At 42.6% G+C, this 288358-nt stretch overlaps 4 protein-coding genes across 16 annotated transcripts; 3 read left to right on the forward strand and 1 right to left on the reverse strand.

Moving 5' to 3' along the window:
* The first annotated feature begins 18439 nt into the window (after window positions 1-18439).
* Window positions 18440-33281, forward strand: FLVCR1 (FLVCR choline and heme transporter 1). Of its 2 annotated transcripts, XM_072856908.1 has the most exons (11): window positions 18462-19235; window positions 22486-22630; window positions 23170-23310; window positions 23629-23696; window positions 23941-24044; window positions 25218-25328; window positions 26398-26503; window positions 26723-26834; window positions 27543-27610; window positions 29017-29091; window positions 30544-33281. In XM_072856908.1, exons 1-10 carry the CDS (start codon window positions 18582-18584, stop codon window positions 29077-29079), a joined length of 1572 nt encoding a protein of 523 aa, XP_072713009.1. In that variant the 5' UTR covers window positions 18462-18581; the 3' UTR covers window positions 29080-29091; window positions 30544-33281. The 2 variants fall into 2 exon arrangements, with proteins under 2 accessions (XP_072713010.1, XP_072713009.1); XM_072856909.1 differs by having other exon boundaries at window positions 18440-19235; window positions 29017-33281.
* Window positions 33282-42457: 9176 nt separating this feature from the next.
* On the forward strand, window positions 42458-78780 carry VASH2 (vasohibin 2). The gene is made up of 7 exons (XM_072856923.1): window positions 42458-43021; window positions 48288-48376; window positions 50755-50811; window positions 59891-59965; window positions 69128-69509; window positions 71412-71527; window positions 76293-78780. The coding sequence occupies exons 1-7, from the start codon at window positions 42728-42730 to the stop codon at window positions 76360-76362; spliced, it is 1083 nt and encodes a 360-aa protein (XP_072713024.1). The 5' UTR covers window positions 42458-42727; the 3' UTR covers window positions 76363-78780.
* A 1403-nt stretch (window positions 78781-80183) lies between these two features.
* ANGEL2 (angel homolog 2) lies at window positions 80184-102425 on the reverse strand. Of its 4 annotated transcripts, XM_072856920.1 has the most exons (11): window positions 102276-102425; window positions 101836-101998; window positions 98146-98249; window positions 95481-95914; window positions 93065-93318; window positions 90516-90585; window positions 88366-88787; window positions 87236-87362; window positions 86518-86578; window positions 84403-84566; window positions 80184-81477 (listed from the first exon to the last, which is right to left on the reverse strand). In XM_072856920.1, the coding sequence occupies exons 4-11, from the start codon at window positions 95905-95907 to the stop codon at window positions 81323-81325; spliced, it is 1680 nt and encodes a 559-aa protein (XP_072713021.1). In that variant the 5' UTR covers window positions 95908-95914; window positions 98146-98249; window positions 101836-101998; window positions 102276-102425; the 3' UTR covers window positions 80184-81322. The 4 variants fall into 4 exon arrangements, with proteins under 4 accessions (XP_072713021.1, XP_072713022.1, XP_072713020.1 ...); XM_072856921.1 differs by lacking the exons at window positions 98146-98249; window positions 101836-101998; window positions 102276-102425 and adding an exon at window positions 97558-97688; XM_072856919.1 differs by lacking the exons at window positions 98146-98249; window positions 101836-101998; window positions 102276-102425 and adding an exon at window positions 97418-97553.
* A 161-nt stretch (window positions 102426-102586) lies between these two features.
* RPS6KC1 (ribosomal protein S6 kinase C1) lies at window positions 102587-208180 on the forward strand. 9 transcript variants are annotated; one of them, XR_012041649.1, is made up of 17 exons: window positions 102587-102877; window positions 107876-107911; window positions 112377-112497; window positions 120583-120698; window positions 122666-122759; window positions 127119-127178; window positions 127984-128346; window positions 142947-143065; window positions 152013-152105; window positions 163894-163941; window positions 165532-165664; window positions 174576-176150; window positions 176422-176511; window positions 188312-188394; window positions 188776-188871; window positions 190063-190181; window positions 192016-193910. XR_012041649.1 is itself a non-coding variant. In XM_072856911.1 (17 exons), the coding sequence occupies exons 3-17, from the start codon at window positions 108851-108853 to the stop codon at window positions 194011-194013; spliced, it is 3297 nt and encodes a 1098-aa protein (XP_072713012.1). In that variant the 5' UTR covers window positions 102776-102877; window positions 107876-107911; window positions 108797-108850; the 3' UTR covers window positions 194014-194636. The 9 variants fall into 9 exon arrangements, 8 of the variants coding, with proteins under 8 accessions (XP_072713014.1, XP_072713011.1, XP_072713017.1 ...); XM_072856911.1 differs by lacking the exon at window positions 190063-190181 and adding an exon at window positions 108797-108910 and having other exon boundaries at window positions 102776-102877; window positions 193768-194636; XM_072856913.1 differs by lacking the exons at window positions 190063-190181; window positions 192016-193910 and adding an exon at window positions 208031-208180.
* Window positions 208181-288358: the final 80178 nt, after the last annotated feature.

A 288358-nucleotide genomic window follows, 5' to 3' on the forward strand; every position in this document is an offset into this window, starting at 1 on the left:
TGAGAGCATTTGGCTTTAAGATTTGGGCATGTGTCTTCAATGTTTCAGGTGCCTATGTGATTTTTCAGATTAGACTCCTTCCTGTCTTCCTGGTTAGAGCATCTTACCGGTTGCCCCTTTGCAAAATGGTTTGTAATGCCCTGTTCTGAAATCATCTGATGTCTGCCTTCTGGGGTGTAGGACTGCAAGGCAAGGGTTTGGGTATTTTTTTCCTGTTTGAGGAGGATGCAGGTGGAGAAGGTATCAGCTCCCAGATAGGAGGGAAAAAAAATGGGGGGAGGAGGGGAGCAAAAGCTTGTAATGTAAGCAATACCCATCTTAAACTTCTGGTTTCCTCTGTGTTTTCTTCCTCAATTTCTTAAAACCACATTGTGAGGAGGTTTTTTTGGTGTCTTTAGCAGAACAGCTGTGGTGTTCTGCTTTTTGCCCAGAGTTAGCTTATTAAGTTTAAATGTATGTTCCTGAACAGTTTTCAGCCTGCAGCAAACAACCAAACTTGAATAATTTTTCTCTATTACAATGTGTATTCAGAGCAGCAAACACCTGAATCTTTGCTGAATGTTTGACCCAGAGTAGTTAGAGCCATTTGTTATCCTGGATAACAGGAGGAAGGATCCTGGGAGGAAGTGTGGTTTCTGAGCTGGAAAACATTATTGACCCCTCAGCAGTCATCTTGTGTCTTTACCTTGAAAGGGGAATTTAACAGAGAGCTAATGCCTGGTCTGGAGGTGCTTGGGAAGGCAGGACGGCTCGTGGGGGAGCTGTGTGGCTGCGCACCATGAAATCCTCCGTCCCCACAAAAGCTGACCTTAGCAATATCAGTGTGTGTGCTGAACCCTGTTGCAGCCTCTCAGGTTGTCTGGACAAGCCATGTCCCCTCCTGTGTAGCATAGGACACTGGAGTGGCCAGGGATGTACTGGAGGAAGGACCCAGTGCAAATTTAGCTGGATGCAGTGTTTAGCTTTTGGGAAACCTAAGGGGAAATGAGAGAGAAAGCACAGAGTTAGTGGAGACCCAACTTTTCTTTTCAGTTATGCCATTAATTTTGGGGGATACTAACAGCCCCGGTGACCGCTGTCTCACAGAGATGGAATGGCACAGATGGTTTGCAGCAATATGGAAAGCGGTAGGTCCCAAGCTCCATCTGATACCTTTAGCCATCACCTTTCCCTGGGACGCTACAAACAGCAGATCTGATTGCACTTTGTATGACTCCTCATGTGTCTCTATCTTGCAGGATGTACGTGATGTGATAGAAAAATAAAGAAAGGTTTGTGATTGCTTGGCATAATTAGTGCCTTCAGAGTGCCTTGCTTGTTAGTCAGTGCTCTGTTATTGATGCAGCTCTGGCTAGTACAGCTTCTGCCAGAAAAAAAAAGCCCCATGTCACTCGGTTCTTTCCAGGCTTAAAATAATGCACGCAGATGCACTGTGTGCACTAGGGACTCCCACACGTGCAAGGGCTTACAGTGAGCGCATAGCTTAACACCAGCCATAAATAACAAGGGGGATGCAAGGGTGACGGTAATAACGTGAAGTATTTTCCATAGGCTGAGATGTGGAGCTTGTAGATCTATAGAGCTTCTAAAGAAGATTTGTCTGTTGATAGAGAAAATAGTGGACTGGTGTATGCCATCTGTGGCTACCAAATCACACAGAGGTACTTTGCACCTTCCTTGTTCAACGAGCACCTTGAATCAGTAGCAGGAGCTGGAAGGACGCTGAAATTGCAGTTCCTCAGCTGGCTGATGTCGTCACCCTTTCAGCACCCATGCCAAGCTGTTTGCAGGACTCGTGTGGAACAAAACTGAAGTGATTTTGCCTGAAGGCCAAGCAACTTGCAAGAGTGGAGTGGGTATAGTAGAATTAAAAGGTTGAACGTAAGTCACTTGAACTCTTCAGATCCTGGAAATCCCCTCTGAGTTCAGGACTGACAGCTAAGAGTCTAAGGGCTCTATCTGTGCTCACTCAAATAGTCTTTGGAGGGCTGCAGGTGGATCATCCTCCCAGGGCCTTTCTTCTGAACTTGTTTTAGTCATGGACTAACAGGGCCTGAATCTGCTGAGCTCTGGGACAAACTGCAAGGGTGCTGAGGTTTTCCAGATTTTGACATGGGAACAAGTGAGGAGATGGTGATGAGGCCAAGTGGATGATATGCTGTTTAATCCTGCTGTTTATTGTGATAAGAGTTTAAACAAATTGACCAAAGACTTTTACTGGAGGTGCTTCCAAAAGGCTCCTATGCAATGCATAGATAGGCTCTTTAGAGGCAAAAGCAAATAAATAATTGGCTGGAAATGCAACTTTCATCACTAATGAACTTCTGCTTTTGTTTGTTTTTTCATTAATGCAGACTGGGGTTCGATCCTTTGTTCCTGTTACAGAGCAGGAAAGTGAATTTGAGGGTCACTGGCTTTGCAGAAAGGTTTGTTGTTCTTCTCTTTGCTTTCTATATGCAGTACAAAGATATAGCTGAGATCAAAGAAAGGATACGAATTGCCATAACACCTAGTTGTCTCAGCATTTTCCTATTCAGCAGGTGGTTATCCATCCGTTCATTTCCCCTGCTGGGGTTGGCTTTTCTACCAGTGTGAATCGGTTGGGGCACGGAGATGATAACGCTCACTGCACTGCGTGGTGGCCCCACCATGCAGTGAGGGCAAAGTACCTCCTCCAGTGCCTGGCAAATTTTTATGCCCCTCTTTGAGCTTCTGTGAATGACAAAACAGTGAGAAAACATAGTGAGGATCATGGCACCTGATGAGGATCAGGACCATGAACCTGATGAATGTGCCTAGGGCAGGAACTGATACCCGTCTCCCCAAATGCTCCACACTGTGCACAGAGAGATGCTGCCAACGGGGTGCTTAATGCAAACACAGGAGATCAGTGCCGCTACCGTGCCCAGGTCTGTTGATGAAAACGGTGGTGTGGCTCACCTGGAAAAGCAGAAGCAATGAGGCACTGAGACAAGGAGTCTGTAGGAGCAAGGTTTAGCCCCTCTGTGCCCTAGAAAACAGCATAATGAGCAGTGCCTGCGTGTGGCTTGGCTGCCGCAGAGGGCTTTGGTGCACAGAGCCACTGGCGCGTGGAGTGCTTGTCATGTAGTAAGTGCGCAGGCGGCATCAAGGAACTTAAGGCAAAGCTGAAAAAAAGTCTAGAGAAGTGGCACATGCACAGAACAGGAAGATCTGGCCTGCTTTCAAAGGGCTGTGGTCTGAAGAGCAAGCTACTTCTGCGACGGCACTTGGGGACGTATCTGATGTCCTACCAAAGCGACAGTCAACATCAAAATATATGGATTTTGTCTGCAATGCCTGGGCAAGGTAATATGTCTACATACACTGCCTTCAAGGGCAGGCGAGGCGGCTGTGTGGCGTCCACGGTCAGTGGCTGCATACAGATGAGCCTGGCCTGCCACGGCAGAACACCGGCGCCGCGGCGTGGCTGAGCAAACCTTCAGCTTCCCGGCACGGGAGTACAGCTGCCTGAAAGATCACGAAGCAGCACCGACATGGAGGGAAGCAGGGCCACATTCCCCTGTTTTGGAAGTGCAGGGGGTGAGACATGGAAAAGTCACAACATAGGCAGTGTGATCAAACCCGTGATGCCCCAGAGGTATCGCCTGGCAGGCAGGCTGGGTCAGCGCACGGACTGTGTCTGGGGCTGGCTGCTAAAGCCTGCCTGCAGAGGTGGGAGAGCTGTTCGTGCTCCTCACTCTGCTTAGTCCCTATTGATGAAGCCTGTAGTGCTAAACAGCAGCAGAGCTGTGCCCTGTGGCACCGCGATGGGTGTCCTCTCCATCTGCTGCAACGTCCCTGTGGCTGCTGGCACTTGCTGCACCTGGGCCACGCTTGCTGCCAGGGAATAACAGCTGACATGTCCCTGCCTCCTCCTGCCCCCCAAAGACATCCTGACTCCGTCACTGCGTGTTTTGGGGTTCATCTGATTCAGAGCCGAGCAGATGGGCAGTGCAGCGCCAGTCTAGGTGAGGTGCCTGGCTCCTTCCCACATGTATTTTGTATTTCTGTGACACGGTGTGAACACTGGGTTTAACTTCTTTAATATGTACATTCAGATTTTGCATCCGCTATTTTGGCTGTGCCAGGGCTGTATGCTTTGTCACCAAAGAGTGCAAACAGACACTTGGCTCCTTGTCAGTGCCCAACTGCAGCTTAAATAAAGTACAGATGTCCCACGTTGATAGAAGACAAGTTATCTCGCGAGCAGCACAACCAATAAAGCTTTTTTCCCCCAGGGGTTTATGACCTCCTCACCACAGCAATCCCAGTCTCCTACCCGTGTCCTGTGATGCTCCCATTACGGCCCAGCACTCCCGGTGCCGCATTTCCAGCTCCCTGTGTGTCTCCCTGATGCCTGCCGTGGTACCACCGGCTCCTCCTCGTACCCTCTGGGGTCTGCCTGCCACAGTACCTCAGCTTTCTTCTGTGTCCCTGTGGCCTCCCTGTAATTCCCCAGCTCTCTTCCATGTTGCCTCCCTGCACTTGTTGGATTGCTGTTTAGGCAAGAAATAGCACGTGCTGAGATTAGTCCAGAGCTGGGTAGGTTGTGTTTGATAGCTGCGGCGTCAGACTCAGCAGGTGGGTGTGTGCCTCCTCTTGGTAACCTTGAGGGGGAACGGAGAGGGTTGGTGTCATCTACATGGCCACCAACTCTCACAAACCTTGTAGGAACTTTGTATGTCCAAGAGCTCTGTCCGTCTGCCAAATTTTGCTGACCCTTGTCAAAAACTGTGAGTTGTGGATGTGGACTAGAAGACAGCATGACCATGTTAACTGATTTCCATAGGAATGTGTGTATGTTGGATACTGTGTCTCCCAGGTGGAATTGGACCTGCTGAGGGACCTCCTAGGTCTGCTCAGAACATGACCACTGGTGAACCCGTGAAATGGAAAGGACCTGGGATTATCTAGCAGGAAGGTCTGTCTTTGTGAAGTGCACTGCCTGGAGAGGGCAGCTTTGAAGTCCTGATTGGCACTGGCTTATTGCTATAAATATATAGAGAGAGCATTTTTGTGTTCAGAACATTTCTGGACGCACAACAAAGGGGGGGGAAGCAAACAAATGGAGCGCTGTGGGAAGAAGTTAAATGGAGCACTATGTGGGGAGCTCCAATCAAAGCATCGCTAGATAATGTCCCTTCTCTTTAGGGGTCATTATTCCTGCCTGGAAAAGTCAGGGTGGAAACTCAGCTCTGTACTACACAGGACCTCTGTGCGGAGTCAAGGCAATGGCAAGTGCATGTGCAGTGGGCTAATGCAATACATAATATGCATGAGCAGATGTCAGCAGTCTCTGAAATAATCCCTTTTGTGCTCCCAGTGAGCGCAGCACATCGACTGACAATCTGTGTAGGGGGGACACACCATTTATCCAAAGAGGTTGTTTCTTGACCAGCACGTGGAGGCTGCTGCGGTGTCAGCATGATCAGAGCTTCCTCTTGGAGTCCTTAGGTTGCCCTTTTTTTGGAGAGGTGCAGCTACACAGCAGTGGTCTTGCCTCACCCCTGCTGTCTTAGTGGATGCAGATTGTGGCAGGGGAGGGTGAACGCTGGGGCATAACTCGAGGAGGGTAAGTACTGACCCTGTTGCCACCAGTGGCACATGGAGTTGAGGTTCAGCGGGAGCCCTGCTGGTAGAGGCTGTCTTGCCCCCGTCTCCCAGAGACGGGGAGAAGTCTCCTTCCCTCCTGGCCTCTGTCCCACATGGCACTGGATGGGGGTCTCATTGCTGGAAGCCCACAGTGAAGTTTTACCAAAGCTGAGGACAGGGTGCATGGGAAATTGTTGTGTCTGTGTGCTGTTTGCTGGTGCAGCTCCTGAACGTGTCCCTGTGCTTTTGAATAGCCCAGAGTGATGAAGGGCTCGGCTGAAAAGGCAGTGATTCGTGGGACTGGTCTGGTGGATTGGTTCAGCAAGACCTGTTCCCTGGCACTGACAACAGCCTTTCCTCCGGGAAGGACACCACGCAGGACCAGGCTGCCAGGGACCTATTCAGTTGCCAAGATGCCTTTCTCAGAGGTTTCCCAGCTCTTAGAAGATGAGGCTCAGTTCAGCCAAATTAGGAAGAATGGGGTCTTCCTTTTCTCACTAGCAGAGTTACCTGGAGTAGCATCCCTCCGACCCTCTTTGAATCTATTTTTTCCTTTTCTTCTCAAAGGGCTGAGTAATTAGGTTATTCAGAAGCTGTTAGTAACACAGTAGACTGATCCCCTCTGTCCCGGACTGTTGTTTTCATGTTGCATTTGAAGACGCACAATAATACAGTTGCGTGCGGTTTTGCTTGCCGTGGCTCAGCGTAGCACCCAGCAGTCTTTACAAAGCACACGAGCTGGTTTATTACAGGATGTGGAATCTGTCCTCCCACTCTTCGAGAAATACAAAGACAAGTTGGTGGCCATTGGCAAGGTAATCTGCTCTGATTTCTGCATAACCAGAGTTTGCTGTATTTGACTATATGCAAACTGTCTTAAAGCGCATGTAACTCATTGTAATCTCTGCCTGTTTACATTCCTCTGCATGGATAGATATGAAATGAGTTGGGATTAAAACCCGAAACTTTATTTTCCTGGCTTTATTTTCCTGTGCAGGAGTAAAATGAAAATTGCAAAATTCCACACGGGGGGCATATTGATAGATGTCTGAAATGCTGGTTTCCTGCAATGAAGACATTGTAGGGAAGCTAGAGGAGCTACTTTAGATCTTCACCAGGAGTATTTTCATAGCTGATGCCACATTTTCTTGATTTTTATTATTCATATGTTACTATATTTGCAGGTATGTTGCCTTTTGGAGGGTGCTGTTTTCTGCTCTTTTTTCTTCATTGCTAAGAGCTTCTGCCACTCTCCAGAGCAAATTAAGCTAGCGAAGGCATTAGATCCCCACAGTTTGAAGGTCATCGCATTTTGTGAAGTCTTAACTGGCTCTTTGTGCAGGTTGGCCTGGACTTCGCTCCATGGCTCGTGCCCACGCCTCAGCAACGCGAGGAGCAGCAGAGAGTCCTTGCGCTGTGGCTGGCCACAGCAAAACAACTGGACTTGCCGGTGTGAGCCAGAAACCTTTCACACAGTGTCTCCTTCATACATCAGACTTTAACTAGGCTCGACACCTGTTTCCTGCATCACAGCTCCACAGGCATCCTCTAAAGAATACTAGGGGTTGTTTTGAAGTTTGAGTTTACCCAAGTGTTCAATGGCTTGAGATGAAAAAATAACAATACTTGCGAGCACTTCCATCTCGGAGCGTGGCGTCTTTGCCAAACGCGAACTAGAAAAATGTTCTTTTCCAGCTGTGCTTCTGCTAAGGATGTGGGAGACTTCCTAGCCTTTCTCCCAAATGAGACTTCTTTTTATGGTTCTTCACCTTTTTCTGCTAGTACGCACACCATCCTTTCAGTGATAACTGCGTTATGCTTCCCTAAAAGGACCACGCAGGCTTTAGACTTGTGATAATTACTCTCAAAGCTTCATTTTCTCTCCCATGCTACATGATGTAGCAGAGGAAATGTTCTCAGTGAAAAAAGGGGAGAAAAATGAAAGAGGGCCTGCTTTCACCTCCAGTGAACTTGGCTAGTGATTTGCCCACAATGCCCAGGAGCAGATATGTCTCCTGTCCAGTTACTCTTAAAAACTCCTTCTTGACACAGGTTCAGGTTTCAGCCCTTGATATATGTAACTTGCAATGGAGGATGGAGGATGGGACAAAGAAGCTTATCTTCTTATTAATATAAATAAGCATGCTGCATGCAGTTTATATGCATGGGGAAGGGTCATAGCTGTATTTGCATAGGTGTCCAGGGCACTGACAGAATAAAAACGAGTTAAATTTAATCCAACACTTGCTAAAGACTCTCTTAAACTTCAGACGGATGCAAATAGCAACAAAAATTAAAATAACCTGTGGCCAGCAGTGATCACTGGAAAAGAAATATTTGGAGGAAATCAAAGATCAGATTTTCTGGAGCACTACTGCTCTGCTCTGCACCTTCCGTGTAATAAGGCCATGTGTCAGTTTGAGTGATCAGGAGAGGGTGCATTGGGTGTAGTCCATTGCCAGCTATTCCACTTACACCCTTTGGAACTGGCATAGCAGCTACAAAGGTGGGGCTGGAAAAAAGGGCTGAGTGTTTATCCCAGTCTGCTGCTTTTGGTCTCTCTCCAGTCCAGGGCAAGTCAGAGCAGCCCCTGCTCACTCTGTGCCCTCCGGCTGTAAGGGCCTGCTCGAAACAGCATCAGGAGAGAGTCGGTGTCAGTGTGAAGGGGGACTTGAAACTACCTGTGCATGTGACTTCTGACACGTCTTATGCTGCTAAATCCACAAAAAATAGGGATCTGGATCCATGGAATGGGAGATCTGTCTACGTTTGGTTTGGGAAATCGTTGTAGAATAGTATCCTTCCACCAGACTGCCTGTCCTGTAGAGTCAATCTGTGATTGCAAACCAGGTGAGGTCCTTTCCCTCGCACTTCCAGTAGCAAAAGGATGCAGATCAAGCAGTGCCCTCCATGGTAAGTGTTCAGTGCCATCATCTCAGTATGTGTTTGGTGCACGTGCACCACCACCAAAACTGGTGGAAGCAGAAGGAAAACTAGGAAGAAAAAGAGCAGGTCTGCCTTACTTTTCCACAGCTATTGTGGCTGCAGGCAGTGAGCAGGTGCAAAGCCTTCCTCTGAACCGCACGTGGCTGTCTTCCCGAGTGACCTGTGCTCCTCCCTCTCCACTGTGCTCTGAGTGCCAAGTTTAACTCCGCTCACCTCCACAGCTGCTCTTTATTGCTAATGGAAGGCTATTGCTTTCTAAAAGTAAACAAACTAGTATTTAAGATAAAAACGATGAACTCGCTCAGTGTCAATCTGCTTTTCTAAGGCATGTGTTTGCATTGAGCAGAAACGTGCATCCTTGCTCAGCTGGCAGACAAGCGATTATTTTCCTGAAGGAGGGAGGTAGGCATAGCTCCTTGTTTTTTTAACAGTGGGTACAGGACCCGGGCTTAGAAATAATTTATTTTTTGGAAGTGATCTGTGAGATGACTGCTCACATACAAGAACTGCACCCATTACCTCTGCTCACACAGAGGTGATGGTAATGCATCTCTGCCTTGAATGTATGTCTCAAGACTCAAAATATCAAGAGAGCTGGGTGGAAAGCACAGGGATGCTACTTAGTACTGACCTAGTAACATAAGAATTCACAAAGTACACCTGACCAAGTATGTCAGATGGAAAATTAGTGAAACAGAGACCAAGGAAAGTACTGTAACTTTGGGGGGAATGGTGAAGGTAGTGGAGCAAAACAGCTACTGCCTCAGCATTACCCAATACGGTGGGTTTTTTTGAATTAGGGTAAGAAAGTATGATTTCATGAGTTTTTTTTTCTCCCTGTGGACTATTTTAAGCAGATGTGTATATTCCAAATTTTACTTATCTAATGGGGCAAAAATGTATATCCTTTCCACTCATTTAAAAACAATTAGGTTTATGCATACCTTAAAATATAGGCATGGCAGAAGACAACAGGACAGAAAAAAGGGGCTGTGGACCTGGAAGAGAGGTAGCTGAGCAATTACAGCAAAGCTTTTTCCTCTATTTGCAAGTCCCGATGTGGACCAGGCAGGTGCTAATTGAAAAATCTGCCCATTACCAGTCCTCTGGTGACTGATAAGAAGCGAATTTGGTGGTACTTGCCTACCTACCAGTGGGCTGAGGGAATCTCAGCAGCCATTTCACCATATGGAGGGCAGGGATAACAAATCCAAGCTTTGCATTTTTCAGTGACTGTAATACTGACTATAATCTTGGAGTCTTCTTGTCCTGCTATAAGAAAACCTGATACACAGTGGGTTGCTCAACTCTGCAGCCTGATCCCAGCTCCCTGGGTTTCTTACGTACACTGTAGGTGTTCAGGACATGCTGCTCCTAACTTTGCTGGGAGACAGTCTGTCACTCTGGAACAGGTACAAGCTGGCTATTATTTTCCTTTTCTTCTGGCCATTACAAGGCATGATCGGGTTAGTCCTTGCAGAGTTCCTGGAAGCTATTTCAGTAGGGTTATAATTGGATTGCATGAGCCTTGGCCTTTTGCCTTCTCTTCCAACTATCATTTTCCAGTACCTGAATCAATGCAGAAGGAAAAGTGATACTAGCAGGGATGGGGGGTTGGCAGTGGCTGGCTGGGGGGTGACTTCCACACCATGAAAAATGTCAATGCCCCTGTAAACTTGTTTTCATTTGGAGTGAAAATGAGACACTGGGATTTTTTTGATTTTGGAAAAAAAGTAAGAAAGAGACCTCACATAGCAGCTTGAAGCTGAGCCTCCCTCAGGCTGTTGTTTTCAAAAAACCCTGCCCATTTTGAAATGAGAGGCTGAATTTTTTTCAGCATTTCCCAGGTAAAACCAAGCATTTCAACACTTCTTAAATGAAAGCTCAGTATGAAATTCACAGTGAAGTGGTTTGGTGTTTATAAATGAAAGAAAGTTTCCCAAACATGTAAGTAACTTTGGTCCCTCAAAAATGCAGCCTCTCCCAAGCCAACCCCTTGTCAGGGAGCGGTGGGAGCTTTACCTTCACCACCATCCATCCAAACATTGCCCAGCTCTGCTCTTTCCCCAGGCCCTGGCAGCTCCATCACCTCCCCCTGGCCTGATGGAGGCACAAAGTCTTTTGCTTCCAGCACTCAGACATTTACCCTGGGAAGAGCTGAGCTGACAGGAGAGTCCCTGAGAGTGTTAAATCTGCCTAGGTAAAAGGAGGCAATAATGAGCTCTCGCTATCCGTTCACTTAGGCTGGGAGGAGGGATGCTGGGATGTTTCTGAGCACGGTGCTCCGGAGCTGCCAGCCGGGTCGTGGCTGTGCTGCTCTTTCACCAGTGTGTTAAACTGACCCGTGTCTTTCCAGAAGCTTTGTGAGTCTGCTTTCTGGCATCCAACATCGCTTTTGTCCTGTGCGTAGCTCCTAGGAGCCCCACGTTGTTGTACAGCCAGCGGAGAGAAGTAAGCACACAAAGCAGAGTTATTCTCAGGACCCAAGTTATTTCCTCTTCATTCCTCTCGTACCGTTTCTAAAAGCTATAAGCGGTTGGTACTGCCTGAGGTCTTAAAGGACATAAATACTCTGTTCAGCCTGTGTTTGCAGTTCATTGGAAACATAGGATTATCTCCAAAGGCTTAAACAGTCTGAATGCCATTCTGGCAGGGCTGGTACTTCTTTTGCATGTTGCTATATTAATTGCTGTAGTGAGACTGACCTTCTTGTGGGCTATTCTGTCTTGTTTATTTTCCTGGCTGCACTGGCGAGAGAAGTTAATTAAACAGATTCCACTGGAGAACATTTGCTTGGAGACTGATTCCCCTTCCCTTGCTCCAAACAAAGAGGTATAGTCAAAAACATGTAGATTAGTCCCTACATTTATGCTCCTTTAAAATCCTTTTCCTATATTCTCTGTAAAGTTCATGCACTTTAAGTGCCTTAGTGCTATGTAATATTTACATATGTTCTTTTTTACTGGCCTGGTCTTATTATTTAAAAAAAAATGAATATACATATATATATGGGTGGGTGTCATGGGTGTCATGGGTGTCGGCCTCTTTTCCCAAGTTACAAGTGATAGGGCAAGAATAAGTGGCCTCAAGTTGTGCCAGGGGAGATTTAGATCAGGTATTAGGAAAAATTTCTTCACTGAAAGGGTTGTCGAGCATAGGAACAGGCTGCCCAGGGAAGTGGTTGAGTCACCATCCCTGGAGGTATTTAAAAGACATGTAGATCTGGCACTTAGGGACGTGGTTTACTGGTGGACTTGGCAATGTTAGGTTAATGGTGATCTTAAAGGTCTTTTCCAACCTAAATGCTTCTATGATTCTATATATATGCAAGAGCCACAGGGATGTAACAACATAGAGAAACAATTTGTAAGTCAACACTTCAGCTGTTGGGCTGTCGTTATATGACTGCTGCTCCAGTAAAACACACTGAGGAATGTATTTGTGGACACCTCAGGGATGTCAGGTGCTGGGTGAGTGCCGGAGGTGCTGGGTGGCCTCCGTTCCCCGCGGTGCCACCAGGAGCTGGGCGAAGCGTTGAGTGGGTCAGTGCGCAGGCAGGAGGTGGAAGCAGAAGGCCAGGCTCTCCCCTGCTCCCTAAACATCTGGGTGAAGTAGATGTTGTCACTGACGTGCAAAAAGCTCTAGATGCTCTGGGGTTGTCCTAGCAGAGGAGCTGCCCACTGGCTGGCGGCTGTGGCAGTAATGGCATGGCTGATAGAGGCACCAGGTTTGTCTCCCCTGATAATACAAAGGAGGGAATTTTCTGTGAGGGATTCTGGGTTTGCAGCTAATCTGAAATAGTTTATATCTTGCTAGGTGTGCTGCCAAAGACAACTGTTCGAAAGGTTCTTTGGACAATGCTTGGAGTGCTTTCCCAACACAGGAGCTCCAACAAGGAGAGTCCCTCTTGGTGTCTGTCTGGCTGACTTCCTGTTAAAATGATTAGCACTGCTGGAATGTAAATGCATTTTCCATAGTGTACTGTCGCAGCTGGGGTCTTGGGCAGGCATCTTTTATTATTATTCAGTCTAAACAAAAAAATTCTTGCTGATTTTTAGTTAAGCTGAGGTCAGCCAGCATCTTCCTCATCGAATGGATGTAGACCTTTAAAGAACATGGCTCTTTTCCTGCTGATAACCTCTTCAGAGAGAAAATGGGAACTTCAAGCTGTTACTAAATATTTGTTTTTCCTCAATAGTAAAAGTAGCAACATTTCTCAAGCTTGGGTGAGCAATCTGTCTCTAAAATACAAGCACATCTCCGTACTAGGCTCTTAATGGCTCCAAATTCACGTGTCCCTTCCATTTCATTTTCAAAGGATGTGTGTGCATGGACTAGGCAGGTAAATTGCAATGAATCAGGTACCGAAAGAGAGTTGGAAAATTTGAGCTACGTTACGGTGTTTTTTCATGAGTATAGTGCTTTAAATCATTGTAACTCTTAAGTTATCTGAGACCTCCTGGAAGTGGAGAGGACATTTTATCCTTGTTGCTCTGAATGGTGGTTTCACTAGCTAATTGCTTCAACATTGCTATATATTCCTACGTAGATGGGGCAGGGAGCAGGAGCTCTCAGTGGACATTCTGCATCCGCAGAAGGCTACCTCTGAGTTAGTCACTTGGGATCCTGCTATAGCCAGTAGGGAAAACTCTTAGGGAGCAATTCCTCTCACGTTACTGAATTCTTAATAGGCTGCATTGATAAATGGGTTGTGTTAGTGGAAACCTGCAATATCTCCCTGGTGTACTATTTGGGATGGGATGAACTGTGGCCTAGCAGTTCCTTGGGCTATAGGTGAACTGAGCCAACCCGCTCAGATGCAGCTGGCTGCATCTGCATGGCTTCTCTAATCACTTAAGGCCCACAATCCTTTGATGGGTCAGGTTGACGTCACTTGATCTCTCTCACAAAAGAGCTTTGTTGATTATCTTTTAGGAAAGAAATGAACCTGAGGAGATCAGGATTGTCTGCCAGCACATTGCTTCGGTGAAAGGCATATCAGTGGAAGGAGTTTGTGAAGTAACAACAAAAATGCCTCAAAGCTTTGCCCCAAAGTTAACCAACCTTTCCATGAATGAGTGCTTGTCAAAAATGAGAATGTTCATCCAAGACAACCCTTCTGCAGATCATGCTTTCTATTAATTTTTGTGGGCATATACACTTTTCTTACTGTGTATAAAGGATTCAGATGGAAGCTACATTTTTTGTAATATATGAAGAGCCTGTTAATCTTGGCAAATAAAAACCCAATAAATTTTACTTACTGTATTTGTTCACATGATTGTTTTTATACACAAAATATATTTTGTGTATGTAATTTTTTCCCCCTGCTTGCTTTGGTAAGAAACTCAGGGGTAAAATTCCATTACATATATGAAATCGATAGCTAACTACAAATGGAAAACCAGATGGCAGCCCAACAGAAGTACCAGATGTACATTTCTGCATCTTTTACACGGATTGAGACACCCAGAAACACAAATTTCTATTGTTTACAGTAGAGGAGTTCATTACCCATGTTTTAAAACTCAGAACTTTTCTCTGATACTTAAGAGTATACCTCTATATTCCCGTCAGTACATCAAAAATTGAATCCAGGTCATTGGCAAACATGTCTACTGTGGGCAGTCATATTCCAAAACTGAGGTGGCCAGACAAATACCTGCAGCTACAAACAAATTTCACTTAAGTGCCTTGTGTTGCAAGCGCTCATTCTCCAGGTGGAATTACGGCTTTATCTTGTGGGGAGAGTGGGCAAATGTTGCTGGAATGAGGACTGCATAGGAGGAAGAGGATGTTTACGTTTTCCCCTGTACTCTCTAATAGCTTTCAATCAAGAAATGTAAATATGTGACTCTCCGACTACTTTCTTTCAAGTCCAGCTTATTGAGGTTTGTTTAATATCCTGCTAAAATAGTTCATTTCTAGCTCAGTTGGAACTTCAGATCTTTTGTTCTGAAATCCCTTTCTTAAGCTGCCGTAGTTTTCTTGTTTAAACAACTCATCTGGAAGACAAGTACCTGGTGCACTCCTGCCATGCACTCTCTGCATCGAGAGATCAACTTTTGCATTGAAAATCATAACCAAGAGTTAAATGCATTATAAAATAACTTTTAATTTTTTTCCTTTAGAGACTGAAATACATGGTTTGAAACATAAAAAAAAAAAAAATCTGGAAGTCTTAACTGTGTGCCTGCTGTATATAAAAATTCTAGTTTTATTTTAGAAGTGTTGATATTTTGGCAACACTCTACGTTGTTCATTTCAGACTCCTAACCTTGGGTTCAAGATGGATTGACTTGTGGTTTTTTTTGGGGGGGTTGCTTAGATACCATTTTGAGGTTCCGAAGAAGGACATAACTAGGAATTGATATCACTGAAATAATCCAACTAGGAGTGTTGGAAAACTAATTACACCCTGAAAGCAGCACTCTATAGCTGGGTTTCCTTTATTTTGTGAAAGGCCCTGGACTGAAACAAAAAGGCACCTTCTGAGCCATTTTTTGTACAAAGATGGCATTATCTGCAAGATAAAATTGAAGTTTGGAAATAGTTAAGAAAATACATTGTTCTTTCAATGGAACATATGCTACAGGAGGAACAATCACACCCCTACAAATAAGGATACTGCATTCCTAATTGGTTTTTGACTTTCTCCAGCCTGAAAATTTGAGTGCTTGGCCTCTGCCTGACTTCTGGAATTTGGGCACAAGAAAATAATTGCTGTGGAGTAAATTAGTATCAGCTACTTCCCAGTGACTGCCTGATACATACAACGTATTTTAGCCTTTTCACAGCATTCAGGAAAACAACTTTGTTAATGTTTGGGTATACATGAGCAATTTCTGGCTCTATCACTAATAGGAATATTCAGGAGAGCCTAAATTTTCAGTTAGAGGGTAGACTGAAAAAGGATAGCAGCAGTTTTAACCTAAACTTGTGCTGTAAACCTTGACATCAGTGTTCTGTTTTTAGCTTAATAAATTGTTCATGAAATTTATTTTTAAATAAATCCAAGAAAGGGCATTTTAAAAAAATCCAAGGACGGGCATTCCTTGGGTAGAAATCCAAGGACAGGCATTTTAAATGAACTCCTACAATGGATGTTTCTCATGGGATAACTTTCTCTTGCTAGGCAACTACGTCCTTGGCCCTGCTTCTAATGCAAATGGGTGTAAATCAGAAGTAATGGTTGTGAAGTCTATGAAATACAGCAATGTAAAAAGTCAGGAGATAAGTATCAAAGCTTTGCCTTGATGCTGTCAATTTGGTTTGCCTTTTCCTTTCTTGTTTAGGAAGGTATTTCTGGAGATAAAAGTCCCCAAAGATGGAATTGTATTGACTGTACCTCATCAAAGTCAACCTGGTTTTATTTCACTGAGATCAGTGCAGCTGTAGCAAAGGTGGATTTGGCTTCGTGTTGGTCTGTTGTAAATAAACTTACTTCTTTCTGGAAAAAGTCTCCTCTCCTTACGGGAGGTAGCTTTCATCCAGGTGCTCCTTCCACTGCCAGGCTTACCCTCTTTTTCTCTACAGTTCCCTGATGTCTAATTATTTCTTCCGTGCAGGATCCCTGTGCAGGAAGCAGGTGACGCTCTGTGTGCTGAACCGTCAGGCGGCTAGATGAGACAATGCTCTGTGGGCGCTGTGGCAGTGAAACCCAAGGCGTGCCAGCCATTCTAAAACAGGCTGAATTAGAACCTTTCGCTGAGGGTATTAGCTGGCAGCAGCTCTGCCTGCTGTACGGAGCCAAGGGTGTAACAGTAGGAAAAGGAAGAAGAAAGGAAGAACAAAACCTATTTTCCTCTGTCTTTAAGGAGTAAATGTTATCTTTGGATGGACTCTGAGGTCATCCAAAATTCAATGGGAAACTATGTTAAATGGAATCAGCTGTAGATCAATATTTACACCTTCTTCCGAAAGAACAAGAGTTGTTTAGGATGCTAACGCTACATCTACAACCAAAGTGTCACGGTCCTTTCCCTGGCCCCAAGGCCAACCCACAGCCTGTGCCAGGGATTGCTGTAACAGTTCAGCAGTGTGGATGACTGGGTCCCAGTAACCATGAACAGCCACTGCTGGAAGAACTAGCGTAGATGTAGTCACAGGTGTGTTTTCAGTATATTTCTACCAATGTGTAACATGGACATAAGTTCCTAAAGTGAAAACCAGCTATTCTGTTGCTTTGATAATATTTGTTTCAGTTCCCACTACACTTCTTCCTCTTGAAGTCCTGTTTTAAAAAAGGCTTCGTCGCTACAGCACGTAGCACGTGAACTGTGAAGTCAGGCAGAGTAATTCAGAAGAATTTACCCAGCATCTGATCTTACACAGGAAAAGTAAAAATAAATCAGGCTTTTTCTTGATATGAATGAAAGAGGCAAGAAGGGCCTGAATCTGACATAGGTAACTTTATTTTTAAAAAGCAGGTTTCTAACACACACCTGTGATCTGCAAATTCAGGATTCACTTCCAGTAGTCTCTAAAAAATCCGTAGTGCCTGCAATCATCACTACCCTTGCTCAGCTAAGTGCTCAGGGAAAGCAAACATAGCCAAATTAATATTTTGAAGCACGTGTTCATATTATCATTCATGCTGTAAATAAGATCGGGAACTGTGGCTTACATAGATCACCTGATCTTGAGTAAAATACCAACTCATAACGAGTGAGGGAACTTAGGACTGGTGGCGAAGCGCACCTACCACACAGACACAGGTCTGCGTAGGCTCTGACATGTCCGCGAACGATGTGCTATTTGCTGAACACGCGCCAAATGATTTCCCACAGAAGCCAGTAAAATACTTCTCGCGTCGTTAACAAACTTAAATATTTCTGCATTTTCCTAATATGCTCTTTGGAGAACATATTTCCTAATTATGGTCTTTGGAGAACAATCTGCCTTTTTATTAGGGTGCGGTGTCTGTGGCAGCAGAATTACAAACCGTGACGGGGCCTGCCCGACACGGCTCCTGTGCAGACGTGTACCCAGCGGGGTCTGAGGGAAGATGGCTTACTGCAGTGCTATCTAACCACCTCCGCACATGAGCCAGACGGCCAGTTTTCTGGCATATGTGTCAAATCGAATTTCAGAGGTTGAGTGAAAACAAGGAATGTTTTGCCTGCGTCTCTGGAGGCAATGAAGGGCTGGGGTGGATGCACACCCCCTCGCCACGCACCCGGCCTGGCCACCCTCCGTTCGGGCCTCCATCTCTACCCATCCATCTCTTATCACTTCAGTACCTTTCTCTGCACCGCCACGGCGAAGAGACAAATCTTACCATGGCAGGGGAAGGCCAGGGATTTCCCCTGGACGTGCTGGGACCGGTGCGGCCTGTGCCTCCGCCGCACAGAGCTCGCAGCCCGGCCTGCGCCCAGCGGCAGGTAGGCGAGGGGCGAGCTGCCGAGCGCAGGTCCCTGCCCGCTCGGCCTCGCCTGCGCAGGGCGCGCCGGCCAAGAAAGTGGCTACAGGAATGCGAGTGTGCTGCTCCTTCCTCGGGGATGTCGTGGGGATTATTTGCATCCTTCCCGTCTCCGTATGGCTGTCAGTCACCCGCACGGACAGCCTTTATACGTTCAGTTTAAAAGACTGTAAGAAGCGTGTATACATATATATATATACACATATATATACCCACATATGTGTGTATATATACATACACACACATATAGACATACACCCAACGGCTTCCCAACAACCAGGGCTGCAGCAACAGCTTTTTAAAAACACCCTCGGCCATTTCAGCACCGCCCCGCCTGGCGAGACCCCCCCCGCCCCGCCACTTCGCAGGGCCGCCTCCCGCTCCGCGCCGCGCCGCTCCGCCCCGCCGGGCTGGGCCGGGCCGGGCCGGGCCGGGGCGGGGCGGTAGCGGTCGTCGCAGCGGCGTGGTCTCGGTGTCGGTCTCGGTGTGGGTCTCGGTGTGGTCTCGGCGGCAGAGCCGGAGCCGGGTGACCTTGGCAGGCAGAGCCGGGCTGCGCCCGCCGCTGCTACCACCGGGGAAGCTGGGTGGGGAGACGGCCGAGATGGTGGAGGACGGCGGCGAGGAGGAGGCGGAGGGGGAGAGCGGGGAGATGCCGGCGGCCGCCGCCGTGCCTCCCCTGCAGCGCTGCAACGGCTTCCTCCCCGGCAAGGAGGCGGAGGACGGTGGGCCGACGGCCCCGGCGGGCGGCGGAGAGCGGGCGGCGGCGGCGGCGGCCGAGGCCGAGGCCATGCTGCCGGCGAGCGGCGGCCGGGTAGAGACGCGGCTGTCGCGGCGGCGGCTGGCGGTGCTGGCCGTCTTCAGCTGCTACTCGCTGGTGAACGCTTTCCAGTGGATCCAGTACAGCATCCTCAGCAACGTCTTCGCCGGCTTCTACAGCGTCTCCTTCACGCAGATAGACTGGCTCTCCATGGTCTACATGGTGGCCTACGTGCCGCTGATCCTGCCCGCCACCTGGCTGCTGGACGCCCGTGGCCTGCGCCTCACCGCCCTGCTGGGCGCCGGCCTCAACGGCCTGGGCGCCTGGCTCAAGTGTGCCAGCCTGGCCCCCGACCGGTACCCCCTCACCCTGGCAGCCCAGGCCGTCTGCGCCGTCGCCCAGGTCTTCATCCTGGGGCTGCCCTCACGCATCGCCTCCGTCTGGTTCGGCCCCACCGAGGTCTCCACCGCCTGCGCCGTGGCCGTGCTGGGCAACCAGGTAGGGGCGGAGGGGGGCAAGGGAGGCTTTGGAGAAGTGAGCTTCCTTCGGGTTTGGCGTGGCATTGGTTTAAAAATAAGTCATTTAAGTGGGAAAAACCATTCTCTGAGAAGTGGTTATGGGGCAGCGCTGGAGAGGGGAAAAGTGAGAGAGCAGGGGCGAGCGCAGAGGTGATGTTACGTCCCACCCTCCACAGCCAGCCTTGCTTTGCAGGACCCTGGCTGTGTGGCAGTGCGTAGCAGCTTGCACGCTTCTGTCGGCTGCCTGGAGTCCATCAGTCAAGACCCTTTTCAGAAGCTGTCCTGCACCACTTTCTCTTCCTCTTGCGTTTGGCATCTTGTTTCTTGCATTTGGTGTCATTCATCTGACAGAATCCACCCCCAGCTGGAAGGGGGTGAAGTACGTGAACTTTCATGGAGAGCCCCAGTGCCAACATACATTAGTTCCTGCTTTAAAAATATGGCTTCGAATCACTTAGTGCCAGTAGTCAATGCCTTGGTGACTCATGAAGTTCTCGATAACTGTGATAGTTTACATCACTGTGGGGAGCTGATAATTGAGTCATGGATTTCCTCGAGCTCCCTGGTCCTGGCCAGTTTCAGGGAGCTGTAACAGGCGTATCTGAAAGCATGGGTGAAGATATGAGGCTGATGGTTTTTTCCTCTCCCATAGCCTTGTTCTCGCCCCCTGCACTGTCCCTGCTATTTTGTGCCAACAAAACATTGAGATTCCCATCAACGTCACTGGCGCAGGCTGAGGTCGTAGGTACAGTTTGAATAAGGTAACAGGAGATTAGTTTTTCCTCATGTGAGTCTAATGATTTTATGTTTGTGCACTTTGGATTATTACAGCGGTAATATTAGCGTTACATATTTACAGTTGGGGTTGCTCATTATCTCATACCTGTCTGTTTACAGTTTTCCCAAGGCTTTTCCAAAACACTTTTTTTTTTTTTTGCACTGAAGTCTTCCGGTGGACAAGTCAGCTGTCCCTTTTGGACTGAAGATTTAGGGGTGGATTGGTTGGTTGTTTTAGCAGTTGAGCAAAAATTTTGCATCTGCTTCCTGGAATCAGGTTAAAGGTTTATTTGGCAGCTAAATTTTCCCTCTTCCTGACATGCACCAGTTCTCCCCGTAGCAAGGAGTTACTGGGGTCTCAGTTCTGCAGTGCGGTGCCAAGGATCCACCTGGGAGTCTGAAACTGATGCTTTGCTCAGATGCTGGGATGTGGGGGTTGAAGGACAGGAGCAGGGATTTTGTGGGTAGGAACTACAAGAAGGATGGACAAGGAAAACGGGAGCAGAGGCGTGAACAAAAGAATTCAGTTATTTCTGGAGCGTATTCCCTTGCAGAAGCTAGGACTGATCTTGATGTGCTGATGTGCGTGATGGTTCTCTGCCACCTACCTGGGAAATACCTGTGAAATGCACGAAGTGTGTGTCGTCTCCCTGTGGCAGTCCCCTGCACAGAGGATAACAGCTTATTCTGCAGCCATGCCATAGCCCGCTGGCTCAGAGCTGCGTGCTGCATAGGTCTTAGGATCCCAGTCCTGCTTGTGACCCATGGAGACTGATGTGGTGTCAAACAATAGAATTTCTCTGTTCTCAGTTTTTGCTTTCTTTGAAGAAAACCCTCTCAAAAGCTAGACTGAAGGAATAGTAAAATGACAAATTAGGCACTTGGAAGTTAGAAGTAATATTGTTTTACATGCTGTAACCAACTGGGCTGGTGATCATCTAATTTCTTATCAGATATTTTGCATAACTTCAGAGCTACAGCAAACAGGGCTGGGGACTGCAGGCAGGGCAGGGACAGAGTAGTTATCAAAAATCAGATCGCATCCATTATTTCTTGAGATGCTGATCATTTGCAGTTGAAACACAAATCACTGGGAACGCAGCGATGTATCTGTCAAGGGTTGTTAGGAGTGCCTGATTGCCACAAGTATTTAGCGTCTCAAACTGGGCACACCAGACTCATTGGAACTCTTGATCCTTCTGGCCTTAACCTCTCTGGATGTAAAAGGTGAAAAACGATATCACTTGACTTTCTTGGAATATTGTGGGTACTGTATTGGCTCACGTTGTGGGAGGAAAAATATACCTTAAGAAAAAGAGTAATTATGTAGTCAGTTCGTGTTTGTAGGGTTCATATACTGAAGGGTGAGGATAAAAGGAAACAAAATCTTCAGGTCAGCACTGGATACTGTGTAAATCTGATGGTCTGTGGGGAAAAAAAAAAGGCAGCAAAACCCTCATCGGGCATATGCACAAAGGGCGCTTTGTAAGCACATTGGCACACCTTTAATTTGAGTACTTTCTGTGCTACTCTAACAGTCTTTGGTACTCTTTTTTTGTTTTATTTTTTTACCTGAAATAGATGCAGGTTTTTTAGTTAAAAAAAAAAACCAAACCAAAAACCAGTTGTTCTAACATTTTAAAATGCAGTTTAGTTTTGGAGGAGCAGCAGAGATAAATTGGAGAGTAGTCCAAGACTGTTGTTCCTTCATGTTTTAAAATGCTTTATATATATACCCAAAATTTCAGTCCTTGGTTTTTTGTCTCTTTTTAATACAAAATCAGTTGCTACATTGGAATTGACTCCAGGTACAAAGCCAGTACTCCTTTATTTTGTGATTTATTTTTTTTCCTTTATTTCCTTAGCAATAATTGCAGATGTAGGTTTTGGGTTTGTGCTTCTTAATAAGGATTCTCTTTTTCTCTTGCTCTTCTCTGCTCTATCAGTTCTGCAATAAACCTTGCATGTCGGTCTTTATTACTGAAGTGGTAGGATCGTGACATCAAGTGGAATGTTTTGATCAAGAAAAAGAGACGAATGTTGCTACAAGAGTAGCTGGAGTCTTCTGTCATCTCTAGGTCTTCAGTTGCAGGATGACTGAGACAAATTTATGTGCATGCACAGTGTTTTCCTGTGACAGATTCTTCTGAAAAAAAAAACCAAACCACCTTCCTTAATGCTTAGTTGTTAAATGTGCTATATACTAGGTGTAGTATTGTAGTTTAATTTAGAAATGAAAAGGTTAAAACCTGAGTTATGGAAGACCTGATTGTGAAATGTCATTGAGAGCAAATGGCTCAGAAGTATGGTACTGAAGGAACACTTTTCCTTCATAGTTTTTTTAATACTTATTATGATATAAATTCTGAACTCTACCTGGTAAGGCTTTTCGCTTCTGTTAATTTTTATGTTCCCAGGGATATGACTTCTGGTTTTCTTTTCTTGCTTTACAGCTTGGCACTGCAATTGGGTTTTTGTTGCCACCTGTTTTGGTTCCAAATACACCTAATGATATCGATCTAATGGCACATAACATCAGCATCATGTTCTACGGAACAGCGATGGTGTCCACACTTTTGTTCTTCTTAACAGGAGTCGGTAAGTGTTCCGTTCTTGTAATTTAAATGGCGACCAGAGGGAGTGTTTACAACATCTCACTTCAAGCATCTGACTTTGCCCAAGGTAGTCGAGGTTACATTTTCTCAGGTTTACTTGTGTTCGCTTATCTGTTGTGCCAGGGTTAAGTGACAACCAGTTTATGTATGTCGTGCTTGACATGGGGTGACCTCTCTCAGGATATGTAGTTCACTTAGGTTTTTGGCTACAAGGACATTATGATATCATGTGAATTCTTTCTGTTACTCTTACAATTCAGATACGAAGGTCTAGACACATTGCAGATGAAGTCTGCCTTTGACCATATGTTGGTAGCAACCAGATGTGACCAAATAATTAGCACATCCTTTGTGGCTGTGATTTGATTCTTCCATGAGAAAATCTAGAATATCTTTTTTTCATGGAAGTGTTAAAAACCACAAGTTAATCTTCTGAAATACATCAAACTGAAACACTTCAAAAAGAAAAAGCATTAGTCTGCTAAAGACAAATCAAGATTGTTCCTTCTTCTTTTTCCCCAGTGTTTGAAGAAAAGCCCAAATACCCTCCTAGTCACTCCCAAGCAGTCCTGCAAACTATGCCTCCCGAGGATTACTCCTACAAGCAGTCGATTATAAACTTGTTCAAAAATATTCCATTTGTACTTTTGCTGATCAGTTACGGTAAGTGGTGCTGTCTGGCTGTACTCTGGCAGAACAGTTGAATGTGTGCCGAAAGCACATCAAGTTGTAGTTGTTGTGGTGGCTGCTTATGGGGGAGGGAGTGTCAAACTTTTACTTATTCAGCAGCCAGTGCTGGAAAATCCGACAGGATTCAAAATACCATTTGTAGGTCTGGTGAAGAGATCTTACCTGGCAGATAAAAGGTTTTGCCTCTGATGTGAGTCTTAAATATCAGAAGATTAACTCTTTGCAGTAGCAGATCTACACAGGTGTCAGTCTACACTTGGAATGACTGAAGCTCTTCTTTTGGTACTGCAGGTATTATGACTGGGGCATTTTATTCTGTCTCCACGTTATTAAACCAGATGATAGTAACTCATTATGAGGTAAGTTTCTTGGATCTTCTTTGTTTTTTGTTTTTTTTTTTTACTATACTTTTGCAGAGGTGATGTTTATTATGGAGGTGCTATGTGTGCTCAGACATTTGGTTTCCTTTATACCTCCCTACAGTTTCTTGCACCATACAGCTATGGGAGTCATAGGAATGTTTGTTTGTGCTTATGACTGCCAAGAGGTCTGAACTTGACTCTGAGTGGTATTAATGAGCACCATATAAATATTTGTTGAAAGGGAGAAGAAGTGAACGCTGGGAGAATTGGCTTGACACTGGTGGTGGCAGGAATGGTGGGTTCGATTATTTGTGGTTTGTGGCTGGATTACACTAAAACATACAAGTAAGTGTGGGTAGGCATGTATGGGGTTAGGGGTAGGAGAGCGGTGCAATTGCATTAGAAAAATACTGCAACATAAGGGCTGAAGTGAACTGATGATAAAATGCAGTTCATCTCTGATCTTTTAGCAGCCTTGATGGAGACTAGTTTCTGAGGCTACAGCAAAAGCTTGAGACTGTTATTGGTTCTTGGCCAAAAGAAATGAGAGAGGAGAATGCAAACATGTGAAGAGGGTTTCCCATCTACTCCTGTCTCTGCAGGAGTGTAATGCTAACAAGGAAAGCATTGTATGTCTATATACAGTGGCCAGGTGGCCCGGTGGGCTGGTCCTCCTGGGAAAGCATAAAGGCTCAAAACCTACTCTGCATTGTTTTGTAAAATGGACAGTTGATGGATTCTCAGGTTTTTTTACTACTCCTGGGCCTATTAGTAAGCATAACATTTGCTTTCATTTGGGGGATGACCATGGAGCAGAACTCTGTTCTGGCGTAGGAGCTCCTGGGTCCATCACCCATGGTGTGGTGCCCCCCAGAAGTGGGCAGTGCCCTAGAGCACTGCTTGTGGTGGAGAAGTTCTCCCTGTGACTCTTAGTACGTTATGTGCAAGAGCTCTAGAAACCTAACAGATGTTAATGCTGTAGACTGGCTTTGTTTCTGCATGTGATTTGGCTTGTAAATAAGTGATAAGTGCTTTAATATTTTGGATGACATCCCTTATTCCAGATTTAAAATAAATAGAACATTGTAATGAGTCTTGTTTGACTTGCCTCTTAGGCTGACTTTTATTGCTAATAGTGTTCGATTTGGCTGCTCATTTATTGATCTTTGTATAATGGGCAGCGCTGCAGAATGGCCAAGAGATACAACATAGCAGAGGACTAAAATAGTCTTGAGGTAATATTATCTGCTGTGGTTGTCCACTCTTCGAGAGTTTGAGAAAGTCTCTTAGCCTTGAGTGATGCCGCCATAAATTTACGCAGGCAATAAAGAGTTTGGGAAGGGATATGTTGTCACTGCATGATATATTTGAGTGAGATATACATGAAGTAAATTTCATAGCTGTAGAATGTCAGTTGTTAGAGAGTAGGTAATGTCTATGTTACTTTTCCATGCTTCAGCAATGTGCTATGACCTTATGTTAACAATGTTAATTTTATTTTTTTCGGTTGGGTTACAGGCAAACTACTTTGATTGTTTACATTCTCTCTTTCATTGGCTTGCTGGTATTTACTTTCACCCTGGACCTCGGATACCTTATAATAGTGTTCGTGACTGGAGGAGTACTTGGGTGAGCAGTTAAAGAGGACTAGAAGACTTACTGCAGTTCTGTTCAGAAACCATATTTAACTGTTGTAACTAAATGATTCTGTATATTCTGTCGCCATGCTCTCAACCTATGCCTATAGATCACAGTACAGATATTGTTTACTAGGGATTCACCTTCTGTTACATCAGAATACATCTAAAGTGACTCACTTTTCAGTGAATTTCATTTAACGTTTTTATGAACCTAACAGAAGTCTGTATGTGGTCAATTTGTTTGGTTCCAATTCAAAAAGCTGTCTGCAGTAAAGTTGAGTCTTCCTGTTGACCGGTGGGTAAGTGATTAGAGTTTAACTGAGCAAATCTAGGAAGACTGGCTTCTGTGCATTTTGATTAATCTATATTTTGATAGTCCAAGCAACATGCTGGGTGCTTTGTTCGCTCAGAAGGGCATGAGCACTTCTCATAGATACATAATCTAAAAGCCCCAAAAGGTGCTGACAGAATAGTGCTGTATCCAGACATGGCAGTCAAGGTAAACCCAGAAATGTCTTGAGAGTTTCAGTTTAAAAACCAATCAACCAACCTCAGCTGCATTAAGCCCCTGCTCTTCCTGTCACCCGTCGGTCCCCTCAGCTTCTTCCACAGTAGCTTCTAGCAGACATTCCAGTGTCCAGCCTTACTCCCTACTGATGCTCTCTTTTTGTCCTCCAGCATGGATGTTTGAGCTGACAAAATGATGATGTTCATGTATGTCTTTCATTTGAAAGTATTGGCTTCAATTATGGAGTGGCTTGTGGACTGGTCAGAGGAGGTTGTTTCATATGTACACAGTGGAGTGCGGGTGGTTATGGGAAACAGGACAAGTACGTTAAAACATCTTTGTCCTAAAAAGAGAGATGTATGGCTAAAATTGTTGGATGAGGTCGGGGGAATGAAGCAGGCACGGCAAGTATTGAATCATATTAGGTCTTGAAAACAGACAGTTCAGAATACCAGCTAATTCATAATACCATGTGTTTATGTTTGCTTTTCTTAGCTGTAGTAATAGATGAAGGCCACCCCTGTCATCCTCTTACTCTCTTCTTCAACAGGTTCTTCATGACTGGCTATCTCCCACTTGGGTTTGAATTTGCTGTGGAAATTACATACCCAGAGTCTGAAGGCACTTCCTCAGGTCTCCTTAATGCATCAGCACAGGTTATATCATTTTATTTCTTCAAGTGAAGTAATGTTCAGGAAGGCCACTCTACTCTAATCTAAGAAGGCTATCTTAGACTTGGCTGCTAAGTCTCTGTTGTGTTGCTGTAGTCTTAATTTTTTAAATTTGGTTTCTATTAGATGTGACCTGAAACTTTGCAAGGTAAAGTGATGATCCTTTTCTATGTGATCCTGATGAAGTGACTTGTTTGTTTATAGATATTTGGAATTGTCTTTACACTTGTTCAAGGAAAACTCACAACAGACTACAGTCCTCGTGCAGGAAACCTCTTTCTTTGTGCTTGGATTTTTGTGGGCATTATCTTAACAGGTAATTAATCAGAAACGTAAGTAATGATTTCTCTTTAATGTAAAAATGTGGAGGGTTTTTTTGAGATAGTGAATTTCTGGGTAGTTTTTAGATGTCTCAGACATCTAGAATTTAAATATGTGGCTTCTTGTCTAGCCTGACAGAAATTATAAGTGCAGGGTTTGGTGGGGTGGTTTGGGGGGTTTTTTTTGCCTTGTTTTTCACTTTAAATATTTGCTGTGTGCACACCCTTTGCTTTACGGATGGTATTGCTAATATATGGACAGCCATCTGTCACCCATTTCTTGAGTCATGTCTTGAATTTGAGGCAGATGTCTATCTCCAGAGTAGGATAGTAAATGTAAGCAAATACATAAATGGAGACAGTTTGCAGTTTTCCAAATGCAAGAAACTGCTGATATATTCCTGAACTGTACCACTGACTTACACATGCTGGTACTTACAAATGTGCTGAAAGTGCTAAAACTTTCAAGCTTTGCTTTAAGTACTCATGGTTTAAAAGCTTTTATTGTAATTTTCTGCATGTGTTTGTTTTGTGAGGAGCAAGTTCATGTTGTCAATAAGGTCAAATCGCAAAAGAGTCAATACAGGTATTTTGAATATGGGCTGAAAGCAGCTTCCGTGTGCTTGTACTGTACTAACATTTCCCTTGAAATGCATGTCATTGCAAAGTTGTGAACCAGCTTTCTCTTTATTTTTTTGTTTCAGCCTTAATAAAATCAGATTTGCGAAGACACAATGTGAATTCAGGGATTATGAATTTGGATGTTAAAGCTGTAAGTGGTGACTCTTCTACTATGATTTTATTACCGTACTTGAATGCTTGGCTTCTATTGGCATAATAATATTAATAGAAAAAGAGTAATTGACAAAAACTTACAATATGACTGTTTCCATGCTGTTTTGGAACAACAGAGCCACATGGGATGCTTCCCTCAGATATCTGTTTCTCCCTTAGCTCCCATGAAAAAAATAAAAGACTTTCTGCTCTCAGATTTTCCTGAATTTTAAGTGGCTAATATTAATCTCTGATTTTATTGCTTGAATCTTGCTTTTTTATATTTGCAGGTGGCATTGTAAATTGTGATGCCTTTTTGTGTATTAGGTTAGGAGGCTGTGCTATAGACTGCATATTTTATTTAAAATACCTGCAGTCCCTTTAAGTGAAGTCAGTGTCTGATGAACAGAAGTCATGCTGCAGTTTCTATACTGTGCTGCATGAAGAGCTGGGTCCTTTCTTCTGCTGAGCACCCTCTCAATTTAAATGAAGAGTGAGCATAGCACTGTCTGCTGTTCAGGAGGTCTTAAGATCATGTTTCAGCAGCTTTTCCAAATTATCACGGTTACTAGTAGAAATAAGGCTGACACTGGAAACTTTTTTCTATGCTGTGGGTTTTTTGATCATTTGGCTCAAGATAATGAAACAGCTTTTTGGAGTCAGATACTGTAACATCCTCTGTCATGCTTCTCTTTATGTGTAGGTGTCTTGCATACATAGCAGCTTTTGATCATCTGCTATCAGGTGCACGCTGTTAGTGTCTGCATAAGGTTCAGAAACTTCCAAGCTGGTGCTATATGAGCTAACATGAACCTGAAACCTGTGCAGCTGTGTGTGCACAGTATGGCATCCTGTGGGTTTACCAGCCTGGGTTGGGGCTATCTCGGCGGTGTGCACGCTGACTATAGGCAGTGGTCCATGACTGTTCTGTTTTCCATTATCACCTTGTTAATTAGCCTAGATTGTCGCACAACTTCATTTATATTAGCCAGGATATAACAAAAACCTGGAGTCCTCACCCTGATATTACCATAAATAATTGAGAGCTGCCTATGTTAATAAGGTACAACAGCACTTTGATTCCAAACCTTGATCATCAAGATTCTACTGTATTTAAACACAATGGAGAAAAAAAACCTGAGAGTTAATCTCCATGTGATAAATATCTATATGCAGTAAACATATACTTTAGAGTTATACTAAGAAACTGAATTCCGTGTTTTATGCTTTTTTTTTAATTACGGAGAGAAGGGAAAATAGGGCTTTCTAAAAATTTCTAATTTGGCTAATTAACTACATATACTATTGGAGTCTAACCTAATAATTACTTAAGAATACTGAGGTTAGGAATAGCTTCTGCTGTATAACAGTTTAATTTCTGCTTTTTTTTTCTTCCCCCTCAAGGTACCAGTTGACAGTCCTGTAGAACCTGAAAGTACTACATTAAAAATTCAATCGGCTTTATAAAACTGAAAGAAGGTGACTTAGAAACGCACAAGTTTGGTTGGATACTGAACAATATTAATAAGTGTAATCACTGGATTTGTGTATATGAGTAGTAGAATGTGTTTAGTGATATTGGTGGTAGTTGTGCAGTGGAAACTATGAAGATGCTCAGTTCATTTTGCCCAAGCTGCAAACAATTCACCTTTGTATGGAATATTTATTTTAACAGTTTTCAAGTTTTGCAGTTTCATTAGTAAAGAACTTTGTGAATTCTCTCCACGCTAGGGAGACATGTACATTCAGGATGCATACTTGAAAAAATCTGGAATCCTGAAGTACAGTCGTCATGATCAGAAGTATCTAATCTTCTTTTCCCCAAAGAATTAAGAGGTAGTTAATTTCTTGTTCGGTCTTTGCTAGTACATATGAAAAGTCAGAGAATAGGTAGCTGCACAGCTGGGGGATGTTCACAAGTTCTGTTTTTTTAAATGTATCCGTATTTTTAATATCAGCCAATGGTTCCTTCTGGGAAACTGTCTATAGCACAATACTGAAAACAAGAGATGACTGCAAATGTGTGTGTTTCATACTGGCATCTGACGTTTCCTTTGCCTTGAAAGTTCTCAATAGCTATCAGAAGACAGATAAGAGAAAACACTGTCTTATAGATTCATTGTAACATTTCCAGGGAGATTTAAAGAGTTTCCCACTAGATAAATTGAAGAAAAAACATTTCTTATTAAATACAGTGAAAAGGAAGAGAAACGCCTTTGATATCTCTACAGTGAAGTATTTATAGGCAATGGAACGCTACCACACAGGTTGCCTCCATGGAATATTTTGAGTGCTTTCTCAGTTAAAGCGAGAGGAGTACGTGTTTACAAAGAGCTGGTGCCTTTACTTTGTAAAGAAGATCCTTGCCTCATCTTGAGTTTAATCAGTGCTGCTGAAGAAATTCCATTTTGTGTGTTAAACCTCCTCCAAATATTTGTGGAGTATCAGAAAATGTGTTCTGTCCTTTTTTGAATTTATTTCCCTGCATTATGAATTGTATAATTTGTCTCGTGAAGTTTTTGTGCTTATATAACTTAAATCATGTCTTTCGCAATTTGTTAAAAGCTGTAAGGATGACTGAAAAGAAAATAGTGATGTTTCACTTTGATGAAATATTTGCTGTTTATATCGTGCATCTTAGCTATAAAAGGATCTGACTTCATTAACATTCGCTTTGTGTTATTACATTTGTCTGAATTTGGGATGTGGATTTCTCACTGCAGTGCTTCTGAAAATATTTCCTTTACCTTGTGCTCTATCTACACACCTGCAGAGTTGATAGCACTACAATAATACTGAGGCCCTACTATTACTGAAAAAGTCAGACCTGAGTTAGCAGACTTTTTTGCAAACATTTAAGCTTTAGCAGCCTTTAAGTTGAGCCTGCAGGTTCAGTACCATCAATGATGCCGTCTCTTTGAGTTCCCACAGATGTAGTGCCATCCAGAAGGTGGAATCCTACTCGAAGCTTTCCACGGATTGTTACAGTTGGATATGGGGAACTTTTTAACTCCAATATAGTCTTTCAGTATGATAAGTATCGTTAAATGCTTTTCTTTTTCTTGTTTCACTGTAGATTTAGAGAATCCTTTTATATAAAAAGGACCCTGTAAACTTAGCTTTCTAAACTTAGCCTCTAAACTTGATGATCTTAATTTAACATTTTGTATGATAAATGCTTCAGACACGGGAAGACTGAACAGCAATAGACATACCAGAATAAGCTAGGCATGCTTGGGACACTCCTTTCCAAAAAGGGTCCATGTCTCTGCCAGGTCCAGGGCTAGAGAGAAAATGGGCACACCTTGCTGCTCCTGGAGAGGCAAGCTCTATGAGAAGAGTCCTCTGGTGAGGTAGCTTAATATAGGGAAAGTAACTCATAGATATTCAAACGGCAGGCAAAAGTATAGGAGTGGAAGTAGAGATGCTTTCATTATGTCAGTTCTTTACATTTAATGACTTGCTGTGATAGAAGCTGCCCCATCAAGGGATGTACACATTTTCAGCCTGAGCGAGCTGAAAGTTCCTGCCGTTTGATATCTATGGGTGGCTTTTCTCTTTGGAAAAATGGTAATAACGTGTGCCAAAATATGTATGTTCTTCTGCAACGTACAGATTCAGTAAATATTTGTGTTCATGGCCCATGGTTGCTTTGTACTTCTGCTGTTGCAAAATCTTAACAAGATAATATCTTTGCAGTTTTGAGGAAGTGTTTTCAAATGTCCAATAGAAAGTCTTTGGCAGTATCCGGAATACTTTCTGAAATATCCAGCACATACTGTTCAAATTCAAAGACTGAGCTTTTTTCTTCCTTTCTAAAATTTACTTTTTAATTCCTTTTCTCACTGCTAGTTTCCAGTTTCTTTAGCTATGTTCAGCTGATTATTGAAAAAATATTCTAGCCCTTCTGCTTCCTTGTGTTTTTTATCTTGGCTACCCTCTGAAAAGGTCCAAACAAGATTTTGGCATGCTGGAAACCCTGCTGGGTCCCTGAAAAGAAAATATTCCTAATAATGAAGGCTTAATTACCTCCTGGATTTAATACTCCCCCTCTAAAAGGAGCTTGAAAGTTGGAAACCTGTGAGCTATTTCCAGGCAATGATGAAGTATTTTTAAAAAGGCTCAGCAGCGAAATAAAGAGCAAATAAAGAACTAACCAGTATTTTATGCAATAATCTTATCATCTGTCTGTCAAGAAACTGAGGTTCTAGCTCATGGCAGAAATAAGGTTGGGGTAGCTGGGGCTTTGGTCTTTTTGCTTTTAATTTTTCCTTTTAAACAAACAACATCCACCCAATCAAACATCCATCTGGAGTTGGAAAGAGGGTTTCTGACTCTCTTAGCCTTGAGATTCTGGCTCAGCCCTCCAGTAAGAGTAGACATGGGGGCTAAAAATGGTAACTACTTAAAGAGGTAATTGTTTAATGAATGGAATTACATGTCAACTATGAGAGGATGGAGTGGGAAACCAAGTGAGGAGAGGCATCCCAATCCCATGCATCAGCTTTTGCTTTTCAATATGCTTTTCTTTTAAGTGCTTCGAGAGAACTCTAGAAGATACAAAAGAATGCATGTAATGGTGAGCATAAGCAAGGGGGCTGCCCCCAGCTTCCCAGGGGCCCACCAGGGTGCGTAATTGCTGACTTTCAGCTACAAGATTCAGAGATTAGCCTTTAAAATAACTCTCTCTTTCTTTGTTTTTTCCAGACCATGTTAAACTTTTGCTAACTTCAGGAGGAGATTCCCAGAGCATATTGACCCATTTTTATTTAGGATTCCTAACATGGCCTTAAACCCCTCGTTTCTGTTGGCTGGGTGTGAAAATAACAGACCTGTAAGGCATAGTCTGGAATTGCTGCAATTGGGAGCTTTCTTCTTCAGCTTGGTAGATAAGTCCGTCAGAGCATTTATTTTGTAGATGGGTGCTTGTCTTTAACAACATCTCTTTCTGTTGCTGAATGCTCATGTTTTACGAGGAAGAAAGGACAAGGGAAGAAGTGGGAAGAATACATATGAATCATTTCAGGTTAACAGGGTTTTCCTAACTTCATCCTCTTGGTCATCTCTTTTGTTCAAGACAGTCTGTTGTTTCAGAGACAATCACTGGAGTGTGTAATTAGAGCTGCCAGCCCATGTTGCCTAATGAAAAAATGCTTTTTCAGAAATCTTTGGACTATCTTGTGCATCTACGACCAAGTGAAATTGGGTTACGCTGTAAGCATTTATTGCTTTCATTTTCCATTTGGTGAACTCATGAGTTTTCCTGTGTGAATGGAAATGTGTGACCTTTTCGGTTGCTGTGTTTCAACATGTGTATGTACCACCTTCTTAAGTGTTATAGGCTACTAATGATTCATAGACCACAAACTAAGTTATTGTATCCCATGTGATTCCCCCACACACACCATTCGGTCTGAGGTCTGTGAAGAGGGAGAAGTGATGTTAATGCATGAACTAGAATGAATTAAGCAAAAAATTTTCCTAAGAAAGATAAATGTATTTCCATGTAAGACCCATGTTATTTACTGCTCATGTCTTCGTTCTTATGAAGATAGCAAAGATTTTTGCTGTAATATTGTTTTTTTGTTAGTGTTGTATTCTTTGTTTCAAGAGAAAATTAAAAATTCCATATGAATATTCTGATTGCAGTACTGTGTATATGTGTATATGTGGGTGGCATCATTCCTTACCATTATATGTTACTAATAAAGTGTATAATGTGTAACTTGATTGGAGACAAGGTTACCATTTTTGACAGCTGCTGATAGAGCTGATGGTCTAAAAATGATTCATTTTTTTCCTTAAAAGCTGCCATTTAATGTAGGAAAATTTTATAAGTGAATGATATATAGTGTCATTAATAAACATGCATGCACACGAATATGCAGAGTGCATGTATGCAGGGTATGTAAATGTATTATACACAAGAGTATTGGCTTACAGAGAAATTTTCTCAGGGCATGGAATGGAAGTATTAGCATCAGTAGTTGAAGTTGCACTGCTCTAGCACAGCGATTTCTCCTCTTTTGCTTTGGAAAAGGTCTGTGAGGAAAAGAAACTGCAATTAGCACCTAAAGCAGACACTAATCCAGTGTCATCTCCTTAAGGGTAGTGCAAATATTATTTTATTAAAGCACCCAGCTGTAGAGAGATTATCTGGGGAGAGAGGGTAGAATAACTTCTTGGAGAGGATAGAGTGAGACGCTACATTCAGTTATGGCCCAACTTTTGTTTCTAAAACGAGAGTTGTCTTCAGTGGGGGCACAGTAGGACCCTTGTGAACACTCTGCAAGCGTTCTGTCACTATGCTCAGGCGTTCAGTGTGGATCCCCAGCACATCAGCTATGAGCCAGGTAAGTTTGAGGAACCTGCTTCAAAGAAAGTAGAGTCACTGTAAGAAAATGTTTTGGTTGTTTTTTTGGTTTTTTTTGTTTAGTTAGTTTTGTTTTCTTTTTTATCTCCTCCACAAAACTGGAATTATCTCAGCTATTTTTATACAAGCGATTCTTCACAAGAGGAGGCTGCAGGTGCTGCAGAGCCCAGGAAACACAAGCCTTTTGTCGTAAAGCAATGCTAGCATCCAGTTCAACAGTGGGATGAACTTTCAGATGGGCTCTTCATTTTACAACCAGGACTATAGGGTCATATTCCTCTTATAGTAGCTCTACGAAAGCTGTGGGCTGTATCCCCATTTAGCATTGCAATTTAAACATTCCCACAGCTGGGAAGGAACAATCACAGCAAATTGTTATCGCCTTAAAGTCCGTTCTTTGGCAGATGCTCAGTCTTTCTTGAAGGAAAACACCAGAAACCTCATCAGGTAAGTGGGAGATGTGAAGCCGTCATGGCTAGGATTAGTCAAAGCCATTCTTGAGGGAAAATACTTTTTTTGTTGTTGTGTCTGTAGCTGGGAGGAGGCACCCCAAAACTAACAAGTGTTACCCCTTCCAGAAAGTGATGCGGATAAAGCACACGGATAAAACACACACGTGCCTAACAGTGCAGCGGCTTCCTAGACTGGAAAGGTTTCTTGGAAGCCTGCTGGATTTGTTCCCAGCTGTACTTCACAATGAGCTAACATAATCTGACTGTGTTCTAAATCACTATTTGTATCTTCCAATTAAACAACATCTTCCAGAAGACAAAACAATAATATCCTGAACTTTGTAGAAAGGAGCCCAGCAGATATGTCGCAGTAAAAAAAAAAAAAAAAAAAAGAGCTAAGTACTGGCACTGGCTAGGCATAGTTACTGATTTGTGAGGCTGGGTAATACCTGCTTAATATCAGGTGTGGTCCAATTCAGCTCCTAGGATGCTGATTCCCAGTGTTTTCTCAATAAACTGCTTCTGCCTGTAACAGTGCTTAGGCCATTAAAAAAGGTTGTAAATAATATCTAAGGGGCATTGTCAGAATTGTGGCCTTGCGTTATGAGTTCTAGAAACAGAGGCAGGACCCTACAAAAGCTATGAACTCCATGCAGATAGAAAACTGTCATGAAAGCAATTGGTTTTTTAAAAAACCTGTTTAAAGATGCTTCACGTGAGCCCAGAAGTGCTGTCGCTGTGGCTGCAGTTCTGCAGGTCGGAGTTCATCAGCTTTGTAGATGAGGCAGTGAATGTGCATCCCAGTGAGCTGATTTTGGAAAATGGGAAGGTGTAATTAAAAGCCTTCTTTTCCATGCCTAGGTGACTTTGGTTTATGATGTCTGTTTTATCACTGTAATAGCAATTTCTTACTGGTTTAACTCTCTTTATTTTCTACCTGTACTTGTGTGTGCTTCAAAAATTATGTAGCATGTACTGAACTCAGCTTCTTGGTGAGTAGCATGACTTAGGGATGTCAGGGATTAACCCCGGTTCTTAGAGCACAGGGTTGCTTTGCTGGGAAAAATCCCGGGGAAGTATTCAAGGCTTCAGAACTTTTCCCAGCCTGTGCTGGGCTGAACCAGAAACTTCCCTTTTTTTTTTTTTTTTTCCAAAATGGGGCAGTCCTAAGGTTGCTCAGATGCTGATCACTAGTTTGGATAAGGTAAAGAGGGACTGCAGATGACTGCAAGGTTACTTATTCTTTTAGAAATTAAATTGTCCAGCTGCTGCCAAGGGAAAAAGAAATTAAAATATAACAGTGCAGTTTCTAAGCCTGGAGCTACTGTTTTCTCCATTAAATCCTGGAAGGCAACTTGATTTCTTCAGAATAATTCATCAGCTAATTCTGAACAACCCTACAGGCATTTGACAAACCCTACATCCTGTGCTGAATGAAGAGGCACTGTCCCTCTAGGTGAGAATGACTCACCCTTGGATGATTAACTGGCTCCATAGAACCTGAATTTGTGTATCTTCCGCTCCCAGAGAACAACTGAAATTCACTTAGGGGCCTAATGCTAAAAGCCTAAAATTCACTTAGAGGCTAGTGCCTAAAGCCTAGAAATCCCATGATTTCTCATCTTGTCACTGCTCCATAGAAGCTTCAAAAAGGTAAAGGAGCCCTTGGAGGCTCAGAAGCTTGACAACGTTACCCAAACCAGACTGTTGCCAGCAGAGACATGGAGGTCCATTGGCTTTTGGGGAGCAAAGAGCCCCATGCTTGGTGTGATTTTCTTCTGACCTACTCCATCTGCTCAGGCTTGAGCTGTGAGAATCTCATGAGGGTCCATGTACATGAAGAGGACACAGAGCATTATGGAGCCTCCTTGAAGTCTGCAGTTTGTGTCATCACACTTATGACGTTCCTGGGTTTGATTCCAAAGTCAGAAAATGCTCTGTAGGCTTCTTGAGTTTGCTAGTTACCTCTGAAAATGAATATCATTCACGTGATGGCAAACAAGGAAGATGACTGAAAAAAACCCATTTTGCTCTAGATGACTGTAATTCCTTTAAGAGCTTTAAGTTTTTTAATTGACCACAATATTTGAACTTTACTCTCACCTTCAGGGGCTCCCGCAGTGTTTTGGCTACTGCTCAATCATTCTCTAGAGAGGGGGAATCTTAATCTGCAGAGCGCTACCTTCCAGGGATGCTTGAAGTGGTGCTTCAGATCAAAAACTGTTCGATGAAATAATCAGTGTCGTGATGATATCTTGTTGTACCATGACACTGAGAACAATGTATCATGCATTTCTCTCTTTGCAGGTTTCACAGAGCACCTGAATTCAAGGGCTCATGGCTTCTGGGCTTGTGACATGTTCTATTGCTAAACTTAATCACTTTTTCAGTCCACTTTCAAGTACTGCCTAGAAAGACAATGCCTTTGAGGAACTTTAATACATAAGGATGACGTTTGTTCAGAGTGTTTCCTAACCAGCATCATAATATTCCCAGAGGGCACAGGGCATCCCATAACTGAACTATGTTGCTTAATCAATTTCTAAACAGCACCAACAATTGTGCTTCTAATCTTACGCAGGCAGGGGTTTTATTGCAGTACACTCCTCTCCCCGTGCCGGTGGGGATGACTCAGGTGCTCACTTGGCAGTGGAGGATGAAGTCCTGCCTCTCACCTTTCGTGCCACCACCAGCAGCTCCCCTGTGACGAGGGCTGCAGGTGCTGACGATTGCTGAAAAGAGATCTCATTTCTGAGTAGCAATTTTTTTTAGCCACTGCCTTTCTTTACTACCTGTACTTTTATTATGCAATTCCTCTGAAGAGAAGTGATTGTGCTGGGTAGTTTACCCTCTGACTAAAGGTTGAAGAAGTAATTAGTCCAAAGAAGATGGATTGCCGAGATTTATGGAAGGTTACATTAGTGTTTCCTTGTTTTTATAAGCAGAGCTTGCTGCGGAGACTAAATCATATTATATGCTGGCAAGTAAGACCTCCACAGCAAACTGTATTGATGTAAATATTTTCCCAAGCTACAGCAATATTTGGGACTGAAACCTCAGAACAAGACAGAACGAGTAAGGCAGGCTAATAGGGACGCTGACGCTGTACCAGTGAAAACCAACAATTTCATCTGTATCTGATGCTATCAGTTGTAGGTCAGAGTCCGGGGACTATAATAAGTACAGAAGAGGAAGGGCTATTTCACTGTCAGCAAAAGCTCAGGCTAGGTAGGACATGCTGACCTGCAATGAGGGGTGGAAAGGGAAAACTTGCAAAACAGTTTTGGGGAGGCCTGATTTATAGGCTTTTCCTGCCACTTTGATTTTTTTTAAGCTGGAAATCTTGCCTGTTGGATTAGCCTCAGATCAACTGGAGCCCAGTTAAACAAACCCATCTAAAATAAACACTGTAATGATTTGCTGCAGTAGAACTACTGCAGGAGGTCCTCCTCCTTGCTCAGGCAGAAATCAAAAGATATTGCTGATGTTCTTCATTGCTAAAGCCAGAGCAGCTGATGGCTGCTTTTTCTGCTAGACTGTTGCAAAATAAATAGTGTGTTGAGTTTCCAGAAAGGGCTACCTTGGGGAAAGCTCCAAAGAAACATACCCTCAAGCATTCCTTTTATAGCTTGCTTTTTTTTTTTTTTTGGTCTACTTCACATATTTATTTTCCCAGTGATCACATTGATTAATACATAAAGTTATCATTCTTAGTGCTTACGCAAAAGCACTCCTGCAAACTTGCATCAACAGCCATTCCTATATTACCATGTTTATATCCTTACCACAGTTTAACCTTGCATTTCATTAGTAACCCAATCCAATTCCAGCATAACTTCAAGTTTGAAAAAAAGCCCCAAACAAACAAGTTTTATTTTCCTTTTCAAGGATCAAACGAGGTCACTGTGGTCTTTTCAGGAAATGGGCTAATGTTTGCATAGCAATAATGCAATTCACTTATGGCAGGCAAACTTTTTCAACCTGTGTTTTCCTCCTTCCCTTCTGCAAAGCTGAAGCACCTTTGCAGGATTAACCGTTTTGGACTGCTGCTGCTTTTCTGGACATACAGTGGTTCTAAATTCAGAAAAGGCCATGAAGATCACTTGGCCCGATTTTAGCAGAAGAGCGCACCCAAGCTGGGGATACTTGTAAGGTACCCAGGCTTCAGGCTTTTGCACTGGCTGCTGCCAGCCGGAGGTACTGGACATATTTCCTGCTCCACCAGTAACTGACCTGCCCCTCGTACACTCAATACTGGTACAGGAACCTTCACTGAGTGTGGAGCACTTTTGCTGACCTGGATAACAGCACAGGTCCAGATCTATCATGCTGCCACTGATTTGCACCTCTCTGATAGAAGGAAAGGGTGCATGAGAGCTCACAGGCACTCATCACACCGGTGGTCCATTCACCAGCGAAGCCAGCGGGTCCCCATCCCGAGCCTGGGTCGGGCTGGAGCCGCGGGCCGGGGAAGCCTTCTCCTGCTCACTCCTGGCGCCTGCACTGAGCCAGCAAGAAGGGCTGCTTGGAAACAATGGGTAATAGAGGAAGTATTTTCCCAAATAAGTCCAAATAAATAAACCACCTCTGTGCGTGCGGAATATCACAGGGCAGTGAGGGTTTGCTATGCGGCAGGGCTGAATTCGTCGCTGTGCGCAAGAAGGTGCTTGCTGGGGAAGGGGCTAGTGGGACTCCTTGAGGGGGGTGCAGAGGTGACGCTTCTGGAGAAGAAATCTTCTTGGAGAAAAGTGCTGATGCTGTATCACCTTGCTACCATGGTACAATTAAGAGCCATTAATTTTCCCTGCAGTTGGTTGTGTAATTGCGCTGCAGGGCCTTTTCAATACTGCATTTCAATTAGTCTGCAATTGGAAATAATGAAGGTTAAAACCCTCTTACATGATTTTATGATCAAATTAGTTCCTTTGACCCAGAAAGCAGCAGTGGTAGCAACAAGCTCTGCATTAGGAACAAGACCGGTAGGTTCCAGGTGTTATTCAGAGCTAGCTTTAGAAAGGTACCTCGATGCAAAGTAACTGGATTTCAAAATCAAAAGGCTCTGGCACCCTGGAGCAGGGGCCGGGCAGCAGCCTGGGGGCAAGGGGAAGGGCAGCACTGGCAGGGCGGAGGGAGAGCTGTGAACAGAGCAGGGAACAAGGCAGCTCTGCTGAGAGTTAGAGTATCAAAATTAGGTAGTCCCGCGAGGTGAAAGCCATAAGATGCTGGGGGGGATGCAAGGGGACACGCTGCATATCCCACCCTGCTCTTACTCATCTTGAATATCGGTTCATGACTACTACTGGGGAGGGCTTGGGCTAAACTGAGGCAGCTTTCTTCTATTTTTACTGTAATTTGTAGCCAGGAAGAGTGTAATTAAGGCTTTCCCTTAGCTGTAGTGACTTGGGGACTCTGCTTTTATCCCCTTAGGCTGTTGTTTCGAAGTTGCCGTTAGCTTCAGGACCTCAGCTAACTTCTGCCCTGCCTGTCCAGCCCACAGCTGGCCTTGGACACACTGGCTGGCATCTGGGAGTTCCACTCGTCCCTCTTCAGCCTGAGTATCAAGGAGGAGCTTATAAGATTTTTTTTCTCTCTGACCTGATCGGAAGGGGTCTGGGTGCCGCAAAGGGCTGCTACAGACAGGGCTGTGGTGTCCCAACCTTGCCATGTCCCTTACCTGCCTGGCCAGGGAGAGTCCTTCCCTCTGGCACAGAGCATGCCCTGGCATGGTGGATGCAGAAGGCTTTGAACTGCAAAGCACGTAGCATCACTCTGGTCTTCACACTTTCAGGATAGCTAAGAAGTGGGTGGGTGTAGGAAAGCATGATCTGAGGGTTCCTGGCTGCTCCGGGCAGTGGAGCAGCACTGGGCGAGGCTGAGGCAGCCTCACCACGGTTGCCTGTTCCAACAGTGAACAAGGGTCTGGGACTTACATGACTGCCAGTTTGTGTATCGGCATCCTTGATGATGACTTTCTGCTGCGCAATCCCAATATTCCAGGCTCTGTCACACGCAGCATGCTCCTGAGCTGCTCACACATGGCTGCCACCACCTGTGCAGTCCCGTTAGTCCTAAGATGCAGGCCTGAATGATTTGCAAGCTTTCCCCTGCCTCTGCTCCAGCGAACTTGCAGACTTTCTCAGCCTCCCTTTCCTCGTTCTGCCTTGCCTGAGCCCCCCTCTGCTCCTCGAGAGCCCTCTCCTCCATGGCTGCAGCCATCTGCAGCCTCTCCGGGTCTCTGTGCTTCATCAGCTCCCATCTGGAGCTCATCTCGGTGCTCTCACATCTTGCTGATGTGCAGCCTCATCTGTGCTCCAGAAGAAGAGAGGGACTGTGCTTCCCCTGGGATCCTGTTCCAAAACCCAGTGGGGGGGGTGTGTGTGCGCGCAGATTGCCTCTGGCAGGCACGAGGGCACATTTGCCCTCCGGTTGCGATGTTTGCCTGATCATTAGGGAAATGCAGGACACAGCAGTGAGGGTGGACTTCACAGCAGCTCTAAACCCACTCTGACCTTTCCTCCTCTCCCCCAAATTGCGTCACCATTTACACACTGAGCCCCCACATTCAGCTCGGGGGACTCCCTAGATAGAGCAAAGTCTCCTGGGCTGAAACCTAACACTGGGCAAGCTGGGTAGGCTGAAACCCTTGGTTTGCTTTAGCTGATGGAACAGCCTTTCTCCGGCCTCCGTTATGTTAAACCTCCCAATGAGATTCAGGCATGCTGTGCGGCCAGGATGCGGCAGGGAAGATTACTGGTAGGACTCAGAGAGATGTCAGCTCCTGCGGAGAGCGATTAGCAACTCAACATACACCCGTGGCTCCCGAGAGCCTTCAGAAAGCTGATTAGGGCACTGGAGAGATTTATTTATGGCAAGAGATGAAAATCAGTAGTTGCAGCTGCTGAGGAGATGTACAGGTATGCACCCAGCCTTGCTGGGAGCAGGGATGAGAGCGGTGGCAGTATCTGAGTGCATGGGCAGGGGATGGGAACAACATTTTTCAGACTACTATTTATTTCTGATGGGTAGTCACCTCTGGCTCTAGGAGTTGTGTTATGTTGACACTGTTGTGCTTGATATAAAGAGCTAAAAAAACCTCTCTGAGCATGGAAATAAACAACAGGGAACTGAGCCGAGTGGTGGACATGGCAGTGGCAGCCAGGGAGTCGTCTGCCCAGGAGGTGCTGCAAGGCCACTGACACGGCTGGGCAAAGCCCTGGGGGAAGAGACAGGTTCCCCATTGCTCTTGGAGGCAGCTCCATCACACCGGGTGTGGGCAGAGAACCAGATGCCGTTGTTTCTGTGGTGTTAGCAGTGTGTGCAGGTGTGTGAGGCAGGTACCTCTGACTGCTGCAGGGGATCAAGGCAGGACATCACCGCTGTGCGAGGTGCAGTGTGAGATACCCTGAGAAATGGGCTGTGCTCTGGGTCATGGATCACTCACCCGGCCCTCTGGCAGTCTGTGTGGCAGCAAAACACTTAGAGAAAGGCCGCACTGAGACTACCGTCCCTCCTACTCAGGGGTCTGGCACCCAGTGCTCCTACCCTAGAGCAGGAAATATTCCCCTGGATGAAGAGCACCACCCCGTGAGCCGTCCGTGGCAAAGGGAGGCTGCAGGCTGCAATGAGACCACAGCCACTCATCCCCGCCATCACTGTAACACTCGATGGTTAACAACGAATTTTCCAGTTCCCTTAGGAAGAACGGAGCAGCCAGACCAGCTCTCCTCAATGAATAGTTTGATTTTCAAGGGCCCCTCACGCAGTGGGGGACCGGGATGCACGGCACGGCACGGCACGGCGGGCCGGGAGCCGGGAGCCGCAGCCCCACGCCGGACCAGCTGCGGGAAAAGGGGCTCCGACTGCGCCGCCTGGCTCCGCTGACCCCAGCCGCCCGGCAGGGGGCGCCTCGAGCCAGCGGCTCCGCCAGTCACGGCTCGTCCCGCCCCCCCAGCCCCGCCCCTCTTTGTTGCGGCCGCCAATAGGAGCGCGCCGAGGGCGGGCGGGAGGCCGGTAGCGTGGTAACGCGGCGGCATGGAGCGTGGCGCGGGGCGCGCCCCCAGCGCGGCTGGGGCCGGGGCGAGCGGGGCCGGGTCGGGGCGCCCGGGACGAGCGGGCGCCCGTCGCTAGGGAGGGGGCCGTCTCCGCGCTCAGCCTCCTCCGCACGTAATACACACACACACACCTAATTTTTTTAAATATATATAGAGGGCCCGGGTGGCGGCGAGGCCGCGGGGCGCCTCCCGGCAGCGGTCCCCGCGGCGCGCCCGGGCTCGGGCATGGCCGCGGGGCCATGACGGGCGCGGCGGCGGGCAGCGGCGGCCCCGGGAGCACCCGCCGTGCGGCGGTCGGCAAGGCGGGGGGCCGGTCGCGGAGCGCCCAGCCGCGGGCGGCGGGCGGCGGCGGGAGCGGCGGCGGCTCGGAGGAGGAGGAGCAGCGGGACGGCGGGTCGCTCTTCCTGGTGAACAAGAGCGGCTTCCCCATGGACGGGCAGACCTGGGAGCGGATGTGGGGGCACGTGGAGCGGGTGCACCCCGACGGCGGCGCCGTGGCGGCGGCCATCCGGAGCGCCGCCCGCCTGGCTCGGGTAAGGCGAAGCCCCCGTCCGCCCCTTGAGAAAAGAGAGGGTGCCCCGAAGCCCAAACCCAGGCACCCCGCGGCTGCCGAGCTTTGGGGGCGTCGAGGGGACGGGGAGAGACGAGGGCTGGGCAGGAGGGCGTCACGCCTCAGCCCTGAGGATGCTCTCGGCCCCGGCGAGGGGAAAGCTGGAGCGTCCGCTGTTTGAAAATACCCCAAGGGGGGGTGGGGGCGTGTGCTGCGGGATGCTCCGGAGCTGGAGTTGGTGTCTTGGGAAACAAGTTGAAAGGCAATTACTGTTTTGTCTTGGGGAGGAAAAAGCGGAAAACGAGAATTAAATCTTCAGGGACTGAAGGAAGCGCTTTGTGCAATTTAAAGCACGTTTTGCTCGGCTCTTTGGAACACAGGCGTTTCCTAAAACGCAGCCTTGCTTCTGAAAGGCAATAAGGGATTTCAAACTCTGCCATTTCATTTCCAGTCCGTGGAAGGATTCCAGACGCTTTTGTCTTGTACGTTTCTTGGTACAAGCTCCAAACAGCTCTGCCTGACCCGAGTCTTTTTCCTCCTGCCAGCAAATAAGATGTTGTTGTCTGCTGATGTTCCAAGGCTTCTCACCACCGCGCTGCATTACTGATCACAATGTCTTTAACGCTGTCGGCTTTGGCAGACTTTGAGCTTGATTCGCTCCTCCCACCAAGCAGCATTAATCTGAGCTGACCGCTGAAGTCGGCGTTGATTCGTACCCCTCTGCATGCTGGGGTGAGATGGTTGGGCTGGTGTTGTCACAGTCCTGGCCGTCAGTGATATGTGTGCTTGTTCTTTAAGTGGGGTAGAAAGGAAAAATTCTGTGCACGGGGAAGTCGAAAGTAGATTGAGTAGGGCCGTCTTGCGAAGGCGCTTGTCAGATAAGATGCAGGCTGAAAAGGCCTTTTATCTCTCTTCTGCAATGTTTAGTTCAGCATAAGTGCAAAAGGGCCAGTCTCTTTCTCTCTGTTCCCCTGCTTCCTTTCTTTGGATGGGGGAGCAGATCCAGCTAAAGAATAATCTGGTTATGCTGGGTTTGTTTGTGGTGCCTTGGCGTGGTTCATCTCATACTTGCACAAGCGCTTGAGGTAGAAATGAAGGGGCAGGGAGAGGGCAGAACTTCTCGTTTCAGCCGCATGACCAGCTTACGCTAGTCTAAACAGCCTACAGATCTCTTTGGTGTTAAGAGATGGCAAAGCACACGCTGGACTTGATTTCCTTCTCTTCCCAGCTCCAAAGCATGTAACCTTTACTGGTGATACCCGTACTGACTGACACAGCATGCGGTGAGAGGCATGCCGGTGGCTCCAGTGTGCCGGCATGCTGCCTGCCGGAGCGCCCCAGAGAGCATCACCATGGCTTCTTCCTCAGTGCCGAAGCACAAGGCTGACTCGGTGTGGCATGTGCTGAAGCTGGGTAGGAGGAAAAATGTTTTGAAATGTGCTTGGCTAAATCTTTTGATGTGAGTTACTAGTTGCTGATCAGTTGGAGGGTGCTGTAAGAGTTGTACTGCGTTCCTCCAGCACTGTCCCGCAGCAAAATCCCTGTCACAGCGATAAAGTTCTTCAAGGGCAGATGGGCCTGATGTCTGCTGTGACTAACTAGCTCTTGCTGGCTAAGCCTGGGACCTCTGGGGTCAGAGGGTAGTCTGAGGACCACCTGGTCCTTATTAAGGCCAACAGCTCAGGTGAGCAAATGAAGGTTAGAAGCAGGTTTGTTTGCTACAAAGTGGTAGTGGGTTGCTAAAGTTGTGATGACAATTTCTGGGGTCAGAGTAGGAATGTGAGGGGAGAGTTGTTCCTTAAATGATGGTACAGCTTTTTTAACTGGCTTGTGCTGCTGGGTATGTGGCACCCTGCAAAAGACCAGGTAGCGCTGGTTGAGAGTGACGAGAGAAACTTGTGCCTGTGAGAAGATGGTTTGTAATCCGCTTGCATAGGTAGTTGGTGGAGGCTGAGCGAGTGGTGTGTGCCACTGCTCCATTTTTGCATCTGATTTGTTTTTAATCCCTAGTGATGGGAGAGAGTTTTCATCCCCTCCCCAAGAAGCTCCACTTGATTGCTCTAATCATCTTGGTATTAGTCTCAGCGATCATACATGCAGGGCGGTAAGTAGCTTCTTACTGTATTGGCGAGGTTGTCCTTACTGGAACAAATGCAGACTGCAGGGGTGCAGGGTGGTGTCTCTCTCAGGGGGAAGAGTCCTCACGAAAAGCTGGCTTGTCTGCAAGGGCGGCAATTTCAGAACCTGAGGGATCCCTTTGTTGTACCCCCTACTTCTGACTTTTGACTTGAGCTCTGGGGAGGGTGTGGGCTCCTGGTTTGGAAGGGCTGTGCAATCCTTTATGTAGCCTGTTGTGATCTTGGAGGTACTTGTAGGTCTTGATGAATTAAACCTCTCGCTAGCTTTGAGGGCTCTAGCCTGTCAGCTTCATTTGTGCTAAGTAACAGTGTACTTGCAGGGTGAGCTAGCAGAAAATGACTTTCTGGTCATTAAATGAGATGCAGTGGAGTCAGGCAAGACAAGTTTCACACAGGATGTCTGCAGTGAACTGAGACGACAGCATTTCCAGCCACAGGAAATGGTCTCCAGCTCTGCCACAAGGTCTTGCACTGCAGCGGCTCTGCTGTCTCTGGAACTGCCACTGGTTGGAAATACTGATACTGGGTCAAGGCTCTTTCATCTGCCTGGTCGCTGAATTTCACTCACTTTATAAATTCATGGTCTGTAGTGCTGTGTCTGTGTTTCCTCTCGGCAGCTCTGGCCTCCTGCTACGCACCCTCACCGGCTCCTGGCTCCTGTGCTGGGATGTGCACCGGTAGCTGGAGGGCTGCAGCCTCAACCACAACAATATCGTGCTTTCCTTCGCTTGTGGTATCGTGCAGCCCTGGCTTCTGCTCTGTGCTGGCTGGGTGCCCAGGATCGGTGCTCCTGCAGCCAGGACAGGAATTTGGGGGGAAAAATTTGGTTTTGTTTGGAGCGAGTGGGAGCGGCGGGTGGCTCTCTGCCGCCTGGCCTGGCTGACGGCATGGTGCTGTGTACTGCCCACCCGGCACTGGGAAGAGGAGAGCAGTGCGCTCTCTTGTGCGGGGGAAGACCGATGGCCGCTTCGCCCTCGTTGCCTGAGATCTGGAGGGACTTGTGCCTCCTGGCTTGGCAGGCCTGCCGAGGTAACTTTAACTTTAGAGAGGTGATGGGATACACGTCAGCCGTTGGGAAAACCATGGCGCTCTACCTGAGCATGCCCTGGTGGCTGACTCGAGCATTCTCCACCTTGGAGATGGGCAAGCTCTTTGCCTGGAGGTCCAACCCCAACCCCCATGGCGAGGGTGGCCGCTGTGGGTTACAGCAAGCGCTGCGTCCCTCCACACTGGTGCGGTCCCTATGGGATGCTGTCCTGTCCCACAGCTGGGCGACGGCAGGGGCCTCCATTTTATGGAGGGCTGGGAAAGGGCTGCTATCCCCCCAGTAGCTCTGCAGCAGCCAGGCTTCTTGCTGGCTGGGACTCCCATTGCCTTGGCATGTTGCGTCGTGTATGTGCAACACGTGCACCTAGAGTTTTTTATCTTTGAACAAAAGGAGCGTTTATATCGGAGCAGGAATGACTATCCTTGGAAGGGTTTGACAGGCCTGCCTTAATTCCCTCTTCCAGCCGCTTGCTGCTCCTGAAACTCGAGCCCCGTCTGGTGCTTTGAGTCCAGGCCTGCCTTAGTGCCGAGAGGGACAGGTGAATAATTCATCCAGACTGAAGGGGCTGGGGGCGGAAGGAACTTGTGAAACCGAGAAATTGCCTCTAATGAAGAGGTTAGGTGTGGAAATTGTGATTAAGAAGCGTTAATGAACCTTGCTCGTAACTAGCACTTGTTCAGAGAGAAAAGCCATGTATGCACAGTTGTCTCCCGTGTGGTGCTGGGGATGGCGGCAGCGTGCTGGAGGCCTGGCCATCTGTCTCCTTGCCACTTAAAATATGTTTCTGTGTGCCAGTAATGTAGGAGTCTCTATTTTGGGTTTTTTCCATTCTCTGAGGTGTATTTACTATTTGATTGTAGTAACTAGCTACATGTAGTAAATGTTGGGTTTTGGTTGTCTTGGGGTTATCGGTGCTTGCTCTCTGAAAGCAAACACACAACCCCTCCATCTTAGTGGAGGTGGGAACCAGAGAGGAAAGTCTGTGTGGCAGAGATGGCCCCGTACCACCTGAACTTGCTTTTATTATCTGTAATCACTGACTTGAAGCGTATTTAGAACAGTGATATCTCACTTTATAATCTTCAAACTATTGTAATGACGCCATGAGCCCACAGACGCTGCACGCTTTCCTTTGCGCCTTGTGTCACGGCTGCCCAAGTTGCTGGTTCCTGAATTTGGATCTGCATTAATATTTAAATAAACCCTTTCCTCCACTACATTTGTGAGAGTTGTACTAACTTCTTTTAGCCACTCTTCCCACTTTAACGTCTGCTGACCCCGTATTTTGCAGTCTCACCCCTAAAATCAGGGGACTTGGGACAAGGCCCTGCCCCTTTCCTGCATGGTTACAGGCTCAGGAGCCACGTAGCTGTGGGGGTTAAATATGGATCGAGGGCCTGGCTTCTTAAAGTGCTTAGGCAGAAGCAGATGTCTTATGGGATTTTGGAAAAATCCTATTACGGTGCCAGTCTATATCTTTAAGTGTCTTAATATCATTAAATATCTGGGTCCCAGGTGCTCTTCTAGGTACCATGCACTCCCTTGCCCAGCAAGTGTGCTGCTGACACACGGCACATGGGAAGTTATGCAGCCTGAGATCCTCATCTCCTTTTATCTTTCTCTTATGGTAGAGGAAACCAAAAATTAGACTTGAAATGGCTTCTCATGGGAGAGAGGACAGCAGAGCCAGTGCTGGGACTCTGCTTATCCAAACTGGCCTGTGCTAGAAGGGAAAAATGGGAAGCATTTGCCTTCTGTGCTGGACTGCCTGCCCACATAGGGCGGTGTTTGAGGGGTATTGGTGGCTGGGATGAGCAGCCTGCTGTGGCCGGGGCCTGCCCTGGCCCCTCCATGCCGGCAGGTATGGGGCTGGCTCCGGTGCACGGGCAACCCCCGTTGTCAGCAGGGTGAGTTTGCCTGATGCTTGAGTTCACATGGGGTTCGAGCCATCTGTGCTGCCACATTGCATTGCACTAAGCACATGCTGCTGCCCAAGTAAATCACTTATCTGCTCTGCAGGGAGCGGTAACTGTCTAACCTCTTTATCTTTTTTTTGTGTCCAGCCCTCAGTGCCACCGGTGCCAAACTACAAGCTCTCCATGTCGATCCCAGAATGGCTCCAGGCAATACAGACCTACATGAAGATGCTGCAGTATCCTTCTCCAGCGCACGGTCTCCGGAGAGAAGGCTGGCTTGTGCCTGGCGTGAATTAACAGGGGCTTTACCGAAGCACTAGCTGGTCGCAAGGGCTTGGGATCATTGCGGGGTGAAAGGATGCCTCTAAGGATTTGTGATAGCACCTGCAGCACTGAGCTTGTCACAGCAATCCTCTGGGAGATGTAATTAACTTTTAAGTGATACTGAAGAATTTAACTGAAGTGACGTTGGTGGGAGTAGAAATGCTTATTTTGAAGTTGGTTTATGAGGATATTATGAGCAGATCATGATGCCTGGAGAAATAATATGGCAATTTGTTGTAAAGCGACTAAGGGAGAGACAGTATTGTGGCAAACCCATTCTTCCTCTGCCCTGGCAGCCCCTGGGGGCTCCCTGAGGACTGCCTACGGGCTCAGCTTGCAAGGGGTGCTTGTCACTGGGGTGGAAGGCACAAGCAGCTCCCACCTGACTCTGAGGTGGGCAGGCTTGCCTGTGGCACAGGAACTGACCAAAGGAATCCCCCCTTCCAGATGTCCCACCTTGCTTGGGGGGCTCATCAGAGGTGTACACATCTATCCAGCCTCCCTATCGCTGCCCCATGCCTAATACCTGACTGTTTCCATTGCTGACAGATAATGTCAGAGGAGACGGTTGCTGGCCCAGATGCTGCTCTTCTCTCTGTTTTCCTTTTTTTCCAAACTCTCCCTTTTTGTGTGTGTACGTGTGTGTGGGGGGAAGCAGTGTGGATGAGGAATGAATGTAAAGTGCTGGTAAGGATTAAGAAAGGATATGGGTGGCAGCTGGGAGAGCATCCAAAAATAGCAGGCGTGGTTAGCCTCCTGGGGAGTAGTGGCTGGGATCAAGGCGGCAGCAGGGGTTGGAGCCGCAGCAGCTGCCATGGGGAGGGAGGTTGGGGCCAGCCTGCTCTGCGGGGGGATGGCATATTTCTTTTCTGCATATCGGCCACTTGGGCAGGACAAGGGGCTCGCTGCTCAGTGGGGTTGTGCTGGAGAGGAGACCATGTCACACAGAGCTCCAAAAATTACACTTCCCCCCCCCCCCCCCCCAGTGGTCTTGAAATCCTGTACTCTGCTATGTAGCAGGAGCAGGCCTTAGGCACAGGGTTTGGATCTGTGTTCAGAAAAGCTTCAACATGGGCTGGGGAACAGGGTCTGGGCTTCCTTTGTGGGCTAAAAGAGGCTGTATGCTTTGTTCAGAGCACTCTGAAAGGGCCTCATGAATTAAGTTTTGAAGGCAGGAGGGAAGCAAAGCCTCGTTTCCGGAGAACTCTGAACTCTAATTGAAGTCAGTTCAGAGCATCCTGGTGTGAGCTGGCGTTTTTATTTAGACCATGGTTATACAGCCAGCAGCTGTACTATTTATGCCTCATAAGGTACCCTTTGCCTCCATGGGGTCACCTGTTTCTGCCCTGGTATCACCACCACAGTTTTGCTGGTGTGAATGTTCTTGTGGCCGTGTTGAGAGCTAGGCTGGGGAACAGATTCAACTGGAAAAATAACCTAGCAAAAGTAAGTGGATGGTGTGATTTTTTTTTTTTTTAAATTTTTATTGTTGTTGGGTTTTGTTTTGTTTTTACTGGACAGATCGGTTTCCTGTTCTGATTTACTGCATCACTGCTTGAACAGCTATGCTCAAGGAGTGGGGAAGAGGCTGCTTTTGGTGATGCTGCTGCTGCATACTAGCTTGCACTCCTAGGCAAGTGGTGCCGAGGTTTGGTTGATGGGTGACTGTCTGCTGGCATCCTTTGTGATGAACTTTTCTCCTATGCTCATAGTGTTAACTAATGTTCTTGAGTTGCACTTAGCTGGTTATTTCTATTTCAAGTGCATTGCATTTTTTAGAGAATGATTTATATTTCCTAGATGTCAATGGATGCACCTGTCGTGCTTTTGGTTTATAGGTCATACGTGAGCTATGTGGCTGACTGAGTTAAAAGCTTACAAAGGAAATAAGTTATTTCAAACCATGAATGATGTTCATTGGTTTGGCTAGACTATAAAAGCTTTGTCTTGCCCAAATGAGACTTTTTTTTTTTCCAAACTTGTAATCTAATAGTGAGTAGGACCTAGAGGAAAAGTGAATTCATAACCCTCAAATGCCAAATTTAAGTGTTGTTTTAGACAAACAACCTTTTTGCTTGACTCTCCACCTAATGCCAGTTAATATGTCATATAAAAAGACAAGTGCAAAAATTGCTTTATTTCACGTCAGGGTTTCATCTCTGTTGAGAGTCAATGGCTTTTACTGCTTGTTTTGTTTCAACAGGAAATTGGAACTGAAATTCACCTTTTGAGCATTGTTATTTTATTGTTTGACTGTTCAAGTTACTTTCCTTTAACAGACAAAATTCAGATATAATCACACGGGAACACAGTTCTTCGAGATTAGAAAAACCAGACCTCTAAGTGGGTAAGTGTCTCTGGAAGTGGTCTAGGGCTCCTCTCCCACATCATGCCAGCTGATCACCTGGGGTATTTAAGCACCATGGCATGGGAGGGCTGTCTCCTCCGTGCCACGGCTCCTCTGGCAGGGCCAAAACTGTGTATGTTGCTGCCTTTGCAAGGAGGGTCTCAGCTTGCTGCCAAGTGGCAAATGGACCCATCGAGAGCCAACGAGTGGAAGGGCTGGTCTTGCTCAGCAGCTGCGTGGGAGCTGCATAGCTGCAGGCCAAAGCTGAATGCACAGGGTTGGGAAAACTCTCAGTTCTCACTTGTTGGTGTTGGGCTGGGAGGGCTGGGCTGCTTTTATGGAAACTATGTAAGTCCTGATATTCTGGTTGCGCTGTAATGCCCTTTCCTGATGGTTGGAAGAGATCAACTGTGCAAAATGCTGCAGGAATTTTGATGTAGTCACAGATGCAGTCCTTTCCCCTGGAGGACCACAACAGTTTAAGTCATGGCCTTGCTTCTCCCATTGCTGCTCATCTTGCCGTTCCTTCCACGTGGTGGACTCATGCGCTGGTTGGTGATGAGTTGTGCAATACAAGTACAAACGTGTGCGTGGGGAGCCTGGCAACAGAGAGCTGGCATCACTTGCCTGTAAGAACTGCATCATACTTAGGACAGCTCTTTAATAGGACCCAGTAAATTAGCAGGTTAGGGTGGGAAGTGATGTTGACGACATTATGCTTTTATTTTAGGGTGAAATTTAGATAAGCAGAATATAATTACTCCTGTAGACTGGCCTGTGTCTAGCTCTCCCCAGCTGTCTGTCATTAATCTAATGGTCCATCACTGTAAATTCCACTTCCCGTCCCAGCTCTGCACTTCAAGTTTTCATCTTGCTGACAGCAATCTTTCCCACTTCCTTTCTCTATGTAATGTTCACTGCACCGGTGGAACTAGTTTAGAAGAAATCTTGTGCCTTGAATGATAGATGGGTTTACAGAAGCTTAAACCAATTTTCAGGCTGGTCACTAATTTTTAAATTTGTCCCATTACTTTTTTCTAAGGAAGCGGAAGATGAAAATGAATTGTGCTCAGCACTCATTACTTGAAAGGTCGGCGTCCTTCTGGGCTGGATGAAAGCCTGGCTTACGAGGACGGTACCCTTTCCTGGAGGGGAACCAATACAGTGCTCACAGCTGGAGATGCACCTGTGGCTTTGGATCCTCTCCTAAGTGGTGCCATTTCCTCTATTTATCTGCCTTAGCATTTGCTTGGGGACTCACGTCTGACTTCTCTCCTTGTCCTGTTGCTGTTATGACTTCTGTAAGTGAGTTGGTATGTGGTGGCAGGACTTCTGCAGAGTTAAGGAGAGTGCCCCTGGAAATGGTCCAACCCCTCAGGGCAGCTGCTGCCAGCTTGCCAGGCACAGTTGCCTGCACCTGGTGTACGCTGGGCTTGCATAGTAAGTCCTAAGACCTGTGCTGCTTTGCTCCTTGACTGGATGGATGGCAGTGCTAGGAGTAGTGGAGCTGTTAGGAGCACACTTAGCTGCCCAGATCCTGTTGTACTGCAGCAGGGCTTGAGCACTTGCCCTGTCTTTGTTTCTCCAACTTTGATGTCGTGGTTTAGCCCTAGCCGGCAACTAAGCACCACCCAGCCGCTCACTCACTCCCCCCGGTGGGATGGGGAGAGAATCGGAAGAGCAAAAGTAAGAAAACTCGAGGGTTGAGATAAAAACAGTTTAATAGGGAAAGCAAAAGCCGTGCACGCAAGCAAAGCAAGGAATTTATTCACTCCTTCCCGTGGGCAGGCAGGTGTTCAGCCATCTCCAGGAAAGCAGGGCTCCATCATGCGTAATGGTTACTTGGGAAGACAAACGCCATCACTCCAGATGTCCCCCCCTTCCTTCTTCTTCCCCAGCTTTATATACTGAGCATGATGTCAGGTGGTATGGAACAGCCCTTTGGTCAGTTTGGATCAACTATCCTGGCTGTGCCCCTTCCCAGCTTCTGCACCTGGCAGAGCATGGGAAGCTGAAAAGTCCTTGACTAGTGCAGCAACCACTAAAACATCTCTATTATCAACACTGTTTTCAGCACAAATCCAAAACATAGCCCCATACTAGCCACTATAAAGAAAATTAACTCTATCTCAGCTGAAACCAGGACATTTGAGAAGGGGAATAATGCGTTGATTGCCTTGTAATGTTGAGGTGTTCCTAATGGCTTTTCTTTCCTTCATCTGAGGTGCATAGCTGTTCATACCAGCTGAGGATATCTTCTCTTGCAGTTGTCCTTGGCAATGTGTTCTCCTGCTGCCAGGCCAGTTTTCATCAGAGCTGAAAAATCGCCCACACCTGCAAGTTTTTTCCTGGGAGGTGTGCTCCACTTTGCAAGAAATCTGCTTCCAGCATGGCAACAACAGGCGTCTTGTGCTGAGGCGACAAGCGCTGCTCTTAGCAAGTTTCTGTGGTGTGAAAGGCCTCGCTTGCTGGAAGACAAAGTTTGTATTTGCAAGTTTATCGAGCAAGATGCTGAGCACCTCCAATTGCCACCGGCTCTTGGAAGTTGAGGCTGTTCCCAGAGCTGTGATTTATTGGTATTAAACATATTGCTTATTTCATCATATGAGGGCTCAAAGCTAATGCAAGTATTATGAGATCTTTGGCAGCCTCTCTTCCAGAGAGCAGTGGCTGGACACAAAGAAGCTGAGCACTAGATGGAAATTGAATATTCATAAATTCATGTGAAAGTGTCCTAAAGCAGCTGGGGCATATTAATGAGTTTTTCTATTATGGAGGGAGGACTAGATATTATAGAGATTTACTGTCAGCATTGGTGTGATGCATGAGAAAATAAAAATGCCTGGCTGTGCTTAGGAAGAAGAGCATAAATTATCTATAGGAACTCATAACATTAAGGGACACAGGCTTGCTATAATTCAGTATTTACAGTCTCTTGTAAGAAAAAGTCACTGTTAGCTACCAACTTGCTTCTAGACTGCCAGACATCCTGTGGATTTGTCTAGACTACAGATAACACTTTTGAAAATGTTAGATTTCTGTTGGCGTAGCTGTGTAAGTTGGGGTGGTAGAGATGTGATCCTGCAAACTGTGTGTGGTGTTCCTGTTGTTCTGGCAAACTGTGTCTGCAAATGCATCTTACCTGGCCTGAGTTTGCTGTATTCACACAAAATCCAGATTTACAGGTGTAGCTACATCCCTGTAGGAGTGCTTTGCTAATAGAGTATACAAGGTATCCTGACCTGGGAGGGGGTCCTTTACATAGGCTTCGTGATGCACCCTTTCGTACTAGGTAGGTAAAGGGTACCCCACGGAGTTCAGCTCTACTGATCCATGGTATGTGTGTGATGTGTGTACACATGCAATACAAGTGTTTTAGACACTGATTGAGCTGGTTTTCCTTTTCCCATACAGGATTATGCTGGCAAAACCTACATTACAGCTTTTGTTGTACAACCATTCTGATAAAAAATGGTACTGTTAATTGAAATAGTAATTCTTTAAAACTCCCAAGCCTAGATCACATAAAAGCTTTAGAAAAAACGTATCTCTGGATATCTAGTAATATCTGTAACTGTGCATTCAATGCCAACAAACTTTTATTACTGGCTCTACAAGGAGCAATAAGCCCTCTGCAAGCTTCTGTTCTAGAGGCAGGCATGAGCCACAATGAGGAACAAATATCTTTGCCCTCCACAGAGTATCTGGGGAGGTTGTAGATAGATGCAGTATTGTGCTGTTCCCTCCAGTGAAGTGCCAGCTGATCAGTGGGACCTACGACTGCAGCAAAAAGTGATGTTTGGGTTGCTTCTGGGGACTTTGAGAAATTACAGCTCAGAAGCTGCTCTGTGAAGACGGAGAGACATTCAGTGACTGCAGATATAATGGGTAATCAATTGCAATAAAAGAGCATGATAGAAGCAGTCATGTGGGAATGATGCAACCAAATAAAAGTGAAGGGGGGGAGGGGTGGAAAATAATACTGTTTCAACACACCATGTTATTAAGGAACCCTGATGGGGCTGTAAAGAAAAATGGGCTCATACCACTTCCAGACAATAGACTGCAGAAGGCATTTGAACATCTGCTTTTCTCTCGCACAAAGAGACAACGTTAACAGATATGGTGCTATGTACAGCATGTGGTAAAGTGCTTTTGCCATTGAAACAGACTGGTATTGAGAAGATTCACGAGAGCAGTAGCTGTTCTGCTGTTTTATCTCCTTTTACTCCTGTTGGTGCCTTTCACTTCTCTCTTTGCTTCATTGGGAAGAATAAAACTGTCAGGAGCCTTAGAAAAACTTGGGAGAGGGAGATTTTATGGACCTCATGCAAGTACCGAGGCCTAGGAAAGGAGAACTTAGTGGAAGTTCTCTCTCTCTCACTAATTCAGAGTTTATTGAAGTCTGTAGGAGTCTTTCTGGTGAAGGTAATGGGCAACCTCTCCTCCTAAGCATGGTCATCTCTGAAGTGACTTTAGTGTGATAGGTGCCAGCCGGTGAGATCTGTCAGTTTTGGGCATGCTAAAAGGTTTGAAGCTTTTTCTAACCTGTATATGAGATTGGATGCCCTAGTGAAAAATCTGGGAGCGAAAGGAATTCATGGTTCCCCTGAGATGACTGCAGTCACTGCCATTTTAAACAGCATCCAAAAGATGCAAAACCAGCTCCTCTATGGGCCTTCTCTTAGTGCAGAAAGCAAGGGAGATAATCCAGGTGGGCTTCTGAAAACATTGAAAGAAATTCGAGTCAATTTACAAGGAAATATCACCATCTGCCAAGGACTAGATCTAGAGGGAGCAGCCTGTTTGTTAGAAGTAGAAATGTTCACTGTGGTCTGGAATAGAGATTTGCCTGGCAGACTTTAGACAGTAATGTAAATGCCATGAAGAGGGAAGCTGCATGATGGTTATTTTTGACTGTAGCAGTCTCCCCCAAGTTACTGGAAGAGCTGGGCTGCCCCTGTGCTCACTGGGGTCTGTGGAAAGGGTGGCTTTGGGCTAGTTCCCAGCTAACCGTGATAAGAGATGGAAAACTCCACTCATATATGTGGAGTCTGTTCAGATAACTGGAAAGATTTAAAGAAAATCCTGGAAGCAAACCCTGCTCAGGCAGGGAATTGAAATGCTTGATGCTTTTTAATTCTTTCCCCCTTTCCTTAAATATTCATTCACAAGGTTAATGGTGCAGCCTTTCTGGTCACTATTAACATCTGAGACAGCGTGGTAAGAATTCAGGAGTGAAAGAAAATAGGGAAAGGACAAGTCAAAGAGCACTTGTAATTAGCTGTTTTCAAATGAGCTGGATGCTCTTTTAGAGAACTGACAAACAACCTCCAAACCATTAATACTTCTATTAGAAGGTGTGGGGAGGATGGGTGTTCTTGTTGGAAACTGGGGAAGGCAAAGATACCAGCCTTTAAGAAAAATAAGGGAAAAGATAAGTCTAGGAACTATTTGAGTTTATCTGAAGTTTCAGGAAAAATGCTAGTGCAAATAATCAAGTGTCTGGAACATAACAAGGTGGTAAGTGATAGGCAACATGAATTTAGTTTGGCATGGTTTGGCTCTGGTAATTTCCTTCTATGGGAGTGTAAGAGCTTTTGTCAGTCAGGGAGAAGTTGTGGTTGTGGTAATTCTTTGCTTTAGTATGGCTTGTGGCAGCCTCCAGATAAGGCAGGGACCGTGAGTCTAAATGAAACTATTTTGACATAAGGACCTAACCCTGTGAAAAGCAGCACTTAGAAAGGGATACTTAACCAATGGCTTGCTCTTGCCTAGCAGAGTTCGTCGGTTGAGGTGTGCAATCTTTGTCCCAGGTCAATGTTTTTTCATTAATGGTGCAAGACTAATTATTTGCTAATAGATGTGCATTGTGGTCCAGGCTGGACAAGGTGACGAGGCTTTGCAAAGTGGAACTGGGATTCAGAGTGATCTCGAAGGGTAAGAGACGAGTGGGCTGGAACAAACAGGAGGTATATGAGTAAGGGCAAATACAGAGAAGGGATTTGGGAACAGCCAGCTGTGGGAATACATAATGGAGAACGAAAGGCTAGTTTTGCACAGATGGAGCTGATCTTAAAAAACCAACCAAACAAAAAAACCCCACACACCACTGTGTTTGTAGCAAAAGTATACTGAAAGTTGGATTCAGAAGGAAACTGGTCTGTTTGTATTGGTGTGGTGGGCTCAGCTGAAGGGCCATGAGATGCGAGTCAGTTGAAGAGAATCCGAAAGAAAAGTAACAAGGTTTAGAAAACATGACCTAAGGAAAGGTTTGGGGTGAGAGAAAGGGGGAGAGTAAAAAGAAAAAAAATATATACCAGTGTCTGCTTTCTTATGTTTACAGAGGATCGGGTAGATTACAGCCTGTCGTGTATACAAATGTTGGTTGCAAGAGGAGAGATAATAAATGGTCTCCATGCCCACTGTGGATAGCAGAAATAGCTTCTGATTTCAATTGCAAAAAAGGAAAGAATTAGTTTAAACATTAGGGGACCTTCTTAGATGCAAGGTTAAATATGAGATAGATTAACCGTTGGGTTCCTGAGCCTTTGAGAACCCAGTTGAAAGTAGGTTGGAAAAGTATCTGTGAGGAGTGATTTAGATTTGGCTTATGCTACGTTGAGCAGAGTGGTGGCTTGGGGATTCTCCAAAGGCTTTGCTTCCAATGCAAACCCGGGGTTTAAGGCCATGCTTCATCTCAAGCTTGTTAAAAGCGGAAGAAAGACTCTCCCAGTGTTTATTGAACTGGGTCATCCACATAAACCCTGTGGTCTGTGTTGCAAATGCAGAGGAAAAAGCAAACTGTTTGTGGAGCATTCCCCAGGACTCTGGGATGGGTGTGTGCAAGGGTGCGACCTGCCCTGTGGGTGCAGATGGACTCCTGTTTGCTGGTCATTGGTGATGCTTCCTGACTGATGCTTCCCTGGCACAGATCTTCATCACTGTTGTGGTCTGGAGGCCGTGGCAGTCTCTGAGGTGCCAGGTCCCGGGTGGCTGCTGAGCACCTGCTACAGCTCCTGGACCTGGGTGCTTTGAGCAGGAGGTGGGACAGGAGGGCTTCCCGGGGTCCCTTCTGAGCCCAGCTATCTGATGGTGCTATGTAAAGGGAAGGGAGGGCTGCTGCTAGCCTCAGAAGGGACAGCTGAGGTACCCCTGCACTAGCAAGCAGTGTTCAATTTAAATCTGTCTTAATAACCATATAGAGTCCTGGAGAGCTGTGCTTCAGAACCAGCATGTATGTGGCTTGCAAACAGAGTGCATGTGAAATACAACTTCGTATTTAAATAGTGTGAGTGTTGCTGCGACAGATAAGTCAGTAGTAATTTGACTGCTCATTTAGGCCAATTACTTTGAAGACTCCCTCCCTGGCTGTGGAGTCATTAATGTTATCTCCATGCTGACAACACCTTGAAATCATGACAGCAGTGAGTTTATAAAAGCAGGTGCTAGGAGACCTGATGCTGCACGTCGTGACGAGGCAGCTCCAGTGCAGATACTGTGTTTGCCTGCTGGCAGCGGGGTCAGTGTAGGTGTGGACCTGAGGAGGAGATGCTGGCCGTGTCCCTCGGACCATGTTAACCAGGTATACACCACACTAAATGGCTTGAAGCTAAATAGCTTTACAACTTGAGCTTTTTCTTGCCTCTGATACACATTCATAATCAGCTGTGACCTTCCCCCCTCCCTCCTGTGGAGTTAGAAGATAGGAAACTCAGTGGATCATCTTGTTTGTGGGTACCTCCCATGCATCGTCCGCATGTACCCCCCAATGGAGATGGGGCTTTGCAAGCAGCTACTGCTGCAACCAGCACTGAGGAGCCACTGTGGGGGATGAAGGAGCCCCATTGTGTGCCCTCGCTGGAGCTGCTCCCTGCTTCCAGCAGTGGGGTTTCTGTGGCCGATTGTGAGCATGTAGGAGGCAGGCGAACTCTAATTTGTCTTCTGTACTGCAGGCAGAGTGTAAAGGGCAGTTGTTTACAAATGAAAAGATAATTTCTAACTTGGATAAATGGGACACGGAATGGCTGTGACAGGCCGTAATAGCAGTGGAAGCTGACTGCCATTTGCAGTCAATACAAGGTTTAAAATGCATGAGATGGGTGAATTAGAAAGTGTGAAAAACAAACTCTAATGGTTTCAGATGCATATTTTCATCATCTTCTCTAATACAAATATTGTTATCATTTAATGTCATATTTCCTTAGAGTAGGGATCTATTTACAAAGCTCTTCTCAGGGAAAGGATATGGATAGAGAAGACTTCAAAATAGAAGTCATCCTTTGGTTTGGTTTTTAGCTTTTTTTTTTTGGTGTGTTATTTCAATATGACTCTTCTGGCCTTTTTTAATGTCCTTCCAGTATTTTTTTTTTAACTTTCCAGGATTTCAGTATCTGCTTGTGGAAGGGGATAGGATACCTAGTTGGTTGATGGTGTGGTGTCAGTCTGGCACGACAGCTTTCTCAGCTGAGCTTAGATTAGGTTGCTTGTTTCTCATCCCTTTCCCAGTCCACAGGAGGTAGGGAGCAGCAGCAAGATGATAGCTCAGCTTGTAGTGGTGTGAAGTGTCTGTGTTGGTAGGGCTCTCTGCAGAGCAGACTTTGGTAAAAAGGCATTAAATTCTTGTCTGCACCTATAGCTATAGGCTCACGGAGGTATTCGTAGCTTTCGGGGGCCCATCATGTAACCATCCTCTCCCCTGTTTTTTCCAGAGGAGAGACAGGCTTATTTTGAAAATGAGCTAAACTTGGTCCTGCTGTGGGAGCTTGCGTGATTGCCAGCTCTTGCAGCTTAGCAGGGCTTTGTGTCACAGTCTGAAGTGATGCTCATGGAGTTGCTGGAGAGGCAGAGAGGACTGTGTTCCTCCAACCCATCTTCAGAGGCTGGAAGGCTTTTTTTTTTTTTTTAAGTCATTCTCTGGAAGTCAACAGGGCTCTGGCAAGTCACTGAAGAGGAGAATCAAGTTCACCAGTGCTTGCCAAGATAAGAACTGGAGGTGCCTGGCTCTTGAAGAGGACCCTTTAGTTCCTGTCAACTGCTCCAACTGAAAGGACTGAAAGCCTTTTTGTTTCTGTCCTAGGTTAATGGAGACAGCAAAAGAAATGACCAGGGAGTCCTTACCTATCAAATGCCTTGAAGCAGTTATCCTGGGGATGTATCCTTTCACATGCCTGTGGCTTTTTCCACTGCAGTGCCGTTTAATATATTGCCCTTCCCAGATGGTGTTTGAGATGGTCACAGCCAAAGGTGAGTCCCAGCAGCTCGGAGAACTGTCGTGGTATTGATCAACAAGTTGCTGAATTGCCTAGGCTTGTTGGTAAGAGCCTGGATGCCATGTGCCCAGTTCACAAGTGTCATGCTCTGGCTGTGCCGACTTTGCCACCTGCCCTGGTAATGTGCATAATGTCAGCATTTGACCCAAAGTGCCCAGATAAGTATCTGTCTACACAATCCCTGTTTTCTTCATTAGTATTTCTCTGCCAGTTATTGTCAGAGCTTGATAACACCCGAGGAACGCAGGTTCTGTCCTATGTTTGTCTAATGTTTACATGGCAAAGTCATGTTAGTTTTTGTGTCTCAGCCCACAGCTGTGCTTTGTGCAGAAACGTATGTGTATTATAGTTAAACGTTTAAGCTTTACCTTAACATAATCTTTGCTTCCTATTTGGTCTCAGAAGGAGAATATTTTCATGTAGAGACTGACTCGCTTCTTGACCCTCGTGTGCTGTCACTGAGAAATCAACCTGCATCATCCTAAAACACTAGAGGAGGGCAAGGCAGGGTTACAGGAATAATTGTATGCCGGACATGTGTTACCACAACTGATCAAGTCTGATTTAAAACAAAACAAAAACCCAACCCAAAATAAACCCCGAAGCAAACCAGCTTCTGGCATGTCTCTGTGGCGTTTTGCTTGCTGCTGCTGCCCCCTCTCGTGGGAGAAGGAGCCGGCAGAGCCCGGCAGGTAGGGCCCAGTGTTGGCTCATGAGAGGGGGTGGCTGCTGTGGGGTGGGAAGGGGACGTGGGCTGAGCAAGTGTCATGTGCGGTGTGTGAGACTCGCCGCTGGATGCGGTCCCTGCTGTGCCAGGGGGTCTGTGGCGTGCACCGGGTGCTGCTCGTGGCTGCGCTCGGCTCCCCGTGCGCCAGGGATAGGCTTCAGGTCTGAGTCTGAAAGGTGGCTCTGGCTGACGGGGTTTCCCCTGCAAATGCTGGCAGGGTCTGCATGCAGCTAGAGGGGTGGGGGTCCTGGGGGCTTGATGGCAGCAAGAGACTCAAACCGATACCCTCCCAGAAATAGAAATGATGTCAGTGGATCTGTTGTGCTTGTCCTGGTGTCAGGGTTGTGTCCCAAACTATTTGGGGACCAAAGGGATGGGGAAAATAATCCCCAGGTGGAGTTGATGCTGCTCTGCAGTACTGATAAGTGTCAGCGTGGCTTCTAGTGCTGTATTTCTAGCACTGAACTGATTATTCCACGTACCACATGAGCAGAGGGTGATTAGTGGCATACAGATGATCATGATAACCTAAAAGGATTCTTGCTGATCTGAAAGTTTTGACCGTTTTATTTTCATTTGGAAAGAGGGTTTTTTCTGCTTAGCTCAAACCTGACTTTTGTTCAATTTTTTTTCTTTTGAGCAGTGGGGGAAGCAAGATAGTTGAAAGCTCTGTTCTATACTATTTGGTGTCCTCTGAAGTTTCTTTGGACTTTTAAGATTTGGATGAATCTTTCTGTCTCTAGATGCTACTTTAAAAAAAAAGTTTATGGAAAACTTTTTTTTGAAATTGAGATTACCTTGTGAGAAGGTTTAGGCAGGGGAGGGTATGGGACAGGCCTGTGACTTCTACTTGCTGTCTTGGAAGTCTCCTGTGTGAGAACAGGGGCTATCTGCTGGAATGGTGGTCCAGTAACAGATGCGTTAAAGTTTAAAAGATCCATGCAATATAAAACCTAAGTATTTTGCTTGAGTGGATAGGCCGTCTGAATATGTGTGCCTTGAAAGTGGCTGGTACGAAGCCTGTGTCCGTGCAGAACCCTGTGGTGCTGTACTGCATGTGCATTACGTGGGTTTTTGGAAGGCATCTTTGTAACAGCACGTGGGGAACTTTGCTGATTTTTCTCAGCAGTGAGATTTTGATCTTCAGCATTGCCCTCTGGATGCAGACACGGTGAGGCCAGCAGCTGTGACTTGCTTTCCAAGGTCAGGCGGTTACCAGATAAGAGATGTGCTTACCCTCTCCTGAGCGTCAAACCAATGTCTTCACATATGCCTGAGCTGAGCGTCCCTGTGTGTGTGTGTTAACCTCTAGTTCCCTTCTCTGTCTCTGGAAATAAGGTACTGCTTGTAATTTGTGTGCTGGCAGGCTTTGCCGTGTTGCTTGGATACCGAAAAGAGCACAGCCCACTACAGTGGACCTCGGCGTGAGCCTTCATGCAAAGGCCGACTCGCGCAGAGCAGCTTAGCAAGATGTCATTTTAATTGAGCTGCTTGCTGGCTCATGCAATTGCCTTTTACTATGCGACTTCTTATAAAATGCTTCTGTAATCCCTCTTGGTGCAGAATTAAGTTTTGCATAATTGCCTTCGCACTAGATCTTGAACTGGTTTTATAGGGCAATGAGTTAAAATACTGAGCTACCCTGTCTGCACGCACCAAGGGAGCAGCTGCTGTGAGATGACTGAAAGCTCATACAGATCTTCCAATATTATTTTGCAGCAATCTGCACGGCTCTTCTTCTCTGTGTAGCTGTCTGAACTGGCTTCGTATCTCTCTGCTTAAATGTCTGCTCGTCAGTGCCTAACCAGAGGCATTCTTCTTGCTGTCTTACCCAGGGCATTTCTCACGTCAGTTGTAAATCAGCTGAGTAATGGTGCGTGCAGCCCATTCTTTCTGAGCAAGGATCAAAATGACTTGGGCTCAAGAAAGGGAATAGTAAACCAAAAAGTGTCAAGGCAATTTCATCCATGCTCTATTCACTCTATTAAAGTGAGGAGAGCAAAATATTGGAGGGGAAGAGGAAAGCGGCATGGTGCATCTATCCTCAGGGAGTCTCGCAGAGGCTGTGTCTGTGTCGGGTGAACATAACTCACTCCTGTTGCCTTCACTGTGCCTCTCCCAGTTCATGTGAGGTGACGGTCAGACCCATGCAGTGTATTAGACCTCCCCCCATCCAATTATATCATTAAATGAGGAAGAGGAGAGCAGAAGTGCCTCAGGAGGGAGAAATTATTGGACACCTTCTGCACTGTGCTTTCTGTGCATTTAATCAATGGATGATGTTTATCACTGCTGGAGACCTGGGCCTGTCCTGCTCCTTCTGCCTAGCAGGTACATCCCTGGGCTGGGAGTGAGTGTTTTCAGTAGGGGGGAGAGTTTCTTGCCGCAGTCATTGCAGGATATTGATGTCCCCGCAGTGCCCCTCTTCGCCTCCTGCATGCTTGCGCACAGCTTGACTCACTCGCTAACTGAAATACGGGTGAGGAGGGTCCTGCTGAATATCTATGGTCCCTCTGGTAGCCAGGAAGAGCTGGGAAGAGAGCTTTGAATTGCTTCCATTGTCACAGTCTAATCTTAAGCTAGTCACCTCAGACTGCAGCTGGGTACTGGAGATCAGGCACCTCAAAACAAGCAATGCCTGCCTGGCAGTCCCGCTTTGGGAGGCTGAGCCAGCTGCTCAAGCTGTTCCTTCATGGGCATTGGAGCTGCAGGAGGGAACCTGGGCTTTCTGTGCAGATGACATCCAGGTGTGGGCTGGGTAGCACTCTGCTTCACAGTAAGCAATCCCAAACCTGGGATCTCAGCACTCCTGGAGCCTGTGGGAAATGCTGTCTGACTCCAGGCTGTGGTTGGAAACTTATCCGAGTGTTTACTGCTGGTGGTCGGGGGCCCTCTGACATTGCAAGCAGTTGCTTGGTTTCTCGGAAAAATAGCTCTTCTGTTTTTACTGCAGACTTATCTGGCAGTTTTGAAGTGTGAGGTTTATTTTCCTCCAGCTCCACCTCCTCACTCTGAGCTAGCAGGCTTCAGCATTGCTAGTGTAAATAAAGCTGCCTCCTTGCTCCTCTCAGCCTACTCTCGTCTCCTCCAGCTTGCTCGTGCCCTGTGGCACAGCCTGCCACGATGGCTCGGGGCACCTGCTCATGCTTCCTCAGCCCTCGCGAGCAGCAGGAGAGGAGGGAACCAGACACCCTGTGGCTTCCTGTACTCATCTTGACCAGAGTTCAGCAAAAAACACCCTTGCTGGGCTCTAAGACATGAAGCACTGCAATGTCATCTTGTCTGAGTTAAATAAAGGAGAATTTCAAACTAATAAATAACAAATTGGTTAGCACAAGTGGTGCAATGGGCACTCATTTGCTCAATATCAGGTTCATCTGGCTTTCCCTTTTTTGTCTTTGGTTTTCAAGGCAGAGTGGGACTTGCAGCAGAGACACCAGAAGGTGTCAGGCGTGATGCTGGGTCTTCCTGCAGCTGGAGGAGAAGCACTTGTGAGTCTGGGCACTGGGACAGCTGGGTGCTTAGACCTGCTCGGGCATCAGCATTGGCAGGCTGGTCTGGTCAAAAAATTGATGCTGGCACTTATCTCTGAAACCTGAGAATGTCTTGGTTTGTTTCAAGCTGCTGTGGGCTCTGCAGGGCCTTACTGCACTGACTTACATTTGGGCGTTTTTCCTTCAAGGCTCTGAGGAGGAGGGTCTCCCCATGTCCCCTGCCCCTGGGGGTCTCTGTGGGTCTGGGTCCCTGTTGGTGCTCCCTGTTGGGAGGGGGCACGGCACAGGGATGGCACTTATCTCCTCACCCGCTGCTAGCACACCCCTTGCACAGTTGCTGCCTGTCAGCTTGGCAAAGGCACCAGGTTTTTTTCCCCAGCTAAACTCCTGTTGAAGCCGGTTTAGACGCAGGTGGGCTGAGGTCCTCGCAGCATGTCCCCTTGCCTCCTGTTCAGCTGGCTGCAGGTCCTAGCAGTGGTGGGAAAACTGCTGGTGGCAAGTAACCTGAGCTCACCTAGCCATGGGGAGCCAGCTGCTGTCCAGCAGGTGCTATCAGCTGCTAAGACCTATTTCCAGAAATATTTGAAGACCAGAGCCACAGTGCTGGCACATGGAAAGATCCTGCTCCAATTATTTATTAATAATTTTAAAAAAAGGCAAGATAAATTTTTTTCTAGAAGTTGCTGCTGGCAAATAAACAAGGTGAAAGGCTTCAAGTCTCTTTTCTGGACGGGAGCTGCTCTGTGCTCTGCAGTGGGGGCATCTGTGGAGGGAAGGGTCTGTACTGGGGGGGGAAGATTCTGGGGACTTCTTTGTGGGACTTTTTTGATATTAGAGTTCACCAAGAGGTGAAAGAAAAAAAAAACCCAAACAAACCACAGAAGGGCATTGGTTGAGTCATTGTGTGAGTGTGCAGATTTAAAGAAAACCCATCCCGATGCTTTCTGCTTCAGAGTTTTAAAACTAAGGGTTTGACTCAGCTAACACCTTAACTAATTCTCCCCTTTTCTTTTGAACTGACTAAGGATGCTACTCCTTGTTTGCTCCACTGCCCAGGAAGGTCCAGATGGTGGCCAGGGTGCAGGTTTTGTGTCCTAAGTCTTGCTTGTATTTGAGTCTGGGATCTGAATGTCTCCCAAGTATCCAAGCTAGGCTGTGTGTGAGCCTGGGTGGTGAAAGTGATGGGACTATGGGAAGCATAACAACCTGTGGCTCAGAGGACGGTGTGCTTGTGTTGACTTGCAGATCTGTAGTAGCTAGCTGTGTGCTGGCATGGGAAATCTGGCCCTTTCTGCAGGCTGCTAGCAGTATTGGTGTGCTCAAGAAAGCCTACTTGTTAACAGAGCCAGACTGGTTTACCCCAGTGAATTCTTCTTTCACTGCTTTGACCCAAACCTGTCTCTTTCAAAATCAGCCTCCTGGGGTACGAGAGCAGAATTCATCAGTTGCCTGATATATGCAGCCCTGGCTGGCAGGCATTAGTGTCTCTGTGGAGTGGAAGAAATTGAGGTTGAAGGACTAGTATGAGGCTGCAGAAGAGCTGAGAGTCAGGGTGGGCAGGGTTTGGGAAGCTCTGAGGGATGGGGACATGCTGTACCAACCCATTCCCCTGAGACCCTGGTGGAGCTCCAGGTATTGTCCTTGTGCATTTCCTGGGTGTGGGGGAAGAGGAGAGATATAGGGGCAAGAGGTAGCCAGCCAGAAGATTAGTGTCCCTCTTGTGTGATCTCCAAGGAGATCAGCATCCCTCAGTGCTCTTTTTCTGCTGCTTTGATTTACATGAAGACCTGGGATTGGGAGGCCACCGAGTTTTTGTTACAGCTGCTTTTGCCCTCTCCTGCTCTGCGCTGCTTCTGTATTGTGGCACATAATTTACTCCCTGACTCTCTCCATCCTGCAGTTACAGTCCCAGCTCAAAGGTGTGATTACAGCTGCGGCATTGCTGTGTCATTGCCTTTTGTTTGCCACAATACAGCTCTACTTGGGCAGAGCAGAAAGGAAAAGAAATAATAACGATGCATGGACGGAAGATCTGACGTGCCTTTCCAGCCCGTTTGCTGTGTATTTCATCTCGGGTGGGGACTCTCATTAACTAGTCACTTAGCAGAAGCAACCTGTACCTAAAGGTTAATTTCCGCAGCGGTTGTTGCTGGGTTATTTGATGGTGGGTAATTTCCATCCTCAAAAGATTCTTTTACTCCTACCTAGTATTTAATGAGATTAAATTGCAACTTTTCCGAGACCTCGTGGCAGAAGTGTGTATGTGTGGCAGGTGGCCACCAAAGCTTTGTGTGGACTTAATAGAAAGGCACTCGGGGAGCAGAGAGAAAACCCTTTCATAATGAGGGGGAAAAATAGTGGTGATGTTTGAAAGCTTCATAGGTGTTAATAAAAGATACTGCTTTTTCAGTTACACAGAATGATAAATACAATGGGCTTCTGCAAGAATCTGTCTGTAGGACAAAAATTACTGTAACGTGACTTTGATGTACGCAGCATGCTCCTTTTAAGGCCTGGAGCAAGGTGACCTTTTAAATGAGGTGACTGTGGGCTGAGTTTTCCAGTTGCTGTAACGTCGCTGGGCCCCATTCTGACCTTGCAGTGTATTTATCTTTAATTCTACTGACGGTGTGGGGTTTTTCTTGGAGAAGCTAGTCCTAACGCAACAGCGATCCAGCGAGACCACCGAAGGCAATAGAGCTACTTCTGTTCTGTGTCGGTGTAGCTGGTATCGAGGTGAGCTTTGACAGTTGCTGCAGGGCGCTCATGTTTGATGTAGGTGGGGCAGCAGATGGGCAGAGGTGGGCGCACGTGGCCTTGGCTGGGCGAGGGGTTGTGCGCGCTGTAGGGAGGTGTGTGCTCTGCTTTGCACGCTCGTCCAGACTTACTGTCGTGCAGATACCGAAGTGCACCAGGAGCTGTGCCCATGGTGTTGTTCATTCCTATATCCTCTAATACGGTTTCTTGAGACTGCTAAAGCCAGTGATATCTGGCACTGAATGCAATTAAATGTTTGACATGAAACCGAAAAGCTTGCCTGTGGCTGTTCTGAAAGATTTTTGCCAATGTGTTTTTCTTGCATTTTTTTGTAGAGGTTTAACTCCTTGCTCTCTGACCTCAGAATCTCCTACTAGTTGGTTTCTGTGTTCACCTGGAGGGCAAAAGTTTGAATATGTGAAGTTCAACAAGCGTCAGGTGGATGAAATACCCCCTTGAGAAAATTCTTTAGAGACAGATGAGAGCTGCTGGATGCTTTTCCTGCATCCCTGTAGAGAGAAGAGGTGAAATGCAGGGTGTGGGCAGGGGGGTCAGCATCCCAGGGACTTGCACTGGTGGTGAGGTGGGGTGTCAGGCTGGGCAGAACCAGAACCGAGCCCGAATTGTGTTTTATGGTATTGGTACAAAGGCTTTTTGTGTTCTCAGTTTCCCAGCAGCTGTTGGACAGCCGTGCTATGCAGATAGGGGAGGAAGGCCGGCTGCAGTCACATCCCAGGGCATCTCAGCTGTGCAGTGGCTCTTGTTTCGCTGCTGTTAAAGACCTCCTTTTTGGGCATGGGGAAGGGGGAGGTGGGGGTGCTGGAGATCTCCAGAGCGGGACCCTGGTCTGAGCTGGTTCCCTCAGCTCCAGCGGGGACCAACCCCACTCCTCTGTTCTTCAGGCTGCCCTGACACTATCCTGGCAGTGCTGCCCCTCAGGCCAGGGTATTTTGTAGTTGCATCGCCCTGACCGACCGCCTTGACTGCATCTGCCTCTGGGGATGGCTCTGGGGTTACAGCAGGTACCTCTGCCCGGAGTAACCCCAGGCTGGAGCGTCTTGCTGCAGCCTTTTCTGGTCATCCCTCCTCCATTCCCCAGGCGTGGGTGGGGGTCTCAGCTGCAGAGGGGAAGGGTGCCTGCTGTCCCAGGTGTCAGCACATGGAGCCAGGGTGGGTTTCAGCTGTCCAGGGATTAGCAGCAGGGAGCTGCATGCAACGTAGGTGCTGATGCAAACCTGCTTGCGTGGGGGAATCTCAGTCTCTCCTCCCGCTGGCACAGGCCAGCAGCCTCCCAAAGAGATGACCCAGGATTTGCGCGTAGTTCCGCTCTGAGATCACCTACTATACTGTTATGGCGCTTGGCCCCAGCCTCTACACGTGGTGCATTTGAAATGGCCAGCCAGTGATTCAGGGGACATGTTTTGCTTTTTAAAAGCATTTGTTCCTGACCATGTCTCTGTGCTTATCTAATTAATTATCCGCCTGGGAGCTTTACTTTGTTCATCTCAGCAATGTGTTACAAGGGTAACATGCAAAAACATTCTTGTATGAGGAGTGGCCATGCTGAGGGCCGGCTTACAGATGGAAAGGCAGACCATCACCTTGGAGAATAATAAATTCAGGTATTTTTTGCACTGTTTGAAGATGTGGGAAAGTAAGGATCAGTAACCTGAGCTGTACCAAGCTCCAGCATGAAATAGAAACACTGTTCCCTTTGAGGAGCACGGGAATTTGATGTTGGTATCAGATGGGGGAGCTCCCACAGATCTGGCCTCTCTTCTGGTGTGCTGACCCAAATGCTGTTGTGGGTTGTTTTCCCTCCTCCCTAAGCGTGGATAAGAGTCAGGCCCTTCCCTGAACCCCCAGAACCATTGCATCTTATTCTCCAAGCAGTGAAATGGGCTTTGGCAGCATTGACTGTTTCTGGGGCACAGCGAGAATAAATTTGTGTTTGCAAGAAAGCACTTGTCTTGGCAGTTAAAAAAAACTGCTAAAGATGTCTTACAGGTGTAATTGTGCGTGCTCCCTTCCCAGCGTCGTTGTTGCCTTGACGCAGTGCACACCAGATACTTAACGAACGGGCAGCCCTCTGTGGAACGATTCCCCATCAGCTTTAAAACCCACTTCTCAGGGAACTATTTTCATCATGTGGTGCTCGGGATTTACTGCAACGGCCGGTATGGCTCTCTGGGCATGAGCAGACGATCAGATCTGATGGACAAACCTCTAACTTACCGAACTCTGAGCGACCTCATCTTTGACTTTGAAGACTCCTATAAAAAGTACTTGCATTCAGTGAAAAAAGTAAAAATTGGACTATACGTCCCGCATGAGCCGCACAGCTTTCAGCCCATCGAGTGGAAACAGCTGGTACTCAATGTATCCAAAATGATGCGCACAGAAGTCAGGAAGGAGCTGGAGAAGTTTGCCAGGGATATGAGGATGAAGGTAGGTCTGCGTGCCCGGGTGGTGGACTCGGAGGGGGGTGTGCCGAGTCCTATCCTGCAGAGATTGGTCTTGCTCCATGTCAGCAGACTGACCCTGGCCTGAGATTAAGGTGGTATCAGGTGGGCTGGGGGTGTGCTTACATCTATCTCTGTGGTTCTCCCACAGGGTTTGGTGTATTTTCAAGGCCTTATAGCTATTTTTTTAGTTGAAAAATCTCCCCTTCAGCCTGGGAAACACTTGAACCCATACTTGTCCCTGGCTATCAAGGAGCTATTGCTCAGTTTGCTTTTCTCACCGACTCTGGAAGAAGGTGTCTGGGAAGAACTAGTGTGCCTGGGGCTGGGGCTGGAACTGGTGGGGTGGGTGGCCTGGTTGTAGGTAGGGATCTCTGCTCTTTACACCTCAGCTGCAAGGGGTGCCATGGAACAGCCATGTGAGTGGTTGCTTCTCCCCTGCTCCACCTGATGCCTACCACCCTCAGCTAAATCACAAAGTAGGTTACATGGGAAGGGTGAGGAAAGCGAGTCCCTCACAGGCTGGTGCTTCCCCGCTGGCTGGTTGGACTGAAGAGCCTGGAGGGAAATGACGGGGAGACAGGGCAGGCTGCCAGGGGGCTGGAGGGTTTGGCTGCCCTTGGGGATGAGGGGTGTCCCTGACCGTGCCTCTGGGGATGGTGTGGGGATGGTTGCGGCCATGGTGGAAGGGGATTTGGTGCCTTTCCAGCCCGCTGCTGGCAGCGGGAGCAGAGCAGGTGTGTTGCTAAGTATGGGGCTGGCTCTCGTGTAGAGGCATGTGGCATCGCGTCCAAGTTATTCTGGGTTCCTGTCCCCTGCCCTGCTGCGGAATGGCTCCTGCGTAGCAACCACGTGCCTTTTTGGCTGATGCACCTGCCCCCTTGCCCTGACTTTGAGGTGAGCGTCGCCAGTGGCATTGTAGCCCCGACGTCCTGCTGCCACCTCTCCTGCCCTGCCAAGGAGTTTTGAGGGCCAGCTTGTACCATACTGTCACCTTAAGCACATGTGCTTGATTACAGATGTAATGAAGCTTTTTTCTCCTGTCTTCTCTATTCATGCACTTTTAATACCATCTAGAGAGCAAACAGCTGAAGCAGGCTGTAGTGGAAGAAGTCCATATGGGTAGATGACTTACTGAATTTAGTACTTGCTTTTGATAGAGGGACCAACTCTGCGTGCGTGCTGAGCTGAGACATTGGGTGCAGTCCTTGTAGGTGCCTCAAGGCCAGGGCCACAGCCCTGAACCCTTGAAGGCTGAAGGCCCTGCATCTGACTCTTCCCTTGAGTTAATTCAGAATTTGAGCCACTTGATTCAGAGGGCTCCCCTTGTGAGGGGGCTGACTTTGGAGGATCAGGTTGTAAAAATAGCCCAGAGTGTGAGTGTCATGCTGATGGACTTCTGAGGTTGGAGGGCCTGGGGGATGCAGGCAAGTGTGCGAATGGACAGGAGACCTACTGAAAAGTCCCACTGTCACAGAGTTCAGCTGCCAGCCTGGGAGGCGATCGCCTCTGTTTGCAGAGAGGAAAACTGGAGAGGGCAATTTGGCTGTGTGAGTTTCCTTCAGCTGAGGCTCAAAGACGTTTTTCTTATGCCTTGCTGTTGCCAGCTCTGAAGCAAGCTGTAGATGAGACCTTTCTTTCAGTATTTAGCTGGGAACTGAATTGGTGACACCAACTAATTTTTGCAGGGGACCCCTGAACAGCTATCACATGATAACAGCTTTGGGTTCCTCTTAACCTGGGCAGGGTTTGAATAAGCCCCAAGGGACTGAAGGCTCTTTGTGTGCCGTCCCCGCTCCTGTATGAGGCCCTTTATTTTTATTTTTTATTTTCAGTGAATCATTGCCTTTATTGAATGCCTTTTCCTTCCCTCCCTTCTCTCTCGCAGATTCTGAAACCCTCAAGTGCCCATTCTCCCATGAAAGAGAGATCACGGGGTAAGTCATTGTCTCCTCGCCGAAGGCAAGCCAGCCCTCAGAGACGCGCATGCAGAAGAGACAAATCGTGAGTATTCCTGCTGCCATCACTGGTGGGTCAGAAGTTGAGGGTGATGATGTATTATTTTGCTGTACAAAACTTATAGGTGTGCGCTGGCATATATAGGAAAACTGCACCAGGTATCTTGGTTGTCTGAGAGGCTCCAGAAGCTACCGGTACTGCTGATGTCCTGGCATTGCTGTGCTTACTGCTGCCCAGTGGTCCCTCTGCGTGGTGTCCTTGGAGGCCCCGATGGCCTTTGCTTGGTTAAATGCTATGGGGTGTTGGATGACTGTGAAAGTGGAAGTGTGGGTTTCACTTTTTCTTTTTTTGGTCTTTATACAGTCCACTTTCTGGAGAAATGAACCTAGCCTGGCATGCAGGGGACCTGTACAGGAGGGAAAGTAGTTTGATCGCATTTAAGGGTGTTCAGACATAGGTATTAAAAACTGGAGGATGTATCTGCTAGTGGTGGTGGGGTGCCCTGCTGTCGTGGTCGCTGAGACAGAAATTGGATTCTCCGTGATGAGCCTTTGTACAGAGCTGTTCTGATGGAGTGGTTTTTGCTGAGGACTGTCTGACTTACAGGGATGGTGAAAAAGTAAACTTTTTCTCTTCTCGCCAAAGCAGAAACATCACTTGCATTGTATTCTTTGATTTTAATCGGCTTAAAAAAACCCAGGCCACTTCCCTTATGTGTTGTAGCTAATAGTTTTTCTTTAACTGCACCGGGAAGGATGGACTAACTGCATGCAATACCTCTAAATGGATAAAACTGAGCTTCCAGATCACAGGCCTTTTACAGCCATTGGCAATTCAGACTCCCATACCTTAGATGTGGAAGAGTTGAGTTTTAGCTGTACTGCTTCATGCCAGGAAGCTGACAGCTGTGAAAGCCTATATGTAACCCAGATTAGTCACATATTTATGATCATTGCTTTTTAAATAGGCTCCCAGACTACTGTCTCAGCACTTATTTATTTATTTTAAAGCAGCTAACAAAGACATTAGACTAACCTTCTAAAGATAACTTCAAGATACTTTAGCAGCAGATGATTTCACAGCAGGCTTTTATTTTTACATGTGAATTCACACTCGGTCCACGATGCTGTACTTCGGGCTTCATCACCGAGAGCTCCTTGTTTAGTGCATGGATAATTATAGTTGTAATGGGCTTGGCTACTCCAGGCTTCTTCACCTCCTAGATTTGCTCTGAGGAATGGTTTCACCTTTGGGTTTCTGATAGTGCTTCTGCAGTTGCTGGAGCGGATCACGTATGTCTGGAGAGAAGAGTGAGTCTCGCTGGGCTTAGAGACTCGCCAGTTGGGCTGGTTTCCCGAGAGAGCTGCTGGGCATGTGGCTGCTTTGCAGTGGCTGGTTCCTCCTTGGCAGTTTTGCTTTTCCAGGACAGAAAGACAAGTGAAGTACTGGTGGCCTTGCAGTGATTTCAGCACCTGTTACCTGCTCAGTGCTTCTGCTGTGTTGCTCTGTATCAAGAGCAAATTATTATGTTATTCTAAAATAAACCCTGGGTCACCGTGATACAAGATCCAGGACCTGGCTGTAGCATGATGCGGGGCGCAGGAGATGGAGAACAGACTCCACACGAGACCTTCATATCTGCTTTGGTGGAAGGCGTTGAAGCGTCTCAGAGCGGGTGGGAGCTCTTTCAGCATGTGCTTTGTGGCTGCGTAACAGCCCTGCGGGTCTTGCACAGCCCCCTCACAAGCCTGGCCAGTACGCTTGGAAGGGAAAGGGGAGTGAAGGAGCTTTCGGCAGGTCCAGGGCCCTTGGGCAGACCCAAGAGGCTACTCTCCCTGGCATCAGTTTTCTAACAGAGAAGAACTGGGTTCCTGATGTTAAAATGATGTTTCTGTGCAGTGGCGCTGGTGGCTTGAAGGCTGACGCTGCCTTTTGCCCTGGCGGAAGTGATGCTGCAGAGGAGTGTGCTGCTGTAGGGAGTTCCCTGCTGGTGATAAAACCCTTTCATTTCCAAAATCGAGATCTTCTGGTTTCTGCAATGCGAGGTCTCTGAGACCTGAAGGGGGAATGGCATCCCTTCATCAGGGATGAGCTGAATGACACATACCAGCATGTACAGCAGTTGACATGGGGTGAGAGATACAAGAGGGGAAATGGGCTATTTTCTTCCACATATTGATGGATCTCTGAGAACCTTGTTGCGGTGAGAGGCCTTTGTGTTACACACACAGAAGAGGAAAGACATTCAGGCCTGCTAGGCTTTAGGCTGAAATCCTAGCTAAAGATTGGCCATGCTTATCAACACAGTGTTTTGTTTCTTTGTGGATCTCTTAGTTACACGCTGTAATTACAGCATTTTAGAGCTTGCAGGGGAGGGGGAGAGAAGTGTTTTGCTCTAGTGTAAGCTGGCAGGGGCTGAATAACACATTCATTTGAGAGGCTTCACCTGCTGATGACAAGCTGTTATTACAGCCTGGTTTTTGCCAACTATAAAATTATACAGGCCTGCTGGGAGAAATCTCCCAGTGAAAAATATGTGAACTGGAATGTCTTTGCTGGATTGTTTCTGAAGGACAAAGGCTGAAGCAGTGCTTAAGAACAGAAGTGGATTTTACAGCATCAACCCTTTAACTTCTCGTCCTGGTTCCTTACTAGTTTGTTAGGTAAATGCCAGTGGTGGCCACTAGCAAGCCCACATTTTAGCCTGGAAATACAGCTGCAAGGCAGATAGGGTACGTTGCAGGACACGGGTGGCAATGCAATAAGCAGTATGTGCCTGTCTAGGAGACTGGTGTGTAGTCAAATTGCAGCTCATTAACTGAGCTATGCAACAGTCCATGCGCGCTCAGCCCACAGCTGCTGCAATCCTGCTAAGGGTGGCCAGCAGACAGGATGAATAAAGAGGATATAGGGTGGTGTGAATCTGTTTGGTAAGTCTGAAGCTTTACTGCGTCCACTTGTCCATCCTCTGAAGTCCCAAAGCAGGAGGGTGCAGTAAATTGCAAGCCACTGTGCTGGAACAGGCAACGCAGTGCTTCATCCTCAACAGAAGTTCTTGGAGCTGGAGGGGTTTGGGAGTGTTGATATGAGTTTGGAAGGGAGTGTCATGCGGCAGCCTGAAGCAATCTCTGCTCCTAAATGTCAGTTCACCAGATCTATTTCCTTTTAATATCATATTGAGGCTTAACACATGCATGCTCTGTGGGTATCATAACAACACTGGCCTTGTGCGCTTCTGGCCTAATTTAGCTGGTGAAAGGAAAATTCTCTCAGTCCATTATAGTAGGATGTGCAAGGGGGCAGGATTATATTAGACCAGGATGTGCAAAATCAGGCAGATCCAGTGCAGACAACTCATGAATATTGTGTACCTAGCAGCTATGCAAAGCTTATTCACGTGCTCATCGTCACGGCACTTCAGACCACAGGAGATGTGGTCTGATGGGCCAGTACAGCAGAGGTCCCTTGCTTCAGAGGGGATGTGTGACATCAGGTCACTTGCCAGCCAAGGAGAACAGGAGCTGTGGTGTCTCTGCTCCAACAAATCCTTGCCTTTTCCTAAAACCCTGAAGAGGAACCTTACAGAGAACAGTCTGTCTTGTAGCTACAAGCTAGAGAATTGGGTTTTAGCCAGAATATGGTTTTAATTAAAGCACACCTGGATGGTTCTACCTTCTCTGATTATCCAAGAGAGATGGGGAGTCACTGCACGCCCATGGCAACATGCCCATTTCCACTGCCTGCTGCGTGCTGCCTCTCCTGTGGCCATGCTGGCTGCCCAGAGCGGCTTCGGCAGAAACGGGCAGGCAGTGTGCGACGAGAAGGTAAGTGTCAGCCTTGCGTGTGCAAGCTCAGGGGTCACATCTGCTGCCCAGTGAGCAAAGAGTAAGTGCAAGAGCTGGAAACCATGTCTGAGGAGCTGTAGGAAAGCACTGGAGCCACTACCAGCTTCACGTTGTACTACTAAGGCTTTAGCTGAGTTTTTGCAGTGAAGCGGACATGCTGTAGAGTCTACTAGGAGAAACATGTATTTTAGACAATTTTTTTCTTTAGAAAAGCAAACATATGGCTTAATGTGAAAATAGCTAAGAGCCTGGAATAAGCTCTATAAGCTCATAGACTATAAATCACCAGGATTGTTTCTGTTTGACAACTTCGTTGCAGGAGCTTTTCCATTGCTTGCTAAATAGGGAGAGACTGATTTCTCTCAAGGTTTCATTTGGTTCAGGCAGTTGATGTACTTAAATGAGCTAACAGCATATGTGTATGTGTGATTACTCAAGTGAATGGCCAGACTGTAAGATGCCTGGAGACAGAAGGGAGTTCATGTTGTGTTTTCTATTTGGTGGGCTCTAGCCCTTCACACAGGCCTAGCCAAGAGGAAAGGGCAGGTTCAGAGAGACAACACGCTGTGGCCATCTGAGAGGCCTTGCCCGTTTGCTTTCAGCAGCTTCCGCTTTATTCTAAAAGCCAGAGTCCTGCTCTGGGGTAGGTCATGGGCGGGATGTGTCTAGTCTTAGCTGCTCATTTAGGCACCCTCTCAAGACAGAGGGAGAGGGGCGCTCCCAGGCTCAGATCACAGACCCCAGGATGGGACGACTTGTTCTTTGCTGGTGCTTGGCTTCAGAGGCAACCCACACGAGTAGCCCGATCGCAAAATCAGCAGGATTGTGCTTATGATGAGAAAATTAGATCTAGTCAGTCCTACTTGGAAGTAAAACGTTCCTGATTTGACAGCTGCTCGCTCCACTCCTGCACGGCAGTGTGGGATTGCTGGTGAGCTGTGCCCTCTTCCCTCTTTTGCTTGCAGGCCTGCGGTGGTGGACAAGAAAGGAGACCTGGCTACGCTCAATGAGGTAGGCTACCAGCTCCGCATCTAACAAAGCCATACGCTGGACAGAGGGCTTCCCTGGTGCTTCCTGCTGCACTTTACCCGCACTCCGTTGGAAGGAAAAAGGAATGGGACTATTTATTAACTTGTGGACTCTTATAATAGGAGTTTTACCTAGAAAATAGAAGGGGGGCCTTTTTGGGTGGCAGTATTTATTTTCTTTCAATTCAAAGAAAAGGCATCAGTGATGAGAACCTAAAATTATGTCTCAGAATATAAGATTTTTTTTTCCCTCCATCATGTAGCAGGTGACTCCAGTGGCATGAGAGTTTCTTCAAATATAATTTCCCTGTACAAGTATTAATTGAATTTGGGCATTGTGCTGGGTAGTAGCATTGGGATAACTAAGAAATCATATTCTTAGTGTTAAGATGTGCTGGGGTGCAGTGCAGTTAAAAAAAAATCATTCAGTATTAATATTTAATTCAGCAATAAAACCAAGCAGTGCAGAAGTGGTGTGAGTTTTTAAAGTATCAACATTACCTCACTAAACTTAACAGATATGCAAAACTCAATATTACTGTTTTGTAACTAATTTGTACTGTTTCCCAGCATTTCTGGTAGTATTAAAACAGCACTGGATGTTTTACTGCCACCTGTATTATTATTTTGTGCATGTTGCTGAAAGATGTTAAGTAATAGTAATATGCAAGTGTATTCTTCAACACTGACATCTTATTAGGCAAAATAGGAGGTTTTGGTTTTTTAAATGATGATAATTGATGAATAATGAATTTTTAAGCTTTCAGAATTTTTTTATACTTTCTCACAAGCTTTTAGTCTCTCTGGACTACACTGCTGAAGCACAAAACAGAGATTGCTGTTTGTAGAGACAAGCGTTCACAACTAGTCAGTTTGTTTCTCGTATATGTTCCTAGAATAATGGAAAAAATGTCAGAATTGCTAACCTGAGTGTCTATATGCTTTTCAGAATTTGTGTGTAACTTTGAACCTTGTCTTTGAAAGGCTGAGCAGTCTCAGATGGTGATGCCTCAACATCTTATATTAAGATCAGACATGGCAGGCTGAAGTTAACCTTCCAGCCATGCTACTGTAGGGAGTTTTTCCTATACATGTTGTTGTAACAACAGCTTGGTCAGACCTGAATAAGGAAGCTTGTATTGGAACAACTTCAGCAATAAATTGTACGTCTGAAATAGCTGAAAATCAAGCTTGCCTGCTTCCTCCCTACTCAGTCCTTTTGTTCCAAGACGTAGCTAAGGACCTGTGATGGTGGCTGCGTTCGAGTGATGCAGTAAGACTTTCATTGGGGTCCGTCCAGATTAGTGAAGTTCTCTGGAAGCATTCAAGTGCTGCATTCCTGAAAATATTTCATTAGGTGCCTAAATAGAAACTGGATTATTGTACAAGTCCAGCCTCTACCCTTTGTGCTGTGCTTATAGATGATACTGCCATGGGCATTGTGTACCTCACCTCCTGGGCACTTACTTTTTTGGGATCTCGATGAAGACAGGACGTGGTAATACAGTGACAATAACACTTATTTGAATTGAATGATTTAAGCTCCTAGAATGCTTATATCTGTCAGCAATTGAATGGATACAGAAGGAGACAATTGCTTGTACACAGACCTCATTGCTCAAAAAAGTCATTGAATCTCACCTACCTAGGACAGGATGACAACACTGAGACCCAGCAACCTTCTACAAACAGTAAAAGGCTTTCTACTAAGTAGACTTCAGAAGGTCTAGAAAGAAGACTTTTCAAATGTGTTGTTACACTTCTTTAAACAAGATTACCATATCAATTACAGGGAGGCCTTTCCCATCCCTCTTTCTGTAAACTTTTCCACTGTTGTATTCACAGTAGGAATTTTTTTGGTTCAGAAGTGAAACCGAAGAGAGGGAAATACTCTTTTGGTAGAAATTGTCTAATTTGACATCAGCTGCAGAGTTTCAGTTTTAAACTGTGCTGCTCAGTGTCTTGTGACCTAAACAATTTTTTTCATGTAGCCCTTAGATTTCTCATGGGTAAAAATGATGTGAAAAGCTTACTTTGATCAGCTGTATCCTATAGCACAAGGTTATCTGATACATTGCAAGTTTTTTTCTATGAAACCATGGTTTACTTCAGCTCAAGTAATGGTGGTTGGTATACAGTTTTTACCATTGTCCAGCACAATTTGAGTTAACCTCTAACTTACACTGAAACTTTTTAATGCTGTAGAGGTGTGTGACAAATTGCTTTTGGTTCTTGTTTTGAAGTTCAGCTGAAATATTCTCTTGAAACTTGGTTATGATGGCATTTGTCTTAAGTGTGGTTCTAGTGACTGTTCTTCTAACTTACTGCAAAGTGGTCAAATAGTGTAGCAAACATGCATGACTTTTTTTTAATCACTTGTATGTTTATGCACAGCATGAAAACGCCAATAAAATATCATGGTAGTCTTTTTTTTTAATGACTTAGGGTTATTTTTTTGTCCTGTCCAGGTTTCTATTCCACAAAAGATCAAAGCGATTTCTAAAAATCAAGACAGGACAAATGGGAACAAACTAAAGCAGGTTTTTTGTAAGATTGTTAAATACCTACCTCATTTATTATTCTAGGAAGAAATCACTGAACATAAAGCCCTTAAAACCCACCCTATAGCTAACTATTTATGGATTATACAAAGAAAGACTGAAACAAGTCTCTAAACCCTGAAAATACATTGTTATGCAACAATATACACCCCTGAACTAGCAGCACTGATGACTGCATCATGCCAAGTACCTTCTGCTTTTTTCTTTCAGCAGTACCTTGGCCCTTTCCCCATGTTATTGTCATCAAAATGGGGGAAAATGCTTGAGGTGACAGTTACCCCTTTCATAAAGGAAAGCAAATTATTATAGTCCTTTAATAACAACATACACTAATGAAGTATAACAAATACATCTTACTGCCTTAATGGTTTCACATGGATACCAGGGAAGCAGGTTATGTTTTTTCAGAAGGCCATCTTTACTGCCTTGAGGAATCAGGCCATTTTAAAATGTCACAGCAACACACAATATCTGAATACAAGCCAAGTATGGAAACCATTGATCAGCAAGTCCAAAGCATTTTCTTTTAAATTAGCATAAAACTTAAGATTCAAACCAGCATTGTAAATAACTAGGTGTTTGGCCTAGTCTAAATAAGTGCTGCTCTGTGTAAATGAGAATGGAACTGATGTGAAACCTCAGCTTTAGAGAAGCCTGAGAAGCAATGCTCAAATTAAGGCTTATTCTAAATAGCAGAACTTCTCTATTAATTACCCACCTTCCCCTGTTCAGCAGCCTCTTTGCCAGCAGTGGTCTAGAGCAGCACTATTAGGCTCTCACATTTCTTTCTGCAATGGAGACAACACACAGTCCTCCAGGCTAGCAAACCTCCTTGCTCTTAACACAGGCTATGCACATCACTACAGCTGAACAGTGTTTTTAGCTGTCACGAGGATCTACCAGAACTTTGTTGCAGCTGGTTAAGTATGTTTGCATCTGTCAGCTCCAGCTTTGAGAATGTCTGATTTTAAGTATCTGAATAGAGTCCAGTATTGAATAGGTAGTCATCTACAGCATTAACTTGACTGTTAACAACAAGTAGAGGAAAGCTCCTCAGCCACAACAACTTATAAGAAAAATAGTCCCCTTCCAAATTCCAAGCAATTCAAGCTGCATGTTTTGGTAGGTAGTCATATTTTTCAATGGGACAGCAAAGTACTTTTTCAATTCAACTGGTTTTGCCATTACCACCACTGTACTTCCTGCATTATTCTCAAAGCATGAAGTAATCACAGTTGTAATTCTGCAGTCAGGAAAAGGAAACCCAGATGAAAGTGCCAAAAATCAGGTTGGAAAAGAACAAGTGTTTCTGGGAGACAAGTGCATCTGAATGTGATTTCAGGAACATGGGTGCAGGTTTTCCAGCACCACACTGCAAGACAATTCTTTAAGTGTTACTTCTAAGTCTGTTTTACATACATATCCATATATAGTTTCACCAAGACTTGTTTCCAGCCCCTCTGGCTCCCTTCAAGTCTCCTACTCAGGCAGTCTTTTTTTTATTTTGTAAATTATATTTTGCACAGAATGTTTATCACTGCATTATGAGAGTAAATTTAAAATCCTGATCATTTAATACCTCAGGATCTGTCATTTCAATATATAGCTTGACATTTTTAATAAGTAAATGGAAAAACAACTTCCTCCAGTTGTTCAATATATATGAAGCCTCAAGATGTCAAGGACTGATTTTTTTTTTCCTATAGTAGATCAATTAAGTTTCCTGTAAGTTTTCATGCTCATTAAACTTGGTTTTATTTTAGATACTTCTAAAAAGATTCCAGTGAACACTACCTATATTTAAGCTTTTAGAAGTTAAAGAAGTAACTTTTTAGAACATCAGTATTTGCCTTACTGCAAAGCTATCTTCTTCCTTTGGAAGTCCAATCTTGCAGCCTCTGCACTGACTACATGCTAGGTAACTGAGGAAATTCCTTTGCAGAAGTATTAAGATAGAAGTGTCTACAGAGCAACGTTGTAGTAAAACATTACTTTCAGCTCTTTATAAAGTGTGGCGTGCACACAGACTCACTCCCCTTTACTTGAAGAAGCACACAGTTCTCAGAGAATAATCAGTTTTACTATGATTTACAATAAAAACCATTTGCAGCATCTCCGTGAAAAATAATGCCATTTTGAGACTGGCACAGATGTTTTCCATTATCAAAGAGGAAGCTAATGTAAAATCTTTTCTTTTTTCCCTTAAAGACTTCATAAAGTAATTTAAACGTTTAAAAAAAAGTCTCTTTAAAAAGTCTACTTTACACAACACTAACAAATCAGCATGCATGCAAACTTCTTTAAACCGGACCAGCAGTGCTTGAATTAACCTTTAAAAAAATAATAATAATCACATGAAAAGAGAAGGTGAAGGTAACTTTGCTTACACAAAAAGTCCTTTGGATATTACCGTTCAATAAGCCTGAACTCTGCTAGCAATGGCAGGTGGTCAGAAGAGTTATTTTCATTGGGAAGACCATTAACAGTCCAAAGATCTTTCTCTGTTAGAAGTGCCAGCCTGCCAAGAAGTTTCAGACCTCCATGAAAAGAATCCTCTGCTCCTGGTTAGAAAAAAACAAACACATACACACAAAGACGTGGAAATGTTCATCAGTGTGGGCTAAAAATCACACATTCATACATATATAGGAGGGGGAAAACAGTATGGCAGAGAGAATCTGAAGACATTATTGTTCCATGCAAAATCACCAATAAGGTAGTTCAGAAATTCTTGTTTATTATTACTCTCACAGTAGAACTTATAATCAGTAGAGCTCAAAGTACTCAGAAAGACACTACCTCTCCATTTTGCAGAGGGATAAATTGAGGTAGAAAGGGAAAGGGATTCATTTGTTCATTCTCTCGGGGGAAAGCAAATGAACAAACAAATTTGTTCTCCTCTGAAAAAGCCTCACACAATCCAGTCCTATACTCTAGGACAAGAGCATTGCTCAGCAGAGCTGATGCTTGCAAAATTAAGCATCTATTGAGAGTTATTTGTTCACATAACATTTTATTTCTGTATCCTCAAGCACACAGTTCTCCAACAGACAAGTCATACAGGACCTCTTGCTCATAAGGATGAAAGCCTTCTGGCATTTCCCTTCCTAACTGTTCATCATAAGAAAGGGATCTTCGTCCATTACTTCCTGCTACCTATTCCTATAATCGCCAAAAAAAACCCAAACCCCACAAAACAACCAACCACCAAAAACCCACAAAAAAATCCCCCCCCCGGAACACCACATTGCTCATGGAAGAGGGGAAGATGACTCACAGCCTTGCTATTATTACACAATACTTAAAATATTTGTATCCTCATTAAAAAAACAAACAAACAAAACAAACCACACCAGAAAATCATCATCAGCAAAGACTAACAAGCTTTTTCCAACTCAAGTAAAGAAATTCCATTGAGAATGAGATCCTTCCACGTGTCAAACTTTTAGACTTCTTGAGCTATCTACTTGAGTGCAACTATTCAGCAACCCTAGCTATGGCTTTAGAGCACAGAGATGATTCTGAGCAGGTTGAGTGCTTTCAGGACCAGCACAAACAGCAGCTGTAACTTTGACAAAAATATTTTCTGTATGAAAGTGATCAGCAATTTCAGAACTTCATGGCTGAACCTGGTACTGGCTTACCAGTAGCCATTTTTTAAAGGATTATCTAGCAACTGTTAAACTCCTCAGACAGTTCAACAGCTTCACTCCTTTGCCATCTGCCAGCTTTCCAGTTCTCTAACAACCCAGCAGCTGCTTACTGCTGCTCTGAAGAAAAGCTTTTTTACTGCAAAGATGCCTCAGTAGCTCTAGAGCACACGTCCGCCCAGCTCTTGCGCCAAATTTATCGTTTGGCACAGCACCTGCATGTCTCCAAAGGAGCAGTTTGTTGCTACAGAGAGCTTGGTCTCCATGCAGTGATTAATGTCAGCTCAGAGCACTCTGGAACCAGCAAAATTGAGTCCTGCAGGACTCAGGTAGATACCAGATCCTGCTTTCACAGCAAATCCTGAATACCAAACCAAACGCTTGGCTAAGCATGACACAGACTAAAGCACAAGAACTTTCACACACCACCCCCCCTCCCTTTAAATGGAAAAAAAAGCAATCAGCCCAGACTACATTTAATACTCACTTGTTCAGACTTTGACAACTTTTAATACAGAGGCTCCCAGGTCATCAGAAAACTGAAAATCCAGGCTATTACTTAGTTTCTAAGAACTAATGAATAAAAACTACACCAGTTTAAACTACTTTGAGAATTCAACTTTGGTCCCATTCTGTACTCTGATGTGGGGTGAAGAATCTATTTGAAAAACAAGTGCAGAAAGAAAAAAGTGCTACAGCTCTGCTGGGGCAATGGTGGTGCAGCAAAATATATGAGCAGGTGAATTAGGATTGAATTTTGCACAGGGATGCACTCTGAAATCACACGGCATTCAGAAGTCATTTAGATACTTCTCATATCCTAGTTTTTCCAGCCAAAGCTTTTATTTCTGTATTGTGAAGCTTTTGTATTTGATATTTTACACCAAGATAGCATTTACTGTGCGTGTTATGACAAATTAGACTTTTGTGCATTGACTCAATGAATTTTAACAATCTAGTCTCAAGGTATTAGAGATGAAGGTGGTATTTTAATTTCACATACTGAAAACAATGTTAATTTATAAAAATCAGTTGCAATCTACAGTGGGAGCAGGAGTGGAATCCAGGTTTCTTTGTTCTGAGTTCTGCAGAGCCATTTATCTGATAGCACTGCACTGTGCAAAGACCTTTGATAATGGCATAGAACACAGAACTAATGAGGACATGAAGTATCCGCGGTAAGAGCACAAATGCAGTGAAGGAGAGCACTGTGTTACCCATCAAGAAATATACGCCGGCAGAGGTACCATGTCTTTCTTGCACCATCTGGTGAGTTTTAGCTGCCACTGCAATCAAGAGAGAACTGGGCATGTGCCAGTGACTGGTCTCAGAGGGAAGGCCACAGAGGTCATTTACGTGAGAGACGTTACATCAAGACTATCTGAAAAGTACCTTTCTACGAAACAGTTCATTTATCAGTTTTAACGCACATCATAAATTGCCGTTCACCATTTTGTTGATTAGATGATTGGAAGTACTGCTTTGTTGTAGGTCTGGCCACTAAGGTCCTGCATGAGTTACTGACAGCGGTATTTCTCAGGTACTACTTACATTGCTGCTTTTCTGTAGCCTCAGCTCTTGTCTCCATACCGAGATGGCAACTACAGGAATGTTCAGTTAGGTGAAAAAGTTTGCCCTGTGTGGCACTACAAGTCCAACTGTGTTGAGTTGACAAGGCCAGGCATGTTTCACAGATAACAGCTGACATTCAAAGCACCACCACGAACCTCTGAGGTACTTCATATGGATTAAAGTATCACCACATTTCCCTTAGAACAGCATCCGAATGTTCCCATTTAGCATTTGTGAAAAATAATTAAAAGCTGGTTTCTTTACCTGGCTGGGCAGCAATATCATCGTTTGCTGCAGAATAGAAAATATAATCCACAGTGACAGCACTTCGGGAGTGACAAGTCGTTACTTCTGGTATCCCAGTTTCAGGAAAGTAATGCGAATAGACTGAAGACAATTTAAAATGGTGCTGCAATTTTGAAGACAACCTAAACAGGAATCAAAGAAAATAATTTTATTTTCTGGTCTTTCCTAGAAAGACTAAGCAGTGAAGAAATACCAAATAGTTCCTGGTTACAAACAAAATTAATTATCTGGATATGCAAACTAGCATTTCTCTCATGCAATCAGTCCCATAGCCTTTTGTGCTAGTGGCCTAAACCTCTGAAAGCAAAACGCAGGCAGCTTTTTCAAGTAAAAGGCAGATACCTAAGAGCCTATCAAAACTGGCTTAACTGACACTTTAAATATACATAGCTTTCACCTCCATCTACACTTTGCAAGATTTCACACGTGTCCTCATTCAGCAATCTCTCCCTGACACATGGGTAGAAGTGCCCATGAGAGCAGCTTATATGAAAGCAACAAACTATGAACTCATCTAACCAGGCCTTTCAGCACATACAGAAATTGAGATTTTTAGGTTTTTTCCCTCCCCTAAACTGAAGCTATCAAGTGTTTTCAAGTTAGGCTATGCCTAATCTTCTTTCCTCCACTCAGGCTCCCATTTTGTCTCTCCCCATCATCTGTCAGTCTGTTCCTCTTCAGTTCAACCCATCTCATCTCACCTGTTTTTAAAATCTTGAAAGCAAACTGCAAAACTGCACCTTTCAGCAGAAGAATGCCTCTCTCCCTCCCAGCTATTTGCTCCCATCAGCTCTGCAAATCATCCATCCCTCAGCTGTACCTGCCTCACCTTGCACAGCTGCATATTAAACCTGAGCTGCAATGTGTTCTGGTTAAAAACCAAGCAGTTAAAAAAAAATCAGCATGTCACCTGCATGATTTACAGAAGATTGACAAACATGCCAGTTGGTACAACACAGAAGGGTAGTAATTTCTGCTCTTCTTACATGACATGCTTTTTAAGATGAGGAAAAAAACCGGGCAAGCAGTGTTCAACATGTGGCACGCTATGGATTTACACAGTAGAACAGGGTTTCCTGTCTTGTTATCTACTCCTTTTCTCAGAAAGGCCATTACTTAGCTTTTTGATCCCCAAGAATCACCAAGTGTTTTAATATAACTATCTGCAGTGATACCAAGATCTCATTTCTGGTAAGAAATGGCTGACTTAGAGCCTGACATCCCACATACACAGGTAGGGCAATTTCCTTATTCTATGCCTTACTTTGTATGCCTTTACCAGTTTGGTAAATGCAAACATATTCTTCCTTTCAAAAAGCAGTTACATTTTCCTTCTCAGCAGCCTAGTGGTGGCTTCCTCCTTCAGTTTAACAAGCAAATGTTTTGATCCCAGTAAGAGTCGTACTACCAAATCCGTAATACTCCAAGTTTCTGGGACTTAAAGAACTTTAATTCTCCCACAGAACTCTTGACAAGGAAGATTTTATGATCTTTCCAGTTCCGTTTCCTCCTTTATCCCACTTTCACATTGTATTATATGATTTTATTAGCATCCATAAACCAGTATGTCAAAAACAGTAAAAAGAGAGAGAAGTGCCAACACTGAAGCAGCTGGACAACACTGGTTTTTTTGTTGATTCCAACCCCCCCCCTTAAAAACATGGTTTCTGCAACTGGACTGAAGTTCTCAGCTTTCCTACGATGTCACTACGCAGCAAAATGTCCTGTTTATGTCAAGAAGTGACAAAAAATGTCAAAAGCATTATTTTAATAAGCAGACAGAAAGTACCCTCTAAACAGCACTGACACCTCGCCTCTGTGTTCTGAAATAACATCTGCAAGTTCCTGCAAGAACACACACTCCTTCATTATTTCCAGTTCCAGTCTTTTGCTGTCTGATCAGCCTTTTCGTGTTTAAATAGAAGATGACTTTTTGCCCAATGGGCAGACTGGGTTGGGCAAGCGTCTTGTATGCATGTCTGGAATCAGAGACAAGTTTGGTCTCAAAACAAAACAAACCCCCAAAACTAGGAAACAGCCAAGGGCTTCCATTTTTTTTCCCCCAACACATACTTTTCAGATGCTATTACTATCTCCTGAGTGTTGTCCAGTTTTGCTGCTTCCAATTTTTCTCCTGCAAAATAAAAATACATTCAATTTACATTTAAAAATAGGATGTAGGCAAGACCAATATTGAAAAGCTACAGAAAAAAAAATATCTTTAAGTACACTTTATTTTTTGCAGCAGGCAAGACACAATTCAGAAAGCTGGATTAAATTATTCTGTTCCATTAATAAGATCCCCTCCAAAGACTCTTTCAAATTATGTCCCATTCATTTAAAATTGTTTTTTTCTGTCAAAGAAAAAAAGGTGGATGAAAGATGTGATAATACTCAGCAAGGAATCTCTTGCTTTTCCCACTTGTTCCATAAAGTGCTTGCACTATGATACATAAACACTGAAGCAGAATGTAGATTCATTCTACATACATGTGCTGCATTCCTCCATCTCTCTTTTCCCAGTGACAGCACAACTGGCTTTCATGATGCAAACAGTAGTTTAAATATTACTCACCAGCTCCTGAATGGCAATTTCTATTATCTTCTAAAGATTCAAATTTGCAAATGCTTATGTGAACAAATAACTTTACACTCTAATGAGCCCAACAAGGAAGTTTTGCAAGCTCAAGACTCACTGTTTCTCCCCCACTAGAACAGATCACCTGTTTTTTCAGTGCTACCTGAATGATATTTTCAAAGGACCACAAAATTCATCAACCTAGAGACTGACCTGCATTTTCTTCTTTTTGTTGCTGTTTTATTTCATATACACAGTTTTGCGAAATACCTAATTTTTTAGGCCAAATTGGAATAGGTAAGATTCTTTGTCCCCTTGGAAACTGTTCTTGTCCAGAGACCTAAGAAAGACAACATGAGCTTTTTTTGGACACAAATCTGATTAAAAAAAATAAAATTGAAATGAGTGGACATTTTTAGTAAAGTTTAAAGTTTTAAGCACCCCCCTCCCCCACCCCCTTGAATAAATCTTTTATAATGGCTTGTCAAATTTCTGTAAAAATAACAACACCCCCTATATACCCCCCCTTTGTTGACTCTTACCAAGTTTTTTGCAGCTACCCAATTTTTCAAGATAGTTCTTGTGACACTAAACTGAGAGATTACCAAGACTACCAAGAACACTTTTAGCAACACAACAGGACTGAGTATATACAGCTCCCCAGCAGACACTTACTTTATCTTCATGATGATTATTCTTCTGGGAGCAAGTCAAGTCAAAGTGGGGCTTGAAACAACTACCCACTAGCAACACACACCAGTGGGGCTATTTTTTCATGTTTTCTCATTCTATGTACTCCAGTTACTTTCTATTAAATAGCATTTGACACATCCAACAGCTACATACAAGAGCTTACAACAAAAGCCATCTAACCTGAAACAGTTTAGGTTCAGCATCTAATTGCATTTTTGTTTTTAGAATTATTCTAGCCACTGTTATTCAAAGTTTATCTAAAATAAGAGTCATCTTTCCATAGAGTACATAGCAGGTATTTGATTAAGTAGTTATTTTATCCTACTTAAAGACTGGGACACTTAAACACAGTGATAAAAATCATCCTGTGGATAACTACCTTTCAAGAACAATTAATTTGTTTGCAAGTTTTTAATTTCAGAATGCTAGAAGCAGATACAATATTCTGTAAGGCACAGCTGATATACGCAAGCTTATTTTAGTAACTCCGCAGTAACTTTTGCTTTGCAGACTGCGTAAAGGGCACTAAGATTGGTCCTGCAATGGAAATAATCACAAGCCCAGCTATGGCACGCTAGCACCACTCAAATATTTCTCTTTCATCAGCATTAACCTTTTTTTTTTTGTGAGAAGTGAAAAGCATAGCCTACCTTCCCTATAGCAAGTCCTTCATAATTTAACTTTCCTTCCTTTATAAATCTGTACAATGGAGAACCAGGAACAGAATTGAAGTCACCACAGATGACAATTGGACAGAAGGTACCATCCTTCTGAGGGGCAACATTAGCAATCTCTGCCAGGAGCATTGCAAGTTGGGTCAGTTTGATGTCCCCTCGCCTTGGGTTATACAGCAGATGTGTATTGGCTATACAGATTGCAGCATTAGTTTTACAGTGAAATCTAGGCTGCAAAAGCAACACCAGTCCAACGTTGTCCCTGTCCAAGAGTGGAATATCATGGCGAAAAAATTCCACGGGGTTTGATGAGATCAGGCTAAATTTGGAAGTTTTGAAGCAAATAGCACAGCCATCAGGTTTTCTCCCTGTCCTCATTTTATACTCACAGTGATACCCTGCAAGAAAGGCAATTCAAAACATAAAATACCATTGTATAAATAGAGATTTATTTTTTTTTAAAATTAGAAAAGCCTCATGCTACTTTTCTCACGTGGCAGTCAACACCCAGTCTGAAGTACCTAAGACTACGTAAAGCTCACATAGGAAAGTGAGCACAAGAGACTTTCTGTCCTATCTAGCTTCAGTTTAGATACTACAGGAAACCTGGTCTGGTACCTTTTGTGATGTGTAAGCATCTACATAGTTTAAGATACCAGGCATGTTCTCTCCTCATGTGGAAAAAACCCCAAACCAAAACAACAAAAAAACCCCCACAAGTCACATAAAAGTGGACTTGTATATTGAAGTTTTTTCTGGCTGTTACCTCAATGGTTTAGGAATAATACCAGTGAAGCATTCCAATCAAAAGCAATAATCACTAGAAGTCATAAATGACTGTCTAAAATGATTCATAGAACAAAGGTCTCAAACATATTTACACAATTACGTAATTATCCAGTCAGCAGCAAGAGGCAAGCTTTCAACAGGGAAACTGAGACACTTATCAAATGACAGTATCAGAGTTCAAACAAGTCCACCTGAAAATAGTAATTTGCCAAGTTCTTTATTTTACAGAGGTGAAACACAGATTTTCATGAGACCTTACCTATGTAAGAAAAAAATAATGATCTTGAAACACTATCTAGTTTTTGCCATTTTAAAATGCTTCTCTGCCCAGCCCATGCCATATGAATTCAAGAAGTACAGCCCCATGAACTGGAGTGAGTCCACCTCTGAGCTCACACCAATGCTGGAACAGGGGATTCTCATTCCTCTCTCCCAGCTCTAGGCCATGCGCTCCTGCCACTTGTTGTGGCACTTACTGTTAACTCAGTAAGCCAAAAGAAAACTAATCCAGGAAAATAAAATTAGTTTGGATAGCATTCTGCTGGACTGGTGGATTTCACCAGGGTAAAGGTCTAGTGAGTGCCAGAACTAGCCCGGAGAAGGGGCAGGACATGCACCTGGGAGTAGGGAGGGGAAGAGGAAGAGCTCCAGCGAGCTCCAGATCCTCATGTATAGCAGCAGGAAGCTCAGTTGCCCGCATGAGCCTGGCCTTACAGCATTGTTCCACATTTCAAGTGGATTTAAATCAGTACTGCCGTTACTCTACTTTCTTTACAAACACTCAATTCTGGGAGCTAGACTATCACCAACTAACCAAGAAAGAAAAAAGTATCAGTCCAGTGCTGCTCCTTGAACTAGCTCCTCCTGGCACGAGACAAGAACCAGTGCCAGGAGGAGAGCGGGGCCCTGAGACCGGAAGGAGGTGTAAGGCACAAAAGATTTACATCAGTTTAAACCACCATGGAATCACACCCCTAGCAGCATGTTTCTTACCACAAATTCACATGGGAGAGTGATACACAGTGCTATTTAGGCTGACTGACAGTACTAGTATAAAAACTAATGAATATACTGACCATGGATAAAATTTAGTGCTGATATTTGGAAGGTTTCAAGCCAGAAAAAACATACCCTAGAAAAGCTGTCCAACAGGAATACTGGTAGAAAACACTAACGTAGTTTCAAAAGAGCACCTGGATTTATAAAAGGGGGTACAGAACATTGTTGCATGTGATGGCAGGAGACTTGATTCTATAATCTAGTAGAGTTTTTTTTGAGGAAAATAGTACTGGGGTGGGGGAGAAGACAATGTATTGGTCATAAGAGTTTCATCATACCCAGGGATTCCAAACTTGACTTGATCTCTCTTCTATAGTGGTCTTCTTGGACTTCTTGTAAACAGAGTACCTAAGGCCAAAGTTTACAATTAAAAGATGTTAGTAAGTACATAAAAATATTACTGTATCACAGCTCTGTTGGCCAGTCTATATAGGTATAAAAAAAAAAAATTCAGAGGCTTTTTGGCTATATAATCCCATGAAAGGATTCACTCTCCTATAGAAAATGTTCCTTAAGATTGTGAAGAGGGCCCCAATTCCTCCCACCCTTTCTCAGACAGACATACATTTTCAGATATGAAATTAAATTTAATCAAAATAGTGACCTGCTAATATATTCTCAGCAGTTTAGGAGAGGGCTAAATGCTAGAGCAGTGGGATGAAGAGTCCAAGGGCACATTTTTCATTAACTTCAATGTGGACAAGTTTCTGTATTATGACAACCTGAACCAAAGATCAAGCTCAAAATACTTCATTAAGAGAGTTCTGAGCATCTTGGAGCCTTCTCCCTGCACACTGCAGTAACACACAGATTTACAAACACCCTGGGACTCTGACAAAGGACTGAGTTCCTGAAGCATAACGAGTTAGCACTGCCTGCTGAACTGCAGCAACGGACTTCACTTACCCAGCTGACACTAGCTCATTCAAGGTCTCAAAGGAGAACCAAATCTCAAGCAATATTCTGAAGTCTCTGCTTCACTTTAAGGTTACAGTTCAAAACAACGAATCAGTTAAAAGTCTATGTCCTTTAGCAAGAACTTCCTCTGCACAAAGGGCACTGCATCTACTAGGGTCTGTGAGCAGCTGCTCATCATGACTCAATGCGTGCAATACAAGGTATCACCTCTTCACCCCAGTGCTGTGTTGGGTGGCCCTGCAGACCTCAGCAAGTACCCCAAACTGAACTGCTCTTTGCTAGAGGGGCTGGCTTTGGCTCCATGCTGCAGAACTGTCTGTTACCACTAATACCACCAGGCAGATCCTCACCAGAGTCCCTCTGCCCAGTGCTCCTACCAGAAAGCCCACTAATGTATCTCACTGTAAAGACACATACATACAGTATGCATAAATTTATGAGGAAGAAAGAAAGAGCTTGACGGGGACTTTAATCTCCAGCTTCCTGGCTACGTACTAACATTACTGCATTTTTCAAGTGGTACAAAGCAGTTTTTCTGGGGCTTCCCCAATACAACGACTTTGATTTTTTTCAGTACTGTTTTCTGACATGAACAGGTTGGATTCTATCACCAAGCTTTTACTGGCCTTAACAATGACTGAAGCAAAAAGTTTACTGACTTGACTTCCTGATTAAGATTAACTGTAAGCGATAAGCGTCCTCAGAAACAAACAAACAAACCCCACAACCAACGAAGAACACAGTAAGGTATTTTTTCAGACCCCAATATAAACAGAAGTTTGGAGTTATGTCTCAGTAAACAGCAGCAAGCTTGCTCACAAGTCAAATGATGCAGAGTAACAGATGAAGAGAGAAATGAACACCTGAGAGGAATACTTTTGGATCAGTCTTACATGAATACTACTAACACCTGCATCTTTCTCTCAATCTTGAACATTAATCTCAGGAAAATGGAGATCCACATAGCAGTGTCCTCATACAATCAAAAAAGTGAAACATTTGAGTCTGCCTTCCAAATAAAGGATTCATAAATGATTGTAAGTTCTCCATTACCTGGTCTAACAAATGGCTCTGAAGGATTAGCAGACAGGTTTCAGAAAGGGACTTTTGATTCACTGAGTATAGGGACACTTGGTGTAACTACTACCTAAACAAATATGAAGTCAAAGTCACACACCTGGAAGTTAGAAAATGCCAGTCCTGGAGGTTGCCTTAGTTTGACCCTCCTGTGCGCATGCATACTATTTTTCTTCCACAAAAGCCTGGCAAGCAAGATCAAGTGTTTGCGAGTAATGACCAACTATTCAATCTTGCACGTCCTTTGCACTAAATAACTTATGGCACAATTAAAGAGAGAGCCTCCAGCTTCGGAGCTTCCTAAACTGTACAGTCCCAGAAGCTGTTCTTAGGTAGGTGCCTTGTTCTCCTACTCTAAGGATCTATCAATAGCTACTGTTACAAACACGACACTAGACTAGGTGGACCTTTGGCCTATGCAAGTATAGCTGTTCTTATGTTCAATGCCTTATTTACAGCACTCTGCTCAAGTGTGCTCTAGGCATCGACTGAGAAAGATTTATGTGAAGAAAGAAGGTTTTGGAATTATAAAAAAATTGCAATGTATCAGCAGAACATCAAAGTCACGTCAAAAAAACCATCCAGGAAGTTATAGACAAAAAAGGCAACTATGAGTGATATGTACCGTACAGTTTACCTTTGCTGTAAGTTCAGATCGCACAGAATACAGTAATTGCATAAGCATAAATCAAAACTACTGTTAAGCATGTCATAACTAAAAGCTCAGTTGGATTCACTAGACAGCCCACCTATCAAAATAAAGGATAGCAAGAATTCACTACTCCAGTTTATCAGTTCTTAAGAAATATCCACATGCTCATTTTCTACTCACATCTGCATCCAGCTGTTTGATTTCTTCTAGAATGTTGGGAAATCTGTATGTCCAGATTAACAATCGTTGCCTGCAATGTTTGTACAGGTGGGAGTTATCTTCTAACAAATTCTGCGAGAGGATATTGTAGGACATGACTGTAAAATCAAACTTTGCCTCACTTTCTGTATTGCTTTGGTCAGTTTCTTTATTTTCAAAGATTTTCATTGTTCTACTGTGCTGACAGAAATATTCCCAGTGTCTTTTGATGCTTCCTGTTAAAAGCACATGAAGCAGAAAAAGTTATGTAATACACCATATGACTTCTTACTGCTCTTAGAAATCATTCTACTGACAATTAGTTGTCTTTCAAATTGCTTAAGCAAATCTAAAAGCTCATTTGATTAGCAGTGATTTAGACCCTCTGTTTAAGATGAACTTTATATAAGCATCAGTAAAAAAAAACAACAACCCCCAAGACACAGCACAAAACCATGATATGCCCTGGATTTCAAACTGCTTTGAAATTAGGAAACAGGCATGTTATAAGGAGAGCGTTGCAGTCAAACTACACCACCCTGTTCCCTGTAGAAAGGCCGTCAAACTGGTAAGCCAAATCCAGTCTGTTGACATAGTCTTACACTACCTTCTGCCACTACCTCCTCAGTGGAGATGGGGTATGTCAGTCTGGGATACACCCTTTAGAGCAGCATATAGGCATCTTGCTGATCTATCCATGACGAACAAAGGGTTAGGAATCAAACAAAGGGTTCACCTCTAGCCTGCGTACAGTCTGACAGCTTCAGCCGTAAGCTGCAACAGGGTCCATTACAGGGGTCCCAAAACAGATAATGAACCTGGTTTCCCTCAGTGAGGTTGAGAAATTAAAATTTTAATAAGCCTCAGAATTACCAAGAACTTCTGAAGAGGCTTACTTTGCCTTTCTGCCATTCCTAGTTTCATGCTTATCGTTAGTATCATTATATGAAAGTTTAGAAGAATATATCTGCCCATCATTATGCATCCAATTATTTTTTAGATATGTATTTCTCCACTTCAAAACTCATGAACACAGATGCCTTTCAGCTATGTCCCAACTCATCTGAGAGCATGCTGAGGTCCAGTTATCTGTGCTATCAACTAGTGTCAGACTGCAGCTATAGCTGTTAGTATCTGCCCTATTTGGGCAGTAAATTTCATCACTGTGCTTACATTATTCAGCAAGGCTTTAAGTACTCTTTCTATAGTGGGAGAGAGGCCACATTGCTCCTCAGCAGGTATCTTTAATTGCTGTCACCTTACAATATGTGAACAAAAGGTAACTAGGAAGGACCACAATGCTAACTACTCTCTGAGATAGAGGTATGTCAAAATGTACTTGCTATGGGAGTTGAGAGGACTCAGCAATAAAGGCACAAAGCAAACTCCCTTCCTTCAGCTCCTGAAGATGGATATGATGTTTCTAAGCCTTATGGATATTTGTGTCCAAAAATCCCTTTGGGGTGCTGATGGCATCTGTTGCCCTTTTCAGTCATAATACAACTTCCAGTTTATTTTGTTAAGGAAATGATTTATGCAAGAGGGGGCCAATTTTGACTGTGACCCTCTATCTGTTTCACAGTAGACAAAACTGTAAATATCCACAATACTCAGTAAAACATTCGGATGCTATGTACAAGATTGTATCTGTAATAAGCTGAAGCATACACTTCCAAGTTTCATGAAAGTCTGTTACTGAGTTGGGTAGACATCTTTGCACTTCTTATTGTACTTATCTGGATAAGTGCATTTGCCGTTTGCTCTGCCAGTCATGGTCTGACACAAAACTTGCTAACATGCCACTAGAAGAATACAGCTGTAAAAACAAAACTGCACAATCACACTGGAAGCAAACACCATTTAAGCTCCGTCCTTTAATTCTCAGTTATCTAGGTCACAGGTAACTCAAATGGCTTGGAAAGAAGCCAATTCAGGTCCAGCAGGGCTTATGAGCTCAGGTACAGTACAAGGAATGAAGCTATACAACTGTCAGCCCAGCTCAGCCCTACAGCAAATTACCCAAATCTTTTTGCTTTAAAAGAGTTCCCAAATTAACAGATCTGATCTGGCAACAGATACCTGAGAGAGAGTTGTCTGAACCAAGCTCAGGACTCCCCAGCTGGGCAATCCCTCGCATAATTGAGTGTGTTCTGTCACCAAGCACAGTGAACCTAGTTCTGGCAGACTGTTTGACAGCACAAAATACAAGTTTACAGACTAAACAGCATTACAAAACTGTAGCACTTTTAAGACAGATGTTTTCTTGAGAGAGGTGCCAAGAAAAACAGTAACTCATAAGGTGCAGGCATTACTGCTTATAACTTGTTATATGAACCCATTACAGATAAACATTAGCATTACAAATAAACAAGGAAAGTGAGCAAAGAGCATCTTTTACCTTTCTTGCTGCTATTTTTTTCTTCATTCTGTCCGACAGAAAGACACACTGCTTCCTTCTGATTAGTGAAGTTTGTTTCTTCTTCAGGAGTTGAAGTATCATGCTGGCCACTGAGTCTTCTCTTCTTTGTCAATGGTTCTTCTCCCTCAGATTTCATACTGGGGTTAGGCAGGTGAAAGCAAGAACTTTGTGTGAAGTTATCAAGCTGCCAATGAGAGTTCTGAAATTGTCTCCAAGGTCCAAAAAAAGGAGGGAGTCTCCAGTTTGCTGAGAAATCAACTGGAACAGGAAGTGGAAACGAGGCCCAGGGATACTGTCCGGCCCATCTCATACAGCTGGAAACTGGGCTGTTCAAGGCAAGTATCTGAGAACCATTCCAGTGGGCGATCCAGTCTCTGCCCAGCCTCTGCACGTGACGGGGCAGCATGGAGTGTCTACCAAAGAAAGCACAGGTTTCATTACTTGCACACAACTACATCCGCCTGTAGAAGACTGTAGATGCAAGTCATCCTGGTCATGACTTATACAAGATATTCTTTCTCTACAAGTTAACACATACAAGATATTCAAACCTTTTTAGATACATACAAGATATTTAAACCTTTATCTAAACGATATGCAAAGTGGGACTTTACAAAGCGATCTTGTATCTTTTTTCCCGTTCAGATTTACAAATGCCATTTAATTTCCAAACTCTATCCATCTGAATAACTATTTACAATTTATTTTCTGCCTTGCTGAATTCAACTATCAGATCTTTCAAATGCTCGGTGGAATGACCTTTACAAAAGGTAATTTTTGCATGCTGCATTAACTTTATAATAAGGCTGTTTGAAAGGAATCAGAAAACCACTTTCCTTCAAGCAGTCAGAAATTTGTTTAAAAAGCGGTTGACTTGCCTCAAACCACAATGCCTACAAGACAGGGAAACAGAGGTACTAACTCTCACGCCATCTCTAGCACCAGCTTGTAGAGTAAATTTGTATTCTTATTTGTTTTCCAGGTGGGAAAAACGCAGCTTAGTGATTAAAGCCATGAAAATAAGGTGTTTTTTAATTTTTTTCCAAAAAAAAAATAAAATCCGAGTCTTAACAAAAAGGCAGGAAGGAACGCTGAGTGACATCAATCTGTCTCAGCTTCCTCATTGTTTAAATAAGGCGGCAGATTTTGAGCTTACAAGCAAAAGACATCAATGTTCGGTATGCCTGCAGTTGAACTAGAGTGAGACCCTCCTAGCTGCCATTCAGCCTAGCGAATAAGCCTAAATACAACTTTCCGCAAAACCAGCTTGTCCTGGAACAGCAGCTTGCACCACCACGCACCAGAAGTAACTCGACAGACACATAAGCAAAACACCCCACGGGGCACCACGGCATTACGGTGCAGTCGAGAGGAAGAGGTGCCTCTCCTATGCAAAGACCTCCTGTAAAACACCTGTTTTACGGAAAAGTGCTGAGAAAGGCTCCCCTCCCGGGCTCGCCCAGCCCCAGGCGAGTACTTCCCCACAACCACCTACACCCGGCAAAGGAAAGCCCCAAGCCCGCGCTGTGTTTTGTTTACCGCGGCCCTGCTCTGGCTAATGGCAGGTACTTAGAACAAGTGCCTGTCAATCACCCCCCGGCCGGGCTGGGGGCTCTGCTCCCGCGGCAGCGGCCGGGCCGCTCCCCGGCCCCCCCCAGCTGGGATGCGGGGCTGTCCATCAGTGGGCCGCTCCAACGCCGCCGGGGCCACGCCAGCCGCGGGGAGCCCCCGCACAGGCCGCCTCGGCCTCCGCTGGCGCCGGGCAGCTGCCGGGCCGCGGGGGGCGGGAGGGCCGGCTGCCGCCACACGGCCCCTCGCGGCTGCCCCGCGGCTCCGCGCACGACGGCGCCCAGGCGGCTGCCGGGCCGGGCCGGGCCGAGGCCCAGAGTTCCCCCGACCCCCGCGCGGCCGTTTACCTCCCGGCGGGCCCGGGCGCGGGCCCGGCCCAGGGGGGGCCCGCTATCGGCTCCGCGCAGCCCCGGCGCCCCCAGAGGGGGTCATCCCAGGGCAGCGCCAGCTCCGCCCGCCTTCGCCGCGCTGCCGGCCCGCCGCTTACCCCGCACGGGCGGCGGCCGCGCCGCGCCCCGCGCCCGCTCGCTCCTGGGACTTGTAGTCCAAGGGCCAGCGCCGCGCCCCGGAGCCATATTTGATCCGGGAGACCGGCGCCGAAGCCAGGCCGCCATCTTGGGCCAGGGCGGGGTGAGGGCCCGGGAGCCCTCTTGGCTGCAGGCGGCGTGCCGGGGGCGCAGCACCAGCTCCGGAGCGCAGCAAAAGCGGGTTGTAGGCTGCTTGATTTGAGACTTTTGGTTCTTTTAAATGGATGTAACACTGTGCTAATGCAGTAGTTTCCATACACGGTCTTCTCGCTGGGATTACCGTGTGTCCCTCTAGGGTCAAAGGATCTCAGGGAAGAGCTGCCGTGTGTTTCAAAGTGCCGTTTCAGGGAAGCAGCACCATGTTTACTGTTTGCAGAAAAACAAAACCCGCTCACCTGGGACTATTTTAACATTCTCAGGTTAAAATGCACCTGAAGCGCTCTGCAAAGTGACTATTGCCTCTATGAGGCTGAGGAGACCTGGCCTGAGGGACAGGTGGGAGACCTGCCTGCCCTGCAGGCCCTGTGGATGGACCCACCGCAACTTACCAGCTGCATAAACAATCCTCTCTCTCTGTCCATGTCGCTTGAATACACAGTTAAAACGCTTTCTTGAGGTCTTCTGAGGACAGAGTAAATGCTGGCTCTGTTTACTGTAAGGAAACGTAGTACAAAGCCTATGAAATAAGATAGCGCTGAATACTGCAGATGCTATGCAGGAACTTAATCAAGTAAAATACAGTTTCTCTGCATTCCTTTTACTTGTGTCATACAAGTGACTTTAAATAACAATAATTTTAAAGTTTCTCAGGAGTGGTAGGGAAGACTGGAACTGGAATAATGTAGTTATGTTAAGAGCGTGCTAGTTAGGCAATGTGTCAAATCCACTTTGGGTTTTCCACTTCTTGGACACATGTTACTTACTGGCAAAAGGTAAAAATACCCATCCATTTTTTGTTAGTTTCTTCACAATGTAATAAGAGAGCAAAGCTACTAGCTCCATAACACATGGGTTGTAAAAGATCTCCCAACTATATTTTCCAGACCTATGTTATTTTGGTAATTGGTTCTTTTCTATATTTTTGAAGTATTCTTACATATTAGATATATTTCTAAGATAGAAGACAGTAAGCCATAGTTCTAGCAGCAACAACAACTGCTGTTATTTTTAGGAGCAGAGGGAATCTTCCCATGGAATGCAGTTATCTTCTGTATTTTGACCTGCATAAGACACCCAAGTTACTCTATCACTTCAGAGGTTTTTATATAATAGTAATCTCAGTAGTGATGCTGGAAAAAGGGAAGGGGGGAAGCTTTGGGTTTTTTAAGAAAAGCCTTAATGAAAAGGAAGATATGCTGATAAGCATAAAAGTTAATTGTGTAACAGACAAAGTAGAAGATAAGAAAAAGATTAACCTATTAATATGATGCAAATTGTTTCTCATCTCAGTGTTGCTATTATTTCTTGCCTTGACCTAGGAAAGTCTTAAGCCAGTAACACTTAATTGCAGATTGTTTACTCTCCTCTAATTATTATTTTGTGTATCTAGGTTGGCTATACGATGTTAAGAGATACTCTTCAAAATAGGTATCTCCAAATTCTGATTTGTAACTCGAAGCCAAATTATTTTACGAGTCATTTGAGCTTTCGAAACTCTCTAGTGAATGGAGGCTACTGACTCACTGAGGGATGTTTTGATTGATTATACTGCACATAAGAACAGCCATGGTGGTTCAGATGAATGGTCCACTGAGCTCAGTTTCCTGCTTTCTAAAAGCGGTTAGCAGCAGAAGCCTAGAGATGTGCAGGGGCTGGGCAAACTTCTCTAGGCAGAAGCCTAGAGATGTGCAGGGGCTGGATGAACACTCTCCCTGCCTCTAGCTGTTTTCAGCTCAGTAGATTTCCTAAGCCTGATGTATTTGTCTCTTTACTCTCAGTGACTCCCCCTGCCAAGTACTTGAATTTGCAAACTTTCTGCATCAGCAACATCCTTTGACAAGAGTCCTGCAGGTCTAGCACTCATTATGTGAATAACTATTTTATTAATTTTATGACATCATTAATGACAGCTTCACTGGCCTCTGGTTCTTGTATTAAGGGAGACTGAACAGTCCATCCCCATCCACCTTCTCCATGCCACTCATGATTTCATGGACCACTGTCATGTCCCCTCATGTTATTCCTTCTTCCACGCTGAAAAATCTCACACTACTCCATTGTTCTGCATGAAGAAGCTATTCCATATATCTGATCATTTTTATTGTCCTTCTTGGTTCAGCCATGGAATTATACAGTTGCAATATACTCTTCTCGGTCTTGTTCTCTACTCCTACTGTTTCTTCTCCCTTCCTCCTCCCACCAAATTGCTAACTTTTGAGTTACACGGCATTTCGAGATGGAATTTTTTTCTCAGAAGATGCATCAGCTGGCTATTGAAATTTAAATGAGGTCTATTATATAATTCATCAGGCATTAGTCAATGATGGCTTCAGTTCCATTGATTTCTGTTTATACCGTTAAAACGTCAAAACTACCACATCTTAGGAGATGTTATGAGCAACTGCTGCTTCATAAGCAAATTTATACCAGAACTGGTTGAGGTTCATATAATCCTCTAGTGTAATAACATGTCTAATCATGTTATTACACTAGAGGGTTATATGAGCTGCATACTGTATCAAATAATTAGTGTACCATGCTAGAAAATGTTCCTTGTTTACTTCAGCAAGTGTATTTTCAACCAGCTGTTTGTTTTTTGGATGTGATGCCATTACATCTGAGTAGCTGCAAGCTTCCTATAGCTAAAATTGGAGAAAATGAGAATAAAAAGGTATCCTTGAGATCATTCTGTCCAACCCCTTCATTTCAGATCTAAACAAACCTCAAGATTAGGTTCCCTCGTTTGTACATTAAAATTACTCCAAACAGAAGATCTCTTCTTGGAAAGTCTCTTTCAATGAAACTTCAACTGCATCATCATTGGTATAACAAAACAGTCGCTATGTAATGGAGTTTGATGCATATCTTTTAGCTTTGGGACTTAGAAACTTGCTTTGGAAGAATGATGATCAAGACCAAATTATCTCTGAGGTGCTCCTTTTGATAGTTACTTCTATGAAGTTAGATGTACCAACACCTTGTCAAAAGATGTAAAAGACACACTCTTCCTCTCTCAGAAGATAAGTGAGAGTGGCAATTGAGCTTATAACAATTGATGTCCTCTTTCTTCCCCATTCCTTAAGAAAATGTTCCCCATGCAAAATAGACTATACCTATCAAGCGATTCTTAGAGATAAAAAGGATAAAGAATCTTTCTAGTAACTTGATAGCTGGGAATGTCAAAGTAATTTAAAAAAAATTGAGAGGCAGGATGCTATAAAACTCACATTTGGACTGTTAGGAAGAGTCCTGTGACTATGTTAGGAAGAGTCATTGTGTTCTCCCACAGAAAATGACCTTTCTCTGGGATAGAGAAGAAGCAGCTGTATCTGGATGCTAGAACACTTCTACGTGGAGCTCCTCTGACCTGACTTTGCTAGGCTCTCCAGGATTGACAAATCAATTGCTTTCTGTCAGACCAGCCCTGGCAGGGGAACAGCTGGTCCACTCACGCCTGTTTCCCTGACTCTGCATGTTTGCAGGACCTACTTGCCTCTGGTATGCAGGTTGGAATTCCCATTATAATGAGACACAAATTGAGTGAGGGCAGTGTTGAAATTAAAAGTAACAGTAATCTTGTAATCACTAGGAATAAGGATGAGGTGAGACTGTGGCAGTACTTCCAAACAGCGTCCCACTGAAACTGCTTAGAAAGGCTCAATGGTGAGCTTGTGCTTCCAGATCTGTAGAAGTGAATCTGATCTGGAACTCAGAAAATTAATGTGATTATAGAAGATGACCTTTCATTTGTATAGCAATAATTGGGAATGTTGTAAAGATTCACGATGCAGTTCAGTCATCCTCAAAGGAAAGACACTTGCTCACTATGAGCTTCAGTACAAGAGTCTCTCATCTTTTACAAAGAAATGCAATTAAGTATTTTTCTTTATGTCAAAGACCCGCATGAGATCAGATATATTAATAACCTGGTAATAAAAAGCTGATTTTTTAACATCTGCTATTAAACGAATGAAAACACAGTGATAAAAAAAGAAAATAATAGTTTATATAATCTGAAGTGTGATCTCTATTTGTATAGATCTACATTGATCCCGCTACAGCCAAGTAATTGAAGGTACCTGTAATCTTATGAAAGGAGACCGTCTTGCAGCGCAAAGTTGCACTCTTTTGAACTGAAGCAATGCACTTCAAACCCTGGAGAGTTTCCTCACACCAAAGTGTTTCGCAGACAAAACCCAAGAGCCCATCTGCAGGGAGAAGTCCAGGTACAGCTTAAAGAATCTGGAGAAGACATGAAACACAGAACACGGTGGTTCAGTAACCACCAAACTTGCCTTTCTGGTAACATTTCTCTTTAAAATCCGTGAGTCATTTCTGCGTTACAGGCCTTTAGATTTAGGGCAGCAGATCTTAAAATAGCCCACGGCAAACGCGGGAAGCGGTGTACCAGCTCTGTCAGTGGAAGGTCTTATTACAGACTCGTAGATGCCATGGGGCACCTGTATTTGAACGGGGCTCGGTGGTCACTGCTGGGTGTAAATCCCCCACAGCACAATACCTTGAACAGGACTGGACTGCCGCAGGGCTGGATGATTTGACCACGACACCCTGGCCTCATCCACACCATGACGACTTCCAGGCTCCAGCAAAGGCGACCACATCCAAGCCGCCTGTTAAGAACCGCGGATACTCAAAACCGGCAGCTAGAAGTGGTGTGGGAGGGCGAGGGCCCGGCCGGGCCGGGGGCCGTCCAGCACCCTGGCGGCTGCGGCGCCCGCGCACCGCTCGGAACCGCCGCAGCGCCGGCCTCCGGCTCAGCCTCGGCTCAGCCTCGGCCCAGCCGCCAGACGCCCACAGAAAGCCGCAGGCATTCCCCTCACGGCCGCCGCCCTCCCCGGCGGGCGGCGGGGCGGAGGCCGCGGCCGGGCGGGGCTCCCCGCGGCGGGGCGGGCCCGGCCAGTCCCCCGGCACCGCCCGGGCGGGGCGTTCCTGGGCGCCGCTTCCGCCTCGGTCGGGGCCCGGCGCGGCGGAGGCGGCGTTGCGGCGGGGGACAGCATGCTGAGCCCGCGGGAGCGCGGTGGGGACCTGGCCCGCTTCTACACGGTGACGGAGCCGCGGCGGCACCCCCGCGGGCACACCGTCTACAAGGTCACGGCGCGGGTGAGTCAGCGCCCGGCCGGGCCCCGGCCTCGGCCCCGGCCTCCTCCGTGCCGGCTGCTCGGGGCGCCGCGGGCCGCCGGCCTGGCCCTCGCCTCCTCAGGTCCCCGCGGCCGGCCTGCCTGTTATTTGGTCTTTAAAGCCGCCGCTGTGTGCGGAATAGAGCCTGTGGCTGGGCTGCCGATGGGGGTCGTGGCTGCCCTGCGCGCATCAGGCCGGTCGCGACGTGGAAAACTCCCTCAGGGACACGGGTGGGAGGGCTGCGTGTGCCTAGTGTTCAACCCCATTTGGGCAGAAGAGCGTCTGGGTGAGTAAGAGAGGCCTAATAGGAGAAGGAGGAAAGTCGAAGCAAATAACTAGGTACTGGGAGAGCTGGCTTGGAGCTAGTTTTGCTGAAAGCTCCTTCTATTCCCCTAGGGAAATTTATTGCTTTCTTTTCTCCTCCGCTTTCCTATTTAAGCGAAAGAGGGAGGGGCAGTAAGTAAATGCGTGGAGATAGACGCAAGAGGAGTGGGAGTTGAGGTCACAGGTGTGGTGGGGTATATTGAGAGCATCAGAAAGTGTTACAGAGGGACAGAGTTTATTTAAATGACATGAGATCTTGTTCTTGCCGCTGTAGACGTTCTGCCCATGAGAACAATGTACATTTATATGCACCCTTCCCTTAATTCAAAGAACACAGCATTCTGTATGTGTATATGTATATTATAGCCCTCAGATTGTTCAAACATGATCACTTTGCATGACTTGTGAAATTAAAATTTTTTTAAATTCTTTTTTGTCATATATGTATACAAGTCCACCAAACACAAATATGGGACATGTTTAAAACATTCTTTTTAGTCCAATAAAATGTAGTAGTTTTAAGAAGAAAAAAAAAAGTTGTTTTTCCCTATGAGGTTTTAATCTAAAAAGCCTTTCCTGAGATAGACGCAAGGAAGACAGCGCCTTCAGGTCTTTCTGCAGTAGCTCATGATGGGCTGTGTGTGTGTGTGAAAAAGTTGTGTCAGTGGAATGGGGAGTAATAGGAATGAGCCAGGACTTCAGCTTACTTTATTCTGGTGACTTTGTTCTTACTGGTGGAAGTGAGTTAAAATGCTCTGTGATATTTTGGTTTCTGCAGAATTGTTCAAGAGCAAGTTGCGGCTAACTAGTGAGGAGTATCACTCTTTCTCCATGTCCCATAAGTTGTAGATGCTCTGGTGCTTTTCCAAGCGAGGTGGTGCAGAATCGGGCAGTGTGCTGACCACATCTGATTTAGTAGAGAGCAAGGAGCTGATCAGTCTGTGAGCTGTCCAAATTAAACTGAGCTAACCAGAGATCATTAGTTCTTCAGTATGTTTTGATATCTAAAATCCTCAAAGTGAAAAAATATTTATCTTTTTTGCAGCAAAGGATGCTTTGGATTCACAAATGTAGAAGTATAAATAACTTTTGTTTCAATAGGGCTCTGTCTGGTAATCTGTTACGAGTACTTGAAATGAGGACTTGGGGAGTTAGATGCTGAACAAAATGACTTAAAAATAATTCAATATACATGTCTGTTACCCTCCCTTTTTCTCTCCTCCTATTCCTCCCTCCTGTTCCTGCAGTGATCTGGCTCCATGGTTGATACCACAGCACTACAGCTGTATTTGCTGACCTCATGCTCAGCAACTTTGGGGGCCTGCCAGGAAAAAAGTGAGGTGGATCTTCCCGTTGTATTGAATATCCTTCTGCCTGAGATTGAGGGTACTCAGTACGTGCTAGTGGAGATTTCTGGTTCCTTTCACGGAATCACAGAATCGTGTAGGTTGGAAAAGACCTTTAAGATCACCGTGTCCAACCGTAAACCTAACGCTACCAAGACCACCACTACACCATGTCCATAAGCACCTCATCCTAAACGTCTTTTAAATACTTCCAGGGATGGCGATTCCACCACTTCCCTGGGCAGCCTGTTCCAATGCTTGATAACCCTTTCAGTGAAGTAAAATTTCCTAATATCCAGTCTGAACCTCCCCTGGTGCAACTTGAGGCCATTTCCGCTTGTCCTATCACTTGTTACCTGGGAGAGAAGACCGACCCCCACCTCTCTACAATCTCCTTTCAGGTAGTTGTAGAGAGAGATAAGGTCTCCCCTGAGCCTCCTTTTCTCCAGGCTAAATGACCCCAGTTCCCTCAGCCGCTCCTCATCAGACTTGTGCTCTAGACCCTTCACCAGCTTCGTTGCCCTTCTCTGGACACGCTCCAGCACCTCAATGTCCCTCTTGTAGTGAGGGGCCCAAAACTGAACACAGTATTCGAGGTGTGGCCTCACTAGTGCCGAGTACAGGGGCATGATCACTCCTCTACTCCTGCTGGCCACACTATTTCTGATACAAGCCAGGATGCCATTGGCTTTCAGTGGTGTATGAGTGAATACTTTGTGAAATGAAGTTAGAGGAACTTTCTGTTCCAATACAATGATAGATGAATAATCATGGATGAAAAAGCACTTGTTTAGTGTGTCCTAAACATCTCAACCAAAGGCACAACTACCCATGCAATCTCTTCCGAATGCTAAGGTGGTCTATCCTTATTGCAGATTTTTCTTAAAGGTTTTGTTTGTATAGCAGAGAATATATATTTTAGTTGTAAACTGTGAACTAATTTAAGTGAAGGCAAGGTTAAATGAATATTGGCTTTTCTTATACCCATTTCCAAAGGCTAAAGAACAGAAGGAGATATCAGCAAGTTGCGATACTAGGAGTGTTCTTTAATTATATCTGAAAATATAGGCCACTATATTTTCATATATTTTTTTTTTCATAGGTTAGATAATTTAGAAGATAACTCTTTAGAATTTTAATTATCACTAATAATTGTAATGTTGGATACCTGCAGGTCAGACCAGGAACAGGATAATCTGAAATACTTTGTTTGATGGTGAGGATCCTTGTAGGATCTCTGGTTTCAGAGCCTAATGCAGTAATTATGCATCGCTTAGCTCATTGGTGGGTATCGTAATGATATTTTTAAAAATAAAGTTGCTTGCATTACAGATTTGCAGAAGCAGCTGACTGCATTGATCCTTGTGGGAGGATTAAAAAAAGTGCATTGAAAATTTGGGGGATTGGATCATCTTTGCCAAGTCCCTAGGTTGATTATAGGTTGGATTGAAGGGGCGGACCTCTTCTGAGGTTGACCTTCAGAAAAGAATACGAAGAACAAAGTAGGACGACACATAAATTATTGCATACTGACTTAAAGTTGGCATGGCTGGTGGATATAGAAGGCGATGTAACATTAGAACAAGTGTGAAACAGGGCCTCTGGGTTTTATTCCAGATTCTTACTAACTGGCTGGGTAATTACTCATCTCTCTGGGTCTCCTTCTGCCCATCTGGTAACTTACCTAGCTGCCAAAACTGTTGCAAGGCTTTAACTAAAGGTGAACCGCAAAGCAAAACAGTTGGTGTGTGCCCTTTGGTGTTCTGTGATGTGTAGCCATGCCTATGATACCTTCTTCCCCCAGCTCTACAGGCTCCTTACATCAAGTACGCCAGCTATTAGAAAAGAAGGTTAGAAATACTTCACAAATTGTACCTATGAACTGTCTGGTAGTGAATGGAGGAGCAACAGCTGCCAAGGTTAAAATTTGGTAAAGTTGCCAAATGTTAGATTACTCAAGGGTGAGGAAAAGTTGAGGAAGGTTTTATCAATTTAGACTATGCTGGAAGAAGAGGACTTTGATGTGCAAGGTGAGAGAAAGAACTTAGACTTGTGAAGGCAAATGTTTTAGGTCTTTTGGGGGATTGCTAGAGAAGATAACACTTCTGTTTTCTGTCTTGTCTCTTCCAACATGTGTGAAAGATCACAGTGGCTGGTCTGTGTAGTAAACTGATGTTACGAAATCTGGGAGGCTTTGGCAAGGATTCTTGAAAAATGAAAGGGAGGAAGAGAGCTAGTTTGTGGGGACTATGAGGGGTATGTTATTGTTACTTAGCAAGAGGAAAGCGTAGGTTCAGCGACTTCCATCTTAGAGCAACAGCTGCATGGCGCTTGCAGTACAGCGGGATGGTGTTTTAGTCTCTGGGGTGCAAGTACCGTGGACTCCTTGCGCTTGCCTATATGTATCACCTATGCACAGCGTTAATTACTCTGGGGTGTGTCAGTGTGTGGATAGTCTCAGTTTGGATTAAGAATGCCCTATTTTGCTTTAGCTAACAATAGGCTAATTATTTTGTTAAACAGCTTTGGATGAGTTATAATGAAGGATATACTGACTTGCACAAGATAATGGCAGTTATGAATTAAAGATGTCTTTGATTTGTTTATTTGTGTGGCTATGCTCTTACTGCTGTTTATAAGCCCAATACAGAACTTGGATTACAAAGGTTTTTGCGATCAATATTTATTTAAAGAAAAAAATCCTGACAAAATACAGGCTTCTCTATGGTGTGAAGCCAAGCCTCCTTTTCACTGCAATTTTCCTCTGGACAAAGTAATTTATAATTAATTAGGCAAAGATTGTTTAAGGAGAAACAAACACACAAGGATAGAGTCAGACGTGTGCGCATTGATGGCTGTAAGTAACGTAGAAATACTGTCTTAGTAAATGCAAAGCTTCACATTCATAGTGAGGTTGTGTGCAGCTTATATTAAGCCAAGCAGCCTTAATTAGCTCTGCTTATTGGGAGTAATATGAATTAATAGGAAGAGACTGTGGAAAGATGATGGGGGATGTGCTTTACGTAGCTTTGTTTTGTGAGATGCCTTCTGTGCCATTTTGCCTGGAATGTATGTCTTTATTTCTAATCACAGCAACTGACTCCACTGCTAAAATACCTCACCGTGTTGTATTTGAATATTAGACTTCTCTAAAACTAAATGAAAACATTCATGAGCGCAGAGGAACATGCAACCATTTGCCTTTCTCCAGCTTTTTCTCTTCAGCAACAAATCATTGTATGTTGTTACTCTTTAACTTCCAACCTGAAAGTCCAAGTGCTCATATGTTTTTTTTTGTTTTGCTTTTCAGATTGTTTCAAGAAAAAATCCAGAGGATGTCCAGGAGGTAACAGTTTAAACTTGTGCAAATGTCTTTGTGTATCACACTATGCCTTTTGAAGCATCTTTGATGTAATTTAGCAATTTCTGTGTGTTTTGTCATTGTAATTGAGCAAACAGTTTTTTGTATGTTTTCATTTGTCTTTAGCTTTCAGAGCTGAAAACAGTAGCTAGTGTAACATGTTGCAATTCATCCCTCAGTGATGAATCATGACTTGAAACAAAGTCTTAGGGAGTAAAGTGCCTTTTGATGACAAAACTGCTTTGATAACTTTGCAAGCTCTTTTCTCAGGGCTGGAATTGGCAAATTGATGGTTACTTAACTCCTACTGGTAAAATTAGAGATCAGTCCACAATCCAAGTCTTAGGTCTCAGCTGTAGGTATTCTTTTCCTCTTTAACCAATACTTCACTGAAAAGCCTACATCATTACTGTCTATTAGCGAAGAGGGAAAATGGAGGAGCGTAGGAGTAGTTGAGAGAGATTAGACTGCAAGTCATATATTATGCCTATCTCTCTGAGGCTCCTTAAGTATTTTCCAGTGATATACTTTGATAAAACTTTAAAATTGCTTACTCTTTGCCTCTTCCGAAAAGGCTCGGAATAAGGGTCTGCTGTATTCTTGTGCCTCTTTAATACCTCAAAAAACTGTCAGGAACCATTTTATTGAGACAAAAAAAATACATCACGCATGTGTGGATTGTGGGCTTGGGGTGGTTGGGTGGTTTTTTTTTTTTAGATTAAAAAACTTTTTCCCTCTTGATTTCTTCTGGACTAATGACTTGGCATTGATACTACTAAACTATGTACATGCAAAATCTTTCTTCAAAGCACAATCTTACGGCTTTTCAGACATTGTGTAACATATGCATATGTTCAATTTCTGGTGCAGTCTTTTACTACAGTTGAGGAGAACCTGGATAGTTGATGAAAGAAGAGCCCATAAATGAATTCATTGCATCTCTGTGTGGTCAAACATGAGTTACTGATTAGTGGCTTGGCAGAGGTGAGAATTGGCTAATACACCTAACATCCCTTTGTTGCATCCTTCTTTGAAATCTTGAGAATCAGACAAACATGAGCATTCATGCTTTTTGCATTTTTTTTTTTAATCTCTAGAAGATTAAAATAGCCTATCAGATTCAGAGATGATAATGGATCTAGTTTTAGAACTGCATTACTGTAGTTTGTAGCTTGATGTTCACCTTTTCCAGGGAGATTCCTGAATTGAACCTATCCATGAGCACATTCTGCCATTACCTTAATCTTCATTTGTGGGAAAAACACTTTATAGCAGCTGTTGATGAGCCATTCATCAGAAAAATATATTGTAAGTGTCTTTCAGCTAGAGTACTGCATGAATATATGTTAAGTAGTTTTGAAACAATAGCAAAACCCTATCTTTTAGTCATTGCCTTGGTTGTTGCTTTGATCTGTGGCTGTAGGTTAGCCATGCAGAGTTCCACCTACTCTCGACAACAAGAAGACATAAATGTGCTATGAACTTGTTGATGATTGCCCTTTTCCACCCTTCATTGTACCAAATTAATTATTTTGCATGTGATAGCATGTTAGGTGTGGTGCGATTCTGTTATAAGCAAGCATCTGAAAGTACTTAGTTATTAAAAGGAATATCCTAGATGGTAGTTGCCATAAGGGTGAATTTTAGTCAGAATACCACATACGTTGGGAGCTTTTCTGTCATACTGGCTTCCTATGATAAAAAAACAATTGTGGGCAGCCTTTGAAAGAAAAAGAATATGCTCCTAATCTGTTCCCACTGAAAATAAATTTACCTCAGTTTTCCAGAATGCTCAATTAGAAACTCAATAGACAAAATTTTGTGCACAGAACCACCCCGTTGCTTTACAATCTGTCTCATGCAACCCTCTTCCCGCACCCATACAGGACCACATAGCTGTGCCTGCCCATTCATTCAGAAGTCTCTTTTAATGTCACTGCTGTGATGTTAATACATGCGTTACATATGTACAACTGTACATAAGGCTGTGTGCTGTGACCTCAACTCTACTTGCCTGTTTTCTGTCGCCTCTTTTAACTGCCCTTTGGGATACAAGCCTTTAATACAGCATCTCTCCCACTGCAACCAATTACAATTCAAGATAACCCCAACCTAGCTGTTGTTGCTGGGATACGAAGGAAGATAACCTTGTAGGGGTTTCTTCTCAAAAGGATGAAAGAAGCTAACATGAAGTTGTGTGTGGAGGAGTTAATAGCTACAGAAAGGCTAGCAGACTTAACTTTAATTTCCTTACTTCTGGGGATTGATGGTGGCAACACGGTGTGTGAGGCACTTGTAGCTAGGGTAGTCTTGTGGGTTTTTTTTCTCTTACTCATTTATGGAGGAGAAGGGGTTGTTCATTGTGGAATAGGTGAGTCGAGCTAATAGAGATCTACTGGCTCTAGCCATGACAAGCACCTTATTGCATTACAAGTCTAACATATGTTTTATGATATACTTGCTGTGCTTCGTTGGGCCTCAAAGTACAATGTGTCCTTCCTCCAAATCTGATTTCTAATGAGTATGTTAGAGTGGGAACTTTGCTAACTTTGCTGAGCCACATGCATGCAAAGGCATGATTTCCATGAGCTTGTGAAAGGTTTTAGGATGATCTTGACTGCTTTTGCTTTGCAAGCTACTTATGGATATTTATTTTTTTTCCTCTTGGCTATTGGGAGATCACTTGCAGCAGTAAAAAAACGATACTTTTTTAGTGGAACGGAATGTCATGCTCTTATTTTCTGGCAGCTTTTCTGTCTCCAAGTACTGACAATACAGTAACTTGATGTTTCAAGACTTCGCCATCTTAAGCAATTTTATGTTCTCTATGCTGCTCAAGAATTGCAAATCATCCACTTTCTGGGTATTGGATTAGATGGAAGTACATAATTGAAAAATTATTATTTCTGATAGCAAAATCACTAGTTGGCCGTCTTGAGAGATTCTGATTTTTCTTCCTTTGTCTGTTGAACTCCACCAAGTACTAGTTGTAATTGAGTCCTGGAAATGTGTGCACAATAGGTGGGGCTGAATCAGCTAAGTATATAAGTATAGCTAAGTTTATAAGGTGTATAGAGTGTTGCCATATTAAAGCTTTGCATATCCACTGTTAACAGTCCTGTTACCTTATATCTGCACTGTAGGTAGGACTTGTATCTGCTGAAACTTAGAAAGCCTCTGACCTTAGTGTCTAAAAAAAACAAACAAAAAACCTCTAAAACCCCAGCAAAACAACAAACCCCCCTCTAAAATTAAACCTTTTACTTAGCTCTAAATCTGGTTTGCTTGAAAAAAGGTTTTTCAATTATGATCGCTCATGAGAAGGCAACCTGTTAAATCAGTCAGGAATATTTGGAATCTTTTAAATTGTGGTTAGCTGTATTAAGCTAATTGAGACATTTGACTGATGGAACACTGGAATCAACTGCTGAATGCATTGCAGTCTCTCTCTTTTTATTTTTTTTTTCCCCTGTTCTACTTTAGTCACTTTACCTTAGTATTGAGGTTTGTTATATGGCTTAGTGCATCTGACCAAAAATGAGGCCAAGATATAAAATGTCTTTGTTCTTTTTTTTTCATCCTGATAGCAAATCTGTTAGCACTTAAGTGTAAATTTCATTGCTCAGTTCTTTCCCTGGCCTGATTTTCCTCCTGGGTTCCCCTCCTTCCGTGAATGGAAAGAATACAAAGAATGGGATGGAAGAAGGATAAGGTAGATACCTGGCTGTGAGGAGCCTGGGTGGGAGATGACTACTTCTTTCTGGAAAGGATGGATCAGGAAAAGCTGATGTAATGAACCAATGTTCTCTTTGCATTCCTGAAGTTGGAGATTTTGTCTAGATTACAGAAGGAACATATGCAATTTTTGATCAGGGTTATTAGTAATAAGCCATTTAAAATGTGGGCTTGCATTTACACCTGATCAGCATTTTACATAAACAAATTACGAGCTGGTTTGTGGTCCTGAGTGCTTAATGTGCTTAAGTCCTGGGTGCTTAAGAATGCCTTAATCGTATTGATTTCTTTTCCCTCATTTTCTCTTTTGCTGTTGTGTTTCTTCCCTATACCTGCAGCTGCGCCAAGCACAGCATGCTATTGAGTCTTGGATAGCGCAACACTACTATTTGGCCTTTTTTCCTTTCTTACTGTGTAGCTCTGGATTGCAGTGTGACTGAAACAGTGCTGCCTTTGCCCTCTGTTTCCTTCTTTCAGCTTTTACTTAATATTTTTTTCTATGCACTGTAGTCTTGTTAGTCAGAATGGGGGTTGAGGACAGATAATGACAATTTTTTTAAAATGCTTGTTACAGTTGGCAGTTCAAATTGTATATTTTTGTTAAACATATTTTCTGAGGGTAGTGGTCTGATTTGCTCAAAAAAATGTATTTGTGGTGTGATGCAATGTGAACAATGAATCTCACTAATACTTCTCTTCCCTTTCTCTGCTTCAGATAGTCGTTTGGAAGAGATACAGTGACTTTAAGAAACTGCACAAAGATCTCTGGCAAATTCATAAAAACCTATGCAGACATACAGAACTCTTTCCACCTTTTGCCAAAGCAATAGTATTTGGTAAGCATAATTTCTTCCTGACTTGCTGAAATTCTTTGATAACTCAATAGCTAAAAATACGTCTTGTATTGCAGCTGCATGGAACTCTTTTCCATGGGCTTTTACTACTGAACTTTTTGGTTTGTTGTGTCTTACTTGTAGGTGTGCTGGTATTGTAGCTTGATACTTTTATTTTTTTAACAGGGGTAGTTATGTCCTTGCTTCCATGTTAGAGAGATTACCTCAAATATTTATTGATGTATATGTTCTGTATCTTTACAATGTACATTCCCTGTTTTCAGGAGCATAAAGTCTGTATTAGCTTTGTGAACAGCACTTGAACGATGAACAAAGATTTTCATATGTGAGCTGTCTGTGATTTTTAGTGATGAGTTATAGTGAAGTATCAAGTGGTTGTTGTAGGAAAAAATCTTGTATTTTAAGAATTTGATTGTAGTTACCAATTTTATCTAGCTAGGCTTTTGAGATCAGCTTTATATATAGCAGTTAACTGTTTCGCCAAAACAACCTGTAAGAGGATTGTGACTCTACATGAGAAATACATGGCAAAAAGTAATTAGCTCTTAAAAGCCAAAGGTCTTAACTTAATCCTGAGGTATATGTCATCATGAATGAGCTATAGGTGGACTTTCAGTGAAGTGGTATAGAACTCCATATAGAACTCCTTCTACCACACTTTTTTTTTTAGGAGTGTGTTGTGTTTGTTCTAGCAGTGTGGGGTTTTTTTTAGCATGTGTTCTTTGTGGGTTTTTTTTTTTTTGGCGTTCATATACCACACAATATCCAGTGGGTTTTTAAGCGTTTTCCAGCGTTTCTTAATGTGTCCAGCACATTTGGTGTCTTTTTTGCATGCATCTACCATGTGCTTTGTGAGTGTTTCTAAGGTGTTGCTAAATGTCCGGAATGGGTTTGGTGCTTTTTGGTGTGCATCTACTGTGTGCTTTCAAGCCTTTTTTCCAAGCATTTTAACATGTTTTTTTTTTAGGTGTCCAACAAGTATTTGGCATTTCTTTGCATGCATCTACCATGTGCTCTTTTTTTGGTTTGGTTTTGTGTGGACTTTTTGGTTTCTAAACTGCTTATGGGGTTACTAAGGCATTTCCGTGGCATTTATGAATTGTTCTAGTGTATTATTTTTTTAAAGCATCCAGCCTTTGTTTATGCTTTTTTCTGGTATGCATCTAGTGTGGTGTTTGGTGTTTTTTGGCATGGATCTCCCATGTGCTTTTTTTTTTTTTGGCAAGGTTTCTGATATGGATTTTGGGCATTTTATAATGTGTTTTTTGATTCCTAAGATGTGGCTGCAGCATTTTTTCTGTCCAGGATTTCTTTGGTGGTTTTTTGGTGTGTGTATATACCATACCATTTTCTGCGAGTTTTTAAGCGTCCAGCATTTTTGGCCTTTTTTGGCATGCATCTAGTACTTATTTTTTGAGTGTTGCTAAGGCATTTCTAAGGTGTCGCTGACAGTCCAAAATGTGTTTGGTGCTTTTTGGTATGCATCTACCATATCGTCTTTTTCAGTGTGGTTTTTGGCAGGCTTTTCAGTTTCTAAGGCGATTTTGGAGTTAAGACCTTTCCATGGCTTCTACAAGTTGTTTTAGTGTGGTGGTGGTTACTCCCCCGCCCCCAGCATCCAGGCTGTGTTTAGGGTTTTTGTATGCACCTTGCCGTGGTCTTTAGTGTCCAGCCTGTCTGGCATTTTTTGGAATGCATCTACCATGTGCTCTTTTTTTGGCAAGGTTTCTGGTGTGGATTTTGCATATTTTTTTGGTGTGGGTTTTGGTTCCTAAAGCATTGTTGCAGCATGTTTGGCATTGCTGTGGCAGTGTTTTGAGTGTCCAGCATGTTTGGCATTTTTTGGTATGCATCTCCCATGCACTCTTTTTTTTGTCAAGGTTTTTGGTGTGGATTTTGCACCGTTTTTGGCATGTTTTTTTTGGTTTCTGAGGCATTGCTGTGGCGCTGTTTTCTATTGCCACAGTGTTTCTAAGATGTTTTGGTGGGTTTTTAAACATACAGCACACTTTATGGCATTTTTTGATGTGCATCTATGATGTGCTTTTCAGTGTTTTTAGCATCCAGCATGGGTTTGGCTTGCCTTTTTTTTTGCATACTGCTACCACATGGATTTTTGTGTGTTTTTTCCATATTTCTTGCTGAAGACTAAAAATGCTAAAACGTTTGGCATTTTTTGGCATGCACGTAATGCATGCTTTTGTGTGTATTTGCACGTTTCCCGTGTGTTGTGCCTGTTTTCCGTGTTTATCATGCATGTTTTTGCATGTTTTCTCCATGTGTTGTGCACATTTTAACATCCACCAGCGTTTGGTGTGTTTTGACATGCATCTAGTGCCAGTTTTTGCAGGTTTTTTGTGTGTAGCATTTTTAGCAGTTTTAGTGGTGTTGAGCATTGCATCTAGTGCATATTTTTCCATGTTTTTCCTCTGTTGCACATTAGCATGTTTTAGCATCCAGCGTGTGTTTTGCATTTTTTAGAATGCTTTAGCATCCAGCGTGCGTTTTTTGGCATGCATCTATTGCATGTTTTTGCACGTTTTTTCCCTGCATCATGATTTTAGTGTGTGTTAGCATCCGGTATGCTTTTGGTGGTTTTTTGCGTGCATCTAGTACATGCTTCACAGGGAAAAATGTGCAAAAATATTTTTAGCATAAGCTTTTGTGCACTTTTGTGTGCCCTAGCATTTTTTTCATGTTTTTTCTGCATTTTTTGTTTTTTAGTTGGGTGGTGATGTTTTTTGTTGTGTTTGGGTTTTGTGTTTGTTTTTTTTTAATATTCTACTTGTTTTGGTGTATTATGCTTTTTTTGGCGTGCGGTTTTTTTTTTGGTGTTTACTATTACTTTGGGATAGTCAAACCTGTTAGTTTGGGAAGTGCCAAAACTGAGGTTGTTTAGTCAGCCTTTTTTCCACCACTTTGTGTGACAGCACTATAATACTGCTTGGGGTTATGGTTCTGTAGTGGTATTTGCTGGCCCTCCTTTGCCTTGAGTGCTAGAGGAACTGTATGAAACTCCCCTGGAGGCAAAACCTCAGCCTGGAAAGCACAAATTTTCCTTTTGATATATCAGGACCAAATACTGCCACAGATTTGTAATTTTTGCTGCTTGGTGTTCATTTTTGATGACTCCTGCATGTAGGCGTGGCACTGAGATGCTTTGAAGAATGTACTAACATAAACAACTTTGAACAAGTTAAAGTTCGTTTATAACCCAAGTCCAGTCTGCCCCTACAGTTTTTGGGGGAGCTTCTGACTTAACCCCCTTGTTGTGTGGACCAGCTAAGTGTAATGCAGGGAAGCTGAACTGTGATGCAGATTTCATGGTTCTCTTTGCAGAGCTGGGTAAAATTCCTAGTTTAAATTGTCTTTCACATCAGCTAAATTGTATCCAACTTTCATGTTATTTTATTTTTGCTTATTTATGAAGTTGGAAGTGGGGTAAGTTTTCGGTGCTATGTCAGAACTTGTGCACTAATGGTTAAATAGAGACTATAGTATTGGTTTCATCCTGAGATGATTTTATATCTGTTTTACAGAGTAGAGTGCTCAGTGGACAAGTTATTTACAAAGCTAATATTTGCAAAGCGTAATTTCATTTCAGGTAGAAGATACAGTAGCTATTCATAGGGGAGGAAAGAGAGGGGTAGAAAGAAAAGAAAATCAGGCTGGAAGAGAGTATGGGCTTCTGGTATCTTACATAATTTTAAATTGCAGAAATGCAAATTAGCTGTTTTTACACTAGCTCTGTAAGCAAGGGAAGAATTGAGTGAAATCCCTTCTGAAAGACATCCTTCTTCTCTTGTATTTGGTGAACAAAAGTGACTGCAATGTACATTGTAAGAGAAGGAAATCTACAGAAATATTCAATGTAGTTATTTACAAAAAGCTTTTTGAAATTAAAACTAATCAAAACAAAACCCATTACATTTGAATGAAGCTGAGCGACAGAAGAATACAGGAAAGGGGAGGTAAAGTAAAAACAAATTTTAAATGATTGGTACATAGTTGAAAGGAACAGAAATGTCTGAGACTCTTCAATTTAAGAATTATTTTTCTATTTAAAGCATATAATTTTACTGTGTATCCTTCCATCTCACTTGTACACATAATAGCTGCTGTGTGTTTTATTTAAAGCATTTATCTTCAGATCAGTCCTTAGTATTTTTTGTCCTAGAGGATAAATGTAATCTTAGTAGACTTTGAGTTTTTGACAAGCTTGTTTACACTCTCGTTCAGTTAGTGGTGAGCTGCAAGATCTATCCCTATTAAGATCTTTTGTTTTCAAGCTGCTTTAATGGAGCACTTCTGCAGTGTTTCTTCCCTGTGGTGGTGATCCACTTGTTGCAGCTTTTAAACTAGTTACTAATTAGTGTTGCCAGTAGCTGCTAGCAACTTGTTGATTTTTTTTTTTTTGGATATGTGTGCTTTAAATAACGTATACATATTGTTTTGCAGAGAGTACACTTTACAAAATGAGCATTGGTGGTTCTGACAGTCGAACTTACCTGTAGTAGAAGTGTTAAACTTGAGCAGAATCTCAAGTTCAGCATTCAGAGTTTCAGGAGATGATGTGGAGAACTGAGATGTATTTAAAAATGAATAGGTCATGCTGTGCTTCCATATTTCATGCAACCAAAGACTTGCCACATCTGCAGAACTGAACTGCATTGCATGTTTTACACCACAGCTTTTGATAATGATAACGTGCAACTGCATGTATTTTTATGCTGCTACGATAGAGCTGCTCACATCAAAGCATGAAACTTGTTATGGGTGGGAAAAAGAAATCACTCCTTCTGCACTTCACTTGAACCTTTTCCATCCATCTTATGGAGAAAACATAATGACCTCAAGTATAGGAATCTAAAATGTCCTAAGAGATCCAGCTGTTAGAGCTTCTCTGAATTGTTATGCAGCAATTATGGTACCTGATTCTGCAAGGTGATTACTCTCCTTCCCTAATATTCATCAACATAATTTCTTCAGTATTTTCAAACTACTTTTTTTTGTTGGACACTTTAAGTATTCCCATATGTTGGCTATACATGGCATTTTACCAAAATACTAGTAAATCTGTACTCAGCATTTCTTGTATCTAACAACTGCAGAAATGTACTCTGGTGTAAAAAATACTCCTCCTCCTCACAAAAAGAAACCAAAGACCCCCAGATATTGATAACTTGCTAGCAGTGAGTCAGAAAGATGATTCACATTATAAATCTCAGATAAAGGTACTTTTTGGATTTGAAGATACCAAATTAAGTAGCATATTTAAGAATTAGGTGTCATGTACAGTTGGAAGTCTTGTGAGAAACTAACTGAAACATGAACACAAACCTTGCTAGGTGTTTTGTTGTTCAGATCTGCTCCAGAAAATGAATTGTGGATTCTCTTCACAGGAATTTGCATTTGGTTTCCATGTATATAAGAAATTTTGAATGGATCATTGCTGGAGGAATAGCAGAACTGTGCTAATGCATTTGGTATATGCTAAGACTGTAGTTGACAATTCCTACAACCCTGGAAAGAGATGATCCCTATAATGAAGTTTCCATGTGTCTGAGTGATGTAAAAGAATAGTGGAAGTAACAGTGATCTATCTGGATGCAGGAAGACTTCCTGACAGAAATGTTTGAAGAGTCAGCTGGGTATCTAAGCACCTTTGAACATCTGATTGAGAAGGGTGATAATGAAAGTGTTGAGCAATATGAGAGTGCTTGAAACTATGAAAAAAAGGAGAGGGAGAAGGAGTTAGGCAGGGTTGGCTGGGAGTGAAACTGCCAGCAAGATGCCAGATAGTCTGTGAACAAACCAGTACTGAATTATGTTCTTCCTTCCCCCAAAGTCCTCTAGTTCTGTAAGTGGTTGTCCTGATAGTGTATCGTGATGCTGATGAGCTGGAAAATGTGACAGTGACTAATGTTTCAATGGCTCTGTTCAAACATGTGTTTTATTTATTTATTTTTTTAGCTCAGCTTCCTAAGAAAATAAGGCTTATGTAATTGTGCTGTCAGAAAGTCAAACCTCTTACTCATGTGGCTAATATCAGCTAAATTTGAGAGGGAAGGCGGTTGCAAATGTAATTATATTTCTGCAAAGTCTGTGAAATGGCAGCTGACTAAGAAGAGAGTGCATGCTGTGGTGCTACCAAGGGCCAGGCAGGCTCAGCTCGTACCCGTGAGTTTGCAGCTGCCTGGACGATCGGTGAACGCGTGCTGGTCAGCCTGGCAGTGCTGGTCCTGATACGTCCTCTCTAGTGCCCAGTGGAAGTATTGAGAAGATGGGGACGAAGAAAATTAGTTTTTATTGGGTTTGATGACAGAGTAGATCTGGGAGAGAAAGAACCCTGGGAAACCAGGAAAAATAATTACTTGCTTGCAAAAGTTACCTGTTTCTGGCCTTGTTCAGTGTCTATGTCTTTGCAATTGATTTTCTGTTTCATTATAACAGTGTTCGTGTTATTTTGTAGATTCATTTAACTGGCCCATGCTGCTGCTCTTTACCGAGGGAAGTTGTTTTTTCATGATGTCCTATTTTGTGTGGAATGAAGCAAAAGCCCTAATGTACCCCCAGTGTTGCTCTGAAGACATAGGAAGTTTGAGCAGTTTAATAGAGCCTGATTTCAGTGTTGCCACTTAACGTGGTAGCATTGCCTTTGCCTTCTTTCTGCTTGCTTGTTGCTTGCTCTTTTGTACGGCTGCTAATGTTTGTACAGCTGAAAGGGCAGGGTGAACAAGTCATGGAACCAATTCAGCTGAAAATTAGCCCGATGATATCTTTCCTTTCCTTTCATGGAAAAATAACCCCCAAAAGCTTTGTTTGTGATCTTGTGAGTATGTGTGTGTCTTTCTAGTTTTATTTTCTTTTTTCTGGTACCACATGGGCAGGAGCTATTTACTTGAAGAATTTCTGGAAAGAATCCTGCTTTGATACTTTCTTCTGGGATTATTTTTTTGCTTGCTCTGAGTATAAATGAATTTTGCTTCTGTATTCAATGTTTCTTTTGTCCTCTTCAAAGGTTAATGCCACAGAGCTGTCACAGGTGGTTCTTATTTTTCTGGTCATGCTGTTATAGCAATACTGTTTCTTGAACTTGTCTTCCCAGTCCTTTTTTTCCCCTCTGTATAGCTATTCCAATATCTGTTCTATTCTCCTCCAATTATTACTGTTAACCTTTGCCCTTTTCCTTTTGTAAACTTGTAACTGTTTCAACAACAAAGTGATGTTGATATGAAAAGCTAAAATAAGTTGTGTGCAATTGTGAAGAATGTGAATTTAAGGTAGCAATCCAAGGGTTCTTTCTCCTGAGAAGCAAATCTCTCAGGTGAACTGTGGGATTGTTTTTTAAATATGTTTTTTCTAATTGTAATGTCTTGGGTGCTGGGTAGGGAAAAGGGAAGGATCATACATTTTTGGTAAATGAGCTGCTTCCCAGCTCTGCTTACCTCTTGAATCCAGGCAGAGATGAGACCCTGTCTGCATGGAGCTACTTCAGAGGAAAGGTTCAGTGCCTGGTAGCAGGGCTTCACCATCTCCCCTAGACTCTGTCTCTGCCATAAATGGCGCCTTGGAATTGATGGATCTGTTTGGAGGCTTTTAGCAATACTTTGTTTATTATCTGCTCATATTGTGCATTTTTCTTGAGAATATGTGAAGAACGCTCAGCTCCTTACAGGATTTGGGCCGTAATCAAGGCTGACACTGACTGGCATATTGTCAAATTGTGCATGTATCATTTATTGTTAGATAACACTGGACATCCGTTAGTGTCTCTTGACTAATCAAGAGTGTTGCCTCACATATTCTTACGATGAGAAGGCGAAGGATTATTGTTGTAGCTGCCAGCTTTCATCATCCAAGTGGATTGCAGAAGATGGGACTCTAGGGACAATTGAGAATAGGAAGCTTGAAGATTTGCTATGTTCTCCTGAAGCACTGGAATGACTTTCATAGACTCAGGGCATTGTCTCCAGAAGGTTGCTTTTGTCTTGGTTTTTTTTTTTCATTATTGCAGAATAAATGTGTAGTTATTTCTAAAACTGTCAATTTGTGTGTCTGTTCCAGGGCGATTTGATGAAACTGTGATTGAAGAAAGAAGGCAATGTGCTGAAGATCTGTTGCAGTTTTCTGCTAATATCCCTGCTCTCTATAACAGCAAACAGCTTGAAGATTTTTTTAAGGTTTGTTAGTATTTGCAGAAGTATTTGCTTCTTACTGATATTCATAGAGATACAGTGCTGATTCTGCTTTACTTCATAAACTGTGGAGTGACAGTGAGCTGATCTGATGTGCTTTGTGAAGTGACTGGAAGTTTTCCATTCATTCTAGAAATGTGGCTTTGAAAACCCCAATGCCACACCTCTACAAGGTGGAAAGTTTTACAGGAACTTCAGGTGAAGGGATTTGGAATTTTTGTTTATTGAATGATGAGTAAAACCAGTGATGTTAAATACAGGTGTTCAGTGAGGAAGTAATAAAAATATTGTCACTGTTTCTATATTTTTATGTAGGTGTTTATAGTTTCAAACCAAAGGAAGGAAGACTGTCTAGACTGTTTTCTTATGGCCTGTTATGGATTCAGGTCCATAACAACAAATTTGGCATATAACTAGTCAAACGTGCTGCTTGTACAGCGTTGTGAGAACCACTCTCCAAAATACAGTTTAGGACAATACGTTGATCGAGACTTCTTCTTTATTACATCTGAAGCAGTTTGTTTTCAATAGTTCCTTCAAACCTCTTTATTTTCAGTAGTGTAGTCCAACATTCTGCAAACACATAAGCATAAATTTACATGTAAACATGATAGTAACGCCCTGGAATTAAGGAAATGCTTATCTGGCTGAGATGCGACTTAAGTGTATTGACATGTTAAGTATATTTAAATGTTACTTATGGAAAAGCGAAATTACAGCGAAGCGTAAAAATTTTTACTTGTTTTCATGAAGCACTTATTGCAGTGCCCTTTAAAATACTTAAAATAATTTTCTTTAAGCTTTGGTGGCAACAATGAATGGGAGACTGAGTTAGAATATTTTACTTTTCAGTTTATTTGCATCTGCACTTTTTTAGTTCTTTGGAAATACTTCTGTGTTTTTGGGTATTTGTTCAGAGCTCTTTTTACCTCCTTTGCTTAACAAAAGTATTAGGCTTAGGCTTAGTTTTAGGCTTCCAGTGAACCTTTTCTGGCTTTGTAAGGCAGTGAATAAAACTAGAAAGGCATTAATTTTTATAGGAGCAAGTATGTCTACAAGGGGAGTTATGCAAATGTAATAATTTAGTCTCATTTGTTAGCTGATGTTGTGTCATGTTTTCCTGTAAGAAAGCCTTAGGTTTTGGTCAGTCACCAGCTTAGCCAGTGTCTTTTAGCTCTGCTGACGGGTGGTTTTGTTCCTTTTCAGATTTTTGTGCAAATAGCCATGGAGAGATAGACTTGGACAATGAAGTCTTAGAAACAACTGCAGGGAGTGTTGTGTGTATCTACGTACTGTAGACTCCAGAAAAATGGGATGGCTAGTGTGAAAATGCTCTGGGCTACTTCAAGACAGATTAGCAATGCCCATTTGTAACACTGCCTTGGAAATGGTGCAGTTTCTATTAAACTTGCATGGAAAGTGTGCACCTGAGATGCAAACCAGAAATTTAAAAAACACATTTAGGTGGTTTCTAGTGCAATTAATTGTTCCTGTTGTTACTTCATTTACCTTTGATTCCTTCCAGGCTTGGGAGAGAGTAATGTCCACCTTATATGCTGTGATGGCCTTGTCTTCCCTGTTTGTCCAGTCTTGACTATGGCTGGACTCCAGATCTGAAGGGCACAGACTGTACCACAAGAGAGCAGGAGCATCACTGTTCTCTCCCTGTTAAACTCTGGGCAGACCTGCTGCAGCCTGGAGGACTCTTGTTACTCACCACAGAAGCTTAGATACCTAGTTCAGATGCCTAGACAATCTGTAGCAACCAAACGTGGCCTAACCAAAAGCCCTTGTTTAATTTTGCAAGCTTATATAATTTAATTAAATGCATTAACTATAAAGTAATGGAGCATTCACTGGTTAGGAAATTTAATTTTGACTGTCACTGCTATATAATGAGACTTTCCGTAGAGCACAGCACCTTACTAATTCCTTTCCCTCTTTCTTTTCAGGGTGGAGAAGTACATGATGGGTCTGAACTGATTGGTCCTGTTGAGCCTCTGTCCGACTCTCTTACTGACAACCTGTCTGACTGCAGCTCTGAAGGTTTGATTTCTTTTCTCATGTAACCTTATAGCATGATCTATTTTAAAGCAGCACATAAATGACAAGTGCCATATTTGTAGGAGCATTGGCATCCAGTTTCTGTTTGCTTGGTGTGACAGAAATGCCAGAACTGGGATTAACAGAAGAGAAGTTGGGCTCAGCAGAGCTCTGTCTGGACTGCAGGAAGTTTGCTTCTAACAGGAAGTTTTCTGGGAGTTTGTCTACTGCATTCTAGAAGTCCTAGTGCTCTATTGTTCAAAAATAACTGCTTTTGGTGCTAACTGAACTGAACCCTCTGGTTTAAATGTACATAATCCTGCCTGCTTCGAAAAGGTTGGGCAAACAGTGTGGTAGTGCTCACTACTTATCATGACCCAAGTCTCAAACTGTAAAAATCTTCAGAGAACTTTAAAACCATTTTGAGGTTGATCAATAAATACCACGATGACTGTCTGAATTTGCCTGGAGTATGAAAAATAGGTTTAAGAGTTGAACTGCCCCATTCATTTCAGAGGGTTCTCATTCAGCTGCTCATGCTCTGGGTGTCACCATGCTTGCAGTGCTTAGTAAATCCAGAAGAGAGTTGGTATCATATTTTAAAAGTTTAAGTATGTCTTCTGGATTGAGCATATGGGAGTGGCGAATGTTAAAGCACACTGCAGGGCTTGGGGAGATAAGTAAATTGTTTAAGTCTCTTAGGAAAAAATGCTGGCAGTTTTTGTTTCCTGAAAAGAACTCCATAGTCTTGAAAGTCTGAGAGGTTGTGTGTTAGAGCTAGTGTGGGCTATGTTCAATTGGAAACTGGAAATCCCTTCCTTAACTTGCTAATGTTTTCTGGTTGTGCTATGCCAATGGAGGGTTTCCTATGATTGCATTTCCTTAGCACAGTGTAAAGATGTACATGCTGGCTTGGATACTACGTGTAGAGTAATTTTAGTGGCACTTTACTTGCACTAAATAATAGTATATAAGGTAGGGTCAGTCAGCCCAAATAAATACTGTGCTAGGGCTTCTTGCCTGCCTCTGGAAGCTGAGCTAGCTTAAGCATCTCTGTATATAATCATCTGCCAAATACCATGCAATCTTTTAGATATTTATGTATTTCTGAGTTATGCTTGGGTCCTTGTGACTTCTAAGAAAATCTTTTCCAACCCTTCAGATTTTCCTTTGGAACTATTTTACACTCATGTATAAATACACATTATTATACAAACATTTATTAAGCTTATTTGGGAGGGTTTTTTTTCTTAACTACATAATTTCCTCTGGTCTTTCTGACATAGAACTTGCTTTGGTAAAACTCTGCTTGAATAACAAGAACTGCTTGTGTTTTCTAATAGTGGTTGGATTGTTTGTTTGTTTATTTTTTGCTTGAGGTTGTGTGACTTGCCAGTGGGATCTCTCTATGTCAATAACTTTGTGCTTGCTTATATAATACATTCTACATGGGCAGTGAGTTTTGCATTTTATTTTGTAGTATCTTCTATGATGTTAATGAACTGATGCCCCCACAAAATTTCGTTCTGTGAAGGAAAAGGTATAGAGCTGTTTATCATAACTACCCTCTGTAATTAAATACCGGTAACTAGTTTTAAAGGGGTGCTATTTCTGTGAAATTTAACATTCCAGATTCTGACAATGCACTCACTTTACACTGTGCCTTGTAAAAGAAAAAGTGCTTCTAAAAATGCTTACTGTGAACGTTTCCATTCATTATTCACAAGGGCCTCGTTTTTAGAAGAAGAAAAACACTTATTTTATGTGAGATAAAATATTGAAAAGAAAAAAAATGCTGTAAAGTAGAAATTCTTTGATACTCTTCTTCTTAATTGGCTGGAGTGCTTTTAGGGGATACTTGCAACAGCTATGAGCACAGGATTTCCAGATACTGAATGTGACTTTTATGGAGTTATCTTTTCTAAAAACCTACGTGTCTTCCAGCTCATATTTTCTTATGTGTGAAACCTAATTTTGGACGGGGAGGAGATGAGAGAGAGAAGGAAACATCTGTCTATTGCCTCTAGATGGCAGTGGCAATACTTGGCTCTGAGTCCTCTCCCTGCCTCTCCTCAGGGCATCCTGCCTGCATCTAATTTTTCCCAGTCTGATTATCGTAGTTAACTGTCACAAGTTCACTGTGGTAGTTTTTGTGAACATTTGAGAACCTCTACGTGGGTACTGCTCCTTCAAGCTGTTGTACTGAGAAGTATCAAACCCATTCATCAACAAGTGCTTATAAGGGTGGGTTGTGTTTTCTCACTTTTATCTGTTCTTTTCACTCTGCAGAAGGTGTGCACATTAATGGTAGAAGATGCAAATTGATGGTAGTAGAATTGTTTTTGTACCAAAATAAGTGATAAGTATCTTGCTTGTAAAAGCAGTTTGGCAGTTCATGGTTTCACAGGAAGCTGCTTTTCAAGAGGCCAGATCACCCAGGCTTTCTACCAATTTTTTGGAAACTGTTTACTCCTCATATACCTCGCGAAATTGCACAAGGCAGAGACAAGTACAGGAATTTATGTTCAATTTCAGCATCATTATACTCATATAATATTCCTGACAAACAATCACTCTGTCTTCCTCTCTGGGTACATGAGATAATGTTCAAATGTCCAACTTCCTCTCCAAAAGTCTTTCTATACCAATCGCCAGATTCTTTAGAGAAATTCACTGGGAAGTTAATCTTTTTTAATTCTTTTTTCCCCCCTCCTTCTGTTTTACCATGTTCACATTATCTTCCCAGAAATAAGCATGGGCAGTTCAGACTTTTCCTACCCCTTGGGCTGATTGAAAGCCCCATGTCTGTGGTTGTGTGGTGCCAGACCTGGGCTCTAAACCTGCCCTTAAACAAAGTTTATTAGCTCAGGCTCTGTGCCATACTAGCTGTGTTCATATAGCTTCTGGTCAAGTTGGCTGCAAGAGAAGAGCAAACATGGTTTTGTTTGGACTGTAGGGAGGGGAACTTGGGTCTGTCTGAAATCTGCTGTGTGGATGTGCTCTAATTTATCTAGTGTGGGTGGCCAGCACACACTTCCCACAAACCCCCAGCTTTTCCATTCACTATCTGCACCCTTTGTCCATCAGTCAGCTCTGCTTCCACCTATACATTCCCTAGCTAGCAATTTGTCTTCACTGAACAAAATAACTTGACTCCTCTGCACCCAAATTTGACATTGCTGTCCCTAAATTGGGCAGGTGAATGGCCCATTATTAATACACTAATGAATGAATCTTCTCTCTTCCTCGCAACTGTTCTGTTGTGAGGCTGCCTTCTTTCTTGCAGGACTTGGGGCTACACAGGCAGTTTTCTTCTCTGCATGGACACTTTGCTTTATGTCCCTCCCCTCAAAAGATCAGGAGCACTGCGTTCTGTGCACCCTGTCCCCTCCTCTCAAGTAGTCTTGTGTCACTAAGTATCACTGCCCCTTGCTTTTCAGATAAAGAGAGTGGCTGGTAATCTGTTCTCCTTCCTGTCTTTTTCCTCTAATTCACATTAAAGGAACTGCTAGCTTTTAGTAAAGCAGTATTTCTACAGTGCCTTCTTACTCCTCTTCCATAAATTGTAAACTTCCTCTAACTCCAGAGTTGCAAAATTGAAAAGAAAGTTTGAGTTATTTACCTTTGAGTCAGCTCCTTGCTATTGCCACATACTTTTTGCAGGTAAGTTAGAACACTTTACCTGATAATGTGGATAAACTCTTGACTCTTGTTGATAATACAAAAGAAAACAGACACCAGGTTTTAGCTCAGAATTTACTTTCCCTGTGTGTTCAAGCAGCTAAATGTCTTGACCTTGTTGCCTGTTTTATTGCCTCAGTGGGTACATGTGCCAAGGTGATAAAACAAACTGCTACTTGATATCCAGGTGGCACTGCCAAATTTGTGGCTTGCTCCATATGTCTCATGCAGGGTACTATTCTGGAATGACATTTTTGAGGCTGAAAGCTGGCTTTTTTTTTTTTCTTCTTGGTGTGTAGGTCTCAGCTTTGAAGGCTCTCCTGTTTTAAGTCTCCTTAACTGTAAATCATCAGAGCAGTGAGAGATAGGGATTAAAGTGCTGCTGCTATTGAAATTAGGTGAGTTGGAGTCCTGAGGTTTGAATTAGCCCCCCCAAGCAAGCACCTGTGTTTTGTTTTTTAACCTCGGAGGCAATGAGAAATGGCAAACCTAATACCACTGTCACAGTTTTAATGGTGTATTACCAAATGGATATCTCTGATAGCCGGTCCAAGAGCAGTTTCATATTATGTACTTTTACCTGTAGTAGGGTCATGCCCTTTAATTTTGATGGCAAGTGAACATCTAATCGGTTGTACAAAAGGATGTCAGAAATATTTTCATCATTCTTGTCCTTTTCAGTTCGAAAGGATTTAAGTGGGCTTGATGATGTGACACTTATGAGCCAATCGGAATGCGGAGGTGAGTTCTAGAAGTTGTTTCCATTATATCTGTGGAATTTAAATTATTAGAAAGTCATAATTATGAGTGAACACTTTTTGTGGATGATAATCCTTACAGAATGAAATGGTGTATGTGTAAAATATCTTTGTTGCCATTTATTTCCAAATAACCCTGCTAAGTTGCTGTGGTTCAGTTACTGAAGGTCAGCTTGCAGTAAGTATATATGCTTTTAGCTTACGGCAAATGTAAAATAAAATGTGTTAGCTCAAATTTCAGTGAAAGAGTTGTAAGCTAATTCATTTTACCATGTGTTAGGAATGAAAGGAGAGTATACGTGGTAGATGTGAGTTAGAATGCTGCATGATGCATAAGCTGACAGTAACTGTGTTAATTCAAACTCCTAATTTACTGTTTTTGGGATGCTTCATCTTACTGATTTAAAACAGTATGTTGGGATTTCTTGCAACACTAATCTGGCTCCCGCTGATTGACTTTCTAATAGCACTCACACAGAATAATTTTCCTGGAGCCCATCAGTGTGCAGGCTTTGAAAGTTTAAGCTGGGTATTAGATGTTGGTCTCTTCATTCCCAGTATTAAAATGAAGACCAGTTGCTCTGCGGAGTTTGTAGCTAACTTTAAAAAACATGTTTCTATAGGTAATAATTTTTAAGACAGCTTTACATGCAGGGAATTTCTGTGCACAAAGTCTCAGGAAGCTGCATAAGTGAGAAGAAGGCTCAAATCTTTGGATGGTATAAAGAATTTGGAGGTTCCTAAGGTGTATGAGAAACCTAGAGTAATGGATGTCTTTGTGCTTTCAGGCCTCTCCAGTGACAGCGACCTGGTCTCTCTGACAGTCGATGTAGACTCTCTTGCTGAGTTAGATGATGGAATGGCATCCAACCAGAGTTCTCCCAGTAGAGCTGTTGGCCTTTGCCTTACTTCTGAACACCCAGTACAAAGCACACTGGCACCTGAGCAGGAGTGGAGCAAACCCGAAGGAGAGAGGGAAAGTCATAGTCTGTTTACTGGAAGCTTGAAACCCAAGCCTGGCAAAGAAGATTACTTGGAGAAAGCAGGCGAGTTGATAAAACTGGCCTTGAAGAAGGAGGAGGAAGAAGATTATGAAACTGCCATCAGCTTTTATAGAAACGGGGTTGATCTGCTTCTGGAAGGTGTCCAAGGTATGGATCTTCCCACTATGTTTGCCTTACTTTTGGTTATTGGTATTTGTTTATGGCATTTCCTTAGTTAACATCAGCTTACCGTGTTGCAAAGAGGTGATATGAAATGCAGAATGATGTGTGCCTGGCTTCCATGTGCTTGATAGCTGCTGTGCCTATGAGAGAGAAAGAGAAATCTTTCTCTCTAAGACTGAATGGTAATTTAGGGTCTCATCTTCCAAGTGCCAAATATCTCCTCTTTTAAAATTGCAGCACAACCTCCGACTTGCAGGTAAGTAGCGAAGTGCTCCACTTTTGCCTCTTTCCTTTTTATTACCTAGGCATTAATTAATATGTGGCACTTGCAGCACTGTTGAAACATTATTTAATTTACGTGGTTAAGTGAGGATTAATTATCCCCATTTTACGCATGGGGAGAGGCAGACTCAGGTTAACTTCCCAGTCACAACAGGATTAAAACTATTCTTGGCTCACAGCCTCTTGCTTCTTCCACTAAACTCTTCTCCTTTTTAAGTTAAAGGATGCATACAAACTTATATGCCTGCACTGCTGGAAGAGAACAGGATTTTCTTTTTTTTTTTTTTAAAGACTTCGGTGTGTCAATGTATGTCTGCAAAAGCTGTTGTTAACTGACCAGATGCAACTACATGCGAATTTCTGTGGAGCCTCCTTGCACCTTGTCAGTCAGGGAACAATTTTTTCCCCTTCCATCTCTAGTTCTTGAGAATCTAGAGTGATAACCTCATGTATTTGCATTTTGTCCAACAACGGCTTAGAACTGTAAAGCACAGGACAAGATTTGTTCTTTCCTGGAGTGAATTCAGGGTCTGTGTATTGTGCTTCTGTCCCACACAGGTCAAATGAGTAAGATTAGAATTGTGGCTTTGTTTGATGGTATACAGCACAGATGCATTATGCTGCTCCAGAGCTGAACTTAAATGCTAATATACCAAAGCACATACAACAGAAGCCTTTGCTGCGTCTCAGTAGGATGCACAGCAGTGGTCCAGACCCTCTGAACAGTTCTAGGAATGAAAGTTACCTGCTGAGCTGCTTTAACGGGGCCTGGCAAAAAATAATGGATAGGTTACTGATGAAAACTAGAGGTGTGGTTATCAAAATGCTTTTCATTCTTGATATTGAATGTGCTGGCAATCCTTCTGTTGGAGAGCCCAGCTATTCTGTCTTTACTAATACACTTCTTCATAGGCCTGTGTGCCATTCAGTTATGGTCTTCTGAAGAATATCCTGGCTCATCGTAACCACTTTTGTCTTCCCGCTGTGGTGCAAGGCTGCCATGATGCAGTTTCAAACTGACAGTTCGAGTTTCAGCTTCGAAAAGCTTTATTTTTGAACAGTTGCAAACTGTTAGGGCACAAACACAAGTCAGGCTATAGTGCATCAGTTGAGCTGTGATAACTGCACGTGTACTTGACTTGTGGCAGTGATTAAACATGTTGGCTTTGAATCGTGGTGATCCTTAGGGTCATATGTTTTACCTTGAAGTTGTGAACAGCCATTCTTGCATGTGTTGCAGGTGACTTGCTCAACTGATGCGTAATAACTTGTTAAACTAGAATGGGTTGAGCTTTTAACTTACATTTGCTAACATTTCCTCCAAGGGCTTTTGCTTCTTTGCTCTTGACTAGCTACTCGTCCAGCTATGTCAGACAACTGCTAATCCTTTTCTCTCGCCCACTGGTACCTATGCTTTTCAAGCTAGGAAAAAATTCAAGGAGTTTTAGAAAAGTGTGATATTCTGCCCTGTTTCCTGATGCCACTCAGATAGTACAGTGGGGGCTATTGATAAATTTATAGTGGTGGTACTTGTGTGTGTATGTGGGTAGAGGGGTTCCTGATGGATGAAGATATGTGTAGCCAGCACCTGCAACTTCTTCTGTGCAGTCCCTGACATTGCATCTGTACAGCACAGGGAAGGGAATAACAGGAGTGAGTGACTTTAACTGGCATCTTATCCCTTGGGAACATAAATGTACACAGTCTAGTTTGTAGCAGTCAGCTGCTCTTTCTCTGTGTTACGCTGCATGGCTGTGGAGGTGGAAAGGAAATGAATGTTCCTCCTCTGCTGGGCACTTACACAAGGTTTGGCTAGATCCAGCTCATCTTGTGTCCTTTCTCTTTGGAGCTTCTGCAAGCTTTGTAATATCTGAAAGTGAAACACAGCATTCATATATGCTTACACACACATATAGAGTGACATTGCCTTTCAGTGTACAGCCATTGGAGAATGTGTGGCCTCTAGAATGGCCTGGAAGTGGCTTTTGCATGTTAAATGGTAATACATACTCTTGCCACGTGGTGGCACCAAGGAAATAGAAATTGACACCTAAGAATTGCAATGGGGAAGTGTAACCAGTGTACCGGGGGGGGGGGAAAGAAACATCATCCATCCTCTGTGTTTGAAACTTCTCTCAGAATTACCTCAGAAATGTAGTGCCTCTGTAAGTTGGTTAGATGTATCTGAAACATAAGGGTGTGTCTGTTGCCAGCCGCTCCTTTAGGCTTGGTACAAGCCTACTTAATTCTTAGTTCTTAATACAAGATCTACTTAATTCTTAAGGCTGCCTCGTCAAAATCGTGTATGAGTAAGTTTATTAGTGCAAGTTTATAGACTTGTGTTGTTTAGTTTGAAGTAGCTGGCTTCCATAAAGGCAGTTGGAGCACACTTGAGTCTGTTACTTTCCTGACGACTTTCCCGCTCTCTGAGCTGATGGCACTAATGCTAGACAAAGCAGGTGTTGCATATGCTTACACCAAAGAAATGTACATCTTGACTTCATTTTCAGCTGTGTGTGCGTGCTCTCACAAGTATAGTGGTGTTAATTATACTGTACAAGGTGCATATGTATTTTCCTCTGCTAGTCTCTTGCAGAGTTTTAGTACTAAATCTTTTAATGTCCTATTCACAGTCCTGCCAAAAGGCCTGATCTGCATGTCACTTGGGGAATGAACGCCGTCTGTGCTCTGAGAGGCTGGTGTATACCTTGGACTCTGGGCATCTGCTCTTTATACATCTTGGGCCTAGTTCTGCTCCGTACATGCATTTAATATTAAACATGTTTGTCAGCAGGAAGGAGGAGAATGCATTCTGGACTGGCAGCAGAGCCCTTGGACTACCCATTGAACCACCTATACCTTTTGTACCTCCCTGCTTCATTTATACCAGAGCTCCCTTGTGTTCGGTGAGAGGGAATGGCTGCCATAATTTCCTTTTTTCTCTGAATATATATGGATTCTGCTGCCCCTCTTTCATTTTCTGGGAATTGTTGTGTGTAGGATTTTGGAGCTTTTGGAAAGCAGGTCTGTAAGGGTTGTATAGGATGATTAAACAATTCTCCAGAAGCTGAAACCTTCTGGAATCCAAATCTTCTGCCTTTTTAAGCATACTGGAAGATAAGTATATTAATTGATAGAAACTTTGGCTCACAATTATAGCTGTTCCTTTGTTTTGTTAGCATGTCAGAGCACTTTGAGGTCAATGCATTGCTTCAGGCCTAGTGATGGAAAAAATGCACTAATCGATAGCAAGCCACCAACTTCTAGGCTGCAAGTTAAATGTGTTTTATGTGAAGTAGTGCTTTCCATGACTTTGGTGTAGGACATAGTTTATGCTAGGAAAAAATAGATCAGGAGGCTAAAATTATGAAAGAGTTTTTTGTAATAAAGGAGGAAGTCCTTTCTGTATACACTGTTCCTCTTTTTCGAGCTCCACTGTTCTCATATTATATCCCTTATGGATCTGGGCAGTCTGACCTGTGTGATAAACACAGAGTTAGCGCTATTGCTTATTGGTTGGTTTCAGTAACTTCAGGCACATGATGAAGCAAGAACGCTTCACAATATGGTCAGTCTAATTCATGTAGAAAGGTACAGGATCTGTTCCACGTGGCTTAGAAAGCAAATGTGTTCATTGCTGGTCTGTTACATACAAGGCTCCATGTTACACGTTAACATCTGAAAGGAGATGATCCATTTATTCTGTCAGAGATTTGGGGTGTTTGTTTTCACATGTGTAGCAGCTGTGGCTGGGCACAATGAATATTTATTTGTTTTAGGGGACTGGTTCAGCCAGGCAGCATGGACCTTGTTGCATGAAGTATGTGGTGCCTCTTAAGCCAGCTTAGCAGCCACAAGCTGTTTCCTAGGTATCTGTATTTTGCATTAGGTATCTACAACTTCTAGATAAGCTGCTGGTGTCTTTGAAAGCGGGCTGTGAATGTCAGTTTTGCACTGCTCTGTGCTATTTTAGTGTTTATCCAGTAAACAGAGCTGGAACAAAAATTACACAAATTACTGGAACCTTGCTAAAATGACTTTGACTTTTAACCCAGAAATGCATATACAATGAAATGCTGGGAATACTTTGGACAACTGGATGATATTTTTGGATATACTGAAAACAAACCAACTTGCGTCTAATTACTGGGATTATGATGGGCTATGATTTGAACTTGTGATGGAGCCAGGGATGCAAACAGGAGCATGCTTCACAGAATGCCAAGAAGACAGTGCTTTATGAAAAGGGGAAGAGGAGCCATGGCTGTTCCACAAGTGCATTTCTGGCTTCCAGAGTGAAAAGCACCTTTGCTTGTTTGTTGAATGGCACTTATGAAGACAACTTCTGTTACAACACAGTAGCTATTTTAAATTCCTTTCACTTGTTAAGTCCTCTGAGTAGTGTTTCTCATTGACAGTAACAATCTCTTAGGCAGTTTCTGAGCTACCCAGCAGCTGTGCCTGACTGGAGCAACGTCTTTGAGGAAACAACAGACCTGTTTTCTGAGAAGATGCATTGGGGTGTGAGCAGATGTCTGCAGGGAAACCTTAGAGTTGTGCTGGGCCCCACAGGGAAAGGTTAATGACAGGGTGACTGACGGAACTGTAATTCTCCCCCACCTGATCTCAGACCTCTGTGCTGCTATGGTGTATCATCACTCACCTTCTTCGCTGTTGCAGCTTTACACTTCCACTGAGGCTGGAACCAGTTAAGGCAAAAACTTCCTGCCCTAGTTCCTTCCAAAGGAGCTGAAAACCTCTGTTTCCTACTATTGGACTGTGAGGATGCTGTAGGACCGTTGGGCTTTCTGAGCGACCATACAAAGTGCTCCCTCTGTCCTAGTGCTTCATACAACCTTGAAATCACAGCTGCTGTTTCAGAAGCTTAGATATTTGTGAGAGGACTTGTCTCTTGACAAGCAGCTAGATTAAGAAGGGATGTTGGAAATACTGTGGTTTGCTTAAAAAAAAAAAGTCATCTAATCCCACTGTGCTGCCAGTGGTGCCGAAACCCATGCTCATGTGCGCTACGAGCTGTTCATAACGGAAATGTGTCTGCTTCCAAGCCTATTGCAGACCATGCAGAGCTTCAGAGCAGATTAGTGCTATAGGATCCATCACCGTGCAGTAGATGCTGGATGGATCAGCCTGAGTGATATTGTTCCATGTGCAAAAGTACTGGGTTTAGACATCGTGGCAAAGCAGTAAAATACAATATCTGCCAGTAAAGTATGGTGAAGTTGGTTAATGTATAAATACAGCCAGATTCAGCTATGTAAAGGACTATTCAAGGCAAAGTTCCACTTAAACTACAAGACTTCTCTGCACCAAGAGGCTGATAAAGGTCTGGGGTTTAGCACCTGCTGCACAGCTTAGAGCTTTACAACACATGTAAAGGTGAATTGTAGCAATACCTGTAAGCCAACATGTATGGCATGATGCAGAGATGACTCTGAATGCAGTTGCTTAGCATGTGGCTGTTAATGAATAAATATCTGACAAGGTGGGCCTTAAAAATCTGTTCTTTCTTCCCTCTTCTGGGGGACACAGCTAGCTGCATTGGCTTGGTGTTGATCTGACCTTTCCAAGAGATCTGAGTCTGTCCTCGTAGCAGCTCCTTGCCAGGTTGCTGCTTGTTCCCAGCCTCTTTGACAGACATCTCTTCCTGCCTGCACAGCCTTTTCTCTCAGCTGTTGTTAGCTGGTGCTTAGCTGCAGCTAAGTGCATTAAGCTTTTTTTTTGACTGTTGCTATGTGGGGTTTCTACCTCCTATCAGAAGATCTAGTAGGGTTGCCACACTTCTTCCAGCATACAGTGTAGACTGATCTAGGTTACAGTACCGCTTCTGTCCTTAGGTGAGAAAGTTAAAGTCTCTGGCTGCAGAATTAAATGCCTCAGGCATTGTAGGTGAATTGAGGCAAATTACTAGCTGGAATAGAAAAATTGCATAGATATATTTAAGGGCATGATGTTGCACGATAATCAGTGCTCTGATTTCTGCCCCCTCCCCCTGCCCCTCCCAACAGTTCTTGCATATACACCTCTCTTTTCACATCTTCCTTTTCTGTTTTCCTGTCCTCTTTCCCTCTTTTCCCTTCCAGTATCTTAAAATAGCCTCTCTAGCTTCAGAGCTGTGTAGAAGGACTAGTGTAGGTTTGATATCTACAGGGCCTGCTGCTGGCTCTTCTGTTTTAGATATTTTAGTGATTGCTCATGGAAAGATAGCACTTCCCATAGTACTATTTAAAAGTGCATATGAATTATATTTAATACATAAATATGAGTCCTATTAGACTGTCAGGATTGATGAATCTCATAATAGTTTTTTAATCTTTTTTTTCTTCTTTCTGCAATACTTTATGCTTCTTACTGCAGTAACTTGTTCTTACTTGAAGGGGTAGGTGTCTGTGTGCCTGGGTTGCCTCTGCTCTGAAACAAGGAATGTTTGTGGTTGCTAATTCCAATTTGGACTTGTCCTTTTAGTTAAGAAGGAAGAGTGCAGAGAACTTGGAAAATCTTTTCCTCTCTTCTGTGGTGGTGGCATGTGTAACTTCTTTCCTTGCTCTGACTGTCAGTGCCCTCCTCCTGTTCCTGTGGTGCTTGTGTTGGAGGACCTGCTGTTGGTGTCACCATTTTATTTCCTCATCTGTGCTAGGATGCCACTGCTTGTCCTTCTGTCTTGCAACGCTCACAGGTTGGTTTTTTTTTTCCCCTTATTCTTACATAGTTTTACAGGAAAGTGTTCAAGAATATTTCTCATGTTGTGAAGTCTTACTTTGGTGAAATACCTTGCAGTTGAAGACTGAAAGTTTTAGCAGATGGATGGGAAGTTAAGCTTTTCCTCCCTGAAATGGTGTGTGCTGTGTGACTATTCATTTTAGTTTTTTCCAGATACTCACATATGCACATGAAAAGCTACCACCACCTTGTGGATTTAACATGAGAGTTTCTCTATAAACAGATGTTTGTTGATTAGTGTTCCTGGAAAGTTAAGTTTCTTATTGTCTTGAGTGTTTCTGACTCCTGCTTTACTGGTCACTGAAACACATTTCACTCACACCATTCTTCTACGTAATCCTAACTTTGGCACATATGCCAACATTTTTTTTCCAGAAAGGTGGTTACCTAGACATTTTCACCACTGGTGTGTAACCTTAGGTTTTCAACAGGATGTAGAATTGGTAACTTCACAGGAAGTGTAGATCTGTAAGTGTCTCGAGCAACCCGCAATGAAGATGATGTATAAAATATAGACAATAGTTATGAGCACACTGGAAAGCTGGAAGAAGAATTCTTAGGTGTTCACTCACTGTCACGCATTTGTCTTTGGTGTGAGAGGCTTAACTTTTAAGTGGCTTTTCTTCTTGGTTGCTAGAGTACAGTACTGTCCTGAATCTTCAAAAAGCAAGAAAGAATAGTTCTGATAAATGTGGTGCATCTTAATAAATTGAGTCTCTCAAAATGTTTAAAAAAAAAAAAAGAGGAAAAAAGATCCCTTCAAACTGTTTTACCATAATGGGCTTAACATTGGTCTTATTTTTTAATATTTACAGTTTTTTTTCAGCTGCAGAATTTGGCCACCACCTCAAAGGTACTCATCATTAATATAAGATATAGCATACTAGAGATGATGTGCTAGCGGGCTTATTTCACAATTCCAAACTGCCACCTGCTGCTAAAATCTATAGCATCTTTCCTTGATGCTGAAGTATCCATCTACCCCAGCACCTGCCACATTTCACTTAAGTAATTGTTTGAAAATTAAAGGTTACCCACTCTCCTGTGAAAGTTGATGGAGACTTGTTCCAAAATCAGCAGCTCTTCCCCTTCCTGAAATAAATTTAGGGGTTATAAAACTGTGTCCAAAGTGGTCACAAACCTGTGCTGGATTATGAGTCCCGTTGTCACTTACGGTGTGCCTGAGCTTTTGTTTGGCTAAAATGGACAAAGGAGTCTGCTTCACATGATGTAAGAAGTGTTTGCCCTAAGAAGAACAGAGGTCCTCTTGAACCAATTAGGCAAAAATAACAGCTGGGCTACCCACTAATAAGGAAGGTGCTGCTAAACCTCTTTTCATTGTGAGAAGAAATAAATCTTTTAAGGCTTACTCCCTTGCATTTTTATAGAGAGCAATTCTTTGAAAAATTCAGCAATCCAGCTGGGTGATATGTGCAGGAAGACTGTGAAGAAGATAAAGAAACTTTTAAAAATAAAAAATGGTATTATAGCTGTTAGATTTGGCAATTATAAATGTTTCATTGAAGATTTCAGTATTTAGAGAAAGTTTTACTGTTTAAATTGTTAAGAACGTGGAGTTTGGGGTTAGCACAACAGGCAGTCTCCCACAAGTTCCTTGTAGCCTGTTCTGCAAGAGGACATTCCTTCCTGGAGCAAATCTCTTGTGATATCTTCTTAAATAAAGGCAGTCCACATATATTTTTAGTAACTCTGAGAGAAAAGCAGGAAGATTTGGAATATGGAGGTTACAGAGGATTGGGACAGGTAATGCTAACTTTTTAGCCTTACCTTTTCTGTGGAAATACCCACATCCTGGTCAAGCAGCTAGTTGGTAAGGGAGTGCACTGATGTTGTCCTGACAGATTGGCTCTTCCTGAGGAAAATCTGTAATGCACAGTGGGGGATGATTTGGAGGTGGCCAGACATGAAGGAAGGAAGGAATATCTAGAATTCCTGGGTGGGTGCTATATACTGTGATTTACTGAATGTAGGACATTGTATATGTTAGTGGCAAATGGTGACTAGAGCTATCTTTTGTTTGTTACCGTCCAGTAAGATACACATCTTCCACATGACTTCATCCTAGATCTGTGGAGAAGAATAGTTAAGGACCAGAGCAAGTGTGAGAGCACTTCTATGCATCTGAGACATGTTCTGTTAGTACCCCAGATTATTTTGGGAAAAGGACAGATTTTTTTCACGGTCCTTACTGCCTAGGTTTTTTTTTTGTTTGTTTGAGTTTATTAGGTATGGCCCCATTTCAATAGCTTTTTGCTATTAATACCTGAAGTAATTTTCTTATATAATAGAATTACAGAAGATTTAATGCCTGAATAAACAGTTAACTGAGCTGAACACTTAACACTTCAACATTGAGTTAGCTAATCTTTCAAAGGTATGTGCTCTTCCGAAGTGCTATGAGGTGTGAGTAGAAGACTCCCTTTGAGTAGAAGACAAACAAAAATATTGCTATTTTCCCAGATGCTACTACTATGTACCTGTTCTGTGGAAATGCTGCTTCTCTGTATTTTTTCATTCACATCAGTGGACTATGGGAAAACAAGCAGGCAAGTCACAGATGAACTCAGTGGCACAATTATTCTGATATCTGTGGTTTTCCTCTATCAAACCCTCAAGATCATTTGAATGTTGTTAGGAACGTCTGTTTTTGTAAATATATTGTAGCTGAGCTGTCCTTAGAAATAAAAATTAAGGAACAAATTTTAAATCATTGGCTGCTGTCCTAATGTCCTGGCTACTGTTACTTTGGTCAGCGGGTGGCCTGGTCAGCCTTTCCAAAGCCAATTTTCATTTTAAGATATTTTTATTTCTTTGAAATAGGCAAAGCCTTTGGAAAATGAGGGAGCAGCCTGCTTGTGCTTGTGTAGATGAAGGCTTATATGTGCAACAAAGTAGCTGTAGAGTTTTTATATTCTGTTTGCAGTAATAGTAAACAGAGCATCTAAAATAACCACTTGTACATTGCAACAAACACATCATCATTTGCTTAAAAAGAGTTATAATTACAGTTGACGAAGCATGGACACCATAAAAAATGCATTAGTTTGGCTTGACACATTAATTACCTGTTTTTGCAGATGTTTTTATATATTGTTGTGTGAACAGTTTACAAAATAATTACAGGAAAGTAATATGGAAAATAAATTAAGTGGGTGGTTTCTCGCCTTAATATTTTCATTCATGTGAATCTGTGTGAGGCACAGCTGCTCCGTAGCAAATGCAGAGGGAGAGAGACGGGGAATCTTGAGGGGTTTTTATTCTAAGGTCTCTATGATCAGCCTTGCTACACTTTTATATCTTGCTTTAGCACTGTAGTTTTTAAACATGTAAAATGACATTGCTGATTTAATCCCAGTGATCAGGAGGGGGGAGAACCTTTGATCCTGATCAGATGAAATGTAAATCTTCTAGTATCTAGGAAAATAAATGAAAAATCAATATTATTTTAAGCAGGATGATCTTTTATGAGCAGTTGTAAAGATTCATCAAAGGCTTTGACACAGTTTAAACATTTCCTGTTTGCTGCCATTTAAAGAAAAATGCCTTTCAAGTTATAAATTGTAATTAAAGAGAGATACCTCTTTAGATTATTGTGGGCTAACCACAGAATGGAAATAGGAGCTCAGTATGTTCACACAGTGTTTAAATCAAAAGGTCTTCACTAAGAATAAATTAGTGGATTCTTTTAAGAGTACATGTTTTGTGTAACTAAAAACACTATTCCATAACAAAATGCAATATTGCCTTAAAAAAAAAATGCATAAAGTCTGCATCACAGCTTTAACATCTGTCAAGTATAAGGATTTGTTCTAGTGTTTTAGTGATTTATTAGGTTTTAAGTGAAGAGTTCTATGACCCGAAATTTGGCATAAATGCTAAAGATTATTTTTAGTTTAATGGGGTATTTATTATTACTCATCACCCCTGTGTTTAAGGCTTTTTAAGTAACTTTTTCTTTTTATTTTTTTTTAATTCATATCCTGTGTTTCTTTACAGATTTTTGTGAGATATTGGCTGTTTATATGGGAATTTGTATTGGAACGTAGCTTTTTACATTTTCTTGGTTAAACTAATGTAAAGAATAAAAAGCCAAAATCTCACTTCCATAAATCCAATTCTCAAACATCCACCTGTTACGGTATTCAGAGACTGAACTGTTAATGATCTTATTTGCAAATAAGATGCAAGAACTTGTTGAGTAAATGTTGTTTTGTGAATCCACACCCTGTTTTATGGCTGAAGATTTGAATGAGTGAACAGTTTGCAAATGATATTTAACAAATTACTCAGGAAGGAAAAGTAGAAGGAAAACTGAAATTAATGTCTTGTGAAAGTAGGGAGAACAAAGACAGCTCTAAGGGGACATCCTAGCTTGTTTGCATTAATTACTGTAAAATTACTGAAACATTGAAAAAGGCAATAAACATCCCAACTAAATACACATAACTAACAATTAAGCAGTAGGCTTGGCTTTTATGATGGCCTTAGACACTAACCTAGCAGTTTTCGACCAGTCTGCTTGAAGAAGACGCTGGCTGAAGAGTTTGTTATTGCTGTGAGATGACTTGTTTTCCCTGAGCGACTACCACTGTGTGTGTCTAAGAGAATGTGGGTGGTCACTGGTGGATCGGCACAAGAAAGTTTTATGGTGCTGTAAGATTAAATGTAGAGATGAAAGCAAGAGCGTTAGTCATGTTTTAAGAAATTGCAACACACATTTATAAAATACTGTGTATCTATTCTCTTCTGATAAAGCCAAACCCAAGTTCAAACAATTGAGTGTTACTTTTCTTTTTTATCGTAGATGGCAATAAGACTGGCAGTCTCATCTAGGGGAATTTCCCTAGATGAGTCCTACCAAGTGGAGGCTGATATTAGAGGTGCTGGCCCTGGTATGAAGTCCCCTCTGTCTTTAGAATGAGAGAAATTACTGAGAAATTGTTACATATCCATAATATCGTATGGGGAAAGAGCGCTGAATTTCTCACTGTCCAGTTTCTACCCAAACCAAGTGTAGTCCAAGGTGTTTGCAGAGCAGGGCTGTGTGTCTCTGTCCGAGGAGGTGACAATCACTTTTCCCTCCTGCTGTGAGGTGGATAATAAGATTTACAATAGATCACTTACAGCAGAGCTTGAAGTAGATGGTAAGTCTCTTCTACTTACTCTTGATGGAGTCTGTGTGTTTAGGTAGTTTGTAGTCATGATATAAAAGGGAGGGGGAGTCTTTATTTTAACAGGGTCAAAATGACTAGTAGTAGACCATGGGAACATAAAGTGGTAAAGAGCCTCTGCCTTCTTTACTCTCTGAGTCTAAGGATAGTTGAAAGCAAGAGGAATGATTCATTCCCTCTTGCAGGGGGCTGGGGGAAAACAGCAGCTCTGAGAGCCTACAGCAGAGGAATTCTCTAGGAACTTTCTGAAGAGACCTCGTACTTAGTTTTTCATTATGATCTGCCATCTTGAAAGTGTTTTGGGAAAATTGAGCAGTCAGACAACCTGTTCCTCCTCCTTTATTAAGGAGTCAGTGTTAAAGCTAGCCAGATCTGGCTGACCGAAGGATCAGAGCGATTCCTCCTGCCCTGAGCTGCTGGAGAGACATGGCTGCAGCTTACCCCTTCTTTGGGTCCTACCACTAGTGAAGCTGAGCACAAATTTCTGAGAGGGGCTTGCGTGTGCACACACATACCCTGTATGGACATGGCTGACCATAAACAGATTGACATAGGCAGAAGGATATTCCCTTTAGAGACACCTACATAACCACAGGCAGTGTGAACAGACCAACCTCTTTTGAACTATTGCTGGTCAGGCAAAGACCTGCTGTTTAGGTCTCTCTGGTAACTGCCCCCCAGTTCCATGATCCAACTCTCAGACATTTTGTCTAACTTGCCTGCTTATCTGGCTTGAAGTTTGTTGGCGTATCTTATGCACAGAGGCTAATGAGCATACTCACGCAGAAAATAGTGAGGAGTAGAGTTTAATAAGAAGGTAAGACAGACAGTGGTGGTCAGGTACGGGGCTCAGTCAGCCCAGCATATTGACCAGCAGCCTGCCTACCCACAGTCAGCCCATGTAATTCCCACCTGTTTTCTCATGCTTGTGCCCCCCACTCCACCTTGACCCCTCCCTTTCCTCGCCTTTAGTCCTGCCCCTAAGTATCTCACATCTTACACATTGCCACAATCCTCCCTGAAAACCTCCCACAGTAAGTTTTGCATGCGAGCATTTACAGAGTAAGTTCTCCCTCAGACATCCCATAATAAGTTTTCTCTTTTTTATGAGACTCATTCTTGATAACCCACAATAATCCTTTTTTTTTCTTATCAGTTACCAAGTTTCTGGTTGAACTTCTTCAAGGTTACACTCAGAGGTTCCTTTCATGGCCCATTGATCAGTCTTATGAGTTCTCGTCTTCGTTATTGTCTCTGTTATCTGCTGTTTGTTAGGGCTTGTGTATTTGCGTGTTTAATTTATTACCTCTCCTGTTCCTTGACTTGTCTTTCATGTTGAGTAGCTGTTAGGTAGATATCCTTGCAGTTCCTTGTCCTGTTTGAGCACTGGTTTGTGAGAGGTGCTGGCTTGCACCTGTCGGTGCAGAAGCTCGTCACAGCCAAGGCTATGTTTCTGCAAGTCTTGGATGGCCTCATTTATGGCTGGAAGAGGCTGTCAGGGCCATATGAAATCTCTGCTATTGCTCTGACTTCTGGGACAGTTGTCTGTAACTATTTTTCAGCATAGTAATCTCAATTCTCTGTTATAACAACTGTGGCTCACCATCTTTTTATCTTTGCTTGGTGGTTGAATGGTTGGGTGTTGTCATCACAAATTTAGTCTCTTATAAGAATATACTGGTCATGATGTGAATGCCTAAACATGAACTGGAAGTTTTAGAGTGAATATAGAATTTGTGAGGTATCACAGTATTCTCACCTCCTGCGAGAGTTTGGATAGATTAGATATAACACAAAGGTTGTTCCGTCATCTGGGAAGTGAAGTAGTTGGAGCAAGTGCTTCGTCATTTCTTCCTGTGTCACCCCAAGCCAACAGTCAAGGAGCAGGTAGCATTGGAAAGCTATGAGCAAGAGTTCTTGGTGCCTCTCATGTTGCCTTCTGGCTATTGACAGTATTTCTGATTTTCTTTTATCCTTGGGAAAGCCCGTATCAGAAACATGGGGAAAAAACAAGTTTCTTTATTGTTTTGTTGTAAATATCTTATCGTGTCTTCCCTAATTGAGGTTTTTTTCGGGTACAGTGTTCGGATCAGTGGTTTGTTTCAGTTCTTACTTATGTTACCATAGGAACATATACCAGATCACAGAAAAATGAAGTAAGACTTTTTATTTACTTTAGTCTATAGCAAGGCTTGAATTGTTATTTTTGTAGAACTCTGAGATCATAGTACTTGCTTTTTATAAGATGCATATCTGTAGGTTTGATTATGAGTAACCCAAAGCAAATCAAAAAAGGTAGAATCAAAGCAGTCATGTGCTTTGATTACTTAGTACCTCTCTCTATAGAAAAAATCTTTCTTTTTCTCCGTTGAGGTGAATCAAGTCCAACTCGTCGAGAAGCAGTGAAAAGGAAGACTGCAGAATACCTTATGCGTGCAGAAAAAATTTCCAGTCTCTACCATAAATCCTCTGAAGATGCATCTGTTTCTATGGTAAGCTTTAATTTCTTTTTTTTATGAACCAGAATTTGGTATAATTAAATTGTCCTGTCTTTTAGCAAAGTATATTTGAGCTTGAGGTTCAAAAACTGTCTAGAATTTCTCTCTTTCAGGAGGCCTGAGGAGCATTTTGATGTTACATTTCTGTTAAGTTGTTGTTCTTTTCTGATTCTTGTTGGTTGCATTTAATAGCATTACAAGGAGTGCTTGATTTAACCCAGGCCTGTTTGTTCACATGCTTTCCTTCTACTCCGCAGTTAATGAAGTAAACATTTTTAATAATACTAAAGAATATAAAGGTAAAGCAAAAAAACCCACCAGCATGTAACTTTTTTTTTGACTTTCCCATGAGAATATTGCTTGGTCCTGTGGGGAGCAGAAAGGCTGTTGGTTTCTTTAGCCTAGCACATAATGTTGTATCAGAAGTGAGTCAAGCACATGGCAGGGGGATGAGAGATGAATTTCCCACAAAGTAAGTACTTAATTGAGCAAAGGTTCTTCCTGATCCCTTCAGATGTTTCTCTTGGATGTGCTTGAGTGATCAGCTGGTTCTTGATTTTTGAGGGGTTTCTGTAGTAATTCCCACCTTCTTAAGCAGAAACACCCTTATCTGTACTTGTACAAAAGACAAACAAAGCTTATTCCAAGGCACCCTCAATAAATTTCTACTTTGCCCTTCCCCAACCAATTCCTTTGAGACTTATCTGTTCTTACTTTAGACTTTTACTGCAGTCATGCTAAACTGTGTGTGATTGTCAATGACTGCCCTATTGTAGTAAATATAAAAGTTACCAACTTCTTATCTTTCTGCATTTATTTCAAGTGAGGACAAAAGGCGCAGAAGATTATTGCTTCTTATTTTGCACAGATCTAAAAATCCTTTAAGGAGACCACTGCTGCAAAAATAGGAAGCCTTATAAAATCCAACTGCTAATAAGTAAATTAAAAAAGCAAAAACACTGATTTTGTGAACGGTAGCGCTTTTTATGTTGAGAGCCCACAAGTACAATTTTGAGGATGTTCCAAATGGGATATATTTTGTGAGATTTGGAGTCTTGCTGCTGCTATGAATTGTACTTTGAACAATTTTGTATTTTGGACTGATATGAACTCCTACTAGGTAGTCTTTCTTTGGGTCAAACACCCCTGAAAATGGGGAAGAATCTATGTTGAATGAAAACCTCACTGTGTTTGGAATCTGCAGAACAAGAAAAAACCATTAACAACCTATTTTTGCCTTTTTATAAGTTTAAAAACTAATTGTGGTTGGGAAGGAGGAAGAAATAGGTTCCATTTTTGTATGTGAACTTGAGAGGTAAAGTATTTCCTCTTTTATGCTGTACTGAATAAGGCACATCCCTTCTTTGCAGATCCAAAGGAAAGCAGGATTAAATGGGATAAGACAAGAAAAAAAAAAGCAGTGAGAATAGAATACCATTCTCCTTCTGTGTTGAAACTCAAAATTGACAAGTTAGGGCAAATCTGACCTTGCACAAGCAAAATGTTGCACCTGGCTCATTCTCCTTTTTACAAAAAAAGCCATGCTTCCACGATTTGGCTTTGTTTTACCTAAGTCTGTATGTGTATTTTAATATCTTCTATTTGCTGCTCTTCATAATGGCTAAACTTGACTTTTATCTTAGAGGTTTGGAACTTGCTGGCATCAAGGGCAGATGGTGCTGGTGGGTCACGATGGTTGTGGTGAGGAACAGCTTGTCTCCAAGTTGATAGCTGAAAGTTAATTGGGAGAAGGACTTCTCTCCCAAAGTTATTGTAAGGGTAGTGGTAGGAACCACTAAGAGTTGTCATGCTCTGTGCTTTGGCTTAGTATCTTAAGGGAAGTGAGGAATGTGACTCTTCCTGTGCGTTGGTTGCGGAGCAGACCTGAATTCTTGCACCTTAGTTACTGCTTACCCTTTTTACTGCCCAAGATAGTTTATATTGGAGTTTGCATGAATTATTCTACCCCATCCAGACAATGATAAGTGCACTGAAATGACCTGCATCTATATACAGTGGGATTCATGGGAGATACTAGTGGAAACATGCAGATATTTTGTGTCCTTCTCCTAAAGAAATTAAGTCTGTGGTCTACAAGGTTAGTGCGTATGCCTCATTGCACCATCACTTCACATCAGCTTGATGTTTCTCTAACTGCTATTACATGCCTTTGGTCATGCTGGGGCAAGGCTGGTCTGTTACCACTAGCACCTCCTACTGCTGTAGGTCATGCTGACTGCTACCATCCCTTGTTCAAATGCTGGTGCTTGGACAGGATATGAATGCGAATGTTTAAATAACACTGTACAATGCCTTCTTTGCTTACATGAATCTGTAAAGAGGTGTCTCATCACTTCTTCCATGCTGGAGGGACACTGAAGTCTTTGAGAAGAATCACTGTGTTAGTACACTTAGGAGGCCTTTCCTAGAAGCATGGCCAAGTGCTGTTACACCATTTAGCCCAGCACAGTTTGAACCATTTAACTGAAATTGGTTTGCAAGAAAATGATGGACAAATACTGGACCCTAGCAATACCTGTGCCTATATTACAAAGGTCAGAGTGCAGTTTGGTTATGGGAAGTGTGGTTCAGTGCAGGGAACTTCATGAGCAGTGGGGGTAGTGAGACCATTTGCGCTTTGGAGGAAGAGGTCTGACTAGTAAGCAAGCATCGGCATTTAAGGCATAGTGTTCTTGTTCATGACAGAATCACAGAATCATATAGGTTGGAAAAGACCTTTAAGATCAAGTCCAACCGTAAATCTAACACTACCAAGTCCACCACTAAACCCTGGCCCTAAGCACCTCATCCAAATGTCTTTGAAATACCTCCAGGGATGGCAACTCAACCACTTCCCTGGGCAGCCTGTTCCAATGCTTGATAACCCTTTCAGTGAAGTAAAATTTCCTAACATCCAGTCTAAACCTCCCCTGGTGCAACTTGAGGCTGTTTCCTCTCGTCCTATCACTTGTTACTTGGGAGAAGAGACCAACACCCACCTCTCTACAACCTCCTTTCAGTACTCTCCTGAAGAGAGCAGTAAGGTCTCCCCTGAGCCTCCTTTTCTCCAGGCTAAACAACCCCAGTTCCCTCAGCCGCTCCTCATCAGACTTGTGCTCCAGACCCTTCACCAGCTTTGTTGCCCTTCTCTGGACACGCTCCAGCACCTCCATGTCTCTCTTGTAGTGAGGGCCCAAAACTGAACACGGTATTCAAGGTGCGGCCTCACCAGTGCCGAGTACAGGGGCATGATCACTCCCCTAGTCCTGCTGGCCACACTATTTCTGATACAAGCCAGGATGCTATTGGCCTTCTTGGCCACCTGGGCACACTGCTGGCTCATATTCAGGCGGCTGTCAACCAACACCCCCAGGTCCTTCTCTGCTGAGCAGCTTTCCAGCCACTCTTCCCCAAGCCTGTAGCGTTGCATGGGGTTGTTGTGACCCAAGTGCAGGACCCGGCACTTGGCCTTGTTGAACCTCATACAATTGGCCTCGGCCCATCGATCCAGCCTGTCCAGATCCCTCTGTAGAGCCTTCCTACCCTCAAGCAGATCAACACTCCTGCACAACTTGGTGTCGTCTGCAAACTTACTGAGGGTGCACTCGATCCCCTCGTCCAGATCATTGATAAAGATATGAAACAGAACTGGCCCCAACACAGATCCCTGGGGAACACCACTTGTGACCGGCCGCCAACTGGATTTAACTCCATTCACCACCACTCTTTGGGCCCGGCCATCCAGCCAGTGTTTTACCCAGGGAAGCATATGCCCATCCAAGCCATGAGAGCCATTTTCTACATGACCTGATGTTACAAGGCAGAACTGCTTTGTCATCCATGTCTGGTGTAGACAGCTTTGTGTTTCCTATTGTGCCCTTACCAGGAACATCCACAGTGATCAGCATCAAAACTAGGTTCACCTGGCCTTCTTAGACATGACATTTTACTTCTTTCTCATCCACCAGCCCAGAGAAATGTCCAGTAAGGGAAGAGGTAAGCTCAGAAATGCAGGTTCAATTATTGTCTTGCACCTCTCAGCCTCTCATATCTCCCAAAAGCTCGGTCTGCCAGCTGTGTGCTGAACCACATGCCGCAGTCTCAAAAGACTATGCCTGCTAAACGCACCCCAAGCCACCCGTTTGCCGTCTGAACATCACATGATGGTAAAGCACGGTGGCTTTTCTTTGGGGACCTGGGGCAGAAGGAAGCAAGCTATTCTTCTGCAGCCCAAAATGCCAGGCCCTTGCCTCTTCGAAGACCAAATTTCCCTAGAGGCGAAGGCCTGGCATTTCAGAGCTGAGAAGCAAAAATTATGTTTGATGCCATGGAAACCAAACAAAGAACAATAGTAGTTTGTTACTTTTCTTGCCTCAGTAAAAAGCCAACAGTGTAGCCCTCAAGGGTAGCACCCTTAGCAACCACCCTGCTGCTGGCAAGTCTGAGTGGTGAAGAGAGGAGCACAAGAGGAGGTGTTTGGAGAACACTTGGCACTGTTAAAAAAAGGTTATGGATAAAGGGCTTACGGATGGGTAGAAGATTTCTTAAGGCTGAAAAGAAGTACAGGGAACTGACGCAACTGTGACTGACTGTGAACTGGGATCTCACTTGACAGGGTCTTGTAAACATTGAGAAAAGCCTTGGTGTGACTCGTAGGAGTGAGAGATGTGGGGACAGCTTCTGGAGGTTGTAAACAGGCATGCAGACCTTCTGGAAAAACAAGCTGCAGCAAATGCTGTCCTTCTCTTCCTCCTCTGGCACAGCAAGGCAGCCTCAAGGGCCTTTTCAACAACAAATGCTCAAGAATACCGTGTGACAGCAGCAGCAGGCCATTTTGCAGATTCTCAAGCTGTATTTTCTCCTCTGCCCCTTCACAAGCAGCAGCTCTGGGGAGCCACCTCCAAGCCTGAGTGCAAGCTGCAGCAAGAGCCCTTGAATCGCACTGGATTCACCGTCAGAAAGCTGCAGTCTTACATAGCTGTCAGCTGTGAGGCCCAGCACAGCTACACGTACAGGCTGTGGGTCTGTTTTAACTTTGTTGGTATTTTTATAATGCATATTTTTTCACTCTTTGAAATTATTTGTGGTTCTAGTTATGCCCAATTTTTTATATTCAGAATTGTCTCTCTTCGCACTGTTATAAAAGCTGTTGTCTTTTAAAATGTCAATTATTTTTGATTTTCAAAGCAATTTAGTAACAAGTTACATGCAAGCCTGATGCCCAAACAGGAAAAGCAGTCTTCAGTCTTTGCAGTTTTCATAGGATATCTTACTTCCTAAAATTCTCATTAAATGTGCATGAAAATTACATGAAGTGTAAAGAAAATACACTGCTGTAGTTCTGTGAGATGTAAATTTAACATAAAATAAGAAATTCAGTCTCAAGGCTTCCAAGATCACATTCTGCATTCGTGTCTGCTGCTGGTTCCAGATGTGCATGACCCCAGATGTGTCCCAGCTTCAGGGAAGATGCAGTCCCAAATTGGTGATCACTGGGGACCTTCTGAAGCGTACCATAGCTCTGTCCACGTTCAGATGTGTACAGAGGTGCAACTTTGTTTTCCCATGGTGCAGAATGAGGAAGGGGCCAAGATGTTCTGCCAGGCCAGGAGAGCTGGAAGCTCGTTCACACCTGTGGTGTGGAGCCTTGCACCTCAGGCCGGCAGTATCTGCTTCAAAACAAGGCATCTCCTTGCTGCAGTCGAGGGTCTGGCTGTGCTACAAGGGGATGGTTACTGAAGTCATCAGACACAGACCTCAGAATGGTGAGGGGAGATCGCATTTTGATGTGCAGGTCTGCACTGGTGTTTGTGAAAGTGCTCTTTTTTTATCCTGAGGTTCTGTGGTGACTGCTGTCAATGGTGGCAGCATCAGCAGTAGAATCATTTCCCATCAAATTGTGTTTGTGTCACCAGGCTGGGAATAGTGCTCTTGCCTTAAATGAGGTTAACATGAGAAGATCTTCCTCTTGCTTGGCTGGTGGTGTACTTCTCGTTTTCCCCCTGCTCTTAAAACCTCTGGCAGTGATGCCAAAGCTGAGGCAAGAGCTATTGCCGTATTTCATTGCGTAGCTTGCAGAACTAGAGCCTTCCGAAGGAAGTGGTGGCCACAAGCTGCTGAGCCTTTGCAGAGGCTAGCATCACAATCAGCATCAACCTTTTCCACTTGAAATTAGCATATGCTAGCCAAAAGGTGATGGTGGGAAAGGAACTGGTGACAGTGATCCCAAGTCAGATAACTCCAGCTGTGCAGGTCAGTGTAGTCTGGAAATAGTTTCAAAATGTATAGGGCCTAGCCACAGGAGAGAAGGGCCTGGGGTAACTGAGCAGCATGCTGAACATTTGGACAGGCTGCTGAAGGCCTTCTGCAGGCAGAGGTAGCCTGCCACTTTCTTTAGAATATAAATGGCTTATTTCTAAAGGCAAACGAAGCCTTTGAGTTTTTGTTACTCTCCTTCCTGGTTTGTGGGTGGTTTTTTTTGTTCCTCTATTTTTGATGAGAGCGCTGTTTTGTAGTTATTTTTCTTATCGCTGGCTAGATGCTGAGCTTGGATTTTTACTCTATTCAGAGGAGCAGGCAGCTTCATAGAGTGCTTAATTGCTGTAGTTCTGGGAATTGGGTATTTAGAGTTTGCTTCCGGCTTGCTTCACAACAGAATGTGATGCCTCCTCATCACTGGGCTCCACTATTAGACTTTGCAACAGTGAAACCAAAGTACTGCAAAGAGCAAAAAAATAACCTGAAACTGATAAAAATGGAGAGGCTACTGGGGGCTGTGGAGATGTGGATGTGATTGTTAATCGTTTTAAGGTAAGAAGTGACTGTAGAATGTGTATATGGAAAACAGTGTGTGTACACAGTATTACTGACTGTGCCACCATTGGTGATATTTTAGAGAAGGACACAAAAATAGGTACTGGTTTTTTTGGGCTCTTCAGACATGATGGGTGCAGAAGTCTGATTCTATAGCATTATTAGACAACTATTAACTTCTGTAGAGATGTATGAACTTCATTCATGGTTGAAATGTTATGCATAAGAGAAAATTTTAAAAGCTTGATTATGGAGGAATGGTTATAAAATGTAATAGCATGCAGACAGAAGTGGAAATTTTTATAGTAGTCTAGAGGATTTGGAAATATTCTCTTTCATTAAATGTATTCCTTAGAATGCTTTTGAAATCTTGTCATGAATAAACTCTGTGTTAGCACAACTCTTTGTTTCAAAGCAAATATTTCGTTATTGCAGAAAAATTGCACACTCTTAAAATACAACCCAACAAAAGAACTCCCTCGACCTTCCAACAGCTCACTAGAATGTGGAACCTAAATTAGGTTTGGAGAAAAAGCTTCATGTCGAGTTTTTTTTCTTCTTCATACTAAAACCTTTAGTGATTTGTAGAATCTGGGCTGTTTTCTCTTAACTGCTGTTGGCACTCTTGCTCGGAATTGTTTGCTCGGAATGACAAAATAATTATAAGACCCAGATAGATAAATGAGGATAAATAATAAACTCTTTTTAACATAGAGCCCAGTAGGTGAACACAACAGAAAAGCACAGTTTTCTCCTTGCTTTTTGAACATGTGTTTTTGAACCTTTCTGTTTAATTTTGCAGGCAATACTAAAACAAGAGTTGATTTTTGGGAAAGAATTTGGAAGGACAAGGTGGCTGACTGGCAACACAAAGAGGAACCAGTTTTGGGGAGGGCTTTGGCGAGGTGCTCTGGACTTTGAGGATAGCACAGTAAAGATGTTGGAGGGGAAACACTATGGAGGAAGCAGATGGAATTACCTAGTTCAGGATCTTCAGTTTTTCTGGGAGTTTCTGATCAGAAGGGAAAATTTCTTGATTTTTCCTGATACTTAAACATTTAATCCACAGCATAATTGCTTACCAGCAGTTTTCCTTTGTGACATATTTGTTAAATATTGCCTCAGGATGCTGACAAATTAGATAAACAGCTTTTGCCTCTTAGAAGCCTAAAAATCAAGGAGTTTCACCTTCCTTTACCTTTGTGCAATAGAAGTGTACTTGGGGAGGCCAGGTTACGCTTAAAAAGAGTTTGGCATTCAGCAACTCTGCAAATGAAGTTACCTTGTTTGTGAGGAAAAGATCCACGTCTGTGGTTCTAATAGAAACTGCATGTTGAATTTTTGGAGGAGGATCTAATGAATTCTCTCAGCTGGCAACTAGAAACTTCTGAAAATGTTTGTTAATGTGCCAGAGGTGTATGTGATGCTTAAGAGGTTGATCTTTGTCCCAGAAGACTTCCAGTTGAAACGTTGTTCCCTGCTTTGACATGCAAGCTTTGAGTTTGCCCTGAGAAACTACAAAACATAGCACGGACAAAAATCTACGCGTATTAACTACTTGAATAGTTAGTACCTGCCAGTTCTCTTGCTATGGTGTTAATTTCTAGATTAATGATACGTGGCTAGCTACCTTTTTCTAAGGCAGTTTTAGGAATCGTTTCTGTTGTGCATCTTGTTATTAAAAGGATTTCATAAAGCTCACCAGAGAACCCTGTTTATAATTCTGTATTTTATGTTCTTCAGGCTTAAAAACCCTCTAATTTGCTTTCTCCTCCTCAGTGATCTCTGAATTATTTTGTATCCAGAATACCTGTAAGGCTTTGATTGATTATTGTGATGCGGTAAGAATTGAGTAATCGATTGCCAGGTTCCATTAAGCATAGAAAGTATAAAAATTAATTATTTTTTCTTTTTAAAATGTTTGTTCTCAATGTTATCTCGGTTTTTATTTATTTGCAAGTTGTTTCCCCCCCCCCCACTAAGGACAAACAGAAAACTTCTCCTTTCATCTTCACTCTCTCTGATTTATGATAAATTTAGTTTCCTTCGGCCTGGCATTTGCTTCAGCAGGCAGTCTTCCTTCAAGTACCACCCTGATTGATGTATAATCTTTGATATCTTCCATTAGCCTCCAGGATCACTAAGTTCAAGGCCCTCTTGGAACCTAAGGAGCCCTGCCGAGGAACTGAAGGCCTTCAGAGTCCTTGGGGTGATTGACAAGGTAATTCTTCAGTGTCTCTTCAAGAGTTCAGTCATAAATCGACTGCATGCTGACATTTTGTCTTTGAAGCTGTGGATCTTAAGGATATGAAACAAAAGGGGAAAATGACTCAAATGCATCTGCACTTTAAAATAACAAAAGTAGAAGAAAAAAGGCTTTTATCTAAGCAATTCATGTAAGGTCATGCAAAATATATTTGAGCTAAAGGATAAGGTACATGTTTGGTGGCATTCAATAGGATGAGGCCTGTTTTTCAAAAATGAAGTCATGGTTACAATACTGGGGTAAGGACGAGTTCATGTGTTTTCACTTGAATAATCTGGTGGATACTTGAAATATAGAAGGGTAGAAATTCCTACTTTTGAACTGTCACTTGAAATGGGTGCTGGGGGACACACACGACTGTTCTCCTTCCCCGAGAGTTTGGAATTGAAATCCCCCACCAAGACAGAGATTCAGCAATGAAGCCACACTTATTTTTGACTCATGCAAATAATGTCTTCCAAAATCCCAGGGTAATACCCCTCTGTAAACAGTGAAGGACCATACATTTTTTTTGCAAGCCTAATTAAGAGACCAGAAGAATTGCTGCATTGTTTTGATAATGCTGATTAGTTATCACCTTACCAAATACTTTTAAGATGATGTATTATTCAGCAATGTGGCAGTGGCTAATGCAGACTGTAAAAGCTCATTTCCTTTTTGCTGTGCCAATTCCCTTGTGCCTTTTGATAGTTCCTTATGTAGTCCCTGGTTTGTGTATGATGTACTGATGCATGGTCAATTTATGCATTTGTAATGTGCATCAGAAAACCTGTAGCTGGTCTCTTAAGGTCTGTATTTCTCGGTTTCTTTTTCTTGTTGGACTGAACCTAGCTATATGGGGACTGATTTTTGTTTTTCTTTGCCTGTTTTGTTGTAATTATGTGCATAAGTTGATAACTTCTCCTCAGAGGGCTATATACACTAGGTGTTATGGTTGTTTTTATAGCACACAAGGTTTTCTCAGCTCTGACTTCATATTCATTGTATCTTCTTTCCTCAGTTGAAGTACAGAATTTAGCCTGCGTTCCACTCTGTATACGTATCAGAGAGACAGGCTGGAAAGAACACCTATCTCTTGGAGTAGTAGGCACTAACTAAATTAGTAGCCACTAAATGGATGCAGTAGGCATGGACTTTGTGAATTAGTCTGACAATGTCAGGCTGCAGAAGTGTTGGAAATGAACAAAGACCTTTTCGGTATCTTCGTTCTCGTATAAGAATAATGAACAGCGACTGGAGAGGATGCTTGATCAGAATAAAGCTTTTGGAGTCCTTGGTGTTATGAGATCTCCTAGATCTCTCTGAGCACAGCTCTAGTAAGTGTCCCAAGTGCCAGCTGAATGTGTCCAGATCTTTGAGGCAGACTTGGGAAGAATCAGTGTTCTGGTGATGACAAAAATACAAGATCTTAGTGTTGGAGATGTGTGTGAGGAGTAACAGGCCCGTGTATACAGCTGGTATGCTCATGTGTAAACAATATCACAGGGGTCAGAGTTAATGTTTAATTATTGTATGAAAAAGGGAGCAATATTCTTTCAGGTGTCTTTATACTCTGCGTACCTACTTCCAGATTCTCCTTATTATGAACTTAATATTACTCTGAGTATGCTGTCTTTTTTCATGTATTTTTAAGTGTTCATAAAGTTGTGAGGCAAGTGAAAAGCTGCTCTAAGCCCAAATGTTCAGAGCATGTTTTATTTGGTTTTATAACGCATACACAAAATGCATGTGAATATGAAACAAAAGTGTGCACGTGTATCTGTGTGCTGGAGATGATGCCCCTGCCTTTGGTTCAAAGCATCATCTCGCTTCCTTCCTCACCATCACTGTTCTTTGCCTCCTTCTCTGCTTGCATATGCCCTAAAGCTCACATCATGGAGAAATCTGAATAGATGTGTAGGTATCCTTGCTGGAGCTAAGCAGGTGACATAGCATGTTTGTTCTTGAAAATGGATTCTGATTTTCAGGGCCAGCATTGAAGATGCCATGCTTTTGGGCACAAGTCTGCAACTGATTCAGCATCATGCGGAGTTTTGCCTGAAAAGACTCTTCTCCTATTCTAACCCTGAGGTAGCTGCTTTGGTTTCAGCAGAAAATGGGGGTGTGGATAGTAATGAGCCACTGGCATTTTTATTGCTGTCTTGCCTAATCCTGTGCAAGACAGGCTTAAACACCCTGACTTAAAAATGGTGGTGGTTGGTTTGTAGACCTTTTCTCCCACTGCTGCTTGAAGCCTGGAGTGGTGTCTGCCTGCTATAGTGCCGCCTCAAGAAAACCAGCTGTTAACCTGCACTCCATCAAATGCTGAAAGGTTCAGCGCATTCCCTTAAAGTAATGTCAGTCTTTGTTCTTCTTTTGAAGCCTCTTGAAGTGTTTTGAATTGGCTTCATTTTCACAGACAAAATGCTTGTTGCTACCTGAAACTCTGGGTTTTTTCAAACTATTTTAGGCTAGGCAGAATGATTAGACATTTAATTTTAGCCTATTTTATTCCCAGTGTGCCATCTTTCCCACTCTGTCTGCTTGTCCACCCTCCTTGTCACCTGAATAATTTTTGCTGTGTTGACCCTTTTCTGCTGAATCTGAGAGAGTTAGAGATCTTAGCATTATTAAACTCCTTTAAAATATTGTGAAAATTCACAGAAGAATGACCATATCTGTGCCTCGCCTCCCATCCTTCTGCTTCTGCTCTCATGCAAAGGCTGTGGTATAAATCCACCTATTTTAATAGTCCCAAGAGGACCTACCTTTTGCTTGAGGAAACCAGGTTTCTTGAATTCTGCTGCTGCTGTGTTTGGTTACTTCATGGTGTCAAAGGTTAACTAGGTGGTATTTGCAGGTATTTTATGTGTTTATTATGGGAAAGAGTCTACTTGTGAGTAGGTTTCTGAAAATAGAGGTTTAATCTAATTATAAAGGTAGCTTTTGTCTTGCAGATGTTGTGGACTTGGAGGTGCTGCTGATTAGGCAGCAAAGCTCTTGTTGGTTTCAATGCAGAGGTACTGCACTGAAAACAGGCTAATGTCTAAATATTTTAGCTACTGTTATCACCAACCAAAAATGATCAATTATTTTATCAGTTCACGTACCTTAAAGTAGCAAACTTCTTTTCGGAATAGCAAAGATTTTTGCTTTCAAAATTTGCCTAATTAAAAACCAAGGTTGCAGATTCTGTATTGAGTTTCTGCCCTAGGCAAATCTTTCCTTTGAAGCTACAACTGGCCCCTAAAGAAATGACTTTGTTATGGTGCTGCTGGATACCTTCACAATGCTGTTTCAAACCCAATTTCTTATTCTTTAGAACCCTCTGTTATTTAGATTCATTCAATTTAAAGATTCATCTTGAAAGCAGAGTGCATTAAGTAACAACTATGCCTCTGTAACCAATGACTGTCTTTTATGTCTTTTCTATCCCCTCCCCTGGTCCCCCATCAAGCCACATTGTCTGTATTGGCACTGGTGTGACTGTGATCAGTTCTTCCGCAGATGTCTGTACATTTGAGCTTGTTGTTCAATACGCTGTTTGTTAAGCTTTATTATACAATCTGAAGCCTTATAAAATAAAATACTCTCATCACAGCCTTGCCGAAATTATTCTGGGAGTTTGTGAAGAGGATTCTAGAAGTAGATAACTTATTTTCTGAAGAACTGGAAGCAATTCTGTTAATCTTGAGTATAGGTTATTTTTTGTGGCTGTCGTGCTGTGGTGAGAAGTCATAACTCTGATGGTAGTACGTTTTAGTGAATTGACCTTAGAAATATGCAGAAGAACCAAATCAGTATTATTAATTATTTAGAAAGTGAGATTACTACCTGTCTACTTGATGAGTCAAAGTGCCAAAAAGCAGAAGTATATAGAATATATGTAGAGTTCGCATGCATAATCTGCAGACCCATTGTTGAATTCAAACAGGTTATGGTTAGTTTTAATGGAATTTAATCAGAGGATAGGAGAAATGCACTCTTTATGGCAGTGTGTGTGCTGTGCATGAATAGTTACCTATGTCCTGTTAGTGTTTGTTAGAAACTTAAGTATACAGCATTTTATTTTGGGGTGAGGTTAAAGACTGTTGCAGTTGTGAAATTGAGTTGGCCGTGGCAGTGTGCGCCTGAGAGCCAGGTGAGAGAAAACATCTGCTAAGTGTCTTTAGATCATCTTATGGATTTGAATGAGTGGCTGTGTATACATAAGAGGTGTGGGGAAAAGGGAGCTATAAGAAACAGCATGGTCGAGTACAGACATTCATTCTTGTTTCATTACAATGCTTAGAAAGAGAAACTGGCTGAAAACATATTATAATGAATTCAACAGACTAGCAAGTTTTCCTCATCCAAACATGGCATAATGGAAAATAGCAGTGACAAAAATGGTTGAAAATCTGAAACTGAGTAATAATAGTAACTATTAATACAAATAAAGAAACTTTTAAGAGCTTGTTTTATGTTTTGAATAACCCTTTAGTTTCTTAAGTGACTTGCCAAGTCCTACAAAATTAAATCAACTACAGAGTCGTTGTCAAAACTGATTTCTTGGCTCACTGCCTTCCTTTCCCTACTGCTGCTGGATTATTCCTAAGCTACAGTCAGATTTCGAGCTGCAAGTAACAAAGCTTGCTCAACTTTAAAACGTGATCTCTCTCCCAGCTAGAAAGAGTCCTGTCCCTTCTTCCCTGCCCTCAAACCGCTGCCACTTGTTTTCCTGAAGTCTTTCCATTTATACCAGTCTGAAGACCATTTGAGTGTTTTGTTGTTATAACCCTTAGTGTCTCTCCAGCTTCTTTCTCGTTTGTCTCACTAAAATTTCTTTTGACTTTAGTGAACATTTTGTTTCATCTGACATAAACCAGTCCTAAGACTGGGTAAAGTAATGCAGATTTTTGCCCTTCCCTTTATAAAACAGAAATTAAATTATTGAATATTCCAGTGCAGGCTGAACTGTGTGTATCTTGTGGCCTCCAGAAAGAAATAATTTATAGAGATATTTTCTTTTAAACCCAAATTATTTGAGTTTGTCTTCCTAACTGTTACGAAGTTGCTTAGTACATAATTGGTGCCAGGCAGTTACTCTGTGATGCTGAGTGGAGTTTCGTATTGTAAACTGTATTCTCTAGTAAAACCTGCCAGATGTATTTTCTAGGTTAATATTTCACCATTTGTCATTTATTGGCCAGTTTTTAGTTTGCTCTAAGAAAGTGGACTTTCCTCTCTGTTACAAACAAACTGAAAGTATTTAAAAATTTGAATTTGAATATATGCTGCTTTCTTAGCATTTGCATTATTTAAAGCTGCACCATTTGTCTTTTAAGTACGCTATTATTGCAAGTCATAGAATATATGAGCTGTAAGTTCCTTAGAATAATGGTTTGAAAGGAGGAATAATTGCAAACTGAAGATAATTCATATTGCACAGGTACAAGGATAAGCAATAATCGCATTTTTTTATACATATTAGCCAAATGTAATCTCTTTTTATAACGACAGAGGGAGATGAGTGAGAGTCCGGGTGGTGTAATCTGAAAAGTGACAAGAATAAATCTGTGTTAAGTAGATCTTTTAATCCTGGTAGCCTTGACAGCTGGCACAGCTGAGGAGAGCAGGGGGAAATTGCACGCCTGCTTCTGCCTCATCCCCGCAACCATGCCCTGAGTGCGGCACCCAGCCGTGCGCCAGCCCCTGCTAAGGTTTTCTTGCAGTCCTGAGTACTCATGCTAGATAAAGTGACCACCTTGTCTCGTTCCTGGTTGTCTGTCACTACCTGTAATGGGATTTTCCAGCTGGTGAGGTAAATGCAAGGAGAAAAACCCTAGGTGATCATCTGATACATCTTCGAGTTTGTAGGACTTTTGCTAGAGAATCTATCGTATGACAAGAGTCCATTCATTTAGGAGACAAGGACCAGAATTAATAGATGGCCCACTGGTGATATTATTACATGATGTGTTTTCAGTGTAGAACGGCAATTTAATAACAAAATGGAGCTGGTTTTAAAGTAATCCCTTAGCTCTGGTGTGTCTTCAAAACCTTTCTGGTATCTGGTACAGCAGTAAAAGATCCTATTCCATTTTCTTTGATCAGGCACGAGCGGTTTTTCAACCCGTGTTAGTGAACTTAAAGCCACATTTTTGTAAGCAAACGTGTTTTGAGGTGTTAATTTTGATTAGTGTTAAAACCTACTCAAGTAAACAAAAAGCACAGGTGCGTTCTGTGCCACATCCTGGAAGTGTGGAGACTGGAAAAAAGTCAGTATTAGATGCTGTGCAGGGGGGAAGGGAGGGGGGAAAAAAACCCAGAAGAGAAAGGGGGACTGGGGAAGCAAATGTCTGCAATGTGATAGAGGACTGCATTTATGTTAAAGCCACCCGCAGGAGAGCAGTACATTTCGAGCAGTCCAGTGTTGTCCCCCGTGACCTTGGTTGGGTGCTCGATAGGGTGACTAATGGTTCACCACGTTCTTTTTTCCTGGTGACTTGCCTGTTGCCTGCCTCTGGGTTTGTGATTCCCCTTATGCTGACTTCTGCAGTATTCCTTCAGTCTCTTATCTCGGGGCTTTGATGCATATGTTCTGAAGGTGGCCACCGTGACTTTGGGTGGCAGCAGATGGTAAACCTTCAGGCTGCCACCGGCTATACTGGTGTTAAGTTGGAAACTTAACGTTTGATGAAGAATCAGTAGTGCATATGAAAGAGCTTTTACTGCAGAAATATCTTTTAATTAAAAAAAATTAGCATACTGAAACATTTGCTAATTTCTGTGCATTTAAAGGGTCCTAAAATTAACTGTTTTCTTAAAGCTAGACTATGGTTATTTACCAGGCAGGTTTTATTTTATTTTTCTCCAATTAATTGTACCTACTATATTGAATTGAATTTAATTTATTTTCCACTAAGCTGTTGGATACACTGTAAATCAAATCTAAGAAGCTAATTTTTTTAAGTAGCTGCTGTCAGCATCAGAATTAACCCTTGACTTAGGAAAAAAAAATCAGAAGTAGAAAATCCTATTTGGCATCATGAAGGGGTATTGCTATCTGCCACTTTACTGAGATGCTGCCATGCAGTGCTGCAGTGTTCACTTGTTTTTTGGGATGTGCCTGAGAGCTGAAGTGCTTGTACAAAATAGGGATGTCTGTGCTGGTGAAGGCACTTATTTATATTATATATTTATTTTTGGCAATTGCTATTTGCCTGTCAGTGTTTTCGTCCACGTTGAGGTTGTCATCAACATAGAAAAATGGGGAAGGAACGAACAAGCAACAGTGCCGTAAAAGCCAGCGTGATATGTAGACCTTGACTCTGTTCGTACATTAGTATTACAAATAGGATTTTGCCTTGTCTCCTTTTGTGTCACAGTCTAGTTGCTCAGCGCCCAGGAATGCCCTGCTGTGCATTCTTCTCCCTCCCCTCTGAGATAGGATGCTGAATGTTACAGTCGACAGCTCATTGCTAGGAGGTATTAAATATTGCAAGTTATACAGTAGTCATCATCAGTGAAACAGGTTCCATCAGCTTATGCGAGCTAGGAGCAGCCTAGTCTAATGTGAGCATCCTGTGTGGTCTGCTCTGGAGAGGAACAGAGTTATGTCATAGGAAATGCTCTGTGGAATCCTGTTTTGTCCCATTGTGCCATTAGGGTGGAGACTTGTCACTTTGTATTTTATAAAGAAATCTTAGAAAAAGAGTTACTGAAGCACTCCCTTTTGCAGTGGGAGAGAAGTGTGAAGAAACGCAAACAGGAAAGACTTGTTCGGATAGCGCTACTATCTAGAAATTGGCTGTAAAGCATGAGGTGAGGAGAATAAGTTGACATTTGGATCAATGGCAGGCTTACTGTTACGCACTTCTGCAGCAGCCTGGTAATGCATCCAAGAGCTGCTCACCTTTCTCCACTCTGGATGTGTGATAAAAAGTCAAGCGAATATTCTTGTGACCATCTCTTTCCTGCTCTTATCCCTTCCCGAAATGTCAGTTTTCTGATAGTGATCTATTCACTCATGTAGTCCTTTAATTATTTGGATGAATCTGGTTAAACCACCTTTTTTGTAATATGCACGCAGGCTGCCTCCCCTTGAAGCAGGTTTTTGGTTTGGTGGGCCCATGTAAAGTCCGCAGTCTGCCAGGGCCAAATGGAGCATCACTAGGTGAATTTCTAAAGTTACTTTTATGGCTCTTCCTGGGCTTCTTGGAGTCCCTTTTGAGGTAAACAGTCTTGCAGAAAGGTGGGTATTGAATCAGCAACAAAATAATTTTCCATTAAATGAAGTGGAGCTGTAGATGGTCATCGCTGGGGGAAGGTATGATGCTTGATGGGAAGGAAAAAGAAAGAGGCTGGTTAGTAAGACTGGTTAGTCCATCTAGGTAGTTAACCTCAAAGGCACACAAATATTATTTGTTGTTATTACAGTTATAAAACTGTAGCTGCTACTTTAATTTTGATGTTGTAATATAACAACAGATGAAGCTAGCCCTAAAGGGACCCGTTGACTGCTTTATTTGCATTAGTGGTAGTCATTCTATATGTCGTCTTATAGGGCAAGAGCTCAGTAATCTATTCTGTTACACCATATGCTAATACAGTGCTGATAAGCAAGTGTGAAAAATGAAAGGGAGGAATACATTAATTGTATTTGTGCAATAAGGTATGCTATCAAAGGTAATTATTTCATGACAGTTTTAGTTATAGCAGTTGTTTTATCATGGAATAAAAGATGGCTTTAGGAGCCTTTTATTGGAAAGACAATTGTATCAAATTAGTACCAAATTAGATTTTTGTCTTTATAAAGGTGAGCAAACCCATGAGCAGTTTTTAAATTGGTGTCTTCTACTCTACAAATGAACAAATCCTGTTTGAGGGTTAAAGAAGCTATTATTCTGTCCTTTATGCTGACAGCTTCATTACTGATTGGCCTACTGTTGGTATTAAAAAAATGTTTGGCTCCTTATGATCTTTGTGCATGCAACTATAATATTAATACAGACCGTGGAACTGTTCATTAAGAAATGACTTTAAATGAGGTTGATGCTTGTAAATCTGGAGAGATACAGATGTTAAATGCTGCCATTCCTTTTCATATACAGCCGTATGGCTAATAATTTCCAAGTGGCTAAAGCTCTTGTTAGTAAGAGTGCTGGTGTGTTAAGAATGGCCCTATAAATAACTTTAAGAACTGAAGTTGAAGGTGCTTCTTTTAAAGACTATTGTTAACTAAACATTATTGCCAAACAGATGGAAAGCATTCACCAGCCTGATGTTTTTAGGTCTAATTATATTATCGCCAGTCCTGTACGGCTCAGTTGAAGAGGTGTATCCAGAGGCCAATTTATAATCATTTAGCCAACACCTGTTTGGGAGATTTTGACAGTCAAAGGGCACATTTAAAAAAAAAATCACATATGTTCTTGTATTTATTGCCTCAATGTGAACAGTGTCTAGTTACAAACAAACTTCGGAGAAGAAGAAGGACTGTAAACACATAGTTGTTTCTGAACCATTTTATCTTCTTTTGGCACCTCTTGTAAAGTGGCTTTTATTTTTCTCTTGTTCTTTTGGTTTTTTTTATTGTTTGTTTGGTTTGTTTAATTTTAATTTTGCACCTTTTGGTTAAGCAAGGATAACAAAACCAGTTTTACAGTTGTTACTTATTCAGCTGGTTTCCACTGTTTCTGGAAGCCCCAGGTAAGAGGCATGAAAAGTTGTTTGGCAGACTCAGTGGCCTGGGGACATTTGCCTTTCCTTACTTTGTCCTTGACAGGGAAACTGTGTCATTCCTTTGTCAAAGAATTTTGGTAACACAAACTTCTGTTGATTCCCCCCCCCCCCCCCCCCCGCCCCCAAATATATAGACCAGCTTTTAAAAATTGGGTGCAACCCTAGTAAAGGAGGAGGTCTTTGAGGTGGCTGTCACTTTATTTCTTTTGGTGAAATTTGGTGAGAGCGAAATGATTAGAAAAGAGTCCAGTTCTCCTCCTCTTGCTTGAGATGCTCAAGGGTGCGATGGGGAGAGATGGAGGGCAGTGTTTTGAATGAGGCCATCCCAAAAAGCAAAGGGTGCTTTGCTGCAGCTGCTGCTTGGGAGAAGCCAGCACAACACTACCCTGAGACCTCCCCTCCTGGCCCAGCCGCCTGGGCCTTTTGCACGCCTTCACCTCACCTCGCTGTGGGCACTGCACGGGACGGCTCTTTCTGCAGTTTCCTTGGCGTGGGGAAAGTCAGCACGTCAACCTGGTAGACTTTACCCTTTCAGGGATAGCAGGGCATGACTGCATTGCTGCCCCACACAGCAGGGAGATAAGGGAGACGGTGTGCTGTGTTGTCCTTCTCCTGTCACCTGATGAATCCAACACCATGTTACTCCTGACACGTCATTCCTCTGCAAGAAGTTTTTTTTGATGTCAGCTGACTTGGTCTTCACTGCATCTTGTCTATTGACTTGCAGTTGCTGCATCTTGTCTATTGAACTCAAAGTTTGGTAACCCCAGTGCTGGCATTTGCAGCCCTTTAGGTGTTTGATTTTGCAGCCTAAATATTTTGGTATAACTGTATGTGAATATTTATACTGGAAGTTTACAGTGTCTGTTGTAAATAAACAGTGAGTACACTTGTACTTGTTTCTAGAGGAGGGTTGGGCTTGTGCTTGTGCTGCCCGTGTGGCTGTCTTGCAGCTGGTACTTTTCAAGTGCATCTGTGTTCTTGGAGTTTGAAAACAATTAATTCCTGAGCAGGGTGATTTGAAGACGGAGATGCAGAGAGTTCCAGCTCCCTAAAGATGCAGTTTCCCAAATACATATACACATATATATTTTTGCTTGTTTTGTTTTCAATGCATAAATAAATGGAACTTGCTAAGAGGATAGTCATTACATAGTACTTCTCTCATTGCTGTGCTGTGTTTAAAGTGCTTTCAGTGGAGGTGATGCACTCCTAAGAGAGATGCTCTCTGCAGCTGTAGTTATTCTCCTCTCTGCAGTGAACCCATCCACTCTTTTCTCCCTAAATAAATCCTCTTTTTTTTTTGTTGTTACCTTAATACTAGTTTACAGTAGCACAAAGGGACTTCCTTGCAGCCATTTCTGTTGTGGCTTATGAATGCTGCAAAACAAGAATGGCAGTGGAGGAATGAGACAGCAGTGACTATACAGTTGATAAAACATTTTTTTGTGGCTTGGGCATGTGTCTGACCAGCTTTTAGTTTAGCTTCCTGGAAAGCAGGTATGTAGCCATCCCACAAAAAAAAAAAAATCCCACAAAAAACCCCTCTGGTAACCCACTGGCAGGCAACACTTTTGATGCGTAAGAAGCCTGATGCCGAAAAATGTTGGACTAGGAAGGTAGGTACAGTGAGGATTTAAGTGAAGTGACATAGGAAGGTAATGCTATGTGAAGGTTACTTTTTGTGCTTCATTGTGTTGCTACCATTGCATTTCTGTAAATTGGGTTCTGCTAGATTATTGGTGTACTTATAAAGTATTGGTTATTTCCGTTACCAAGTTAGGATTCATTCTTTAAAGTTAGCTGATTGGGAATCAGGTGGCATTCTGGTAGTTCTCTAGAGATCTATATCCTCAATCTTATTTCTTTCCTAAAAAAAGACTGGTTATCAAATGTATGCTGCAGGGCTTTATTTTTTTTTTTAATCATTACTTATATCACTTCCTTTGTAAGAATAGTCAACATCAGACTTAAGAACTGTGTTTTGTTAACTTACTCATGTGAATCTTAAATATTTCTCTGAATACTTTTTGTTTAGGTTTTGCTTGTAATGGACACTAGAACACAGCAGACTTTTATACTGAAGGTGAGTAAAGTCTTTTATTACTCCTCTAAACAGTTTGGCATCCTAAATTACACCACCACACAAAGATCAATTTGCATCTAATGTATAGAGTTATCTCTGCGATATATTGTTATGTTAATACATATATCCCTATTAAGCGCACTGGAATTCTTTTTGTTGGTATTCAGTTGCTTTCCTTTCCTTTCTCTGTAATGTCTCTAGTGCTCAGATGTGCTGGTTTACTCACTTGAGCTGCCACCAATTATTGAGGCCAACACCTTAGCAGGCTTCGGTAAAGAATCATGGTTTCAATGTGCTGTCTAAAACATCTGTAAAGCCCTAGTGGCTCAGGACATGCGCAGGCTGCGGATAAAGGTGAAAATTCTCCTTAGCCCAAGTACATCCACAGCACTTCGTGTTTGGTCTTCCCTTAGCTGAAGAATATGATACTGGCCAAAGTGGATTCTGGATGAAATGGACGACTGGTCTTATTCAAAGTTGTTTTCCTATGTTTTACATCAATAGGCTGTGACAACTGAGTTTAATGTTACTAAATGATTGAATTAATGAATAGTTAATTGGTCAGAATAAAATGTTTCACATTACTCTTTTGTGTTTCAGAAAGTGCTCAGATCAAGATCCCAATATGGTCGGAGCATCTGTGATGCTGAGAATTAGTTTAGTATGAGTATTGTTATTGTGGCCATTATTTCAGGCTCACCTTGACATGAATTCCACTGCTGATGGGAGGAAGGGCTGAAAAACTGTGTCCCAAACATGGAGCTTTAATTAGTTGTTAGCATTTTATAACTTCGTTTCAGGTCTGGCTTACAACCCTGCCTTGACTTTGTGCATCTGGCCTTTGAAATTGTTTGTCTTAAGTATGCGCAGGGTACAGAAAACCTGTTTGTTCCTCAGGATTATTTGTGAATATCGTATGTTAGAACCTCACTTTATCTACTGGCAGATAGGGTAACATTGAATTTCCCATTTAACTGCTTATGTTTATCAATATTGTAATAGGTCACACTATTGACATAATTTTTTTTTCTCTTTCTCTCTCCTCTCCCTTTCTCCCTCCCACATCAATTTTTTCACTTCTGGCAACTTCATCTCTGTGCTACCTCCCAAAAATCATTACCTCTCAAGGAGACTAATCCTTTCCTTTTTGTTGTGGTGGTTGTTGTCTTTAGTAAAGTACAATGGAAATCTGAGGATTACCTGTAAGGCTAAGGCATTCTTTTGTCTTTAGAACTTGAATTGAATTTTTTTAATAGTGTCTTTTGGTCACACACAAAAATAAAATTTTAAAAAAAGGTCACAGGGAAATAACTGAGTGTCATCCTGATGACTTAGTTTGAGAGAGATTCTAATAAAAACATTGACCCATGTAATTGATTTTAATGGCAGCTTTGTGCCATCTTCTGTTCTCTGGAAATGCGCCAGATGCCATCAGCACAGCCTCGGGGGACTGAGGGGCATAGAGCAGCAGATGAGTGGTTTCTCTGAAGCCCAGAGTAACTCGGATAGATTAGTTTGGTTGATAAACACAGAGCACAGCAGGCTCCAAAGGCAACTGAGGGTACAACTGACCTTTTTGTTCTCTGTCAGGGTCTAAGGAAAAGTAGTGAGTACAGCAGGAGCAGAACGACCATCATCCCCCGCTGTGTGCCCAACATGGTGTGTCTGCACAAGTACATCATCTCCGAGGAGTCTGTCTTTCTCGTGTTACAGCATGCAGAAGGTTTGTGTCTTAAGTATATTGCTGAAAAGAGTCAAAGGTTTAAGTTTTAATCAATGATACATTTCATTGTCAAATTAATCTCTTATACATCTAATTAAAATATTTTTAGTGTGCCTAAGAGATGTCATGTAAGATACCCCACTTCCATCCTCCATCCCTCCCCCTTTTTCCGCCTCATTCTGCAGTGGATCTGATTCCTGTTTCAAATGGCCTCAAACCCTGATGGGTTGCTGGAATTGTAGCAATATTGAAAGCTTCCAACTGTTTATTTTCTACAGGAGAGTGAGTGCTTTGACTGCAACAGCTATCTGCAGTATTTAAAGTCATTTCTCAGAGATAAAGTCTTTGGCTACTTTTGTAAACTTTGTCAAGTAAATCTTTTCAGCATCTTATAGTTAGAATGACAAGTATTCACACAATAATTTAGTAACTCTCTGCTAAAAACGTGAACATTTGCCTGTTGGTTAATATTGCATCGTTATTCTGAACTGGATTTTTAAGAAAATAGCTAGTGGCATCACACAGGAGTTCAAAGCAGAACCACAGAGTTGTGCCTTCAAACTATTTATAAAATTCCTGTTAAATGTACAGGGAACAGGTGGCACAAAATAATTACAATTTGATTTTTTTGGTCTAACACCTGGATTTAAATATTCCCTAAATGTAATTACCCATATTTGTTTAGAATGAGTGCAGAATATAAATTTTGGGATTGCTAATAGTTCTCTTTTTAGGAAATGTTAATAATTCAGTCAGAATGGATGATGTGAAGGAACTAAGCTAACTGATAGAGAAGATAATTTTATTACATTGAATATTATTTCTTTTTTTTCTAATAACTTAGATTTTGGCTTTTTCATGAACAATATGTCACATGAGGTCAGTTAAAGTTAACTTTACAACATCAATGACTGTTTCTGCTATGTGTGACTTAATTTTGCCATGAGCAGTGATGCATGAAGAAAGGCCTCACATTACAGTACTGCCTGATGGTGATCTTGAGGGTTTACAGTGCTGCTCTATACAATGCTACTTTTCTTGAGGTGTGTGTAATTCAGCTGAATGGAGACTGTCACCTGAACTGTAATCTCCACATAAGCTAGTATGTTTTGTTTGGAGAAATGATATTTTTTAAAAACCCTAAAACAGAAAAAAACCCCAATTGTGTCAGATACCAGTTGCCCTTAAGGCTATCATAATCAAAGGACTAGAGACAGGATAAAATAATAATTTAAAAAACCTGTTCCTAATATTTCTGCAATTTCTGAAGACCTACAGTTTTGCTCTTTTCTTCAGGAAGAATGTTCCTTCTGAAGACAGATGGAAAAGTGGGTGGAAAAAGTAGTGGAATTTGGGGGGAGTAGTCGTCAGATAGAAAGAACAAAAATTTTTAAAGGAAGGCTTAATGTGACCAGTTGACAAAGATGATCTCCTGGAAGTGATAATTTTATTGTGACAACAGTGAGAAAAATGGAGATATTGCATGATCAGAGCTCTTTCATTTAAGAGGAGAAACCTCAGCTTAACATTTGGGATGGATGGGGTGTTGTCCTTAAAAAGGAATTACTCTCTCCTGGTCATCTTTGACATAGTCACAAATCCAGTGAAACGTGCTTGGCCTGAATGTCTTGCTCTTACCAACATTGGCTGTAACATGTTTTGAGTTCTATGGGGGAAGGATTTTTAATTTACTAAGTGCCTTCTAAATCAGGTTTGTGCAACACACAGCCTTGTGCAGCACCCCACACCATTTGTTTGGTCTGCCAACAGTGAAGGTGGTGTCTCTCAAGCGTCCTCATTTTGGCTGGCCAGGCAGCAAACACACACTCGGAAGCAGCCACAGCTCATGTTGCCTTTCTCCCTGCTGAGGGTCTAACATGTGCAAGTAGGAGACGTGGGAGGGAAATGGGTTATTTTGAGGTGGAGTTGGAAGAGGAGGTGCAGACGAGGTGAGTGCTTTTTACAGGGAGAGCTCTGAAGGGGAACAGAGGCTAGGGAGTGTGGGAAGAACTGGGGAGCATTGCAGAGAGGATGGAGGACTGGCAGGCTGTGCTGGGGAGGAAGGGGAGAGCTGCAGCGACCAGAAGGGATTTTGATGTGGGTGAGGGCTATTGTTGGTAATACATGATACATGGGTTCACTTGACTTGGACACTTGTGGGTATAAGTTACAAACTGCATAGGGTTTTCTCTCATTATCTGATAAAGCAGCAAGTAGTTTGGAAGTGGATTCACTGCTATCCTTGTTTGCAAACCACTGACAAATTATGATGCCCTGTAAGGAATTTTCACTGATTTTCAGGGAATTAACAAGATTAATTTCTTTAAGGGTAGTCGCCCGCTTTCATGAACTTAGTGAGTAGGCTCAGAACAGGCAAAGGGAGAGGAAAAGGAGCGATATATTCTGTTCTAAAGAGGGATAGCTGGAGTACAAAGTCATGAGTAAATTGCCTGAGAATGTATACAAAAAAGCGTATTGCAGGTGTAGTGTCTGATCCCAGATACCTAACTGGGGCAATAATTTTTTGTTGCCTCTAGAACTGCATGGCCTGTGCATGTCACCCTGTCCCACGAGACTGATGCTGGAAAGTGATTCAGGAGAAAGGCTTCATTTTCAAGCTTTGGAATCCCTATAGATAAGGCTGTCTTAAAATTTCATCCATCTCACACCAAATATAAGTAGAGAAAGTACTCGTAGCTTATTTTGGGAAGGGATAGAAATTTCTAGGACAATGCTTTGTAAGTGATAGTCTCTGAAATTTTATTCTGTAACTTCATGAATGCTCTTAACATTCATACTCCATCCAGGTAGTTCTGTTCCAACAGGAGAGAAGATACTGCCAGTCAAATTTATAAGTATATTACTTTGTGGTGATTTATTATGTTAGGTGTGTTAGCTGCACCATTGGAAAGTTCAAGAGTAAAATATTAATTTAAGTGGGCAATGGCTTGAGTTATAGCAAATTCAGAGGAGGTTTTAACATTTTGTACAGATATTATGTATTTGCTCAGCAGCTTGCTATTTCCTGTTCATAGTAAATTTTAGCTGTATTAAGTGCAGCAGTATTGGGTTTTGTATGGAATTCTGAAAGCTTGACCCAGACGCTCAAGATGAAGACTTTTTTTTTCTTTTTTTTTTTTTTTTTAAAATCATCATGCCATTGCATGTTCAGAATTGGTGAATAAGGTCTCGGGTTGTCTTACAGGCTTTTCTCATGGCCACAGCTGGAGGCTTCAAGGGTGTCTCAGAAGCACGAAAGTCCATAAAGTTATCTTGTAGCTTTGTTGGAAAGCACTTGGCAAATTCTAGTGTGGTAGAGAGCCAATCTGATGTTAATAAGGCCTCGCTTCTTCTTGGCAGTACTAACTCCAGAAATTTTAGAAACAGATGCTTCAAAAATAGGCTGGGGGGCTTCCATGGGACATCAAAGTTTAAGTGGCTGTTAGAAGCTGTCAAATCTCCTTAAGCATAAACAAGCTGGAGTTCCTATCAATCTGGAGAGCACTCAAGAAACTTCATGCTGAAGAGGCTTGCTGCACACAGGAATCAATAGACAGCAAGGCGGTAGCATTCTGGCTTGCAAAGCTGAGGATTTGTCGTTAGGAAAGGAGATAGTACTATCTGTAAAGATTCGACAGTGATCGGAAAATGTAGGAAAGGTGATATGGTCCTTGGCAAGTGACTTTTCAGGAGGCTGCTTTGGAATAATAGCTTTTGCTCAAAGTGCATCGGGAAGTGGGAGCTTTGCCTAAACTAGCAAACTTTGTAGCAGAGATTCACCAGCAGCAGTGGAAGCAGCCGTGTATACAAGGCTGGTGTTTGTAACTACTGTCATGTTAGAGATTAGGTTGGAGATTAGCTTCCAGTTCATGTGTACTCTGCAACACCGCTGTGGCTGCCATTGGGATGCTGTGAAACATTATTGTTGTGTCATGGAAGTGCTTACATGTCTGGTTCCCTTTTGGCCTAGAAACTGTACAAGCATAATTTTATGTAGTCATTGTATATTAACATGATGAAGTTTACCAGTAGACATGTCTTTATTGAAAAGGGGGACAGTGATTCTAAGAAAACCTTAAGGTTGTTCTTTTTCCAGCAAGGAAGAATATTAATTTGCATGAGGTGCGTGACTTAGGATTGGTGCTCCTGGCCATAAACAAATTCTTATGCAGTGGTGTAGAGAGTTGGGCCCGGTTTTGGAGAATAATTCAAGCAGATGTCTTTCAGTACTGTGTTTTTCTTTCCTATCCAATCACAATTATTCGGAAGCCTGGATTGTTCACGTTGACTTTGTGTGGGATTTCCTAAATACGGTGATTACTGCATTCTTAGCTGCATTCCAGTTCTGCAGGAATTGGAGTATATTGTCCTTCAGAGTAAACTCATGGGCCAAGCTAGCAAAACCCATTGATTTATTTTGGAATATGTCTCCTTAGTCAGCCAGTCTTTCAGGATGTGAAGCTGAGATGGTAAGTGTCTGAGCACCAGGTGAGGAAAAATCCAACAGGTCATGAATTTTTCTTGTCAGCTAGAACAAAAACATGCTTAGCAGACAAAATTTGCTGATCTGTTAGGTTTCATTTTATCCTATGATACATACTATATAGTCTCTGTATCTTCTTCTCTTTGATGTTCCTGTGTCAAGTGCTATTAACAACAACAAACTGCAGAAATGTTTGCAAGAATATAAAAGTATTATGGAACTAACAGGATTCCCAGCCAGCTTCATCGCTTGGTCACTTTATGCTGAAATTGCCTGTTGATTATTTTGGACACTAACTTTTTAGATTCTGCCTCTCGAAGCAGAGGTATAACCTCCAGAGTGCTGGAAATGTGGTTAAGTAAGGCAATTCTAATAACTAATTTTACATTGAATAACTGCAGAAGACTGCAGGGCTTGGTGATTTTCATGTGCTAATAAAACCAGAAAGAGTGAGCTAGACTGATTGTAGAGTCAGTTCATGGTAGAAGAAAATAATCTTAATAATTAGTTATGTTAATACTGTACTTCTGAAATTGTGTTAAACACTAATAAACTTCAGCTTAAAACGGTAGCTTTTATAGTTTAGTATGTTAGACTATTTGACAATGACTGAAGCTTACTTGTTTGGATTGATTTCTGTAATTTTAGTTTTTATAGATTCCTGATACTGTATTAGCATGGCTTGCTAATGGGTTTTCTTGATCTTACACAACACATGGGGAGAGGGGGAAAGATTATTAGTATGTCATTCATAAAGGCATAATTATATACCCAGATACAAATATCACTCTTGTTTGACCCTGGATTGGACATTTTCAGAAAGGAATAAAATTGTTGTTTTTCACTATAGAACACAATTATTGAATAGCATTTATTTATGTATTTCCACTTGACCAGGAGGCCAGTCTTGAAATATTTGTATGTAAACATATTTGGACATAATTTTTTTTTGTATTTACTTACATTTAACTCTAAATTGGAGTTGCAGTAAGTAGTCATTTCCACTGTGATTTCCAAGTCCAAACAACTTTTATTAATGAGCAACTTCTTTTTTAATCAGGTAAGATAATACATTTACAAATAGAAAATGAGTAGTTGTTGCAGTTCTGTCTGTTTTCACAGGTGGACAGTCGTGAATTCCTGAATACTGTAAGGATCAAGAGATTTTTTTTTTGTCTTTTGCAAATTTTAGGTTTGCTGAAAGCATTTGAAATTTAACATTTTTAAAAACATAGCCCGAACCTCTTGACTCTTCCGGTGATTTTTCTGTGGGGTTTTGAAGGATCGATCTCATCACATCTGTTTTCCTTCCTTAATCTTTCTTGGGTCTCCTTCTTTCTTAAGCTACACTAAGACTTCGAGTAGAGGCCAAAATCTAGTGGAGGCTGCATGAAAACTTGCATGAAGTGAGGTGGAGGGAGCGGAAGACAGGAGTTGTCCTGAGAGCAGCTTGACCTGTCTATAGGTGAAAAGCTAAGTTGCGCAAGGATAATTCTTGTACTTTTCATAGTGCCAGGCAGCCCAGCCCCTTCCTATCTTAATATAGGGGTATGATCCCATTTAGGTCAGTGAGAGCCATTCAGGTGTCACACGTAAAAGCGCACCTGGTGTCCAGTAATGACACAGGAAAAAACGTGACAATAGAAATAAGGTTTTGAGCTTTCTGCATCCCTGGGTCAAAGCTCAACCCAGGCCTCCATTAGAAAGACCTTTTCTTACTACTTGCACCTGAGGAAGGACTGATGGTGCTAATGTTTGCATTAAAGCCATGCCTGGAGGCTGAGGTGCTGTTGTGCCAGGCACTATCCAAAGCTGCAAAAATGTAATGCAGGTCTTCGTGGGTCATGTTCTGTGAACACCCTTTGAAACCCGAGGTTTGTGTTTTCATAAGAAATTTGTGAAGCACAAATAATAAACACTAGTAATATAAAGACGGAAATATTTAGCATTTGCTTGTACTAATTAATATAATGCAGGTGGGATGGGGCAGCTTTGTGTTTTATTAAGTGCAGCAGGAGTGTGGTTGTCAAATGACATTTTATTGTTTGGTATGAAAAGACCCTGAATAATTCCATGCCTAGTTAATAAACTGGGCAAACTTATTTTGCAAGCACTGTTTACTTAAAGGAATTTAATTGAATTTTAAAAGAAAATTAATTGTTATAAAAATATTCCATAAGAATCTTGGGATAAAATTAAACTTTTGTGTTGCTGCTTTTGTCATGGATGAAAGTGTGGAAAAGAGGATAAAGTCCACACATATATAAAAATATGTATGTTCTTACTCTTATTCTCATTCTCTTTTCTGTTGTTTTCTCTCCCTGACATTTCATAGCAAAAGCATGAATAAATGTAAAAATGTAATATTAGAAAAAGAATTATTGGTGATTTTGGGATGAACAACTTTTATTTTTACCAAATCAGTTTAAACCCAGTAATTCTGAAGTCCTATGCAGGCTGCAGGGCTCAGAAGGTACGGCAGTGCCCTGGCTCTGCCTTTGCCCTGCTGAACAGCTGTGTAACACGTTGTATTTAAGGCAAGCGGCTTAATCTTAAGAGTCTGCATGGACTACTGCTTCTCATGGAGGCAGGGTCCTGCTCGTCAGGCACTTCTGGCAGGACCAGGGCCCTTGGTCTCGCTGATGCAGGGTGGCAGGTCGCTTGTGTCCAGGCAATCTCAGAGCCAGTCGCTGCCCAGGCAGGCAGCCTGCTTCTCTGGGCTGAGGGCTGCTGCTCTGCTGGGAGTGACTGATGCGCCATGTCTTGCTACTGTGGCATGGCACGTTTGTAGGTATTTTGAATGCATCTTTGGGTACGTATTTAAAGTGCTTATGCAATACAGTGGTCAGCAGAGCAGTTCTTGTTCCCTTCTCTACGAGCATTGCTTCTGTTTGCTCCTGTTTGTTTACCTGGCATCCTTTCTCATCGTCTTCTAGAAGGTGGCAAGGGTCATTCTGACCTACTAAGTTCATTTGTAGCTTATGGCAGAAACCTTGTGCATTACTAGATCTAAATTGTCATTTTTAGCATTGGACTCAAGCTGTTAGAATTCCCTCTTAGTATTTTTCATATACTTAGTTTCACCACAACCAGTGAGATTCCCCCCTGCTTCAAAAACAAGTCTGGTCTTAGCCAGGGGGATGGAGGGCAAGAAGAACTCCACATTATATTATTCAAATTCATTTTTAAGGTATCAAGGTTTTTCTGCCTTTGAGAAGTTATTTTTTAAATACCTGGGAATATAGAAAACCTGTTCCTAGGCAATGAAAAATACTTTCTTTTTTTATTGTACTTTCTAAAGGAATTTTGCCTGATAAGTAGAGTGTTTAAAAATAACTATTAAAGACTGTATTTTGTAAAAATATAAAACTCCCTTTTATCCAAATAAGTAAAAAAAAAAAAAAAAAAAAGAAAAGCAAAAAAAGCAATCAAAACTTTGCAGATGCCCAGTGGGCTGGATACTTATTTTTTTCTTCTACAAAGATTTTGTTAGAACTCCTGCATTTTCCAGAAGTTCTGTACAATCTTTTAAATTGAAATGTCTTTACTTTGCATTTTTCTGTAAGTTATCAAAGGTGGCTTTCTAGCTTTAAGCTAAATTCTTTGGCATGTGCAAGAGATGCAGTAACTTCTTGATTTGTTTTGTGCAAATTATGTTTTGTAATCTGTAAGCTTTTTTTATATGTATGATATTTGGAAACATAGACATCCCTGTTTTTTATTTTTTAAATGTAACTATCACTTTTGGAGCTGCAACTTTCTTAGAGTCTGTGATGTGAAGGAACTGGTTTGCCAGTGTAACTTAAGAGTATTGATAAATCCTTGTGTAATGCAGCAAGGCGTAAAAAACTTTCTTGATTTCTAAAGTTAAAGGGAGAAATATATCCATATTTAACTAACAAAACCCACTTGTTCAAATAGATCCTTAAAATATCCTACTAATATGAGGTAATTCCCTTCCCCTTACCAAACTTGCTAATTAGTTTTTAGTCCATCTCCCCTAATGTTGCTCATGAGCTTGGAGCTGTGATACAGAAGTATTCAGTACAGGCAGAACTGGTGATTGGTGCTAAACCATTTGATCTTCCCGAGTTTTTGCTTTCTTTTGAGACAGCAGATGGAGAGTAGTCACCACCATGCAACTTGAGACAGACTCTGAAATGAGACTTTACTGAAGTTAAAAAAAAAAAAAAAGCTTAATCTCAGATGCAGCTCTTTAAATATTTATGTATTAATACAAATCTGCTTGAAAAGCAAGTTGTGGTCCCTGTAATTATTTCCTCCTGGGGTAGCAGATCCAACTTGCTCTGTGGGCATAAGGATATAGTGTATTGTGACAATGAGGGGTATTTTCCTGTTTCATAATGAAACTGATTCTGTTTTGAGTGAAATTAAGAGATTTCCCCCCTGCCCCCTCTTTTCTTGCAGGAGGAAAACTGTGGTCTTATGTCAGTAAGTTCTTAAACAGAAGTCCTGAAGAGAGCTTTGAAATTCCTGAACCCAGAACATCCACTTCAACTAAAATTTACCTGGAGCAGCCAACACCTAGTCCTAAAGAATTTGGTAGCAGCACTGATTCCAGAGAAAGCTACGGGGAGAGCATGCTGAAGGTGGTCCCACTGAAGAGCAGCCTAACGCCGAGCTCTCAGGATGACAGCAGCAACCAGGAAGATGGCCAAGAGAGTTCGAAGTGGATGGACTCAGGATCCAGCTCAGAAGAAGAGTGCACTACTAGTTATTTAACGTTATGCAATGAATATGGGCAAGAAAAAATTGATTCTGGCTCTCTAAATGAGGAACCGGTGGTTAAACTGGAGAGCGAAGGTCTAAATACCAAAGAGAGATGTTGCTTACAGAAATGCAGTGTTGTTGGCAGTGATAGCTTCACCTCTCAGATTGCACCTCAGGAACGAAAGCTTTTCATTGATGATGCTGAGTTGGAAATAGCTAGCCCTACTAGGATATTGGACTCATTAACTAAATCAAAGAACAGCCCCATGGAACTCTTCAGGATAGACAGCAAAGATAGCACTAGTGAGCTCCTGGGGCTTGATTTTGGAGAAAAATTATATAACCTGAAATCGGAGCCTTTGAAGCCATTGTTTTCTGTCCCAGATCAAGACAGAAGCTTGGATGCCCTAGAGAGCAAAATGGGTGTGAGAGCTCATGACATTGTAAGCAGGGGTTCAAATGACTCTGTGCCAGTTATCTCCTTTAAGGATGCTGCTTCTGATGATGTAAATAGTATTGATGAAGGAAGGCCTGATCTCCTAATAAACTTACCTGGTATGTCTGATGAAACAGAAGAGGCAGCAGTGTCAAGGCCAACAAAGTTTACAAAAACTGATAGGGACATGTTGGAAGTAAAGTTATTAGAAACACCTGATGTCTTACAATTAAATAATTCTGCAGAGCCATGCAAAGCATTTGATCAAGAGCCAAATCCTGTGGCACCAGAAGTGGGTGATCCTTCCCGCGAGGAAGCAAATGGACAAAGTAGTGTCACTCAGGGAGCTCTTGCGACCCTCTTTACATCTGACCAAGAGGTAGGTAGTTCAGAAGATGGGGCTCTGTTTCAAGGGCTTGGAGCCTGCTCCTTAAACGTGACAAGCAAAGAAGAAAGTTTATTTGTTTCCAACCCGCTCTCAGGTGCTCAAGATGTTAGCTTGGACGGAGACATAGGAAATGAAGCAGTGTTGCTGTTTTCCGATCAAACTGAAGACTTTGGGAAAGAGGAAACAGACTTGGCTTTGCTACCAGGAGCTGAAAGTAAAAAGACAGCACCAAAGAGGGAAGACAAAATAGCAGTAGCAGGGGAGAAGGAAATACATCAAATTTTTCAGGACCTCGATGAAAGATTAGCGATAACCTCCAGGTTTTATATCCCAGAGGATTGCATTCAAAGATGGGCAGCTGAAATGGTTGTAGCCCTTGATGCTTTACATAGAGAAGGAATTGTGTGCCGCGATTTGAACCCAAACAACATCTTATTGAATGATAGAGGTCAGGAACTTTTGCAAATGCATTTCTTTTTATTCGCTGTTGCTTCCAATTAACTGAGTAGGCGTTTTATCTTGTAATTAGTATCTTCATTTCCTGTCTAGAGCTTCATTATCAGTGCAGCAAATTCACCCCCAGTAATAGCTTCTAGTACTTAATGATGCCATTATTCTTAATGATACTGTTTTTAGCTACAAAAGGAGTAATTACAGTTCACTTCTGCAGAAAATGGAAGGGAAAAATGTTTTGATTTCTCCTGTCGTTTTGTTTTTAGGACACATTCAGCTAACGTATTTTAGCAGGTGGAGGGAGGTTGAAGATTCCTGTGACAACGATGCCATAGAGAGAATGTACTGTGCCCCAGGTTAGAGCAATCACCTACAATGTTTCACTTGGAAAGTAGATTAGCAGCTTTCATTTTCTCATGGAACCTCTATAGCATAGAGCTTGAGATGATGCAATATCTGAATTTTCTTTGCTTTTTCCTGAATGCCTTAAAAAGCTAGAGGGCTCATAACTGCTTTATTGTTGAACTGTGGTGGTGTTTGTTAGATCATTTCCATAAAGTGTAATTGTATTGAATGTCTTGTTTAAGCAAATTTAAGGAACGTTTTGTTTTCTTGCAATTATTTGCTATGTGTGAGTACATCTTGATAACTGAAAAAAGCAAATAAGGGAAAGGGCAGACTGAAAAGATGCCACCAACAGCCTTAAAAATACAAAAATTTATACATGCGAAGAACGTGGGGGGGAAGAACCATAGCAGTTTGAGAAATACAACCCTAATAGGCTCAGAGATGCCTCTGACACTTTTTATGAGCTACAGTTGGCTTTGAAATAGTTTAGAGAGCTCTTTTCTTAGAACTGCTTTCATCAATCATGAGGGTGATAAAATCAATATCTCTTGGGTTTTTATATCAAGGATAGCACTTGAAACAAGCCCTCCCTCTTTTCCTTTTTCCGATTTATTTTCTGCTAATATAGTGGTCAAATGGTAGTGACAGCCAAAAATCGGGTGTTCTACTTATAACTTAATATTCTAAAAATTTCATAGCTAGCTTAAAACCCCCTATTTTTAGAGTTGAAATGACTACTGGGAGGCTATTCAGATTTTCAGTTTCTCTTTTTTATTCTGAATTTGAAATGCCAACATACTCTTTCTGCTGAGTGCATGGTCTGGCTAGGCATTCCAACTTGGCATGCAGGTAGTCCTCAAGGTCAGAGTCTGCAAATGTGCTCAGAAAAATTTAGAATAAGAGTCATCAGCAATGGAAGTTCTGAACTTAGTTTGGCATCAGGTGTTTATTCTGTGAGTTAGTCCTGCAACTGAAATACAGTAAGGAACTGCTCTCTGTGAATAAAGGTGGTGGGATCTCAAGAAAAATTTGAATGCCAGCCTCTTGAGATAAACAGTAAATAAAATCTTCTCTATCCAGATGCAAGTCAAAAGGGCAGGTAGTACAGAAAAGAATTCTTTTTACCTATCAAAGTAAACCCAACACCTTCGTTCTACCCTCACCCCACTTTAATTCAAGAACAAGAAAATTGCGGAATCCCAGCAATTCTTGTGGTTGTTAAATAGAAACGTGTCCTGGTTGCCAACATGCATGATGTCCTGTTAGAAAGAGGTGTTTTCCTGCCTCCCTAACCCCGCCTTGTACAAAGCGCTCCCTGGTTGAGTAGTAGCAAAGATGGAAGTGCATCCTTTTCCCACCCTGTCATCATTAATGAGCTGTGAAAGTCAAAGCTTAATTTTTCTGTATTTTAATGAGGATCCAAAGAGAGGCTTTTTTTGCCCCCTAAGCCCCAACCAGCCAACTCCTGCAGTAATTAAGTGTTTAGGGAGCAGTTGAAGTAATATTTAGAAGTCCCCAAATGCAAGCATAAAGTTTTCCGCACCATCGTTATTTCCACCTCACAGCACAGGTGTGGTATCCATCCGGGCTTTTCTTGGTTAAGTTGCCCTCTCCTCTCCGCCCTCTCTGCCCTACCCCAAACTGCAGTTTGCTTTGTGTATCCATAACTGTCAAGCTACAAGATGAAGATTTGCAAATGCAAATATTAGTTATATGCAAGATGGCTGAATTGATACTGCTCTATGATTCTTACCTTTCGTATTTCTTGGTCTTAATGTTATCTCTGCAAAGCGTACTCTTATTTTAGTGTAGCTATTTCATGCTAATTTTTGCATAGGAGAGTAATACTTGGTATAACTTAGCAGTACAAAATATATTTTAAAGCCACGTGCCTTTCTATTCTGAGCAATGATTTAATACCTGTACCTTCAATAATGGTATATAGCTGAGTCCAAAGCAGGGCTTTCTTAGAGTTACTGCTGCTGGTAAATCTTGCTCTAGAACTTTGGATCAGTATTAAAAAAATAATCATGTTAGTGGGCTTTCTTTAGGCTCCAATGTTACAGGAAAAAAACCCCAACCTTATTTGGATGAGCATTTTTCATTTTAAGGAGTGTACCATGTCTCCCCTTTATTGTGATAGCATTGCTCCTCAAGCTGCTTCTTGGAATAAGGATTTTGAAATTATACTTTTGCTTCCATTCAGTACACTAAGAGAAATTGGCAAATTTGGGGATTTTTATTCTTTGTAAGTTGCTTTTAAAACTGATCGTAAATGTTTCTTACAGCTGGCTTTTTTCCTGCTGAAAGGAAGGGCTGCAGTTTTGTAGAGCTGAACAAGTGATCTTCACAAAATTTCATCAGGTCTTATGATTTCTTATCTTAATACCACAAAATGACTAAATAAAATGACTCAAAGTGAGTCTTTATCTTGTTTTGAATTTTCCTGGTGTTTCCAGTATTGTATGCTGTGTTGCCTTACCTCTGGGTACTCAGCCTCCCCTCTCCTTTTCTCTCCTAACTGAAGGATGCAGTGAAACTTGGCTTGTAAAATTTTGTCTCCGTGTGTTTAGCTTGGAGTGTGTTTTCATTAGAATTCAGGATAGAATAGGATTTGGATATGATAACTTGTATGTTATGTGATTTCAACATTTTGTTATTTAAATGCACTCGTTAAAAATATGCAAGAAAGGGAAGATGTCTTTATCAAAACACTGTCTTTTAGGGTCTGGTGTTGGAGACTGAGAACAGATGATGATTCTTAGGATTCAGTTCTTTTTCTGCATTGATTTTTGAGGAGCAAATTCTGGAGGCAGAAAAAGGAGAGGATGAATGTGAAATTTAAACAGATTGCAGGATATCTTCAATTTAAAATAGGTAGGCAAATATATTGCAGAGTTATGTGAAAGATGTAAAAATGTATTTGAGACAATTTTATCTCTTTAATTGATAAGGTTTCAGGTGTTACTTTTTTCAGCACAAGTTTTAAAGTGCTTAGCAGTGAAGTGCCTGAGGACATATTTAAATTTTAAGTTGCTCTATTGCTTGAAGGAAAACATGGAGTCTAAATTCTACAATTTATGTATCAGAATCTAATTCCTGGATGGGCTAGGGATAATGTTGATTAATGTTGAAGCTTTTCAGACCCAGGGAGGAATAGAAGTCCAACTACATGGAGCTTGCTTGCAGGGTCAAGGATTTTGTATTTGAGGCTTTCAGTACCCCAGGTTGTAACCTTGTATTAAAGCAAAGCAAGGTAGTATTGGTACAGAAACAGTGACCAGATCCTTGCCATGGTGAATAGCAAGGACTTGCTCAGCTCTTGTTATCCTACGAAAAGCGGAGAGGCGATGTGACTGCATATGTAGAAAAGAGATTATGCAGTGTATATATAAAATAATAGAACAAATGCAAACATTCTAAATGAAGAAGTGTCAAAAAGATGAGGGAAGAGATAGTTTAAAAAGCTGCATACCATTCCCTGCTAGCAATGTAATTAATTTCGTATGAAATAACAATTGTCATTTTATATCGTGGATAAATTAAAAGCAGGGCTAAATCTGTTGCAAGAAGTGGCACTTCTCCACTATTGACGGCAGGTGGCATTGTACCATTAATGGATTTTGCTGTTGCGCTTGCTGGCTCTAATTTGCCTAACTTCACATAAGAGCTGGAGACGGAAGATGCGGTTTATTTGTACTGATTTGCATAGCAAGAATTGTACTCGCAAGCTCAGAGTCGTGGTGTGTTATAGGGCTGTTGAGTCTGTTGGTAAAGCTGGGTAACTCTTTACTCCTGCATAGTTCTACTCAGTAAAAAAAAAGTTCATGCTGAACCAGCTGCTGCAACAACAAAGCTATCTGCAGATGCTTAAAAGTAGTGCCTGTGCTATACTTTGATTAATGGCCAAACTAAATCTTTGCTGTTCACCTATGATAAGTTAAATGTTGTTTCTCTAACCCAGAAGAGAAATGATGGATTATAAATCATTCTCTATAAACTCAACGCCACTTCAAGTAGAACTGTGGGGGTTTTGGCCAAGAATAACCTGTTTGCTTTTAAAGAAGAAATTAAGCACTTGTAACTGAGATTTTCTGCTGTGTTAATACAGTTAAGGTGACTAATGTGAGGTTTATGTGGTTATGTGGTGGTTTTTTTTAACTTTCCTCCTCTTTATAGTAACTTTGTTTTCTGAATGTTTTAAAGTGTGCTAAGCAGCTGATGTCTGAATACAAAGTTATTAGCAGATCAGATGAGAATGATTCAGTTCTGTTTAAACAGCCCTTTGCTCTCCATGCCCCCTGAGAACTCTTATCACATATTTGTCCAAAAAACCCCACAAAAACTAACAAAAAATCCCTTGCATTATCCACCTGCCTGGTGGCTGATACTATCAGCAATGTATCTCTTTATCTCTTGGTTAATGTGCCTTGGTATTCTGAAGGGGGGAAAATTCCAGTAACAGATTCAATTTACACGGACAGAAACTTGAGCAAATGCCAGCCTAGCAGGGGGGCCATTATTCTGCTCTATAAATAAGTTTAAAAAAGAAACAAACACACACACAAACCTGTGAATCAACATGTTTTGGTCTAATTGAGGGAAAAGCAAGATAGATGAATTTTGAAATGCAAATGATCACCTTCTGTTATTTAAGTATCAGTTTTGCCAACTTTGTGATCTTATATATAAAGAATTGTTACCTTTTAAATAAGGTAATAATTATATTCCATTCTTGATAGTGATGATTTTTAAAATAAATTTGGTAACTTTTTAAAAAAAGCCTCTCCATAGTATGCTTAATACCTGTGAGAAAGACAAATTTTTCTACAGCCACAGACTAGTCAAGACTGTCTTCAACTAAAACAGATTAAGTTGAGGAATTTACTCATAAAGAGGAATCTTTTAGGTACTTTTTCGATCTAACCTGTGAAGTGTTGTGTTGTAGAAGTGGCTTGCAGGTCTAACATCTTGTGTAAATACGATGTGTGAATGAGATGTTTTATTTACACTCTCCAAGTTCTCGTTCCAGCAGCAGGGATGCGTTCTGTTGCATCCCTGTAGTGTTTTCGGAGGACGAGATTTCAGAACTGGGCTGCCTTTGGAATCTTTTTTCTTTCTTGTCCAAACAATGAATTTTCACCAGACCGTATTTACTAAAAAACTGGAGATTGGCTTGTTGAGATTGTAAAGCCAAAGGGAGCTTAGCTTCATAGGAAATGTAAGTAGGAAACTGGCCATCAGTAATACATCATATTATTCCAATGCTTGCATAAGCTGTGTGCTATAATGAAGCCTTATTTACACAAACTAGCCTTCACAGAAGCCCACACGTAAATATATGGTATATTTGGTTTTATCTAACCTAGTACTAATTGTACACAATGCAAAACCTAAGCAAAAAGAAGGCTTTGTGGGTAAAGGATTTTGTTCCAAAAAAGACCAAAATGTTTCAATGTGCAACCTGATTTTCGTACTCCCAAATGAAGACGTCACTTCTGCTCTTAGACAATTGAAAATACAGATGCAAAGTGCAGCTGATAACCTAAAACATATGGTATGAAAATAAAAATTGCTAGGTTGCTATTATTAGCCTGTATGCTATAATTTTTATTTACTGAATAAGGAAAAAATTGTTTGCCTCTGTTTACCAAATAGATACTTGATGCTGGAAAACCTGCATATTATTTGTGTATGTGTTTTTCAGTAGGAGTTTGCAAGCGCTCATTAAATCTGCTATTCTGTATTATAGTAATTTGAGTAGATTGTTTAAGAAGCAAAATAACTGTGGTAGATTAAAGTGCCATTGACCCTGAGAGGTGTCGAGGGGTGGGCTGGTCTCGTGGTTATAGTGTAAGACTGGACTTCCTAGATTTTATCTCTGACTCTGTCCTAGCTTTTTGTGTGACATTAATGTCTCAGGATAATCCTAAAAAGGGAAGGAAAAAACAGGGCAGGTGAATGAGCTTTGAGCAGCAAAGACAGAAGGACGGGCTAGCTTGATTTGAAAAGCCCTAGCAATGGGAAAGAGGACTAAATATTAACATGAAAAATATATGGCTGGCATGAATAATGAGGAAAGATCTGGAGCTGCAGCAAAAGTACTGATTATTGTGAAGCTGGGAATAACAACTTTACAACAACCATTCGGAGTGGTACAGCTCTCCAAAGACACCTGAGTGTCCCACAGAAAACAATGACAACTGACTGCTCCCAAAAGAGCAAGATGTCATGAACCTGGAGTAGGTAATGGAAAGCATAGGTTTGGGGAGAGAATCAGGTATTTTCTGAAAATAATCTGATGTAGTTTGGCACTCAGGCTTGTTGTAAGCACACTACATGTTTCAGGTGAAGTACATGTTCTTGTGTTTTTTCATAGACTCTGTAACTAGAATAAGCACTAAGATGTACCGAAGCTGTTGATTTGTAAAAATCTGGTATTTTAGTCTGGCTGACATAAAAGCCAGTTAACTCTGGAAGAAGCTGTAATTTACCTGTGTGGTGTGGTTGGTTTTGGTTTTTATTTATGTTCTTTATTGTTGTTATTATTATTATTATTATTACAGATGGGGCTAAAACTTGACAATATTATAGAAGATGCCTTTTGAAAATAAATGGAGCTAGCTGAAAGGTTAATTAGTGTTTGCTTTGTTTTGATAACAGAGCAATAAAAAGTTTCTTTGTCTCTTTTGTCACCTGATTATTTTAGAGGAAGTTTTAATTCCATCTTGGGTTGCTAAAAGGAATAAAGAACACAGTTCCCTCCGTTAATTTTTTTTCTGTTAGTGACATGGGGAAATTTCTTCCAAAGAGGAACATAGATGCTGATATGTTTTTGAATACCTTTAAGATGAAACTTCCTATTTTCATACTCCATTTGATCTTAGATGTTCATTGGACTTGCCTCACTACTTTATTGTTTAAAGACCATGATAAACTTTTTATACTTAACTGTAGATGGTTCAATACTGTGTTTTATAAATTGCTAAAGCATTTTAGGCAAAGCATTATGGCCAGATTGCTTGTGTGATGTGTTATTTAGTGACTGTATCTTACGATATCTTGGCTGACTGAGTCTGCCTAGAGTAAATTAGCTTGGACTCATTTTACTTGGTTCTCTGCAAATGCTTCTTTACATATATAGATATTAAAATATGATAAAATAGTAAGCTTTTAAAATTAAGTGAGTGCAAGGTAAATAGAATTTCCGAAGTGACTCTAATGGTTTTCCGTGCAATACTGTTTATCTTAATGGCCACAGAAGGGGAAAACATTGTGTCTGATGTTTTCAGGATGTTGGACAAGTCCATTTCCTCCTGAACAGTTTCAGACACCTGATGGTAGTTCAGATGGGTCTCCTTGTTTTCTTATCAGTGCAGAAAGAATATTTGAAGGTACGCTGTTTCTGCTTGAAACATGGGGTAAGGGAAGGGGCCTCCTCAGGTTTTGAAATTCTTACCAATCCACCAAGAGTCAAATGGTTCCTTTCTTAATTCCAGGAAAACCACCTTCATGCAAAGCCCTTCCTGACTCTTAGGTGTTTGGAGAAGCGCTACTTCCACCTAGAGCCTATTTTCTTGTGAACTGACTTCAGATGCATTTTTTTGGATGTTACAGTTTATCCTACAAAGTTTTTGATTGAGTTTTTGGTTTTGGTGATTTGTGAGCCATCTGGCCTGAGTTGCACAGTAAATGTCTAAGTCCACTTTTAAACCCGGTTTCTTTTATGTTAACTAGTGTTTGTGTGTGCTGGTCAGGAGGCCTTATTGTCAGCCCTGAGGGAAACTGTATTTGGGAGAAAATGTTTGAGGTGTGGTAGTAAAAGCCTTTGAAATCCTTCAGCATGAAGGGTGTATTTCAGGTTAAGGTGCTATAGAAAGAATGAGAAAATCAGTCTTGGTGTTATGGTTAATAACTTTATCGAGGATGTGTGTTCAAGAGAGGTGAAGTTCTGCTTTTTTACTTTAGAACTGGCACTTCTGTTTAAAAATACAGAGTGTTGTCAGCTACGTATCCCTTATCAGGAAGTAAGGTATTACTGTGTATAATGCAAATATTGAGATAAGTATGGAAACCATAAAGAAATGGCCTTTCAGTTGAGACCAGCTGCTCTGGAAGGAGGACAGTGCTGGGTGGTGAAGGTGTTTACCTGTACCATCTGTCTCTATCTGAACCTGATAGCATTTTACAAATCTCCTTCCCTTCAGTTACCCCAACGGCTGCTGTTGAAATTGCTTCTGTGCAGGAATTTAGCATAGCTATTGACATGTGCTGCTTGGTGCTAGATGTCGTATGGGCGTGCATCGGGAAGGGAGAAAGAAGAAAGCTCTCCCTTTTAATGAAGTTGCAGTAAAGTTGGAAGAGCTACTGCTTTTTTTTTCCCCACCCTACTATTTTATTTCTCTGATTTAAAAGGATTTTGTATTTGAGAATGATGTATTTTTTTCTGCAAATTTTGTACTGCTAGTCCTAGAAACACCAACACTGGGCACATGTGTGCGCATGGTTATGTTTGTACAAATGTGGATAAGGTCCTTGATTTCAAGGTTCATGAAGTAAAGAACTGGCACAAATATCCCCATGTTATTCACTTAAGCTTATGGGTCTCTACCATTTATTGTCTAAATTACTTTGCTGATGGATTGAGATGAAAATGTTTTCTTAGTGAAGGCAGATATTGTAGTTCAGATTTATTGCAATATTAAAGCTTTAAAAAAAGCATATGCCCTGTGTGGTATATTACATTAGCTAGCTACTCTGTATCACTTGAAAGCACTTCATAATCTATAGTTTCTAAATTTTCCCATGATGTGTAGTCAAGATAAAATGCAGTAATACTGATGTGATATCCTGAATTTATTATGATCAGCATATTGCATCAGAAGTAATGTGACCTGTTTGAAGTAAGGGAATGTAAACAACACATGTTTATGTGTAGTATTTACAATTTGTTTTTTCTTTTTTTTTTTTTTAAGGAAAATATTTATTTTAATCTGAAGTAAGGAAACTTTGGGACCTGGGGAAAGCAGCAGGAAAGCAGACATTGGGGAATAGAAGAAAAGTTGAGCTAAAATTTATTTTTTGTAAAAAAGGATACTCAGATGTTCCCCTCAGCTGAGATTTCCATTTTCTGTTCTGTGTTGGTTCAGATGACTTGTCACGCAGTTTCTGCTGTGTGCATGAGAACCCAGCCAGAGCCCTTCAGCCCAGGGAGAAATCTGTGTTACTTCACTGTTCTCAATTTATCCCACTTGTGTCATTTTGGTCACGGTTAAAAGTGGATGGAAGAGTTCAGTGCTGCTCTCTTAAGAGATCTGCAATGATGTTTGTTTTGACTTGGCATATATTGAAAGTGTTCTTACAGTTGAAAATATGAGCTTGGATTTTGAAGAAGTGGACTCTAGTTTACTTTTTGACTCTTATTCTGTGTCCATTTTCTTCATCAGTGAAGTAAGTGAGGTTACATCAGCTTCCCATAATGAGCAGTGTGTGATTCTGTGAAAGAAGGCAACATAACTTTGGTGCTTCAAAGAACTGGATCAGCATCTGTGATTGCCAACATAAAAGGAAATAATACCAAAACTCAGAAATGAATTTTTTGGTAATATTTCTTTTCCCTGTGCTCAGAATGTTGTTGTTTTTCACTATTAAAAAAAAAATAATATTTTCTTATATTGGGCTGTAACTCAAGAGGCCCATCCCCACTGAATGTCTTTGGGGAAGAATGAATTATGTCCTTTTGTGGTGGTATTCTAAAATTTAAGATGCGTCAATATGGGGAAGTTAATGGTAATATAGGAACTGAGAATGTAGTAGTCAATCTTAATTATCCCTTGGCTTTGCTGTCCTTATTCTGGAATAAGCGTGGAATTTAATTTAAAACCAAAAATCTTCACTTGTTTGGAAGAAAGCTCTCTTAGTCTAGAATATCCACAGGATTAAAGCCATACTGCTCTAAAGAAGCCTAAAGTATTTGTTTTTAGATTTTACTCTCCATTCATGTTATCTTGTTTTTGAATGTACATTATTGGAACATACAGTACTAGGAAATCACAATCAGACTGGAACGGCATTTCCATTCAGTAGGTTTCACTGAGAGATGCTATGAAAACCTTTTGCCAGCTGGATCGTGTGGAAAGGCCTGAGTTTGTTTTTTTGTTTTTCTTTTTTAAAGGACAGTTACCTAGAAGGTCTGCCTTTCTGAAGGGTTATAAAATTAAATGGCAAGAACAGATTTTGACTTCTACAGAAATTCTCTCAATTTACCATAATTTCAACTTCATCTGGATCTTAAGGCCTGGGATCTTAAAACATTTAAAAAATGCCTGTAATTATGCTGACACAGTTCCTCATATAGCTGCCATTATATCTTTGTAAAAGTTTCTCAATACTGATAGAAGTATTAATCTGTAAGGAATGGAATAAATTCTAATGTGTGGCACCCTTATAGTGATGTATTGGGCATTCAAATGCCATTAACTGTAATAAACTTTTCAGTGTGAGGGATGTCCTACCTAAAGAAACGACGTCTGAGCCATCCTTCCTTGTTGCTCTTGCAACAGCAACCTCAGCCTAGTCCTGTAAGGTGCTGAGCGTCTTCCAGCTCGTGTGGCAGCTGCCCAAGGGGGCAGCCCTCTGCACGTCCCCATGCTCAGCATGTGTGTGCGTCTCTGCATCTGAGGAGGTCTGGGGCTACCGCCTTCCTTTCACTGACCCTGGAGTGTGACTCATCTGTAGTTCTCCTTGGCCATGCTCATGCTAAGCTCCATAAAATGATGAGCAAGATTTTTCGAACATGCCACAATGCTTTTCACAGCAATGACTATGTGACTATATGCTAATTGTTGTCCTCTGCTGGGAAGCTGATGTGGCTTTTGCCACCAAAGCTATTTTAGTGCAGCTTCTGCATTTTTTGAAGATTTCATCTTCATTGCAGTCTGTTTTTCTGCCTGTTTTAGAGCAGACAGCGTGTGTGTTTGTATTTAATAATTTTTGTAGTTTAAAGCCTGAGTCAGTGAAGGCCAAGTTTTCTGCATGCATCATGCTATTGAATAAATGAATGTGTATGGCAAGGGACTCTTGCCATACTAACACATATACTAACTCCCATCTTGCCTCTCTGCTGTCTCTTGTGCATGGACAGCAATAAGAGAGTGTTGGGTGCTGGCTGGATGCTAGGGAAAACAACTTTTTGTACTGAGGTACAATTTGGGCTGAGCTATAGCAACGCACAGTTGCTGGCTGTGGTTAGGCTATGTGAAGTAGATTTAGCATCTTTGTCTGGTTCCCAACAGACAAGAGAGGCTATTGTGAAAAGCCTCCCATGGTGATCCCAGCAAAGGGTGCGGGTTAGCCATGAGATGAATCCTGCCCTCTAAGAAAAAATTAAGGAACGCAGTAGTAGACTATTGTAACCTCCCTTGTGCTGCTTTTATGGGTGCTTCAGGCCACTCTGGTCAGTCCAGCTCTTCTGACCAGGGTAAATTCTGTAAATGTGTCTTGCTTTACTGTCTATCACTGTCCAGTTTTAGTCCAGTATAGAAGAATCCTAACCGTAATGCCTACAAGTCTTGAAAATGCCTATGTATGCACAGAAAAGGCAAATTATGGATGAAATGTATAGTGTTGCTGTATTTAAACAATGCAATCTGTAGGTGGCTAAAGGGCTAACTAAATTGCAGGCATAATGAAAGCTCTGTGGTATTTAGTATACGTTCTGTCAGCATTAAACAGTCACCTTGTAAATATATGTTAATTTTGAAGGTGTAACTGACCTTTTTAATATTAATTGAAATGTCTTGTGTTTAGAGATTGGCGCTATCCTAGAAGAGACAGAAGCCTGTGACTGGTGGAGCCTGGGTGCCATTCTTTTTGAACTCCTCACCGGGAAGGTAGGGCTGGGGGCAAGTTACTTGATAAAACTGACTTCTTGGCCAGTAGTTTCTCACAAGTGGTGTGCCCAGTTGTGATTTCCTTGCTTGTCTCTCAGATGTGCTTTGCCCACCTGAGTACCCTCAATTTGCTTGGTCTGCATGGGACCAGAGAAACGAAACATGCTCAAGCTTCAGCAGAACATGTTCCAAAACAGTATCTCCGGGGGGACATGAATGCCTGTAGACATTCCTCCCTGAATCAGTACTTCATACTAGGAAGCACTGAAATTTTAGCTGTGTATGTTAATTTGCATGTATACTAGGAGATAATCCAACACTACAATTTTTTAATTAATAAGCGTATCTGCTTGGATGTTTTTTTTCCCCCCCCTCCTCCAGACTCTGGTTGAGTGCCATCCATCAGGAATAAACACTCACACTTCTCTGAGTATACCAGATCATGTATCAAAGGAGGCCAGATCACTGATTCAGCAGGTAATTGATGGGAAAATTTGTTTTCTATAGGTACATGTGTAGGCTGGACAAATACTTATCTACCTAAGTTGTTCTGGTGAAGTAAATGTAAAAACAGAAAGCTGCTCATAGGAACGTGGATGGGTCTTTTGTCAGCACTGATGAATTTTGCCCAGCTGTCTTGTTCATCTGGAAACTTTGACTTCTGCTGCCAGGTGTCTCTGTAGAAAACCAGAGTGCTTTGCCATTTCTTCAAAGAACAAGTTTGGTCAATGCTGAGTGCTTTGGAAACACCTGCTGGTGATGCATGAACATTTTAGGAATTCTGCCCTAAATGTTCGTGGAAACATTTGTAATGAATTGAATTAAACTAAAAAATGTTGATGCCAATTCAGCAAGATAGCTCTAAGTACTATGAAACCTGTAACACACTGATTAGAAGTTACGACCTTGCTGTGGTTGAAAATCTGTAGCTGTCCTCCAGGAAACATTCTGGATGCCATTTGTTAAGAAAAGTGCTTTAAATCGTGAATGCAATGGCTTTTGTAATAAGAAGATAACTGGTAGGTTGGACAAAAGGCAGAGTAGGAAACCTTAAAATACAGACAACCTTCCAGACTGATACACCACTTTCAAACTAATGGGAAGAGTATTGGCTGCTGGTTTTAGTTTACTCTTAGCTTTAGGTAGTTGTGACTGAGAGAATAAACTTGTAGTACAGGGTCTTGAATTTCAGGTAATGCTATCCTCCTTCTAGTTAATTTTGACTTAACTGAGGAAGTGGAGCCTGGATCTGACCTATTCCACTTGAGTAGAATAAGTCATATATGTGAACTGTGTTGTTCAGCTTTGAAGAGTATCTTGCTAGTGGATGCATAAATAATGACATCACTTAGATGTAGATTTGAACAGAGGAGAGCGGGAAAAAATAGTTCTTGAAGAAAACGAAGGAAAGAGATTTTGAAAATTCAGTGAGTCAAAAGACCCAGTGACAGATTGATTTCTGTGCCATTACTGTGAAATGATTAATGGAATGGAACTAGGCGTTTGGACCTCCTATTTTGACTAGGTGACATGCAGTCACCGAAGGTGAAAGCATGTGTCTGTGTTTCTGACAAAGATAGAAAGGGAAGTGACTAAAGAAAAATCCCATTTTTGTATAATCTGTATTTGTGGTGTTAGATGGTAGCAAATTGTAACCCTCACCCACAGGTGCTACAGGACTCAAATGGCTAAGGCAAAGCAAAACCACACTTGATGAAGGGAATTCCTCCCATTAACACCAGAAGTGAAGACAAACGAAGTCGTCTGGTCCACTTCTCCCTGCCAATGTAGGATTGTTCTTCACTGCAGACTAATGTATTGCCTATTTTCAAGTACGCCAAAGAGTGGCTCGTTTGCCACTTGCGGTTTAAGTGGCAAATATATCTCTGCCACTCGCAGATATATTACAAGGCCGTATCTGTTCAGAGAGCAGTCACCCCAGTGCCTGTTAGGTTAAGCTTTCTAGTGTAGGGTGGTGACTTATCTGGTGGAGGTTTGGCTGTATGAGCTAGTAAATCACATTTTTGTTGTGTGACTATCCAAGGAAGCTGCCATTCATTGTTGAGGAAGCCTTGTCAGGAAAAGGAAGAAAGCTCTCTTGGCATGGATAGCAATTTGTCATTGCGACTTTCCTTCCCCCCACTGCCAAGGGTAAACAGGTCAAAGCATCACAGAATAACTCTTTGGGATCAATGTTCAGCTATACAGAAACTGTGTCAGATGTTGTCTCCTGCCGTGGCTTCCAGTGCAGGTGACTTTGTTGTAAACACCTCCTTCATTTAGCCAGCTTCTAAGAAAACAGGGATCCATTTATTTCTGGTGAAAGATGACGTTATTTTTATGTTGGTTTGGTATTTTGCACCCAGTGTTTTTTTTCAGGCACCTCCAGGCTTTACTACTAACAAAATATGCAACATGACTTTTCAGTAGGTATCTGTTGCAGTTTGTGTTGCATCTGCTTTCTAAGATTAAAGTTCTTCTGGAAGGACAAACTCCAGAAAATAAGTGTCCATGCTTACTTTCCCCCTGCTGGTGCTGGTTGTATTTCAGCAGAAGGCAGAGACACCCTGGCTGCATCTGTTTCTGCTCGCTTGTGGAAGATATCAGAGCAGCACTATTCACTGTCACCGAGCTACCTTTACTGTGTGACATTATGACTGCAAAGAGCAGAGCCATCTTAAAAATGTGTAAATTCCTATGTTTATGGATGTAGACTCACTTAGATGTTGAGTGCATTAAGATATGAATACACATTGTTCCAAGTGACAACTGGGAGAAGTTATCCTATTAGCTGTTGCAGAAAAAGCAAGAAAGAAATCATGCCTTTGTACTGGCTGTAATTGAATAGAGTATAAACAGTTCTCTAAAACTGCAAAATATTTTTGTGTGTCTTTATTAGTCTCTTTGGAGTATTACCTCTGCATTCCCTTTTATATGGATTGGTATCTTTAAACAGATGTAAATATTGTGATTTCCTTTTCACATGAATTCAGCATGTGATGTACAACTAAAAAGCAAACGAGGTGCTGAATTTTAGGAAATTTCCATGGAGCCATTATACTGTTTTGTTTCTTTCACTGGGGTTTTGATTTTTCAGTTTTAGTCCATTTAGTCCTCTTTAAAACTTTTTTTTTTAAGGAAATAGAGAACTGGCTGTAATATCCTGGTATTTTAGGACTAACTCACAATTTATGAAACGGAAAGTTACAGACCACTATCCCTGATGTAGCCATAACGCAGTGGTGTGAGCAAAGGTTAACATGAAGCAAAGGCAGTGCCCAGAGTTCTACCGATGCAGGCTCTGGCTGCTGCTCTCTCTTTTTTTTTTTTTTTTAAATGAGGTTACACTTAAAATGAAGTCCCAATGTGCAGTGCTTCAGGGAATTGCATGCTGTGATCAGTAGTCTCTGAAGACTGTAACACTGAGACTCAAGGAAAGGAGAATCTTCTTCCATGTACTGGATTTTAGGAATTTCAAGTGTGCTTTCGTGCTCTTGAAAGTAATTCATAGAGCAGGAAAACGGTAGGATGTCCCTTACCTTAGACCTTTCTGGAACTTTTAAGCAGTTGTTTTTGTTCTTACTCAGTGAATCATATATATATTTTTCTTTTTATATCAAGCTTTTGCAGTTTAATCCTGCGGAACGTCTTGGTGCTGGCGTTGCTGGTGTTGAAGACATCAAATCTCATCCATTTTTTGCCCTTATAGAATGGGCAGATCTGCTGAGATGAGAGATGTGTGCCCTCTGAACAAACTCAGGTCAAGTGGACAAGTTTCTCTGGCACAGGAGCACCCTGACTTGCTTCCTTTCGATGTCCCAAACCATTTGGACATGATGACTAAAGGACGCTGGAGCAATCAGGCCAGAAGTGAACGCTTTTAACAGGAATCACTGGTTGTACAGGGTGCTAGCTTATTTTTATGGCAACTGGTTGCTATGTGTGTGTAAGTCTTTTCACCAAAGGGTGGTTTGTGATGAAACTCCTGGGCAGCCTGTTTAGCACTGCCAGCTTGTCGACTAAGTAGAAACAGGAATGTGCTCCTGGTGCTTTGTCTGATGATGGAAGTGTCTATAGACTGTGCCAGTTGAAAGTATCTTTTATAGTGTCAATAGACCATTTCCCTATGCTAAGTGCAGCTCTGAGGGGGTGGGGGGAGGAAGGAGCAAATAATTTATTCATGGTATATGCTGAATAAAATACTAAAATGCTTTATGCAAAAGTTGACACGTTAAAAATAATATATCCATTAAAAATTAAGAAAGCTGTTGCATAATACTGTGGAATGTGTCTTGAAAACGGCATATCATTTCCCACTGTGGAAAGAGCATATAAAAGGCAAATAATGCTGTCAAATGTTGTACTTTGTTGGCTGGCAATGTCTGTTTAAAACTCTTAACTCTGTTGTATTTGGTGAGCTACATGTTAAAGTCACTACAGAAAGGGAAATCTTCTTTTCCTCAGCCGGATAAACGCTGCTTTAGCACTCTAATAAGGAGCAAAAAACCATAATGCTAAATAAATGTATAGATTAAAAAAGGAAAAACTCTTCTCTCATCACTGCAGCCACCACTTTATCACTTAATGAACTTTACTTCCTCTAAGTGTCCTATTTTTAGCTGATACTTCAGGAAAAAACCTTTCTGCTCATGCTCTTCTGCTTGAGGAAGCTTCTGAACTCTCCTGTTTGTTTGTTAATAGTCTTAATAAATCAAAGAAAACCTTCACCCACTCCGCTACTCGAACAGGAAGAAGCCTGGGATTTGCTCATGCCAAATGACTAAGTGACATCTCTGAGCAAACCCTAGTGGGTAAGACTTGGGCATGAGCCAATTAGCTGACCTGTTTGTTTGTTAGAAAGGTCTGGAGAAGGGGAGAAGAATATAAGACATGCAGAATATTTTGCTGTGCGCTGCCGTTGCTGCTAAGCAGCCATGCTTGTGTGGGTTCCTGACGTACAAATGCTGTACGCTGCGATGCTTGTACAGATTATGGATCTGTGGGTTTTTTCCTAAATGTTCCCTTTGCTCTCACTCTTTTTTTTCCCTTTTTCTTCTTCTCCCCAGCTTTATCCGGAGAACAAAGGGCAAATTCCTTTGGGAAAGTGAGGTGACAGCAATGATTATTGAATTTACAACTCAAAAAAAAAAAAAAAGTATCTCTCCATTTGTATTTTAGCAGTGTATTTTATGGGCACTCCCAAAAGTGCATCTGCACAGTCTCCATCTGTTAGACACCAGGTCGGTGTATTCAAATAAAGTGGAAAAGGAAAATGCTTCACTTAAACAAAGGAAATCTGGAAACTTTTTTTTCCTTTTTAAATTATTCCACTCCCCTTTTTTTTTTCTTTCTTCCCTTTCTTGTGATCACCAGGCCAGCAGAGGGGCTGTAACAACACCGCAGGTTGTAACCAGGTCACTAGTATCACTGCCTACGGAGTGCTGTCCAAGATTACATCACTCTCAGAAACTGTGTTTCAACCTACCACCCTCTGGCTTCATAACAGGAACTCCCTCAGGTGAGCCACAGGAACAACTTCCTGTGCCGAGCGGGTCGGAAATCTCTAATGCGGAGACCAAGCTGATCCAGAGCTTCCTTCCAGCACTGCCCTGGCTGTGACTTTGGAGAGGGCTCGTTGCTCAAGGGAAGCCTCCCTTCCCTCAGCCACCTGACTCCATCCCTGGGGCTCTCTAGCCTGGCCACCAGATAATGTCGTTGCCTGTGTTGATCTGTCCCATTGCATTTGCCTGGCAGTAACTGTAAAAAAAAAAAATATTTCCATGTTACTTTAAAATGCTCTCTTGTTCAGGTTGTGCCCTTGTGCCAGTTGCAAGTAAAGGCAGGGTAAGATAGCACAGAAGCACGAGCTGGTTTCTGTGAGCAGCAGAAGGAAGACGCTGTTCTAGCAGAAACCAGATGACCAGTCACTCTCACTGCAAAGCATTTGGTTTAGTTAATGACACAGAAATATTTCTTCAAGTATGTTAGTAGTGAGGAAATCTAGATCACAGAGACTAGAAGGAATGGGGCACTTGGCAAGTCGGCTTGCCAGAAATGAGTCTTTGAGATGCTACAGGTTTTCATAACCTTCCCACTGACTCAGATAATGGTTTTGCTAAAGGAAGCACAGTTTGGAGTTAATTGCACAAAAAAATCCTGCTTCTATCTTTTTTTTTTCCTTTAACATGTATTATGTCGTATTGGTGTTTACATGTATTCCTTTAATAAACAAAACCTTTCAAGCCTAATTCAGACCTTGGGTTTCTGAACTTTACATTTAGTTCTTGAAGACAATGTTTCCTACCTAATCAATGTTTTTTTGTCCTTGGCTTTTATGACTTGAAATGTTCTAGATATCTTCTTTCTGGTGCCTCTTATGAAGCCCTGTGGTGCACATCTCTGTTTTGCTGACTGTTGAGTGCAAAGTCCATTCCACCTTCCTTCTGTTACACCTAATGGCTGATAGCAAAACAAATCAGTGCCATTTTGTTCACAGGAATTAGTGAGTGTCTATGTAAAACACAGTAAAATAACCCTACAGATTTTCCTATTCTCCTGTGGGTGTTCAGGTAAGGCAGATAACACACTTAGGACATCTCAGTGGTAATTCATTGCACCCTGTTGAACCACTCTGTAATGTTTTTTGTGTTCTACTAAGAAAAACTGGGAGACAAAATGTTTGAAGGCTTGCACTGAGTAGAATTGCTGTGAGGTGAGGCAGGGCCCCTGCCCAGACCTACGGGAGAAATTGCATCTCATGAAATACAAGGGGCATAACTTTGTTCGCTTTTAATGGCTGTATTCACAGCTTCTGCGCTTGTAGCTCAGCTCCTATATCTCCTGTGAAAATCACCTCCCAGACAGCAGTCACTGTCACGCTGACTCTCCGCGCACCTTTGGGATGCTGAGTCGGCAGGGTTACCTGCGCCAGAACATCCACCCGGCTCCTCTCTCCAGTGCTAAACCTGTTTCTTGGTGTGTCCCCGCAGTGAAGGGCACTGGGATGAAGAAGGCTGGGGAGGTCAGCCTTCTCTAAATGAAGCACTCAGCATAACAAGGCACAGGGAAGTGCGAAGTAAACTACTACGGGATTTTTTTTTTTTTGAGTGTCGTGTAATTTGTTTTCTCAAGGACACTGAGTAGGAAGCTGGAGAAGCAGAAACTTCCTCTCTGGTGAGATTTATGGTAGGGATTTTAGCAAAGAAATGAAAAAGTACATTTGTTGATTTCTTTGGGTTTGCGCTTTCTGCGTGGGCTTTGCTGTGAGCTGAACTCTGTCGTTCCCAGCTGCTGCCCAGCCCTGCGCTCTGCATGAGGGGACTTTACCTGGGCCCCAGCGCATGCCGGCGAGCCAGCCTGCGGCCCGGTCTGTCCGTGGCTAGGCACCCCAAAGTCCTCTTCCAGTCAGCAGCGTCCGTGGCTGAAGAGCACCTCCTGCAGCTGGCCCTCAGCTCTGTGTGTCTTCTGAGCTGCACATAGCTTTCAAACCAGAGCCCCACAGCTTTTTCCAGGGTCCAAGAAGTTGTGTGGAGAGGGTTTCTTTCTCTGCAGCAGCGGCCTGTTAAATGCTGCCCCTTCCCTCGCCGCAGCAGCTCGTTGCCTCAGGACTGCCTGTCCTCACTGCATGGTGTCCTTGGGGTACAGTCGGAGACGCCGCTGAAGAGGCCCTTCGTGGGACCAGTGCCTCTAGTTTCCTTCTGCCCTGCTTCTGCTAGCAGGCTCCTGCGTGGCGTGGTGGGCTGGACCTCCCACAGGCTCTCACTCTGCAGTGGTATGTGGCACCAGGTACCTTAAAGGTTGTTGTTTAGTGTGTACCCACCAATAAATGGCCCGCTGGGGCGTAGCAAGGACCAGACCGGGCCTGGGCCTTGGGCCACCCTCAGTGCCTAAGGACTTTCCGTATGATCTCACCTCCAGGGCTGGACCCCGTGAGGGTGTCACACCATGGCGCTGCAGGAGGACAAGCGCCTCGGCAAGGTCACGAGGATGGGGCGCAGCTCCTGCTTACGTGAATGCACGTGAGGGTGAGATGGGGGAGCGAGGGACTTGGCCAAACAGCCGTGGGGACGCTGGCAGCCGCAGCGGGGGCATGGGGCATGTGTGAGGGGCTCAGGCAGCCCCCAGGACAGGGTGCTTTGTGCGGCTCCAGCTGCAGTTTGGGAAGGGGTGGCAGAGCCAACTCCCAGAGGGGGAATGGGACTTGCTTAAAAGGTGCCGAGCAGCTGCTGCTGGCAGCAGTGGTTTAGACTGACAGCGCGTGGCCGTCTCCTGTGCCGCGGGGCCCGGTGGAGGGCTGGTTGCTGCCTGAGCCATCTGCAGGAGCAGAGCCGGGGAGCCCTGGCCCAAAGGTGAGGTGTCCTCAAGAAAATCCCAAATTCTGGGTGGCAAAGCGGTGGAAGCAGCCCCACCTGCTGCTAGTGCCGTGCAGTGAAATCTCCTGCACCCCTGCTGCTGGGCAGAGGAGCCTAATCAAGGCGCAGCAGAGAGGATGCTCCAGACTCCCGGCAGCGGGTGACAGCTTAATGTGCTGCCCCAGCAGGACCTCACCGCCTCTTGGCAGACCAGAGGCTCTCCTTCTCCAAAGGCAGCTCTGTCTCCATCTTCTTGGCCCAGGGACCCATCAGGAGGGATTAGAGCTGCTGCCGGAGGGCTGCAGTGGCACCGTGATGGGCAGGAGGGCTGGGGAAGTGTGCAACGCTGGGCAGCGGGGAATTAGTGTCCTCTTGGGAAGGCTGCGGGTGATCCCCTTGATGCTTCGCTGCTGAGATCCTAAGGTTGGCAAGTTTGGGAAAAGTCCTTCTGGGAGCAACAAGCTAGACAAGCCAATTGGCAAGTGGTGGAGCTGGATAAAGATGGGCCAGCCAGGGAAAGAGCAGATGTTGCGGGGGTCAGTGGTCCTCCTCAGCAAAGCCTTGCTAACCTCGTTTTGCTTTGCCTTGGAGACAGAGCTGTTTGCCTTGGTACAACCTCGCCTCTACCAATTTCTCCCATCCCCTTCCATGAGCTGAGCCATTTATCCCCAGGGTATTTTCTAGGTTTGCCTAGCTGCCTCCATCCATGTCCTGCGTTACATCCTTCAGCCCTGGTCACAGATTTTCTTGCCCTTTCTGTGCCTTTGGTTCTGAAATGTCACCCCAAAACGCTGGGATCCAGGAGCGGGTTATTAGATGCAGCTGTTATCCCCATGTACCGATGAAAATAGAGAGAGGATTACTCCCACAAAATGAAAGCGCCGGGGTTGTAAAAGCGTTAGGAAATTGCTTACCCCAGCAGCGTGCGAGTAACGAGAGTTTTATGGCACCTCGCGCAGTGGTGGGATAACGAGGAAGGAGCCTCCATGAGAGGGGCCGGTGCTGTGCCATGATTTAGAGGGCAGCACTGGCTAGCTCTGCTCCGCTTGTGGTCTTGCTTGTGCACTGTGGTCTGACGTTTGCCAGCTCATAATCTTCCGTTACGAACGAGGCATGGAGAAGAGCTACTTCAACAGCGTGGACCATGAGCCAAGTGGCATATATCCTTTCTCCAGATTTAAAATTTTTTTTTACATCCTTCCCCACTACTCTGCCTCCTTGGGCTCCTTCCTTTCCAGCCTCGCACCTGCTTTGACCTCAGAGAAGTCCCCTGCGACCAGCCCCATGTCTCTTATGGTGTCCTGCCAGGCCCAGCAAAGCTGAGACCCAGTAAGGTGAAGCAAGAGGTGAGTTCCCGTGAGAAGGGCCTTGGCTGCTCTGGCTCCTTGCAAGCACCTTGGCAAGTGCGGTATGCTACTGCAGAGAGTCCTGAGCCTACCGCCTTTCTAGGGTAAAGTAAGTGCACAGCGTGAAGTCCCAGTCCCATTAACATCTCTAGGAGTTTTAGACTTTGCTGGGGTCAGGAGCTTACCTTTCAATTACAGAGAGAAGCCAATTTCATGAAAATAGGTATAGAGAGCTTATTTGCTTTCCTGCTTTAAGCATACCAGTGTAGTTTCAGCCTCAGCGTTAGAGAAATAAGCTTTTTTTTTTTTTTTTAATTTATTTGCTGTTCTGGTGGGTGCAGTTAACATGGCTATCCAGTTACTGTCCCTGGCTGGGGCGAGGTCTGCAACTCTTTCCCCTCAGCCTTTGCTGTGCCGCTGATTGACTGCATGAGCCTCTCTGTAAAACAGGGAGGGCATTTTGCTGAGTGGCAGGGATGGGAAGAGTTAGTTAGCGCCTGCCCTGTGTTTTAAGGCTGAGAAGTCTTTGATGAGCAGCGCTGCCCATGCCCCATTAGGGTGACTGGAGCGCAGAGGGCTGAGAAAGGCTGGCATCTGGTTTCCTTGTTATTTTTTTCATAAATAATCCCTTGTCCTTGCACCCTGGACTCTGACAGCATTTAGAACATGCCGGGTGTGGGATGTTTTTTCCCCCTCCAAAACTTATTCATTTGGAGAGCGGTTAAACAATAGGTTTTTGTCTAAATCTTTACCAGTGAAATTGTCAGGAGAGATTTCCACCCCCCTCTCCTGTCTATCCTCCTTTTGTCTCCTTCAGTCGTCGGGGTCAGGATCTGCCGCCAAACGGAGACTGCAGTTGCTTTTCCAGGCCCCAGATGCCAATATGTGGCAGCATCTGGCTGGTTGGCAGGCGCCGGGGCAGTGGTGCTGGCTGCGCCGCAGCCTGTCATGCGGTGGCGGCGTTTGATGGGCGCCCTGCTTCTTTGAGAATATGGTCCCAACCAAGGAAATGGATAATAATTAAATCTACTAAGGGAGGTGAATTACGGGTAGGGCGGCTGCCGTCAGAAGCTGTGCCGACTCCCAGCCCTGGTTTTTTTTGTCCTCTTCGGCAGCATCTCGTGTAACCTTACCTTCTTGTGCTGTGAGCGTTTCGGGTGCCTTAAGGCATGGAGCTCCTTGAAAGAGAAATACAAATCACTAAAAATGTAGAGATAAAACCCTCTCCTTAGAGGCCATGTGTTTGGCATGGGAAACACATGATAACAGCTTGCTTTAGAAAGGTGACATTTCCACTGAAGGCTGAATAATAAAAAATGCATTCTAAAAGCCGAGCTTTTCTCTCTCTTCTGATATATTAGACTTTTGTAATGAAGACAGTTCTGGGACTGGGGAATCTACTGCTTCCTTGAAATATATGCGTGGGAGCTCTCCCTGGCCCTAATGGGTGTCGCATGTGGCTCCAGCTACATTAATGTTGCAAGCTCTATTAAAAGGGATTGTCTGTAGCCCTTCACCTGCCGTGAATCAAAGCTGTCTTTCCCTAACTTTGCTTTAGCTCAGGCTCGCCCGTGTAGACAGACTTGCCCAGGGTTAAGTCACTTTTAATATTAAGATGGATAGAAAAGATTCTAATACGAGCTGGTTGTTTTTTTTTTTTTCCTCCCTTCTAATTCAGAGCTTGCTGGTGAAGGACTCTGGAGGGATGGGGAAGGAGGAGACAGTCAGGCAGCTTAAAGAGGCCTCTGAGGGTCATGTTGAGTCTGTGCTATTATGTTCCAGCGAGGAGAATAGCTTTATTGACAGACAGCTGTTTGACTCCTGCAGCAGTACAGTATTTGCTGCAGATCCACATAAATACTGAGCCCATGTTGACAAATTCCTTGTCAGTGCAAGATAGTTAAACCTGCTTGTTTAATCATTTGTGTGCTCTTACCTCTGCAGCTCTGAAAAGAACGAGCTGCTGTTTTACAATACGATGCAGCAGAAATGTGTAAATGTTCAGAGCTGTTTCCTGTGAGGTTTTCAGGGTGTCTTTTTACTCAGAACCTCTTAGAAATAGAGTACTCTCTTTTTTTAAATTATGGTTAATTCAGTTTCTCTTTCTCCCCCCCCCCCCAACAAAGGTGTAATTTTTGTTTTTCAAATAAAAAATCTGACAAGCTGGCTTTACAATACAGGTAGCAGATCTCTTGGCAGAACTTAGGTCCTGTCTACGATATGCCACCGGCACTGGCAGAGCCCTTTTAGGAGTCCCACACCTTGGTTTGCAGCACGTGCACGGAGGCACGTGAGGATGTGTGTTTTGGTTTGGCTTTTCTGGCATGGGAGTATGGAACCAGTGCTACCGGCCGCCTCCTGTCTGTAGCTCAGGGGGTGGCTTTTTGACCTCCCTCCCGTTTCACAATAATATCCGCCTTCATACCAGCATACTATCTTGTCACATTGTTGACCTCATCTCTGGAAATATAGTATCTAAAATTAAAGATTTTTTTCCATTTTGGAAATTTCGAATTGACCTTTGTCACTTAAATAGGGAGAGAGTGGTCTAAGTCAGGGCTCCTGCCACACAGTCAATAGGAAAAAAAACGAGATGTCTTTTGAGACTTTCTTCAGACCCTCTTTACAGTGTATTGTCTCTGTCGTCCTTTCAAAACTTTTCTGGTATGTGAGTAATTTTCTAATCAAAAGGTATATTATTGAGGGGTGACCAAAAGAGGAGGCCTCACTGAAATGGGAACCTATTGTTCAGTCAGACAAAAACTTAAACTAAAATGTCAAATTGGTATTTAGAGAGATTGGTCACTGTATGTTTATGTGGCAGCGAAGGAGGTGGACTTTTCTTTCAGGATCACATATAAGGCTGTGGGTGCTTGAAGTCGTTGGCAACTGACAAGCTGTCTATCCGCTGGCTGTAACTACTGATGGAGCTGAACCTGATGGTGCTGCTGGTTTTTGAGACTTTTTATTGGTTTCCTAGTAAGTGCAGGGAAAGCCAATGTTATCTGACATTTTTATTTTTAAAGTACTAATGTCAGTGCAAGCCACTAGTTATAATGGAGATTTACACCTGTGCGATGCACGCTTGTGAAAAATCCTGCGTATCCTATGGAAGGACACTTAGCCTGGTCAGCTATCTCTGATGAGGCTGCACAGATCAGAATGCAGAAGAAATCAGGTTTCCATTGATTTCAGAGCATACAGGTACTTTTTTGCATTGATTTAACTAAAAAAACCCAGCGTAAGTAGACAGTCTTGTATGGCACAGCTTTGCCTATTGACCAGGCCAGGCAGCCTCACTTGAAACCTTAGGAGCCTGGAGAGCTCCTACATGACTTCCAAGGGAATGACCTCCTCCTCCTCCTCTCTCCATACGTATGCTTCTTGGGGGTTTTCCCATTATTAACTAAGTTATTTATTGAATGTTGTTTTTATCATTCATGTGATGGCAATTTTGGCTTTCAGTTATTTTTCAGTCTTTTTCCAAGGGGACTTGGTTCTGACTTGCCTCCCAGCCACCGAAAGGGTGATTTGCAGAAATTTTGGCTTTCATTCCATTCAAGCATTTTAAAAGCATGTTCCCTTCTTTTTAGTACATCCCCATAGCTTCTATGTTGAGGCCCAAGAGCTGTACAAGTTTATGTGGCTAATGAAAATATTTCCAGATGAATGAGAATTATTAAAAAAAACCCCAACACCCTGAACATAATTAGGAGCTTTGGAAGTAATACAAACTCTTTTGGCTCAGGGGATAAGCCAACCTTCAGCTAGAAGTCTTTTTAAGCAAAAACTTTCCTTCTGTCCTTCATCTTTCATAATTATAAGAGGAATAACAACCTATCTTTACATATAATTAATAAAATAGCTCAATTGGCCACTTAAATAATTTTTAAGTGCATGACAGCCACAAAGACCAACAGACAAGTTAGCCTTTTTGGGGGACTGAGGAAAGGTAACTGCAGAGATCTGGCATAGGTGGTTGAATTTGGAGTCCATCTTCAGAGCAGAGTCAGTAGAGCTTCCAGAAGATGGCTGAAAGCAGGTCAGGTTTCTTCAGGTTTCCACCTTTCAACCCTGCTGTTGGTAATATGGCTGTTGTCCCCACTGTTTTTTTTACGCAGGATTTTTGGCTGTAGGCTAACTTTTTTTGCTATAAAAACCAAAGCACCAATGATTCCTGCCAGTAGTGGGGCTGGTATGGTCCCCATCCCAACCAAGCATGAAATGGACCTGCTGGAGAAGGACACCAAGCCAAAAGGCTAGTGGATGAGAGAAAGAATCCTGTTCTGTGTTCAGAGAGGTACCACTACTTTGTCTTTATGTTGCCGTCTTGTACAACCCATGTGCAAGCCTGAAGGAAGGAGCATCCCCAGCCTCAGAGAACTGACAGTTCAGATAGCCTCACGTCAGAAGGCCTGAAGAAATGGGACTGAAGCCACAGCATTTGGTGCTGTTGATCATGCTGGGATTGGGCACTTCAATCTCTCCTTTAGGTGCTTGATATTTACCAGATGCTTCCCAGCCCAGTGCCACGCTCACCCTAATAAGAAAGGTGTAGATGATTTATATCCACCACAATTTTCTCGCTTGATTTCCTTGTTCCTGAGCGTGCTGGTGTCCAGGTGTCTCTGTGGTGAGAGTCTCAGAGGATGCCATACAGCAGATCTACCCTGGGCACTGGCTGACCACAAGCACCCCAGGGAGGCCACCAAGATTGCGGCCACGTGCACCTCTGCTGTCAGGAAGTCTGAGAGGTTTTCTAGCATGGGACGTGACGGGGCTCTTTCTGCAGTCATCGGGGAGCGAGCGTTTTCCTTGGATGTGCGCAGCTCATTTGTTATGATGCAAGCTGTATTCCTGCTGTGCGTCTGTATGCACAACGCTTATTTATTACAGCTCTTAATCAGAGCCGGGTCAAATCCATCTAAGGAAAACATAAATGTGTTACAATGGACTTTTTAGTAATTAAAATTGTAACTCCTTCTCTGAAGTCTTGATTAAACAGCATTAAATGTCACAATGCGGTGAGAAATAGCCATTATCCACAAAAATCAAACCAGGTATGAACCGGTAAAGGAATTTTGCCTGGAGCGGTCAAATTTCAGTGCAAACACAAAGGGTCAACTTGTGACACTTGGCTCCTGTATTCTGCTCGTAAGCATCCCAGCGTATTTGCTTTGCTCCCTCTGTCTTTTTCCTTCTCTGTTCCCCTCTCCATGTATCAGTGTCGGGGAGTTCAGACATCACAAGGGCCGGTGGGTTTTTTATTATTATTGTAGCGCCTAATGTGGAATTTTGCATGAGCAACACTCCTTCCTGTCGGTACTTGGAAACTCTTTTGTGTTACGTCCGTCCTTTCTCTGAAGTAATCGCTCAACTATTTCTAGCAATAAAATATTCCTCTCTAGCCCCATTGGATATGTTAGAAAGATTAGCGCAAGATCTGAAGGCCCTGTCCAGCTAAGTTCAACAAAGCTTCCCTGGGCTTTAATGTTCTCCTTTTATTTCACTGCAGATACCGCCTGAGGACACGGTATAGGAAAAAGGCACCCAGATACTCGCTGACAGACGCAAGCAATATACTCTATAGCGAGGCTGCATGTTGTCTGAGCGACACAACTCACACGAGCGACCTGCCAAGGGACAGGGACACGACTAACAGGAGTCTGTGCATATCTACATCATTCTTCTCTGTTTTTTAGTTAACTTTAAAAACACTACATAGAAGATTTATCTAAAACTTGTTATGGTACTAGGAATGAGACCTGCCTCTCCTGTGGTCTGAAAAGACAGCGTGGTTCTTGTCTCTCCACAGCTGGGGAACTGAGGAGAGAAACCATTCTCAGTAAGGCAGTTTAAAATCCTTATTTGGCACCTAAATGCACTTTGGGGGAGGGAAGGTTTTCCTAAGATATTTAAACATGTACCTGACTAACGATGGGAGAATTTGCTTCCTTTGCTCTCTGCTCAGGGACTGACACTAGTTGAAGTAGAGCTGAAACTCCCAACAATTGTTAAGAAAACTTTAAAGAATGGAGAAGTGATGCCCGTACCGCTTTCCCTGTCACCAGTTGCACCAGCTGGAAGTACACATGCAAACTGAACTTATTGTCAGTGGTTGCTTTGACCTGACTTTGGGAAGCAGGGAGTGAGTCTGTTGGCACTTGCTTGTGGGAAAAACCAACTCCTTGGGCTTTCACAGGGGAACCAGCTCCTCCACGAGGTGAAGCACTAGGGATGAAATAGCTTGTTCCTTGGCATCTCTTCAGTCTTTCTTCAGCCGGATGGAGGCTGAACTCCAGTTTGGGGAGGCTTCCCCCTATGCGGCAAAGTCTCCGCTCCCCGGGAAGGGGCCAGGCATGGGCAGCTGCCCACGGCACGGCCGCCTGACTGCCCCACTCGCCGCCTTGTTCCACACTGCTGTCTCCTGTGGCTTTGGCTCTAAAAAAAAGTTTACTTCAGTTTGAGGGTATTTTTGTGCACTACCTTTTTTTTTTTGTTTTGTTTTTGTTTGACAGCCATGACAGCCTCTCCTCATTATTATGGAAAATATAGGGTTGGTGGTAATTACTATCTGAGTATGAATGGGAGCAGAAGTGGGCATAGCCTCCACTGGCCTTTCTTTGACAAGGTATAACTTTCTTCTGAATTTCTGTGTTAATTAATGCTTATTTAAAAACCACTTTAATTGGCAGTAAACACCTCAACTTTTTGTACTCATTAAAATGCACCCATTGATGTGTGATGGATTTTTTAAAGCTTAATTAACTTTCTTCCTGTATATATAACCTATAATAATGACAAATACTGGAAACTGCCTCCCCCCCCCCTCCATTTTTGGTCCTGCCCCCCGATATTGCTATCACTTGAAGAAAGGCTATAAAAATGTATCCTGACTTGGCCAGGACGGGGAAGCGCTCTGAGGACAGTAATTCAGCCCCTCAGAGCCCCCGCAGAGGCTGGGACAGCAGCCAGGAGCTATGGGCAGCTGCCCTGCCTGCCCATGCCCTGTCCCACGCCTGCAGTTGCAGCCCGAGACGCCCACCCTGCCCTCACCCTTCTCCCTTGTGGGCAGAAATCGATCCTTCTCCCATCTTCACTGAATGTTGTTGATGACCTTTTCTTTTTTTTATATTAAAAAAATGCTGTGTGAAAGTTTTTTTCAGGTAAGCTTGCAGGCCTGCTTTTCCCCGAAAACCCAAAAACTTTAAGTGAACGCTGAAGTGAAAATTGATTTTCTGGTTCTTTTGCTGTTTTTTTTAAAGAAATAGATCCAGGTGGGTTTATCTGCATGTATATGTGCAAGTGCCAAGTCAAAAGAACCAAGGAACCTCTAAAAGTGCTTTTCTCTTTCTCCAATTTTCAGCCCACATCTAAGCCACAGAGCAGGATTTAGTGTAAAACTTTCTAGCACAATGAAGTGAACGATGATTTCAAGCTGTACTTTTTAAGTGTTTCAGAATTTTGGACTACGAAATTAGACTCCCGAATCACTTCTGAATGTGGGATGTTGGTACTTTTGGCAACTGTGATCCTTGGTATACAATGGAAATTACCAACAAGCAGAGCACATAATAGTAATTCATGCAAAATATGCAATTTGCTTGGTTCAGCTATTACACACAGATCATTTCCCAGTTTTCCTTTGCAATTTCTGGAGTATTCTTGTTTAAGGTGGATAAATCAGAAGTTTTAAAATGGGGAATCTGGTTTCTGAAGGCACCTATACTCAGTATATTTTAAATGCATGAAGCAATGATTTAATTTCCAAACGTGCTTCATTTCCAAAAACTTCTACTATCTTCAGTGAAATGTAAACTTGCTTAAAATACCTTATAAAATGCTCTTCATTCTCCTTTATTCTGTGTGCTTTTTTCTAACCCAGTCGATAACTGTACTGCTGCCCAGTTCCTTTCTCTTTACCTGTCTCAAGGAGCGATTAGGCTGACCATCTAAATTCCCCACTGCAATAATAAATACGCCGAGATATTCCCTCCTGCTTTGTAAACTGTTGCGTGGCTGAGCTAGCACTGATATTTAATGGCCATTGCATCTTGTCTGCTTTACAGGAATCTGCCACTCTGTGGTGATGGACACAAATCTTTATAGCCGCAGCTTATCATTCAGTAAAGCACCTGCTTTTTGCAAGTATATAAATAAGTATACTATTCCTCTGGGGGCAACCAATCTTGTTCACCAACTTGTGGGCACTTTTCAGATACCCCCCTGGCTGGCGATGTTCAGGTAAAGACTATTTATTCCTGGCACTCTTACTCCTGCTTGCCTGAATTTGCTCCTTCCAGCAGGCAGGGATCAGGCTTGTGGCTGCGCACACTTAAAACTACGAAGCTTGCGGAGTTTCTGCTGCTGGGTAGTTTTTCTGTACAGCTTAGGACTAGAACAAACAAGATATGCATTGAAAAAGAACTTGGTTTCTCGCACCTGCTCAAGGTAACTTAATTAGGGTGACAATATTTCATTATTATTTTAAAATATACATTCATGTGGCTAAATGTGGATGGCATGCAGTATCTGAACGTTAATGCTAACTTTCTTCCTGGGCTGATTTCAAGGCTATCATTAAAATAAAATGCTGCTGCCTGTTAATTTGACCATGTCAATAAATAAAAATGTCCATAACAAGTGTATGAGGCTAATTAGGATTTTATGGCTGTGTTGTTCTGGTTGATAGCTGTGCTGCCGGCTTGCTGGGTCTTTATGTTTCAGTGATGTACACCTCATTGATGCATAACATGTAACACCTGTTGATGCGTTAAATGTTTAGTCCTGGCAATTGGCCCTCACATCATTTCTGGGTACAAGAGCTCTGTGTAGCAGACTGCAGGTCTCATAATTAGGCTTCCTCGGTTCAGAAGAGCTTTTCCTAAAGGAAAACTTTAAAGCTTCTGTAGTCCTCGTGAAGTTTCTTGAAGTTTGTGAAAAAGGCCAGCATAATTTTCCATCGCAAAGGGGAAGTTTATAGGCGTGGGCTGGTTTGGTCCTTGCCTGTGAGGCAGGGCCACCCCCTGCAATCGGAAGGCTCCCAGCACGGCCCAGCCAGCACACAGCACTAGCGATGCTGCCGCTTCCTTAGCTTGACGTGCCATACAGAAACATAGGTATTCTGAAATAAAATCAGTATGCACTGAATCGAGCATCTGTTCTTCACTGTTTTTCAGCACCAGGCCTGCCTGAGAGTTGCATCTGTGTAATGAAGAACCGTGAAATAATTTTCTTGTAGGTGGAGTTTCCTGCAAAGTCCAATTAGTTTCAGACTTTGCTTTGAAATGTAAAAGATTATACCCGTCTTACCTTTGTTTAGCTGAACAGCTTTCACTAGATCTGCCTGAACTGTTGTTAAAATGTATTTGGTTTAAAATATTGATTTATTGTTTTTTAAATCCTGTTAATGTCTTGGTTTTACCAGGATTTTGTGACTGTGGATTGCACAAGCCCATTTGACACTGTGCTTAACTAGAAATTCTGTCTTTTGCCTGGAGTGCTGGCTTCCAGGCTAAGCTCCATGGCAGTTCGTGTACGTTAGGAGAGCCACCCTGTGCTAATCGAGGGGGCAGAGGCACCTCCCAGTAGGGCTAAGTAAGGCTAAGCAGGGTTTCATGGCAATTGCAGCCACACACCTTGGGATTTCTGTTTTGGGGAAGTCCAGCATGAGTGAACGGCTTCCTCTGCTTTCTATTATAAGAACATTAGAAATATATTCTATTAATTCTATTCTTCTATATTTTAAAACTATTAATCATAGTTTTAAAATAACTGGTAATTAACAGGACCACAGTGTTACTCATCAGAAAGAAAAAGCAGGTAAGCAACCCAGCTTGGTATCAAATTCAATAAATGAACACAATAAATAATTCTAGCCGTTTATTCTCCCCACCTCAATCTTGTCATTCTGTAACATTTTGAAACTTCATTTTTCAGAAAAGAGCATGGTTGCCAAATGAAAACAAAGCTGCTACCGAAGACTGTTCCGCTATATTTCTTTTGGATACAACAGCAGAAATGTGTAAGAGAGCAAAGACTAAAGCAGAGAAGAGGGAGAAAGACCTGAATAATCGATTTCAATGAAAGGTAGGAATATTGTGATGGGGAATTCAGATTTTTCTTCCTTACTTTTTGGCAAAAGTTCTCTCCTAAGGGAAAGACCACGTTTTTGACTGCAAAACAATTTGAAGGAAAAAAATGGGGTTCTAGTTTCGACAGTGGCTCCTGAATTGGTGGAAAGCGTAGTCTTGGGCGAGCTTGTCCCTGCCCTGTGCTTGCCGTGGGTCACCCAGCACCTGCCAGAGGAACCTGCCATTGGCCCCGGGGGCAGTTTGTTGGTAAGACTCTTCTCCTGCCAGAGTCATCTCTCTTCTTAAAATGGGGAGTCTTCCCATCTTCATATTTTTCTGCACAGGTTACACGAAGTAAGTTTGTGCTTGCCTTTGATTTACTTGTTACCAAGATGTTAAAGACTTGAATTCAGAGATTAGTTGTGTTGATTGCCATGATGGTATCACAGCTCCAACCGGCACCAGATATGCAAGCAAATAACCCAAACCAAGTGCCTGGTTTACGATTCCATATATGAAACTCATATCACTCCCTCTGCAAACTGACTTGTGAACATACGATGAGAAGAATTGCTGGATTGAATGGGTCAGGATTGTTCAGGAACCCCATTTGGAAATCTTGGGGTCACCAATGTTACTAATTTTTCAGATTTTTGCCAAAGCAAACTGGTAAAAATGTGATTTTTGAAAACTGGAAGACAGCGGTTTCCAGATTCTTTAAATAATCTCTCCCCCATGCTAGGAAGACAAAAGCAGAAAACCAGAGGAGTGGAATTTAAAAGCAAAAAAAACTTGGATTTTTTACCAAGTAACTTTTACCAAAATGAAAAATTTCTATAAAAATTATTTTGTTTAACAGGCCATTTTGATTTGATTATTGCTTTTATTTTTCAATGGCAAGTTATTTACTGTTTTCTTTTCTCCTCATTGTGTGGCCCCAGGCCTTACTAAATGTGTTCTATTCAAACCCTGCTCTGAAGACAGAAATATTAATTTCCACATGGGCTTTTCTATAGAACTCATCACTATGGTAACTGAATGTTTCATAAACATTAATGAACTTATTTTCACTGCACTGCAGTGAGGCATTGGGTGGTAGTATTATCCCCATTTCATGATAAAGAACTGAGGCAGAAAGAGATTAAGTACAAAAGTATTCACTAATTTTAAGTTCCCAATCTGAGATGCATGCGTCTGATTTTTCAGAGGACTTAGCTTGTTATCTGTTCAAAGCACAGCTCCCATTGCCTTCGGTTGCAGCTGTGAGTTCAAATTTCTTTGTGCTTTCTTTACTCGGATAGAGACTGCTTTAATCCCGTTCATACACGGCCTTTTTAATTTCTTTCCCCCAAGATAATCAGAAGGAACTGAAACTTCTTAGGTACTGGCCCCATATTCTTTCTATATATTAACTGAAATGACAATAGTTTACATAATTTTGTCCAAACACCAATTTGTAGCTTTCATGTTATAACTAAAATAAGAAATGACCTTATCCTAACTTCTCAAAGATTAGAAAAGCATTTGCTCTGGTAGAGTTTATTTTTAGTTTTCATGAAAGAAAGCAAAACTCCTGGGAGCCACTTGTTTTGAGGATAACCTGGAGGCTGCTGATGTAGCTACAAACAGTTAAATTGGTGTTTGGAATCATAGATCTTTATCCAGAGTCACTCATTTAAAAAATGAATCCTGCCCGCCCTGAAAGCCAAGATATCAAACAAACTAAATGTATTAGATATATTTTGTTATATGGGATTTTTCAAGCAGGTGAATCAAGTATCTTGTTTCAAACACACCTGGGCTTTGGCAAAATTCAGATTTGCAGTCAGTGACCCGCAGATGTCCCCCTACATAGGAGGGGGGTCTATGAAGATCGTCTCCTGTCTTTAGGCAGCGGGGCTTTATAATGGCTTAGGATATCTTGAAGAGCCAGGCCTTAATTTGCATCAGCATATGTCACTTGGACTCATGGCTCCCCTCGTTTAGAATAATTTTGCAGGCTCCTGTCCCATTCTTTCCTTTAGACCTACAAGTTGCAAAAGTTTACAAATGCAAAGTTTACTCTCAGGTCTTTCCTGAGAGATTTACTTCTGGAGCAAATTTTTGTAGATGTTTTTCTGAAGCAGTGGCTTAGAAAGCAAGCACTGACCCCGTCTTAACCACAGAGGTGTAAACAGGCTGCTGTAATACTGTGTTGTTGAATTTTCCTTCCAGTGCCAAATGAAAGAGAGCTTGCCCTTTTCCTCAAATCTCTCCCTGATCGAGAGATGAGTGAGCTGGTAACTACAATATCCAACGGCTTCACCAAGTTGAGAATGTGATGTCTGTGTAATAACTCTCAATTTTGCACACTTCAAATCCATTAGTAGCAATTACCTTACCTCTGAGGTGTTTTGAGTTAGTTTTAGCACGGCATTCTTGCAGTTGGCAGATAATGAGCATAATAACATATACAGCATTTTCAAGTCTCTGTTTTTAGCTACAATAATGCCATTAGGATTCTATTTAGCAAATGTGTGCTTCACGCAAAAGGTTAAGACTTTTTTGTTCATGTTTTCCCCCCCACTTTTTCCATTGCACCTCATGTCCTATTCTATGCAGCGCTGGCTTTCCTGAAAGAGCAGCAAAGTGTTTTAGCCACTGCACTTGTGCAAAGGCAATGGGGTCTAGTACATCGAGCGCAAAACCAGGATGCAGGAGAGCAGGGTTTTGCTTTAGTCCTGCTGCAGCCTGCTGGGCACCCGTGGGCAAGCTGCGTATCTGCTCTGCTGTGTCCTGTTTGCCCAAGGGATGAGGCCCGCTGACACTCTTGCAGCGCACCGCAGCAGCCGCCCTGCTCACACCAGGATCAGCTGCGACACTGCTGAAGCTGCTGGTGGACTGAGAGATGCAGGTGGGCTGCTTGGCGGTGAGAGATGCAGGTGTTGCAGCACCTTTTGCTAGGGATGCCGGCTTGGTCATTTGCACTGGGGGTCCTTGGGCACTGCAGATGTGTCGTGGCTCCCCTGCCCCATTGGGCTTTTTCTTCCTTTAGCCCATATGGGGAGTTCCAGCTGAGAGAAGCCCGGCTTGGGCCTGGGGGATAAAAAGAGGTGGATGGCAAAGTAAAGGTGGCTGCAGTGCATCTTGCCCCATGCCTGCTTGTTTCCAGATGTCAGTGGGGTCAGACAGCTCTGGTTTGGGTGGGATAACCCTGCCCTCGCTCTGGGCTGAGGAGCCACCCCAGTACACCACAAGATCCCTGTTCATCAGGTAGGCCCTGCTGTCCTTGTACCGATGTAACCATTTCAGGAAAGCTTTGGGTTGGGAGAATCAGTACTCCACCAGGTTTTCCTTCCCTCTACCCACTGAATGGGAAAAATAAGAATTCTGATTTTTGGCTATCATCTGAACCAAATGATACTGGCTAAGCTAACCCCCCAGTTTTCTAAGAAACAAGATTTCTTTGGTTTTATCTTTCCAAATAAATCCTTACCAGAGAATGAGAAAAGGGATGGGGAGATATAATTGATGCCTTTGTAGATGTCACTGCTAAGGTCTCTGGCACAGATCATATTAGCACGTTAAAAATAGCTCTAAAATGTTACAGTGTTCCTTTCATATTAAAATGACCAAACTCAAGAAGCAAAGAGTATTTGGGCAGCCACACAAAATCTTTTTGGAAACAGACTTGTATTTGCAGTTGGTGTGTTCAGAAACAGACAGGGTAAGAGCTTGGAGAGCCTTCTCTATTTTAAAAGGGAACACGTGAACATGTCTTTGGCAGACGTGCACCTTCTCTCCAGCTCTTTTGCACTTAGATGCTCTTTTGAAAAAGCGAACTGATTCTTCTGGCATTGTATTGATCTTTCTCACCTTTTAGTTGCTCTGGCACACTGACTGCATGCCCATCCAATGCCTCCTCCTGCCCTGTGAGCACATGTTCACAACATGTGGGATACGCTGGGTATCCCATACTTGATGGAGAGTGGTGGAGAGCTGTCCTGGTAATGTTCAGCAGGGAAAGCTAAGCTGAATTTTAGCACCCCACGGACAAGGACAAAATGATGGAAAAGCACCCGGCTGCATGAAGATAACAAAGTGACTCCGGCTGTGGGGTAGACGGGATGAAGGGGAGCAGAGCCTGTCCCCCCTCCTCTACTGCTGCCCCTTCTCCCTGCCTGCAGGGCTGCTATGCAGGCAGTCGGGCCGTGATTGCCTGTTCCTGGGGCTGAGGTGTTTGCTCACCACCTCCTGGCCCCTTCAGCTGCGAGAGTGACTGTCACCTCCATCCGTCTGCTGCCCGGGATGTCCACTTACTTGACAGCGGAGCCCAAAAGCTGACCCCATCCGCAGCCTGCAAACCGAAGGCGAACCGAGGGAGGCAGCTATCACCTCTCAGTCACAATGTGCCCAGGCTGCTCCGGGGGCAGCACAGCAAAGCGCTGGCCCTGATCTCCTTGCATTGCCATCACCTACCCTGAAATTAGTAACAGCATGTCCAAGGTTAGTGGCAAATTCAGATACCCAAGCTACAGAGGAGGAGGGTGAATAAAGGACAGTGGTTGCGTACGGTATAAGCGGTTGCCTTAGACAATATGTGACCTCTGAATTAAAAAGACCAGGATTAGCGAAGAGCTTTTTGCATTATTGGGCCCATTTACAAAAAGCTTTAGTCCTAATTGTATGGTACCACAGAGCTTTAACTTGAGCACATATTGGTTTTGTAACCTGATCCCCACATAAATCATAGTCGGTGAGAGTGGAACAATTAGTGCCTTAATCTACTGGAACTACACAGTATCTTTAAATCTGAATTTTCCTGATCATTACGGGTATTACAAGAGTCAATTAATTTATATTTCACACAAAATGTAATTGAATCCCACGATAACCTGACTGTGAAATGAAGGGTGGGGGATGAGGAGCAGGGGGGAAAGGCCTTTCCTCGTGGACCTGCCATCAAACCTTGCGGCATGCCATCGACAGAGGCGAACTGCCTCCTCTTCAACTTTACAAAGTACAGAAGTCTTTGTAAGAGTGGGTGAGAGGGTCTTGTTTCCTAATTTCGTACTGGGCAGCCGTATGGTCACAAAAAGAGTTTGCCGCCGCGTACTTCCAATGCAGCCTGCGAGAAAAGTGTACCGTGTTTGCTAACCCATTTAAGTGCTTGGAAAAGAGGAAGGCCTTGATGTTGCAGAGAGCCCAATGCCTGTAGTTGGTCACCTAAGGGAATCCACTTATGACTCTATTACCCAGTAAATTAGCAGAGTGGTTCAGTCAGGTATATTTATCATGAAGAGAACTGAAGATAATTAATACACTGCATTGAATGCAAATTGCACCCACAGCACTTATCTCATTTTCAATTAGCACAAATGTTACAGCACTGCAGGCTTGTTATGGTTTTACCATGGGCTGGGTAATTAATTTCTGTGAGCTACATATCAGACACCTGATAATGCCATTTATTAATAAATGTCACCCCAGGTATCTGTTAGGAGAGGTAAATAAATTAAATGTTCAGTTGTCTGCCCTGTGCAAATCTATTCTTACACCTCATTGCATCTTTTCACTTGTTTGTTTATCAAGGAGAATGACTATGGAGATTACAATGGCAAACAAAGGAATATGAGGAACAATAATCTGTACCCAAAAGTGGTGTTTCTCTCAGAGACAGCCCCACCGCCGACGGCAGGAGCCGTGCCGCCGCCACGCGTCTCCCTCCTGCCCAGGGGCACGGCTGCGGCCTGCTGAGGTAACCCTCCCTCCAGGGCCGCCCAGGACCCACGAGAGGAGAAAAGCTGAAGTGCCCCCAAAATCCTCCGCTTTTAAGGAATTTGCCAACTACTTATCGGTATATATTTCTGTCTGTAACTCTGTCCCTCAGAGCGTTTTAGCTGCCCCCTGCCAGAGTCCATGTTTAAAGCTGTAATGGCCGACATCCACACAGCTCCCTGTGGCATTTATGCTCATCGGCTCCTGAGGTAATTTCAGGTTTGTGTTTTTCCCTTTCTTCCCAAAACTTCAGAAAAGGAGGGTGGGTGCAGGTGAACCCACCGGCTTGTCTCCACACCACAGGGGCCACGGCCCCTGGCAAAGGTGAGGGCCCCTCTGGCCGCCTCAGGGCCGGGGATGGCAGGAGATAGCCTACGCCAGGCATTTTTGGAGGTCTTGCCTTGGGAACAAAATAATAATGATTATAGCGAGAATGAAGCAGCCGCATATTCTCTGATCTGTTCCAGGCTTTGGGAAAAGAGAGGAGCGGGAGGTGGTGCGATTGCGACAGCCTGACGGAGGATAAAGCCAGGTAAGGCCCTGACACAAGAATATGGGAAGGTCAGGAAATGCCATTTCTCCCAGGCCCTGCGCTTTCTTCTTTTGAGTGGGTAGATCATATCTGGCAAACTTTATAGCCAACTCCTGCTTTCAAAAGTTTCAACATGAGTCTTGTCACCTTTGTGAGGAAAGGTCTTTTTTTTTCCTCTCATTTGATTTTGAAATTTCAGCGAGTCACACTAACAAAAATAGTTGAAAATGCTCCAGCTAACCTGAACTTTAAAAAAAATCAGTTCACCAAACTCTTAGGAAGGCTGTTAGGGTTGGAAAACGTGCATGGTCGAACACAACCTGTTGTGACTTTTAGCTTCTCTGCCAACTTCTTTTGCTGGGCCTGTTCAAAGAGTATCTGCTTCTCTTTTGTTTTTCACAGCAGAGACCCATGCCGCAGGCACTGGCGGTGGCTTTGGTGATCCCTCTCCCCAAGGAAGATCATGAGGAGGTAGCCGCAGTCACTTTAAGCAAGCTTTGCTTAGTCTGTCTTAGACCACGCAGGCCTGATTAAATTAACACAACCTCCACTGTGTGGGTGCAGTTCAGCTGATAGAAAGATGCTTTATGTTAGTGATTTCTTACTGCAAGTACAGAATCAAGGCAAGTAGAGCAATACTGTATAAATACTTTTATTCTAGTGTACATTAGGAGTTGTACTAGTTTGAATACACTGGAAAAATAAATGCCTCTAACTGACCATTATATTCACAGAAATCTGAGTATGGAACAAGTGTCAATCTTTCCTGAAGATAAAGAGTACTTACAGGAAAAAATTAGGTGCAATACAACACTCAATTCCCCAGATATAGACACATTTAGGAATAGCTGCATTATGGCGACTTGTAAGTTAGCTATGGGTAAGGAAGTCTCTAACAAGTGACTCTTGCTACAATAATTTAATCAGTGTGAATTTCAGCAAACACTGCTCTTAAGCAAAGTGCTTTCATCCCTTATGCAGATCTTCATTATATTTCCTAGCTTTTAGATGGTAAATAATTTCCATGTGCTTTCTGGTAGCTTGACCTACCATTTTACCATCGTCTGCTGTGATCTTTTCAGATTGCAGGACTCGGAAACAGCTCACTATTTGAAAATGGGATTTACAATAAGGGTTTAAAAATACTGAAGCACTTGAAAAATCAATTAAAAAAAGTCTTATTTGGATTAAGGTTCATACTCCAGAGAAGAACATGTGATTTTAAAGGCCAAGTGACCTGCCAGCATCCTTTAAAACCACGTTTACTATGCTGAGAAGAATGTATAAACTCTCAGTTTAAACAATTGTAATAATATCCATGCTGAGGAGCTGGCAAGGTATAGAATTAATGCAAATTCCTTGTTTGAACAGGGACAATATATACAATGAAAACAGAGATGGTGAACGCTCTTTAGTATCGGAGTGAGACAGACTTGGTTTCTTTCCAGTCAGATCCAGGTTAACTCCCAGGCATGACAAGTCCAACATGGACTGCTGACCCAAGTGTGTGCTGTGCATGTCGGCTCCCCCTGGGTAGCCACCTTGCCCTGGGAGGCAGAGCGCAGCCGGTGCCAGGGCCATGCCAAGCCAATGGTACCATGCTGACCAGGCTTCGGCTTTGCTGCTGGGACTGGTGCTACCTGCAGAGTGAGGGTCTGTCATGGGGAACAAGCACTGTGGATAAAGTCCTCCAGGAAGGGACCCTGCACCGTTTGTCAGAGCCCTCTGATGGGATCATGCAGCAAAACAAGGAGATTTTTACAGGGAGAGAGGCCTAGGAAAGGGTCCTTGGTGGCTGAGGTCTGTAGTGAGCTGGTGGGGAGTGAGCTCACGTGGCTCGTCCCCATAATACCCAGCTCCCCGCACCCTATGATGAGCCTTGTACCCGTGCATCGTGCCACGTGTTGATTCCCTCTCCCACCTTCCTGCCGAGGGAGAAGTGGACGTAATGGAGCATCTTGTTTCTGTGTTTCTGATGTTATTATTTACGCAAGTCAGAGAAATATGCCTTACGATGGAGGGGAAGTTTGGTGAAGGTTTGCATTCCCTGAAGATGTTCAATCCACAGGATGAGGGCTCTGGACAGATGTGTATGATTCTTTCTGTAGAGAGCTCACAGGGCTAGTGGAGCCAATCTGTCAAACCTTTCCTTTGCTGCAGCTTTATACAAAGTGTTAGATGCGATGAGGATGATAAGAATGAAGACCATGAACTCAATTAGGAATTCTATGGGAAGCTGGTGCCAGGCCCAATGCCAGGTTTGATATGCCTTTGTCACTGAAGAGATGCATTGCAGCAGTAAATGAAGTTTTCTAAGCATGAATGCTGCGTGCTTGCATATTTCAAATGACTATAGTCCAGCTGAGAAGTGACACAGCCATGAATAACGGAGACAAGGTCATCACCTGCCAGGGTGGCAGAGAGCTTCCTAGCCAATGGAAGAGAATAGAAGTGTTACTTGCAGAGGCTGCTACGGGAAAACTTAACATCAGTAGCAAATCCCAGAGCACTCCTAAATTGTGAAATAAACACACCAATTGTGGAAATGCACCCTCATGCCAGGCAAAGTGCACTCAAGTGACAAGCTCTTAAAGATGCTTTCCTGTCTCCCATCTGTCTTACCTCTGTTCCGCTTGGATTTAACCAGCTGCTTTTTCTTCCACTGCCATGTTGGCGGTAGCAGTGTGTATATATACACAGAAATTTAGGTATAGCTGTGTTTCATCTGCCCGTTTCTGGCAATTCAGTCCATGCCATATCACCTAGGAGCTCTGTGTAGGCACACGGAAGCACTGCAAAGAATACAGATCAGGAGTCCACAGGAGAGCTAAGTGTAGTGCTGGAGATAACGTTTTTTCACAAGTCACGGGGTGGGTCCCATCAGGAATGACTCAAAATAATTTTAGTACCTTACCCTGGACTTCTGCCACCCATCAGGCAAGACAGCAATATCTCATGGTTAATGCTGAAGTCAAGGAGGATGAGGATGGATGTCTGCTCTCTCCCCACTGACAGGAGGGCATCATCCATCAATGCCACTCGAATAGCTCCAGTTCCACTTCCTGGCTTGAATCCAGACCATGCCAGATCTAAAAGATTCACTTCTAGCAGGTTTAGTCCAAGCTGCCCTTTGGCTACCAGCTGTAGGAGCTTTTTTGGAACTGGGAAGCCTGTCGGATGTTAGTCAGGAAGAACTCATGTCTGCAGGGTGGATTTCCTCAAGGCTGGGCGACAGTCAATTCCCAACATGTTGGCAATTCTCGCTTGGTGTTCCCCCAGCTCCTCTCTTTCAAGACTTCAGCCTTCTGGGTTGGGCTCTGGAGCAATCCTGGACAGATGGCAGCATGAGGAAGCCAGACAGTGTTGCCAGGTTAAATCCAGGACAAACGGATACTGAAACAGAGGGAGTTCTGAGGTGCAGCCACTGCAGCCAGAAGCCCTGTCCTGGCAACACATTGGTAAACGCCTGGTCCTCCGATCAGCTGGGTGAGAACACTTTCTAGGATTTTAAGATGAAGATAAGTTTGGCCAGATGTAAAAGAATGCCCTTGCTTTTTCACAGGATGGGGAGGAGGGAATGGAAAGCATTTACAGAAGATATAACTATTTGGTCTTTGGATCCCATAATGAAGCTGAGTTGAGTTCCACCTATGAGGAAGTGCCAGGCCCCTCCTGTTAATTAAGTTGCAGGGAAGGACCATGGGAGGGGATGGCACTGCATCCATTCATCAGTATGATCTCTCCTGTGATGGATGAAAACCAGGTGTCCGATATGATACTCGCAGTAGATGTATGTACTGATCCTGGTGATGGCAGCGTGCAGTGGTGGCCCTGGGGCCAGGGTGCTGTTGGTAACTGTGTGGGTGCCCCGTCCTCAGGCCAGTGCAGCAGGGCAGAGGCGAGGAGTGCTGGCTTGCAGCACATCACCCTCACCAGTGCGACTCACTTGTCCATTACGCTTTGCCCTGACTTGCAGCACACTCAGCTGACTCCGGCTGTACATGACTGCTGCAGAGGCTGGGTGAGCCCAGAGCCATTGTGCCTCTGTGCAGATCAGTGTGTGCTGAAGTGCCTTGGGAAGAGAATTACAGAAAAGAGGAAGTCTATTAGCTGCCTCGATTTAGCTCCCCATGATTATTTATGTCCATGTGTGAGACTTCTTTTGGCTCCGTGGTTACTTCTGGATGTCAATACTGTAATGGAGGTCCAGGGTGGTGGTTACTATTTACTGCTACGTTGTGACCAAATGCTCTTGGCACTGAAGGAAAATAAACATGAGTAGCCTGAATATGCAACAACTTTTTCCTTCCTGCCTTGTGGGTTTATGTCAAAGCCTTTAAGTCTTTGTTCCAGTAGTTTTTCTGTAGCTAGGTGTTAATGACGTGTTTATATTCTTACAAACATGGATTTACATTTACCTGTGTTTCAAGATGATTAGTGGGTACCAAGCAACTGATTACACTTGCAGCCAATCATGTGCCATTAACAGTGAAAAACGGCAGGCATTGTTGTTTCAAATCTCGTTTGGTTTGGCAAGGGTACAATGGTAAAAAAATAACAGCTAAATCAATTGCTTGAATATGCAGGTTTTTTCACCCTCAGGCATCTTTATCAGCACAGTTTTGATTAATATCTGTACACTGACTAGCATGTTCCTATTGCCATTAGAGAAAATTTAATAGGCTGTTCACTACTTTTCTCAAAGGAGTAGATTTTAGAAAAAAGAAATTTACCTAATTTTTATGTTTAGAGGAAGTCAGTCAAAGTCGATGATCCTCCTATTTGACCCACAATCTGAAGAATTATTTGCAAAGTTCTGTGAGCTATTTAGTTTTCCAAATTACAACACTGACTATGTTTATTTGTATTTAACAAACAAAAATTCCAGCAAAGTATTGTTTGCCCCACTACAAACAGGTCAGAGTTCATAATAAGCATATGTGTAATGAAGGTAAACTAATATTAGCAGGCAGAGGAGAGGGTCAAATGTTTAATCTGAAACTGAGTTCTTTGTTAAAACATGCAGTTTTCTGTCAAACAAAATGAGTCATGAATTTGTGCTGCTTTTAGTGAATTGTTTCAATTTGAGGAAAAAGGTAAAAGAATGCCAAAAAACTCTGTTTCATTTCAGCATTTCTAAATATTCTAACATGTTCTACAAGGAAATACTTTCATTTCTCAACTTAAAATATTGTTTCATTTTCAAAATTACTTCCATTTTATTTAAAAAAATACAATGAAAGAGATAAAATATAAGTTCAACTATGTTGTTTTGGAGTGAATAAAATGTTTTGCTGAAATGGTACCATAATTTGCCTTTTTTTTTTTTTTGCTAAAGCTTTCTTTTTTTTTACAAAGGAAACCTTCTGGAAACTTGGTTTAGGTCAAAGCAACGAATAATTAAATGTTATTTTTTGATTTGGCTTTGGTTTTATTTGGCTGCTTATAGCCACTCAAGTAAATCTTGTAGGAAGAAATGTCAATTCCAAGTTTCCCAGTTCCCAGAAACAGATAAAATGTCCTGATTGTTGGAACCAGGTAGGAGAGTCAATGGGATGGTGGGAACTTCACTTCCTCTGGGGTTGGGAACTTTGGAGTTTAATCTTGCTACCATGAAAGTCAATGGAAAAATGTGTGGGCCGGGTGTGGCCCATTGTAACTAATCCTGCGAATCAGAAGGTCTGCGTATCCAGGTGCTTTACTGGTCTTATTGGTAATGAATGTATGGTATAAGAAAATTACCTTGACCCCGTAGTATACACACTTCTTTGCTATCGTTAACATTGCTAAGGTCCTTGCAATCCTGCTCAGTGCTGTAGATATCATGCTTCACCACATGTTTGTTACCTAAGGACTTTTTTTTTTTTGGTAATCTTTGCTCTAACAAGGAAGCAAAGGTTGTTGTGAGCGAAGACGAGGATGGGGGTGGGGAGGATTTTAATCAGCAAGTGATCTGAGAATAAAGAAAGGTTACCTGTTTGTTTGTCAACAGGATGAAGTAAATAAGAGTTAAAAAAATCTGAGACACCAGTCAAAGGCAATCAAATATGTATTTAATTAAAGCAAACATAAAAATTAAAGTTACATGTTGAATCAATAAACAGCACTTTTTTCTACATGCATTTTGAACAAGACAGATCAGAATCTTGCATGATGAAGACATAATGTGTCATAATAATTAGGAACACAGACAAAAGAACAGCTAATCAACATGCAAATTTATGCAGTTCTGGCGATTCAGATGAGGCAGATTTCTACCTCTTTTTTTGCTTGATTCATCTTCATTGCTAATCATCTGAAGGCTGCCAAATGTTCACTGACACTAATGTATTATAGGTCAAGAGAGGCAGGTCTTCACCTATTACCCCCACAAACAATATGCTTTCCTTCCCTGTTTCCTCTTCAGGATTTTCAGCAATTACTGCCAGATGCAATCAGACTCCTTGAATAGGAGCAACTGGGGCTTGTTTGTGGCTTGGATTCATTAGAATCAGGAAGATGAAGAAAGGAATAAATTACTTAATTGCACAAAAAAGTTGCAGCCAAAGTGATGGTGAGAGAAGCTGATTGTGTAGTTGCGTATTAGGCCACTCTTGGAATGGAGGATCTTAGAATAGCTGGTAGTTTGGCCTTCCTGATTCAGACAGATTTGGGTGTCCTCCAAAACAGATGGCTCCACACACCATCTATTCTTCTCTTTGTCAGGTTTTACCATTTATTTGATCTTGTTCATCTATGATGCTAGTTGTATTAGATGTAACACAAATATGCATTCAGATCATATCCATTTAGTCTTGCATCCCAACTTTTATTCTTTTAGCCTTGTTTGATGAGATGATCAAGTTGAACAAAGCCCTTGTTGTCCTATTCCCGCACAACATCCATACATAAAACACCAAAAACCGTGACTAAAGCCTTGCACAGACAAATAATCCTCCTGTGTCACAGGTTTTAAAGGTTTATTTCTCCTTGTTTTATCAAGCAGCCCCCAGCTCCGACAAATGATAACCAGACACAACAAATAGTTAATTTTTATTTGATCCCATAGAAACAAACATTTGCATATGCCCAAGCAAAACTGTCCGCCTCCCATCCTTATGCTGAGACCCCTGTTCAGATATTCTCTTCAGGTTCCAGGCCATGTGTTATGCTTGTGGGTGGTCTTAAGATCTTAAAGAAAAGCTTTGCTCTGTGAAGTCATGCAGCACTGTATGTAATTAAGTGGCGCTTTTTTTCTTTTTCCTTTTTTTTTTTTTTCCCAAAACCCCTCTATGTTTCCTAATTTTGTTGTTGTTAAGAATGATCAACACTTTGTGGAAGAGCTGCCTTTCAGGTAATGGTTAACATTAACTTTTTAAAAAATGAGATGTGTGGTTAGGGATTCACTTTCCGGGTGCCCCGCTGAGCACAGTGCTGCTCCACAGTACCACTTACTCACGGGGGCTCGAGTGAGGGTCACACATGCTTTCTGATCGCTGGGTCTGAAGTGCGTGTTGCTGTGTATGTATTTATAGGAGAGCCTTGACAGCTGCTATAGGTCTTTCAGTTGGGGGAGCTGGGGTGTTCCTTGTCCGGCCAATTATTGTGGGGATCTGTGGTCAGAGAGGGGCAGGTCTTTATGTAATATGATGTGGTCCTACACACATTACAATGAACTTTTGGGATCTGTATTCATTTCTCTTTTGGCCCAACATCTGTCGCAGCCTCACAGATGCCCAGGAATGCTGCTTTTCTCTGCGATCATGTTTAGGTCTTGAGTGCACAACGCAAGCTTTTTGGGTACCTTTGAAACCTAAACTGGAGTTTGTAAAAGGTGTTAACATTTTTTTCAAAGTAAAACGGAACACCCATGGGTATGGCAGTGCAGTTGCAATGCTGGAGGGAGAGCTCAGTCTCACAATTTCCAGCATCAGAGCTGTAAACCCCTGAATGTCCTATCTTCTTGGAGACTTGTGAGACAAGGAGATGTGCTGGAGACCCACCTCTTGCTGAGGCTGGCATCTAACAACCGTTTGCATTGCCCCTTGGCAGCAGCCATCCCAAGGAGCCTGAGATACCTCTTGTAGCCTTTTTAGAGGCCACATGTTGATACAGGTTCATGAAGGGTGTGCCCTTCACATGGCAACTTTACTTTTGGGACTGAAGCTGATGGAAATTTTTGTCCAGAACCCCTGTTGTGGAGCCTCAGGTGGCTATCTTGTCCTGCTTGTCCTCCCCTCAGCCCCTCCATGGTGCCCATGGCCCGCTGTGGCTTTGGTCCCAAGGTTTCCCCACTCCTCTCCCGGGGTGGGAGGGGAAGAAGCATCATGGCCCTGGGGAGCAGCAGGGCCCATCCGATGGCTCCCCTTGCCGTGGGGGGGGGCAAATCCTGTACCAGGAGCATCTCCCCCTTCCTGTCAGTGAAGACAGAGGAAGACTGGGCCTGCTGGAAAAGCAAAAGTAATGCCCTGCTCCATGCACTGCTTTCATTCCCATGAGCAAGTGTGATTTTTATTTGTGGTGTTTCATAGGGCACCGGTGAATGCATTTTATTGCAAGTCTTGGAGACTTAATTTTACTACTGTGTCACTAGGGGGAGATTTTCGAAGGCACAAATGCATTTAAGTGCTTACCTCTCTTTTGAAAGTCAACAGGAGTTACGCCTCTAAATGGCCTTTGTGTCTGAGGGAAATATTCACTGTGAAATGGGGAGAGCCCACATATTTGCTGCAGGTGATAAAGAAAGCCAATGAGTGAGGCTACACTGAACTGTTTGTTTTTTTTTTTTTGTCGGCTTTTTTTTTTTAATTGCCCTCACATCCTTAATTTCTCACAGGCTGGGGTTTGGTTTGTTACAAAGCATTGCAATACCTCATCTCCCCAGTCAAAAACCTCCTAGATTGTTTTGTGATAAGAAAACTGAGAAAATCCACACAAGGAACTTGTCTTTGTACAGATGATACCTGACTGCTTTTCATTCTAAAGTTATAGAGATTCAAGAGCTGATGATGTCTTACAAAGGCTCCCTCTATCTGAAGGTCCCCTCAGAAAAGTGGGGGGAGCTTTGCTTTGACAGGCTTTAAAGTCTGTGTAATCTCTTGCAGAATGGCCTTTGCTTTCACAGCTCCTCATGTTGCACCATGTCCTGATTTCTACACTTGTATTTGTCACTGAAACATTGCCCGAGCAGCTTGGGTGAACAGTGCTCAGTTTGAGGGCTGCTCACTTTGGGTATTTACCATTTTTTATTCTGTTGTGAAACTATCCCAGTGCACAGAATGTTACTGATAGCATCTGAGTGACTAAATTGTTCTGAATGGAAACACGAGGGAAGGTGAAGGATGCAAATGAATACTCTTGTCTGCCTGGAAATACAGGAGCACTGGCAAAGCTTTGGGCAAATAAAAGGCTATTTGTGCAAACATTGGTGAAAAGGCTATGGACACAGTTGGAGCAAAAAGTCCTCTGCAATGTGCATGTTTGCGAATGATGCTTTAACTAGGTCTAAGCACCTGTGCTGGGCAACTGTGGCCATAAGCATCTGCATTTGCTATTACCAGTATTCTTTAAATGCTGATGTTTCCTATCAGAGTAAGGCATAGGCTTGGAAAATGGAGACAGTCATTCTGTGTGGAATTAGAACATTTATGGGCAGACCACCATACTTCATGTGTGTGCAAAATGGAGGTTAAAAAGGTTGCTGTCCTTTTGTGTCAGGAGTGGCATACGTCACCTTGCTGGTCTCTGAAGGCTCTTGAGGAACTTCTGCCGATTGGTGAACTCATTCGTCCTGACAGTCTATTACCTCCTTTGTTTTGACATATTTTCACTCTCCTCTTAATGTTTCCTGTTTTCATGAATCTTCCCCTTCTGCTGTATTTTCCTGTGTGTGTTTTTTGCGTCCCAGATGTATGGCCAGCTATTTCAGTAACTCTTTGCGTACTACAAAATTGAAAAAAAATGCAAGTGGAAAAAACCCATGTTGGAATGATAGTGTATTTTCCATGCACATGTCACACGTTGGCTGAAACATGTTCAACTGATACGTTAAACATCTACCTAAAATACTGCAGTACAAAGTGCTTAATTAGTGTATGCATTCAGTACATGAGTTGGTATCTGTTATTTCAAAAAGCAAGAGGCTCTTTTAAAATAGCAATGATTTTCTAGCAATGACGGATTTGATATTTGTTCAGTGCGTGAACCTGTTTAAGCACAGATTTGTTTGATATAGGTAGTTTAGGACTATGGACTTCTATGGAAAAACATGATGTACTTATTAAATGTCCAAAATATATGGATGTAGGGCAGGATATGTGAAGATGGATGCAGTAGCTCTTATTCTAACTTCCTGATATTCGGCACTTCTGAAAGTCAGGCTATTTGTTTAGGTGCCTAGCTGCACATTTCTACACTTGAAAATGTCAGCCTGCATTGTAAAGCTCAGCCATACCAACTCTTTACTTACCAAAGTAATTCTGTCTATATCCATGCAGAGTTATCAGGGTTAGGTTCTTTTCTTGTATGGCATAGTTTATATGTAATACACCCTTATACTAGTATGTGGTGATTCCTGTGAGAGCTGAAATGGGATGATCTCCTTAGTTTTACATGTCTGTATTGCCTGTCTTTGACAGCTGGTTGCTGAAAACTTTGCAATGGTAAATACAGCTAAACCTGGGTCCTAAGCTCCATAGGTTTTGCCCATTTACCTCTGAGATTTAGTTGCCATGCATAAGTGTCAAGCAAAATTTCACATTGGAAGTGGATAACTAATGTAAAAAACAGGCTATGTGGAACAGACAGTAACTATCCTTATCATAGCTCTATCAGTAGCCTTCACCTCAGTTCTCCGAGTGAATGTCTGCTAAGTAAATGTCCTTGGAGCATGTTTCTTCCCTCACTTCACTTGCCTTATAGATGGATGTCACTGGCTGAAACGGTTGTAGAGTCTACAAATACACTTGACAAGATTTTCTTCAAATCCTAACTCTTGGGGTAACCATTTAACCAGTACATAAATCCTCAGAAAATGTGTGCATACCCAACTGTTTCAAAAACCCAGGGTGTGAAAAACATACTGCCTTTGAACAAGCTGACTGCATGTAAACGGTGAGTTCAGTGCTGCTGGAATGCTCTATTAGGCTTGTCATGCCCATACGGCCAGCAGGATTCACTGAGTGGGTCCAATGTAGGGGAAGTTTGACCTATGAAACCAGCAGAAACAAATTCCTCGTTGGCATCTGGCCTGGCTGCAGTCTGATAAATCTTGTCCTTACCTTTCGGTGAATTCAGATTTAGTTCTGTTATCTAAGAGCTCTGCTGAGTTCTCCTTAGCTCTGCTACTTTTCAGTGTACCTCCTCCTATTTTGAGAAACTGCCTCTGGCCTAACTTCTCTGCCACTTCAGTAGCTTTGTAATGCCCTCACTGGCAGGTGAAGATGGGCATAAATGACCCCTGAGAAAAACTTTGTCACAAGACAGGATCCAGGAATTTCTTCTTACTCCCTTTCTTCTCAGGTCACTACCTGAGCAGTCCAGGATGCTGAGGATCAGAGGAATTCAGTCTATAAATACAATTAAATTCTTCAGAGCTGAAACTTTCCCTTCATGCGTGTTACTGACCGATGGTGGCATTCAGTCCTTTGCCGATGGAGCTAGGCACTGCATGCTAGAGCAAGAGCTCCTGAGTCATGATACACGGGTAACTCGTGACATGTAAGGCACTTCAGAGTGGCAGGTAGCGTGGCAAGTGTAGAGATGGAACCCTTGGCAAAGAGGGTTTCAAAGCTCTTGATTTAAAACCATGGCCCACATGATTTTGGAGGATAGTCTCACCAATGAGAGTCTTCCTAAATCCCTTGTTACTTTTTGTATTTTGAAAATGCCACCTGACACTGTCAAGTGATTGGGGTGCTATCATGCAGTCACCTGATTCCTTTGCCAGATGCTCTTGTTGGCAGATGAGTTAGGAAGCCCAGGAGTTAGGACCCTTGATGGCAGCAAAGTCGTCTTCTCTTTAAATGTATAACATATTTTCTATGCCCTCTTAAAAGACAATGGTACCTGGGGTTTCTTTCAGTTCCAGATGGAAAGCCTTTGTTAAAGGGAGTGGTAATGAGGCTTAGTAAGATTTGGTTTTTGTTAAGGAAAGATCATCTGGTGCTTGCTTTTGGACCTGGTTGCTCATGAAGGTTTCTAATTCAGGGTCTTAATTTTTGTAAAGCGTGAATTACAAGAAGTCAGAAGAATGATGCGAAGAGCATTTAATAATGCACATTCACAAAGAAGTGGTGTAACTACATTAATTAGGCAAGTCTTGCGTAAAGATGCAATGTAATTATATATTTGAGACAGTTAATTAGGGAGCTACTTGGAAATTTCAGTGAATATTAAGGTAATTATACATAAATACTATAACCATTAAGACTGCACCCATAATGAAAGCAATAACTAATTACATAAATAACAGCATACTTATGTTTTTACATTACCAATACCTAACAATACTTCCTCTCTTTCCCCGCTCTCTTTGCCATGCAAATGACAAAACTTCCATTTTTAATTCAGATATTCTTGCAAATTGTCGGGGAAACAATGAACTTTCCACTTGTTTTCTTTCTCTAGAGAAGACTGGACAACTGGAGTTATGCACATCTAGCAGGAAGACAGTCAAGCATACTGCAGATGTCTGCAAGCTACATGCGGCATTTTTGGTGGCTGCCCTTGGATTTCATACAAGCCCAGGTCTGAGAAGCTTAATAAAGAAATTGTGTAACTGTAAAGATAATGATTTAGACTGTTTAGGCAGCTTTGAGTGAATCAATGCTGAGGGTTAGATGAATGGCTCTTGTAGAAACTGGGCTCTGCATTTCATAGTGTTGGGCCTACGGGCAAATGCCTGATCCTTGCTAAAACATTTCTTACCATTTATTTCTGTCAGGGTTTGGGGTATCTATCTGCTATCACCTTCATGTTCACGTAAATCTACCAGCTTCCAATGACAAGCAAGTGTGGCAACATTTACTGTGCTGTGCACATTGCTATCCTTTCCTCATGCTACCTCAACAAGACTGAAGCTCAGGCTCTCTAGCCCCATAGGAACTTCTTAAGCTAAGAGCTTTATATGAGGAGCAGCCCTACTGACTCAGCTGAAACAGAGAATTGTTACTTCCAAACATACTTACGGAATCAATGATAGTTTCTAGCAAGCTCTACTAGGTAAGGTCTCAAAATCAGTCTATGATTTTGTGAGCTATCATGATGGAGAGTTTACAGGTGGGGAAACTAAGGCACAAAGAGCTCCAGTGACTTGCCCAATGTCATAAAGAACATCCAGAGTCCCACTGTAAGTCTCTCTGCTCTGTTTTAGTCACAAATTCATCCTCTCTCCTGCAAGAGGGACGTGGCACATGGTTTGGGGTCTAGCAATGGTACTCTTTTCTCTCTCTGCTAATCTTCTCTGAATAATTAAATTGACCTAGTGAGACAGTGGAGTTCACAAAGGAATGTAATTTTCAGCTGGTTGTCCATGTTATTATGTTTCCATCAGACATCATGACTAGCTGTCTGAAAGGGCCCACAGCAGCATGGGCTCTGTGCATGTTTGTACTGTTGAAGTCACCATCCTGCAAAACAAGGTCATAATTAGAGCTGGGCTGGCACCTGGGAATTCTGCAGACTTGCATGTCCTGCCACGCTAAAGAAACAAAGAAGGCAATTCTTTCCTTGCTAAGTCCCATTTCCATTACGATATCTACACTAAGGGATAAATGCTGAGGCAAAGCTAAGGATGATTTAGGACAACATAGCAAATTTTGCTATACTCTCATTGCAGACTCCAAGGCAAGTAGCTGTATGCAACTGAACCATATTTTCTTAGCTCAACAACGGCAACCAATGATGCTTCCTGCCATAAACTTCAAAACCTGTCAAAGGCTGGTGGGACCTTTCAAATTATTTTGATTCTAGATAGATAGTGTCATAATTTTGAGATGGCTAATCCTTTGCATCTCTATAAATGATCTTAGTGTTACGAGTTTATGCTGTGGCTCACGTTTCAAGGCAGACCAGGTCTTAAATCTTTTTTTGTACTGAAGTAATTCCACTAACTCTTTGAGCTCTTCACTTGTAGCATAGTGAGACTGGGGGGAGCTGACCTTTGTTGTCATTGTAATACATGGACACTGAACTTTGCGTAGATCTGTTGGAAGAAAGATTAATTAGCAAATACTGTAGTAGTAGATAGGCTACCAAAGATAAATTGTGTCAGATTGCTGTGATACCTTTCTCTGAGTTTGTGACCAAGAGAAATATAGTACCTCTAATTCATCAAGATTTCTGTAAAATGTTTAATGCAGTGCTATGTGAAAGAAAATAATTTGGGCTGGAAACCATAGGGCACAAGAAACGTAAAGAAATGGCTATAGGAGGATTGCTGAGAACTGAGCTGAAAGAACTGTCAAGGGACAAGAACAGTAACTAGCAGAGTTTACAAATTATCAGTCTTGTGACCTATCTGAACATTTTTATTTGTGTCCACAGCAGAAAATGTGTGCAAATACGAAGTCTGTAAGAGACAGAAAGCTGAGAGGCCTTGACAATTTAGAGAAGGACTGACCCTGACAACAGGAGAAATGGAAAACTGATAAAATTAAGTACTAATAAACCACAAGGTCATGCAGATGTTTTTTTGCTCTGAGCAGGAGGGTCATCAGCTGGAAGTAACAGAGAAGTGTTTTGCTGAATCTCACAATGACTGACAGCTGCTGGAGCTCTGCAACAGCAGGGAAGGGAAATATTCCCTGAGATGTTCCCCTGGATGTTGCATCAGGGGAAGCATATCCAGGAAACATGTGGGATTCCTGACTAGTTTTGTACAAGGCACTGGGGAGATCCAGAAAAAGACAGAGTCCAGAAAAAGGGCTATTAAATTGAGATAGGAAATGGAGAATAAAAGACTGCGTCTTTAGCTTAGAAAAACTAAAACAGTAGGGGTATATTGCTCCCTATAAATATATCATCAGGGTAAATGGTGAGAGAGAACTGATTAAATTAGGGGTGTACTGAATGCCATAGGAACAATTGATAGGAGCCAACTGAATAAGTGTTCTTTGGAAAGGGATGAAGATTTTTAATAACATGAAGTTTTGGAGCAGCATTCCAACAGGAGTCACAGGGGCAAGAAAACTACCTGGTTTCAAGAAAAAATGAGAAATTTATCAATGAGATTGTGATGTTGTGATATCAATGAGATATGATGTGTCAGACATAGCAGGGGATGACCTGGGAGGACTCTTCCAGTCCTATTTCCTATGTAAAACAATTCAATAGAGCCCCTGCTCTCCAGAGTATTTTTCTGTAAAAAGACTTCAATAGCAAGCTAGGGAAAATGGTCTTTCCTTTGGATTCTTTGTTTGCCCTTATCTATACAGGAGACATAGATCCGATCAAAGTGCCAATGAATCTTGTGGTAGGTTGGATGCAGATCTCTATTATCTGTATGACAATACCTCTCAGAGGTCTTGCTCATTACTGGGGCCCAGCTACTTTCCATGACCTGACTTTTATGATCCCAGTTCATCTCTTAGCTAAATCCATCTGAAGCTGTGTTTCCTTGATAGGCCTTTAATATTTTATACGTTTGTTACAGTTCTTGTATTCTTGTAATCTTCTGAGGTCCTTCACAGCAACCAAATCTTCTACCTTTCACAGTGCCATCAGCTAGCCAAAGGCATGAGTAGATCACTAATTCTCTGAGATAAGATCAATAGCAAATCACCCTCCACTATCCTGAAAAGATCTGACAACTGAGTCTACTTGTAGCAACTGAAAGAACTGTTAATAATGGATGATGACTGACAAAATTCATAGGTGTGAAAGGAGATTTACCAGAAACATGGTATTCATGCATGCTGCTCGTTGATTGACAGCCCTAACAGGTTAGAGGTTACCCATGGAATACAGCCTTGATGGCCTAGGATGAAATGTTCCTTCTGACCCTTCTGTAAGCTAGTAATATAAAGCACTGGCTAACATATCATTAACTTGCAACACCACGATGATGGGATTAAGACCCAGAGGGCTTTATCTCTACCTTATTAATGGCAATTAAAAGCTGCGTGACAGTTTTAAAACTTGTTGATGTAAAGAAAGTTAGTACCTGTCTTATAGTAGCATAGTAAATAATTGTCTGGTTGCTTTGCTTTTCGTAATCTGTCCATGCAGCTGTATATTATCATTATTTTGCTGCAAATACAGCTTTTCGATTTATCAACAAAAGAGCAGGTAAGGCTCTATGTAAATAATAATGAAGGACACTTCCAGGTTGGATTTTTTCCCATTTAGACCGCTGAGCATGAAAGAAGCAGAGGATTTTCAAAACTAATGACAATATCTGTTAGAGCTGTTTTTCAAAGCCTAATTACCCCAAAAAAGTTTTAAACCCAATTTTAGTTACTGTGAACTTTGCCTGGCTAATTCATAGGGCAGGTATTAAAAACTCTCCCCACCTCTCTTTATATGGAAGTGGATATTTATTCCTTCTTGGGTCTTAACCATTGGTGGAGCTATACTGGTTTCACGGCAAGAAGTTTCATATCTCTTGTCCTTCTGCATATTCAAGGAAACGTGACTACTGACAGAGCAACACTGTGAGTGCTGTGAACTAGAACTAGCTCTTTTACATGCTGCTTCTGTTAAAATCTCAATCTACATTGGAAAGAAATGATCAAACTCAAAGGTTCGTACTGTCTGGAAAGTCCCCTCTCCCTCAAACATTTAGTGGCTGTTCTTGTGATCCTACATATCTGATTATTTAACTGCTCTGGTTGTGGCATCTCACTTTTGGGGCAATGTTTCTGAACCACCTTCCTCACTCCTGTTTTGCTCTCCAAATGTGCCTTGGGCGCTGTTTCATGAGAACTTGCTGTCATGGTGTTGGGGGGCCTTGTATCCTGTGAATCCTTCTTGATCCCTTGGGAACTACAGTCAGGGTTTGTGCTCCCAAGAGCTGATCTCAACTCTGCAGAGTGACAGAGCGAAGCAAAAGTCATCTGTGCAGCCCCCAAAGAGACTTGTCCCCACTTGCTCCCCAATGAGCAGGGGCAAAGGCGCTAGGCCTACCTTGCTCTGTATTAAGTTTGCTGGGTCTTTGCCTCAGGGTTATAGAGGCTGGAGAACCTTTATGTATTTGGTATTGCTCTATTGCTTTCTGACTAGAGAAAAGGAATCTTAGCTTTCACTATTGCTGTTATTTCAGAGGTGTCGGTGGCTGTGGCAGCCTGCAGTGGCCTGTGCCTGGCTCTGCAGCTCTGGCTGTGCAGAGCCGGCTTCAGGACTCCTGCTGGGTGCTTTCTCCTCCCGGCTCCCCAGAAGCTGTGGGACTGGGAGATGGCACTTGTCATTTTAGCCTCTTGCCACTCCAAGGCAGAGATTGCCTTACACTTGTAGTTTATACAGCCCCAAGCACAATGTCAGCATTACACATTAATTAATAATAGTGGCTTATATTGCTAATCACTTAATTATAAATTATGTGTGCTGGTTATGCCTGCCATCACATATTACTTTGCAGTTACATAGATATACACATAGTGTATTTGGGCTTTTGTAAATCAGCTTGTAGTTGTTCAATGATACAAAGGCTATGCCAGTACATAAATCCGATGTAAACTGCTAATCATTTTTAAATGAAGACAAAGCAATCTGAGTTTTAAATCCATAATGCAGGAGAATTACAGTGCATGTGCTTGAAATTTAGGAAGAGAACTTGCTTTGCAGACATTTCAATTGTAAGCAAAATTCTGACGTTATGCGCATTACATGGTATTTTACTGAAATCGCACTCAGTGGCAGATTTGCATAAATGAATGTATTGTATTTTTTATAACTGTGAAAGCTTTAATTACCTAAACTCTAATTAGGCTTGCATTTTTCAGAAAACACAAGATATTAGCTTGTTTTGTAGTTGGCTCAACTTTAATGTTTTCAGACATTTGTAACTCATACGCAACAATATACTATAAAAACACAGGGAAAACACAGGGCTGAAGGCATCCCTGGAATTTCTGAAGCTGATTGGTTGTTTCTCCTCTTGGTGTATTTAAGCCTCAATGTATTGAAATTTTCTCAAATGCTGTCCTAGGGCCAAAATCACACCTGATGTAAATTTGCCACAGCCAAATTTGGTAGTGTTGCATCAAGGATGAAACTAAATTAGTATATTTTAGTAATTTCTAGGAATAAAGTTGTTGTGTGAAAGGGAGTTATTAATGGTATTGTTTTCTTGTGGAATTCGTTTGGTGTTTTGGGGACTCTTGCGGAGTTCTACAGATATTTTTGGACAGTGAGATAATGGTACTGGCTGGGTACTCGGCCTGCTGGTGTTGCAACAAAGATTTAGGCACACAACACAGATTTTGAAAGGAGTCTTGCAATAGGACTCTTACTTGGCACCTAATAAGTCACTGTGGTGCCTTTCATAAAGTGGGAAAAACAAACCAGGTAAATAAAACTACCATTAATCATTACGCCCCCTTTCGCCAAACCTATGAAGGAAGAAGTGCTTAATGCATCTTGTGTTAATTCTGCTGAATTTCCTTATTTGCTTCCGTATCAACACGCCTTTTGTGTCTGTGTTGGGTTGTCTAGACTTTGCCCTTTCCTGTAACGTAAAGCTGTGACAATTATCTGTGTGTTTGTCACTGTGTAGCTAGACTGCTGTAACGTGCTCAAACAAGAGCTACTTTAAAGGCAATTTAGAAGCCTGTGCTGGAGCAGAGCATCCTGCCCAGCGTTCACTGAGGGCATGCTGCTGAGAGCATGATGCACCTGTGTTCTGCACTTGCTGCTTAATGCAGGTCTACATGCTGTTGACGTACTAGTTGTGGTGTGTAGCCTTCCAGATGCTCAGGAGTTCTGCTTTTCTAAGTCAAAAGGAGATGAGGATGCCTCGCCTCTTGAAGGACCGTGTTGAGGGAAATTGTATAAATCTTCCAGTTTTATTCTAGGTGCTGCTTGCAATGTTTCTGTCAGGTGGAGCCAAACAGCACCACAGCCCTAGCATTGCCTGAACTGAAAAGAAAGACTGTTAATATTTCACCCATTCTTATTACTGAGGGTTTCTACTATATTTTGACAGGAGGAATGAAAAAAGGCAAAGGAGCATCATATGTATTTCAGTTTTAATCCTTGCATGACTTGCAGCAGAAAGATTTGAGGAATTCCAAGTGTTTAAAAGCAAAGTAAGAGATGTAAACAGTTAGAATCTACAGGTTACATTTCTTGTTTTCTTCTTTAACCTCAAGGCTCCCCTCTTACAATGCTGACTGTGCCTTTTGTTTAATTAATCATAGTGCTCTGGAAAGCATTCTCCTTTTCAGTGCAGGACTGGTGGGAATATATTACACTTTGTGGTATGTTACTGTATTTGTGCTAAGTAACACCAACTGGAGTGATGGATGGCACATTTTTAACAGTGCCTTTCCACTTTTCTTACATATCACAATATTGTCCTAAGCATGTTATTTTGAACTCATGCAGATACCTGAGATTGCAAGGTATCACTCAAGCTTCTTACCAGGGCAGACCCATGAGTGGATTCAGTGATTATGTCAGCCCTGCTAAGAGCAAACCGTCTTTGGAGGGACTATAAACCCAGAAACCTCTGTGTCCTGCTCCCAGCCACCTATATCATATCTCTGCATATTCTGCAGGCTGTGTGTGTGTGCCTGCCAGCTGGCTGAAGCTCCTGACATGTTCCTGTGTAGAACCACATGTGTCCATGCTTAAGCTCTGAAAAGTCTGGCCTTCAGATGGTGTAGATACAGCTATTGGGAAAGATGATCTTGGGACGGCATGGAGTGCACAGGTATATCCATCTCATGTTATTTCATGAGGGCTGTGTTCTTCTAAACTCCTCCTAAGGGACTGTGAATGTAGGCTCGGATCCACAAGAGGTGTTGTACCTGATTGCTATGAACCTGGACAGGACTAGTTCTTCTCTTCCACAAGGGGCAAAACATCAGCAAACTCAGATGAGGGGCGGCAAGTAGCTGTCTGTCTTTGAGGTTCTCAGTCCCTCTCAGCAAATGAGTCTCTTTGTGGGATATCCTCCTGGAATAAGGTACTAAACTGCATGGATAAAGGTGGGGGAAGGGAATCAGGCCTTAGGGTATGTTATTTGACATTGATTCTGCATATGTTGCTGTTGTCAGACATTTTCAGACAGACATAAGGGAACGGGGAGCCCTTTTACTTCAGGATACATCAAACATATGTTTTGAAGTAGAAGTAATATTGACATTTTGTGCTTAAGTAGAGTCTTTATTTTCTTAAAAACATAAATGAATGCCAAATGGCACCATCAGCTTGAAATCTAATCAGTATAAAGAAGTGGATAAACCAGGTTCAGATCTTAGACCTGCTTCTTAGGCCTCCCAGTAACTTCTGGGTATTATGGTTGCCAAGTCCTCTTGTCTTTAAGTAGTTTTCCTTTCCTTGTTGTGTGAAAAGCAGCTGGAAAAAGTAGTTATATAATGAGAAAGCATTAAGTGGACCAGGAACTAGCCCATCAAATGCAGAAAGTAGATACATATTTAGAGAAGAATGAGTTAGTCACTTCCCACTCTTATGAGCAAAATTTTATTTGCAACTGTGTGTACAAGAAAAAGCAACAAGCTCCAGGAAGGAAAGACTGATCCAGTATTTAAGTCTCAGCCATGGCACTGGGAAGTTTGGATTCAGATCCCTCACCCCTCGGGCACATTTTGTGTACTAGATTTGGCAAGGTCTTTTGGCCCCACTGCACAGATATGACAACGCTGAGTGCCACAACACCAAGTGTCACAACACCTATCTTCAGTGAAACTAGCAGCCTGGAGGTGGGTAGATAGATTTGTTGTGAAATCTATATGGAGTTCGGGAGCTGGCCCATGAGAGCATTGCAAGATGCTTCCTTCCAAGCATAGACTATTTAATCAGCACTATTTGTCGCCTCTCTGTACTTGGGCTTTGCAGCCTTGAAGTCTCTCCTGAAGCTCAGTGTCTCACTTTTCTCTCAAGAACCAACAAGGAGGCAGCAGTACTTTTATCTGATGCTTTACTGGTTAGCACATTCATCCAAGACATCTGAGTTCACTTTCTTTTTCTCCTACCTTAATTCCTGCATCTCTTTTCTGGCAGGATTAGACCTACGCATCAAGCTGTCAGCTAGTCTTAGACAGGACGAGGGGAGAAGACACTCTTCATGCTTCTTCTTAAAACAATTCTTGTTGTAAAATTCAGGATTAATGGGGACAGAAAAAGGGTGTAAGAATAGTCTGATTCTGTAGCACAGTAGTTAGCACACCCATTTGGGAAAGGAAGGTTGTGTGGCAAAGAATGTGAAGCAGGTAATAGAAATCAAATGCTGCCATTACTGCTAGGGATTTATCCTTCCTCCTATAGCCGTGGTGTATAGGAAATGGAGAGCAATGACGGTTTTGTGTGGAGCCTCTTCCAGTAGAAATATTCCAAAGGTACCTATGAGACTGGGCTGTTCTTCTGAGATAGATGGAGTTGTGTGGATGCCTGCTGGGCCATAAGTAGTTGGTCACCACTGAGTGACTGAGCCTTTTCAAGACAGCATTTTCTAGGCATGCACAGAAACAAAATTGTAGAAACTGGGGAAAATGTAATGCAATCGATTGATGTGCCAAAACACTCCTGGGTGTTCTGAGGATTATATCTTTTCCATGCAGGCTGGATATAGCTGCCCAAGCCCTGCTGTGGGTCTGGTCCAGAACTTCTGTATATTGGAGTTTTCCACCAGTAAAATGCAGATAGTGTCCTTGTCTACCCAAGGAGTTCAGATATTATACCCCATTATGAGATAAATATCTAGCGTAAAAAGGACAAATAGAAGTTATCAGTGTCCCTTTCAGTCTGCAAGCTGGTAGGTAAATACCATTCCAGCTTGATGTGGGATGTCTGAAGGGCAGAGAGGTAAAAGGCCAACATTTCAAAATTGCAAGTAATTTGTGGGGAGACAAATTTGTGATTTTCAAAACTTGGTTCTAAATGGTATAAGAAGCCAATAGGAGCTACTGATTCCCAGGCTTTCTGAGACCAGACCCTAGGAGCTGCACCTGAGTCCCCTAAAAATGGAAGTGTCTGAGATCACCGTGAGAAAAATTTTGGCGGAGTACCCTATGTCACACAGTAGGCTTGTGCTGAAGCCAGGGCCCAGCATCCTTTCTCCAAGTTCTCATAACAATAAGAACAACCTCCTCAGCAATTGCCTTACAAAAGGTTTGAACATCAGGTTACCCAGAGACATGAGCAGATAGTAGAGCAGTGATGTACAAATGAAAGTCCTACACTTTGACCTCCAACCACATGAAGCCCCATTACAATAAATATCCAACAACACATCCCTTTCCACACCACATGGATGCTGCCTTAGGTACAAAGGTACTAAAATGACTGTTCCATGTAATAAAACATGGTGGGAGAAATTATGAAGTATAAAGTGAGGTTATTGCCTTCACTGCTAATTAAAGTTTACTGTATCTTCTTGCAGCTTTGTTTAATGGGCTCCAACATATCATGGGGTGTTTCTTTAAAGAATTAAAAGAAAGCTCTTTTTAAGGTCACTCACTTGACCTCAATTCATTGTGTTGTGAATGCGGTATTGTAGTAGCACATATTGTGTGGGGTACAACACCATGTGCTGCTCCAAGACTCCCGTGGTAGCTAAGCACAAAGGGCTGCGTTAACGATGGTGTGTCAGCCTTAGCTTTGAATTTCCTTGCTTGAGTGCTAGTTTTCATTACTGACATATAATATATGGTGTTAACCATTTCAGCACTGAACTGCGCACCAGGGACACACCACCGCTTGTGCTTGGAAATGGCCATTTCTGAAGTGCCAATGATCTGAGGTACAATTATTATTTTATTACTTAATGGCACCAATTAGGGCAAGCATTGTCAACTAGCATACAATGATCTCAGCACCACAGTGTGATATAACTATTACAGTGAGCATCATAGCCTGATACTAATGCCATATAGGGAATAAAATGCTTTCAGGCTTTTTTTTTCCTGATTTGGACAAAAATTCTGTGTTCTGAGATTTTCAATTTGTTTCTTTGTGCCTTCATTTCCTTCTCAGATAAATGCTGCAAAGCTCTTTGAATATTACTAGTACTTTATGTAACACATTTCCTTCCACTAAATTTTCTTAGTAGCAACTCATGGCACTGTCCTTGGGGCATTTTGAATGGCTAAATCCTTGCTTATTTTCAGTTCCCTTGCATCCTTTTCCCAGTCTGCTAGCTGAGTGTAGGTCCGTGTTTACATCATATGTCTCAGGCTGCAGCTGCTGTGGACCCTCTTGTTTGGTGGAACTCTGTTACTTTGGTATCTTGGCTCTTTATCTGGCTCGGGTTGCTTCCTCCTCAATACATGTTCCACTCATGAGGCGGGTGATCCAAAGCCCATTGAAGTAAATGGAAAAATTGCTGTTGATTAAATTATTTCACATCTGCACTCCCTGGCTCTACCAGCTTCTTCCATTGTCCACACATCCTGATTCACAAATGTTTTAAATGACAGCTTTAGGAACATGAAAGCCTTTGGGGCAATGGCCTAAAGAGACAGCAGAGGGTAAAATTTGTGAGCATTATAGTGCTATAGCTGTAGTACTTCCATTAATCAGTACTGAGCATCTAACTGAAAAGCCTGCCTCAGTCAGGCAAGGAAGGCTTGTATTTCACACACTCAGACACACAGGCAGCCCCCATCTCAGAGTGTAGCTCATCAGGAGGATTATTTCCTTCCAAATGCAAACTGAGCATCGACTATATTTTGCCGGAGGATTGCTGTTTCCGTTTCCATTCCTCTTTCATGTGAATGGAGGGCAGTAATAACACCAACTGCCCAAGAACCTGATTAAGGGTGTTGCAGAGTAGGAATATGCGATAAGCGCCTGATCTCAGGGGATATCAGACTGAAGGAGTGTGGAGAAGCAATGCTGAAGCAGCTCTGTCACCCCCCTGAGCTCCTGCGGGGATCGTCATGGCTGGGACCCAGCCCTGGTGCCAGCAGATGTGTCTAAACTGTAGGACCCAGGGGTGTTGCCCAGCTGCATCCTGATTGCAAGTCTGGATGAAACCCGGAGGGCTTCATCCCTCTCTCATCCCCAAATCCTAGCATTCACTGGGGGAAAATCTGGGAACATGGGGAGGGAGGAAGCCAGATCTTGCACATGGCCTGCTCTCAGGATCAGAGATTCATTAGTTAGCAGGGCTCATTGAAAGAGCTTTAAACTAGATTTGAAGAGGGAAAGGGATAAAACCAGGCTTGCTAGAGATAAGCCTGAGGGCAGCACACCAATGTTTGAGGGACGGTGTGCTAGCGAGGTCCTTTGGTCTGCTGTCTCACTGGAGGTAGGGGATGGAGATCCATGCAGCAGCAAAGACGAAAGGGTTATGGATGTGTTAGAAACCATAGAAGCACCTGAGAATGGTCACATAGGAATTAGGGCTTCTCCCCCCAAAAAGGTGACAGGAACAATAGCCCAACTGAAGTGCATCTACACCAATGCACAGAGCATGTGCAACAAACGGGAGGAGCTGGAAGCCATTGTGCAGCAGGAAAACGATGATATAGTTGCCATCATGGAAACATGGTGGGATGACTCACACAACTGGAGTGCTGCAGTGGATGGCCATAAACTCTTCAGAAGGGAGAAGCAAGGAAGGACAGGCAGTGGGGTAGCCCTGTATGTTAGGGAGTGTTTTGATTGTCTAGAGCTTAATGATGGTGACGATAGGGTTGAGTGTTTATGGGTAAGAATCGGGGGAAGGCCAACAAGGCAGGTATTGTGGTGGAGTCTGTTATAGACTACCCAATCTTGATGAAAAGGCAGATGAAATATTCTATAAGCACCTGGGAGAAGTCTCACAATTGCTAGCCTGTGTTCTTGTGGGGGACTTGAATTTACCAGATGTGTGCTGGAAATACAATACAGCAGAGAGGAAACAGTCTAGGTGGTTCCTGAAGTGTGTGGAAGATAACTTCCTGACACAGCTGGTGAATGAGCCACCTAGGGAAGGTGCCCTGCTGGACCTGTTGTTTGTGAACAGAGGAGGACTTGTGGGTGATGTGATGGTTGGAGGCTGTCTTGGGCATAGCGATCACGAAATTATAAGAGTTTTTGATTCTTGGAGAAGTAAGGAGCAGGGTCAGCAGAACTGCTACCCTGGACTTCCGGAGGGCAGACTTTGGCCTGTTTAGGAGACTGGTTGCCAGAGTCCCTTGGGAGGCAGTCCTGAAGGGCAAAGGAGTCCAGGAAGGCTGGACATTCTTCAAGAAGGAAATCTTGAAGGTGCAGGAGCAGGCCATTCCCATGTGCCAAAAGATGAGCTGGTGGGGAAGAAGACCAGCCTGGCTGAACAGAGAGCTTTGGCTGGAACTCAGGAAAAACAGGAGAGTTTATGAACTTTGGAAGAGGGCAGGAAACTCAGGAGGACCGCAGGATGTTGTGAGGTTATGCAGGGAGAAAATTAGAAGGGCCAAAGCCCATCTAGAACTTAATCTGTCTGCTGTCATAAAAGACAATAAAAGATGTTTCTATAAATACGTTAGTAACAAAAGGAGGGCTAAGGAGAATCTCCATCCTTTATTGGACACAGGGGGGGTGGGGGGGAAACATAGTGACAAAGGATGAGGAAAAGGCTGAGGTACTTAATGCCTTCTTTGCCTCAGTCTTTAATAGTAAGACCAGTTGTTATCTGGGTACCCAGCCCCCTGAGCTGGAAGACAGGGACGAGGAGCAGAATGAAGCCCCCATAATCCAAGGGGAAATGGTTAGCGACCTGCTACACCACTTAGACACACACAAGTCTATGGGGCCGGGTGGGATCCACCCAAGGGTACTGAGGGAGCTGGCGGAAGTGCTCACCAAGCCACTTTCAATCCTTTATGAGCAGTCCTGACTAACCAGGGAGGTCCCAGTTGACTGGAGGTTAGCAAATGTGACACCCATCTACAAGAAGGGCTGGAAGGAGGATCCGGAGAACTACAGGCCTATCAGTTTGACCTCAGTGCCGGGGAAGGTTATGGAGCAGATCATCTTGAGTGCCATCATGTGGCACGTACAGGACAAGCAGGTGATCAGGCCCAGTCAGCATGGGTTTATGAAAGGCAGGTCCTGTTTGGCTAACCTGTTCTCCTTCTATGACAAGGTGACCCACTTAGTGGATGAGGGAAAGGCTGTGGATGTTGTCTACCTAGACTTCAGTAAAGCCTTTGACACCGTTTCCCACAGCATTCTCCTGGAGGAACTGGCTGCTTATGGCTTGGACGGGCATATGCTTCCCTGGGTAAAACACTGGCTGGATGGCCGGGCCCAAAGAGTGGTGGTGAATGGAGTTAAATCCAGTTGGCGGCCGGTCACAAGTGGTGTTCCCCAGGGATCTGTGTTGGGGCCAGTTCTGTTTAATATCTTTATCAATGATCTGGACGAGGGGATCGAGTGCACCCTCAGTAAGTTTGCAGACGACACCAAGTTGTGCAGGAGTGTTGATCTGCTTGAGGGTAGGAAGGCTCTACAGAGGGATCTGGACAGGCTGGATCGATGGGCTGAGGCCAGTTGTATGAGGTTCAACAAGGCTAAGCGCCAGGTCCTGCACTTGGGTCACAACGACCCCATGCAATGCTACAGGCTTGGGGAAGAGTGGCTGGAAAGCTGCCGGGTGTTGGTTGATAGCCAGCTGAATATGAGCCAGCAGTGTGCCCAGGTGTCTAAGAAGGCCAATAGCATCCTGGCTTGTATCAGAAATAGTGTGGCCAGCAGGACTAGGGAGGTGATTGTCCCCTTGTACTCGGCACTGGTGAGGCCGCATCTCGAATACTGTGTTCAGTTTTGGGCCCCTCACTACAAGAAAGACATGGAGGTGCTGGAGCATGTCCAGAGAAGGGCAACGAAGCTCGTGAAGGGTCTAGAGCACAAGTCTGATGAGGAGCGGCTGAGGGAACTGGGGTCATTTAGCCTGGAGAAAAGGAGGCTCAGGGGAGACCTTATCTCTCTCTATAACCACCTGAAAGGAGGTTGTAGTGAGGTGGGTGTCAATCTCTTTTCCAAAGTAACAAGCGATAGGACAAGAGGAAATGGCCTCAAGTTGCACCGGGGGAGGTTTAGATTGGATATTAGGAAAAATTTCTTCACCGAAAGGGTTGTCAAGTATTGGAACAGGCTGCCCAGGGAAGTGGTGGAGTCACCATTCCTGGAGGTACTTAAAAGACATATAGATGTGGTGTTTAGGGACAGGGTATAGTGGTGGACTTGGCAGTGCTAGGTTAACAATTGGCCTTGATGGTCTTTAAGGTCTTTTCCAACCTAAACGATTCTATGATTCTATGACGACAGGGTGTACACACCCTTCTTTTAGGTGCTGCCCCCAGTTGCTTCTTTAAAGTGACTCCTTGGGGGGACCCTTTATAGGATGGAGTATAATTTATACCTGGATTTCAATGGACTCCCCAAAACGGTTAAAATGGCAAGTAGACTTCACTTTCAGGTGTCAGTAGTGGAAATTCAAGTGAATTTTCAAGAAGAAGGGGCTGTTTACCAACATAATTTTTGGAAGCAGTCAGGATGCAATGTACAATTATGGCAACTGTGCACATGCATTTGGTAAAGGTCACATGCATTTATGTGCTCAACAACTCAAATATCATCCCCAAGATTTTCTCATTTGATTTTTTTCTCTTTCTTTCCTTTGCTCCTATGCCCATGTCTCTCTGAGCTGGAGTGTTATTCCAGGCACAAAGATTATGAGGTAATTACATACAGCCAAGCACAGATGTGGAGGGTAGAAATTCAGCACTATGAGCTCACCTGTCCTTAGGAGAAAGTTTACAAACATTTAGAAGCCGTCTAAAAGCATTTACAAATCTTTTGAGGTTTGTCGTCTTCCATTAAGGCATGGATTCAGCTTTACCAATGGAACAGATGCTGGTTTGTATGCCTGAATTATATAACTTTATAGCAAACCTTTCTGTTCATTACTAAAAGAATAGCAACGTCATTACAGTTATAAATATAGTTACCAAGGAAACCAGTTTATCGTAATTGACTATTTATCCTCGTTTCATTCTTTATCCCAGTTTCTTTCTGTTCTCTATCCCACTGCACCTGAGCTTTTTTTTTTCCCCCCAGTGAAAAGATATGGTAAACTGCTGTCAGGCTGGCTAACTTGTTGATCCACATGTTAATAGAGATGGATATATCTTGCCTACAAAGTTTAAATCTAGATTTTCTTTCTTTTCCCTCTTTAGTTTTTGGGGCTAGCAGAGCAGTCTGTCAGTTTATTGTGCCCATACTATTGAAAAGTGACTTGGATTTATAGTATTTCCAAATTTGTATGCTGCCACTAAAAACATAATGAAGGAAAGAGGAAGCAATTCTTGGCTAAGAGCTGGAATTGGCTCCCTTGGAATGTTTAAAATAATCAAGGAAAAGAAAATGTCATATCCTGTGGTAGAGGAAGGAAAGGTCTTGGCTTTCTTTGCCCAGACCTTGAAGCATTTCTTTTCTACAGCAATTGTCTGGGGGTGATTTTGTTGGGTGTCTTTGGTCCTGATTTCCTACCTGTGTGGCAGGTGTAAGCCATGCCATTGACTGTTGAGATCAATAACATTACTTGCACAAACCGCGTGAAACACTTTGTTGTGTGAGTGATGATGGGAACAGTCCCTTTCTTTGAATTCCCCTGCATTGTCATTTTAAGATAGGTGAAAGCTTTAGCTTTAACTGAATGTCACATCAATTTTATTATGTCTGTAGGCGTCTTTGTTTTTAAAATTCATGACAAGTTCCTTGCAATACATTTTTACTACATTACAGCCACCTGTTCTACCTTGGTGGGTGGCTGTAAATCTGGGACTGTCCTTTTGTGTGCATGTATATGAATGATTGTTTCTTTATACAGCGTATTAGGAGCTTCCAAAAAGTGTTCACAGCCTGGACCATCCTGGGGCGACCCATGCATTTTTTGTGGATCAGCTTTCCTTTTCTGCCACCACAAAATGGTCACCTGGGGTCCCAAAGCAAAAACCTCTTGTCCTTCCCATGGGGTACCTTTTATCTAGACCCAACATATGCATTTTATCCATTCCTAGCCACAGTCCATTCCCTTGTACTGTATGCTGCCATTAAAAAGAGTTTGCTCCTAGATCACCTTCAAATAAATAACTCAGATTCATATGAATCTTGACATGCCTTTGCATTTATTTGTCAATATCTGACCTACCTCAAGAATGTCAATTATAGATACTGTGTGTTAGGAAAATAGGCAAGTACCTCCCTAGTGTCCCTTTGGTGCTCCTGGAGTTGGATTCGGCCAACCATGTTCAGCTCGAGCCCTCAGCTCCCATGGAGCCGCAGGCAGGTTGGGTCAGGAAGCCATTTCTGTTCCCTGGAGGGGAGCCCACTTCACCCTGTGGTTCAGCGGTGCAATTGGCCTGTGAGGTGAAGTGTTGAATGTGAACCCAGGATGATCGACATTCAGTTCCTGTCCCTGTCCCCATTGTCTGGGTCAGGCTTGGAGCAACCATCTCACCTCCATGTGCCTGAGTTTCCTCTTTTTAAAATGAAGATAGTGATATTTGCTGTCTCCTTTTTTCCTCCCGTCAGTTTAATTGCTACTCTTCCTGGTGGTGTTACACCTGAAAAGCCTTGTAAAGCTGTTCATCTCAATACTGTAGCTTTTTGACGCCTGTTAAAGTGCCATAGGCCTAAGAGATAAGTGCATTTGTTTTATGGGATGAATTACAAATAAACTAACTCAATACATTATTAGAATCCTGGGCTGATTTCAAGTAGAGGTTTACGGACTTGCTTTGTTCATAGCCAATGGAAGCTCCTGGGGGCAGAGTCTTCTCTTTCTGTATATTTGTTTTTAAGAGCTGTAAAATAATATCATTATTCAGAGGCTGTCCAGTTCCTTGTACAATATTGTAACCCGAATTCGTGGGCCACATAGAAGGCTCATGATGATAGAAAGCAGTCTCAAGAGTCAATGCTGCAGGCTAGTCTTTTATTAATCTCCTGCAAAATGAGGTCCCACAGCAGCAAATCACACAGCGCTGACACATTTAGTGCTCGTCTTCCCTAGTTCACATAAGGGGAAGAGCTCTGCATCCCCATTTCTGAAAGAATGAGGTGCAGCATGCGCTGTGTCTAAGGAAGAGGTTGGGTTTGCCAAGAGCACCAGATGAGACATTGATGAAATCCTGGGAGCGCCTGTGTACTTCTGGTGGTGTGGATTGTAAATCACAGTAAGGGATGTCGATGCTTTAATTATGTGTATGTGATGGTCTATGTGTTTGTGCTTGTGGGTTTTTTATAAGTATGGTAAATGGAGAAGAGAATCTGGCCTGGCTCTGAGGCTGCTGCTGCTACTGGCGAGGCAGGAGAACATTTTGGCAAAGCAGTATATTTATTTTTTTAAACCTCCCTCCACAGCCCCTCCTGCCGTACTATATTTTTCTTTTTTTAGGATTTTTTTTGTGTTCCTTATCTGAGGTGCTGCTGGGACTGGCTGTGTGCTCCAGCTTACTGAGCTCTTTCCCATTTATCTGGTGTGGTTCCCAACCTATGATTTAACAGTGGTGTGTGCAACAGAAAGAGAAAAACAATGTTTGATCTGCTAAAACGTACCTTAAGAGCAAACACATACACATTGATGAAGGTATCAGCTGGGTTCTGCCTACAGTTATGTCAAACAAAGTATGCTAGGAAGTGCCAACTTTCCTTTTGTGCTGTGACACCAAGCGCTGCCAAAAGATATTAAAAAGCTTGCGTGAACTAGGTGATGGCAGCTGTAACTATCTAAGTTATTGCCTGGCAGCTGTAATGCTTCTTCAGTGCTGCTGGCTGCTTTTTATATTTGGTTCCCCATTTGTTTGCCCTTATTCTAGCAACCGATACCACCAAAGCAGGCAATCAGTGTGTTACAGCACATGGCCACTTGCTACTGCAAAATAGGCAGCTTAGTAGTGGCAATTGAGAGACTCTCATGCAGCAGCTGATATAAGTCATATTTCTTTTGGAAGAGAACCAACCTAGTGGTTTTTTTGTTATGTGTCAGTGTGAATCCAAGAAACCTTAGATGAGTTGATGGCAAAAGGCAAACACACACACACGTACACACACACACTCACATGCACACACACACAAAAATGCAGCTTTCCGTGTTCTTTCCGTGTTGGCTCTAAATGTGCTAGAACAATATAGCCAGCTCCCAGCCCCTGCCAATCCTACATCTGCTCTCTAAAACCTCCAGCAAATAAGAATTACTGTGGGGTTGTTTAACCAACGCTTACAATATACACACTTTTCATTTTTCTGTTGCTTCTATCTGTACACTGGTGGCAAAGGTTTGAGAGATAATGGAGAATGATACCCACTGGGCACTTGCTTTTTCAGTGCTGTGAGGTGGGCAATAGCCACCTAGATCTCTCTGCTGGCAAGTTTTGGGGCACTATAAAATGTTTTTCATTGCCATGGGCTTTTGGGAAATTGTCTGCACTGTGGGGGGTGGATTTCTGCTGGTTTTAGGGTGGGTTTTTTTGTGAGGGGAAGGCTTTATATTTTGTGCTCTTCTTTTGAGTTTCCTCTTTTCAGTCATCTCTTAAATAATTCCTACAGTTCTTGAATGTAATATTTCTGGGAGATACGTTTCTTCTTTTCTCTTCCTCGTTTCTAACTCAGCTTAGTTTTGAAAGTACTGTAACATGATAATATTTTTGCAGTGTGATCAGCCTCAGAACGATTTCCCCAGCATGGAAAATGGACTGAAGTAGTAGCTGCATCTTGCAGAGGATAGGGCAGAAGATCTCAGTTGAGCTTTTAGATTTTTTTTTTCCTTTACCGTTTAGGCTCAGCTGTTACAGAGACCTGAGACAATTGCATGTTGTCTCACAGTAATAAGACACCATAATAATTCTTTCCACCAAAGAGTCCCAAAGCATTCATAAGTGTTTAATTACCTATTCCATTTCACAGATGAGGATGCTGAAATGCAGAGCAGTTAAGTGATGTGACAAAGGACACCTAGGTATTTGATAATGTAACTTGAAAAAGAAACAGCATGTTATTAATCCGTTTCCTATCACAGTGACTGGACTGTGCTTACCATCAATGTGACTAAAGAAATTTGCATGGCTTTGGAGCCTTGCCTCCAAGTTTATTGCTTAACTGTTTGGTTTTTTTTTCCTAGCATACTGTGAGTTTGAAAATCCCCAATTACCTCTGAATCTCCTTGTTTGTGTATTTTTTTCAAGAAGACAAATGCATCATTATTATTTCAGAATGTTGAAGAGATTTACAGAAAGTGCTGTAAATGGTAGTGTGTTGGTAGGACTGGAGGCAAATTTTAATTAATCCATAGAATGCTCACATCTGGCATTACAGATTATGTCAATCCTATGGTGAGTACTCTGGTGCTAGGAAAGGCCTGTGCTGGCCCTCTAAATTGTCTATGATTTTCTCTGTGTAAGAAGAGATTTCTGGAAAAATGTACTTCCTTCCTTTTGTTGCAGAAGTCGTACCCCTCTGCAGTAGTGAAGCATACCGAGTAAGAGGGGGTTTATTTTGAGAATTCAGATGAGTTATGCTAGTTCAAAGTTATCTTGACTAGGTGGAAACTTGCACATGCACATTAATTTCATGTGGAAAGGCTGGCATAGCTTGAGGAGAGACAACACCTGTGAGGTCTGTGAAGCAGCCCTGTGTTGGTTAACATGATACCTGTCATCTTCCAGAGGGTTTTCATTGCTGAAATAAGCTCTTCTCTGATTGCCCCAGCACTTGCTTTTTTTCTATTCACTTTTGTGGATAGAAAGCAATGGTCATAAGTCAGATGTGCTCATGGGCAACAACTCCCACAAAGCCGCAGTGGGATGAGCCCATGTCTTACAGACTGCAGCAAGCATTACTCTTTATATTCCACGCATATCAGCGGGGCTGGGAGCACGCACCTGTAGGCTCCCAAACCACTTCTGATAGTGGAGAAGTTCTTTACCTCTTGGTATGCTTGACTGCCTGCAGAAAACCATGTTCCTTTCTGCATTATCACTCTCAACTTAGAGATCTGGGGGTCCTGTTATGTATTTAGAGTTGGTCACCCACAATCAATGGCCTGTTCATCAAATCTTGTCTGGGATGCTTTTAAAATAATATCCTATCATCTAAATTAGTTACCTAGAAACTAATAAAAGAAGGTGTTTGGTAGGGAACAATTACCTGTTTTGATTGTTTTTCCCCTCTGTTTTCTTTTTGGCATGGTTGCTTTCTCTAAGGTCATAGAACAATCCAAATCAACTTTCACCATTATTTTCCATTAATAAATGCAGAATAGGTTACTTGGAACCTCTTGTATCTCCATTTTTTTTTCTCTCAAATAGTACAATAAAATCAAATATATAAATGCTTTCTTCTGACTCTCATACCATTTTCAGCCCCAATGCATTCATTCTTTGTTTTTTTTCTGGAGGTTGATTTGAGCTGTCCCTTCCCTCAAGAAATGTGTGCATGCGTGCATGTGTGTGTGTAATGGAAATGCTGACAGACCCTTAACTATAACAGCACGAAAGGCGCCACTAAAATAACAGTGGAACAGATGCTGTCACCACTGCCCCTGGTGGGGAAAGGAGATGAAACAGAAGGGCATTAGAGTTGGTAGATGGCAAATTAATCCTATTGTACTAGCAGCTGCAACCACCGAGATGCTAGCATTCATGCTTAGACACTTCCAGTACACCAAGCTCTAGTAGGGGTGGTTGGAAAGGATGAGGCAATGAAAGGTCACTGGAGCTGTTTTCATCTGAATAGTAATAATAAAAAATGTTGGTGTATGTTCTCTACTATGACTAGGCTCTTTTTACTGTGGCAACCAAATCGAGGATCTTTTTGATATTTTGAGACTCTTAGTATTTCTCAAATGCTGAGGTATAATCAATCCTAATGTAATTTTGTTTTCTTTTTTTCCCAAGCTTTTGATGCTGAAACTCTGATTTTAGAATATGGTAATGAAAGCTCAGATCTCTTTCTTATGCTTATGTTAGCAGGCAAAAAAATCATTGTTATTTTTAAACAGTGAGTAAGGAAGTTATAATTGTCATTCCTAAGACAATCTGGGTAATTTTGTGGGGGTGTTGCGGAAATTGAAACCCAGAAAGACCTGTGACCTGAAATGGTTGGATTAAAAAAGGAATCTTGTTTCCAATGAAGGCTGAGTGGATGGTGTAAATCAGAATTTTAGGGGCTCAATTTATCCCTACAGGATTTTTTTTTTGGTGAAAACTTGTTGAAGAGAGCTGTGCAAACAATAGCTTGTGTAAGCCAAAGCTGGCATCCAACAATTCTTAATGTCTGAATGAAAGTGCTTTTTTTTTTTTTTTTTCCTTCCACAGTACATGTTGCCAAGAAAACAAGGAGTAGTTGCTTTAAGCATTTACAAATGGTAATGCACCAACAGCTGGTCTCAATCCAACTGAGCTATTGTAGGGGTATTAAAAAGACAGGCCAGAGTTTGAGATCTACTGCCAACCTCCCTTGCAGAGTTAGGGAACATTTTACTTGGAAAAAAAAGGTCTTCTCTTCCTGCAGAGATCCACGGCTGTATTCTCCTGCAGAGCCTGAGCCCTGCCTGGCAGAGTAGGCAAAAATACATCGGTAGGCCAAATGCTTCATTGACATGAAAGTGTAGAATCCAATCAGTCTCCAGCTAGATTATTTATCTCAGTCTAATATTATGGTCTTCGTCTGTGTTTTTCACATTCTGATTGTTAGATGAATAGTTGCTTCATGTGACTATATTTTTATACATTTTCTTGTTTTCCTAGAAAAAGCTTACAACTAAGTGAATATAATACTAATATTAAAGACATTAAATTAATTCTTCTGAATTGAAGGATTGTTCTGAAGGGGGTTTCATCTGAAAGACTTTTCTCCTTCCTGCAAAAAGCACTCACACTCTTTTCCCCACCCAGCAGGAACTGTAAAATACTTTTTTGGGCTTCTAGGTTTGTACGTAACTATAATACTAAATAATACTTCTTTTCAAATATAATTACAGATGAACCATGTTTACAGCAAATGTCCTAGAGAGACCAATAAAAATTATTATTTTTCATTCTAAAGGCCTCTGTTATTAGCAGTACATTTTATATATGCTGCCTTTTCTGAATAGAAATGCAGTGTTTGGCTTTTCTCTGAAAGATAAATGAACCTATTTGTTGATGTGCCACACTTGAGCTGGACGTTTATGTGAAATAAAAAGGGCCAAATTAATTGTAAAATAAAACAAAACACCCCCCTCCCCCCCCAACAAAAAAACCCAAACAAACCATCACACAGGCAAATGTGAAAAATGTACCTTTTTCTTCCTTGCTAGAGATATTTGTATTTCTAGGGTGTTCACAGATAGTGGCACAATGCCCGCTTGTTTAGGTTTGTGTGTGTGTGTGTGTGTGCGCATTTATTTTTTTTATCTTTTTTTTACAATCATATGGCTTGGTTCTGTTTTGCAGATCTTGTCCGAGAGCTGCTATTTGAAATAAAAATGTTTGTATCCATTTCCTCATTAATCATTGTAATACAACCTGCTGCAGCTAAATGACAAAACAGATGCAACGATGAAAATTAAAAGTGATGGATACTTATCTTTGGCTATAAAAGCTGCTAACAATTTAGAGAACTAGAGTGCCTTTTGGAGCTAGAATGTGGCAAATGAGAGAAACAATAATAGGGCTAAAGAGTTTGCTGTTTGTAAACCAGATAACTATGGGGAGGCTGCATTGCTGTCTAGCACCTGTTTTATGTGGTTTGCCTTTTCTATTGAGTAAGATCAAGTGAGGTATCATTTTAATGTCTGATATGCCTTGTATAGCATTGTTGGAACTGGATGTAACCCAACCCCAACAAAACTGCTGGAAACATGACCTTGCTTTTGTATGATGTTTTGAACTTGAAAATAGGCCTCTTTCTTTTTCTCTACCACACGCACTGGCATGGCTTTTCTCTGTAAAATGGGTTCCTTTTCCCTACTGAGAGGAGACCTATCCTGATATGAAATGTGGTTTTGAAACGTAACACTCTAAATCTGACTTCCTTATGTTTTCTTTGCCAAAATGTAATTTTTTTTCAATGCATTTTGTGCGGTTGCTGACCCTGAAGGGTGCAAAAATACAAGGGTCAAAATCTTACAGTGGAAATATTTATGGCAGCTCCCTTGGGAACTCCATCCCTGCGTGCAGTATGAAGTATTCTCTCATCCATCTCTAGTTGCTCTCCTGCTGCAGCTGGGACTCTGTAGCCTGTTCTGTGCTGTGATGTGTCTGTGATTTGGCTGTACGCTTCCAAAACGCCAATATACAACTCTGAAATTGCCAACCAAAACCTTCAAGTGCTTGCAATAATTGTCCAGATGAAGCTATTGAAAAATGCATTATAATACCTATACCCATACTTCAAATCTATGTTGTGAATATTCCTAGATTGGTCCTGTATGAATCTTTTTGAAATGCTCTGTTTATGCACAAGAAGGATGTACGGGTACTTCCCATTCACCCATATTTGAGAGAGTTGGAAAGGGGGTATGTGCTATGTCAGATCTGAGGTAAATGAGGAAGCAGAGTAAAAGAGGGAGCTACAGTGCAGCTACAGAGGTTGTTAGGCGTGCCAGCTGACTCATGGAGTGGGAGGTAATGCAGGACTGCACGACACAGCTTCCTCCCATGGAGGAAACTCATCTTTGGTTTCCCTCCTCACAGCACACCTTGGACTTTTCTTTTGGTAAGACTCAAGGTGCTGTTGGTGGTTAGTACAGACCCTGTGGCACTTTTGACAGATGTCAGGTATGTTTCCGTCCAAGTCAATGTAGAGTAATTGCAATTGGAGCTGAGTGGATGCTCCTCGCATTTTGTACCAAAACCATTCTCTAGTGCTGTTGCAGACAACTGTGAGGCCCGTATGTGATCCACTCCAGAAGCAATGGCACATCAGGGAAACTGATGTTTTTGCTTATGAGACAGTCTGTGCTGACAGGGGATGAAGGGCAGCATGGCAATACAAGTTCTCCTGCTCATTGCTTGTGTGCTCAGTATCAGATGCAATTTCTCTCAATACATTGCTTTTATCCACGTGACCTCAAGTTTCTCTTGAAGATGGAAATGGTCCTGAGACTGAAGAAAGATTTTGATTTCTCCTGTGTCTTCTATCATGATTTATTAATTTGTTGCCTTTAATGATTTCCATGTTTGGGAATAGAACAAGTATTGCCCTGCAGTGCAGACAAATTAAATAGAGGAAGGGCAAAGTAGCTTAGGGCATTTTTAACAGGCTTAGAAACCTTTTTCTCCAGGTCATTAGTTGGAATCCACCCTGGGGAATTTAAGGTGGTGAGTGTTTACCTGCCAGTAATGGAGAAGTGATATCAGATACTGAGCAAGGAAGTAAGAGGATGATGTGTAAGGGAGACAATTAATAGGGGAGGGCAAGATGTGACAGAAGATGTGACATAAAGCAGGAGTCTCTTTCTTTTACTTCCCCATCTGTTGCTCGATAGCTTACACTGTTTAGATTCCTTTCAGATCAGTTCCTAAGTTGCTTATTTCTATATGCATCACCTGTGGTCTGTTTGAAGCATGCTGTTCTTACTCCTGGCTACAAAACCAGAAAATCCTCCCTGAGAGAAGGGAACAGAGCATCCCTCTGGATGTGCAACAACTGTACCTGTGAATGGTTAATGAAACAGGCACTCATGTTAACTTTAACTTCTGCGGGTGCCCTACCTCCCATGGCAAGCTGCCAATAAGAAAGGTCTCAATACCAGGCTGCTTCCCCATTCTCCTTGTGTCAAATCATGCCTGCAGCCCTGTCTCAGCAAGCGCCTGTGGTCCTGCAGCCTGGGGGTACACTCAAGCTTGGCTCCAATATCTCTCTGGGAAAAGAGTGCCTACTCCTATCCTTAGCAGCACTGCCTTCACTCAGGTGTACTCATTGAGAGAAAATCCCTAAGCCCAATGAAGCCTGTCCAGTGTTAGCTGACGGTGGGTGGAAGTGTCACTGCTGGAAGCTGCTCAGCTCAGATCCTGCTCTCTGAACTGATAGCTTTTGGCTTTGCATGGTTTTCATATGCATAACAGAGGTAGCATATAAGGCACTTCATAGTGTCCTTACTGTGTTATTACCACAGTTCAGTCCACTTTGTGCACAGTGTACTAAAACACGTGTCACTTGGCATCAACCAGCCCTGACCTGCACCGATTCCTTCATTCAAACTGTTGAACTACAAATTTGCTGCTTCAGATATTATTGTGGTGTGAAGCATTCCTATGGGTTGATCTTTTATCTTATTTCTTAAAATAAGTCCAAGCTAAATGCATCTTCTTGACACTCTTGGGAGTCATCCCCTTTGCAAGATCTTGCTATCCTTTATCCAGTCCCACCATTTCTGATTACCTAGTACGAGCAAGCACACTGAAAATTATTAGCCTATGTAATATAGCAATATTGTTTAACCTGTCTCTGGCCCATACAGGAGAACGTTTAGAATATTATAACTAAAGTTGCCATTTAGAGTTAAGGCTGACCATGTTAGACTGTCTTAGTAGACATGGGAAGTTTCTGGGGAGTAGTGCGTTATTTATATTTTAAAGGCAGACCTTAAAAAATGTTGCCAAAATATAAGCCCCTTCCCTTTTTAATCTCTGCTCATTTTAACCTTTCAACTAATTTGGAGTTTGTGTTCAGTCATTGTAACACCCTGAGTGTAAATGGAGAAATTTGGGGTACAAAGCGTATGTAAATCCAGAGTTGTGCTTTCTCAGATTCAGCAGCAAATCAGAGCTGAGTATGCTGACTTTTAGAGCTTTGGTCCCAGTAATTATCACGCAGAGCATATATTTTTGAGGGCAGAGAACGTCTCTTTGTTATGTGAGTACATGCTTAGCATAATAGATACCCTGCATCTACTTGTGACCTTTGAGGAGCAACCATAATATAAAGCAATAACAGCATCACTTTCTGAAATCTCAAAGAGGCACCCCAAAGATTTACCCTCCAATCCTTCAGCAATCAGGACTTTAGAAACTTTCTGAACTGTTGTCTGCATTGCATTTAATAGTCCCTGATAGACTTATTTCTCCATTAATTTGTCTAATCCCTTTTTGAACCCATCTATACTTCTGGATTTCACAACATCCTGTGACAGCAAATATCACGATTTAATGGTGTTGCATGAAGAAGAATTTCCTTTTGTTTATTTTAATTATTCTACCTGATAATTTCATTGAGTGACTCCAACTCTGTGTATTAACATAATCATTCCCTGGTCATGTTCTTAATACCAGTCATGCTTTTGTAAACTCTATAACATCCCTCTTTCACTGTCTTTTTTCCAGTCTGACAAGTTACAGTCTTGTTCCTCACTGCAGAAAAGCTCTTCTGTGCCTATAGTCAGCTTTTCCACTCCTCTTTATAACATTTCTATGCATTCTGTGCTCTGAGATAGAGACTAGGAGTATTCAAGATGCAGGTACATTGTGGATTTATCCTGCAAGATGATAATTTTTTATTTTCCATTCTGTTTTTCTGTCATCTTCTTTCCTAGCAGTTCCTAAAAGCCCCTCTGGGCATTTCTGACAGCAGCTGAACACTGAGGTGACCTTTTCTAATTATTCAGAGTGTCTCCAAGATTTCTCTCCTGAGCAGTGCTGATCATCGTGTACCTATAGCTAGTGTTATTTTTCCCCGCATGCATTAGCTGGCATTCACCACCACTGAGTTTCATCTTAGTTCACGACATCCTTCTGCAGGTCTTCACAGTTAGCTTCAGTTTTGACTGTTCTGAGCAATGCTGTATCATCAGCAAACTTTGTCACCTCACTCGTACTGCTTTCCAAGGTTGTTTATGAATATATTGAACAACATATTTGAAACCTTCTTCCATTGGGAAAACTAATTGTACGGTTTGTTTCCTGCTACTAATTTCTTCTTATTCTGGGAAGGCTTAGTTTCATTGCAAGCAGAGATGTTCACACTGTATTGACCAGGTAGCATCCTAGGCCATATGCTCATTGAATACTTTAAGAAATTTCTGAGACATGACTTCTTTTTGCAGAACTGTTGGATCCTTCCCCATTATATCATATTTATATGTGTATATTAATTTTATTCTTTATTTTGGTTTCTAGCAATTTATCTGCTGCAGAGGTCAGGTTTACTGATCCATCATTCCCTCAGTCTTCTATGGAGCTGTTAGGAAAAACCCCAACATTTTCACATTTTTCACCTTTTCTTTCTCAAGATACTGAGGCAGAATTGAGGACTTGGTTACAGGCCTCCATCAGTAACTCCGTAATGTCTTGTTTTAGAGCTCTTGGATAAGTACTTTCTAATCCCAGTGACTGGTTACTATTCATTTATTGCTTTGTTCTAAAGCCTCTTCAACTCACCTTTCATTTTCAGTTTAATAATTTTTTACTTTCTTTAATCATTTTATATGAGTTTGGCTGAGGTGGCAGCTACTGGGGGTCCTCTGAAGGCCTAGAAAACAAGAGGTGTTATCCCCAATAAATTGGGAATGTTTTGGACTCTTTCTGGACATCTATGCTTTAAGAGTAGTGATTACCGCAAATACTTTATTATGCTCAGCAATGTCTCCTGTTAGCCTTTCCATATTTCTGGGGGGATTTCATAATCTCACATTCTGCTTGTGCTTTTTGGGAGCAATTACGTGTATCACAAAGTGCTATTTTGTTATCTAAACACTTAATGTCGGGCTAGAACATAATCTCTTGCTTTTTGCTTATGTTTTTCATCACGTTGAATATTGCTTTTTATTTTAATGCCCGTGTCTTTTTCCAACACTGCTGGAGAAACCAGTCTTTTGTTTTCAGCAAACATTTCTCCAATAAGTGATGAGTATATCATGTTTTGGAGTTTAATTCTGTTGCTTCTCTAGGCTGTCTTTACAGAATTATTAACTACCTCTCTGTGGTTTGGAATACAGCTCATTTAAATAAGCAAGAGATTGGCACTGTTATGTGTTTTATATTTGTTTACATTGCATTGATGTAAGATGGACCCCTCTCCAAATGTGCAAGGGGTATTTTTACACCCCACTAGTATTTCACGCTTGGACTGTATCTTTGCAAATTTCACATTACATGATGAAAAGTAAATTTTTGAAACAAACTCTCCATTAGTTTCAAATTGGCTTCTACAGTTATTTTCACTCCTAAGCAAATGCTACTAGGATTTAAATCAGCTGTACACAATTTCCAGCATCATCGTCTTGATCTTCCCGCTTCATTTAGGGATCTTAATGAAAATGCAGCTGGCTGCTCCTCTTGCATATGGACAACACCTAATCATTCTGAATTTTGAAGACACATCTTCTGGCAGTGCAACTGATTTAAGTAAATCATGATGTCTCTGATGCTGGTAGATTGATGATCCATGTTTTTACATTGTTCAAATATCTACTTATAAATGCACCTTGCATCAAGCAAAGCCACTTCGTAACATATCCTTAAAAAAGAGAGGAATCGTGCCAAATAATTTTATGTTATTATGAATTTCTGTAGATTCCCCCTACTTTTTACTTATTTTAATTACCAGTTCAGACATTCTGCACTGAGTACATTAGGTAAAGATCACATCTCTTGGGCCAGTCCTTGACTAGATAAAAATGGACAGTGGTTGACAAGCTTTCTTTTTTCTTAAATTCTTCTTTGTTTTTGTTTTATTCTGCAAATTTTAAATCTCAAATTAAGCTTGCACAGCCTGTGATATCACAGCTCATGCATTAACTCTTTGTAATACCCCATGAGAGTTAAAGAACAAGAGTGTATTGTCCTATATTGAGCCTCATTCAGTTTTTCTGGTGAGAAATAAATCCCTGTGTAAAGAATTGAAATATTTCTGTTTCTTAGGACTTTTTGACTAAATATTTCTTATGTTTCTCAGTGCCAAAAAAACACTTTGACTTTTGAGTGAACAATTTACCATGAAACTTTTTTTGCACCCCCAAATGGCAGAAAGGAAATGCTTCCAGCTTTGGTCCAGTGATACATGTAAGAACATAAATTTCAGGCTGGTGCGTGAAAAGGAAGTCCTTTCAGGAAGGACTTCCCTGCTCTGAAACATCTTTAGAGCCTAAGAACCGGTCCCCTTTTGCCTGAAATTCCTCTTTCTAATCTCAGTACTTTACATATTGAACTCCTGACGAGTGCTCAAGAATCAAATTTGCACTTTGGCGTAAGGATTTCTCTGCCAGTAACTCTGAGACTTATTTGAGAGTAGGCAAGTCTGTCTGTCTTCATACAGACAGAGGAATGAGGAGGCATAGGCATTAAGTGATTTACAAGGGAAAATTATGGTGATAATGTTGATGTTCATGGCTTCCTGGCTCTCAGTCCTGTAAACGTTAGGCAATTCTTCTTCTGTCCTTTAGTTGTGCTATCCTGGCTAAAAATGAGGCCAAACCATGAGCCTGAATCTCAGCATCCCCAGAAGTCAGGAATTAGACTGTAGGTTCTCTCTTAAATACCTTCAGTGTGAAGCAGAATGCGTTCAGATCCCTGAAAAGTAGCTTGAGTTTTTATTTTCTCTACTAGTTTCTAGTTATACTACTGTTTCTGATCAATGTCTGAGCTGTTTGATGATTGCCAGTCTGGGGAGGGGCTGGAAGAAGTGAATACTAGGTTGGTACCAACCAGTGACATTAGCAATTGTGATGAGAAAAATTCTGATGATAACGCTTCAGCTGGGCAGCCTTGGAGGAAAAACAGATGAAATAACTTTGGCTAAAATGGATGTCTGCAGCTTCATTAAATCTCTCACAAAGAAAGAAACCCTTGCCTGATAGTTTTTACAAAGGCAGGAGCAGCCAGAATGCCAAAAGAAAGCTCAGTTCAGACAAACACTTCAATGGAAAGCAGAGTTTCTGCACTGAAATACCTCCTTGTGCTGCAAGAATCAAGAGCAATGCAAAGTCTCAGGCTTAGAATTCTTTTTTAGTATTTTTTTCCCTATAACAGTCAGCTTAAACTCAGACATGAGGCAAATGCTGGATTTGAAAATGCAGCTTTCAGTGAGCAATGAATCTGGCATCCGCACACTGCATTGTGCTGCCAGTCCTTTTTTATATACCAACTCGTGTGCTTCCTACCGCCTTATGAGCTGGGGTTGTCTGTGCCATGATGTCGTTATTATGACAATGATATCGCCAGTTGCCTGCACCATCCCATCCCTTTAGCTTTGGAGTTCTAAGAAACAGCAGATTGGGAAAAATCAAGTAAATGTCAACTCTCTGGACTTAAAATTAGTCCTTTCTTCTGAGGATCTCATTGCACTTTGTACACCCAGGCCAATATTCCTGGGAATTATGGAATTAGATGTTCTCGTCTCACATGTGTGAGGCACCACACAGTGGAGCAGCTTGCCTGGGAGAATACCTGAAACATGTTACCTCCAAGAACAGATTCACCTCTCCTTAGTCCCGTGCTGTGTGCTAGCCAAATAGCTGTTCTTGTCCAGCAGTCCTCCGAGCTGAGGCCTGATGCATCCAAAGCATGAGTAAAAGTCCAGCAAAATAACTTTCAGATGCAGTGTTGCAGGACAGCTTTTCAGGAGAAAGCAGCTGCCTTTGATAGCAGTGAGACTTATGATTGGGAGCTCAGGACCTCTGAAAATCAGAACGTCTGCTAACATATAACATCCTGTGCTGGCTTGGGATCCCCAGCTCAGCTGTGGAACGATTCTTGTGTGCTATCATCTGTCTGCTCTAACAGTGATAAATGCTCTAACAGGGAGAAAGAAAAATACATTTGCTACATATCCTTTGCTGTCGTCTTTCTGAACCTGGACAGCTCATTCTACTCTCCTGTTCCTCATGGGCTCAACTATTCCATGGGGCCATCTCTTCCTCCTGTTATTTGCAGACTTTGTTCTTCCCTAACCTGCTGGTTATCCACAGTTACATCTGACTTACCTGTTAGGCTTTGGTTTTCTGTTTTCCTTCTTCTCTGCTAGTTCCTCTCTCTCCATCATTCTCTGCATGGTTTCCTTGTCTCCTCCCTTTGCTTTTATATCTTTTCACCTCTTTTGTGTGCTGTGCACCTCTTCAATCCTCCCTGCCTTTGCCCTGGGTATCTCTTCTTATATCCTGTGCCTTCAATCTGTCTCCTGAGGACAGCTGAACAGTGGCAATGGGATGCCCCTTACACAAGCTCCCAGTTACTCAGATGCCTGTCAGGGTCTCTGCAAGTGCCCCTGGGAAAGCTGAGGAAGTAACTGGAGCAGGGGGAGATCTCTATGAGCAGATAGTCGGAGGTCAACTAACTAACATCTGTAGTCATGTGGTAACGGAGTGCTGCAAGCACTGTAAATTGTGAGAACACCCACTGAACCCTAGCTAAACTGTTTTGTATTCACATACTTTAAATGTGCATCAGCCAAAAGTGGGTTACACAGAGTATTTTGCAAAATGCTCTGAATAAATGTACTTGTATAATTAGCAAATAAAATTTCCCACCAACTTTCCGATAACCCAAGTGGTTTCCGAAGTTGGCTGCAAAAGTAGTCATTTCACTTGAACCAGCTCCTGATAAGCTCTTTTCTCTGATTCATAATATGGTCTGCCTATTCACATGTGTTGTTCTCACCTTTTCCTTTGTCTTTTCTCTGGTCCCTGGTCATTCTCTTTTCTCAGTACAGGCTGTTGGCTTGGGTGTTATTTGCAGGGCTGCATGAAGACATCTGAGTTAGCCTGTTAGCTCAGGTAGTGAAAGCAGTTTTTACAGATCAGTATGTTGCCTTTCCTGGGCTAATAAATTCTCTCTCTCTCTTCCCCCCCGCCCTTCTTTTCTTCACACGGTGTGTTAAGCTGGGAAGACTGTTTATTGTACCTGCGCTTGATCACTGAGAGTTATCTCAGGTATTTCTCTGTGCAGAAGTGCTGTGCTCCAGCCTTGTCTCCATATCCATCTCTGCATCTTCTTTCAGGCTATCCCAATGGCTGGCTTCATCTTCCTTTTCCTTCAAAACTCTTCTGAGACTTCACTTCAAAGTGACAGCTTCAGTGACAGGTAAGGTCATTAACCTACTAATAAAAGTAACTTCTTAAAAAAATCCCCAAACATTTTTTTATATCCTGGAAACAGGCCCATAATCAGCCTAACCATTTGCTGATTTTCTTCCTGTATTTCTGTGTTGTCCATTCTTATCTAATTCACATCATGGTTGAATCCATGCTTATTTCTATTTTTGTGTATTATTAATGTGCATGGGAGTCCTGATAATACAGCATGTACATGTGATTTGGAGAATATATGCATATGAATATTGCCTTCCAACTGAACTATATCCAGAGAGAGAGAGACTGGAAGGCAGATCTTCTGCTCCCCTAGCTAGTGTGTATATGCAAAGCACCAGACTGAAGGAGCATCTATATTATTGCTTGCTCAAAGCAGCAGAGACTCTGTCATACATAATACAGAGACATCATTACTAATATAAAACACTGCTGGGGAGAAGGGACACATGGGCGGGCCAAGATGGCAGATGGCTTTTAGTGGCATGCTGCTTTCAGTTCTTCTACCTTTGTAATTTGTGCAATTTAAAGCCTTTGGTTACTGTTTTTAGTCTGCTGTCCATTGGCCCTAGTGGGAGCTTTTGTTGTTGTGCAAGAATGCAGTGTATTTTTAGTGAGGGCCACAGCCAATAGTATGTGCTGTGTTCTCCTGGTGACTGGTGTTACAAAGACAGCCTAGTCAAGAATAGCTTTTACGATCAGCTGGTTTGCTGAAGAATTGATGAAAATAGCAGTTGTCTTGGCCATATAACCTCTGCTCTGCTGTACTGCAGGATTTTGTGGTTGCTCTGTAAGGTGCTTGTACTGAGGTAGAAAGATCTTTGGCAGCTAAAGAGGGGCGATGGAAATAACATATACCTTGAAGAGAGGCAGTTTGTAAGTGGGGATAGGGATGTATGAGAGTATCTTCCCTGATTTCTGCAGTGATGGAAAAATTCTTCGTGGGGGTGAGGAAAGTGAAGGAGCCAAGTGGCCCTTTCTGTGCTTTAGGAATGGTGGTCAGGAAATTTGAGGTTACTTCTTGCCCTGTGGTGTGGGCCAAAGTTGCTCAGGTTCCTTTAGCCTCAGCCTCACATCCGTAAAATGAAAATAACACTTCGCCATTTGAAAAGGCATTGAGTCATTCTCCATCCCTTCATTCTCTTGGAACTCTAATGCTCTCTGAGACCCATTGGTGGATGCTGCTGGAGAAGCACAAGGTGCTGGTATAGTTGGTGCCAGTGACAGCTCCACTGGGCAAGACTGTGACTGGCCTGTGTCTAGCTGCGGAAAGTTTCTCTTCCTTTTTGCACATACTGTACGGGGGCAGTCACAGGCATAAATTCTGCCCTTCAGATCAGTGCCTGTAGGCAGATGCAGCAAAGAAGGCTGGCTCATTTTCTATCACCAAACTCCTTTTTGACTCACTTCAGAACCATAAAATTTAGCATCTACTACATCTTTTGTGGAGAGGGCTGCTCACCTCTAGCTGCTACAATAGATTTAATTTTTTATATGGCTGAACCACCTTGTTGTGGCTTGGCCCAAAAGTGGAAGCACAGAAGTGCTCTGAAGGAGCACATTGCAGATGGGAGAAGCAGGAAATGATGAAAATTTTGTAAGGCACCCTTTATCCTGCTTTAATTTCTAGACTGAAGAAACTGAAAGAAGCAACCCACCTTGTGGAGGCTGTTGTGGATGCTTCTGAACTAGAAAGAAGCCCAAGATGCAAAGCCTGAAATTTGGATCTCTCTGTCTTTCTTCCTTTTTTACAACCCTTCTGCATTTTCTGATGCTTTGCTTCCACCTCTGATTTTAATTTTTTATTTTTGTGAGGCCCTCTCTAATTAGAGCAGGTAAAAAAAGTTTGGCTAAGCACAAGGTTTATTGTACTGCAATGTGGTTTTTAACTTTACACAGTATGCATTTTCATGGCAGTTTTAATACCAAACAAAATCTGCATATGTACAAATTTATATGTATCTGTTACCAAGTGTGGTACTCCTTATACTGAAAAGCCAGTGTGCAAGGAATCTTGCCACAGCATTTTGTTGCATTTCTGTAATAACAAGAACTTTGTTTCAGACTCACAGCTCAAAGATGCATTTTTGAAATACCTTTGCATATGTATGTTGGTTCTTTTGAGCTCAGAAGAGTGTTCAGCCTAGAGCCTAAGTACCAGATGAATTCCTGAAATTACTTGAGGAATTTCCTAGGCATGCTTTTGGATTCTTTTTTAGCTTCCTGCTTCCTATATTTTTATCCATTTCCCTATGCTCTGAACATACATTATAAGTGGATTTTTTATCAGAATTTGAGTTAACATGAAGCATGAATGTAATAGCCTATTTTCAACTCTATTTTCAGGAGTTGTTTTCATTCACAATGCATACAGCAGCTATAAAAAGACATATTATATTTTCAAGGTCTGTCACATTATTTACAATGTGAGAACATAAAACCTCTCTGATGTTTCCTGATAAACAGTCAGACCCAGTAGCACAGCTGAACAACAGGTTAGGTACATCAGGTGCATAACCAGCTTCAGGTGGAGTAAAGAAGCCAAGGGTATAGGAACATACTCTTTCTAGAGGACAAGACTGTACTCCAATATCTGCAGTTTCAAATGCTGGAGTATGTGGGTTAACACAAACATTTCTGGTATTTTGTGGCCTAGCACTGTTACCTTCCAGGCAGTCAGTCATCTAAGCAAAATTTCCACATGGGTAGCTGCTGAAAAACACAATGCCCCTTACCCTAGGGTGAATCCTAGTTTCGTTAAAGTCAATGACAAAACTGCCTTTGACTTCAATGGCGTCAGGACTGGTGATGTCTGATTTCCATTTGAGCTTAGAGTTGGAGACATCTTGCAGAAAAGCAACTCAGACTTCCAGTCAGGGAAAGGAAGAGCTCCATGGATTTGCAGATCTTTCACCTTTATGGACGCAGATCTTTCACCTTTATGACCAAAGAGGGTTTATCACCCTTTGAATCCACATGTGCCAATAGAAGAAATTACTGCCTTCCTTCTCAGAGGTTACTGCTTCCTGACTCTTAAAATTGTTTAAGGGAAAATTAACCAGGTTAGTTTATACAATTGGAAATTGTGGTTTCAGCTGGGATATTTGACCTGGAGTGAATTGGGGAGTGCTCACACATGTTGCCCGCAGATCAAGATAAAGCAAAAACCAGGAAGTGCAGAGTTGGCTCTAAGTGTTAAACTCTGGGTCAGGCAAAGGACATGTGCCCATAGTTTAGGTGCCACCGCCTCGTGGCTCCTTTGTGTGCTTCATATGGCTGAAGGGCACTACCTACCAGAGCTGTGTGCACATGGAGGTACAACAGTCTAATTACTCTGAGGAAGAATCTTACAAGGATAGAGGGCTATATGGGGTTTGGCAGCTTGCCTGAACCAAATCTTCTTCCAAAGGCTAAGTGAAGAACATTGATCTCTGGGTCTTATATTCCTGTTGGAAAAGCTTTTCCTTGTGTTCTCTGTCTGCTGGTCCTCGTGTTCCCACAGAGTTTCTGCCACAGGCTGAGGCTCTCAGGCGGTTGCTGTGAGATCGGTGGGTGGTCAGCCAGTGATATGTTCTTGTGCTGCAGGCTCAGCACACCTTCAGAGGGTGGGAGGTACCTCACAACAGCTGTGTTGCAACAGCCACATCAGGCTCTTTCTACCTTAATGTAGCTTTTGTTTTCTGCTTGCTTTTGGTAGTGCTCCAAAAGGACATTTTAAATAGCAACCTGCAATAGGCTTTCGGCATTTACATTTAAGAGCCATCCTCAGGCCTACGAGGTGCTCACAGAAAAATGTGTGTGTGTGGTTATGTACACACAATGAAAATGGAAACAGCACTTACCATGAGGTGTTTTCCACATGTAAGTGCAAGGCCCTAGTGGGCATAGCTGGGTTCAGGTGTGGGTTCAGGTGCTGGTGAGCGCTCTGGTGTGTGTAACTGAACCGATGGGTTGGTATCTGGTGTATGCCATTTTAGTGCCCCTGCCATATTTTGTTTTTCTGTAAAATGGATGCTGCTGGGCTAAATCATTGGAGAATTGTATAAATCAGACAAAACCAAAACAAATAGAAAATATAAAGAAGTTGCTGGAACAACACCAAAGGACTCCTTCAACAGTGACCAGAGCTGTAATTTATTTCACAAGAAAATGACTGACTCATTTGACCAATACACACTCGGGATCTCTTACAAATGTGCAAATGGCTGACAAAGGCAGGCTTCTTGATTTGCAAGTGACAGAAGTAGTTTTGTTATGCAGTATGAGTTGCAGGACTTTGGGCTCGGCTGTGTTTTACAAAAAGAGAAGGTTTCCCCTCATTTTTACTATATAGTTCTTCAACACTAGAATGTCCTCTTTTGTTGTGTGCTGTATACCTATGTACAAAGTGAACAGTCCTTGATGGCTGACCATAAACAGCATTTGATACCTCTGATCTGTGTCTCCCTGTCTGTGGAAGAATCTAATCTTATTTACAGAAGGAATTTTATGATCATTTAGGTATCATACAATTTACTTTCAGAATGATTCCATAACTCCATAATTCACAGTCTGTGCCACTTTGGTGCCAGCATTTCTTTTGCACCTTGTTTGTTTGTAAGAAGGTTCTTCTGGCATTTTTTGAATTATAAGTTGGCAAACAAGAATTTTTTTCCTCTCGACTTCAAAGCAAACACAACAATAAAGACTTAACAGCTGGATCCTTGTGGGAAGCCTGCTGACACCTTATTTAGTGTCTGATTTTAAATTATGTTAAGAAATGAGAAGAAGAGTGAACTTGTTCGAAGCACTTTGTGCCATTCAAATTCTGACTGTGAAGTCCCGTATCCTATTAGAGCAATGAAACTGCAGACCTTGTGCAATGCAAGGCAGCTGGCATCTTAGGGCTGGGACAGCAGGAAGTGGGCCACAGCCCTACAGTGTGAAGCTGCTGACCCCTGTGCACCCAGGGAGGTTTTAGGGCCTAGACGGAGCAGTGTGCTGAGGCCAGAAGATGGCAGAGAGGGCAGAAGTGATGCTACACTTCGTTTTGTTGTAGCTTTTGTGCTGAGTGGGTAGATCTGCAGGCTAATTTCCAGGACAAACAGTTGAAACAGCAAACTCACAAGGGATATTTTGGACTCTTTTGTGAAGGTTTTTAAGTCCAAGTTGAACAGCTATCCATCAGAGAAGGTCTAGGTGTAGTTGATCCTGCCTGGCTGCAAGGATCTGGGCCAGTGGATCTCTTGAGGTTCTTTTTGGCTGTAAACTTATCTAATTTTATTATTATAATAATTTTGTTCTGGGTAAGAATAACTGAAAGGGAGACAAGAAATTCTATTAGCTGGGCAATAACAGAAAAGGGAAATGCTTCTCATTATTCCTTTTTCTATCAGGTGATCACTCTTAAAATGAGCAGGTGCTGTAATACTTGTCATCCTTTCCATTATAATTTCCTTTGTCACTTATTGATGTTGGGTCAAAAGGTGACCCAAAAGACTAGTGAAGATCTGTGACTTGCAGTTGGCTTCACTGGGGACTCAACTTCTCAGCCTCAGGAAATTCAAGGGGGGTTTGTATGACTTGTTACATTTGTGCAGCTGTGATCGAAGTGCATTAGAGCGCTGGGCACCATATCCTTGAAGTGACCAGCTTTTGGGCTGGTCTATGCTACCATATTAGGTCGCTGCACATTTTTGGTAGGGAAAGTTTTATTGCTGTCCCTTTCCTGCCCCATTTTGAGTTTGATTGTCAGGTGCATGTCAAGGCAGTTGCATCATCTTGAAGGTTGTGGATGGAGATGCCATAGCTAAAGTGTCTGGATCCAGCCTGTTGGCACAGAGGGTCAGGACCTGACAGAGGAGGTGGACTTGAAGGTTGCAATGCATTGTTGTTAATATGGGGGCTGAACTTTGCCTGGGGAGTGCCAAACTCTCAAGGTGTGGCAGGCACAAGACACACCAGCATCCCATCTCACTCACTGTCTGCTGGCTCTGGGATGAATGCTTCATATGGAAGGGAAAAAAGCAAGTAGTAGAAGGAGGTGTTTCTACTCCTATATGGATGCAAGGTCAGCCTGACCTATTATCTGTTTCTGTTTGAGCTAAACAAAATCACTTATTACCAAATGGCAGCATCCATGCGGGTGATCAATATGGGGACCTCTGCAGCTTGTTCCTTTCATGAATGTAATAGTGTCTTCTGTTTTCTCTCCTTTGATATTTTTATCAGAATAATTCAGTCTGACAATGTTTTTAAGTTAGTGAGAACAACCAAGGGATAACAGTTCAGTCACCTTGGCCTCTTTCTTCTCCTAGTATTAAAAGTGAAGCTAGCAGTTATTATGATATAGTATTTTACTCATTGACTTTCTTTTGAAGGTTCATAATGTGGAAGCTGTTTAAAAAATCATTTGCATAAATGCTTTTTAATAACAAAAATGTGTTTATCTTCCTTGACTTATTAATAATTTTCTACATAGCAATTATATACAAAAACTTGTGTGTATGTGTAGATATATACATATATATTCACACACATACATATGTATGCACAAAACTTGTCTCCTGTAGCTGGAAACAGTTCAACTGAGAAAAATAATGTGCCCACCAAAACAATTGTAATTTTTCAACAAGATCCCAGTGTTTTCTTTGTAAAAAACTAGGATTGGAAAAACATGAGGTTCTCCTGCCAGATTCCATTCATTTTCAGCAGGAACAATCTGCTCCTCTCAGCTGAACGTTTTACAGCAAGAATGGCTGGAACGGAGGAACCAGCTCCTGTTTGGAAATAGTAATTGTTTTTAATGAAAATGCCTGCCTACCATTTGGAGCTAATACTAGAACCACGATTCCACTAGGACAAAGCATCAGCTGGACAAAAATATATAATGCAAGAGGGCAAGATGTCACGTTACCAGGAAAGAAAAGGAGAAGCTCTTTCTTTTTTCCTGCCTTTTCTTTTTCTCTCCTTTTCTATTGGTTTCATCTGTGGTTCCCTAAAAGATACCAGATAATAAAAAGGGCAAGGGCCAAAAATCACCTGGTGGTGACTGGAGTCATGCCAAACCATTGTATGTTTGAAAACAAAGCTGATGGTAAAGGAACAGTGTGTTAGACCTCCCTGATAGTTAGGGTTTTCTTGGAAAAAAATATAACCAGCTTGGCAGAAATAACCTGATGTACAAGGACATAGATGTGATTGAGAAAACCTGGGAGTTCAGCCTTGTACAACCCTGTCCCGTCACTGCAGAAACAAACGTCTTAAGATATAGTAAAGTTTTTAAAACAGAGGTAGAGATTCAATGATTTCTTAAACATCTCTTAAATGTTTCTTAAACATTTCTTAAATCTGCAGTTTTGCTGCAGTTCTTATGGCAGGATGCAGATTAGGAAATCAGAGAAGCAGAATATGTCTGGCTACATTTAAAGCCAGATGGATATTTACAAGAAAAATGACTTTCAAACTTAAAAATCTATGGTGGTGCAAACCCATTAATGGAAATACCTGGCTTTTACATAACACACTTTGCTTGTCTCAAGCCTGGTTGAGAACACTAGATTCTCCTTTTACTCTGACATAACTTTTGTGCAATTCAATTTATACCAAATTGTTAACAAGCTCAGAATGTGGTCTATTAGCACAAGAATAGCTTATTCTCTATTATTTATTTAGGTTTTATTTGAAATGGGAGGAGTATATTAGTTGAAAAGACATGAAGTATAGAGTTATATCTGTGATAGTCTAAGAATATTAGAGAGGGCTGAGAGATTTGTAGGGAGAGGTCTTACTTTTATTAGCTGAGCTGATATAATAGAAAATAATAGATAAGGTTTCAGACACACAGAACTTTCTATTTGACCAACTCAGTGAAATGGACTGCCTAGAATTTAGGCTTTGATTCCATCTATTAGGGAAAATACCTATTTAGATACCTTAAAAATGACTAATACAATGACGACACTATTTTCACAGCAGATGCAGGATGGCTTTTGATATCAATGACCATTGGAAACAAAGGCAACCAGAAGTGTGAACTCACTCTCACCCCAATAATTCCACTGTGATAACACAGGTTAATGCTGAAAATAATTCAGGTCACTGTGTGGATCTACTAGATCACAGCAGGTTCTTTACAGGCATTTCAGTTTATCATGCTGTATTTTAAGAAGTCAAAAAAATGCGCCTTAATCTGTAGCTATGACAGAAAGCTGTCCCACTGACAAATTTGAGTTTCACCTACAAATCTTCAACTTGTCTTCGTGTATGTTCAGCATGACTTGGAATAGCAGAGAAGGAAATAAAGGTTGTAGCCAGCTTTGTGAATGCCCAAATTTCATACTGCAACGTGTCAGTCTGGTCTTGTGGAGGAACTGTGTGTACTCTTGGGATGTTTCAGGGGCCACAGGATAGCCAGTTTGGATGGTTGCAACCAACCAGCTGCATGATGGAGGTCTGAATGGGTACATGTACTGGAGTATTAGAAATACATTCTAAGTTGCCCAATTTGCTTAGCAGTTGACCATCTTTTAGCCATTGCAATTAAAATGGGTTGGCAAAGTAGTTATTAATAGCTATTTTTTAAAGATTGCTGCTTGATAATAAAGGCTTACTGATACATAGATGGAAATCCTGAAGCTAGTAAGACTAACTGATGCTTTGGCACTGTAGAAATAAGCCAGAAATCCTTTGAAGAATCATCTCCTCTTTTTCTGAGTTTACTAGCAACACAGAGGAGAATTGTGGGGTAATGATAGTAACACTGAAGCATTTGTGACTGCATTTTCATAGGGACTTACAGAACAAACTTCATTACAATTTGGTGCTTACATCTGACCTGTTGATTGAGAATCCAGATTTTGCAATTTAAGCCCATATCTCCAGAAAGCTGCTCCCAGAAATCTTTAGTTGAAGCAACTGATGGGCCAGACGTACTGTCTAGGCAGGAAGGGCTCAGATGAACAGCACATTGTCTTGGAGAGAACTGCTGTGTCTTGGATTCCAAAGGAAGACTTTTCAGCCAAGATTGCATCTTCAGCTGTGTACAAATGTCATCCAATGAATTTTTGCCGTAAAACCTGGATCCTGTGTTCAAACAGGATCTGGCATTATGGAGCATAAATTTTGGTTCGGATTCTTGAGGCAGATCCTTGAGTTTGAGTATCTGAACACTACAAGACTGCAAACTTGCAGGTCATCTTGTGGGCAAGCAGTAGATAATAATTTTCTTTCTGTTTTGGTGAACGCTGTTCATCTGCTGCTCATACCCAGGTCTGCCATTCAAGGAGGATGAAGAACATGAAATACGGCTTTTCTAATGTTTTCCTGTATGTTTTGTTAATAAATCCGAGTTTATTAGTCATTTCCTGTTTTGCTCTAGAAAAAGCCAAAAAGAATCTATTAAAAGCCTCTCCATTAATTTCTAAATGGGAATTAGAAAAGATGGTAAACTGTGCAATTGCTTCTTTGAGTTGGAGGAATTAGATCTGACACTATTTTCTTGTTTGTGGGGCTTGCTGGAAATGGGTATTTCTCCACTGAGTGCTTAGAGATCTGACATAGCTGAGCATGTTCAGATCCATTAATAATAATAGCTTTGAGTATGGAGCAGTTTTATTATGTTAAATGGAGTAATCTTATGTTTCGAAAGCTTGTAGTAGATTTTGAGGGAAATAATGGTGCAAAATTGACAAGGTTTTATGCATAATTTTCGTGCGTGTTCTTTGAGTTGTATTTGCTTCTGACATTCTCATGCCAGTTTTGAGCATTTACTGCTGCATCAGTTAGGTCTGCTTTGGCTCTTCTCTTTCATGAACCCTCTGCAAGATCCAAGCAGCAGAGCTTTAATTAGGGCAGCCCAAGAAGACTTTCCAGGTCCCAGCTGTTTCTTTGAAACAGAATAGAGTAAGGCAGCATCTTTGTGCCCCTCTTTGTGCTAACCTAAGAAGTGGAAGAATATTGAAAATGCGGGTCACAATCTTTCAGTCAGACTCTTCTAGGCATGTCATACCTGGATGAGTTACAAGTGCAAGTGTTTTGGCACTGATGTATCCTTCCAAAGCTGACCACACTGAAGGAAAGGACCAAGCTGCTTACTGAGGGATAATGTATGATATTGTACTGTAGGATATAGTACAGTAGCCAAGCTTTCTCTTACTGGGCCTGGGGCTACTTCCCTCATGATGTGAAGCTTTGACTACATCCTGACTCCATCTTGGGGCCAGACCTTGAGGCATCATATCTTCCTCACTGCCCTGGTTTCCATGCAGAGAGAAGCAGTGTGTGTAGCTTGCGTGGGTGTACACCACTAACCCTCCCACCCAGCTCACTGGGACCAATGTCTGCCCGTGCTTCAGCAGATACGTGACATTGTATCCCTGGAGAGAGGCAATATCCGCACTGTATCTGAATGCAGCTCCCTGGTTTTGTTAAAGTTTCTGTGGGCTGTGCATATAAAGGGTTTTCAAAAAAAGACTGGCTTAGATAAAATACTACTTTCCCAGTTCTTTCCTTTCTTTTCTGCTCTCTCCCCTCCCTCCCTACCTCAGTCTGTGCTGTCTGTATTGTCTTGCACAGTATGTTCTCTAGACATTATCCTACCAGGTTTATTTCTATCTTGGGGAAACACACAGAGTGTGTTTCGGTGATTCGTGTTTGTCTGTAACAGTGGGGCCCAACAGTATGCTTAGACTTTAGGTGGACAGTTCCTCCACCTCCTGTCTGCGGCAATGTCCTGAAGCTTGCTGTTGTCTTGGGTATTCTGAGGTCAGTGAAGGTCCACTTATTTTCTCTTTCTTCTCTGACAGTAGAATTTATTGTCTCTAGTGATTTATATCCCCTTGTTCAGATCAGGCTGTGGTTTTATTTAAACAGAGTATTAGGAAGAGAGAAAACAAATTAACACATTGAACTCATCCTTATCTAATGATGCTATCACACTACACCAAAATAGTTCCATGCTAGGTCATTTAGCCTGAGAGAGATGACATGGACTTTGTATGAGATAATATGAGAGGAAAGTACAAGTGTGAATCAGGGAGCCCAAGAATGCTATTTTGAAAACTCTAAAGTATCAATCCAAATCTTACCCATATGTGCCGATAGCTACTAGATGTTACATACTGGAGAGCATGTATTTGGCCCTATGCTTTCATGTCTAGACAACGTGGTAGGATTTGTGGAATGAGTGGCTTTTGTCTGACTTCAGCAATCAGGTACCAATGTCATTACTGTTGTCAGATACGACTTTTGCTTTGTTGCATAGTTATATTGAACCTTTCCTTTCTGCCTTTTTAAATATTCCATGACTACAGGATTTGTGATTTTCCATTATTCTTCTGTTTAACATGGCTGAAAATTCTGTCTTATTTCACTGCTTTTTAGTGACACTTCTACATTTTGGGGTATGAGATCAGTTGTTCTGATTGTTTCATGTGATAGGACTTAACTGTATTTCAATTGATTCCTTGAAGGTCTTCTGTGTTACATGAAGCTGTAATACAAAGTTCCAGCCATATATATATATATGTATTTATATATTTACTGAAGACCAACATTTCTGATAGGAAAATAATTTTAATTAATTACTTGTCAGTATTAATGGTTATTTTCCTTTGACTTCATTGGAATTGAAATTTTAATTTCAATTTAAAAGGTACATTTTTCATAGTTTGCCATTTTTGTTATTTCTCTTCTCTTGTTTTTGATTTTTTGATTTTTAAATGCAGTTAAATGAATTATTCCAGGGATCATTTGATCAATTTTTCCACATTTCTAAATTTCTCAACTTTTAAAAATGTTTCAAATGGCAAAAGGAAAAATAGAACTAAAACTTTTAAAACATTAGAGGTAATTGTGGAACATTGGAGTTCAGTCCTTTGACCTTTTGGAAGAGCCTGCGTCACCTCTCTCTCTTGATTATGTAGCGTCTTAGTGTGGGCACCTGAAATTAGATTTTTAAGTTAGATAGTGTAAATCCCTGCCATACTGTTTCACATTTACGGTGAATTCATTTGTGGATCAAAGTTTATGGCCATGGCCCACAGTTAGCCAACTTTTAAAAAGTTTCTATAGAATAGCAGGCAAAAGAGAGGATATTGTGCTTTTAGAAATATGGTTGTGAAGTCTCTGACATCACGGGAAGGCTAAAATAGAAAATCCCGGACACAGTCTACTATGCTGGCATTAAATTATGAAACCATTTTCTCAGGTTGGAGTTGATATGGATATTTCTACATTTTTACATTAGGCATTATGAGCTCGATGCCCAGTTTGAGGCTGCTTTCACTACTGAATTTGCTGTCTGTGGACTAAATCTCAGTTCATGCTGAGGGTTAGGATGATGAAGCCCTTTGTTGTCCAAATGGCTCTTTGTGGACAGTACAACTGTTTTGCAGATTTGCCCCTTGTATTGTAATTGAGCCTTCCTGCTGACACTGTCTCTGTACACTTATCTCAAGCACTATGGGTCAAGATATGCTTCTCAAGTTTACTTAATAAAAAAATGTACACAGCCAAGAAACAAGAGAATGTAGACAAATCTTCCCATACTTTTAGTATTATGATAAAGCAATATACTTAAACATAATTACACAATAGTTGGGAGAACACGGAATATCGTCTGTTATTCAGCTGAGCAGCTGAATGGGAGTATTATCCTTCAAATCAGCTGAAACTACTGGAATACTCAGTGCCATCATCACAGATGTCCTACAAAAGGGCACATGTACATGGGCGCTCTTTGCTGTACATTGTATGTCCTGCAGCTTTCTTACCCCCACGCTCTGAAGTCAGTCAACCCTTCTTTAAAGTATTTGGCCCTGGGCAAGTACAAAGTTGTGTGGCAGGTGAGGGGTTAATGACATGCATGCAGCTGCTAATACTTAACTTCTGAGGCAATATGGTCTTCAGGGGTAATTTATCCAGGCAGACTCTGACATGAGATGTGACATTTACCATCAAACACAGCTAGGGCCATTGCACACATTCTTAGGGCTATCAAGAGCTCCTGTTGGCCTTCTTCCTTTTTGCCTGCTGTATAGATTTTCATTAACCAGTTGGAGTCTCTATATTTCTACAGCTACTTCTACTAGGCATCTGTATACATACTGGTGAATCTGAGCTTTCCTGACTAACTAGAGAAGGCTGTTGTTACTTGAGGTTGTTACCAAAGAATATTGCGTCATATTTGCACAAAATGAGGTTGGCTGAAGAGAAGTAGTTGTGAGAGAAGATGTCAGCAACCAAATATGTAGAGGCCAGACAGCGCTAATTGTAAGAGGAGCTCAGGAAATATTTGAAGTTTTAAATATATACCCGAAAAATACCTTAGAAAGTTTTTGAAGTAAATTAGAAGGTACAAAGAGATGTTGACTGTAAGTGGTGAAACTGAGGCTTAAGGACAGAGTGATAAGAACATTGAAGTCTGATATAGATTTATTTGTCCAGATCTTCAGATCCATTAGTCAGCCATAAAGCAAGCCTACCATACCATACTACCATACTGGTAGTAGAATAAAGGTGGCCTGTGGTATGACTCTTGTGATGCTGAGCATAGGTGGCTTCATCCTTATGACTGGTGTAGGCCAGGTTGGCTCTATGGAGCAGTGGATGACAGCGTACACTTGTTTGCTTGCAAGGGCTACCTCCACAGGGCCAGTGAAGGGACTTTGGATCTAAAGCAGCCCAAGGCCATGCCTGTGCTGTGGTTTGAGGTGGGCAGATACACTTGAGTTAGCCTTAGGTGTAGCTGGTTCAGATGAAAGTGCTGGGAAGGCAGGGGCCTCATTTGCAGGTGCCAGAACCCTGGCAGTCTTATTTGGCATACACTGAAGCCTGGACAGTATATACAACTACAGCTCTTTCAACTAAGATGAAGGCAGGAAGGTCCTGTAGTCACACCCCTGACCGCAATGCAGATATATCTTTCCTTGTGCCACTCTCTGGCCTATCAGTTCTGCTCTCTGTTGCTGTGAGTATAAATCCACAGGCACTCTGACATTCAGTTTGTCACACAGATGAAGAATTAAAAAAAATAAAAATGAATTAGAATAAAGGGAAGCAAGGTAATTACACTCATCTTCACAATATTCAATTCAGCTCCATCCAGATCTCTAATTTAAGGTCAGCCCAATAATTCAGTGAACAAAATAGAAGTGGATGCCATTAAAAACTGAATATTTACCAGGCTTCAGTGCTCACCGAACATAGCTGTTCTTTACGTTGGTAATTTTTTATTTTTTTATTTGCCAGGCTTAAAACTGAAAAATTCTCCAAATACTATACAAAATATAACTATAATCTGGATTTGAATGGCACCAGTTCTAGTTTTCGTTGATTTTCACACACAAGCATACCATTTCTGCTTAATTCTTAAAAGGAATATTCACACCTATGCAAATAATTTCTGTTTGCTTTTCTCAGGACCTGGATAGTTAGGGATGGATTATGGAGCCATAGCTGGTTTAGCCTTCTTGTGAGCCTGAAATTTGTTACACTGTATGAAGGTTATTCATTGAGGCAAGTGAATGAATGGGTGGTCTCTGTTCAATTTTTAATCTGCACATTACTTTAGCTGCTGTCTTTGATGATGCTCTCACCAGAGAGGCCAAGGGCTAAGCAGATATTGCAGCAGAGCAGCCTTTTTCTACATCAAAATTTCCTGCTGTTACTAAATAGGTCCAAGCACAGCTCCCAGAAGTAAAAGTGATGAATAAGCAAAGCAATGTCATCCAACCTGGAAAACAGAAAGACTAGAAGACATAATCATAAAAATGTTGGCAGTGATGAATGTCTTGTCTACACTAGAGCTCCCGTCAGCAGTATCAGCAATGGGAAATTTTTAGGAAAATCTCAGTGATATAGAGGCATTAAAGTTGGTTCCTGTAGCTCAGGACTGAGGTGTGTTTCTGCAGGGCAATTTCAAACATGATTGCCTTGTTCCTGGAGTTCCTGATTTAACCCTCTGGATAAATCAGATTTTTATTTTCTTTGGTCTGAGTCCATTTATGAGTACAGCTTTCATTTATAAACAGTATAAAGTTGTTTATTAACTGATGCAGGCCCCCTCTTCCTACTGATGTGTCAATGAACTTCCAGTGCTCTCTGGCTGTGATGTTCGAGGTGTCTCTTTGCCAATGGGCTATACTGCGGCATGGGCAGGACTCACTTTCACTGTGACATCTAAATGAAGGGAGGCTGAAGGGAAGAAAGCACATACTCAGATATTAGCAGCTTCAATAATTAACAAACAATAAAGAGAAAGCAATATAAAACAATAGGCCATATGTGAGGCCTTTTATTTCAGAACTCTCTGTTTCAGGACTTGTTGCAATGTGAAAGTTGAGTCTTTGAAAGCCCTGGCTAAGTCTTCCAGCTAAAAGTTGGTGTGTAAGATAAACAGGACATAGGAGCCTTGGTAGTCTCAGATGCTGCTGAGCAGATGATGCCAGCAGGTTTGGGAACTTCTACCTGTAGCAGGCAAGCTCCTTGCCCCTGCAGCTGCGGCTGCTGATCACACTCTGTGTTACCCAGGGGTGTGCTCAGGGCTGGTCTCCAAGGGCTGTGCTACTGAGGTCTGTGGGGAAAAGTGTGAGGCAGCCCATTTCAGGTAAATGGTATCATCTCTTGTAAATATAGACATTTGGATTTTAGAGGGATGCAGTAACCTGTTTTCTGGCTCAGCTGACAGCAAACAGTCTCCTGAATCCCTGGAAACAAGGGAGGTAAAAAATTCTTTCCCATTGGGGTAAATTAATGGCATTCTGAGTCTGAGTGAATGGTGCATATCTGTTCCCCCTGAAAACCAGAAACACATTCGTCTTTCCTTGGATTTCAGGGCTAAGCGCAGGTGAGGAGTGTTTTTTGTGGGATGGAAGGCTGAGGGAATTCTCTTCCCTATGGGGCGTGTGTGTGTATGTATGTAACAGAAACAGGGCATTTCTGCTAGCTCCCGAACGTTATGAGTCTATAGAAAGACCTGAGGACTTCTAACAGTCGCTAGATCTGCAACACTAGGCACTGGAATGGTTTAAATGGTTTGAAACTAAGAATGTGGCTACAAGACCACCGAAGTATGTAGGTTATTCCAGATTTTCTGGGACTGATACTTCCTGATGTTTTTATTTTATTAGCATCAGACAAAGATAAAGTATCAGTGTACATAGGGAACTGGGTGTTCCGTAGGCCATGCTTGCTGATGAGACTTTTGCATTTCTCTCTGTCTCTCTCTCTTTCAAAATGCTGAGGCTTTACTCTGTAGTTGCTAGTAATGTGGGTGAAGTTGGCCATATGGCAAGCAGAAAACAGTGCTGGAAGAACTTTCACACATAGCTATTGCAGTGCTTTCTTTGCTAAATGAGGATTTTCTTCCTTAAGTCCAGATTTCACATTCAGATCTCTGGAGTAATGCGTTAAACCACAAACAAGACTGAAGTGTTTGCATCAGCCTGTTTTAATGCCTAGGAGAAATCTACCTTCTCCTTCTCTTTCATGCTATGGGGCTGTTTTTTTGAAACTTCTCTGTTCCAATTGATAGGAAAGCTGGGGGAGGGAAGTATTCTGTTAGATTTGCTGTTAAATCTACAGCAGGTTCATCAACAACTTCTTCACCAGTAACTTCTCTTAGCATTGTCCCTGAGGAGTTTCTCTGAATCCTCCTTCAGTTTTGCTTGCAAAAGTGCATTATGCTACTGTAAGTTTTAGATTAATTTTTCCGTTTCTCAGATCTACAATGTGTTCCTCTAAATCACCTATTTCAGCCAAAGCATCTGTTCGAGTGTGATTGTGTATACATGTTTTTCTTTGTATGACTTAGTTTGTCATATTTATTTCAATCTCTCTGTGGTATCTATCCATCCATATGTCAAGCTGCAAACCAATATTGATTTCAGAGGCCATATGCTATCCTGATGTCTACAAGCATTTCTCCTGGTAGTATCAATGGGAGCACTCCCCGTGGAGACTGAGGGCTTTCCAAACTTGGGCAGTGCTGTTGATACTTCTGTTGGCTCATCAACTTTTCTTCATGACAGACAGAAATTTAGGAACAACTCGAAGTAGAACTTGCTTAGTCAAATAACTATTTATTTGTTGAGAATCACAGTTTTCCTTTTAGCAAGATTTAACTGCAAACTTCATGAACAAAACATTGTACTATGAATACGTAATAGTAGTTAATGTAAATAACATCAATATACATCTTTTGGCCTGTCCGTATATGGTGCCTGATTTAAATCTGCTGAAGTAAACAGAAAGATTAATGTGTGTTTTAAGAAGTCTGGCTTATAGTTACCTAAAACTTCTAGTTAGAGGAGCAGGGTAGATGGAAGCTGTGTTTCTTCACTATGCTGCCCTGGGACAATTTGGGCACCCTGTGCTGCCTCACTCTAAAATGAGTCTGGCTTTACCTCCATGGGCCCACTAGATGTAGGTCTGTCTGCAGGCTTTTGGGCAGTCCTCAGACCCTGCTAGCAGGGATGGAGCATACGAGGTGGTACAGCGCGCAGCGCAGTCACCTCTATGAAGTTCAGGGACTATGCAGTGGGGCTGACTCTCAAACAGTTTTTGTTTTGTTTTTGTTTTATAAAAGGCTCAGCCATATGGGCTTCCTTCATTATTCGGTCATGAAGTGCAAATGGGTTTCTAACTAACTGACAGGAAGTAACTGTCTTGAAGGTCACAAATTAATTGGACTCTCTTACGTAGAGCCCTCCCCAGTTAAAGACTATCAGTGTGCCATCTTCTCTTGTGGGTGTCTTTGTGCTAAAAGCTGAGTGGTACCTTTCCAGTCCTGTCAGGAGGGTCCTTCAGTGACCCCTTTCCCTCTTTTTTTTCCATGAAATGCTGCGGTCTTTGGCATTGCATTTCTGCAGCATGAACACTTGCCCAATTTTAATGTGTTTTTATCCAATAAATGTTAAGAAATTAAGAAAATATGTATTTCTCCTGACACAGACCTTTAATGTACTGCCTTTAGAGGTGGTGCTTTCTCAGAAGAGGTTCTGGAACCCAGGCAAAAATACACCACCTGCACAGCAAGTGCTGGATGGAGGATGGCAGGCCATATCATAGGATCATAGAATATTTCAAGTTGGAAGGGACCCATAAGGATCATATGTTTAATAACCAAATACATACTCAAGCACAGACACAGGATCCCAGTCAAAAACTTTATGGGAAAGGATAATGCTCCCCTTAGCCCAGAACAGGACAATGTTGGGAGTAGTATATAGATTCCAGCCTATCTTTCCATCAAGGCAGAAAATCTAGTGCTGAATGGTCATACCTACCCCGGCTCATGGTCATACCCAGGCCTTGGTCATAGCTACTGTGGTGGACATTGGAGTTGTAAAAAATACAGTGGCTAGAAACACTGGAATGAATACATCTTTATTCATGAAAGTTTGTTCAGTTTGGATTTTTTGGACTGTTTGGGGAAAATTCCTCCCAGATGGTTGCAGAAAATTAAACTGATACTTCATAGCACACAAATGGGCATCTCCATGGTGTCAGTCTTAGCGTCAGGTGGATGCATGGGCCTGTATACGAAAGACTTCACAACCTTAAAACATAGTCCCCAGAGAGACCTAATGCTTCAATAATGCCATATGTATAAGCTGTCCTGTGCAACTTTTTTCAGCCATAAAACTAGTGGCCTTTCTATAATATCATCCGTTCTAAGTTTACAATATATCATGTCCTTCAAAAAGTGGTGGCCTCCTACCAAGAAGGCAGGCATGTTTTTGCAAGTGTCACTACAGAGAGGTTTTTCTCTGTATAAATTAAGCCTGTCAAGAAAACGAAGGCTTCTTCTGCACAGTATATGAAAAAACATTGTTTTTAAATTTGTATTATGTTGCTGTTAGCAAAGACAGCTTTGCTTTTATCGCACAGCAAATGGAAATAAATTTTACTTGTAAAATACAACTTCCAAAGAGAAGAAATCCTAAGATGCTTCCTTCTGGGTTTCTTCATCTGGTCAGTAACAAGCTGCTAACTCTTGTAGTCTTTTATTTATTGCATTTTACTCTTCACATTGCTGTGGTAGCCAAGTACTCTGTACAATAATATAATAATGTTATATAAGAGCCAGTGAGAAACAAATGCAGTCTGGTTAGTTTATTTTAAAGCATCTCTCAGGTTTACTAGCTGTATCTGTGGAGATGAACTGAAACTAGGATGAAAGGAAATCTCTATTAAAGGTAGCACAAGTTCTGGTTGCCTCTGAGGGAAATATGATGAAAATACTGTCCTGGGTTTGCTTATCTTTGCTTACGGTTTCATTTCTATATCTAGTTAAAGAAAGAAAGTGCTGGCAGTGGAGGAGGATGGGTCTGGGAGGTGGGGGGCAGGGAGCAGACCTACTGAATAACATGCTCAAGAGCTCTCCTGCACAATGAGATTAGCACGATGTGATCATTTTGGTGCCAAGGTGCTAACACAATAATACAAGCGAGTTTGCCAACTTTTCAAATTGAATGTATTTGATTATTTGCTTTTAATTAGTGTGAGTTTTGGAGTATGTACAGGATTGTTAGAGATACATGAAAAGCCTCCTATGGCAGGAGAGTGTATTCTCAGTAAAGACGGTACAGCATTGTTCTTTTTTAGCTGTGGAGAATGAGATTTAACAGCTATGTTAAATGTTTTAGCCCGTTCCTATTGTGCCTCCGTTTCAACCTATTGGCAAGCCCAAGTGATGCGAGAAAATAAACCTCTCATTTGATCTGAATGTTGAGCACTTTGCTATAAGAAGAATTTCCAGCCCAACTTCAGGATACAGAAAATATCACTGGTTTATTTACAGGAGGCTCTTACTCCCTCTTTGTCCCTTAATAAGATCTTGAGTAAACTCATGCTGTCATTTTTTTTCCAGGCAGTACTCTCCTTTGTGTTCATTTGTCTTGAATGCCTTTGTCAAGATTGTAGATTTTAAAAAATCCTTTTAAATGGCAGAAACAGATTGCAGCTCTGGAGGAAATATAACAAGACAGAAACTGTTTATTTTGACCTCTTCTCTTTTACTGTGAAGTAAGAAGGCAGGCTGGAGGTGTCTTGGGGATTGTTTGGATGATTTACTACTGGCTCACTTCATGACTTGCCAGTCACTGGGAGTAACACCTCCCTGGACCAGGGGATGCGTCAGCAAAAGGAAAAGTACCTCTCATTGTTTGGTACAGGTTGTAAGTCAATGTGCATTTCTCAGTTTTGGGTGTTACCTGCCTTCGCAGAGTTCAGGCTCTTGGTTTTCCACCATCCGAAGAACAGGAATAAGAAAGACTTCATACATTCCATGTGCAGTAACACAGCCTTCCACCTATGCTGTTCTTCAGTCATTTATACACAGTTATATATGCACACACATATATATATTTTAAATACTCTCCCCTTAAACAATAGAGAAAAACAAATGGTTGACAATAACAATGGCAGCAGCTCTCCAACAAAAGCATGCAATTATTACAATTATACTATCCTTGATTAGGCTCCCATGCATTGCATTTCAATGTAATTGATGTTGTAGGTTGACACATTGGACACCAAATATTCTCGCCTGTCCCTTCACTCTTTTGTTTCAGAGCCTGATTTGCATTTTCTATGCTTTTAGTAATGAAGACTTAGCACTTTTCCTCCATTAGAAAAAAAAAGAGAGACACAATAATCTGCAACTCGGCACTTGTTTAAGGATTCTGACCCTCAAAAATACCACTTTGCTTCACACATTAGCTGCTTACAAAGAAGGAAGCTAATGTATCATCTAATTGGGCAAACCACTGCATCTGATTTCTCTCAATCAGACTATTAGCTTCGTAATTACCCATCTGCCTCATGTGGAAAAACGGCAAGGCGAACACCCAGCTAATAACATTCTCAAGAGCTCTCTACCACAATGAGATGAGCATGATGTTGTGGGATATAGTCCCTAACCATTTAAGTGCCAAGGTGGTCTCACAATACAGTGGGAGTCTGCCAACCTTCCCAGTCTGAATGTGCTTAATTATTTGTCTTTAATTAGTCTGAGTTTTGGGGTCTGTTCAGGATTGGTGATGAAAAAAGAGTGGCAGGAAAGAAAGTCCCTCGAGCCCCCTGGCAGTCTGCTTTACATCCTCTTGTCTGCTAAAATAGTGGTATGGAAAGTGGGATTTATCTCCCGAGCAGCTCAAAGTTTCCCCTCACTTCTTTTTATGGATTAGGAAAAGTTTTCTGGGTACCTAAGCTGGGGAGCAGCCTTGTCAGAATTCAGATGGAGGATGTTCAAACAAACCTCAGGCTTGAATCTTCTATTTCCTGCAGTTTTACACTCTTGACCTTTATGGAGCTATTGCAAAACTACACTAATTTAAGTGAGGAGATGCTCAAATCTAAGATTTCCTCTTCAGCAGGCAGAAGTGCCATTCTCTACTTCCAGCCCTGGTTCTGCCCCTCCTGGATAGTTCACAGTATCTCTGAGCATGTCTCCCACTCGGTCAGCTCACAGATTGCAAAAGGCTGGAATGCCCTTGCTACCTGACTCCAAGGTTGAAACCATATGGTCAAGTGGCAGGTGATTCTCTAAGAAGGGCCCTTGGCTCTGTTTTCACTCCCACATGTGGTTTAGTAAAGCCCACATCTGGTTCCAGGTAGAGCACAGAGCAAGATGCATCTGCCTAATCTGTTTTCTTTTCCTTGATTTGGAAGCTTAGTGGAGATTCATTAAAGATAAATCAAATATTGCTCCATATTGACTAATTGCAAATAATCAAGTCTCCTTCATGTGTCCTACCAAAGAGCATACAGTATTCCTAATGTCATTGTAATTTATGCTTTTGTCCTGGTACGTAGAATGCCAGTTATGGGCTTGACCATCCAATTGCTAACAATCCCGGCAAGGGAATTAAGAACTCTTAAAGACAATCTTAGAGGATAAGGAAAAACACCCACCCATGAAAAAATGCTTAAAAATTCTTGTAAAAAAATTGGCACATGTACGAAATTATTTTGCATATTGATGTATTTCCAGTCAGAAATTTTCACGCTTTGGCCTTCCTCAGAAACCAGTATCTGAAATGCTGTCACAACTATTGATATCAATAATGGTATATAAGACACAAACACAACTATTCATTAGTAACTTGGTACTCCAGCAATCCTCTCTGTCTTTCTAGCGGCAGCACTAGCAAGATGTGTACACAGCAAATGGAAACAACCAGATGGTCTTGCAGTTATGACCCTCGCTCTCTTCTCTCCCATTGTTTACTGTTATCGCTCATTGTGCTATGTCCAAACCCCTTTACAGGTCTGCCAGCATGGATTGCTGGATAGAGGCCCTAAACTGCAAATTCTTCTCGTGCCTATTTCTGATACCGCATAAACGCTAACTGTTTAGGTTATCACGGATGATCTGTGAACCTGATCCTATAAGGCTTACTCAAGGTAGTAGTTCTTTGTCACGTGACTCACAGTATTTACTTTCGTGGGTGGCTCGTGTGAGTAATGTTCACATAGGAAATGATTACATGCAGGTTTGGTTCAAGGTTTCTCAGCAGCGTAGGCACCACTGAATTTGAATGCCCATAGTCTGAGCAGCCAGGAGAGGCCACCCTGCTCCCAGAGGGGGAGAGGCAGGAGAAATGGCCGTGCAGGGTTGATTCCAGCGATGGGGCCCTTCACAGTGAGTTTGGGAGGAGTGGTGGCTCTTCCTGGGGAGGGAACCCTCTTCCTCTCCTCAGCAGTAGCAAATGCCCTGGGCACTGAGATATTTCTCTTGGAGACAGAAACAGCTGGTCTGGCTTTCTGGACAACTGACGTAGCCAAGTCTATGCTGCCCTTGTTTGCCTGTTTCACTGACCCTGGCAGTCTGTTGCCACAGACAGTTGCCTGCATTGCCTTTGCACAGAAACAGCCCTGGTAATTTCATGAGGTCCTGTATTTTTTGCTGCTCACTAGTTGTGTCATATTAAAGAATATTTTGCAGCTGAAAGGCACCTAGCATTTTAGACTCCCAAAACCTTCACCAAATGCCATCAAGGGATTCCCAGCTGTATCTCTGTGAAATAGTGTCCCCATTTTATCGTCTGCAAAACTGAGGCAAGGCCTTGGACAATGCTGTGTAGTAATGTAGCTCTGTCAACTGCCTGAGTGTTTTCTTTACCAAAATGAGTACAGGGCCTTAAATAACTCAGGCTCGCTTACTTAGGCATGTTGTCCTCGCTCAGGTGGCATTCTGCTCTTCAGGGTATGGGTTGCATGAATAAGGACTGTGAGACTGTTATTTCAAATGCCTGTATTCTCTGTGTTTTATCTTCATCTTCTCTGTAGTGACCTCTTTGGGGGAAAGGCTGTGCAATCTTTGGTGAGACACATCACTTCAGTGGAGGTGTTGACTCACTTACAGCTTCAGATTAAACTGGTATGGCTGAAGTGTCGTTGCTCCCAACCACCCGCCCTCCCCTATGCTTCCTTCTCCTGAGATTGCTGGCTCCAGAGCAGGGATGGCCCAGCAGCTCTTGAACTGTTACCATTTATAGCCCAGCATATTAGAGTAAACTGGCATTGGCTTTGGTTTTCTTTCATATATTGGCCTGTAAATTCCAGTAGTTCAAGAGCTGATTCTTTGCTCTGAGGTTATTATTCCCAGTCATAGATTTGAGTAATCCCAGGATGAGGGACAGGCAGGTGTCCTAGGGCAGGAATCACTGCACCATCCCAGCTGAAGGCATCAGCAAGTGCAATTTAAGACTTGTTCTCTTTGTTGCTGGGGGGCTGTGTTAAGCCCCTACCAGTGACAGTGGGGATTTATGCTGGCCATGCATGGGCCTGTTGTTTGGAAAGATTGAACACTGAGTTGAGAATGACATCACAGGTGACAAAACCATGCTGCTGGGCCAACAAAAAGTTTCTTCTGAGTCACTCTCCAGATGTTTCTGCTGAATATGACTCCCCTTTCCAGACATACATGCACATTAACTGGCACTAATTCAGTGGGAAAGCTGATGATGGGAACTGTCTCAGGTGTCTTGAACTGCATGAATGGCCTGTGTTATGGCTGAGCAAATACTCTACCTTATACCCCCTGTGCTGACAGGGAAATGAGGAGCTGACATTTCAAGAGTGGACATGCCATGTCTTTTAATGTCTGTCAGACCGGAGGGTTCTGAACAGGATATCTGAGGTGGTCAAAACATATAGCGACCTGGTGGTTATTGAAGACTTCAAAAGCTGCACTGAATCAGGTTAGGGAAAATAGCTCTTGGTTTATACTGAGAACCTGATGGGAATGCTCCTCTCCCTCTTTGATTCCCCTCGGGCTTAGAGGATATATTGCAGAAGAGTCATCTTGCTAGACCAGCCTCTGTACTCACGTGGGAGTTGTACGTTTGTCGGGCTAAATAAAAACAATTAGTTTTAAATGACTGCTGACTTTGGGTTCTGACTGAGCTCGAGTTGGTGAGTTGCACCAGGTTAAAATGTTACAACTCTCATTCTTCAGCCCCATACCTGTCTCATAACTCACCCGGAATGTATGTCAATCCTTCATCTGCCACATGTGAGCGTATTAGTGCCTATTTCCATTAAAAGTACTACACCAAATTTCAGCAGCTAAGAGGTGGTGCTCATCTTGTTCTGAACATCTCATGTGAGATCAGTAACTTTGGTAGGGGGAGTCAGTCAGGGAGAATGATATTTTTTGCAGTTCTGTAAGGGGGGAATGGTGATGAGGTGGAAAGGAAAATATTCTAGGGATTTAATCTTTAAAAAGATTACTGAAAGACCCTCAGCACACATTTTTTCTTCCTTCTTAAGCAGGAAGATGCTTAAGATTTTTAGAAATATTCTCTAAGAACTTAAGATTTCAGTTCATGTCTAAATTTTTTTCTCAGACATGTGTCTGCTATCAGTGGGACTTTTTTGCAGGAGTAGGATTGAATCATTCCACTCTCTCTAGATATTCATTGCACTCCAGTGCAAGAGTTTACCGTTCCCTAAAAAATAAGTAATTTCTTTCTTCTAATTTCCTGCCTCCAGGAAATAAATTTTGCTCTCCTTTTATGAATGAATGAGGGATGGGCTGGCCTTTATAATTGTTTCTTAGCAAGGCAAAGCAGTGCTTCATCCTCCTCTCTTCTGGATCTGAGTTAGTTATTAGTTCTGCTCCCTGTTGGCCATCAGTATTTCAGCTACATATGACCTGTTCCTTACAGCTCTGCAAAATTACACCATTGGTGGTATGGTTCAGTTCCCTGTTTGACCACAGTGTTTCAGTGTTGTCTTGGGGTCCCCACTTAACTCTTGGTGCATCATAACAACACTTGTACTTTCTTGGGATGGTATGTGTTTCATGTAGTTGTGAGATTTTCAGATGCTGAGGTAAGAGGGACCCTAGATGTGCTTGGGACAGGTGAAAGTGGGCTCCCTTCAGAGGTAATAAATATAAAGGACATCTGAAAGGGATGGGGGTATGGTGTGTGTATTCCTGGAGTCCCTTGTCTCTGCTGTGTTCTGAGAGGTTCTGCAGGATTTGAGCACGTTTTGTAAATATGGACCATTGCTGTAGTCCAACTTAGATGATCAAGTACCCTTATCAGCCTCAAATTTTCAGGGAACAACCCATCAGCAGATCCAGTGATGCTCTTGATTAATTTGACTCACACAGCACACAAGTGCAATAAGGAACTTGGTTAAATGAAAGTCTTTTCCATTATTCCTTTTTCCTTTTGCAACAAAGCTGGCAGGGCAACTGCCCAGCACATGTGAATCAATGTATTCATAGTTCTGGGAAGTAATTTCTTTCTTTTATTATTTTTATCATTAGAAACTGTTGGTTAATTAGGCTGAAATACAGAGTGGACAAAGGAACCAGAAGGGTGTGTTGTGACTTTAGGCAGAGCAGTCTGGGTGCTGTTCCCAGGGAGAGATTAGCAGCTCTCGTGCTGAGAGATTCTGGTGTGTAGCCAGCTCTGAACAGCCAGTACTGCATGCAGCCACCTCTGGAGTGGAGAGAAAGTGAATTTAGGAGAGGAGGCCAGGACAAGTCTCTATTCTTATAAGTCACATGAACTGTAATGCCAGACACAATTTATCTGTGGTGTCTTGTCTAAGTCAAGAAAGTATTACAGGATTTAAAAAAAACCAAAAAAACTTTGCTAAGATTTGAACCTTACTAAAAGTATTAGAAATATCAGACTTAAACAACAGAACCCTGCTCTGCATCATTTGACAGCACTTCTTCCTTCCATTATCTAGTTTTTCTAAAAACTGCTAACAACCAACCAGTTTTGTTTGAATACACAGGATCCAGTGTATTCCACCAAACTTGTGTTTGGTGCCAGGCTACAAGGTCACTTCATAAAAATAGGGTACGGCCTCTATCATAACCTAGACCTATTTGCAATTCACCCCTTTCACCTTGGCTGCAAAGCTGTTTGTTCTCGTTATGATATAAGCTGAAGATTTATAATAATGAGCCTTTATTGAACAATGGTGTCCAAACTCATGGTATTACTTGCAGCAACACTTGGGGTGATGAAGAGTTCAATACTATCAGTCACAGACTTGGTTTTGATAGCAGTGTACTGACTTCTGCTATGCGGAGAGACTAATGTAGCTGGACTGAAAAGGACTTTCTAAACAGCAGTTTTGCTTAGGGCATCAGCTGTCAATCATTTACTGTGAGAGCTTGCAAATGAGGTTAGTGTGCTGGGTACGTGTTATCTGTTGTTTAATCAAGTCCTTGATGCAATCTTCATGGTCCTTCTAGATTCCTGGAGGAGACTCTGGACAGGGATCTAAAAAAATTGTCAAGAAGTGCACCTGGAATGACAAAGAATGATGGAAAACTCTAGTCAGATGACATCCTTAGAGAGGCTAGCAAGCCTGACTTGGTGACAGATGAACTGGAGGGTGATGTCTGATTTCAAAGAGAATGACTTTTACATTTTTTGTCTGACAAAATGAAGCTGAATGAACTGGAATTTATGAAAGATAATTTTTATAAAATTATTTTAATCCACAATGAAGTTTCCCATTCCATTAAGTAATATTTCAACAGTTTATGCTGCAACTGGGCTCCTATTCAAACTGCACTGCTAGGTCATTAATTAAAGTGTGATGACTTTTATAGTGTCTAAGTTGAAGAGACCTATGTCTACCCATATTACAGTGGCAACTGCTCCCTTCTTGGCCACTAGACCAATTGATTGCTTTATGATACAATCCCATGTTTTGTAGCAGCTTGCTCAGGCCTGTCCATCTCCTGGCGAAGGGACAGCCTTCCTGTAACACTTTCTCTTCTACGAACAGATAAGGCAGCTGGTGTTGTACTGAAGGGCAAGGAAGCACCCAAGAAATTTGCCAATTAGGTCTTGTGAGGAGGGAAAGAGCCCAGAAGGAAAGTGGCATTTTGTCTCTGTTTAATAAAAAGGGCTGAAGCCCTCTCTCTTCATCTCCTTCTGCCCTGGTGCAATTTCTTGATGGGATTTTACTTGGTTGCACAGCAAAACTGGCCTTTTGATCTTCAGGGAGGCTCCAGGACCTTGAATAGCAAGAATCACTTTTTAAATTTAATCTTTAACACAAGGCTGCTATTTTAAATCAGAAAGGACTACTTGTTGGGAAAGTAAAATGCATTTGGTCCCACTTGGACAACAACTCGGAGTTGCTGCATGCCTGGTGCAAGGGGAGTAACCAGGACTGGTAACCTGTGCAGTGGCTGTGCAGTCGGTGGCACCCAGGGAATTCATGGGTCTCTGCCCAGTTTCAGTGGACAGGTGTCATTTCCACACAGTGAAAAAAATGATCCTCCGAAGCAGGCACTAATTGGCCCCCTTGTTGGCAATCTCAGCAGAGATGCCAGAGTGAATGGGCATGAAATCCCACTCAAACCCTTCGTGGTTTTCTCCTCAGGTCAAGGTTGAGGTGCTTTGGCAGAGAAGTGTGAGGAAGGCTGACACTGCTGCTGTCAGTCTCCAGGTCTGTCAAGCTGCCACTTTTTTTAAGCACTGAAACACAGGGGTTTGGGCTTTTAAGATGTGTTTTTATTACTGTGTTAAACTTTGTGCTTTCAGAAGTGTTGTCCTTTGGGAGGGTTGTAAATGCTAGTGAACAAGGGAAATTTCTAACCTGCTCCTAAGGCAATACACACAGCAATTTATTACTTACCTAGAGTCTGCCTTCCCTCAAGTTTCAAACACGCACCATCATAGCCCACCACCAGCTTCTACACAGAGTAAGGGAGATCCCACTCCTTTATATGTGGTCCGTGTGACCCAGAATAGTTCAGGCCTACAAGTTATGCTTTTTTAATAGATGCTGTATAGGACCTGAGAATTGATCATCTAAATAGAAATTGCACCAAATACATTACTTCAGCATCTATATCAAGTGTAGAAGCTTTTAAAGGCAGTACGGTGATTTTAAGGGAACCTAATTCAAGATACTTGAAAGTTTGTGAATGACAGCTGGTCTATACAAGGACATTTATGTAAAAAAGACTCACAGATTCTTTAATACACACAAATGGTTTGGAAGGGACATAGATTTTTAAAACTCCTCCAGAAGATTGTGTTGCAGCATCCCCTGGCACCGCACAAAGGCTTTGGTTCAGTTCCGCATTTACACACAAGCTAACAAGGGAGTCTGTGGGGACAGCACACAGAGCAGTCAGCCAGCAAGACCTATGACACCAGCTTTTGCAGGGCTTGCTTTCATCCCTGCAAGTTATTTCTTAGAAAAGACAAACAATCCATTAAATATTGTAAGCATCTTGACTACTTTTCTGTTTTCTGAAAGCTTCTGTAGAGAGACTTATAGTCACTACTAAT

This window comes from Ciconia boyciana, chromosome 3, assembly GCF_034638445.1.
Source record: "Ciconia boyciana chromosome 3, ASM3463844v1, whole genome shotgun sequence".
Lineage (NCBI taxonomy): Eukaryota > Metazoa > Chordata > Aves > Ciconiiformes > Ciconiidae > Ciconia > Ciconia boyciana.

Excerpts from the sequence above, each read along its gene's own strand:
- FLVCR1 (XM_072856909.1), top strand. The coding sequence starts at position 18,582 with ATGGTGGAGGACGGCGGCGAGGAGGAGGCGGAGGGGGAGAGCGGGGAG. Across the intron at positions 23,311-23,628 it reads ACTTTTGCTGATCAGTTACG|GTATTATGACTGGGGCATTT; the intron begins GTAAGTGGTGCT and ends TTGGTACTGCAG. Across the intron at positions 24,045-25,217 it reads GATTACACTAAAACATACAA|GCAAACTACTTTGATTGTTT; the intron begins GTAAGTGTGGGT and ends GTTGGGTTACAG.
- VASH2 (XM_072856923.1), top strand. The coding sequence starts at position 42,728 with ATGACGGGCGCGGCGGCGGGCAGCGGCGGCCCCGGGAGCACCCGCCGT. Across the intron at positions 69,510-71,411 it reads CCAGGGATATGAGGATGAAG|ATTCTGAAACCCTCAAGTGC; the intron begins GTAGGTCTGCGT and ends TCTCTCTCGCAG. Across the intron at positions 71,528-76,292 it reads GCATGCAGAAGAGACAAATC|GCCTGCGGTGGTGGACAAGA; the intron begins GTGAGTATTCCT and ends TTTTGCTTGCAG.
- ANGEL2 (XM_072856920.1), bottom strand. The coding sequence starts at position 95,907 with ATGCTGCCCCGTCACGTGCAGAGGCTGGGCAGAGACTGGATCGCCCAC. Across the intron at positions 90,586-93,064 it reads TCAAACAGCTGGATGCAGAT|GTACTCTGTTTACAAGAAGT; the intron begins GTGAGTAGAAAA and ends CTTTGGCCTTAG. Across the intron at positions 88,788-90,515 it reads GTCAAGTTTGGAATCCCTGG|GGTATCACTGTGAGTATAAA; the intron begins GTATGATGAAAC and ends CCTTTCTTGCAG.
- RPS6KC1 (XM_072856910.1), top strand. The coding sequence starts at position 102,773 with ATGCTGAGCCCGCGGGAGCGCGGTGGGGACCTGGCCCGCTTCTACACG. Across the intron at positions 107,912-112,376 it reads ATCCAGAGGATGTCCAGGAG|ATAGTCGTTTGGAAGAGATA; the intron begins GTAACAGTTTAA and ends TCTCTGCTTCAG. Across the intron at positions 128,347-142,946 it reads GCTTCTGGAAGGTGTCCAAG|GTGAATCAAGTCCAACTCGT; the intron begins GTATGGATCTTC and ends TTCTCCGTTGAG.